The 208,026-nt window shown below is 34.0% G+C and overlaps 2 protein-coding genes across 4 annotated transcripts; both read right to left on the bottom strand.

Annotated features, from left to right (window-relative positions):
* Positions 1-9,700: 9,700 nt before the first annotated feature.
* On the bottom strand, positions 9,701-129,925 carry LOC145277550 (uncharacterized). 3 transcript variants are annotated; one of them, XM_080129021.1, is made up of 5 exons: positions 129,780-129,925; positions 109,684-109,829; positions 39,954-40,003; positions 25,526-26,121; positions 9,701-10,990 (listed from the first exon to the last, which is right to left on the bottom strand). In XM_080129021.1, exons 2-5 carry the CDS (start codon positions 109,822-109,824, stop codon positions 9,807-9,809), a joined length of 1,971 nt encoding a protein of 656 aa, XP_079985147.1. In that variant the 5' UTR covers positions 109,825-109,829; positions 129,780-129,925; the 3' UTR covers positions 9,701-9,806. The 3 variants fall into 3 exon arrangements, with proteins under 3 accessions (XP_079985147.1, XP_079985146.1, XP_079985148.1); XM_080129020.1 differs by lacking the exon at positions 129,780-129,925 and adding an exon at positions 129,335-129,391; XM_080129022.1 differs by lacking the exon at positions 109,684-109,829 and having other exon boundaries at positions 129,780-129,924.
* A 31,047-nt stretch (positions 129,926-160,972) lies between these two features.
* LOC145277548 (uncharacterized) lies at positions 160,973-173,052 on the bottom strand. The gene is made up of 2 exons (XM_080129018.1): positions 172,932-173,052; positions 160,973-164,181 (listed from the first exon to the last, which is right to left on the bottom strand). The coding sequence occupies exon 2, from the start codon at positions 164,076-164,078 to the stop codon at positions 161,268-161,270; it is 2,811 nt and encodes a 936-aa protein (XP_079985144.1). The 5' UTR covers positions 164,079-164,181; positions 172,932-173,052; the 3' UTR covers positions 160,973-161,267.
* Between the last annotated feature and the right edge of the window lie 34,974 nt (positions 173,053-208,026).

The following is a 208,026-nucleotide window of genomic DNA, read 5'->3' as shown; positions in this document are numbered from 1 at the left end:
ATAGCATTGTGTCTAGCATTATGCAAATGCTTAATAAAATTATGTACCCATAAAAATCATCATATATATATCCATATACACATACATAGAAGAGTATCTGACAGTTTGGTATCAAGATTAAAAGTAAATCTTTATGCAAAAAATGCTTTATTCAATTCCATATGACATTTTGGTACTTGTACAGTTTAGTCAAGACATTAAAAAATGAAAACATCGAAAAAAAAAAAAAAAAAAAGGTTATATTGTACGTATCTATTTTAGACTGAAGATCTCCGGAAAAAAAAAAAAAAAAAATTTCATTTAATTTGATCGAGTAGTTTTTATTTTACAGCAGAAAAACACGTTTTTATGAAAGCACATTGAAGTCGGCCATTACGAAATTTGTTGAACACGCCAAAGGGAGATAACTCCAATTAAAGCTCCGACACTCCCTCCCCATCTTTATTACTTGCTTTTCTTCCTAAAAATCGAACCTTTTCCTCAGTATCATAAGAAATTGTTTTTTCGCTGTAAAATAAAAACTACTTGATGAAATTAAGTGAAATTTTTTGCAGAAAACTTCAGACTATAACAAGTACGTGAAATATAACTTTTTTTTTTTCAATATTTTCATTTTTAATGTCTTGACTAAACTGTATAAGCGCCAACATTTTAGTATATTAAATACTTTTTTCAAATACGTAAAAGTCGAGAGAAAAGCAAATTACAATGGAGACTTGCTTAAAATTTTTTTTCTTTTTCTTTGCACTCTGATGTGGAAACCTTTTTTCTATCTTTTTTCTCATCTAAAGATGCTGCATACTAAGACGTCATAGAATGAATGAAGCCTTTTTTTTGTGTCTGTGTATTGAAGTGCTTAAACGTTTTAAATGCGTGTGTGTACATACTATTAAAAACCAACAAATTTTGATTGTTAAATTTTCTTTTTTAAATTCATACAACCAACGTTTCAGGACAATATGTTGAGTAGTCAAAAGAATAAATGAAAAGAACACACGGACACGGTACAAGTACCAAAATGTTATTTTTTTAAAAAGAGAGAGAAAGGTTGTAAATGTAAAAAAAAAAAAAAAAAAAAAAAAAAAAAAAAACAGTTAAGGTTATATTAAAACATTAATTTGCTTCCAAAATATAAGAACATTTTTTTAATTAAACGCTTAAAAAAAAAATTTTAAATAAAAAAATATTTGACTCCTAGCACTCAAGATACTGTCTCCTGAAGGCCTCAATTGACTGAAACACTGGCTAATCTAAGCAAAAAAAAAAAAAAAAAAAAAAAAAAAATTAATAAAACATGCAACATATTATATATAAAAATTACAATAATTTGGTTTCCTTTTAATTTTTATAAATTACCACGTTTCAATTTAATTATGCATAAATTATATGATTGCAAAATAACGAATGTCAGAAATCTGCATTCTACTTATATTAGCTCTGTTAAAGGTTAATTATTGAGCTTAACTTTATCTGCGGTACTTATTCTTTGCAACATTCATTTATTTTTTTATATAAAAAAGAAAAAAGTATTTCATGAGTTCCTTGTGATACAATTAAAGTTATAGTTATTAAACTAAACTTTTCTTTAAACGTACTATATATAAAGTTATGAAAATATATATGGCAAAGTTACACAATTTTTCATGTTTCATCCTCATAAGGATTCGTCAGGCTATTGCATAGAATTAATGTTACTGCATGTTTTCATACATTCACGTGGTGCTTAGTTTGCTAGTTAGCCAATCAGATTTTTTGTTATTTCAGCAACCATTTTCAGCAACAAATGGTTGTGTATTTATCAGGTTCACTTGACCTGTTCTTCTCTTTCTTTGTTCAATTTTCGAGAGAATGAGCTATCTTTCTTTGTATATTAAAAGATGAACTAGTTTTAACCTAGATGTGTTTAGATATATCTGCTTATATCAGTTTATTTATTTATTAATTATATATACTCACACAAATACACTTATTTATGCATTGTTATTCTAAGGTTAAGTTTATTTTGTGTATGCATACATTTCCTATTTCACTTCTGCAGTTTAATAAACATACATTATATATATATATATATATATATACTAATAAAATCTACCCACCCTCTGGGCAGCAATTAATCTATTATAATAAAGTCATATTCCTGTCTGTTCACAATTTGATTAACATGTACAAATGGTACACTTTTTCACAAATTAATTTTCATATTGAAAACAGACATTTACACACTTTCCTTCCAGCATGATTTTATATATTTATATATATATATGCATACATACGCTTTTTATACAAAGCAAATCTACATTAAGTAGCCTCATTTACATATTACATTAAATAAAATCTATTTTATCAATTGTTTGTTGTAATAGAACGGCTTTAATTATTCTGTTTAGAATGATTTAAAGTTGATTTATTCAATTTATATTTAATCTATTTTCGATTATTATTAGTCAACATCAGCTGTTGTTTCAACCTGGCAACACCAGGTATATACAGCTAGTTTTTATAAAATTAAAAATAGAATGTTCTACTCAAAGAACTGTAATTTTAATAACAAATTTTTATGTTTGTAGATTAACACCTTCAGCTAAATTACTTAAAGAAAAATAGAATTCTAAGATGTAGAATCTTAACCTTATTAGGTTTAACTAATATATTTTTCCAACACTAACCATAAGTCCGACTGACGGGGGTCACAAAATTATATGTAATCACCTAAAAAAGAAAAAAAAATTGGTGTGTGTGGGGGGGGGGGAAGGTAACCAATATAAATGCTAGAATAGCTCAGAAATGGAGAATCATTTTACATTAAATTTATGTGAAACCTATTCCCGACTCAAAATTCTAAAATAATATTGTTTCTTTTTCTTTTAATCAGATTTTACAGAGTATTCACACGTAAAAAAGTGGAATCTTGTTTTTTTTCTTTTTGTAGCCGAGCATTTTAATCCATAACACCTAAACTTAAAATTTTTTTTTATTTATGCCTTAAAATAACTTATTTAATTAAGTTAATTTTAAAGAAGTTATTCAATTTCATGGCAAAAATAAATACAACTAAAATCAATTGCTTAAAATTTTTAAAAAAATACGATTTCAATAAATAAAATAGGAGTAAATTTGCAGATTAAGATCCTCTACTAAATCACACACGTGCATGAACGAAAAAAAAAAAAAAAACAGATGCAAGAAAAAAGAAAATTTTTTTAGAATTTAAAGTGAGGGGTCAGTTTGATATACTTAAATGTTTCTCCATCTTTGAGCCATTCTAGCTTTTTATGGCAGTTGACTAAGTGTTTTATTGTAGTAAATATAAGTTCGAGTGGCACAGTGTAAATATTACACATAATTGCCTGAAAAAATAGAACCCCCACCCTCACACACAAAAAAAAAAATTAAAAAACGCTGCAGATTTAACTCTCATAGTGGTAACGACCCTCAAATGACAGAATGGCCTGGAAATGAGGGATCATATTACTTTAAATATATAGAAAACTGATCCCCATTTTGAGTATTGATATTATTGAAGAACAGATGAAATCAACATGGTACTATAGACTTCAAGTTGGGAGAGTAAAGCCAGACTAAAAAAAAATAGTGTTCTTTTGAGTTTTTTTAAATTTTTTCGTCCGAGTCTACTCTCTTTGCTTGAAACCTATGGTACTATGTTGATTTGATCTGTAATATTATTAATAAATAAATATGCTCTTATTAAATAATGCAAGAGAGCTATATGCCCAGTCTGTTAAATCCAAGGTAGCTGATCAGTAGCTTGGTTCCCACCAGTTTTGGCAAATAACAAATAGGATCCTGAACAGAAGTGTGCGTTCTATCCCAACCATTATCAATGGACCAGAGGTCATCTCGTCAGCGTCAGACAAGGCCAAACTATTTGCAAAGAACTTTGCAGCTAATTCTACCCTATGCGACGAAGGCCATCAACTCCCCATATTTCCTCCTATAATACAGAACACGCTAGGTAACATACAAATATCCGTGCATGAGGTCGCCAAGCTAATCAAGAACCTTGATTCCAGTAAAGCAACTGGCCCTGACGGCATCACAATTATAGTGTTAAAAAAGCTTCAACCAGAACTTGCTCCCATACTTACGAAACTATTTAAGCGCTGCCTTAAGGAGAAGTGCTTTCCGACTCCCTGGAAGACCTCATCAGTTTGCCTTGTATTTAAGAATTCAGGTGATAAGTCATCTCCCTCTCAGTACAGACCAATAAGTCTCCTGTGTGTTATGAGTAAGTTGCTGGAATCCATATTAAATAGAGAAATAGTCAACCACCTCAGCAGAAACAACCTTCTTAGTGACACACAATATGGTTTCCGCTCTGCAAGATCTACCGCAGATGTGCTGACGGTTATATCTCACAGGATTAGTGAATCTCTTGACAAAGGTTTCCTTTCTAGGGCAATTGCTCTTGACATATCAAAGGCCTTCAACAAGGTATGGCATAAGGGTCTACTTCACAAGATTTCCAGCTACAGTATAACTGGAAATGTTTTCTCAATCATTAAATCATTTCTCTCCGATAGGCTCATAAGAGTAGTGGTCGATGGACAAAAATCAGAGGCCTGCAGTATTAATGCTGGAGTCCCTCATAGGCCCAACTCTCTTCTTGATCTACATCAATGACCTCCCTAAACACATACTTAAATCATTTGTTGACATCTATGCTGATGACACGACCATCTACGGCAGCACATCAAAGGCTGTTAATGAGAAAGTTCTCTCTCCTCTGATCTCGAGCGCGTGGTTCAGTGGGGGAAGACGTGGCTGGTTACCTTTAATGCATCTAAGACCAAACTCCTATCCTTACATCATACAACGCTCTGATTTCCATCTGGCATCAATTGGGATGGATGGCTCTCGTCTGGGAGAGGCCCCGTGTTTTGACAAGCTTCTGGGTTTGACCTTTACTCCTGATCTGAAATGGAACACGTACATCAAGTCTGTTGTCAGGGTCGCTGGAAAGATGGTGGGATCCTTCTACCGCTCCAGAAGATATCTCACTACTGATGCAATTCTCTATCTATATAAAAGCCAAGTACGTCCAAGGATGGAATACTGCTGCCATATCTGGGCAGGAGCTGCTAAAAACAGCCTATCCTGCCTTGACAGAGTACAAAATAGACTTTGTGGCTTAGTGGGGGATGCCCTTTTCTCTACCCTGCAACCTCTCTCCCACAGAAGAGACGTTGCGAGCCTATCCTTGTTTTATCGTTATTTTCATGGCAGGTGCTCGTCTGAACTCCAATCTCTGCCCCCCCCTCGCCAATCTTTCACGAAAAACACCAGTCTAGCTGAATCCACTGTGAAAAATTTCCCCCACTCTTTATCTGTGCCTAAATCAAAACATGGATTCCATGAACAAAGCTTCTTTCTTAGAACTGCATGCCTGTGGAACTCTGTTCCATCTGCCTGCTTCCCATCTGACTACAACTTGGATGTGTTCAAGTCCAACATTAACAAATTCCTAATGAACCGCCCCCTTAAGTAAACACTTCAAATCTCCACACTAAAGTAATGTACTTGCAATAACCCTTATCCCTGAGTGGCTTCCGGGCCTTGATAAGTGGTGACCACTGTGTAAAAAAAAAATAAATAAATAAATAATGAAGCATTCTGTTGAATTTCTTTTTACCAATATCGGTTGTTTGGTTTGCATCAATAAATCAAAGTTTTGGTCTTTGCAATCTCTTCAGAGCCAATATATCATTCAACAGTTGAATAGCATACTGACATAAAGATCACAAAGACCGAAACCTCGATTTATCACTAAGCTAAATAATGTGCATGTGTGTGTGTGTGTGTGTGTGTGTGTCGGTACCAGTTCTAATAAATACTATCGAGCACTATTGAAACTAAATTTATCATGTAAGCCGAGTTATTCAATGTTTGTTTCCCTTTGGAGGCTTTTCCCTATATATTTAAATTACATTAAAAATATTAATTCATTTTGAGATTAAGTTATTATAGGAAAAAGAAAAAAATATCCATATTAATTATTTTAATTAACCATAATTTGCAATTTACTCATTAATTACGGTATTACTAACTTTCTTCCTCTCTCAGTTACTGTTTTTGGTCCATCTCTTACTTTATGTCTATCACTATTCTATCACTCTCTGTTTATTAGCAGAAGAGTCCATTAACAATACAAGGGAATATTATTTAACTTGTAGTCAAAAAGGTGGGGATATAGCAAACAGAAATAGGATATTTTTAGATTTGAACTATTTCTAAGAGAGCATGCTACCAGCGTGGATTAAATAAAGGGTTCTGGTTGAAATTCTTTGCAAATTCCCCGAGTTCAATAAGATACACCTGAAGAAGGTCGGAGGTTACATCGACTGAAATGTTGTGAAAATAACACTCAGGATGAGGACAGTAGTCCAAAGAATCCAAATAATAGGAATAATCAATCCTCATCTCAAAATTCAGAAACATATGGAAAAGAGACTGAGAAAGACGGGCTGAATTCAAGAGGAATAAAAAAAGTACATCAGCATAATCTAGAGTCTTAAGCTTATCAATACTATATATATATATATATATATATATATATATATACATATATACACATACTTTTTTTTATTTTTACACAGCTGGTATTAATAAAATAAATACTTTTTGATATTAATCTACCAGTAAAACTAAAATCTATAGATCAACCCCACAAGTGTGGTTTTACATTTGAGAAAATACATGCACATTTAACGTGTGTTTTTAACGTAATCAGGAGGAAGAAATAACTTTAGTTAAATATTTAAGGATCCATAAAAAATCGGAATCGGTAATTGTATTGGAATTGGAAAAAATATTGGAATCGTTCCACCACTAATATATAAGATTAATTCAATAAGCTGAAACAGTTCTTGAATTACCTCAGATGAGATTAATCTTTTAAATATGATAGATATTTCATATTCTGGGGATGTTTTAATACCACAGTTAAACAAAAGCTCAATAATTGGTATATCATAGCTTTTATACAGTAAATTCTAAAAATGCAAAACATCATGATTTCAAATATTCAACTTGAGTTTCAGAAATAAATATTCAACATGTCCATTTTTTGTATGAAGGTTTTTGAAATGCACGTACACAAAATAGAAGTGTTAAATATTTATTTCTGAAACACAACTCAAATTTTTTAAATCAACCACACGTATGTAAAATGTTGCTCTTCTCTAATTTAACCATAGAAAACAGGAGATTGGGCAAGGAGAGGAGGTACACCAATTTTCATTTGTTTTTACTAACCCGTTCAAATTAAAAAATAAAAAAATGTATCAAGTCAATACTTTGCAAAAAATTTATAACTTGATTCCTGATTTTTAGTCTGCATTGTTACATCTACCTTTAATTTATAAATGTGCATGCACGTTAACAAAACACATATCAATATGAATATTGTATCATTTGAAATTTTTTTTTAAATGCCTATAGATACGCAAATATTTCAGCACCATTTTCTCATCCAATCAAATTTGATTAAATAAAATATAAAACCTTTTGCCAACTGATCTTTTGATTTCCTTTGCATGTCTGAATAAATTTGCTTTTAGTCAAATGCAAAAATTAAATATATCAATAAACAACATTTGCTGAATCAAACTTATTAATTTTTATTTATACTAGCATTTATGACTACATATGTGCAACTTGATTAAAATAAATGCTGGCTGAAGTTTCGTCAGGAAAAATATTCAACTGAATCCACAGCTTTAGACAAAACAAGTATACGAATATGTAGCCATAAATGTCTGTAGAAATAAAAATCTATACTAAATAACTATAGTAATTTGTGTGCATGAAGGTATAATATATGTATATATTATCTAATATATGAAATTAAGTTAGCTGGGCTTTTTTCTAACTTTAAACCAACATAACTTCTGTCCAAACTAATACTAATATTTCACTACAAATAGTTATTTTTTTTATTTCTTTAGCATTGGTCTATACTGTTAAAAGGTAAAAAAAAAAAAATTATCCGATTTATTTTCTTATACAATTATTCCTGATCAGGGTTTTTATTTTTTGCAAGGAAGTCATGTTTTTCTTCAATTAATTGCAGATGGAAGCCATTTTTGCTATCAGTAGTAAATTTTGTTCTGACAGAATAGTAATACTAAAATTACAAATTCATTAATACTAAAATTACTTAGAAAATTAACTTTGCATTCACATGGAAACTGCTGTGGAAAGAAATAGGCAATTCCTGAAAACTTTTAATGTTTTGAAGTTGAATCAGGTCACATGATACATTCATAAATGATTATTTCTAAGCATAACTTAAATAATGTAGAGAGAACTCATATTTTAACTTGAAGATTATTATAATTGGAGTTATCTACCTTAAAACTATTTTATTTTTTTTTCTGTATAAGTTTTAAAATGTGCAAACTAGTAAAAATGAACTAAAATGACACATCCCGGGCAGGTACAGCTATGGGTATATATATATATCACACACATACACATGATATTGGCTGTACAGTCAAATTTACATGCTTTTAGCTCAATGGACATTCTAGTTTTTCAATCCAAAGATTTTAATTAAAAAAAGTGATCTAAAAAAATTATAAACATTTAAATTTTGATTAAGCTAAAAAATCGTGTCAAGTAAAACTGTTTATTCTATGAACGCTTAATCATCGGAAACTATACAATTAAACAAGGTTTAAGTTTTGCAGTCACAAGAGAATTTTCAGAACAAGAAAAATGGTAAAACAGACTCGCATTTATATAATTTGAGAAAAATAAATCATAATTTGCAGTACACAAATAAAAACAATCTAATTGAACCCTATATACGTATATTTTGACTTGTGTATGGCATATGATGTGTGTTTTTCCGCTTTTATTATTTTTCTATAGATTCTCTTTTGACTGCATAATTCAAACCTCGTTTAATTGTATAGTTTCTGATGTTGAAACAGCCATAGAATAAACAAGTTTACATAATTTTTTGCTAGTTTAGCTGTGTTAAAATTTAAGTCAGTTTACTTAACATATATTTATTATATAATGTAGTAGACATTATAAAAGGGCTCAACATTTCATAACTCATAATATTAAAATCTTAACACTTTAATGCATCTTCTTGGCTTATCAAATCTTTATCGTTGTTTTAATATATTTTCAAGTCAAATACATCTTCAAATGTGTGTACATTAATCCACTTCCTGGCTTATCATCGGAAGTCTTTCTAATGTATTCCTGAGTTGAATACATAGTTGAATTTATATTCAACTTAAAAATATATTAAAACATTGACAAAGATTTGATAAGCCAGGAAGATACAACACATATATATATTTGGGGAGGGGTTCACTCTTAATTTTATTTGTCTGGAAAAAACGAGCTTTAAAACCATACCTATTCTCATTATGTATAAATATTTAAAAACATAAAAAAGTTCTAGAAAAGTAAGGTGCAAGATTTAAGAGAGAAGAGGAGGGGGAGTGGACAGGAATCGTAGACTAAATAAAGACAGCATATATTATGCATTTCAACTTTCATATATATTCATACCAGCATGGTCTTTGTTTTGTTGTCGACTTTAAATGATGCAAAGAATTTTGGTCAAGATCAAGGTGATAGTCAAATGGTAGCGCTTACTATCATAACGGTAACATTGTTTTTTCTTTTTTTTTTTTGTTCAATTTCCGATCGGAATGATACATTTTTATTCATTTTTTTTTTTCTTCCAATATTTTTTTTTTTTAATATCATATTTAACGCCATTGGTTGTTTAGTTAAAAATCTGCCTATTCATTATTTTCTGTTTTTCATGCTTTGAAGCAAATGTCTTCCTGAGTTAAGACAGTTTGTTCTGAAGATGTCTGTTGAACAACCTGCCCTTGTGGATAATGGACTTGCAAGTTGGCATGGGTCAGAATGGCACTGTTGCCATCAAATGTAACCACTTGAGCCACTTGCTGTTGCTGCTGCTGCTGCTCAATGGCCGCGGAGTAAGCTTCCGCAAGATTTTGATCCATCGTTATTGTATGTTGTTGCTCTTGTTCCTCATAACTGGCTACCTGCTCCACAATCTCCACTTTGTGTTCCATAGACGCCACCGCAGAGTACGGGGACATGGACTTGTCCGCGTGCTCCACAACTTCAATGATCGGCTTAACATCTGCGGCCTGGCAATTGAGTATCGTGGTCGTGGTCGTACCCTGCATAAGAGCAGACTGGTTCTGCCTCAAGAAAGTCTTGTTGCACACGTCACAGCTAATAGTAGGAATCTCCGCTCCAGTACCTGTACTATGCGTGCGAATGTGGACAGTTAGGCTATCTGATCGCGTAAACGTCTTGTGGCAATACTCGCAACTGAACGCAGCTACGGCACCACTGTTTGAGGCAGCAGCCGCGGCCACAGCCACAGCTACCTTATTGCTGTCCGTAACAGCCATTAAAGTCGGGGTGGTTGTAGTCACCTCGCCTGTGTGAGTTCGCAGGTGCCAGTTTAGTAAAGTTTCGTTAGCGAAGGAGTCCGTGCAGTATTGACACTCGTATGGCTTTTCTACGTCCGCGTGCTTTTCAGCCTTGTGTGCAATTAACGAATCTGCATCTGTGAATGTCTTTTTGCAAAATTCACACATGCACAAAAGCTGAAGCTGGGTGGTGTCTGTAGTCGTCGTCAGAGTATCACCAGCAGCAATGGCCACTGATGTTGGGGAGATGACATTCGCAACAAGTGATAGCGAAGTGGTGTTAGCGTGTTTCTTACGATGCTTTGCCAAAACGGCTTGGTCGGCAAATGCTTTGTGACACGTTTCACAACTGTACGGCCGTGCTCCACTGTGACTACGCAGGTGTTGTGCCAATTGCGAAGCAAATGTAAATTTTTTCTTGCACAATTGACAGTTCAAAGGTTTATCGCCCGTATGTGATTTGATGTGTGATGTTAAATTGGACGAGTGCGAGAAGCATTTTTCACAGTATTTACATGAGTAGGGCTTTTCTCCTGGAAATAGAAAAACAAAAAAAAAAAAAAATTATTTTGTTATGTCTTTTTGGACAACTTTCTTTTTATCTTTTTAATTAAAACAAAAAAACTATTATTTAAATGCATATATAATATAATATAATATCAATATACAGATCATTTTTAATTATCTTTTCAATTCAAACTAAACAAAAAAATATTTTGTTGTCATCTCTCTTTGAACAACTTTTTTTAGTTATTTTTTCAGTAATCTTATCTTGTTTATCTTGATAATTCAAATTTTCAAGATTTCATATAAAATGGATAACATGGAAGAAATAAAAAAAAAGTCTGACATGCACATATGCAAATTATCTATAATGGGACTGATGTCACAAACGATTTATTTCCAAACAGCGAACTATGTGCTTGGTTCTCCAATATAAAACCCACCCAAAAGTAAAGCCCTTTCTCATTTTCCTATTCTACATCAGAGGTTCTTCAAGAATGATCTTCAGTGTTCGCCACTGGTCCTAGGACTGACTACTCATAAATATCTTGGCTGCTGTAAACCGCCATGCATGGTCTGCATTCATTTGGTTCGATGTGTGTTCTTTGGAAGGAGCTGACATAACTCATCCTGGGTAAATGCCATCAAAACTAAAATATACCACGCTTTGATGCATGGCTAGAAGAATTCTTCTATATTGCTTCAGCTCCATTGCTATGGCTGACTGATGACCTGCTGGATATGTGTTTTACAACTATTGCCCATCTTAAAATGCTCAAGGCCCATTTTTTTTTTATGTTGTCAACTCAGTGTCTACTTTAATATATAAAGTTTATATAACAAAGTACCACATTTGTTTTTTTTTCTTCTGCGATGTTTGTAAAAAGAAATTATTTTCTCACATTAAAATATTAAAAGTTGTTTTGTTACAGAAAAATCAGAAAATTTGACACAAAAAACATTTTTTGTTGAAGAATCAAAAGTAAATTAAAAAATTTTAATATATATTTAATTTATTTATATATTTAATATATTAAAATGAATATCTAATTTTTTTTTACATTTTCTTCATTATTTTAACTTAAAAACAATTCATAAATAAATACAAAAACAGTTGTTTTCATCACAAATACAATTTCTGATAAGAATACAAACTGTAAAATAAATTAAATAGCAATATCATATCAAAAAATTGTAAGGATTGTTTCATAAAATCTTGCAATACTGGAAAGGAAAATCAAAAATTTAACGAGTTTGCCTCCATGCTCTCAAACTATGTGGCTTCAGTAGTTGTCAGCCGAATAAATTTAAAAAAAAAAAAAAAAAAAAAGAAGCTAATGTACTTTCATCTTCCCTTACTCTAAAATGAACGAGAATCTATCATCATTGCCTTTTGTATCCATGAAGGTTTTAAAAAAAACTTTTCACCCCCAAACAAGGCATATCGTCACTTGGATGGAAATACTATTTGGGAATGTATCTAACAAGGAACTGTGGGCAGTTGAGCAGCGAGATGTCTGTTTACATTACATTTAAATTTCAGCAGGTTTGTACAATTAGGAAAACAGGACACAGGAAGAGAATTCTAAACTCTAGTAGTCCAAGGAGAGAAATTATTAGAGTAAAAGGTTTTCTGGCAACGAGGGACCTCAATAGTAAAGGGGTGGGATTTTTCTGCTGTTAGGTTAGTTGAGAGTATGTAACACCGAGGGAACACAAATGCTATGAATTTATCAGAGCACATTTCATTAAAGTATTTGTAAAATAGGCACAAGGATGTGACATTGCGGTGATGGACACAGAGGTTGAAGATTGGCCAATAGTGTGAGACCTATTAGATTCAAGACTGCTTTTTTGAACCCTGGCTAAGAGAGAGAGAGAGAGAGAGAGAGAGAGAGAGAGAGAGAGAGAGAGAGAGAGAGAGAGAGAGAGAGAGAGAGAGACTAGTGGTAGATGCACCAGTCCAGGTATGGCAACAATACTTCATGCATGGGTGAATTGTGGCTTTGTGAAGATATAGGATGCTCTCTGGTGTGAGTGATTTTCTAATTATTCTTACTACTCAAAATTATATTATTTAAGTATTATTGATTATCACATAAAAAATATCATTTAAGTTTAGATAAATAAATTATACATTGGTGGAAAAAAAACAAACAAACAAAAAAACACAAAAAGTGCTACAATTCTACAATGGATATATGAACAAGCTGTCACTGCTTATATTGTAATTTCTTTTGCATAGTGAATTGTTTATGAATAGTATTACTTTCTTGTGACAATATTTTGTGTACTTAGTTCTTTTAATATTTTAATAAACGAAGATTGTCATAGCAGAAAAATGAGACATTCTATATAATATTCTGCCTATTCGTTTTAGTTAGTCTGTACATTATGCATTGAAAAAGGTTAAATACAATTTTTAAAGGCCAAACTGCTTTTAAAAAAAAAGCTAAATTCACAAAATTTGGTTTTAAAACGGTTAATCTGGCAACCCGGGACAAGAATACGAGTGACTTCCCTTTGATATAGTCTTTTTTTCAAATATCATTGTATATGACCATTGCTGTAATGGTGTGAGAAAGGAACTCTTAGTAATTTGACATGTAGTGGTTCTTCAAAGAAAGTCAGCAAAACGTTATATAAAAAAGGGAACATTTGAAAGAAACAGGGAAAAAAAAGAACATTGTCTGTCAAAATGTGCTGGACTGAAGGAGTAAATTGAAGATTGTCTCTTACAATATGATTTTATTATTTGTATTGAACTATGTAGCACAATATTACTTTCAGAGTATTTATTAGTATTTATTAATTTGTCTCATTTAGGTCAGTTCTATATTTAAAATACAATGGACACTATTTTCATAGAAATGTTCAACTCATACTTGCTGCAAGTTATTGGTTTTTCTGTCCAAAAATCTGATTCTTTGTGCTATCCAGAAAAATATCCGCTTATTGAAACATTTGTTGATTAAATATATTTCTCATTCCATGGAATTTCTATGTCTTGCTAGTCATGTAATATTCTTACACGTTATCACTGCCTGTAAATCAAAGTCAACTTGCACGATTCAAGAAAGCTAACCACTTGAACAAGAAAAAGAAATTTAATTAGTTACAAGTCAGTAATTCCTTCCAGCATAATCGAACCTGGTTGATCTGCTGGAAAGATCTGGTTGCCTTAAGAGATGAATGAGTGGGGGTGGGGGAGTAAATAATGAGGAAGACTGACGACCTGAGTGTTCTAAGGTTAAATCCAGTTGGTTGCATAGCATCACTTTTACTTATGGATGTTGACAACCTTCATGTGGCCCTATTTGTAAATGCCCGATTTTAAGATCAAGGAATCCAATGCAAACAACAACAAAGCAAAAATAATTACTTTTATGTGACGTCTGAGAGATTAATTACTAAATAAACTTCAAGATTGATACTGACTATCAAATAATCTGCCACTTGGCCTTACAATTTTTCTTCGGTTTTTTTTTTTTTTTTAATTGACCAAGGTAGACTATGCAGAGTAACTGGAAAATCGATGGTACAACTTTGGGATTATGTTTCAAAAATGAGCCTCTTTGTGTGAGGGTTTTTTGTTTTTTTTTACATAGGCATCCCCACTTATCAAGGCCAAGAAGCCACTCGAGGATAAGAGTGCACAGTAGAAATTGGACAATATAGTAATCATTAGTAACAGAAATTCGGTAAATTTGTTAACAAGTGGAACAGCTCATCAAGAACTTATTACTTATTATCACTTTTGTAATGGTACTGCACTGCATGACTGGTCCAATTTCGTTTGTGGTCCGTTTCTTACACTGCATTATTTTTGGTTTGTGCTGATCATGATTATTTATGTATATTTGGTCTGTTGTATTTTATTACCTGAAATAAGGACCAATATTTGCAAGATGCTGACTGGGTCTCATCAGTTGTCTATTAAAACAATCATGACCCTCAGATCTTTCTTCTGAGCCCCACAACTTTTATATTTGTTTCTCATGATTTTGTTAGTATATGTGGCAGCATCAAACCTAAACTTATTTTACCAGTGATCCTGCCACAAGGCTAGTGTTTATTGCACATTTAGAAATAACAGAGTACTATCACATCGTATGAATGCAAGCATTGGTTACAATAAAGAATGTTGATGAATATTAGTTTCAATATATTCTAACATTCAGAAATAAGCATTTCTGAATGTATTCACATTTAGAACATAATTCTGAAATTATGCAACTGATTTTCCAATACACCCTATATAAACCAATATATAAACCAATAGAGAAGATTTAACAATTTTAATGTTGGTTTTCTTATATTAATAATAAGAGATTTTTTTTTTTATTTCAATTTCCTTGGTGAACCACCTTACCAACTAATCATTCTACTTCAACTATTTTACATCCAAAGAACCCTGACCCATTCCTTGAAGATGGCCATACCATCAAAGTCTCCTGTTCTACACACACCTACATACCATCCAGATTTAAAAGTACAGAGATCATTAAATCTTAGCCTGTCTTTAAGACTCACATAAAAAAATTTTTTTTTTTTATTACCGTTAAAAACAGCTATATACAAAAGGGTGTGCCAAGAGTAATGCTTCCTATTTTTATTCCACCTGAATGGATCAGAGGGGATTGCAAATTGCATTGTTATGACAAAAAATTATTTATTCATGACTTGAAAGTTTCATCTCTCTGTTGTATATATTGACAGTGTGAGACTAAAAAAGCAACCAGCATCATAGATATATGTTAGATTAGTCATTTAATTCCTGTGCATTGAGAACGGTGGTGATGATGTAGAAAAACAAATTCTGGAGCACAAACGGTATTGTTTCAATGATACCACTCTCGTCTTCATAGCTCTTCAACTTTTTGAGTTGGGGGGGGGAAGGCTTTATTTTTAGAACTCCTCTTGTATTTAATTCTTGGCAATATTTTAAGAGACTAAAAAAAACTTAGTACTGACCAATCTTAACATTAACTTTGATAATTCAATGAGTGTTTCAATATACAAAATCAAGTGTCCAGACTTGTAATCACACTAAATTTTCATGGATTACAAATCTTATGTGTTGAGTCGAGGCTACACAATCTTCTAACAAGATTGCAATAAATATGAGATGTGCTTGGAATCCATACAAGTTATATAATCTCTTTTTGAAGACTGAATGTTTTGGAGATGTACTCCAATAATCAGATATATTTTGAAAGCACAAATATATTTCATTTTAAGCAAAAAAACATTACATTATCATGGAGTCTATGCTTCTGCTTAATATTCATGAAAAGGAAACAGGTTTTATTGTGCTCTATTTTATTTAATAAAAAAAATGTTAATATGGGTTTAAAGGCTTGGAACAGTCCTCAAAACAATAATTATTGAGAATGTGCTTCATCCATTAAAGATAAAAATTTATCTTAATGTCATTTTACTTATGTCCCAATCCTCTCCAAAAATCAAATATAATAAAATGTTAAATTAGAAAAAGAAAAAAAAAAAATAACATTGTGTTATGGGCTGGGTTTCAAAGGACATGGAGTCTTCCTGCTAATGTGTATATATTAGCTTTTTTTGTTCTTGCTTTTACATTTATGGGTGTGTGTCTACTAGATAAAATATATACATGCCCTGTTGGGTCATCCACTAAGCTTGGGTAAGATTGTTTGAGTCAGGAAAAATCATCAGGGTTGGTCAGCTTTTGAAAGAGTGTAGTGATGAGGATGGATCGAGCTAGCTCAACCTACACAGAGGGAAGGGGGTGGGGTAATGTTGTTTCAAATACAAGAAGTTTATTAGCAATCACAGGAAAGAAAAAATAAAAAGATTGAAATAGTTCACTATTTAACCTGTATCTATAAAGGAAAAGAGAGCATAAAGAGACTGATTCTGAATTGTCACCATTTCTTTAATATTTAGCTGGCTTTGCACATTCAAATTTTTTTGTTAGTCAAACAATTTAATCTCAACTTAATGGATGGCCCAACGGGTTTTTTCTAGTATACACGCATTTGATTTTTTCACTTCAAAGCATCACTTTTGAATATCCAAAGTGGTACTAACTCTAAGCTGGTTGAACTAGCTTTCTCTGAAGGGAGAAGTTTCATAGGAGTATCAAATTTACAAGCAATCTTCAGTTGCTTGTATATCCCCATGATGACATTAAGATTTTTCAGGGAGGTGTCTACATACAACACTTGGTATTCTTAAAACTGACTAGGTTCAATGTTGTTTAACTTTGATGATCTAACGAGAAACAGTGTGTCAACATGATTTTGCAGATTCTTGAATAAAGACAAAATGTCAATGAAGATATGACGTGTTCGGTGGCAGAACCATGTAAGTGCCAAAAGTTGAAACTTTTGTTGAAAAACACGTAAAATATCAAAAAGAATCTAATCACAAAAAATTTATTGCTGAATTCAAAGTATGTAAAAATAAATGTTTGAATATATATATATATATATATATATATATATATATATATATATATATATATATATATTATGATAATTGTTGAAATGTGGAAAATTAAGATCATCGATTTTCTACCTAATTATGTTTGTTTTGATTTTCACACACTTGCAAATCAATGATTTGTATATTTATGTAATTTAATTTAGCATGGATATATCAATATCTTCAATATTAAATGTTTTTCTGTTCTGTATTACTCACTGCACTGACTTCTATATGATTTATAACTATGTTTGGTTAAATATGTGTTTTATGTTAGAATGATATTGTATGATTGTATTTAAATAGTTAATACATTTCTTCCATTACATAACTATCAAACTCCATTTAAAGGCTCAAAAAAGTATCATTATGCTCCAAACATTTAATATTTTTTTTGTGAAAAGTATCAAGTGGCACTTACAAGTTCTTCCACCGAACATGTCATATAAACAATTTTCAGTTATCTTTTTTCAGACACGCATACTCTTTAATTTATATTTAATATATGACAAGTTTGCTAGTTGAGCCCCCCCCCCCCCAGGATCATACAGCACCAAGCGCCATGTATAGGTATGTAGTGTACCGTATGAATCTAGGGGCCTCATATGTTCATATTAATAAAAAAATATAATTAAAATTTGAAATTAGATTATTCATTAAGATTTTAAAGATGTCCTATGAGTCATAATAAAGTTTGGACATTTTCAAAAGATTCAATAGCATTCATGACCCACCCCTCCTCCTCTCTCAAATTTAGACAACACATATATGAGAACTTCTATCAGTGCATACTTTAACTATATGGGGGGGGGGGAAGAAAAAAAGGAAATGAAGATTTATTTGTTTTAACAATTTAAGAAGGATGAAATAATTTCTAAACTTCATCAGTGGAAGAGTAATCCAGATGGTGGTGGTGGTGGTGGTGATTGCTATCTATTCATGATTCCTGTGGGAGTTGGCATAAATGGAGCAACAGGAAGTGTTGATTTGACCTTAAGACACAGTGCACTGATTTAAAATCCAAGTTAGGAATTGGCCTACTTTCTCGAAGGTCAATCTGATGTCAATTAAGTGAATGAACTATTATAACAGACATATAAATAATACATCCTGGCACAGTTCAAAAAAATAACGAGAGAGAGAGAGGGGGAAGTGGGATGCTTTTCATGTTTGTTAGAAATAATTTTAAGCTTCTGAATTTTTGAGATGAGGATTGATTATTCATATTATTTGGATATTTTGGATTATTATTCTCATCTTGAGTATTATTTTCACAGCATTTTGGTTGCTATAACCTCCAACCTTCCCCAGGTGTATATTGAACTCTGGAATCTTCCTTGTAGACACTTGGCCTAGTGAATAAAGTATTTGTAAAATTCAGTTGCAAAGTTACTCTCTTCTAGAGATTGAATGATCAATTCGCAGTGAAAGCAACACTAAAAATACAATTATGAATTAGTTCTACTCAGGAGACACTGAAAGAATGAGAGCATACTGCGGATTAAATAAATTCCGTAGAGATTCCCAAGTTCGACAAGATTCACCTTAACACAGTTACACCGATCAAAACGTTGAGAAAATAACACTCAAGATGAGAACAATAGTCTGAAGAATCCAAATAATGAGAAACAATTTTAATTGATTGGAATTATTCTGATATTTTTTTTTTAATCACGTATATTTGTTAACTAAATTATTCTTTTCAATAAGATTTTGAGTTAAATTGTTATAAAACTTATAATTTTGTAACGATAATGAATCTATTAAAAAATGATTTGACGTAATTAGATTCAAAAACTTTCAATATGAAAATACATGAAAATTAGATAAGAATTTTAAAATAAGAAATAACTTTATGCGACAATTTAAACATTTTCAAATTTTAAGGAGGCACATTTTCTATATATGACTTAACAAAACAGATTAAAAGGTGCAACATTTTATAAATAAACTGAAATTGTGGTTGATTTTATTGTGTAATTTATTCTTTAAAGCTCATATTAGTACTTATGTTACTATATGTTTGATCTAATAAATAATAAGTTGCATGACACAGATGAGAAGTGATCACAAAATATAGAAATTATCCATTATACAAAATATATTGGAAATTTTTTTATAGGGCTTAGTAGATTAAATCTCTACATATAAATAAAATATGAAGCAAACTTTTTAAGTTATTATTGCTAGCAGAGTTTATCAATATTACATATTAATTTTAAGGTGCCCATCAATGTTTCTAAAATATACAAAACACATTAAAAAAAATTGAAATGACTTAAAATATAATGATGAAATACATAGAAAAGGTTTGATAAACTAAGAATTCAATTTTCAAAATCTAACTAAAAAATCGAGAAGTTATGATTATTTTTGTGTGTCACACAACTAAAAATTACTTCCTCTTTAAGACCACGTACATTTTGTCACAATTTTTACACTAAATTTTCAGTAAAAATGTTATATCTTTGTTAGAACACAAGATAAAGTAATGAAAGTTACCATATAAAAGTATTTTTGTACAGAATTCAGATTATAGCACTGAAAATCTCCAGAAATTAATGGTTTCCAATTAATCTGCAGTAAATACATATAAATCTGCTGCAATATCTTAAAAACTGCATGTATCCATTAAAAACTGCGTGTATCCATTAAAAACTGCGTGTATCCATTAAAAACTGCGTGTATCCATTAAAAACTGCATGTATCCATTAAAAACTGCGTGTATCCATTAAAAACTGAAGTAAGAGAATTCAAAGTTGAAGTGTAATGCATTGAAATCTAATACTAACACTGTCTAAAAATAAACACATTTACAAAATTTTTCAAATTTACCTAAATTATAGATTCTGCACAATTTTATTGCAAGATTTCTAAAGAAATAATTTACTTTTCATAATTATTGACCGATTTTGAAAATATTAAAGCTTAGATTTTGAACATTGAATTACTTTTACATAGGCAAATGAGTGTTGGGATGGAACTTCTTCCAGTCTTTCATGTACATTTTTCTAATTGCTCAATCAGTTCATAAAGTAAAATATAGAAATACAAAATTTAAATCTTATTTACAACTACATAACACTTCACAGCAAAAGTGCTTTTTATTTTTAGATGAATGCATGTTTTTAAGAGGGATTTTGTTGTCAAGCGAAAAATAGTACACATAGAAATTTAGATGACCCATGTAGATTATGTCTAAATAAGAAATTTGAAATTCTAAACTTCAAAGACCATCAAAACACAGAATAAACTATATTTTCAGATAATAATACGTAAGAAAAATAAAATTAATTAAAAACTAAACTAAACCAACACATAAGATAGAAATAAAACTATTCCAAGCAGGCATGTGTTAAAGGAAGATTGTCTATTAATTCAACACGTTAACAAAAGAGTGTATCATTTCTACAAAACAAAATGTCAAGTAAAGTTTGTATGAACTTTTGTTTTTCCATTAGCTAATGAAAACATTATCCTGTGGAATGTAATAACAATGAATCTTATTGGTTAGTTAGCTAGACTAAACACCATGTGAATATGTAAAAAAAACCCAAAAAAAACAGTAACACAAATTTCAAGAGAGTAGAAAGTAGATGTTGGGTTTACTTTTATCAGCCGTGTACCTATCACTTTCCTTCACATCCTATGAGCGATATTTCTGACAGAATGAAGAATTTTTGTTTTTTGGATCAGAATCAAGTTTGACTTTGAAGTAATTTGTTTTCTTCTTACATCAAGTAGATTCATGTCTTGTCTGGAGTGATTTCAATCGAAAAAAAAAAAAATTATACACTTTAGCCTGACAATTCCCTATAGAGAAATGTTGAAACCCTTGTGTAGCTTAATTGCTAGGAATATATTTTCATATACATGTGTGTGAAAAGAAATCAATAAAGTGCTTGATCATAAGAATTTAAAAACTAATTTGAGTTTGCGATTTTTCAAAGGTAAGGTAACCAGTGAAATATAACTAGGTTAATACAAGAGTGCTCAATACGGAAGTAGAGCTAGTTACATTTTCAATTTGTCTTTACATAAGCAGTAATTTGTCGCTACACAGTCATGAGCATGTTTTGGTCTTCTAGTATTTAGTAACTAGAGACCTCTTCAGGCAACAACGCTTATTTTCAAATTAGAAATATACACACACATCGTTCCTCATCTGTGCAGGGAAAATTATTTGCAAGTAATATTAAAGTTAAATAAATTAATAGTTAAGTGATTATAATCGTTACAAACAATGAAAAATAGAATTGTACAATTACATAGTATGCAAAGAACTGACCCATTAAATTATCGCCCTATTAGCCTCCTCCCACTTTTTGCCAAAATATTTGAGACCTTAATTAACCATGCTCTAGTCCAGCACCTTACAGATGCTAAACTTCTGACCGACCATCAATATGGATTTAGACAAGCCCGTTCCACGGCAGACATCCTCACTGTAATCTCTGAACGCATATACCATTCACTGGACAAAGCGGGAGAGGGCAGAGCGGTAGCTCTAGATATATCTAAGGCTTTTGACAGGGTATGGCATGAGGGTCTCCTCAGGAAGATTAGATCATACGGTATCACTGGTAGAATACTTAACATGATTAAATCCTTCTTAGATAAGAGAAAAATCCAGGTTGTCCTCGACGGTTGTACATCTAAACAATATGATATAAATGTGTGAGTGCCCCAGGGATCTATCCTTGGACCTCTGCTGTTCCTGATATTCATAAATGACCTCCCCGACAAAATTGCCTCTGAGATGGGTATATATGCTGATGACACCACACTCTATAGCAGGCACGACAGGAAAACAAATGAACATATATCTAAAGTAATGGCAGAAACACTAGAGGATGACCTCCAATCAGTAGTGGAATGGGGACAAAAATGGATGGTAACGTTCAATGCCACCAAGACAAAACTGGTTTTATTCAATAATTACAAGAAACCTTCTCTACCACCTATAGCAATGGCCAACGACTCTTTATCTGAGAGTACGTCTCTCAAGCTCCTTGGCCTAACATTCACAGGAAACATGAGTTGGAACAATTACATCGAGGGCATTGCTGCAAGGAAGGTGGGCTCTCTCTACCGTGCTAGAAAACTTCTAACACCCGAAAGTATCCTGTACCTCTATAAGGCCACTATTCGCCCATGTATGGAGTATTGCTGTCATATTTGGGCCGGTGCATCGGCTACTAGTTTCTCGCTCCTTGACAGGGTTCAAAAGAGAGTCGCAAATCTGATAGGCCCTAAACTGGCATCTAAACTTCAGTCTCTGTCCCATCGTCGAAACGTAGCATCCCTCTGCCTGTTCTACAAGTATTATAATGGTGAATGCTCTGAAGAACTGCAAGCACTTGTGCCCCCACGACGTGAACACCCTCGACAGACCCGACAAGCTGCAAAGTCCCACCCCCACACTGTAGAGATCCCTAGATGTAAAAGATCTTTCTACTCCAGTAGTTTCTTCGCCAGAACTGCTAGACTTTGGAATTCCATTCCAGGTCACTGCTTCCCCAACTGTACTGACATGCATAAGTTCAAGTGCAACGTGAACCAACATCTCGCTGCCCTAATCCCTACATAGTACCCCAGTAGATGTTTCCCCTGATAGTAGCCCCCTACACCAAAGTGGCAATGTGCCTTGTTTGGGGTGAAAATGTAATAAAAAAAAAAATTAAAAAAAAAAAAAAAATGCACAAATAGTTTCATATTGTATTATTTTGGTAGAAGAAATAATTTCAAGATCCTCATGTAAAACTGCTTAAAATCATCCATATCATTTGTTTACGTAGATGTCTAAACAGCAGCAGGGAACAAAAAACAAAAATGCAAAAATTACTACTATATGTTTGTCCATTTTATAAATATTAAGTTAAAAAAGTTCTCGTGGAATTTTTAATTTTGATTACAAATTATGCATTTTAAAATAAGTTTTTGTTATAATACCTTTACTTCATATATCAAGATGGTTTTTCCTCTATATAATCATTTAAATTACAATAGTTTTAAAACTTGTTTTCTTTTCAGAACGTTGAATACAAGATGGAAAAAAAGCAATTTGCACAATTTGCTTATTTCAATCCAAGCTGGGCCGAAAAACTGCTGAAACAGCTCATGATATCAACGAAGCGTTTAGCCCAGGAACCACTACTGAACCACTACTGAATGGTGGTTTAAGAAATTTTGTAGCGGTAATGAAAGATTGAAGATGTTGAGTGTAGTGGTCGGCCATCGGATGTCGACACCAACCAATTAAGAGCTTTAGTCGAAGTCAATCCATGCACAACTGTTATGTATATGATGATTTCCAACCACTTGAGATAGATCGGAAAGACAAAAAAACTTGATGAATGGGTGCCTCACAAATTGAACAACCACCAAAAGAAATGCTGTTATGAAATGTCATCTTCCCTTCTTTTAAGCTACGAGAATGACTCGTTTCTCAATTGAGTTGTGACTTGCGATGAAAAGTGGATTTTTTACGACAACCGGTAACGCTCAGCTCAGTGTTCGATGCCAACAAAGCTCCATAACACTTCCCGAAGCCAGAGTTGCACCAAAAGAAAGTCATGTTGACAGTTTGGTAATCTGCAACTGCTCTCATCCATTAGTTTTTTTGAATGCAGGCGCAACCATTAGAGCAGAGAAGTACTGTCAACAAATGAATGAAATGCATAAGAAACTTCGACAACAACACCCAGCATTAATCAACAGAAAACTCCCAATTCTCCTCCATGACAATGCCCGACCACATGTTGCTAAACCTACAGAAGTAGAACGAATTGGGCTATGAAATTGCCTCATCCACCATACTCTCCAAATCTCTCACCTACCGACTACCACTTTTTCAAGCATCTCAACTTTTTGCGTGAGAAATGCTTAAAAAACTTAAGCAATATCAAAAACGTCTTCAACAACTTCCTCACCATCAGAACACAAGATTTTTACGTCACTGGCATAAATACACTTGTTTTGCGTTGGCAAAAATTTGATTCTGATGGTGCTTATTTCGATCAATAAATTTTTGTTTGTTCATCTGAATTTAAAAGTTTAAAACCACAAGAACTTTCTTGTTAACTTGATAGTCTCCACAGTTCTCTCTCAACATAACTAGTCTCAAGTGGAATTGGACAAAGCTTCTTTGCAAGAATTTCCTTGAACCCACAGTACACCTTACCACAGGACTGCTTTCCTGCTGATTACAGCTTGCTCAACTATAAACTTAATCTCAACAAATTCTTGTTCTAAACCGCTCCATAAATAATCGATCATGTGATTGATCAATGTTAGTACTTCCATAGTGTTCTTCATCTTCTAGTTGACAATCATTCTGCCTTATTAGCTCTTATCATCGATTGGCTCTTGGCCTTGATAAGTGATGACTATAATAAAAAAAAAAGTTTTGTCAAAATTAATTTCCAAAGTTCCATAATTCATTACAATACTTATTTTAAGGTTTCTTATTTGTTTTTATTATCAGTGATAAACTCATTGCACTTGTGCCCCCTCAACGTACATATCCCCGAAAAGCCCGCTTAGCAACAAAATCACACCCCTTCACTGTTGAGGTCCCCAAATGCCAGAAAGCTTTCTCCTCTAATAGCTTCTTCCCTCGAACAGCTAGACTTTGGAAATACTTTCCTGCTACCCAAACTGTACTGATATGCAGAAGTCCAAATATAATATAAATTAACATCTTGTTAATCCTTCTTAGGCATGGTCAAAAATTAGTAACCCCTTACGTCCAAGTGGCGACATACCTTGTTTAGGGTGAAAGTGAATAATAAAAAATTTTGGCAGAAAGACACTCCCCCTTCACACAGAGTCGGACAGAAAAATTCCCCCTAAATTAGAGATTCTACCCAGTTAAGGCTGACAGAACAAGAGCATGCCACTTCCATGGATTAAATAACGGGTTCTGTTCGAAATTCCATGCCCCACCCCCACTCCATTTCAACAGAAAGATTCCCCCAAAGTTCAGCAAGATACAACTGAACAAGGTTGGAGGTGATATCGACTGAAACATTGTGCAAATAACACTCAAATTCTCAAACAGCAGGTTGAAGAATTCAAATAATATAAAATATAATTACCCGTATGTGTCCGTTTGTGATTGGTGAGATTCCATGATTTGGCGAACGCTTTGTGGCATGTTTCACAATGGTAAGGACGTTCTCCCGTATGAATACGACGATGAGACGTGAGATTCCACGACTTTGCAAACGTTTTCTTGCAAAATTCGCACGAAAATGGACGCTCACCAGTATGCAAACGACGATGCGACGTAAGATTAGAATTCTTCGAGAAAGTCTTTTTACAATATTCGCATTCAAAAGGACGGTGGTGCTGTTGTTGCAGCTGTTGGGTCAGTTGCTGCTGCTGCTGCTGCTGTTGCTGTTGTTGTTGTTCGATAAGACTTTCATCGAGGTTGGTTCCGTCTGTGGCAACCAGAACCCCTTGATTAGCTGCTGCTGTAGCAGCAGCTACAACAGAGGCTGCCGAAACAGAAATCGTAGTCATTGCTGGTACGGAAGTTGAGGTGGTTGTTGTGGCTGTTGTCACTCCATCTTGAAGAATGGCTGGGTATGTAAAAGTTGTGTTGCAAGCTTCCCACGTGAACTGTGGTTGACCCTGTTGATCTGACTGTTGTGGCTTTTCTGCATCTTGGATTTCCATCGTCTTTAAAAGGCTGAAAACACCAGAAAAAGTCTTCATTAAAGTTGGTAAAATTTATTTTTATTGAATGGAGTACACATTAAAAAAAAAAAAAGAAAAAGATCAAGTTACATTTTAAATTGAAAAGACAAAAAACAAAGTTAATTTAAATGCAAAACCACAGAAGTTCTAAATACATAAATGCCAATAAAATGAACAAACATTTAAACAATATAACGCTTTGAGACAAAACAAGTACAAGCAAAACAAAACTGAGCAAATTATTTGTTATTTTGATGCTTATTTAGAATTACATTTCTTGTCATCACAGAATGAAGAGGTCATATTAAAAAAAAAAAAAAAAAAAAAAAAAAAAAAAAAAATCACAAAAATGTTCTGGTGCAATCGAAGAACTGGAAAAAGATTTTCGCCAAGTTACATAATAACAACAGTTAAACACAGCAATGGAGGGATAATGGTATGAGGAACTTTTATTGCAGCAGGTTGGTTGGTTGTTTTTGTTTTACGGCATATCAACCTTTTTCAGGTTATTTAATGCCGAATCTAGTTATTTTGAGGGACGATTTTTAATGTACTATATTTTTTTTTAGGTCAGATTCTATTTAACCCATAGTTGGGACCCTAACAGGTACTACCACTCCGGGTAAGAGTGGACCTGGGAGCAATGGCAATTAAAGGGTGGCTCCACACTCCCCAAGGCCCGCAAGGTGGGGCCTCACCATCGGATATAGTTTTAGGTCATATCCAGGACCTTACTGCAGCAGGAGTTGGGGAACTTATTAGATGTGCAAAGTCAATCAATGGAAAGGAATACATTTGAATATTAGAAACAGGACTGTTACCAAGTATTCAGAAGCTGGGAATATCCCAGAACATTATTTTTCAACATGATAATGCCTCTGCACACACCGCTAAAGTCACAAAAAAATGGTTTTCTGCTCTGTCAATTAATGTGATATTTTGGCCAGGTCAAAGCCCCGATTTAAACCTAATCGAGAATATTCAGTCCATAATATCTCGTGCATTGAATGAAAGAACTTTTTCGAACAATGACAAACTGTGGGAAGCTGTGCAAAGCGAATGGAATAGCATCTCCTCTTCAGTGTTCCACTTTGGTTGAGAGCATGTCTAAAAGGATTGATCTTTTAAAGAAATCAAAAAGGAATGCGATTCCATCCTAAGTATTTATTAAAGTAAATGTCTTGTTCTGTGTTATGAGTCTCGTTTAAGTTTCCTTGTTCAAATGTTCTTTGTTCAATATAGCTTTTAGTGCAATAAAATTTATAAAATTTGTTTGGCCCATTTTTTTTTGCTCATGAGTGTATACTGATAAAGACACCCACGTGACTGAGTAAAATGGCACAATTTTTTTTCCACTCTCTACACGCCCACACAAAAAGAAATAATAAAGCCCCATGTGTGCCGGCATACACAACTTGTGTTGTCTCATGCATAACACATCCTGCCTTGACAGAGTACAAAATAGACTTTGTGGCTTAGTGGGGGATGCCCTTTTCTCTTCCCTGTAACCTCTCTCCAACAGAAGAGACGTTGCGAGCTATCTTTGTTTTATCGTAATTTCCATGGCAGGTGCTTGTCTGAGCTCCAATCTCTGGTACTCCCCTCGTCAATCTTTCACAAAAAACACCCATCTAGCTGAAACCACTGCCATTAATTTTCCCCACTCTTTATCTGTGCCTAAATCAAAACAGATTCCATAAACAAAGCTTCTTTCTTAGAACTGCACGCCTGTGGAACTGTTCCGTCTGCCTGCTTCTCACCTGACTACAACCTGGATGTCTTCAAGTCCAACGTAAATAAATTCCTGATGAACCGCCCCCTTAAGTACACACTTTATTAAATCTCCACACCAATGTACTGTACATGCAACAATCCTTATCCCCGAGTGGCTTCTGGGCTTTGATAAGTGGTGACCACCATGTAAAAAATCATCTCAACAACATGGAGTTTTTGACTTCATATCGATGTTAAAAAAAAAAAAAAAAGTTAAGCTCAGCAACACCTTATGGCATATCAACCCTTTCCAGCAATAACCCACAAGGACAAGTCCTGTCAAGCATTTATAAATTCCTGGAATTCACTGCGACCTCACCAACAAAAGATCCTCCCAGTCAGCATGAGTTAAGCTGCAAAATGCAAAACTCAATCCTGGGCATTCAATGATTCAACTGATCCACTGGTTACACCAATCATTTGAATAATGCACTTGAATGGAACGGATTCATTTTCCCCACCGACACACTTGCAACCGCGCATGTCCAACTTCAATGGTAGCGTATACACTCTGTGAAACCTGTTATGCTTCCTAGACTCGGCAACACAATGCCGTCTACGACCACAAATCACTTGCACTTATAATTCACAACGGTCGGCGTGTGACCTTTCATACAGGTACACAGGTTTCAACAGGACATAAACTCCCTTTGTTTGATACTCTTTCCTGTCGCAATCTCTTTTTTCCAGCTATTTGGTGGAGAGTATTGTTGTACACATGCTTTTCAGACTGATATGTGAATAAGTATAGTGCGCATACACGCACACAAACATTCATCAATGACGCAACACTTGTTTTAGCTTTTGATTTGTCCGACTTCCTGTTTTGCTTTCTTTTTTCCACTTCTGTTCTCTCTCGCTTCGCCTGAACATCTAATGTGATCAAACATACATTCCATTTGCCTCGGCAAGCATATACCTTTGTTTCAAGGTAAAAATGCAAGACAACAATCAACTTCTAATAATTACATGTTTCCCAAAGTAAGGCGACACAAACAATAATACAACAAATTAAATGATTTCCATATCAAAAAAACTGACACATTTTTGCATGTCAACGTACAGAGAATTCGCTGTACAAACATTAATTTACTTGTTTAAAAAAATGTTTATTTTTGTATAATATATCTCAGCTTTAATGGCCTCTCTTTTGATGTCTTCTTTAAATGTACAGTAGAACCCTGGGATACGGTGGTCCTAGGATACATACTTTATCAGGTTACGATGTAGAATACAATGTTTTTCTGTGCCCTGGTTATCGTATTTGCTCCGCCTTATAATGTTATTTATTTTATTTGATTATGTACATGTGTATTATATACTGTACTGTATTTTGTTATTAATTGTTAATGCCATATCCCAGGATTCTTCTGTACTTCCCTTGATGTTGTTGTTCCTTTTTAACCAAAGTCATACAAACACATCTAGCATATACGAGATCGGCGACAAATATCGTTCTCCTCAACATACTTACCAACATTTGACATTACATCCTCTCAACATTTTAAATAAGCACCGTTATTTCTTGCTATGTACCTTCAAATATACCCATTCTGTCAAAAATGACAAGATTTTTTTTTTTTTTTTTTTTTTTACATGGGGGTCACCACTTATCAAGGCCCGAAGGCCACTCAGGGATAAGGGTTATTGCGTGTACAGTAATAAATGAGATAGTATTGTAGTAATCATTAGTATTGGGGGTTTTGATAGAGTGTCTTACTTAAGGGGGCGGTTTGTCAGGAGTTTGTTTATGTTGGACTTGAAGACGTCCAAGTTGTAGTTAGGTGGAAACAGGCAAGCGGCAGAGAGTTCCACTGGCGTGCAGTTCTAAGAAAGAAGCTTTGCTCATGAAATCTACATTTGGATTTAGGCACAGATAAAGAGTGGGGAAAATTATTGACAGTAGTTTCAGCTAGACGGGTGTTTCTCGTGAAAGATTGGCGAGGGGGGACGAAGGATTGGAGCTCAGACGAGCACTTGCCATGGAAATAACGATAAAACAAAGACAGGCTTGCAACGTCTCTTCTGTTGGAGAGAGGTTGCAGGGAAGAGAAAAGGGCATCCCCCACTAAGCCACGAAGTCTATTTTGTACTCTGTCAAGGCAGGATAGGCTGTTTTTAGCAGCTCCTGCTCAGATGTGGCAGCAGTACTCCATCCTTGGACGTACTTGGCTTTTATACAGATAGAGAATTGCGTCATCAGTGAGATATCTTCTGGAGCGGTAGAAGGACCCCACCATTTTCCCAGCGTCCCTGGCAACAGATTTGATGTATGTGTTCCATTTCAGATCAGGAGTAAAGGTCAAGCCCAGAAGCTTGTCAAAACATGGAGCCTCCCCAAGATGAGAGCCATCCATTTCAATTGATGCCAGATGGGGATCAGAGTGTTGATGATGTAAAGATAGAAGCTTGGTTTTGGATGCATTAAAAGTGACCAGCCACCTCTTCCCCCATTGTACCACGCGCTCAAGATCAGAGGAGAGAGAATTAGAGAGAACTTTGTCATTTACGGCCTTTGATGTGTTGCCATAGATGGTCGTGTCATCAGCATAGATATTGGCGAGAGGAGACCAGAGATTGGAGCTCAGACGAGCACTTGCCATGGAAATAACGATAAAACAAGGGCTGGCTCGCAACGTCTCTTCTGTGGGAGAGAGGTTGCAGGGAACTTTTGTTATTGTATCTCAACTTCCATAGCAACTTTTAAGTTCGATTCTAAGATAAAAACAGTTGTCTTGTTTACAAACAATACTTATACTTCAGGTTTACTGCTGATGATGATTGGCATGATCATTGCCAGTACAAATTCCACATATTTAAATAGAGAATTTATTCAACTTACAAAAACGTTCATATAAATACTGTAAAACAAAATTAAACTCATTTTTTAAACAAATGTTGATTTACAACTTATTAGATTCACTTGGACAAAACCTTTGTAGTCATATTTACATTACAAAAAATATTAAAATTTAGTCAACTGCTGTTTACGTTTGTTTGAATACATACCAAATTATCTCCATTAGGGCTATATGCTAAAGCATAGCTATTTATATATATTTAAACAGAGCCAAGCATATCATTGTACTAGCAGACTACCCGGCATTGCCTGATTGTAAAACATGCTTAAATGACATTTTCATTTATACAGATTTCATATTTATTATTATTATAGAACCAATTCTTTATTGATTATTATTTTGAACACAATATATAGTAGTGCCCCGCCTCCCTGGTATGGCCCAGTGATAAAATATGCTTAAATATATTTTAATTAATGCAGATTTCATATTTATTATTGATTATTATATTGTATCCAATATATAGTAGTGATTTCAAAAGTTAAAAAAAAAAAATGACTTTGGTGCCATCGGGCTAGAATTGAAACCAAAACATACAGCTCCAGCCTTATTTGTTACCTCTGAGCCACATCCATACGCATATAAAACGTTAACCTATAACTGTATCTTTGCTTATAGGAGCTTTTTAAGTTGACATGCCTGCCACTGCACTTTTTGTTTGCCTTGGAAGGCGATACCTTCATTTTAAGATAAAACGAAGGTACATCCTTTCTCAAGGTAAGAAAGGATATGCATGTCTACAACTACAATAATGAACTTATGTAAACACTAGATAAATGCATTTACAATGAACTTATTGAAACTTTTCCTGTTCATACCTATACACACAACAAACATTTCAAGTTAAAAATGCATGCTTATGTATGTACACCTGCATATACACTCTTGTTGTTTTTACCTTGTTCGTTAAACAAAATATATTCTTCGTATGTACTGTAACTCAGCTTTAATTTTCTTCTTTTTTTTTTATGTCTTCCTTTAAATGTACTTCCCTTAATGCTGTTGTTCCTTTTTATCCGGAGTCATACGAACACGTACATCTGGCATATCCAAGATCAGTGACGAATATCTCTCCTCAACATGCTAACTGGCCTTCCACAAACCGACTAACAGTCTATACTACACCCCACCCTTCACTTAATCATCGAAAAAAAAAGTCATGTTTTCTGTCTGTGTCTGCTAAAATTGGTACTAGTGCACTTTAACTAACCGGAAGTTTTTTATTTTTATTTTCCGAAAAGGAAAAAGGGGAGGCAATCCAAGTTTTAGTTTTTTTTTAATTGAAAAATTTAAAATAAAAAAAATTTTGAAATATAGAATGTTACATTTTATTTGTAAATTAAAAAAAATATATTTTAAAATATTATTGATCATATAGTAATTTTAAAACAAAAATTAAATTTAATGTTTTGGTAATGTTTTCTATTTTCTGTTATGTTACTTTACTGAACTTGTTCTGAATGACCAGAAAAGTTTGGTTTTAAAAATCAAAAACATTTGGATTGTCTCCCTTTATCCCCACTAGAACTCTTAAAAAAAAAAAAAGTCCAGCATGCAGGGTCCCCCTCCACAAGTGAAAAGTTTATTTTCAGCATGATGTTTGTGCAAAATTTCAACAACAAAAAAATAATACAAGGTATGGTTATTAAGAAAAATGTGCACAGATGAATGGGAGTAAATTACTAGGTCCAATCTTTCCTTTGCTGGAGGACAAAAAAAAAAAAAATACATTGGGTTAGTTAAAGTGTACTAGTGTCAAAAAATTACATATTCCGATTCAGCATCACCATGAGCTGGTGAAAAAATTTATTTCTAAATATTCTAATGGGGATGGGGGGGGGGATCACTTGGGACCAAATAAGTGCATTTGGAGTCAGAAAAAAAAACAAAAAAAAACTTTAATTCTGTCACCTGATTATAATTTCTTTCTATTGTATTGTACATGAATGAGAGAGAGAGAGAGTGTGTAGGAAGGAAGACTCAGAGATAGGAAAAGGTGTGTTCAAAAAGTGAAAGAAAAAAACAAAACCAAGGATCAACCCAACCTATGAGTTCTCTCAGAAATAAATGAGAGCATAAAGCTTTCTCGCAACAAGCTTGAACACTTACACTGCATTTATTTCTTTTTGAATCAGTAAATACGAAGAGCACTGATGACATTCATTTAAACTTTATTTTGCCATTTAAAACATCCTAATTTTATTCAGTCTATTTGCAGAGTAAGTCAGCTTTAAAAAGCATGATATATGACCTGTGCCCATCCAGGCTGCATGCAAAAAATTTTTTTTTAAAAATCAGCAAAAGAGTCTTGTTTGAGAAGAGGTGGTGTAAAACATGGACCATTGAAAGATTCCAGTAACTTATATAGAGTAAGTGGCAGGGGTAAGTGATAGGCAGGAGGGGGGGGGTCGCTGTTGGAAGAATGAAATAGAAAGCTGACTGAAATAACATTGTCCCTTTGAAGCTGTCCTTGCCTTATATAGCTCCGTTTTTGTTTTATGTTTATTTAAAAAAAAACATTTTTTACGCAAAATAGAGGTGATTGGGTTTTGATCATGTTTTTGTGATCATAGTATTCAAATTTGGTTGGGTGGATCAGAGAAAGATAACAGTAAGCCCTTTTTTGAATACAAGTGCTTCATCTCATGTTAAAAATAGAGTCATTGATAACCAAGCTCGCAGGCCGATCAAAACGCCTTCACAGACCAGAACCGACTCACAGATTGTCAACCCTTGGTATATGGAATTATTAAGTACCAATTTTGCCCTAAACAATTATATTTATATAAAAAAAAATGATAGAAATTTGTTTTCATTATTTTTAGTCATTAAGATCAAGCCTCCACTTCTTTGCAAAACTATAAAAAAAAAAAAAAAATGGTAAAAACAGGGAAACAGACAAAATCAATTAAATAAAAAGTTGAACAAATTTCTAAGAACCACGCTAACCAACCTCTTTGTGCAGGCATTCAAAAAGTAGCCATTGTGAATGTAAAAGTAGATATAGTTGATCATACTAAATATTCATTTTATTTTATTCTTTCTAAGTCTTACATTTCAACCTATAAATGTGGGTATGACACTCCTTTCTGACTAGTGGACAAAAAAAAAAAAAAAAAAGTGCTGAAATACTATACTCATTGGAAACAATTCAGAATATGATTGTTATTTTATCAATAGTCCAGGAAAGGGGAGCATTGCAGAATTTATCTTCTCAACAGTATTATCGAAAAAAGTATGATAAATCCATCAGGATTTAAATCCTATAAAATATACCCGGTTTCACAGGCCACAATAGTCTCTATATTTAAATTCTCCAACCATTATCCAAAATAGTAACACTTTTTTATTCTTTTATTCTCTATGACCCAAGTATAGATTTTGTACGATTTGATTTCGTTTTACGGCATATCAACCCTTTTCAAGTTATTTAATGCCGAATTCAAAGATTTTGAAGAAAAATTTTTTAATAGAATATATCTGTTGTTTTTAAGTCAGTTTCTATTTAACCCATAGTTGGGACCCTAACAGGTACTTCCACTCCGGGTCAGAGTGGACCTGGGACCAATGGCAATTAAAGGGTAGCTCCACACTTCCCAAAGCCCGCAAGCTGGGGCCTCACCACTCGATATAGTTTAAGGTCATATCCAGGACCTCTGACGCTAAGAGTTTAATAACTTATTTTAAAATTAAAGTGCACTTCTTTTAGTGCATTTTAAAAATATATTTATACTAGCGGGGGGTATCCCCGGCATTGCCCGGGTGTTTGGAGGTGTGTGTGTGTGGTTTTGAGTAAATCAAAACTCCGGGGGTAGGGGGGTAAAATTAAAAAAAAAAAAAAAAAAGTTTTGGTAGTTAAGTATGATGATCGAACCCAAACCCTTGAGGCAAAGTTGGAAATTAATGTGAAAAAAAAATGTGCGACGTTAACCATTGGACCACCGCGAAATACTAACGGAAACACGTTTGAATTTATTCAATTATTTAGAATTGGCAGGTGCACGTTTTAATGACTTAATGAGGTCAACTTTGACTGCGGTGTAGTATTTTATTTATTGCGGGAACACTTTTTTTATTTTTATTTCCCCAAGATGTTGGGGGGGGGGGGGAGACCAGCTCCCCATATAACAAGGGGATTGTCCAAATTGAATAGCAATTGTCTGATATAAGGAAAAAATTTCCAAATCAATCAAATCTGATTGCTTTTGGACATTTCCGGCGATCGTGACCGGAAAAATTCTGCCAGAATTAGTGTTGCTTTTATTATATGAAAAAGCCTAATCCAGATGCGGCAAACGAAAAATGTTGAATATTTATCTTTTCAAAGTCGAGCAAATTAAATAGGTGACCTCCGTTGTTAACTCATAGATATGATTTATATGTGATATAAAAAGTTTTAAGTTGTGAGCCGACCAACCGACCGTTTCTTGGAAAAAAGCATTTTACAGACATACACAAAAAGCGAACATACATACATACATACATACATTTTCGCTTTTATATTTATAAATTAAAATTGAACACCCTTTTCGTCATGCGAGAAGGGGTTGTAAAAATATGCATATCATTATGAATACTACAAAAAAACTTGCAGGCTCCAAAACCTTTGGGTAAGAAAAAAAAAAAATGACATGAATAACCCTTCAGATATTTTGTAAAGGATAAAAATTAAACTACTACAACAATTATAAATATCTACACCCTCCAAAAGTGTTAACAAAATCGCACAAAATTTAGCACAAAAATCAGCTTGATTTCTGGATGCATCACAGTGGAGTTAAAATATTGCTGTTACTATTAATAATTATTATTATAAACACTTAGCGACTTAATACCTATCGGTAATAATTGCATGAAAGTTGGCATAAAAACCTCTGGGTTGTTGGATGTAAAAAACATTAAGAATACTAGTTAGAACACTTAAAACGCTAACATACCTCTCCAAGAATTAAATCAAAACTGATAAGTGTCTTTTTGACTAGTTTATATAAAACCAACATCATTATCAGAAGTTTGAAATGTATTCATTAATATCACAGGGTGATACAATTTCTGACACTAATCCTTTTAATGATGCACAAGCAAATGACACACAAGTAGGTTCGATTAAAAAAAAAAAAAAAATCTGCGACGGAAGTGACAATTATCTAAGTAACTCTTTTTCCTATTTCCTGCTTCAAAAACGATACAAAGCTTTTGTTATATTTGGGTGCTTACACAGCGGCTAGCAAGCTCATATTACAGATTAAATTGGAGTAGGATGTTTATATCCTGGAAGAGAATAAGTCTCCAATCTTGAGTCAGACAGAACTACGCAGATTTAGAGAAAGATTTTCGATAACAGATTTTGATATTCAAATATCAATAGTTTGGTTATTATCATGTAGATATTTTGAATATTGTACTCTCAAACATTATTTAAGTATCTGCTATAGTCAACACTCCACTCCAGAAAGTTAAACTACATCTTTTATCTAATCTTTTATAAAGGGGTGTAGGAGAGGTTTGGAATTAGCATTCTTTTTTTTTCTTTGTTTAAAATTTTTACTTTAGCCAATTTTCAATCTTCGATAATTTAATTATTCTTAATCTCTGCAGAGGAGTTCCCAAAACTGGCATTTTTATATCCAACTAGCTGTACTATGGAAAAGCTCCAATCCCTGTCCCATTGTCATAATGTTGCAACCCTGTCTGTTTTACAACTATCTTAATGGAATGTGCTCTGGTGAACTGATTGCATTAAAACCTTAACGTAAATACTCCTGACAAACCTGTTTAGCAACAAAATCCCACACCATCACTGTAGAGGTCCCTAGATGCTAGAAAGCCTTCTGCGCTAATAGCTTCCCCTATTTTCTTCTCTCGGGCTGCTAAACTCTGGAATTCCCTGCATGCAGAAGTTTAAATGTAATATAAACCAATATCTCGCTCATCTCCTTACATAGTCCCTTATAAACATGATCCCAAATAGAAACCCCTTATGTCACAAGTGGCAATATGCTTTGTTTGGGGTGAAAATAAGATGAAAAGTAAATTTTTTAAAAAATCGGTTTCACATTTTTTTTTCTACATGCTGACAGGTTTGGAAAATTAAAAAGCTCAATAATCACTCAAATAATGTAAGGGGGACAAGTTATATTAATAAGCTGCTAAGATTAATTTTTCTTACATTATATAATTTATTATTTATTTTTTTTTGTCATAACAATCTTCCTAATTTTTGTTTGTTTTTGATTCGAACAAACTTAAGCTGAAGATATTATCACATTATGTGTATTTCCCATCTCTACGTGACTTACACATTTACTATCGAATGATTGTTGAAATAATGCAATAGTGTAACGTACTAAAAATAGCATTTTGAAAATTCCCATCTTAAAAATTTGACTACAAAATTAAATCCACTAGAATACATTTTGGTTTCTTTATAAACAATTTTTACCTTTTGTTAATAATTGAGGGAAATGCATTACTCTGAAATTTGCAAGGAATTTAGAAGCATTTCAATTAGAGAATATAAAGTTATTTCTGGCTGTAAAATTTGTGGGAACCGAGTTTCACATACAAGCAAACACACATGTAACATTAAGAAAAACCTTATTATCGCCCTTTAATGCTGGCAATATCATTCTTTGCCGCAAGCTGGCGCTAACGTATGACTTTTGTATTCATTTGATATCACTTGCCCTCTTTTTGATTTGGGCATCAAGGTATGCACACGCATCACACCATGCTCCTGTGTAGCACACACACACAAAGGACATTGACACTCCCACTAAAAGACTCTCAGGATTACCACACAAGTAATATTTTCTTATATATGTCTTGTAACAATTGCTGTAAATAAATGTATACAGGTTGTAAATTATAATCTCGGTGCATTCGTGTATTCATTCTTGGCTAAGAGGGCCACGCGATCTTCTCTCCTTATCCTCTACAAACAAATAGAAGGTGACTTCACCTTCTATAAGATTGATGATTCCCGACGGAATTGTTACAAGACATATATAAGAAAACATTACTTGCATGGTAATTCTGAGAGTCTCTTAGTGGGAGTGTGAATTTCTTTGTGTGTGTGCTATACAAGAACATGGTGTAACATGTCTGCTTACCTTTACGTCCAAATCAAAAAGGGCGAGTTGATATCAAGCGAATACAGAAGTGAGATGTTAACACTGCCTTGTGGCAAAGAAAGATATTGCTAACGTTTAAAGGGCGATAATTAGGTTCACTCTAATGTTACAAGTTTGTGTGCTCGCTTGTATGTGGAATTTGGTTTCCATAAATTTAGCAAATCCTAGTGTATTTAAAGAGTGAAAATTTTAGAAACTATTTATATCCGATAAGTTTTATAGAGATTTAAACATTATCATTAAAAAATTAGCTACTTTTAATTGGTTAAATAATTTAATGATCAAACAATGCTGTAATAATTTAATGTAACTTTCAAAATTTCCTATTAAATAATTTGATTAAAAAAAAAAAAAAATGGTTGAAAGTAAAGACTCCCACACAATGTCAGGTAGTTATACAGCTAATACCAAATATAAGGAGAGAACAAAGGAAATGAAAATAAAGTTGTTGTTTTTTATATTGATTTAAACTCAAATTTTTAAAGATAAACCATGTATGAAAGATTAAATGAAAGAATAAATTGATGCCAATAGAAAGAAACAAAAATGAAAGCGTCACCATGTTTTTTTTTGTTTTTTGTTGTTTTTTTTTTTTTTTGAATGATCATAATTATGTTGTTATTTTTGATTTGAACTAAAAAATCAAAAAAACTGCCAAATTCCAGGTGACACACCCATTCCAATTGGCAGAAAGATGGGAGATTCTGAATAAATTCCTGATTTTTTAAGTGTTTTCACAAGTGTTCCAGACTGATTCTTTTATCATCGTCCAAAATTGAAATATTAATTGTTATTTTTTTGTTATTTATAGAAGGATATAAATGAAAGTTATTTCCAGGATTCAGGCTGTGAAACTCATATTGGTCGTTTATATACTGACAAAGTAAATAGACACCTTAAGGTCAAAACACCCGGTTTCAAGTTTACACAATAGATGCACAATCTGTTTTATTATATACTGCTTATGTATAGGTGATATCAGTCGCAATCAATTTAAACTTGAAAATGGACATTTTATTAGCTCAATATTTTGATTTTTATATAAGAAATACTGTTTTGCAATAATGTTTTATTTCCTCGTCAAATGTTTCTTTCTTTAGAGATTTACTTGAATTGTTAACAAGTTATGATCTATTTTTAAATCCTATGTTAAAAACAAAGCTTCTTTCTCTCACACAATCACCCAGGTAAATCGATTTCTTTTTTTTTTTTAAACTTTAATTCATCGCTAACCAGCATATTGCCACTTGGACCTAAGAGGCTACTGGGAATTAGGAGTCATATCTGTACAGGCATCCGGAGTGTGGAGTTATGCCGTGAAATGTTTATTCACCTTACATTTAAATTTCTGTACGTTGAAATAGTCAAGCAAAACCAAAAAGGAATTTTAAGGGCTAACAGTCTGAGGAAATAAACTATTTGAGTAGAAAGTCATCTGACATCTGGGGAAAGTGAAAGGATAGGAATTAGCCGATTGTCAGTTTGGTTGGGAGTATTTATGTTGCGAGAGCACCAGTGCAGCAAGTTCATTAAAGCATATTTCATTGAAGCACTAGTAACACAAATACAGAAATGTAATATTGTACCGATGTGACAAGGACTAGAGCTGGGTAGACAATGCGAGATTAATTAGATTAGTGGTATTTTTACAGGAGAGTGTTGCCGAGTTGTTGGACTGCTTGCAGTCAATCACAGGCTCTATCTGATCTCACAGCACCTATGGAAACTGCCTGAAAACCGTACACTACAGATCAACACATGTCTTGTGAGTAAAAATAAGGTATAAAGAAACTGTTCAGAAACTATCAAATGGCGTGGTGTGGAAAAGAATAGACATTGTTTATCATTACCGTTTTACTGAAAGGTGCGTATTGTATGAACACATCGAAATATAAATTTCTAGTGAGCAATTGTGAAGTGGATTGTATCCAATTTTTAGCATGTATTTTTTTGTTTTATAAAAAGTTTTTCTTGATCTCCTGAATATCTGGGTCATTTTTAACAATTTTCAAAGATATATATCACAAAAGATAAAAAACAAAATTTTTGCAGCTTACATAAATGTTTGTGGGGACGACGACAAATCTGGAGATTCTTTTTCCAGCTTCTGCAAAACAAAAAAAAAAGTCAGATCAAATGCATTTTATTTGTAGAAATGAAGTATTTTATGGTTCATACATTTTGTTGTTTATAAAAACTTAGAGAAAAGAAAAGGAAAAAAAATAAGCTTATTAAACTTGATACTGAAACTGTCAATAATTGAAAGTTTAACATCATGATTATGGCAATGTGACCATATCATAATAAATGAGAAAATTCTTTTTTCATTGTATACGACCCACTTAGAAAAAAAAAAAAAAACGCTCATCATAAGGTAAATTTCATGAATAAATATTTAATTTTTGAATAGCAAAAGATTTTCTTTGATATTTTTATTCAAATCAAGATAAATACATATTTTTTTTTTACATTATTACATAATTTTTTTTACATAATAAATCAATGATAATAAATGTTTTCTTAAATGATGTTGGCAGCTACGATTTTATTGGCTCAGTGTTCCGGCACTTTTCGACGCTTAAATGTAAACTGTCCAGAAAATGAGACACACTACCATGGCATGTCTAAAAGCGGTAGATAATTTTTTGGACGCATCCGTTTTAGGTCTGTTCATATAAATACTCAACACAAAAGTTCTGCTATTCGATGATGTTTCACATTTTTAAAACAATAAGAGAAAAGAAATGTCTTTAATATGAAGTTTGAACAAAATACATGCGATTTTCTAGTAAAAAATTAGAACATCTTGAAGTTGAGACTTTCTAGTACAAAAATAAATCAAGATAGAAACTTTGTTCGAACAGTATGTAATAGCAAATATATTTCTTTTGTTATAAAACTTGAAAAGAATTGGTTAAGAACTTTTTACGTGCACATCAATAGAAATGATAGTGATCGCTGATATTTTATTGCTTTTTGAGTACTGGATGTCACGAGCGACGTGTGATGCCGTCATGTAACAAAACGTCTGTTTACAAAGTGGCTTACAGCAATGAAATATATATTTATTTTTATTTTTAATTATTGAGAAAACATCAGTGTTTGATTATGTAAACAAAAAGAATATTTTTTGGTAATGCTCTATTTTAGCATAGAAAAAACATTTTTTTCAAAAAAATATTCAATTCAAACAAAAAATTGAATGGAAGAAAGTTTGCTTTTGTTACAGTGCTAGTTTTTAAAATAATATTTTCAAGTTCAAGTTTTGATAAATTAAATTGTTAGGTGAAAATACTGAATAATTATAAAACACTCTCCCCTCCCATTTTAAGAATGGATTTCTAAATAACATTATTTCAGCATGGTGACATAAAGTGCATAAGTAAAAAAAAGTTTATATGTATAAAAATAAATGAAAAACATGTTTAAACAGGATAAGAACATTTAAGACAACAAATAAGATGTCCAAAAATGTTTTCATTGTTATACATATTTATATTATATTCTGTTACTGTTAATTAATAAATACTGAAAATTTAGTTAAAATTGGTTGGTTTCCTGAATTTTGATAAATTTTTAAGTGTATGTGGGGGTGTGCGACTCTAAAACAGAGTCCTACAAACTTCTAAAACGTTTTATTTAGAAACCCATTCTCAGCCGAAGGATGTGGGAGGGGGGTGTAGTTATTCTGTACTTTCACCTAAAAATTTAATAAAAAAATTATATTGTACTAACGTTATTTAGAAACCTATTCTTAACATGTGGAGGGGAGGCTGTTTTGAAACTATTTGGTATTTTCACCTAACAATTTAATACAAAAAGATATCGTAAAACTTGAATTTAAGTTGAAAATAATATTACAAAAATAATGCTGTAATTTTGTTTTATTTTGCTGCAGAATTGTTTTTGTTTAATTATGATTCAAACGACTTCACTCGACACCACTTTTTTACAAAAGTAAAAAACGCTTTTAAATGAGTTAAAACACACAAACCACTTATCCAGTTAAGTAAAAAATAACTTATCTTGCCTATGATTACATTTATTGGGTTTGTTTTACAATTCAGAGGTATGAAAAAGTGGTCAAAAAACAAATATATAACAAATAAATGTTACCAAAGGCAATATAAGTTACTCTTCCACCTACCTCGATAAATTTCTGGTTTTATGTTTATTCTGTTTGAAAAACAAGTAGTGTTGAGTATTACATTAGAACAAGCAAAATGACTACAATATCGCTTAAAAACTTTGAAGTCTCGACAATAGCTTAAAAATAAAAAATATACAAAATAGTGGTAGAAACCCACCCGATAATTGTCACGGCAACTTAAAGCCGTTAAAATGAAAATTTATTATGCTAATTAGACTAGCATACTTGATTTCCTTTAATATGCTACAAGCCATATTTTGTTAATTTCTTTGAATCATGTCGTGGTGGCCATGTTGGATTTTTCATGATGTGATAATAACAATGTCCATCAGAATAATACTTCATATGATGATAAAACCTTACTTAACACTTTTCTTAGCTGTTTTAATGATGTTTCTACTTAAAGCCGTTAAAATGAAACTGAAATATGCTAATTAGTATGCTAATTAGTTCGTAAGTAACCAGGTGAGATGGTTGTAAATACAGCCATCTGAACCTTCATGGTGTTATATGTTCAAAATTTCATCATCTAAAATATAAATCTCACCTGTCTGTTTAAATGTGTGTATGTATGTATGTATGTTTGTTTGTATATCTGCCTAAAACTTTCGACAAAGGAAATGGATTTTCACAAGATCGGTATTGTTTTGAATCTCAACCCTTTAGACAACAAATACTGAAAAATTGGCTAAAAACATTAATTCCTTCACCCTCAATTAGGCACTTTTCTACAAGAAGGGGACGCTTTTTTCACCAATATTCGCGAAAGTCATCCCCTCTTTTCGATTGACTAGCCTTAATTTAAACCTTTGCCACTTCCGGTTTGGTGATGGACGCAACGGCAAAGACATCACATTTTTTCCTCTTTCGTGGTACGAGCATGCCTGCCTACTACCACTTTTTTTTTTTTTGCTCCACACACACCCGGGCAATGCCGGGCACCCAGGCTAGTACTATCTTAAAAAGATTTGAAGACACAGATTTTTAAAGATGGGTTAAATCTGTAAATTGTACAAATTTCCTATCATTTTTAGTCACAAGCTTATATGCATTTGAAGAGACAAAATGTCCACTGAACCATGCATTTTTTGATACTTTGAATGGTCAGAACTCCAGTTCTAATGGACCGATTTTAAAAACTAAAAGATGATATTTCTTGTTTTTTTTTTATGCTCTTTTCAATGCTTGATTTGAGTTTTTTTCGATGTAAAGAAAAAAAAATGTGGTATTGCTAATAAGAAATCATCTTTAAAACCAAATTTGATGTTTAAAGATTTATTTTTATTTATTGTTTTTCTAATAAATAAATAAAATTTATGAAAAATATTTTTGGGTGACAAACATTCCCTCGTCAACTATAGACATTTTTTTTTCTCTTCATTATTGAACTATAACAACAAATGCAGTGAGAGACGATCTTTACTGGTGTCAAATGGAAATAGGTATTAACATCTTAATTTTGATTTGTTTTATTTTTTGTGTGTGTAGAGGCCACACTGGTATGTGTGTAAGTGTAACAGACTTAATATTTCTACATTAAGAAGCAGCGCAGAATAGAAAATATAAGAAACCATATTTAAAAACCAAATTTGATAAGAGATATTTTATCGAATAAATGAAAATAATATGCATAAAATATTTAGGTACATTTCAATTTGTCTTCTCAAAGTAAAACAAATCAGAAAACATACACACACACACAAAAAAAAGGGGAAAAAAAAAAAAAAGATGCTTATGTGTTGATGTGTTCATAAGATAAATCTTAAGATTCACCGTATAAAAAAAAAATCTCTTTGAATGAACTAATAAGAGATTCTCAATTTTGATTGCCTTGCATGGCATGCCAGAAGTTCAAGGATGTGGACAAGTAAGGGTCTGGTAGAAAGACCAAGTGTGTATTTAGTGAAAGCGAAATATATTAAAAGAAAAACAAATAGTCTGAGCTCCAATCTCTGGTCCCCCACCTCGCCAATCTTTCACGATAAACACCTGTCTAGCTGAAACCACTGTCAATAAGTTTCCCCACTCTTTATCTGTGCCTAAATCAAAACGTAAATTCCATGAACAAAGCTTCTTTCTTAGAAGTGCACGCCTGTAGAACTCTTTTCCGTTTGCCTGTTTCCCACCTGACTACAACTTGGATGTCTTCAAGTCCAACATAAACAAATTCCTGATGAACCGCTCCCTTAAGTAAGACTTTATCAAATCTCCAATACTAACGATTAGTATGATACTATCCCATTGATTACTGTACATGCAATAACTCTTATCCCTGAGTGGCTTCCGGGCCTTGATAAGTGGTGACCTCCATGTAAAAAAAAAAATACAACAAATAAAGAGCACAGTTATATGTCAGTTTGACTGTCAGGTATGCATCACATGCGCATAACACGGAGAGACACATTCTCTAGTTTTTATATAGTAAACGGAAGAGTTCATTATTGTTCATAAGGTAGGCACCATAACAGAATGTTTCATGGTAAATTTGGTGCAAACAGTTTTTGAGGTAAGAAGTAACCAATAAATAAAAAAAAATGTTCAGCTTTTAATGTTCATCTTGCATCTTTTAAAAAAACAAAATCTTGCATCTATTAAAAAATAAGGTTCTAAAAAGTGTTTCAATATTATTGTGAGCCTATTCTGAGACAAGATACTCCAACTAGTGTTAAAATTAACAATTGTTTAGTAAAATTAAAAAAAAATTTTTTTTAATCCAAACAATGCATTAGGCCGGCTACCTGCCATTGCTGTTGGGCTTCGATAACAAAATATACAAGTTAAAAAATGTGTGGCATCTTTCTTTTAAAATCTCTCCCTCTCCACTACAGTTCAATAAAAAGAAAAATAAAGCTTAGATTTTTTGACCTAGTTTATGTAAAAAAAAAAAAAAAAAAAAATTCAGTAAGAATGAAAAAATGTTTACCCCCCCCCACCCACCCCTCTCCCTTCCTCACACACGCTAATTCGATTTCTGGCGATATTTAAGCAGAATCAGGTTAGAGTCTAATGCCGTAAGGTTTCTAAGTGTACCTTGTGTAGTTTCTGATTTTTAGTCGCGACACACATACGATTTTCTTTTGTATATTAGATGAGGTGTAATCTATTACTCAAAATAAATGGGTGCCTTTGCAAGTATATAAACAAAAAGGCCAATAATCCCATTTTATCAGAGGTGTAAATCAAGATAAACACGTTATGCAAACATACTCTTCTTCTCATGAAGTCGAGCCCCTGCTGATAAGATGGTTTTAGCCTCAATTTAGAAAACAAGAGGAAGATGATTATTTTCATTCCAGTTGGAGACTTCATGCATCTTCAACACAAACGTTGATTCTGCATTTTTAAAAATATTTACAGATGATGCTTTGGAGTACTGTTGACACATCTAGGGATATGCCACACAGAACACTTTTTTTTTTTTTGCTTTGATAAAATACAAAATCGACTTTGAAATCTAGTGAAGAAAGATCTGTTCTCTATAGTTCTTTATTATCAAAAAGACGTTGCTAGTATTTCTATGGATGGTATTAGACTAAGCTCAAATCTCTGGTTCCTCTTTGTAAAACATTTGCAGGAAAAATCCAGCTATCATAATTATACTATAATTGACGAGAATTTCCCTTTCTTCCTCCATGTGTTCACTGCTGGGCAGAATTTCCATGAACTGACTTTCTTTCCAAGAACTTCCATCTGTGGAACACATTATCACAAAATTGCTTCCTTGCATGCTATGACACGGTTTTCTTCAAATCTAATGTCAGCAAATATTTTTCATAAATCGTCCTCATAAGTAATCAGTGTGGAGATTTAATAAAAGTGTCTACTTAAGGGGGTGGTTCATCAGAAATTTGTTTACGTTGGACTTGAAGTCATCCAGGTTGTAGTCAGGTGGGAAGCAGGCAGACGGAACAGAGTTCTACAGGTGTGCAGTTTTAAGAAAGCTTTGTTCATGGAATCTACGTTTTGATTTAGGCACAGATAAAGAGTAGGGAAAATTTCTGACAGTGGTTTCAGCTAGACGGGTGTTTTTCGTAAAAGATTGGCGAGGTGGGGTACCAGAGATTGGAGTTCAGACAAGCACCTGCCATGGAAATAACGATAAAACAAAGATAGGCTCGCAACGTCTCTTCTGTGGGAGAGAGGTTGCAGGGAAGAGAAAAGGGCATCCCCCACTAAGCCACGAAGTCTATTTTGTACTCTGTCAAGGCAGGATAGGCTGTTTTTAGCAGCTCCTGCCCAGATATGGCAGCAGTATTTTATCCTTGGACATACTTGGCTTACAGATTCCGCGCTAAATTCCTGATTCCGATTCTTTATAAATCTCTAAATATTTAACCATAAAAGTGTTATTTTGTTCCGATTAACGTAAAAAACGTAAAAACACTCGTGAGGGTGTGATTTAGAGATTTTAGTCTTACTGGAAGTTTAAATCAATAAATATTTATTATTTTATTACTACAAGCAGTGGAAAAATTTTCTTAAAACAAAAATCAAATAAAAATATAATTTGAGGAATCAGTTTTCGCATCGAAAAATAGGCAAAAAATTTTTTGGATTCCGATACCCCAAAAGCTGATTTTTTTAGATTCCTGATTTCGATTAATCACCCCAACACTACTAAATATCCTGTTAGAAATCATTTTTGCTATTTGATAAAACTTTTTCCATACTCTATATTCCATGTACTCTATCATTCGTAGAGTTTTTTTACGTTTTAGGCATTCATTTGTTTTTTTTCTTTTTTGAATAACCAAAGACATTTACCATCCCAATTACCTTAAACAATAAGTTCATATTTACCGAGTTATATATGTGAATGATTTTGAAAAATAGATACATGAAGATTTATTGTGTTAATAAGACTTGTTTGTTTGTCCGTTTTTGGTCATACGTCACATCACTTCAATACCCCGGTATTCTACATTGCTAACAACCTTCTTACATATTTAACAAAAAAAAAATCTTTTTTTGTTTACATATGCTGGTTACTCCACTTGATTCGTTCTTTTGTTTACATAGAGTTAAAAAAAAAAAAAAAACAAATATTAATTTTTTTAAGAAAAAAGATTTATCTAATTCGACAAGTATCTACTTATAAAAATGAGACTTTCTGTAATTATGCATAGCTGAAATGATGCAAAATATGAAAGAGATTAAATAAGCGATGTTATAAGAAAATGTAAGTTACTAGAAAAATTGCTAAGATAAAACTAGCAACTGTAATAAAAAGGCCTTGTATTATTTGGATTCTTCAAACTACTGGTTCTATTTTAAGTATTATTCTCACAACGTTTTGGTCAATGTAACCTCTGACCGTCTTTAGGTGTATAATGTTGAATTTGAGATTTTTTCCAAATACTGTAATCACTGCACCATGGGTCCTTGCAGTCGTTAAAGTACTTGAAAAAATTTAGTTATAAAAACTAACTTTCTTCTGAAGGTTGAAGATTCAATTGTGAATTACTTAGGATTTTTATCCAGTTATGGCTGACAGAACCAGAATAAAAGGTTCTATTCGAAATTCCGTGCAGCTTTCTGTGTTCGGCAGAAAAATTCCAATGTTCGATAAGAAGAAGGTTGGAGGTTACATTAACCGAAACGTTGTGAAAATAACACTCAAAGTGAGAATAATAGTCCGATTAATCCAAATACGAATAACTAATCCTCATCTCAAAAATCAGAAACTTAAAAAGTCTCATTTTCAGAAACAGATACTTGTAGTTAGATTTTAATCTTTCTTGTAAAAATTTTATTTTTTTGTTTTCTTAACCATGCAAGCAAAAGAATGTGTGCAGTAAGTATGGAAATTTAATCCTCAGTGCAGGCGACGCTCAAAAATACAGTTGTGAATTACTTAGGACTTCTACCCAGTCATGGCTGATGGAACGAGAACATGCTACCTCTGTGGATTAAAAACTGGTTCCTTTTGAAATCCCATGCAAATTCCAGAGTTTGACAAGATACACCTGAAGAAGGACGGAGGTTACATCGACAGAAACATTGTGAAAATCACACTCAAGATGAGAACAGTAGTATAAATAATCCAAATATTACGAAAACATTTTTTTTAATCGTATTTTCATCTTTGTTGATATTTACACATTTCTGTTTCATCTGCACATAAAGTTTACACTACATAGTTTCTTTCTCTATTGACACGCTGGCTGATTTTGTGACCTCTGGCTGCTCTTAGCTTTATATTTATATACATTTAAGAGTTAAATTACTCTAAAGTATTTATGTGATTTAAAAAATAAAAAAAAGTGAGGAAAAAATAAAAAATAAAAAAAAACGAAAGTAAAACTACTCCCAAGCATTGCTAAGTAGGTGCAACTAAGGTATTTTTTTTCTTCTTCTCTTTCCTCCTTATCTAATGTTATGGAAAGAAATGAAGAAAAAGACGTTAAAGACAAAGTTGAAGATCATGCTTTGTAGCAGAAAAAAAAAAAACTGAAAAAAAAAAATAAATAAATAAATAAATAAAATATTTCTTGTATATACAAGAACACAAGAAACAATTTCTCATACCAGTGAAAAAGCTTTTTACTGACAAAAGTTTTAAGGAATCTGGATGTTTTGTTACAAACATGTTGAAAAGGAATAAAAGATCCACAGAAAAAATTCGGTTTCTATGAACTACATTTGTAGACGATTGATCATTATTAAAAGTTAAAATCCAAAGTCCCAAATGGCACTATCCCCTGGGCAGGTTTAACTGGCTTCCTCTGAAAGAGGAAGTTTCATGGCAATATCCAGACATTAGGTTTTTGCAGCACTTCCAGGGAGGTGTCAATGTCTTCCTACATACAGCACCTGGTATTCCCAAATAGTTACCCATCTGGTACTGACCATACTCAATGTTGCTTAACTGACAATTTAATAAGAACCAGTGTGTCAATGTGATTATGCAGAGAAAGTCTTTCAATAAAGGTAAAACGTCAAACACATAAACAATTTGAAGTTATCTTTTTTTCACACACTTCAATTTATATTTAATATATTTGACATCTGTACAACAACAAGTCTACTAATATAAAAAAAATATATGTAATTAAAAAAAAAATTAAAAAAAAAAAAAACCCTTAGATCGAGTGTCAGTTTTATACATACTTTTAGAATATGGAAAAATAAAAAACAAAGCAATCCAAGAGTGCATTAAAAAGGTAAATTCTCATCCGAACAAATTTTATAAACGTTTGAAGAGCCTGAAGATGGTGAAAGTCAGTTCAGGTAAAAAGGATGAAGATAACTTCAATAAATGATAAAATAAATTATTTATAACCTCTTTTTTAGTTTCTACCACAATCCAAAAGATGTTCATAAATTTTGAACCAAAATTAAAAAAAACTACCAAACTATAATTTATTTAACTTGTCAATGCTGGATTTGTCTCCCCATAACAAAATTATAGTATTTCAAAAAAAAAAAAAAAAAAAAAAAAAGGCCCTGAAGGATAAGAGTTCACTGTAAGAATTCCACAAAAGAGTTGATATATCATGAAAGAGACACAAAATAAATGAGCAGATGTACATAACTTGAATAATATATACGCTGCTATTCCTGAAGTGTTATGCTCTACATGTTTCAGATGAGTTTTAATCTAGACTCTGACAAGGTAAGCCACCTATCGAAGTGAACATAAGTAACTGACTATATTGTGTCCATTCCATCTGCAGTTATAACAGGGAACATCAACGAAATGTGAAAGAAAATTGAAAAGATGTAGACCATGAAAAGACATTGTAATCAGCATCATAAACACCAGTAGGAATTGGTTAAAATAATAAAGCAAAACCGAAAGATTAGAAGACTCAAGGAATCAGTACAAATACTATGTAGCACCCTTTTTATGGTTAAAGTTAAGGAACAAATAACTCTGGAGGAAAAAGGCAGATAACACCAGAATAATAACTTTAATAACAAATATGAGCAGAGATATAATAATATGCGCAACGATAAATAATCACATATACAAGTTGAACAAATATAGATATTAAGTCTAAAAATCTCACAAGTTGTTTAAAAAAGATAACTTGAACAAATTCTTGTGAGTTAAATCTTTAAATTTGGTTTCAAAAGCAGAAAAATATAAATAAATAAATTATAACATATCCAAAATGAATTGATGACGGTCGATCTTTATTGAATATTAGATGAAAAATTAAGTTTCAAATTTCCAGAAAGTCATCTGGAAAAGGCCAGCAAATCGAGCAGATAAAACAATGAAGCTAAGAGTCCAAAATACATAAATAGCATCAAGTTACTTAATATCATTTGTTACGAGTGAAATAAAGTTAACCTGAAAAAACTATAAAAAGAGATTTAGAATCTTATGAAAAAACATATAAATACAGACTAGAATAACTCTGCCGGTATCTGAATTTTTTTTTTTTAAAATGAACAATTTTTTTTGTAAGCAAGATCCATGGACACCCATCTAGGAGAAGGAAACCGATATAAAACCTACATCTCAATGATGACTGGTCATCTTGAGCAATAATCATGACAGCTCAGAGAGTGATAATTATATTGTATAAGTGTTGATAACTATAATCCAGTGATATACAGATGTCTCTATAAGCTCATCTGCCACTCAACCATACTAAAAGTCTTATGGCAATGGAGAAGTGCAAAGCATACAGATATAACCTGGTTGAGATAATCCAAATTCTGCACATAGACAGGAAATGAAAGGATGTTTTTCAACTCTGCCAAACAGAGTGGTAGTTGGTCTGAAAAGACACCTACCAAATTATAACCAAAAACGAATGGGGGTGGAGTAATGTAATGAAATGGCAATCTATTATCTATAAATCTCACCTGTATGTTTGTATGTTTGTATATCTGCCTAAAACTTTCGACAGAGACGACGGATTTTCATGAGATCAGTATAGTTTTGAAGCTTGACCATTTGGACAACAGAAAAAAATTGTCCAAAAACATTAATTCCTCCACCCTCAACTGGGCACTTTTCTACAAGAAGGTTTGCTTTCTTCGCCAATATTTTCGAAAGTCATACCCTCTTTTTGATTGACTAGCCTTAATTTAAACCTTCGCCACTTCTGGTTTGGCGATGGATGCAACGGTAAAGACATCAGGTTTTATCCCCCCCCCACGTTCTTTTCCTCCTCGCGGTACAGGTTCTAGCCTGCCTGCCTGCCTACTACCACTTTTTTTTCTCAACATACACCTCTAAACACCTGGGCAACACCGGGCACCCAGACTAGTATAGAAGAAAGTTGTGTGCATGTGTTTGCATGTCTACTAAAAATTTTTGTCAGCCGCATCTGATCAGGTTGAAACTGGTACTATCTGAAAGAGCAATGCAGCCAATAAAAATATGTAAAAAATAGAAAAAAAGAATTAATTCTATGGTGGTCAATTGAACCATTTCTTGTGGGGGGGGCACTTTTTGTGTCACACTTTTCACAAGTCACACATGCATATCAAACTGAAACTATGTTTAAAAACATTATTTTACAGCGTGATGACACCATAAGTCGTTGTGACCATGATAACTAGCGCGTTAGCCAGTAACATTTTTGCCTTTTCTTCTTTCGCATTTCAGGTTTGAACTCGGCTGCCGCAGCTCATTTTTATTTATTTATTTTTTTGGTCGCACGGGCACTCACTGCTATTTTGATTGAAAGAAAGTTGTTTTGATTTATATATGTATTTTTTTTGGGGGGGGGGAGGTGTCTAAAGAATAGCTACTACTCTTCATATCCATATGGGGAGGTTGTTCTTTTTTTGGACGATTCCGTTCTTTTGTGGGAGATATTGATGAAAGTGCTCAATATCCTTAGTATAGCAGCTGTGTCCAAACCAAACTTCATGTCCACCCAGGCAATGCAGAATATTCATGCTAGTCATCTATAAATAACGAACTGGGATCCATTATGTTCAAATTCTTTTTGTAAATATCCATATATTCTATCACCATTTTTTTTTTTTTTTTGCATAATGTTCAATATCTAAGCTAAAAGCAAAACTAGTTTTGAGTTAATAAGAACGAAACAAGATCTAAGTAAAAACAAATGAACAGATCAAAAATCAATCAGTCTCTAAATTACAACTGAATCTTTACTTTTGTTTTTATATATATATATATATATATATATATATAAATAAACTTAACTTTTAATAAACCGTGAATAAAAAAACACAGTAAGGGATGATAATTTACTCAAAGAAGAGTTATTCACCATAACCTTTTCTTTTCAGGTGATTATTTAAGAATGTTTACAGTGCCGACAGACCAGATGAAGTATTAAACAAATAATGATAATACTTGGCTTTTATAAAAAAAAACAGAATTATTACTAACACTCTTCTTGATATGGTATTACTGATACTTGTAATAGCTATAACCCTGATTAGGTCGAGCTCACTTCTCCCAATCAAGCAAGACGTCTGACCATTACAGGCCACTTTTGCAAATTCTGAGCTAAGTCACACACTATCGCTTGCCAATCCTAATTCCATAGTCAAAAATCAACTTCTTGTGGGTCTGACAAAGCTGCCAGGTTGCCTTTGTCACCACTCAAGTCTTTACCTGCCCACTGGAACCTCTACACTAATCTGAATGATCTATCTTCATGTGTTAAGTTCCATACCTGGATCTTTTTAGATTCGAGATTCAGTTATTGATGGAGACCATGAGATCATACTTTATGCATATAATGGCAGCACATAGGGCAGCAAGACCAGACCAACAATTTTCATTGGCTATGTTTTGCAACTAAAGAGATAACTAATCCACACTCTAGCATAATATATATACCATTAACCAATTTTAAATCAAAACACTGGATCCTAAATTTAGAACTAATTAAGAGCATGAGAGATTTCTCTAAACTAGAAACTATGAACAGAATAGCCTGTATGACATTATATAATACAAGTAGTTGATTGGATCAGGCCTTTACGATTCCCTGCCTAGCCAAAATAAGGGCTGAAGTGAAAGAATGGTTCATCCACCAGAATCCCATCTTAAGACATCCCAGGTTGTCACCCACAAGTTACAGGTAGCCCTGTTTTAAGGGGTAGGTGGTTAACCGTTCAGCATGGGATTGCTTCGTCAAATGTGTGGCAACGGCAAGAAGGCCTGTTTTAGAATTGTATTACAAAATGACTTTTTGGTACAAAAAAAAAAAAACTTTGAACATTTTTCATACAAAAACAAGTTTTAATAAAATTTCTAGTTTATATAAAAATCGTGTCAACGCGTAAAGTGTAGAAGTTCAGTTTTGTATATGTTCAAAAATAACTTAAGATTTTTATATCAGGACAAAACGTTTTATGTTCATGCAGATTTATTGTGTATAAAAAAGTTTGTTTTGTTTTTTATAAGATTTTTTTTTTTATCATGACAAATTTGTCATCCATCTTGAATTCTAGTCTGAATTTATTTTTTATTAATATAGTTTTACCTTCAAACTATCAGATTCGTATCTCGAAAATGATATGTACAAAAACATATGTATCCTTCTTTTTAAATACAATTACTAGATCAAAGATGAAATAATTTAAGGCAGAAATGACTATCATTGTGTTTAAATGTAGCAAACATTGCTTTCAAAGTATCCTGTTTATCTGCTTAGCACCAATCATACTGATGCCAGCAAATAAACCCAACTTAGTGGACAGGCTTTTTTTTTTTTACAAAGACTATGGTATACCACTCTAACATGGCATAATCACGTTGCTACATTGGTTCTCATGAGATCACCAAAATTAATCGACAGAGCCTGGTCAGTACAAAATGGGCAACCATTTCAAAATACCAAGTGCTGAATGTGGTAGGATGTTCACACCTCTGTACCAAAATTTAAAAATTTAAATCGCTCTTGTCCGAAATACAGCTTAGGACCATTTGTTAAGAATCTGATGTTCTCTAGAGACTTTCTTTTTCAAAGGAAGCTGGCATAACCCACACAGGATATTACACTAATCAGCTTCTTTGAAAACTGGCTACGAAAAGTATGATTACTGGAGAGAGATCTTGTTACCAATCTTGCAGAAAAAAAAGGCATTAAAGAGAAAGAAAGAAAAGAACTATTAATAAGTTACAATATACTAAATATCCCCAGTGATTTTATCCATAACACACTAAGGAAAAAAAAACAAAAAAAACTAAACAATTATAATTTTATTATTAGTGATGATTAAACTCAAAAATGTCTGCAGTTGTTTTAGTAAATGGCAACTTGCATCAAATGACTTTTGAATTAATGACTGAAACACAAAGTCCAGTAAAAAATAAGGTCAGACTATATTAAAAAAGAAAAAAAAGTCAATGGTTTTATATAACATTTCAATCATATTTTTTGAAACCATGTCTAAAGTGGGAAATTTCATCCATAAATTTCAGTGCTGCCTATATTCCCATGCTTTTCAACTAAGATTGGGAGGGAAAAAAAGAAAAGAAAAAAAAAAGAAAAAATGTTCAGAAAAGATATAGGAAGGAAGCAAAGTAGCTGTGCTAGATTATTGGGAAGTGCAATGCTCTCACTATTATGGAGTTAGCATATTAACCTCAAGCATTAGCCTCTATTTTCAAAGAAATGGTTCATAAATAAAAAATGTGTGAACAGTATTTAATAGCAGGCAGTAATGATAGAGTAAAGGAAAAGGGAAGCTTGAATCTATTATAATATATGTGAAAGTCTGTCTCGAAACAAACTCACTATTTCTCACCAAGTCTTAGCCAAATTTATAATAGAGGCCAACATATCCCATAATTCAACTACAGACTACAGCCTGGAACGGTAGGATTCACCAAGTTTTTTTTTTTAAGTTTACATTTTGGTGTCTAAATGTAATCTCTATTCTTTCATATATATATATATATATATATATATATATATATATATATAATAGAGACAATTATTCCCTTCTATAAAAAGACATTATATGAAAAGAAATATTGGGGGTCACACATTATTTCAAAATGGCCACATTACCTGCCAATATCTGATGCGTGCCAATTATTATCAATCGATTTAATTCCATATACTGGATTCCTACTATAATTTTGAGAAGAAGCATTCTACCAAACAAGTAATACTTACAAATGGTAGCAAGATACTTTCTCACTTATTGTTATGTCCTTCTTGTACCCCAGTTTACAGTGTTACCAAATATTTCATAGAGTTCAATTCTTACACATGTCCTTGATTATTTCATTTTATCATTTTGTTTTATTAGCAGTCATCTGATTCAGCATGTAAATAATTGATGCTCCCTTGAGTTTTAGTTTTCTTTGCTTCAATTTGATTGGTTGCTCAAATTCGTTCCACTGTATAACAGAATGAATTTTCAAACAATTTAAAAATTAATTTCAAGATGGTGTCCATCCTTATTCGCTTCAATAAAAACATTTTCATATCACAACGAACCATACACATTGTTTTTTTTTTATTAGGATGGTGCAAAAATGTTTTTTAACATTCAACTTCAAGTCAAAAAACATTATTTTTGCACCAACCTTGATGACAAAACAATACAGACCTAAGTTGATTTCCACAGATTACCTTTTAATATATCTTTTGTAATATTGTAACAAAAACAAAATAAACATGGCTTCTTATTCTGTGGGGAAAAAAAAGAAAAGCAAACAAAACAAATACAGAAGTAAGTAACTTTATTTTTGACAGTTATCTTATACAACTTTTCCATCATATCGCAACAAAAAATGAACTGTAATTTTATTTTCATAAAACGTCCTTAGTTGCTTCAATAAAAACGTCATATCGCAAAAAAAAAAAAAAAAAAAAATGGCACTGAACGTCTTTTTTCAAACAAAGCAAAGATATAACTTGTCTTCAACTTTCTAATATACTACCATTTCAAATTAATTACAATATACTTAGTTTGCAATTTGTACTATTAGAAACTAAACATTCATCAGAAAGTGAACAAGTATTGAAATATTCGTAAAAATCTGACCATTTGTTAATTTTCACTAGATTTATTAAAAACACTGTCTAGACCTTAAACTGACTACAAGATAGGAATGCTGTTTTAAGCATTTTAATATACAAAAAAAATTAAAATATAAAATTTATCATTACCTCAGTCTATAAAGAATTCTCCAACAAAGAAAAAAATACTGACAACAAAAAACAAATACTTTCAGCATTTTAAAAATATATATTCCAGACAAATTTACAATTACCTCAGTCGTACAGGAATTCTCAAATTAAAAAAAATCATAGATAATGAAAATCAAATATTTGCATTACTTTAAAATACTTATTCCGGATAAATTTATAATTGCCTTAGTTTAGGAGGAATTCTTAAACAAAGAAAGATTACAGATAACAAAAGCTGAATAAATTTAGCATTTTTATAAACTCATTCGGAAACATTTACGATTACCTCAGTCTAGGAGGAATTCTTAAAGAAAATTAGAGATAATAAAAACCGATTACTTTAAACATTTTGATAAACTATTTACTGAATTTAAGCTTTTTTAAAAAACGGATACTTTCAGAATCTTAAAATACTTACTGGACGAATTTATTATTACCTCAGTCTAAAAGGAATTCTCAAACAAGGAAAGATTATAGACAATGGAAGCCGAATACTTTCAACATTTTAAAATACTTTTTTCAAGATTTCACCTTTCTTTTACAGAAACAGGGGTGGGTATTGTTCTTTTAACGGAAAACGTGGGGGGGGGTTTCTTTTTTTACCATCTACGAAAATGAGTAATACTTCATACTCTCATGATATGAGACGAAAATAGGAATTACATTTTGTGGGCAATGCACTAAAAGAACAAATTATATTAAATGTTTCAGTCCACATGTACATGCAAACACAAAACCAAGTTCCAGGTTAATTTCCAATTGGGGGTGGGGTGCACATGTAGGTGCTAACAAAATAATTTTAAGCAATAAAATAAGCAAAGATAAAAAAAAACTTAGAAATTCAATAAGTTAGAATCCTTTTACATTTCCTCGAGCAAGGCCGAGAAACAGGTCCTGCTAGTATTTACTATAATATGCATGTTATAGGAGTTATGTATGTATTCAAGTGAATGTCGGCCGTTGCTTTTCTGGTTGCTGTCTTGCACTAACATTGTGGGGTCTAGATTCTTGCCGAACAAGCATAAGCAGCAAATTTAATAGTTCATGGTTGGATTACTCTACTTCCACAAGGAACATAAATTTGTGAGTTATTTATACAGAAAACAAGTAAATGAAGTTGTAAACACCTGAACATTTTCAGTAAATAAATGTTTTATATAAAGTGGGGTGGGGGTATTTAGATTCGTAATAACGAATAAAACTAAAAACAAAAAAATCTTGTTAAACCATAAAATCTAGCTAATGTACATACTACATTGTATCTGACTTTCAAGTAGGATGTTGTTCGTAACTTTAATGTTTTATTGAGACAGGAAATGCAGAATATGGCTGTTCAAAACAAAATAAGATAATTTACCAGTGAAAAATATTAGTTTAAGTGGTGGGATGATTAATTGGAATGGGAAAAAATCGTGACTTTTGGGGGGTGGGGGGAGGTATAAAAAAAAAAAATTTGTACCTATTTTATGATGCCAAAAACGATTCCTGTATCTTTTTTTTTATTTGATTTATCTAAAAAACAAAATTTTCCACTGTTGGTGGTAGTAATAAAGCAATAAATATTTAGTGATTTTAAATTACTAGTAAAGCTAAAATCAAGAGATCACCCCTCCCCCCGCCACCCCAGGGTGATTTTACGTTTGAGAAAATATATGCACATTTAACATGTTTTTGCAGTAATTGGGGAAAACAACAAGTCTATAGTTAAATATTTAAAGATCTATAAAGAATCGGAATCAGTAATTGTATTGGAATTGTCCCATCACTAATATATAATTATGAAAAATAAGCAAGTAGAATAAAAATGAAAAAATTCGCTATTTGAAGTAAACAAACTGAACCAAAAGACTGCATGGTATCTTCATATTAAAAGATAATCTTCTACGATGCATTTGCTTTATATGAATTCTATTCGGAGTTTGTGGATTTTGAATAGTATATTAATTTTATGTTTTTATTAAAATTCTATATACTTATTTTCTATAATTTTTAGTGTCAAACACGTACCGCGAAGGAGGAAAAAGAATGTGAAAAAAAAAAAGAGTTGATAATTAACTTTTGCCCGGGTGGAGAATATTGCCACAAAGATGAAATAAAAATTTTTTTAAAAAAGATAGAGAGAGAGGTGGGATCGAACTCGAAAACGTACGGTAATTAGTCATCCTTACTAATTGTTATGCCAAAGAGGACAGCGAATTTATTGAGTGGGAAATTAAGTTAAGAATCATAAGAGTTGGCACAGAAACAAAAATGGCTTTTAAATCTGGCCTGGGGCAAGCTAAGCTTTCCACTTTCTATTGTGGTATTTGTTTCCCCACGAGGCCGCTTATGTGGGGAAAACCAGCTCCCCCAAACAACTCTGGCAGTGTCCAAATGAATAGCAATTGTCTGATATGAGGGTTTCCCCCCCATTGATCAAAGCGAATTGCCTTCTAGATGTTCCGGCCACCAAGGCTGAGGAGCGGTTGCCTTTGCTTCGATTTAGTGCCACTTTATTTATATGAAAAAGACGAACAAACAGGCAAAAGGATGGAATAGCGTGAATTTTTTTAAAGTCAATCGAAATAAATGTAGAGGCAACGTCCGTTCGAAAATCATACATATTATAATCTAGGAAGTATATAAAAAGTTCTCCAAAATAATGACCCACCGAAAAAAACCTTTCTTGGACATACAAAAATGCGCGCACCACTTTTGCCTTTTATATATATTGATTATTAAGACTGGGATAAACTGTTCTCATTCTGTTTCTTTTAGAGATGTTGCATCAGTTATTAGAGTTATTTACAAATAAGCAAACAAAATTCTTGGTAGAATTTATTCAAGAATACCTTAAACCGTGCCTTTATTCAATTGGACAAGGAAGGGTGATTTTCTGTGATCTACAAATCTAACATCTAGTTTGATTATTTATGCAAAGGGAGGTGACGGTGGTCTAATGGTTAACGACATAGACACCTGAGTGTTCCAAGTTTGAATCCAATTCATTCCACAAAAATTTTCACTTAAAAAAAAAACTTTCACTTAGAATGTTGGCAACCTTCTCATGGCTCCTCGCATAAGTATTTGATGTCTAGAAAAAATTTTGACAAGAGAAATATTGGGGAAAACAATGCCAATAATAGAATCTTTCAATTCATACAATATGATGATGATTTATCCAAAAGGTCAGAGATTACAACAGCTGGGATCAAAATGTATCATTAGTTTTGCCCTCATTTGGGAAAAGAAATTCTTGACGAAGACAACAATTTTATTTTTGTCCCAATGCTGAATGCTCCTTTTTTGGGGGTAGAGTTGAGTATCCCTGAATAAAAAATGACCTTGTGTCTAACTTCACCTTAACGAGGAGTGGAATAAACAGAAGCATAATAACTAAGTTAAGGAGAGTTAAACAATGTCAATAATATCTCATCTCAAAATGTGGATTCAAACAAAGGAATTACACTTTTTTTTCATTGTAATGCGGGGTATGGGGCAGCGAAAACAGCTGCTAACATTCCCCTGCTTTTTATTGAAACCAACCGAGAGCTCTTTTTGTTGTTCCCTTAAGTGCAATGGTCTGGATCTCTCTTGCACTTGGTTCACCAGGAATATTAGGTAGGACTTCAAGTTCTTCATAAGCCTTGTGACACCTATAATAACTGGTATGATTAGTATCTATCCCTGACTTATTTCATATAACTATGTCAGGTTTCACAGCAGCATTTTTAAGGTAGCTGGCTGTAGGGATTGTAAGGTATGATATATACCCAACAGTTTGTCTGGAAAAAAAAAAAAAAAAAAAACCCTGCAGATGCTACCATCTACATTGGGTAAATAAGCAAGTCACAGAAAGACATCAACAAGAGCGAGGGCAGCAAGTACATGTTGTTTAGAGGCTAATTCTAATAGGGACTAAAAGAAAGAGAAAACTTAATTTTTCTTTGCTCTGAAATGTGTAATCAATGAGAAAATGGGTGATCACGTTTCTTCAAACCACAAAATAACAAAAGTACATTGAACTAGGAAGGGGAGGTCTGTATTTTGCACCCCACCCACCACCCCCTGCTTAACACTAAAAACAACCTGTCAGTAGTTCCTCATTTAAAGACTGGTTTAGCTCAATAATCTCAAACATTCATAAAAATCATATTAGGTTCACATTTAACAATGTTGCTATCTTTAGCAGTACAGAATAGCAAAAAAAAAAAAAAAAAAAAAAAAAACACTCCAAAACAGGAGATAAATTTCACAACAACTTGAGTGGATGGGATTTGAGTATGCCGCCCCACCCACGGGAATTTCCGAATGTCATCAGTCATAATTGTCTAGAAAAAAAAAACAAAAAAAAAAAAAAAAAAACAGGAATGGGTGGAGATAAAGAGTTAATTTTTTTCATATTGAAAATATCAACTGATATGTTTTAAAGGAGACAGGTAAACATTCCTTAACGAAACAAAGGTCTTCTACCTTCCTTACCCATGAATCATTTTGAAATACGACAAAATTAACATTTTCAGCGAGGGGAAGGGCAGAGAACAAAATGTGAGGGGAAAAAATAAATAAATAAAAAACAAGAAAGGAGGAAAGGATAAAGTGAGAGAAAGATGCTAAATTTTAATGGTTGTATCGATTGGTTTCCTAGATGTAAATCCAATGAAATAATAAAGAGACTATATATGTACATATATTAAAATAGAAAAATGCAAGCACGAAAAGTAATATGGTTAAGCTTAAACATGGAAAAGTAAAGGACTAGTTGTTAAAACTGAAAAATAAAAGGACAAGATATTCTAGTAAAAATTATTATAAATTTATAACTTAAAATATTGCAGCATTTAGAATTGATTATATAATGTTAAATTGAATTAAAAAAAGAAAAATCTTAATGCTGCAATATTTTGTTATAAATTTATATTTTTTACTAGAATATTTCTTTTCCAGTTTCATAGCGAAATTGAATATTGAAATGTTCATATCTTTGGTTCTATGGGACGAAACTACATGAAAATTTACAGGCTTTTTGAAGATTATAATACTATATAATACTATACCATGGTTAAGATTTTCTGACAACTGGTAAAAAAGAACCTATATTTTCAAATCAATAAAATATGCCCAAATTTGCCTACATTTGTCTATGTAGTCTCATGGCAGGCCAGCTCCAGTTTTGCTGCTTTGGGATGAATTTTGCTTTGGTTTTTTTTTTGCTTGGTTGCCTCCTGTCTCCTCTGTGACGTTGCCAGACTACTTTATATATATACTATATAGTAATAAATAAAATTGATAAAGATATCTTTTAGCAAATAAACCAATCAAGATAGTTCTCCATGGTTAAATGGAGCATTTAAATTTAAGAAATGAGAGTTGAGAATTTGATGTTAGATAAAAAAAAATATTTAACCTATCAGATCAATAAGGAAGACAGAAATGGTTAAATTTTAAATCTAGAATTTTTATTATATCCAAGACAAAGAATACGTTTCAATAAGTATATCTCCTTAACCTAGAGGTTTTTTTAATGTCTACCCATCTCCTCAGAGAAAATATAAGCAAATATTATGATTTATATCTAATTTGCTAAATACAATAAACATAGAAAATCATATTTTTTTTTTTTTTTTTTTTTTTAATACAATTTTCACCCCAAACAAGGCACAGTGCCACTTTGAAGCAGGGGGCTACTATTAGGGAATTAATTAGCGGGGTCATTATGAAGGGAGAAGAGTAGAAAGATGTTTGTTAACATTACACTTGAACTTCTGCATATCATTGCAGTTGGGAAAGCAGAATCCCGGAAGGGAGTTCCAAAACCCGCAGTTCTGGGGAAGAAACTATTGGAGTAAAAGGCTTTCTTGCACCTAGGGATCTCTACTGTAAAGGGATGAGACTTAGTAGCTTGTCGGGTTTGTCGGGGGTAGTTACGTCGGGGAAGTACAAGTGTTTGCAGTTCGTCAGAGCATTCACCATTAAAGTATTTGTAGAACAGGCAGAGGGATGCAACATCTCATCGATGGGACAGAGGTTGAAGCCTAGATGACAGTTCAGGACCTATCAGGTTGGCGACTCTTTTTTGAACCCTGTCCAGGAGCGAGAGACAAGCAGCAGATGCACCAGCCCAGATGTGACAACAGTACTCTATACATGGGCGAATGGTTGCCTTATAGAGGTATAGGATACTGGCAGGCGTAAGTAGTTTTCTAGCACGGTAGAGGGAGCCAACCTTCCTTGCAGCAGCCTTGGCAATGCTCTCAATGTATCTATTCCAGTTCATATTCCCTGTAAACCTTAGGCCGAGGAGTTTAAAAGAAGTACTTTCAGGCAATGTGCTCTTGGCCATTGCTATTGGTGGTAGAGAAGGTTTCTTGTAGTTATTGAAGGAAACAAGCTTAGTCTTAGCAGCATTGAATGAGACCAACCATTTTTGTCCCCATTCCACTACGGATTGGAGGTCATCCTCTAGTGTTTCTGCCATTTTCTTGGATATGTGTTCATTTGTTTTCCCCTCATATCTGTTATAGAGAGTGGTGTCATCGGCAAATATACCCATCTCCGAAACAATATTATCAGGGAGGTCGTTTATGAATATCAGGAACAATAGAGGTCCAAGGATAGACCCCTGAGGCACTCCCGCATTTATGTCATATTGTTTGGATGTACGTCCGTCGAGGACAACTTTGATTTTTCTATTACTTAAGAAGGATTTAATTACGTTATGAATTCTTCCAGTGATTCCATATGATCTAATTTTCCTTAGAAGACCATCGTGCCATACCCTGTCAAAAGCCTTAGATATATCAAGGGCCACCGCTCTACCCTCCCCTGTTTTATCCAATGAACGGTATATACGTTCAGAAACTACAGTTAAGATATCTGCTGTTGAACGGGCTTGCCTGAATCCATATTGTTTGTCAGTCAGGAGTTTAGCAGCTGTTAGGTGCTGGACTAGGACTTGATTAACTAAGGACTCAAATATTTTGGCGAAAAGCGGGAGGAGGCTAATGGGGCGATAATTTAGTGGGTCAGTTCTTTCACCAGAATTCTTGAAGACTGGTACCACAGAGGCGGTTTTCCAGCAGTCGGGAAAACAAGATTCGTTAAGGCATTTATTGTAAAGTTTGGACAGAACTGGAGCAACCTCGGCAGAGCATTTCTTTAATAGCAATATTCAATGTTTTTAATAATATAATATATAATCCTAAATGTTTTGTTACATTGTTTTAAATTTACTTTTCGTGTTTTATGTATTTTGTCTGTATTTCTCCTGTCTTTTTGTCTTTATTCCGTCTTATCCGTCCCCCCCTCCTGCTACAAAGCAGAACGATGAAAACAAACAATCAAAATGCCGGCAACTAACGAAAAAAAAAAAAAAATGCCGGAAATTATTCTCTAGAGTAGATAAACTTAGGACTTTATAAAAAAAAAAAAAAAAAAGCTAGAATTTTTTTTTTTTTTTTTTTCTAACAAAAAAAAAATGTAAATTAGATATTGTTTACACATAGAAGCGTTACGACTTTTATTCTATAGATAGGCACTCGACCAAGTCATCCGGAAGTAGAAATCTCCTGTCACTAGTAAGCCATATGCTAGCTAACAGTTGATAAAAAAACCGCTGGCGGAATCTCTAGTGCAAAAACGTTAAGTATTTTTATTTTTTATTTTTATTTTATTTATTTATTTTTTTTCTAAACTAATCCTAAATGTTTTGTTACATTGTTTTAAATTTACTTTTCGTGTTTTATGTATTTTGTCTGTATTTCTCCTGTCTTTTTGTCTTTATTCCGTCTTATTTGTCCCCCCCTCCTGCTACAAAGCAGAATGATGAAAACAAACAATCAAAATGCCGGCAACTAACGAAAAAAAAAAAAAAAAAAAAAAAAAAAAAGCCGGAAATTATTCTCTAGAGTAGATATTTTGTCATTCAGTCCTCATTCAATGAGTGATGTTTCTGACAAAGGGTGAAGAAAAAGCTGCTTAAAGGTCGGTACTACTTGGTGACCAGTAGTCTGAGATGTCGGATATTTTTCTGTCTTTGTCTGTCCTTGTTGCCATGTCACTAGTAAGGGTGCTGGAGGTAAACGTTTTGTCTGGGCTGACGTTATCCGCCTGATAGTCAGGGACCCGAACCTTGGATTAACCACTAAGGAGGCTGTCCTATCAGCAGGCGCAAAGTACTGGGACTGCTGTATTGCCATTTGGTGAGTGGATCTGGACCATGCAGTAGTCTCTGGTGGGGCCTCTCGATGCCATACTAGTGGGTAATTGTTACGGCTTTACCTTTTCGTGTGCTACAAATAAAAAAAAATTTTTCCTGTCTTTTTCTCTCTTACTTTCCCTCTCTGTACTGCTCTAACCAAGTATGCCGACCTATTCCACAAATCCCAAAACCTCAACATGAAATATCTCCAGAATAAAAACTCGATTAAACCTAGAACCCCATCTTCCAGCGTAGACCCCTACTACCAGGTCTCCTTCTCCAATATCGACCAAGTCATCCGGAAGTAGAAATCTCCTGTCACTCTAGTAAGCCATATGCTAGCTAACAGTTGATAAAAAAAACGCTGGCGGAATCTCTAGTGCAAAAACGTTAAGTATTTTTCTTTGGGGCCTCTCGATGCCATACTAGTGGGTAATTGTTACGGCTTTACCTTTTCGTGTGCTACAAATAAAAAAAAATTTTTCCTGTCTTTTTCTCTCTTACTTTCCCTCTCTGTACTGCTCTAACCAAGTATGCCGACCTATTCCACAAATCCCAAAACCTCAACATGAAATATCTCCAGAATAAAAACTCGATTAAACCTAGAACCCCATCTTCCAGCGTAGACCCCTACTACCAGGTCTCCTTCTCCAATATCAGGGGTCTACGTTCCAACCTTCCAGAGGTTGAAACCCAATTACAGGAGACAAAACCGGACATATTATTTCTATGTGAAACTGGAATAGGGCCGACCACTTCCCTAGATGAGTTCATAATTAATGGATACTCCAATTTAACAGTTAAATCTGACTCCCAAGATCGCCATGGGCATGGAATATGTGCCTACATTAAGGATGGCTTCCCATGTGGCAGGGATATCTCTAGAGAAGATCCTAATTTACCCTATATGTGCTTCAGGGTTGCACTTGCTAACACCACTGTATTTATATTTGCCCTCTATAGGCCCCACAACAGCGGAGTTACTATCTTTAAGAGCATATCTGAGAAAATAGACCACATACTGTCTTCACATCCCTCGGCTAACATCCACATCTGTGGTGACTTCAACGTCCATAACGTGGAATGGCTAACCCATTCAAATAAGACAGATGATGAGGGGAGGTTTTGTCATGATTTTGCCATTGCTTATGACCTCACTCAGATTGTTCGCGAACCCACCCGTGTGCCCGATACACCCAATCAATATGCAAGCCTCTTAGACCTTTTTCTTTCAACTTCCCCTGAGCTATGTTCATGTACCGTTCATTCTCCTTTAGGATCCTCCGACCACTCCGTCGTATCAGTTAAGATAAAAACAAAATGTAAGAAGCCATCAGACGTACCCCTCCACCGTACTGTATACCGATACTCTATGGCTGACTGGGATAGCTTCCGTACATTCATATCTGATTTACCTCTGCACTCCATGTTTAAAAAGGAAGTGTCCTCTATAGTATCAGATCTGACCGAATGGTTAATTGTAGGCATAGACCAATTCATACCATCTAAAAAATTCCAACAAAAACCTAACAGCCAGCCATGGTTCTCCCCAGAATGTGCTGCTGCTATCGCGCACAGAAATCACTTTTTCCATAACTACCAACGTAATAGATGCACTGAGACTAAAGCTGCTTTCAGGAACGCCAGCAACCACTGTAAAAGAGTAATAAAAAATGCAAGAGAGCTATATGCCCAGTCTGTTAAATCCAAGGTAGCTGATCAGCGGCTTGGTTCCCACCAGTTTTGGCAAATAACAAATAGGATCCTGAACAGAAGTGTGCGTTCTATTCCAACCATTATCAATGGACCAGAGGTTATCTCGTCAGCATCAGACAAGGCCAAACTATTTGCAAAGAACTTTGCAGCTAATTCTACCCTATGCGACGAAGGCCATCAACTCCCCATATTTCCTCCTATAACACAGAACAAGCTAGGTAACATACAAATATCCGTGCATGAGGTCGCCAAGCTAATAAAAAACCTAGATTCCAGTAAAGCAACTGGCCCTGATGGCATCCCAATTATAGTGTTAAAAAAGCTTCAACCAGAACTTGCTCCCATACTTACGAAACTATTTAAGCGCTGCCTTAAGGAGAAGTGCTTTCCGACCCCCTGGAAGACCTCCTCAGTTTGCCCTGTATTTAAGAATTCAGGTAATAAGTCATCTCCCTCTCAATACAGACCAATAAGTCTTCTCTGTGTTATGAGTAAGTTACTGGAATCAATATTAAATAGAGAAATAGTAAACCACCTCAGCAGGAATAACCTTCTTAGTGACACACAATATGGTTTCCGCTCTGCAAGATCTACCGCAGATGTGCTGACGGTTATATCCCACAGGATTAGTGAATCTCTTGACAAAGGCTTTCTTTCTAGGGCAATTGCTCTTGACATATCAAAGGCCTTTGACAAAGTATGGCATAAGGGTCTACTTCACAAGATTTCCAGCTACGGTATAACTGGAAATGTTTTCTCAATCATTAAATCATTTCTCTCTGATAGGCTCATAAGAGTAGTGGTAGATGGACAAAAATCGGAGGCCTGCAATATAAATGCTGGAGTCCCTCAGGGGTCAATCCTGGGCCCAACTCTCTTCCTGATCTACATCAATGACCTCCCTAAACACATACTTAAATCATTCGTTGACATCTATGCTGATGACACGACCATCTACGGCAACACATCAAAGGCTGTAAATGACGAAGTTCTCTCGGATTCTCTCTCCTCTGATCTCGAGCGCGTGGTTCAGTGGGGGAAGATGTGGCTAGTTACCTTTAATGCATCCAAAACCAAACTCCTATCCTTACATCATCAACGCTCTGATCCCCAGCTGGCATTAATTGTGATGGATGGCTCTCGTCTGGGTGAGGCCCCGTGTTTTGACAAGCTTCTGGGTTTGACCTTTACTCCTGATCTGAAATGGAACACGTACATCAAGTCTGTGGCCAAGGTCGCAGGAAAGATGGTGGGATCCTTCTACTGCTCCAGAAGATATCTCACTACTGATGCAATTCTCTATCTATATAAAAGCCAAGTACGGCCAAGGATGGAATACTGTTGCCATATCTGGGCAGGAGCTGCCAAAAACAGCCTATCATGCCTTGACAGAGTACAAAATAGACTTCGTGGTTTAGTGGGGGATGCCCTTTTCTCTACCCTGCAACCCCTCTCCCACAGAAGAGACGTTGCGAGCCTATCCTTGTTTTATCGTTATTTTCATGGCAGGTGCTCGTCTGAACTCCAATCCCTGGTCCCCCCTCGCCAATCTTTCACGAAAAACACCCGTCTAGCTGAATCCACTGTGAAAAATTTCCCCCACTCTATATCTGTGCCTAAATCAAAACGCGGATTTCATGAGCAAAGCTTCTTTCTTAGAACTGCACGCCTGTGGAACTCTGTTCCGTCTGCCTGCTTCCCTCCGGACTACAACTTGGATGTCTTCAAGTCTAATGTTAACAAATTCCTAATGAACCGCCCCCCTAATTAAACACTTCATAAAATCTCCTCACTAACGTGATGTACTTACAATAACCCTTATCCCTGAGTGGCTTCCGGGCCTTGATAAGTGGTGATCACTGTGTAAAAAAAAAAAAAAAAAAATCTATAATATAAAGCTGAACGTGTGTGTGTGTCTGGTCACAAATAGGCTTCTATATGGTTGACTATTTTAAAAAAGGATCAGGAATGGGTATGTTTGATCTGGCAGAATGGTGGTTCATAAAAATTGTGGGGTCTGCGTTCGCGTCTGGCCCCCAAAATAGGAAATAAAAAATGAAAAAAAATAACGTTTACAAGGGTTTTTGATATAGATGTACATAAGAATACTTTGATAAGTATGTTTCAACTTAAATAGGGATGGTATAATAAAATTGTGGGGTCTACGTTCGCGCTTGTACTCCATGAAAATATGGCACAAACTTTAACAAAGACTTTTCATATCTATTTGCGTAAGTATACTTTGATAATTATGCTTCAGTTTGAAGAAATATGGTATAATAAAATTATGGGGTGTTCGTTCGCGCCTGACCTCCACAGAATGTAAATATGTCACAAAGTTTAACAAGTTTTTTTTTAAAAGGGGTGAAGGTCCACAATAACACCTTAACTTTAATCTTAATTCACGTTAGCTTTTATTTATTTTTTTTTTAGTTGAATTATATTGTGTCGAATAAATTCACCTCATAAGTTCACGTTCTTATTAAAGTGAAAGCAAAAAAAAAAAAAACAGAACTTTAGACAATTCTCGACACAAATTTTGCATAACTGTTTTTTTCCTTATCCACTTGCACGTGGCACTCTTTCGAAAATAGATAAATAATAAAAAAATAAGAATGTTACTTGTTATCATGTCAAAAGAAGGAAAAAATCCTGCTCACGTGACTATGTGTCTTTAAAAACATTTATATAATTTTTATTTTTATTTATATATCTGTTTAAGCTTTTTTTTTTGTCAGTGTACTAGAAGGAATTCAGTTGATTACAACCCTTTCTGCGTGTTCTTTACATTACAATAGTACAACCCTGAATCCGATGGTGCAATACTACACCGTTCAATACTGTAAAACTGAAACAAAGCTGTTCTGCTTGAAAAGGGCGCCATTTTCTTATCCATATTTATATTGATTCTTTGCTTTAAAAAACTAAAGTAATTACGTGTTTACTTTTTTAATATCCCATTTTGCTGTTTTGGATTATTTTACTAAAGTAAGTAAAGCTTCTTTATTTTTCAAAACTGTTTTTGTTTCTTTGTTTTTCGATATTTCGTCGATATTATTTAGTAAGAGTGTTTAGCAGAAAAGCCAACAAACGACTACCCGAAAAAATAAATATACAAGAAATAAATGTTACCATAGTCAATAAAAGTTCAGTTCATGTTTTTTTTTGTTTTGAAATAGTTTTTTAATGCTCTTTACTTGAAATAATTTCAGCAAACTGAAATTAAAACGAAATTTGAGGCGATAACTACTTAAATGAATTTTTATATAAACTACACATGCCATAATAGAATATGCCTCAAGCACAAAATAATGGAAACATTAAAATATGTTTATAAATATTCCTTACGTTGACGAAACTCTCTTAAATTGTTAACACAAAATGCTCAGGTGCCCCTCCTTCAAATTAAAAACGGGGCTCTTCATTTCAAAGTCGCTGACATTTTGATTTTTTAAAACCGGTTTGTGAATTTAAAAAAAAAAATTTTTTTTACCAACTACTTAATACAAACCAATGAATTTTCTACCATAAAAGTAACTTTTATTGACTATGGTAACATTTATTTCTTGTATATTTATATTATTTATATATATATATATCATTTCCTCTTTATAAAGAAACATCATTTTGTTGGTCGCTCTTGGCTACGAATGGAAACAAAGTTGATATAAAAAATATATTTTCGTAAAAATTATTTTTACTTTAATCATATTTTGCTTAGGGTAAAATTTTTGAGTATCAAAACCTATCTCTTTACAACCCCCTCCTTTTCATAACCTATCATACTTTCATCAATCACAGTCCATTTTCTGTAGGCTGTTTTTGAACCCAGTCAACGATGGGTACTTCTGCTAGTATATATATATATATATATATATATATATATATATATATATATATATATATATAAGCACTACAATAAGCGTTTGTTTATATTCATGTTTTTGAAGACTTTAAATATCCATATTTTCTTTTATCTGTATTTTCTCTTTTCAAAATTATTTTTCATTCCATACAAAAAAAACTTTGTAACAATTGATTTAAAAAAACTAGCAGTTCAGTGTGGTTTTGCTCGGGCCCTTTGTACTATTCATAACTTTATTTGCATATATGTATATATATATATATTAAAAAATTAGACTTACGTCCAGGTAACCTACATCTAAAATTTCAAGTGTTTAGACCCAAAAGTGGCGGAGGAGTTTGGTAGAGTCTGCAAAGGTCACATTTTTCAACTTTGATCTCCTGGCAGCCAAAATTTCACCCCAAAAGTAATTAAAAAGCTTGCTGCATGTAAACTTTCAAATGTTTAGACCCAAAATTGGCTGAATAGTTTGCTAGAGAATTCAAAGGTTAAATCTTTTGAACTTTGACTCATTGGCAGCTAAACTTTCGGCCAAAAACTGATTAAAAAGCTTGCCTTATGTCTGAATACACTTTATGTAAAATTTCAAATGTTTAGACCAAAAATTGACTGAGTAATTTGGTAGAGACCGCAGAGGTCAAATTTTTTAAAACTTTGACCCCATTTTGCCCCCTTAACACTTGTTTTGAGCTCAAATCAAATTAAAAAGTTTGATTCATGTCCAAGTAACCTACATCTAAAATTTCAAGTGTTCAGACCCGAAATTGGTGGAGGAGTTTGGTAGAGTTTTCAAAGGTCAAATCGTTTGATCCTGTGATAGCCAAATTTCTGACAGAAAACCCATCAAAAAGATTTTCCCAAATCTCAATACCTCTTATGTCAAATCTCGAGACTGAAAATTGACCAAGAAGTTTGGTAGGGAAATTCACACACACACAAGTCAATTACATAATTTTTGGAATGCGACAATAAGCACTCAGCATTACTTGATCAATTTACATGATTTTTGGAATTAGCAGTTTTTTTTCCAAATTTACACATAAATACATTAAAAAAGTAATTGATCATTGTATGCAATTTTTGGAATATGACATCTTTGCTCCGCGTGGTGTTTGTAAAACAACTAATTGATCACAGTCGTCATTTTTGGAATATGACATCTATGGTTAGTGTCATACATCATAAAGAATTTTTATTAATTTTATTTTTATAAAAAGATAATAACAGGGGGGAAACTACACTACATAATATGGTTACTTGGTCTTTTGGCTAAGAACAAGGTGTAGTATCTGCCATATTGTTTCGCTTTTATATGGGTACTATACTGTAGAAGCACTTTATTTAAAAGTCATACTACTGAAATAAATATTTCAAAGTGCAGTTAGTGATTAGGCAACATTTGCTTAATTATAGACTAATCAAGAAACCGGATTGAGTAACATATTTAATTTTAACTAATACTAAACAAAAATGGAGATAATGCATGGGAGGAACCTACTTGGCTTTTTGGCTAAAATAAAAGTGTTGTATCTGTTCTCAGCATTCTAAAATGTTTTGATATTCCGTCATGAACGCAGTACAGATTAAATAAAAAAAGGAGATAATGCTTAGGGAATTGCTTTGTGATAACAATAGACACTACTCGTGTGATTTTTGAAATATAACAAATAAGGACGAAATATATTGTGTCAAATTTTTTTTATGTATTTTTGTTTTTTAAGGAGGAGATGATGCCTGGTAGGAAACTATATTATGGTTACTTGGTCTTTTTGGCTAAGATAAAAGTGTAGTATCTATCCTCAGCATTCCAGCAACCTCATCTCCCACCTACTCCCTCCCATAATCAGAGTACGGATATTATATTTTAACTAATAATAAAGAAAATGGCCAATTAAACTAAAGAGAAATGACAATTTCCGGGAAAATGACTTAGTATTTTTTCAATTTATATACAAATACGACGTTTCTGAATTTTTGAGATAAGGATTGATTACCGTATATACTTGTGTATAAGTAGAATTTCTAGGAGACGATTTTAAGGTTATTTTTTTTAGGTCAATTTATAGGTAACATTTTTGGAAATGTTGTTAAAGAGCGACTCGGCGCTCAATCATAACACAGAAAATGCAATTTTGTTAGTGCATTAATTAATCGCACTTTTCTGACCCCCCCCCACTGCAGTGTGTTTGCCAACATGTAAGCACATGCGCAGTTTTTCAGTGGGAGGCTTAATAATAATTGGAATAGTTCTCGCAATGTTCACTCTCTAGATGTGGCTATAGGCTTAAGTTCGATATGGTGTATTCGGTGATGATATTTTTTTTAGTAGGTTAGCAAATGCAGTGTTTACGATATGTCGTTCTCCCCAAGTTCAACAAGTTTTAACAATTTAACGACAACAATTAAATGAAACCATTTAATGGCACTTAACGCATGCGTTCACATTATTATGGTATATTACGTTATTAAGGTACGTGACATAAATTATGCCTGCGTTCGTTGCATGTAAGTGTGCAGCGGGTTGGTTTTATGAAAATCGAATAGACCATGCTTGTGTAAATGTACGCATTATCACTTGCGGATTTTGAGAAACAATTTATATGTCTTACAAAAAAAAAAAAAAAAAAAAAAAGAAAGCACTAAAAAGGAAATTATCTGTGCAAGAAAGAGTCATGAGAAAAATCATTTAACTTGTCTAGAATCTACAATCAACTTATACACAAGTAATACCTAAAATGACAATTTTTGGTTTTAAAATGCACATCAACTTATACCCACTGGAGAGAATGGGAAAGCCTACTAGATACAAACCTCTTGTATCTTCGGTCTATCTGTAAAGGGGTTTATTAGTGCATCTCAGAATGTCTCTGCAAAGGGACATGGATTGATATACAAATATGCGGACGCTTCTCTCAGAAGTAAACCCCAACCAAATGTTCCCAAAAAACCTATATGAACAAGAAAATTATAAAAAGTAAACACTGGCAGGACGACACCCAGGATAAAAAGGTCCCTTGGTCATGGCTATGCACTGGGCCATAACGTGGAAAATAACAGTGCATCTTTTCCCAATGATACTACTACAGGTAGCAACACTAGCCTGGAGAATTCACCAGACTAGACAAATTCTGATCCTGGACTCTGGCAAAACCAAGCAAAGACCACAAGAAAACACAATTATAAAACGGAATTGGTCGATTGTGAAAAAGAAAAAATTCTTCACTGCTTCAAATACTTGTATATACGGTATTTGTATTATTTGGATTCATCAGACTACTGTTTTCATCTTAAGTGTAATTTTCACGTTTTGGTCGATGTAATCTCCGACCGTCTTCAGATATATCTTGTTGAACTCTGGAATGTTTCTGTCGAACTCAGGAATTTGGACGGAATTTTGAGTATAACCCTTTACTTCACAGGGATAGCATGCTCTTGTTCCATCAGCCATAACTGAATAGAGGTCTTAAGTAATTCACAATTGTATTTTTTGGTCACCCACACTGAGGATTGAACCTTCAACTTTCAGGAGAATATTACTTTTTACAATTGATTTTTCCAAATACTCTAACCAAGGACCTGTGGTGCATTAGTGAGAGTACTCGGAAAAAATCAATTGTAAAAGTGGTATTTTCTTGAAGGTTGAAGGTTCAATCCTCAGTGTGGGCGACCGAAAAATACAATTGTGAATTATTTAGGACCTTTCTCCAGTCATGACTGACAAAACAAGAGCATGCTACCCCCGTATTGTAAATAAAGGATTCTGCTCCAAATTTCTGAGCTCAACAAGATACAACTGAAGAAGGTTATATTGACCGAAACGTTGCAAAAATGGCATTCAAGATGAGGACAGTAATCTGATAAATGCAAATAATACAAATAATACAAATACATTGATTTGTTTCAAAAACATGTCAACTGTTTTCTGTTCTGCTTATTGATACAGTTTTTATTGAATAACTTTTTTCTACCTCATCGTTTTTCGTTATTCTTGGATATTTTACTTTCTGACACACAACCATTACACAGGTACCATTTGTTTTACTTGAAAATCAGTACTTTTTTTTGTTTTATCGTGTAATAAATATCATTAAAGAGAGATGACATCATTTCCGGTAATACGAGTCAGCATTTTTTAAAACTTTAATAGAGGAATACATTGACTTTTGTTAAAATCATGTAATACATTGGAAATCCAGGAAAAAAGGTACTCCCCCTTGCAAAAACCTGCCCAGTTGACAGACATAGAATCAATCTTTTTGGCTAATTTTTACAGATTTTTCATCAGAGACTCTGCTCTTTCTAACGCTACCTGTGACTATTTGATGCGGGTTGTCAAAAGTTTTTAGCAAACATACAAACACACACAACTTTCCTTTATATAATAGAAAAAGCATGAGGATGAGTGATGAGATTAGCAGATGCTTTTTGCGGCTTATGAACTAGGCTAGACAGAATTCAAATCTTATTGGATCAACTGTATATAATTATGCACTAATAACATGGACAAAGGTAAAGACCCATATTAGCATTTCTTTTGCTAAAGTTACAGATTAGTCTCGTAACTCATTTCTCTTATTCCATCCTTTAGTCCTCACATTCCATGAACGATGTTTCTGACAAATTAGGAAAAAATTGCTGCTTTCTGGGTCAGAATCTATCTATATAACACTTATTGTTGGCTAGTTTTTAACCTTGAAGTAGTACATTGTTTTTTAGCTCCTTACATCAAGTGGCTTTGTGCCTTGTCCAGAGCGATTTCTATAAAAAAATAAAAATAGGTACATTTTAAGATTGTTTTTTTTTTTGTTTTTTTTAAACATACAGGGAATTGAAATCGGTAATATTTAAAAATAAATTTCATTAGAGAAAATTATTCCTAGCTGAAGGGGGTGGGCTTTGCCCAATAGTAAAATCCGCTTAAATAGGATATTTTAATTTGTCCAGATTTCGTATATATTATAGAGGGGTGAGGCCCCTAGCACTACTCTGTGACTTTTAGTTTCAAAAGAGATAGAGTTTGAAAATATAGAGACAAACAGAATACTATCTTTTAAAATCGAATTGACTTTAGTCAAACAATACCCTCTCCCCTAATACATGATTGAAAAATAAATTAATATTACACAAGACACTTGAACAAGACATTGTTGGGCCACATCGTTAAAATTGATTATGAGATGTAAAAAAAAATTATAAACCATAATATGGTGCTATGGTTTGAGCACAAAAGCACATAGGGTTTCTCATTCATTCCCCGACAACACCAGGTGTTCCTGCTAGTAATAAATAAGTCTTAATTGTACTTTTTTGCTTATAAATTAAAAAAAACTTTTAAAGCTTTATTATTTCTGCTTTTCTAACAGTGCATAGAAATTCATCAAATAAAAGGAACTTTGATGACTTGTGAAAGAGAGAAGGATATGCATTAGCAGCAGTTCTGATCCTGTCCACAGAACTAACAGCAAGTCCCAATTTTGATACACCCCGTAGCACCAGTAATAACATTACAACAGACTCTCTTAATTCCAGTCGATGGTAAAAATCACCATTATTATCCAATAGAGCAGCCCCCAACTCCTAACAATCCACTAAGTTGCATACTGCTGGTAAAGAAATGTTTTATCCCCCCCCCCCACAAAAAATAATGTTTGTTTTACTCAAGTTTCCATCATTTCATTAACGTCATATTATTTTTTTTACTTGCTAACAAAAGTTATCATACACAAGGCAAAGTGGGCGTTGTCTACTTGACACCACTCTCATCATATTTCTAAATCTTGTTCAACATTATTTCGTTTCCTTACCTCAACATCATAGAATAAAGTTTTTAATTTTCAGTAATCTACAACAAACCTGATTCACATTGAAAATACTCTAAAAATGAATCAATGTCTCCAATACATAAATCTGGATGCGATACAGGATCATCCCCTTTAATCAAATGCTTTTAAAAAGGGAGACTTTGTTGGTTTGACCATGATGCATGCTACAACAAGAGTTCATCCACAAAACAATAGCTCCAGAACCATTCCAAGATCAATGAAGATGTCCGGGAGGCCAACTTAAGACATAATTACACACCATCAAAGCAGACACTGAACCTAGCTCCAGTCTATGGTGTTCACTGCTGGCCCCAGGGACTCACTGCCTATAACTATCTTGGCTGCTACAGTCGTATGTGGTCTGCATTCATTCAGGACACTGTATGTTTTACGGGAGGAGCTAGCTCAACCCATCCTGGGTTAATCCCGCCAAAAGTCAAAGTAAAAAAATTAACCTACTTGGCTTTCATTTATTTTGTACTAGCAGGGAGTACCCGGCGTTGCCCAGGTGTTTGTAGGGGTGTGTGTTTTTGGGTAAATCGTTGGCCGGGTGTTTGTTTAAAAAAAAAAAAAAAAAAAAAAGTCTTGATGCGCAGTTGGAAAATAATAAAGTGTGAAAAAAAAAAAAAAAAAAAAAAATGCGACTTGGCAGACGCCCGTTTTTGACGAGTTAATGACGTCAACTTTAAATGCGGGACAGTGTTTTATTTATCGCGAGTCTGTTCGCTTCTTTTTTCTTTATACAAAAAAGTTTAATGCACATGCAGCGATCGAAAATTGTTGAATATTTATCTTTTGAAAGTCGGGCAAATTAAATAGATAGGCAACCCCGGTTGTTAACTCATAGATATTATCATTTAGGTGCGATATAAAAAGTTTTAAGAAGTTGTGAGGCGACTGATCGGTTCTCGGAAAAAAGCCTTTCTTGGTCATACACGAAAACGCACACACACACACACACACACACAAACATTTTCGCTTTTATATTTATAGATGTTTATTTTTACTATGACCCAGGTATGTTCAAAAATTGTTTTCCTTTGGCTTGAGAGCACAACTAAACCATAACACTTGTTTTTGTGGGATTTTTGTTTGCTTTTAATTCTAATCATAATTTATTTAATCTAAATTAAAAGCAAAAAATGAATTTATAATCAGAGATTATTTTTGAAAACTTATAAATAAAAAGTATATAAAAATTTTAGAGAAGGTCAAAAAACATACCATGATTGTAAAACAGAAACTTTACAGTCAGCTTAATTGCAATGCATTATTACCTTCGCCAAGGAGATCATTGTTTTAATCAAGTTTGTTGGTTTATCATTATGATTATGTGCAGCCTAGCATTCACATTGCTTGACCAATAATAACAGACACTTAAAATATCGGTTGCAATCTAACTTATTTAATCTAGGTAATTGTCAAAGAAAGGTTTAAGTGATTTTTGGCAGTGATTTTGGTTCTTTTCATAATAGAAATTAGCTACTCGATCCATATTGTAGCTAATGATGTCCCGCATATTATATTACTGACTTTGTGGCAAGTTCAGCTAGAGTAAAGTTTGAAAGAATTTCAAATTCCGATTATTTTCTTGTTTGTTAAATTTGATATATAGATCTTATGCTATTTGATATTTAAGAAATTCCAAGAACGGTTCACTTTCCAACAGTCAGAAACAACCTTTATTCAATTTTTGTTCTTTTATTTTTGGGGAGGGGGGGGGTTACTGTAGAGATCTTTGATAGCATGTCTGCATAAAATGCAAAAACAAACTTTGTGAGTGAAATTAAACTAAAAATGTTTGTTGCATTTGAGTTGAATATAAAATTTGTAAAACTACAATTTATAACTAAAAGGAGCACACTTCAATGTTCAACCACTTGAAAACATAATTGATTGGTTGAATTGAATTTAAGTAACGTGTTACTGTCAAGTATTACTTACAAAGCAACAACTATGTTAAGTGTATGTATTGTAAATACAAATTTTAGTGTACATGTTATACTCTGCAATTCTGAATTTTTTAGATGAAATGTGAATGTTTGTATTATTTTGATTAAATCGCACAATTATTCTCATGTTGGGTGTTATTAGCACAACGTCTCCGTCACTGTACCCCGCGACCTTTTTCGCGTGTTGAATACACGTTTCTTTTTTTCTACTTAGGAAAAGCGGGGTTAGCTCCGCATTGCAAGAATTCGAATCATGGGTTTGAGGGTGGGTCTGTAGATCATAAAGAAAGTTCAATCTTCAGGGGTCACAAGGATATTTTTTAAGGCTTTCCTATGATTCAATTTTAGTGGGTAATCAAGCTAGTTGTTATTAGTGAAAAGAATGTTTTACGAAAAAGAGGATCAGTACCCACCCATATTTTCGTTTTTTTTAATAATAACACAATGCAAGGGTGTTCGAATTCTGCCATATGCAGAACTAACCCCTCTTTTCCTTAGTAGAAAAAAAAAACATGTATTTAACACACAAAGAAGGTTGCGGGGGTGCAGCGACCGAAATGCCAATAACACTCAAGATGAGAATAATTGTCCAATTAATCAAAACAATACAAACGTTATACTGTTCTCAACCCGGAAAAAAAAAAAAAAAATGTTTTTAATTCTTCAAAATACTATCTTAAATGCAAACTTTTTCTATTGTAAAAAAAAAAAAATCTTATAAAATTACTTGTTAATTCCACTCCTCCTTAATCTCTACTTTTTTGATCAGTGTTTAGTAAAAAAAAAAAAAAAAAAAAATCCCATTCCAGAATTCAGAATGAGAAAGGGGAGCATAACCTTACACAAAGTGAACGTCCCTGTCAAAATTAGAACTAATCAAGTTGAAAACAAGTTTGGGTTGAACTTCCAGCTTTAAGATGGCCGATACTAAGATGGCTGATAATAAAATCAGCTGACATATCATTATGGGTGATGGTTGTTACAAAAATGAGAATGGAAAAGAGATCAAATGAAAATAGCTAAAAATCTTTTAGTAAGTTATATGAAAATATTTGTGAAAATATTAGTTTCAAAACAATTATTGTATTAAATTTTCTAGTTAGTTATAAAAAATTTTAATTGTTTTAAATAAATTATTTTATAACCCATTAAAAGTTATTTCTCCCGCTTGACCTCATTTCTATTCCCAATTTTATACCTATACAACTACTAATTTAATAATTTAAAAAAGTGTTTTTCTTGTTTCATATGTAATACTAAATTGATTTTAATGTCAATTATGTTCAAGATGTCATAATCTTAAAAATAAATAAAAATATTTTTGTAATTAATGAATATAGTTTTTCCAATAAAATTTACATGGATCAAGAATTGAAACATTTACCCAACATTTAATGAACAATTTGGTCCAATTACTGATTTACCAATTAATACCATATTGTTATATTGTAGTATCGTTTAGTCATTAAATTACTAACTGAACCAGATTGCTATAAAACTATAACTTATTTAGTTAAGATTATGTTTCAATGACAGCCATCTTGAAGCTGAAAAGTTCAATATAAGCATGTCTGAAATCTTAAAAAGTAGCTTATTTAATAGAAGAAAAAAATCCTGTGGCAATGTGCTAACAAAAATGACAAAATCGTAATGATTGGTTGGTTGTTTTTGTTTTACGGCATATCAACCCTTTTCAGATTATTTAATGCCGAATCCAGTGATTTTGAATAATAATTTTTTAATAGAGTATATTTGTTTTTTTTAGTCGGTTTCTATTTAACCCATAGTTGGGACCCTAACAGGTACTACCAGTCCAGGTTAGAGGGGACCTGGGAGCAATGGTAATTAAAGGGTAGCTCCACATTCCCCAAAGCCCGCAAGCTGAGGTCTCACCATCAGATATAGTTTAAGGTTATATCCATGGCCAAAATGGTAATGAAATTAATTTCTATTTTAGTCACCTTAAAGTGTCTAGAGTTAAATGCCTCATTCTCTAACTTATTTTTACTGAAAACTGTAGTAAAACAAACATAAAAAAAAAGTTACAGCAATATGAACATGTGAAACGCTCACTAAGATTAAAAAAAAATATAGACGCAAGAAGATAATTAACATTCATAACTAATCTTTAGTTAGAAAATTATGGACTTTCAATAAAATATAGATTAAATAATTTTTTTTAACTACTATTAATTGAATATTTATTGAAATTCAAAAGTAAGATAACACATTTAAAAATTCTTTGATTAAAAAAACAATGTAAACATTAAATTAAAAAATTTTTTTTTTCTAAGCCCTGCAACCAGGAAAATATCAGGTTGTATTTACCTGGCATTGTCCTGGAGGGCTTAGAGAAAAAAATTAGTTAATAATTAAACTAAGCAATGGTGCATTATAGTTAAAAAAGGAAAAAAAAAAAGGTAAAAATCAAAAACTAATATTCAACAAATAAATGTTATAAAAAGTATTAGAAATTACTTTTCTACCTACAGGCATGATTATTTTATGCTTTAAAGTCTTAAAGAAAGTGTTTTTATTTGATTTTGTTCAAATCTTTCATAAGAGCCAGAATCCAAAATGGTTAACTCCGCTTTCTGGAAATAACTTAAGTGTGATGACTTCTTTTTTGTTATTTTCTCCCTAAAATTAGGTGGAAAAGTAAATTTTATTGAGTTTTAACAGTTGTTTTTATCCCAGAAGAGAACAGCTCATCAATCAAACTTCGGAGATATCCACCAAAGTCTCTGTCTGGCACTTGGGATTTCAACTATAACAGATGACAATTTGAACAAAATCTAAAATAAAAATACTCTCAAAAATTTTAAAACACACACATAAAAAAAAAAAAAATTAAAAAAAATAAAATACGCAGGTTTGTACGGAAGTAATTTTTATTGTCTTTGGTAAGAGTTATTTTACCCCTTTTTCCTTTGCCATAAACTATTTTCATTAAAACTATTTTTCTATACAATAAAACGGCATAAAATTAAAATCATTAATGAGGATTGTAATTTTATGAAGCATGCATTCCATATTTTCATAAAAATTTATGCAAGAGAAATAAACAACTACACAATGATTACAACAAAATAGACCAAAGCTGAATTTACTGATTTCAAAGAAAATTTATGTATGCATATGAAAATTTGGAATTATATTGTTTCTTTATATTAGCTATCTTCATTTTCTAAATTGAATTGCTTAGTCAGAGTTTCATGTATATGATTAAACTTGTTGTAAGTTACTGCTTTTTCTTTTTTTTTTTCTTTCAATTTTTCAATAAGCGTGTGTACATTAAGACATTATGCGGTTTCTACACTTTTCACATTCAGGGCAAAAACAAATTATATGAAATAATATATATATATTTTTTTTTAAATATAATAATCCACTGACATGCGTTTCGTCGTCTATGACTCATCAGTGGCTGGAGTCACATTTTTCTCTCATTGGGATCTTTTAACCCATTCCACATGAATTTATATATATATATATATATATATATATATATATATATATAGAGAGAGAGAGAGAGAGAGAGAGATCTTAGGATGTTCCAAAGAAAACACTGGAAAAAAGAAACGAAAGTGGCAACATGAATGTAAGCCTCCCACTTTTCTCTTTATTTTCTAAGAAATTTATTTCAGTGATCGTGTGGAATCTTGGAACTTGTAGGTATGTAGAGAGATAAAAATGTGTGTGTGTGGGGGGGGGTACCCCTAGAAACAAATAAAAAAAGAAAGAAAAAGAATTGAATGTACAAGTTTGCCCAATTCCTGAATAAGTGCCTTGCCTCTTACAGCATTCTTCTATTTTCACTTTTCCAGCAGTAAAAAAATTAGTACAGATTGTGTGAGGAAAAGAGAGAAAAACCGATTTATCCAAAGATCTGTTCTATTTTCTCTCTGGGTCAGGATCTCAGAATAGATAGGTTTGTGGAGGGGGGGGGGCATTTAAAATCTTGGTGAATTATTAATTACATTGTCAAATTTTATTAAAAACTAGATGCCCATTGAGTTATGCTCTGAAGTGATTGTGAAAATTAACAGATATTTTAAAAGTACATCAATTTATCTGTAGCTTATGGTATGTGAATTAGATTTGAAAAAAATTAAATAAAAAAAAAATCAACTATTTACAATAGCTTTTTTCGTTAACACATTTCAAAATATTAAGTGAATCAATAGAGAAAACACCCATTTTCTTTCACAAAGCAAAATACACTGTGATGTTATAGTAGACCACATTCTATCTATTATTTACATCATTCAATTTTTGTTTTTAATTGTGGAAATTTATTTGACAGTATTAGTCATTATTTTAATTTTTTGTTGTCTTGTCTGACACTAAAATTAAACGTTTAATGAATGACTTCCAATTTCTTCTGCTTGTTGATATTTCACTTGTGCTGCGTCAGGATCAGCTTGTCATCAACAGACCCCCATCCATGGCTTTGAGTCATCGACATCAATGTGGAACAGACTTTTGAATGACTGACGGCAGGCAACATGGATGGACCAGTTGAGCCATGATTGTGCGACAAAATGGCAAACTGTAGAGTGAAACTGCTAATTTTCTCCATCTGACATACTGCAGCCAGAATCATGTTGTTTTGACGTTTAATTGTCGTAGAGCATGTTAAACTGTAAGAGTCTTATTTTTCACTTTGTGGTAATCTTTGCTTATTCAGACGCGTAGATTAAATTACTTTTTTTTTTTTTTTTTTTTTTTTTTTACACAGTGGTCACTACTTATCAAGGCCCGGAAGCCACTCAGGGATAAGGGTTATTGCAAGTACATATGTTAGTGTGGAGATTTGATGAAGTGTTTACTTAAGGGGAATTTGTAAACGTTGGACCTGAACACATCCAAGTTGTAGTCAGGTGGGAAACAGGCAGAGGGAACAGAGTTCCACAGGCGTGCAGTTCTAAGAAAGAAGCTTTGTTTATGGAATCCACGTCTTGATTTAGGCACAGATAAAGAGTGGGGGAAATTTTTTACAGTGGATTCGAGTAGACGGGTGTTTTTCATGAAATATTTGCGAGGGGGGGACTAGAGATTGGAGTTCAGACGAGCACCTGCCATGGAAATAACGATAAAACAAGGATAGGCTCGCAACGTCTCTTCTATGGGAGACAGGTTGCAGGGTAGAGAAAAAGGCATCCCCCACTAAGCCACGAAGTCTATCTTGCACTCCGTCAAGGCAGGATAGGCTGTTTTTAGCAGCTCGTGCCCAGATATAGCAGCAGTATTCCATCCTTGGACGTACTTGGCTTTTATATAGATAGAGAACTGCATCAGTAGTGAGATATCTTCTGGAGCGGTAGAAGGATCCCACCATCTTTCCAGCGACCTTGGCAACAGACTTGATGTATGTGTTCCATTTCAGATCAGGAGTAAAGGTCAAACCCAGAAGCTTGGCAAAACACGGGGCTTCTCCCAGACGAGAGCCATCCATCCCAATTGATGCCAGATGGGGATCAGAGCATTGATGATGTAAGGATAGGAGTTTGGTTTTAGATGCATTGAAGGTAACCAGCCACGTCTTCCCCCACTGAACCACGCGCTCAAGATCAAAGGAGAGAGAATCAGAGAGAACTTTGTCATTTACAGCCTTTGATGTGTTGCCGTAGATGGTCATGTTATCAGCATAGATGTCAACAAATGATTTAAGTATGTGCTTAGGGAGGTCATTGATGTAGATCAGGAAGAGAGTATGGCCCAGGATTGACCCCCGAGGGACTCCAGCATTAATACTGCAGGCCTCCGATTTTTGTCCATCGACCACTACTCTTATGAGCCTCTCGGAGAGAAATGATTTAATGATTGAGAAAACATTTCCAGTTATACCGTAGCTGGAAATCTTGTGAAGTAGGCCCTTATGCCATACCTTGTCGAAGGCTTTTGATATGTCAAGAGCAATTGCCCTAGAAAGGAAGCCTTTGTCAAGATATTCACTAATCCTGTGAGATATAACCATTAGCATATCTGCGGTAGATCTTGCAGAGCGGAAACCATATTGTGTGTCACTAAGAAGGTTGTTTCTGCTGAGGTGGTTGACTATTTCTCTATTTAATATGGATTCCAGCAACTTACTCATAACACACAGGAGACTTATTGGTCTGTACTGAGAGGGAGATGACTTATCACCTGAATTCTTAAATACAGGGCAAACTGATGAGGTTTTCCAGGGAGTCGGAAAGCACTTCTCCTTAAGGCAGCGCTTAAACAGTTTCGTAAGTATGGGAGCAAGTTCTGGTTGAAGTTTTTTTAACACTATAATTGGGATGCCGTCAGGGCCAGTTGCTTTACTGGAATCAAGGTTCTTGATTAGCTTGGCGACCTCATGCACGGATATTTGTATGTTACCTAGCGTGTTCTGTGTTATAGGAGGAAATATGGGGAGTTGATGGCCTTCGTCGCATAGGGTAGAATTAGCTGCAAAGTTCTTTGCAAATAGTTTGGCCTTGTCTGATGCTGACAAGATGACCTCTGGTCCATTGATAATAGTTGGGATAGAACGCACAGGATCCTATTTGTTATTTGCCAAAACTGCTGGAAACCAAGCCACTGATCAGCTACCTTGGATTTAACAGACTGGGCATATAGCTCTCTTGCATTTTTTATTACTCTTTTACAGTGGTTGCTGGCGTTCCTGAAAGCAGCTTTAGTCTCAGTGCATCTATTACGTTGGTAGCTATGGAAAAAGTGATTTCTGTGCGCGATAGCAGCAGCACACTCTGGGGAGAACCATGGCTGGCCGTTAGGTTTTTGTTGGAATTTTTTAGATGGTATGAATTGGTCTATGCCTACAATTAACCATTCGGTCAGATCTGATACTATAGAGTATGTTTAGTAATATTGTCTGAACAAAAACTTAATACATAACATGATTCAATTTCTATCATAATTTCTCTTATTAATCCTTTATTTGCAATATTTGACCTTTCCTCTCATCTAAAAACAAGCAGCACGAAAGGCCAGATCAATCAAGCACTTGTGCAAATCATCTTTCTCTACAGCTGCAAAATATGACTGATGTAAGCCGCAGATCTAAATAGGTTTTGAGTGTTTGACTTATACTGCCTTGACAAAATTCTGCGGTCTACAGGCATCATTTAATCTCCAATATCCAAACCAAAGCGCAATGCAAGATCATCCCACATCAACCAATAATTTTTTTATTTTTTAATTACATTTTCAGCGCAAACAAGGCACAGTGCCACTTTGATATAGGGGGGCTACTGTCTGGGACATGAGTTGCAAGGATACTATGTAGGGAGTTCAGCAGCAAGATGTCTTTATATTACACTTGAACTTCTGCATGTCAGTACAGTTGGGGAAGCAGGAACCCGGAAAGGAATTCATAGCAGTTCTGAGGAAGAAACTATTAGAGTAGAAGGCTTTCTTACATCTAGGGATCTTTACTGTGTAGGGGTGGAATTTTGCTGCTTGTCAGGTTTGTCAGAGGTATTTACGTTGAGAGGGTACAAGGGCTTGTAGTTCGGAGCAGCTACCATTAAAATACTTGTAGAACAGGCAAAGGGATGCAACAGATTGAAGCTTTGATGACAGTTTAGGACCTATTAGGTTGGCAATTCTCTTTTGAACGCTGTCCAGGAGTGAGAGATTAGTAGCAGATGCACCAGCTCAAATGTGACAACAATACTCCTTACATGAGTAAATGTGGTATAAGTAGTAAGTTTTTTCTTGTTTTTTTTTTTAAATAGGTTAAATTATTTTATAGCTCAAAATTAGGTTTCATTTTCATAAAAACAGAAATATACACACTATTCAAACTGAATAAAATTAAAAACACACACACACACACACACACACACACAAATAGATTCTTTTATATGGAAGGAACAAGTGTGAAATTTAATGTTTAAATCCTAATACTTGACTGTTGCCTTTATTAAGTTTGAATATCTGATATTCAACTTTGGGTTTGTTTTACTGTACACATAGATTCGAAAAAGTTGTCACAAAACAAATATAGAACAAATAAATGTTATCAAAGGCAAGATAAGTTATTTTTCTACCTAACTGGATGTTTTTAGTGTTTTATATTTAATGTAACATGTTTATTCAGCTCGAAAAACATACAGTGTTTACTGATGTATTGGAAAATGCAAAATGGTGGCGGACTCTCTCGGAGACGGTAAGTTTGGGAAAAGGAGTTATAAATAAAAAACCAGTCAAAATACTGTTAAAAACACGCCGAATATATCAGCCTATGTCACGGTAACATATATTGAGCGAGTTTCTAACAGTATTTTGTCTAGTTTTTTTTTTTATTTATAACTCATTTTCCCAAACTTACCACCTCAAAGAGAGAGTCGGCTGCCATTTTAAATTTGCCAATACATCGGTAAACACGATGTTTTTCGAGCAGAATAAACATGTTACATTACATATAAACACTAAAAACATATCCAGTTAGGTAGAAAAGTAACTTATCTTGCCTTTGATAACATTTGTTATATATTTGTTTTGTGCCAACTTTTTCGAATCTATGTGTACAGTAGTACAAACCCTCAACTTTTATCATTTTAACCGATTATATACTTAGAATATTTATTTTCTACAAACCATTACCATTGGTGCACAAGGTGGAGCAAGTGCTAATGTGACTGCAAAAGTTTGATGTAGATGAAGTGAATTCAGGTTACTTCTGCTTTTACTAATTAGCAGACTTTAGACTTTTTGTTGAGCAAAAGCATGTGTATGCAGCATGATGATGACGTATGAAAGCCTTTCAGTGCAGTTGGTACCCAATTTCAAAAAAATATTTTTCCCTTTGAAAATTTAGCATATATAAAAAAATACATTATGTTATTATCAAATCTAGTTCCAATAATAAGCCCTCATCCTAAAAGTGCCTCCCTTGAACCAGTTATACAATTAACCTTTAACCTTAAATCTAAGTGACAAGCCCCACCCAAAAAATCTTATTAAAAGCCATTCTATAACCCTACCACTAATCGTTTCTCATAGAAAAATAAATTAACTACCCTAAAACACTAGAATGGCCTGGTAAAATTAGTGGATTATTTTACATTAAATTTCTATATGAAACTAATCTCCCACTCTAAAATAATTGTTTTTGATTTTTTTCTTTCTGCCAAGTTTTCAACATGTTCATACGTAATTGCCCCTAGCCCTAACATTAATCCCAAGTCAGAGTGGCAAGCTTCCTCTTAAAAAGATCTCTTTAAAAAAAAAAAAACTGTATAATCATCTTAAAAAATAAGAAAAAAGAACACGCATACAAGATTTATTTTCATATAAAGAAATTGGTTTACTGCCCTAAAACAACATTGTTTTAGAGTAAATGATTATATTAATATAGATTTATGGATCATTTCTGGCCAGTTTATTTGGTGTGTTTATATGCAATTGCTTAAAACAGGGAATATCACATATTTTGGGTAAACAGGTGGTGGCGATTTAGCATGTGGTAATCTACAATAATACCAAAGAAATCTTGCAATATATTAATTTCTAAACAGTTCTAGTATTAGATTTCAATTTCTTGTACATAAAATGCATTACAATTCAATTTTTTTTAATGCATACATGAAATTTTTATGGTCTAGCAGTAAATTTGTGTATTTACTGTAGATTACTTCAAAACCATTAATTTCTGGTAATTTTCAGTGTCATATTCAGATTCCTTGCACAAAAGTATACTTATATAGCAAATCTCATTAGTTAATCTAGTGTTTTAAAAAAGATAAAAGATTTTTACTGAAATAATAGTGTAAAAAAATGCGACCAAATCTTTAAGAGGGAAAAATATCTAAATGCGTGAGGCACAAAAATAGTCACAACTTCCTTATTTTTAGTCAGAATTTAAAAATTTCAAAAGATTCTTAAATCATTAAGTTCTTTCTATATATGCCATTATTGAGATATTTTAAGCGATTTCAATTATTATTCATGTGTTATACAAAGAAAACGTTGAGCAGGGCAGGTTGATTGTACTTGAAATGGTAAAGGAATAAAAAGAAATGCATAATGATTAAGGTCATTTTATGATTGTACAGACATAATTACCTGCCACTCCTATTTTAAACTAGTGGGGTACCCGGCGTTGCCCAGGTGTGGTGAGATGTGTGTGTGGGGGGGGGGAGTAAATCAAAACAAAATGGAAAACAAAGAATAAGCTAACATAATAACCCTGTTAAAAAATTATAATTTTTTTTTTTTTTTTTTAAATCGGAAAAACAAAAACAGTGAACGTGATGCAAAATAAAGAATAAGCGAACGAAATAGAAATGGCACAAATAACCGTTTAAATTTTAAAGCTTCTTAAAAAAATCAGAAAAACAAAAAGAACAGCAAACGTGATGGACAAAAAAAAAAAAAAAGGCATAAATAACCCTGTTTCAATATTAAAACTTTAAAAATCAAAAAAAAATATATATCTGATATTTCGACTCCAAGTACAATCTTAAGATAATGACGCTGACATTATAACGACTAGTCTATGATCGTACGAGTGAAGTTAGTTTAAATATAAAAAAAAATAACCTAATTCAAGAAAGAACTTTTTTGCATATGTGTTTGGCTAAATTGTCATGAACGAACAATTTTTTGCTACCCCTCCCTGTAGAAAAATGCCTAGTTTAGGGTGAAGGAATTAATGTTTTTAGCCAATTTTTCGATATTTGTTGTCCGAAGGGTCAGCTTCAAAACGATACCAATCTCATGAAAATCTGTCGCCTCTGTCGAAAGTTTTAGGCAGACATGCAAACATACATACATACATACATACATTTAAACAGACAGGTGAGATTCATATTTTAGATCATAGGATCACCCAAAATTTATTTAAAGAACATTTAGCTTACAATTATTTTTCCCGATAAGGAAGAGAGTATTTATTTTAAGATTTAAATTGGAAGAATAAAATAGTTAAAACTATCATTTCATTTATTTAGAAGAAAATTGGAATTTAAAGGCAGTTTCATTAGTAAAAATAATTATCCTGTCTTACACTATGTAATCAATGTTTTCTCGTAAGAATGTGGGTAATAATTTTATATTAAATTTATATACTAAGTAAATCCGCTCACTAAAATCTATTTTTTCTAGATGTTGTACTCTTAAGAACAATTCAAATCATTATCACAGTAAAACACTGTAAATAGAAATACAAAAAAGAATAAGAAATATTTTTCTGCAAGTTTAGACTTGTTTACATAGATATGATACATACGTACAGAAAATGTTAAAATAAATCTCTACAAATCCACGATTCACCCACGTTGCTGCTGTTGTCACATTTGGGTTGATGCACCATTCACTAGCCTCTTTCCTTTAGACAGAGTCCAAAAAAAAAGAGTCTCAGATCATAATCAACCAAACTCCAACCCCTGTTACACTGCCATAATATTGCATCTCCGTGCCCATTTTACAACCGCTTTAATGAAATGTGCTCTGACGAACACATAGAACTGTACATATTCCTTTAATCAATCTCTTTTCCTTGAAAATATATCTGTACAGCACAGCTTAAATGATTTTCAAAAAATACCTTCACAAAATGTTTTATTAAAGAAACAAAAGAGGCTTGCCTTTTTTCTGTTGTTCTTCCCCTTCGGGCCGGGATCAAAGTGTAGTATCTGTTCTGCAGATTTGTACCAGTCAATGGAGGGGAAACCCTCTATACTGGGACAATTATTATTTTTGGTAACCAGAATGCCCCCTTTTTGCCTACTTTTAGGGGAGCTGGTTTTTACCCCACATTAAAAACGGCCTTGTGCCTAATTTGCTTTGGTGGCGAAGCAAATAAATACATTAAAGAAACAAATACAAATCTTAAAACATGTCATGATGTATTTCTTTTTTGCGATCATTTGAATATATTCTATGCTAATAAAATGTAAACTGCATTTTTGTGATTTATTTTTTCATATTCTAATTAAAAATCATATTTTTTAAAAATCTTTCATTAATTAATAGTACAAATCTTATATAAAAAATTTTTTTCGATGTAACAAATAGATTGCAGAATTTGTCTCATTTCAAAAGAAATTTTTATTATCTTTAAAAATAGAAACTATCGCATTAATAAATAATAAATTCTCAACAAATAAAGCAGACGCCATGACTCAAAACGGACACCTTGAGAACTCCAGTCTAACGTTCTACTAACTGAGCTATTTGAACCTTCATATAAATAGAGCTTAAAATAATTATAGCTTTGGTGTGATGTTATAGATTAATGATTTATGTCATGTTTCAAAACATGAATTCATACAAAAGTGACAATAAAAATTGTATGACTTAGTAATACTAAACAATGTTCCATTTAGCACCGGACAAGGCACATTCTGTTACTTAATCTGACAGTCATAGTATTCGTCCAGTTATACTGTATGATTTAATTTTAATTAGCAGTCCTTCATGCCAGACTTTGTCAAAGGCCTTGGATCTATCAAGAGCTACATCCCAGGCTTCGCCCACCTTATCTAGTGCATTGTATATGTGTTCAGAGATAACTGTTAAAATATCTGCAGTAGAACAACATTGTCTAAATCTGCACTCTTTCTCAGAAAGAAGATTAGCTTTTGCAAAGTGGTGGACTAGTGCTTGATTGACTAGAATCTCAAAGATTTTTGCGAAGAGGACAAGGAAACTGATAGGGCGATAATTGAAAGAATTCTTCTACACTGGTACAACAGCTATTAGGGAAGCAAGATTCAGCAAGGCATTTGTCATAGAGTTTGGGAAGTACAGGGGCCAGCTCAGCTGAGAAGCTTTACTTACCATTTTTCTTAGCTGTTTTTATGATGTTTCTACTTAGTTGTTAAAATGAAACTGAAATATGCTAATTAGTCCGTAAGTTACCAAGTGAGATAGTGGTAAATAGAGCTATCTGAACCTTCATGGTGTTGTGATATGTTCAAAATTTCATCATAATATCTTAAAAAGATCTGAAGATACAGCTTTTTAAAAATGCGTTAGTCTATAAATTGTGCAAATTTCCTATCATTTTGAGTCACAAGCTTATATGCATTTAAATAGCACTGACTTAAGACAAAATGTCCAGTGAAACATGCATTTTTTGATACTTTGAATGGTCAGAACTCCAGTTCTAATGGACCAATTTTAAAAAACGAAAGGTAATATTTCTTTGTTTTTTATGCTCTTTTCAATAATGCTTGATTTAAGTTTATTCGATGTAAAGAAAAAATAGTAAATTGTTAAATGAATAGATAAATATTATGAATAGCATTGGAAATTATTTTAATACTCCAAAACAATTTACTTTGCTTTAACTATGTATTTGCATTCAAAATAATATATACTAGAATTTGGACCCATAAAATTTGATTTTGTTAAAACTGTAAAAGCATGTTTGTAGTAGTAATGTCACAATCTTATCTTTAAGAAACACTGGACAAAGCGGGGCAGAGCAGAGCGGTAGCTCTAGATATATCTAAGGCTTTTGACAAGGTATGGCATGATGGCCTCCTCAGGAAAATTAAATCATACGGTATCACTAGTAGAATACTTAACATAATTAAATCCTTCTTAGATAAGAGAAAAATCCAGGTTGTCCTCGATGGTCGTACATCTAAACAATATGATATAAATGCGGGAGTGCCCCAGGGGTCTATCCTTGGACCTCTACTGTTCCTGATATTCATAAATGACCTCCCTGACAAAATTGCCTCTAAGATGGGTATATATGCTGATGACACCACACTCTATAACAGGTACGACAGGAAAACAAATGAACAAATATCTAAAGAAATGGCAGAAACACTAGAGGATGACCTCCAAGCTGTAGTGGAATGGGGACAAAAATGGATGGTCACTAAGACTAAACTAGTTTCATTCAATAATTACAAGAAACCTTCTCTACCACCTATAGCAATGGCCAACGACTCTTTATCTGAGAGTACATCTTTCAAACTCCTTGGCCTAACGTTCACAGGAAACATGAGTTGGAACAATTACATTAGAGGCATTGCCAGGGCCGCTGCAAGGAAGGTGGGCTCTCTCTACTGTGCTAGAAAACTACTAACACCCAAAAGTATCCTGTACCTCTATAAGGCCACCATTCACCCATGTATGGAGTATTGCTGTCATATTTGGGCTGGTGCATCTGCTACTAGTCTCTCGCTCCTTGACAAGGTTCAAAAGAGAGTTGCAAATCTGATAGGCCCTGAACTGGCATCAAAGCTTCAGCCTCTGTCCCATCGATGAAACATTGCATCCCTCTGCCTGTTCTACAAGTATTTTAATGGTGAATGCTCTGACGAACTGCAAGCACTTGTGCCCCTATGACGTGAATACCCTTGACAAACCCGACAGGCTGCTAAATCCCACCCCCACACTGTAGAGATCCCTAGATGTAAAAGATCTTTCTACTCCAGTAGTTTCTTCCCCAGAACCTCTAGACTTTGGAATTCCATTCCAGGTCCCTGTTTCCGAAATTGTAGTGACCTGCAGAAGCTCAAATGCAACATGAACCGACATCTTGCTGCCCAAATCCCTACATAGTACCCCAGTAGTTGTTGCCCCTGATAGTAGCCCCCTACATCAAAGTGGCAATGTGCCTTGTTTGGGGTGAAAATGTAATAAAAAAAAGGTGTACTCTCTACCAGTGCATGGAAATCAGAAGATGAACATAAGCCACAAAGTGGTGAAATTTAACGAACATAAAAGGAACCAAACTTGAGAACTCGAATGCCTACTAGAACCTATCTTCAAGTGTTTAAGCTTTCTCTGTACAGGGGTTTGTCAGAACAAACTGGTAGGAGGATATTTTCCCTAGAAATAAGCCCTGACTAAATATTCCATATCATATAGTATTTGCAGCCCAAATAAGATCCTGGCATGTCTAGTCAACATGGGCTTTTATGAGGAATGGGGTACCTTCTTCAAGTGATGTTAGCTCAAGTAACATCACGAAGCTGGATACTCCATTAGACTAGATGAATTCTTGTCCTGGAATCCAATAAAACCAAGAAACTACAAGAAATGTATACTATAATATATTTAAAATAAAACAAAAAAAAGGGGGTGGGGGTGGGGGGTCAATATTTTGCTTATATCTGGTTGGTGAACATCCATTAATTCATTTGCATGTGTGGAAACTTAACTAATGTGTCATCGGTTGATTCCACTTCAACAAAAATTCTAAACCCTAGCAAACAAGGTATTTCAGTTAACGAATAACCAAACACAAATGGTAGGCAAAGCGTTTGAAATTTGTCCGATTCCCAAATTTCATGGCCCCTCCCCAATCACGGTGTCTGAATGGTTAGAATAGGTTGAGCTGGTGTGCAAAATGTGTGGTGTTGACAACATCAAGTGTGTTCTTCCACTTAGGTTAAAAGGTGGGGTTCTGTCAGTATACCAACAATTAACCTATGACCTGAAGGAGGATTTAAAGTAGATGAAATAAGCCCTCCTCATGACATTTGCGCAAAACCCTTTTGCATTTGATAAGTTTGTTTCTTGTTGTTTGTGCCCCAGGGAACTGTGGACAAATACTTAAGTGACCTACAGGATCTGGTACGTCTAATTGAAGAAAACTATCTAACCAATGGCTCAGTTGTATTTTTGTGTCTTCAAGGATGGAGCACATGACCCTGGAACAGATTCTTGTTAGGGCTTGAGCTCTTATGACAGAAGACAGAGGTGGATAAGCCTGTTGCTGCAGTGGCTGAGTGATGTAGGGTTTTTCCTCGTGTGCTTGTGAACCCACCTTCAACTCTCCCGACCAGTAGGATGCAATCACAGTGTAGTGCCATAAGTATGAAAGTGCCAGCGACTGCTGCCAGCCCAGGGGGCAAAGCAAGAAGAGCATTCCCGGAAGCCAGCACTACTCTCTCACCATGCGCTGTCAATGGAGGTATTCTTCATCAGATCTAGCCAACCAAAACAAGGCAGAGCAATAAACGAGAGTGCCTCAGACATGACTTGATGCAAATAAGAGGAACGCAGAGTCTGTGCAACCTGCTTGCACTGCGTTTGTGAACTCGGTCGGGTTTGACCAGATAAAGATTATTCATGCACAAAGCGATTGAGACAGACACTACTTTGCAAAACAGATCGATCCTAAGGCTTCCAAAGCTGCTGTAAAAACTGTTGCCAGAGAATGTGAAGAGTGTCAGTCAATCAATCATCACCCATACATTTATGAAATGGCACCGTGTAGCAATGGATATTACCCATTGTAACAGAGATCCATTTTTTTGACATTGATTTACTGCGTCCCAACTATTTACTATCTGGCGACGACTTTCTTGGCAAGATGTAACAAGTATAATCAATCAGCAGAAGACTCATCTATGACTGGGGCCCGGCCACAGATTCTTACAGATAATGACACTGCCTTTTGGAGCAGCTTGTTTAAAACCTTCCTAGATGAGTGGAAAGTCAGACTTCGATTTTCTGTCTCCTCTGGTAATGGCATCATTGAGTAATGTCACAAAACTGACTTGATGCAAATAAGAGGAACACAGAGTCTGTGCAACTTGCTTGCACTGCATTCGTGAACTCGGTCGGGTTTGACCAGATCAAGATTATTCACCCACAAAGCGCTAATATTTGAGTCCTTAGTTAATCAAGCCCTAGCCCAACACGTAACAGCTGCTAACTCCTGACCGACAAACAATAGGGATTTAGGAAAGCCCGTTCAACAGCAGATATCTTAACTGTAGTATATATCGTTCACTGGACAAAACAGGGGAAAGTAGAGCGCTAGCTCTTGATATATCTAAGGCTTTTGACAGAGTATGGCACGATGGTCTTCTAATGAAAATTAGATCATAGGGTATCACTGGTAGAATACATAATGTAATTAAATCCTTAAGTAAGAGAAAAATCCAAGTTGTCCTCGACGGTCGTACATCTAAACAATATGATATAAATGCGGAGTGCCTCAGGGGTCTATCCTTGGACCTTTTTATTCCTGATATTCATAAATGACCTCCCTGATAAAATTGTTTTGGAGATGGGTATATTTGCCGATGACACCACTCTATAACAAGCTTGAGGGGAAAACAAATGAACACATATCTAAGGAAATGGCAGAAACACTAGAGGATGACCTCCAATCTATAGTGGAATGGGGGCAAAAAAAAAAAAAAAAAAAAAAAAATGGATGGTCACATTCAATGCTGCCAAGACTAAGCTTGTTTCCTTCAATAATTACAAGAAACCTTTTCTACCATCAATAGCAATGGCCAAGAACACATTACCTGAAAGTACTTCTTTTAAACTCCTCAGCCTAATGTTTACAGGGAACATGAACTGGAATAGATACGTTGAGAGCATTGCCAAGGCTGCTGCAAAGAAGGTGGGCTCTCTCTCTACCGTGCTAGAAAATTACTTACGCCTGAAAACATCCTGTACCTTTATAAGGCCACTATTCGCCCATGTATGAATACTGTTGTCAAATTTTCGGCTGGGGAATCTGCTGTTTCTCTCACTCCTGGACAGAGTTCAAAAGAGAGCCGCCAACCTGATAGGTCCTGAACTGTCATCTAGGTTTCAGCCTCTGTCTCATTGATGAAATGTTGCATCCCTCTGCCTGTTCTACAAATACTTTAATGGTGAATGCTCTGACGAACTACAAGCACTTGTACCTCCTTGACGTGACTACCCCCGACAAACCCGACAAGCAACTAAGTCCCACCCCTTTACAGTAGAGATCCCTAGGTGTAAGAAAGCCTTTTACTCCAATAGTTTCTTCCCCAGAACTGCAAGTCTTTGAAACTCCCTTCCGGGATTCTGCTTTCCCAACCGTACTGATATGCAGAAGTTCAAGTGTAATGTGAACAAACATCTTGCTACTCATCTTCCTTCATAATGCCCCCGCAAATTATGTCCCCGATAGTAGCCCCTACTTCAAAGTGGCACTGTGCCTTGTTTGGGGTGAAAATTGATTAAAAAAAAAAAAAAAAAAAAAAAAAAACTGATAATGATATACTATACCGGAAGCAGTATACGGATATGATATGCTAAAGGATGACATGTCCTCTGCTACAGCACCTGCTAATATGGACTATTGGTACCATATATGGTTGAAAGGAATTGATGAAAAATCAGCGCCAGCACACAATCAACAGCAGACGGTTTTCAAAATGGGCGACAGGGTATGGGTAAAGGCTCCACATGAACGATGTACCACAAGATATGGAATGGGGCGTATGACCGGAATTACTAGTGCACAGAATATATTGGTCGACAGAATACCACATCACGTGAATGATTTGCAACCCATAGCGGGATCAGGCCTGTCAACAGTTTGTTCTGATATGATTTAGCGAATGCAAGTGAAAGACTTGTGACAATTAGTGAAAGATAAGAACAGACACCTAGCATAAATGCAAGTGATACTTCTTTCGATGACACTTCTAATGGAAACCCTGTAACTGTACCGCCGTGAAAAAGCACATGATGCAAAAGATCTCCACCCCCGAATGTTTCGTACATGTTAGTGTAGTAATAATGCCACAAACACTCTTACCTTGAAGAAACAGGTGTGCTCTCTCTGCTACCAATGTGTGGAAACCAAAAGATGACGCAAGAGATGTGGCTTGTTTTATGAAAAACAACATAAGCTCAAATGAAAAAGCGAGATTTAATGAATATAAAACCAAACGAACATATTTTGCTTATATTTGATCGGTGAACATTTCTGTCGGTTCAATTGTGTGTACGGAAACTTGACTAACATCCAATATGTTGATACCACTTTTTTTTTTTTAAACTAAATAGATCACCACTTATCAACGCATGGAGGACACTCTAGGATAAGGGTTAATGTGTTAGGTAGATGGTGAGACAAATACAGTCTTTAAGGTGTTAGGGTAGAGCAAGGTTATCCAAGAGAACGGCTCAACAGGAACCTATTCACATTAGATTTGAAGACTGCCATGTTATAGTCAGATAGAAAGCAGACATACAGTATTGCGTTCCACAGACGGACAGTTCTAGGAAAAAAACTGCTCATGGAATCTGTTTACTTTTAGGCTCTGACAAAAATTCTAAACATTACCCTATTTTCAGTGAATATGCACAGACAATTTCTTTAAATATCATATTTACTGGGAAGTGACGGTGGTCAAGTGGTTAATGATATGGACTGACGACCTGGGTGTTCAAAGTTCAAATCCAGTTTGTTCCACAAAAATCATTTTCACTTAGGATGCTGTGATCCTTGTGATCCTTCCTATAAGTACCCAATGTTTTTCTAGAAAGAATTCTGACTAGAAAAATATTGGGGAAACTAATGCCAACTATACAGTTTTTTGACCAATACGATATGATGAGGATTTTATTTACTCCCTACCATGGGAAGATGTGGCACAAAGTTGGAATATACCAGTGCCCCTAAATGAGAGGTACTCTGGCCTAATAAAAATTACCTATGTAGTCCAGTCAGCATTCAACAGTGGAGGTGGCCCAAGCAGTTAACAATTAACTTCTTTTCAAAGAGAGGAGACAAGGCCTGAGAGAATGAAGCTCCTAAAACTACCCAGTACCAGTACTAATACTCCAGCCAGACTGATAAAAAAAAAAATCACCAAAATGATCCAGTTTCTGTGGGACTGATCATGGAGAACAGATGATCGATTGATATATAACGTGTCTGAAGTCTTTCTTAAACACATCATTAGTGAAGAAAGAGTAAATGATTTTTTTTCTTTTGATAACTCTTACAAATTCACACACAAAGAAACTTTCTTACAAATAAATCCATCGATATATAGAAAAAAAACAAAAAAACTACAATGCATTTTTTTTGTGAAGGTCAACTAAAGATAGCAACCATAAATCTGAGGGATTACACTTAATCTTAATAAGGATAAAATATACCCCCCTCCTCCTCCTCCTCCTCCTCCTCCTCTTCCCCAATAGCAGCTGTGTGCATCCCTCCCGTTAAATGCAACTTTTATATTTTATATTAGTTTTGTTAAATTTTCAAATATTTTTGCAAAATGTCGCACGGATCATTCTATGATCATTTGTTTTGCTAATTTGAAAAAAGTTGATTTACATTCAAATAAACAGATTTTTTATTTGAACTGTTTTATCATTTTACAAGAATTTTAAATATACAAAATGGTTACCCATAAATTATTAATACTGGCAATAGAATGCTGTATTTTGTAAACAAGTGTAACTATAAAAAATAGTATTTCATGGGACTAATGAAATAAATGCACTCTGGAAGCTGATTGGTCAGTGTGTAACCAAATCATTTAATAGGAACAGTTCTTTGAGTCAGAAAATAAGTCATTATTTATGACTAGTACAGCATATTGTTTTTGAGAGAGAGGGGGCAGTAGTCGCTCCAGGCAAGGCATGAAGTCATTTTATATAATGAGTTACAAAGAACAAAATATGATTGATGCAAATGCAAGAGGTTCTTATTAGGCTTTTTTCTTGAAAAGACCAAGATCATAAGGTGAAAACAATTAGCGGAAAGAGTTCCACATATCTGGAGTATTTGGAAAGAAGCTACTAGAATAGGAATCTGTATTATAACAAGCTAACTAAACAGGGAGTTGATGAATTTTAATTGATACAAGCTTATAGTTGTTAGTCTTTAACTTGGGCTAAGTAGGAGCTGTCTTTATTATTTATTTATATATAAATTACCAAAGGCAAGATAAGTTAGTCTTCTACCTACTTGGATAAGATTTTGATGTTTTAATTTATTTTAAAACAGAAAAAACCAGTGATAGAAATAGGCCCAATCTTTTTTATCACTTCACACCTTGGATTTTAAATTTATTATTTAATCTTATTTTGATGCATTAATTTTTTTTTACTGAATTTTATCCTTTGATAAAAAGAATTATCTTTAATAAATCCATCGATTAAGAACATTAATTCTTTATTTTAATTCAGTGTTTGAATATTTTATGGATTAATAAATATTGTAATTTATCTAGTTATTCCAAAATTAGAAGACATGTTTAATTCATACTTATAAGTTTTATTCATTTTTTTATTTTCATGAAGTACATTTTAACACGTGTTTCATTGAATAGCAGAAGATCACTAACCCACTGAGCTAACACGACGTACATGAAATTGTCTCAGTTCTTCAAATATTTAAACTAAATCAGGTTATGACGTCATCTGACGCATGCGTAGAACCGATCTCGTCATGAGAGGATGGTTTTTGATTGCACAAGTAATTTTTTAAATTTACTTTTGAAATCACTACTATATATTAGGTACATAATAATCGAAAGACAATTGGTTCTAGATTAATAAATACGGAGTCTGCATAAAGTAAAATATTGTATTTAAGCATACTTTACGACTGGGCAACACTAGTGGTTTGCTAGTCATTATATATATATATATATATATATATATATACATACACACACACACGCACAAAAAAAAAAACCTCTGTGTGTGGAATGGTCTCTACCCAACTGCTGTCAAGTTTTGGTCTACAGATTTAAAAATTGATTATATATATATATATATATAGGTGATTCAGATCTGTGGAACAAATTCAATTTGGTTTTTAATCTGTAAAAATAGCTGCAAGGGGTCAAAATTGAAAAATTGTAAATTGGTATAAATCAATTTAAATTGCTCCTCTATGCATGTGCAAACAGATTTATACATTGAAGTCAGTTAATTTTTAACATTTTGATATCCACCTGTCTTTAGCCCAAATAAGAGATAAAAAGCTGCAGCACTAAATGTTTTGGTTTTGATTCTAGCTGATGGCACTAAGTCATATTTCTTTTAACTTTTGAAATCATTATTATATATAGGGTACAATAATAATCAATAGAGAATTGGCTTTATAAGAATAAATACAAAATCTGTATCAATTAAAATATATTTAAGCATATTTTACGACAAGGCAATGCATGCCATGCAGCGTGCTAGTAGAATATATATTTCAATAGTATATAGTTTCATATAATCATAAGATTATATATACATGTACACACACAGTTTTGGCATTCACCCTGGGTCAGTTGAGCCGCTTTTTCGAACAATTTCAACATGTCACTAGCTGACCAGATACAGCGATTCAAGGCTGCTTGCATTATGAGTGTAAGTCATTCACGATTCCAGCGACAGAACCTGAAAAGGTGAGGGCTTAGAATCAGTTCAGCATCCTGCTTCACTGACCTAAGGCAGATTTTGAAGTGGGCACAGCCTGGTGGCAGTGTTGGATTGATGACTTCACAAATGAAGTAACCTTGGTGTCATTGAAGAGTGTGATCAAACCAACAAAAGACGTCTGGCAAGGAGAGATTTTTGGAGAGAATAGATCTTACAGCGAGTGCAAATTGTATTATTCGGGATAAACTGTTAAGCAGTGAAAGTTCTCTCATTTTGTAGATCAAACATTTTCTGAAAGTTATGATGCCTTTAGATAATATAGTTTATTTCTCTCACATTTGATTTGAGTGTTACAATAACTGAATGGTTATGAATGCTGGATTGAAGTCAGCTTAGATTCTGAAATAACTTAAGCATTTTTTAAAAATAAATACTAGAAAATATAAGCATAGTACTCTACGTTGCAAGACATATACAATGTTATTACAATAGAGATTATGTGTGTACAACTCAATCTTTGTCCTTAGTTTCCTTTAAGTATTTCAGATGCTTTTTTTTTTAAATAGTTAATCAAAAATTATCTTATATTATTTATATAATTTACACTATTCATCTAGTTTATTTTAATTGTCAATTTATACAAAAAAACAAAATTGTAGTTCAGAATAACAAGATAATATATTGATGGTAATTATTTCTCTCCCACAATGAAAAATGTAACAAGGATTGGAAAGCGGAATTGACAAAAGTCAGCGATCCCAATGAGGAATACTTACTTACTCACAAAAAATGCCTGGGCAGCCCTAACATTTCCTGGTAAGGGCACGCCTCAGGCGATTAGCAATAAACTAACCACTTCTCAAGAGAAGGCAAAGCCTGGGAGGGTGGACCTCCCAGGACTGTACAGGACCAACCAGCTTCCTAGTGCAATCAACAAAAAAAAAAAAAAAAAAAAAAAAAAAAGTCATTACAAGAATAGTCTAGACTGTCGAAAACCATAGTGGCACCAAGGCACAAAGAATAACTTGCTTTAATAAATAATTTGCTAATATTAATGATTTCTAAGTGTTTTTTTTGTTTTTTTTTTTTAAGTAGATAACATAATGGGAAGCAAGAAAACCAGTCATTTAAAGTTATCTATTTTTCTTAGTTAAAAAATTAAATCGAGTAAATCTAAGAATCAGCATTTTTCTATTACTAGCAAAACCCATTAAGCGTTAATATTTTTTTTTTACTTGTGCACGTATGTTCCAGTAATTAAGGTTACCAGCATTTAATTGTCTGTTTATGAGTGGTTAATAAGTTTGTATTTGTGATTTTTTTTTAGCACTACTCTCTCCTGTAGAGAGTGATGCCATATTATAAACTTTTTGAAGTGTTCGTTTATTTAGGAAATATTTTCATTCCGAAATATAATAAGGTCTCAGCCAATCAGAATGGGTGGAATATGGAAAGGGAGCCATTATCATTAATGAATTGGAAAGATTATGTTAAGTTTATGTGTCTATGGGCCAGTTACAATCAGTGTAATCGCAATATCTGCTAAAAGTGTAGATTTCCCCCCTGGTGTTGACTGATGGTGGTAGGACGACTAAATACTTATGGGAAAAAATAGAAACTCCTGCTTTTGAAGATGCTAAGATTGTGATGGTGTTGCTCCTAGGATGCATTTTATTATAACGACCTGATGTGTCTAAAATGGTGTTCGAAAGTTACATAAGATAGTGGCTAATAGCCTCGACATGTTGAATTTTTATGTGGCATGTGTTGTTTCAAACCTACGATACTTTAGTCCAGAGGGGAATTTCTACAATCATTTTATTATATAGGAGATTTAAAAATGCTAAATAATTTAACCGTATACTTTTAACAAAGTTTATCAAGTATTAACATTGCATGACAAACAAAACTAAACAGTTTTAAATATTATAAACACAGTTTTAAATATTATAATTTTTTTAAACTCTTATAAATAAACCGTATATTTATTGAATCAAGTTGTTTAATTTATTAAAAAATTTCTTGCAGATTATTTTTGGTATTTGCATTTAACTTCTTTTTTATGAAAAAAAAAAAAAAAAAAAAAAAAAAAAAAAAATGATACGATATATCCTATTTTTGAGCATGCCATCCCAGCAATAAATCCGTATCTTCATAATAATATTGTACCATTGGAATGTGTTCAACAGTTGGCAACTAGAACAGTGACAGGATTCTTCACGCTTACCTACAAAAATATGTTCTCACTTTAGCATCAGATGATGCAGGAGAGGCAAGGTATGATTCTGACATACAACACCATCAATGATAAATTAAATCAAACTTTCAAAGAGTTTTTCATCCAGCACAAAATCATGGGTTCCACTGGCACCCACAAAAGACATGATTGTCACTTTCATCTTGACAAATTGAAGACAACAGTGTCCTTGCTTCTGCTACATGGAACAGTCTGTTAGAGGAGGATATAATGATACCCAATATATTTAGGTTCAAAGTGGCCTTGAACAAACAGACAATACATAGATAAAAATATACTTCTTGCTTTTTTTTGGGGGGGGGGAAGGGGGTATGACTTCTTATACTTTGCTATTTTTTATGTCAAAAAATTTAAATAAATATGGGAGCAAGTGGTGAAGAGAAAGAAAATATCAAAATATCAGTTCTGATAAATCTGATACCCTTCCTTCAAAATGCAGTTATATATATAAGAGAGAGAGAGAGAGAGAGAGAGAGAGAGATTAGAATACAAGTACTTAAAGGACTAACAATTATATTAGTGATTTTTAAAATGTTTCCGCAGAATACTATTATTAAACATAAAATTTTCAGATATTTCCTTTTGAAAAAATTATTGTTCAATTTTTAGTCAAAAAATTCACTTTAACTTTAATAATTCTTGTGGATGTTTTTGTTTTGTTTTATTTGGGGGGGGGGGGAATTTCAGACTATACCAATTGAAGAAAAAAAAAAAAAAAAAAAAAGGCTTTACACACACGCAAATAAAATTATAAAGATAAATATCTTAAAATTAGAACCTATCAAGATAATGAAAAGCTCAATGTACAAGAGAGAGCAGTTAAAAAACAAAACAATTGAATAAATTAAAATATTTATCCATCAAAACTTACTTAAGATTTCTACTTGGTCATGACTGACGAAATGAGAGTATATACCCCAGTGGTTTAAATAAATAGTTCCATTCAAAATTCCATGCGGATTCCAGAGTTTGACAAGATACACATGATGAAGGACAGCGGTTACATTGGCTGAAACGTTGTGAAAATAATACTCAAGATGAAAACAGTAGTCTGAACAATCCAAATTATCCTCATCTCAAAAACTGAGAAACAGAGAAGATCTATATGAACCCCATTTTTGTGGCACCTACAAACACCAGAGCAACGCACGACAGAATAGAAAAAGAGTCCATGCACAAGACGGGTTTTTAAGCAAATGATCAGTAATTAAAGACCCGTATGTGTTATTAACAATGTCTGTTGCCTGGTAGGTTCCATTCCTAATTTTAATGGGTACATGTTGTTGGATTCTTCCATCTAATCTTAATCTCATTCGACCCAAGTAGTTGGCATCGCAACTACATTCAAAATTGTAAATAACGTTACTATTAATGGTGGGGTGGGGGTAGAACGTCTTTTCGAGAAGATGATAATAAAGTTCTCGTAGGGAACACAACATGCACATTGGCAGCAAAATAACATCCATGAACTGCTGAAATTTGTTTGGCAAATTTGTCACTTACTGTACCCAACCAAGGCAAACGAAGATAAAATGGACATTTCGCCACTATATTCTCTTTAATTCGAGAGAATTCAGCCAATTTCCTTTGAATAACTGATCTAATCACATCTAGTGGGTACCCGTTTTTGGATAAAGTATCCATAACTGTTTCCAATTCCTCATCTAATTTTAACTTGGAACAAATCATAAGGGCACGATGTGTTAGGGTCCAAATTAGATTTATCTTACGTTTTTTAGGACAAAATGAATCCCAACGAGTGTACAATCCTGTAAATGTTGGTTTACGGTATATAGATGTATGGTAACTAGATGGGTTATTATAATTTGTTCCAAGTTAAAATTAGATGAGGAATTGGAAACAATTACGGATACTGTGTTACTAACACATACGGGTCTTCAATTACTGATCATTTACTTACTTTACTTTACCCGTCTTGTGCAGCAAACTTTAGCACAGACTCTTTTTCTATTCTGAGTCATGCTCATTCACTACATCACCTTAAGATCTTGGAGACTATTCACATTCGACTTCTGCAAACTTGCAAGCAAATGGAATGCCTCCTGGTCTAGGGTATTCAACCATAACGATGTTTCATTTTAATTGTTTTTCCACTTTTTATTTTCTCCCCGTAAATTGAATAAAATGCAATTTTAATCGCTTTTTCATTCTTTGTTTTAAAAATTCCTTCGATACAGCTTTGAGAAGTGAGGGTCGAAATAGGTCAGCTGGCTCCCCATTTCTCTTTCTTTCCTCTCCTGTTCCCCCTTTTTTGAAGAGAAGATTAAAGGAATATATATATATATATCTATCTATATTTATATATATACAAATTTACTTTTAATTATGAATCATAAAAGCCTTCCCTTCCTAATTGCAATATATATATATATATATATATATATATATATATATATATCCAGGTATGAGGTGTTCAAAAGTCGGGACTAATGGCTCAATAAAAAGATCAAAATATTTTATTTATTATTTGAGAGTAAACAGTTACATATGGTCGCTACAAATAGCCATCTGTTTCAGTCAAAGAGACTTCCTTAGGTGACCTAGAACCTCTCGATGCCAAAAAAAACTTTTTCTTTTTGGCGTTGAGAGGTTCTAGGTCGCCTGAGGAAGTCTCTTTGACTGAAACAGATGGCTATTTGTAGTGACCATATGTAACTGTTTAACCTCAAATAATATATATATATATATATATATAGTGAGAGAGAGAGAGAGAGAGAATCGCGATTTCAAAAGTAAAAAAAAAAGATTTGGGTGCCATGAGCTACAATCGAAACCCAAAGCAAAACCGTAGCATTCAAAGTTAGTGACGTTACCACTGTGACACACATAGGAACTGATTAAAAATAAACTAAGATGAATGTACAAAATGTATAAAATTTTTTTTTCATTTTTGACCCCTTGAAAACTATTTTAAAGATCCATAAAAGAACGATCCATAAAAAATCCAATCATTTAAGCCTCTAGCGCTGCTCTACAATTTTTAGTTATGGAAGAAATAGATTTTTAAAACATGCAGACAGACAGACATAGCGCCTTTTATATATTAGATTTAGATTCTTCAGACTACTGTTCTTATCTTGAGCGTTATTTTCACATTTTGGTTGACATAACCTCCGACCTTATTTGGGTATATTTTATCAAACTCGGGGATCTTTCTGCAAGAACCTGTAGTATAGTGGATCAAGTATTTGGTAAAATTCAATAGTAGGTTGGCTGGAGTATGAAGGTTCAATCCTCAGTGCAGGCGGCACTCAAAATACAATTGCAAATTACTTAGGACATCTACGCAGAAGTTTCTTTTTTGTTTTGTTTTTTACCATGGTAAATTTTAGTTGAAAAGTCAAAACTTCTTGATCTAATATGTGCGACTGTGTTCCATAATATATTTTGAAGAAAATCCTCTTTATTAATTGGTAGGCATTTCAAATCTCTTGAACACTATGTGGACTGGTAATATTGTTTTGAATATGTATTTATACACCTACACAGAGTATGAATGAAATTTGTTAGCAACTTTCAACTGTTAATATTTTTAGGGAAAATTGTGGCTTACCGTTAAAGCGTCCGCAAGTGTGTGCATCATGTGGAGTCAAGCTATCGGGGCGAGAGACGAAAGAATCAAGATGGCGGCACCCACAACTTTTATAACTTGGTGGTCTCGCAAAGTGACAGAAAATCTTGCTGCTCAGCTGCATAAAAGTAGACCGCGGGGAAAACAAAGATCTCACTTCTTCCTTGATGGCTATATCAACATTCTAAGTGAAGTAGTAAAACTCTGGCTCAATCAAATTGTGGCAGGAAGGCCAGATATGTTGCAGCAAGATTCAGTGTTCTGTCACATTTGCCACTGCCAGACACAGCAGTCAGAAAAATTTCATCACACTTCACTTGACATTTAGCTTTCCAGCGTGTCAAACTGCAAATCCTTTCCAAAGTTTTGTGTGCGGTGCAGTGGAAGGAGACATCAAACGATATGGCTGCAGCTATTTGGGGCTTAAATCAGGAGATTGAAATGAGGGCCTGGGGCCAGTTCTGCAGGTGCTATAAAGCAGTCATTGAAGCCAAAGGCAGGTTGAGTAAAAGTGATAGAACAGGTGATCAAGACGAAAGTTTGATGAATAAAACTAAAAAAAATTTATATTAAAATAAAAAAATTTTTAATATTTTATAAACATTATTAAAATTGAATTTTTTTTTTTACAAATAATTTTACAGTTCAAAAATTAAAATAAAATGAGTTTGAAGTTTTTGTCTTATTTTGCTTATGAAGTTTTTGTTATGGGTTAAGAATTCATATTAAAATCATCCACACAGATTACAACAACTAAGTCTAGAATTGTATGACGTAATGTTCATTAGTGTTGACTAATTATCAATTCAAAGTTACTATCTTCTAATCATTGAACGTTCAATCCTTACTACAAGCAATAACAAAGAATAGCACAAAAGTAACAGTTCTAGAACTAATATCAAATGAAAGTGTGTTCTTTTTATTAACAGGAGATAAATTATAATTTCTTTTTGTCATAAGACCAACTCCAGGAGCATCAGTTTCATACATACACCATCTATAATATAAATCTCACCCGTTTGTTTAAATGTATGTATCTATGCATGTTTGTTCGTTTATTTGTTTACCTAAAATTTTCGACAGAGGCAATGGATTTTCTCAAGATCGGTATTGTTTTGAAGCTTGACCCTTCGGATGACATATATAAAAAGATTGGCTAAAAACATTAATTCCTTCACCCTAAACTGGACACTTTTCTACAGGAAGGGGGTTGTCACTTTTTTTCGCCGATATTTTCGAAAGTCATCCCCCTTTTTTCGATTGACTAGCCTTTATTTAAAATCCGGTTTGGCGATGGACGCAACAGCAAAGACGTTACTGTTTTTTTTTCTCATTCTTTTCCTCCTTCGTGGTATGGGTTCGAGCCAGCCTGCCGACTACCACTTTTTTTTTTGCTCAACACACACCTCCAAACACCCGGGCAACGCCAGGCACCCATGCTCATATGTAAATAAAAGCTATATAATATTATATCTGTAAAGGATAGACAAATTTTTGTAAGAAATTTTGAGTGGGACAACTCAATGCATAGTAAACCATAAATAAAGTTTTAAAGACAAAAACAAACTTAAACCGATTTCATAAATTTATTGCAACCCAAAGAGCCTTATTATTTTAATTATTCCAGTCGGATACTAAACCCTGATTAACTTTTATTTGACAAAGTCTCTTTAGGTTGAAATAAATTTATGAGATTAGGCTAAGTTTGTTGGTTATTTTTTTTCTTTTAAATTTATATATATTTCCATTTGATTACATAATGAATTTTTATCCTGATAAACACCCGTAATCAATGGGGTTTTCAAAATAGATATATTTTTGTTGAAGTTATTGGTGGTTCCAGAACAAAGTACTTATAAATCCAATGACTTTTATGCTAAACATGATTTTAATTTATAATTTCTTTCTTAGATAAAATATACAAAGAAATTTTATATTGTTATCTTGTTCCAAGATTAATTGAAAGAAAACATGCCAAAAAAACATTTTCAAAAGAAATAATACAAAAAATATTTATAAAACAATTATGAAACATTTCTAATGAAACAATATTGTGAGTTCTCTCCCTCTGTAGAGTGAATACTTTCTGAAACGATGTTCATAAATGAAATATAGGGTTTATTTCTCTCACATTGAAAAATGATTGTCACGATGGATGATTTAGAACATTTGATAGAAATTCTTTGGGTCCAAAATTTAAATCGCTCGACCAGCAGTACAATTTTATAAGCCACACTGATGAGTGTTAGTGAAGATGAAACTTATGTTTGTGAATAATAAATATCTATAAAAAAAATAATTATATGTATGTAAAAAAAAAAAAAAAAAAAAGAATAAAGAAAAAATTTGTCTTGATTGACATTTTATCTTTAGCCAGCTTTCTCGATCTAAAGTAACACTAACCCTAGGTGGGTTGATGCGGGTTCCTTTGAAGCAGGAAGTTTCATGGGAATATCAAATTCACAAATGATTCCCAGTCACTTGTAGATCTCAATCAGTGGAAATAACAACATTAGTTCTTGCAGGGAAGTGTTAACGTCCTCCTACATACAGCACCTGGTATTCCCAAATGGTCATCCATCTAGTATTGACCATGCTCAATGTTGCTTAACTTCATCGATCCAGTGTGTCAATATAATTATGCAGAGAAAATCTTTCAATAAAGGCAAAACATCAAACACATAAACAATTTTCAGTTATCCTTTTTTCACACACTTTAATTTATACTTAATATATTTGACATCTGTACGGCAAGTCTGCTTATATATATGTATATATATATATATATATATATATATATATTCTAAATATATTTTATTTCCTCATAATATATACCAATCCTTAAGAAGCGCAATGTAACCACAGAGCAATATAATGAACGAATGACAAAAGTAAAAGTATATATATATATATATATATATATATTTTTTTTTTTTTTTTTTTTTTACACAGTGATCACCACTTATCAAGGCCCGGAAGCTACTCAGGGATAAGGGTTATTGCAAGTACATTATGTTAGTGTGGAGATTTGCTGAAGTGTTTAATTAAGGGGGCGGTTCATTAGGAATTTATTAACATTGGACTTGAGGACATCCAGGTTGTAGTCCGGAGGGAAGCAGGCAGACGGAACAGAGTTCCACAGGCATGCAGTTCTAAGAAAGAAGCTTTGTTCATGGAATCCGCGTTTTGATTTAGGCACAGATATAGAGTGGGGGAAATTTTTCAAAGTGGATTTAGCTAGACGGGTGTTTTTCGTGAAAGATTGGCGAGGGGGGACCAGAGATTGGTGTTCAGACGAGCACCTGCCATGGAAATAACGATAAAACAAGGATAGGCTCGCAACGTCTCTTCTGTGGAAGAGAGGTTGCAGGGTAGAGAAAAGGGCATCCCCCACTAAGCCACAGTCTATTTTGTACTCTGTCAAGGCAGGATAGGCTGTTTTTAGCAGCTCCTGCCCAGATATGGCAACAGTATTCCATCCTTGGACGTACTTGGCTTTTATATAGATAGAGAATTGCATCAGTAGTGAGATATCTTCTGGAGCGGTAGAAGGATCCCACCATATTCCAAAGTTCATGATGTTGACCATCTTATAATTTATTCCTTTAATTCAGTTTACATTTACAATTCTTGACTGATTGATATAATAATTAAATGATTGATTTTGCACTACAAAACAGATACTGTCAAGAATTGTAAATGTCAACCGAGTTAAAAGGAATAAATTGTAAGATAGTTAACATCATGAATTTTGGAATATAAACTTGTCATTCATTCATTATTATATATATATATATATATATATATATATAAGAAAAACAATGTAATTAAAATTTGAAATCAGATTATTCATTAAAATTAAAGATTTTCTATGAGTCATAATCAAGTTTGGGCATTTTCAAAAGATTCAATAGCATTCATGACTCCCCCCCCTCCTCCCCCAAATTTAGACAACACACATATGAGAAGGATTATAAGTTCTAACATCAGTGCATATTTTAACTCTTTGGAAAAAAAATAAAAAAGGGAAGAAAAAAAAAGGAAAAAAAGAAAAGATATGGAATTGCTATCCTACCATATTGCACAAAGTCTCTTGGGATGGGTGTTGTTGCGGCTCTTTTGCTGATCTCATTAATTCTTCAACCATCTGGTTTGTGTTCAAATTCAAGGCTAAGGAGAGGCTATCTGAACTGTGGGTAGATCTTTCACACTCCATGCTCGCTGCAATCAAGCAATTTATGGACTTGTAAAATGCATGGCACCTAGCAGGAATCATTAATACAAAAACCTCCGATGGAGGAGGAAGGAGACAAGGCATGTTTCATTGGGTTTGTGCTCATAATCACATTTCATACAATACTGAAAATAAGATTAGCTTTTATTCCAAGAAAATGTTATATTTTTCATTTGTAATATTAAATTTTAGTCATGGACAGGTTTAATTGTAGCATAGAGACTGTTGAGATAACTCACTTATTTCAATTGGTTTTTCTTTTTGCACACACCTATATAACAATGAAGGTACAGGTGTTGGGCTTGCTTCAATAATCATATATACAATTTTTATGAGCAAAAAAGGCAGGAAAGAATAAGGTATGCAAATTTAATTTTATAAGATGGAAAGGTTAAATTAATATCCCCCATATTTAAGTTTCTTTGAGATATTTTAAATGGTTTTTAAGGGGCATAATTTGGCTAAATCTCCCATTTGAAAGTTGAAACATTTTGGATTTGCACAGAATTTAATGCATACTCATTAGACGTTAATTAAACAAGATTCTCTGAATTTCAATTTCCTGTTAAGACTCTTTAAATTATAGACATTTTTTAGAATGAAAATCATGTAATGAATTTTGATCAAAATTGAAATAAGGATTCTAGACATAAAGAATAGCATCATATCTTGATTTTAATCTTTTTTAAACAGAGCATAATAATGGTGCAAAGCTGTTCTGCTTGAGGAATTTCATCCAGCCTGAAACAGGTATTTTGTCATTGTCATAATTTTAAACTTTTATTCAAAAAAATTTATTTCCAATACTGTCCATTTTTTTATTTTAACACTTGTTACAAAATTACTGACTTATGCTTCGACCTCTCCATTTTTTTTTAAGTCGTTAAACTTAATTAAAACTTATCTTTTACGCATAAAATGTACATTTAAATTTTTGTGTTTATATCATTTCCCAATGTATTTTTGCCATACAAAAAACAAGCATAGCCACTAACGATCAAAATACTGAATCAAAAGATAGATTCTCAATGCTTTAAAAAGTAAATCTTGTTATTTCTGAACCAAAAAGTTATATCTTTAATTATATTTTTTAAGACTGACAATCAATTTTATAAAAAAAAGTTTACTAAATAGACGAGATATTCCAATGGTCCCTACACTACAGTTAAACATATGCCTGTATGCAATTAATGGATTGTTTTTAATTAATTGGAGTAAACAATGTCATTATCTGATTGATAATCTAGTAGGATTTAAAAACAAGTTTTAATCCAATTAGAAAAATATCACAAAAAAATAAATTTAAAAAATAAATTAAAAAGTAATTAAAAAATAAATGACTTATACTTGTTTATAATTATGATGAAAAAGAGAAAAAATTGAATACTAACATTAAATTAATATATAGCAACAGCAAACAATAGGGGATTATTAATAATTTGAACATTCGAGTTAAATTAGAATGATGAATGCGATATAATTATATTATGGAACAAGGACCTGTTTTGACGTCATAGATGTGTCAATGTTACTATTTTTTTGTGTGCTTGTGCAGAATGATGGATTTTGAAACAAACATATTTCAAATGAAAGCATTACGTACTTATGCGTCATATTGAAATTAGTATAAATTCCAAAAATTATGAACAATGATCCAGCAGAAAAATAATTACAACTAAAACTAAACTTTATCGAACAATTAAATTTTATTGCAGGTTTTAAAGTAAGATAGTTCTTAAAATCTCATTTATGAGAAACTAACTTATCTCCCTTGCTTTCCTTGAAATCCGCGATTAAAAAAGTAAAGAAAAATCTCCAACCACTAGTTGCCACGATTTTTTCTGAAAAATAGATCTTGCACATCTTCTATTGAATCACTTTTCGTAATTTATACCACATTACTATGTAATGGTGTTTTTTTTGCTTTTTTTTACTTCAAATGCGATGGTTTCAAAATTCACTATTCTGTTCACATACTTTTTTTTTTTTTTTTAAACGAAGATCAGAATTAGGGTCCATTTTTGGAGGGGAGGGTACAGATCATCTTTTATGGCTGCCAATATTGGTTCGATAAAATCTTATAAATTACATCAACAGACGAAAGGCACAAAATAAAAGGGGATATCCAGAAATGGAAAAAAACTTACTGATTTATTTACATTTCATTTTAATTTTTTTTTTACTGATATATTTATATTGTTTCATTGTATTTTTTTAAAAAAGTTTTTGATATTTTGTTTTTGTAAATTATTTTTTCAATCACATGGCAGTTTGCTTTTGTAAAAAATAAAAACAAAATGCAACAATATAAATATATTAGAAATCAGTGTTTTTTTTGTTTCCTATTTCAAGAACCCATATTTCATTTTGTACAGTTACGTTTCGTAACTCATTACAATAATTTATCGAACTAATCTTGGGGGTTGATCAGTGTAAGCACCTCCAAATTTATTACTTATTCAACAAAGTTCAGTTGTGGCCAAAGAACATTTGTTTCTTTCCATAACATCAACATATGTTCCATTTAGATTGCCGTTCCTTTCAGATTTTAATCGAACCTAACTTGCAACACAGTTTCTCCTCTACACATATTTTGAATTAAGAAACACCAAAGCAAGCTTTACAAAGAAAACAGCTTCTTTTCTACTTCTGTTTAGCAAAAGTTTTGACAATATATAGAAAAAAAGTTTCTTCTGAGCAATACTTAATTCTAAAACTTTACATAAAAACTAGTCTTCACTTTGAAATACTTCTTTTTAATTAAATGCTATAATCCAAATATATTTTTAGTCTTTATTGTTTTTTCAGAATGGTTTTATATAAAAAAAAGTATATTTTAAAAGTTTACATAACATGTTCACTTAAAAATTTTTTAATATGCAATAAAAACGTTTTTTAGTTTTTAGATAGCAATGCTTTTTTAAGTGTGCATGAAAAATATTTTTTAAAATTAGAAAATTATTTTTATTACAAAATATTTAAAAAAAAACATTTAAAAGTAAAGACTATTTTATGCAAATTTTTAAAATATATTTTCAACGTTAAAACTTGTTTTGGCACGATTTATGCCACACAAAAAGCGGAAGTAAAAACAAAAAAGAAACAGTTTTATTTAACATAACCAGTTTTGTCTGATCATATTGAAGAAAATCAAAAGTGAATGAACATGATTCTTGAATTACGTTGTTTGAATTTGAACTAAAAAAAAAAAAAAAAGCAATTAGACTACTAAAACTTATGTAACATTTAAACAGGGCCTCAGAGACCTTGAATCATCAGAAACATTTCTACAAATCTGAACTTATAACAAGATCATAACGGTTTCTTATTACTGTCAAAGAATCACTAAAAATGGAAGATAGGAGATGGAAGGTTTTAAATTTACAAATTTATTTTTGTTTTTTGTCTCATGATTTTTAAGAGATGTAATTTTTATACATTTTTCACATCGAATCTATTTATATCAAATTGTTTATTATTATTATTAGTGCCCCCCCAGTTTAGAGCTACAAATGAACAACAATACTTTACGTTTGTCGATAAAACCTGATTAGATCCAGAAATTAATCCTTAATTGACAAAATCAGTTTCCAATATTGTTTTTTTTTCTGCCTTTACGTCAGTCCTAATAATACTGGCAATTTAAAAAAAAAAAAAAAAAAAAAGTTAAATTTCAAAGTGGAGGTTTACTTGTTCAGAATTCAACCTAATTAAGAAAAACAAAAAATACAGAAAGTTTTGGCAGTTGTGCATTACTGTCATGAAACAATTTTTCTTAATTTCTTAAGAAAAAAAAAAAAAAAAAAAAAATGGCTGAAAGTGCATTTCAGATATGTAAATTAGACTCGCATAAAACCATAAATGAAGGAGTAAAACATTAGACTCAAATGCACTTTTACCAAAAAAATTTTCTAAAATAAAGTCACACACATTCCATTAATGACTGTTCATAACTATAAATTTTAAGTTATACACTTTCATTCATTTAAGAATTTTTGTGTAAAAAAAAATTCTATTTGATGTTATTAGAATTTTCTTTGTTTTGATTCAGTAAATGTTCAGATAATTTACATTTTCTTTTGTGTTATTATAGCTTTTATTTTTTACAAGGAAATCACCACTTACTAAGGTCCAAAGGTCACTCAAGGATAAGGGTTAATGAACATAAAGTGGTAATGTAGTGATCATTAATGGTGTAGATTGGGTAGAATTTGATTATTTAGGAGATGGCTCAACAAAAGGCTACATATTGTAGTCAGCTGGGAAGCAGGCCAGTAGAACAGTGTTCCACAGGTGGGCAGTTCTAGGAAAGAAGCTTTCTTCATGGAAGTTGTGTTTAGATTTAGGCACAGACAGAGAGTGGGGGAAATTGTTGATAGTGGTTGTAGCTAGTTGAGCATTTTTTTTTGAAAGTTTGGCAAGAAGGGATCATAGATTGGAGCTCAGATGAGCATTTGCCATGATAATAATGACAGAGCAGAGACAACTCTCTTTTGTGGGAAAGAGGCTGCAAGAAAGAGAAAAGGGCATCATCTACGAGGTTTCGAAGCCGGTTTTAAACTATCAAGGCAGGACAGGGCACACCAAGCAGCTCCTGTCCAGATGTAGCAACTGTATTTCATTGTAGAATGCACTTGGCTCTTATACAGATAGTGGATTGCATCAGCAGTGAGATACCTAATGGAGCAGTAGAGTGATCCAACCATTTTTCTAGCAAGCTTGACAACAGATTTGATGTACATATTCCATTTCAGATCAGGGGTGATGGTCAGTCCCAGAAGCTTGTCAAAACATGGTGCTCCCTCAAGACGAAAGCCATTCATTTCAATTGGGGTCAGATGGGGTTCAGAGTGATTGTGTTAGAAGAGAGAAGCTTTGTTTTAGATGCATTAAAATTAACCAGCCACCTTTTTCTCCATTGCACCACATGCTCAAGATCAGAAGAGAGAGAATTAGAAAGGTCTTTGCCATTGCTGACTTTTGAAGTGTTGCCATAGATTGTGACGTCATCTGCATAAATGTCTACGAATGATCTAAGAATGTGATTTGGGAGATCATTGACAAAGATAGGGAAAAGAGTTGGATCCAAGATGAGACCCGGATGGAACTCTAAGAGACACCAACGTTAATACTATGAGCTTCTGATTTCTGCTCATCAACAACTATTCTTATAAGCCTATCAGAAAGAAAGAATTTAATAACTGAGAGGACATTTCCAGCTATTCTGTAGCTGGCAATCTTATGAAGAAGACCTTTATGCTATACCCTATCAAAAAATTTGGAAATGACAAGGGCTATTTATTGCTCTAGAAATTAAGCCCCCCCCCCCATCGAGAGATTCACTAATCCTGTGTGATATTATTCCATAGATCTAGCAAAACAGAAACCATATTGCATGTCATTGAGTAGGTTATTTCTGCTGAGGTGAATAACCACTTTTCTATCACAGATTCCAGCAATTTACTCATGATATATAGGAGACCGAGTGGTCTGTACTGAGAGGCAGATGACAGATCTCCGGAATTTTTAAATACTGGGTAGACTGGTGAAGTTTTCCAGTGTTGGGAAGCATTTCTCTTTAAACAGCTTTGTAAGTATAGGAGCAAGTTCTGGTTAAAGCTTTTTGAGCACTATAATTGGAATGCTGTCAGGGCTAGTTGCTTTACTGAAATCAAAGTCTTTGCAACATCATACACACAGAGATATTTGTATGTCCATAATGGGTTTTCAGTTACAGGGGGAAATACAGGGGTAGGCAGCCATGGTCACAAAGGGTAAAATTTGATGCAAAGTCCGTGGCAAAGAGTTTGGCCTTGTCAAATGCAGACAAAATTACCTCAGGTCCATTGATGATAGTTTGGATGGAGGACACAGCCCTGATCAAGACCTTATTTGTTATTCAAAACTGGTGAGAACCAAGCTTCTGTTCTACTATTTTAAATTTGACATAGTAATATTGACATTTTCGATTCTCTGTTCTTAAATTGCATTATTTCCCCCTTTTCTGCAATCTCCAAAACAGAACTAAAAATGTTGTCTTATGACAGTAATGCACAAGATCCAAAAATGGTTTATGATTTGCATACCTGTCATGGAACAAAAATGTCATACTCCAAAAATCACAAATTGATGAAGTAGTTTTTTTTTTGGGGGGGGGGGGGGGTGCTAAAAAAAAAAAATAAATAAATAAAAAATAAAATTTAATGAGAGGGAAGATAGTGTGCCTCACTTCGCCATTTTTAATAAAGGGAAATAACTCAATCCAAACTACTAAGATCAAAATCAGCCTTGTAATGACTACAATTTACTTATTTAATCCCTACAAACAATGATTTTTCTCTATAAAAAATACTTATTCATTTTTGGTAAGTTTTGGAATATCACATTTTCGTTCCATGACAGGTACTTACACTAAGGATTTTTCTGTATTTTTTTTTATGGTTTAATTCTGGACAGTAACTAGCCGTCATTTTAGAAAGGGGTCAGTCCAGCCAATCTCAGTAAGGGCTTGGAATTGATGTTCTCCAAATCTCCTGAAACTTTCAGATTCTTTTAGTACCATTGAAAGGAGTAAATCCTGAAAATTTCAGCTCAATTCCTTTTTCCGTTCAAATTTTATGGCTTTTTGAAAATTCTCATATCGCTGAAATTTTTTCGACACTGAGGATTTTCTCAATTTTGGAAGCCAATTTTCAGAAATTGTTATATTTAAAAAGGTCTGGATGAACTGCTTTCAATTATGTCCATAGAATACTATAAGAATCAGTTTAATTTATGGTTTCTAACCAAATTGAAAAACATTTACAGAGCTAACAAAAATGACAAAATTTGAAAAAATTACCCCAAAAAGTCAAATTTTGAATTTTTTTTTAATTTTTAAAGAGTAAGTTCTTGCTAACAATCAACCCAAAATGCTTTTAATGCTTTAAACCTCATAGTATGCTTTGAATACTTCCTCAAAAAATAAAATTTAGGTGTTGAAAAAAAATAAATTTGAAATTATGGGGTGCCAAATATGTCAAAAAGTATGCAAAACTTATATTTTACGGACTTTTTTCCATTTTAGAATGGTAATAACTCAGTAACGGATGCTCAGAATCATATAAAACTATATATTTTCTTGAACAACACCTTGAGCTCTATTAAAAAATGTAAAATAAACCAGTTTATAAACATCCTACTAAAATCTATGGGACATCAAAAATCACAAAATTTAAAACATTTTTACTTTCGAAGTTCAAAGGCCTGGAACTTGTGGCCAAGAAAAAAAATGGATTCGATTTTTTTATTTTTTCAAAGAATAGACTTTCAGGTTTTAGAAAACTATCATGAGGATGGCAAACAGGGCTTTTACTCTTTAAAATGGTGCTTTCTATCATGGCAATTTTTAATATCCAAATCTAGCCTACCAATGCCAATATAGTTAGAGCTAGTCTACTAAAAAGGCACATTTGAATAACATTTTTTAAGATGATCTATTTCTATTACTAAAGTGTTGAAAATATACCCAATGTAATAATTGAATGAATGGAGTGAGTGAATGAATGCTGATGCATGGAGCTTTTTCTTCTATTTTTCCTTCTTTTTGCAAATGAATTGTGTATAGTTGTCAAATGTGAATGGTTTATATTTGTAGGAAAATGGATATTTGTTCAATTGGTTCAATCCTCGATTTGAAATGTGGATCTGCAAAAGATAAAGTCTTCAGTAAAATTGACATTGATGACTTGCCAATTGGTCAAGCTGAGTTGCTACGGATAAGATCAAGAATCGAGTCTTTTTCTGATGTTGTTGATGTATGCAAAAAGCACAAATTGCAATTTATTGACAATTTTTCAAATGCAAATATGTATAGATGTGTTGATCCTTTCAAAATGCATACAAAGTTGGTGAAAACTAATTTACATGAAGTAACACTACCTGAATTCCACAGTAATATGTTTTCCAGTCGTGATGTTCTCCCTGGGCACCGTGTGTTTGTAGAAAATGTTGTCAGAAAACAAAAGATACCATAACTCCTGATACTGATGGTCCTACTACTGATGTTCCTGCTGATATTGAAATGATGACAGACGAGAACGAAATTTCAGTTGAAACAACTCATGAAATTGCCAATAAATCTTTAGAGTTTCTTGATTGTTTGCCTTAAAAGAATGTGAAAACAGATCGTGCACTTCAAGCAGGAAAAAGGAAAATAAGCAAGGTGACTGGTGCATTCAGCAAAGTGGTAACCATTGCTTTGGATGAGCCTGCTCTGGTGGAGTCTTCTCAAAGTAAAGATTGTTCAAATTGCTCTAGATTAGTTGAGCTAATCAAGGAAAAACTTACCATAACTGAAGATAGGAACAAAATCATACAGCTCTTAACTATTGTTCCTTGTGACTTTTCAATATCTAAGGCTGCAGAGGTTTTCAATGTCTCAACTTACACAGCAACTCAAGCCTGTAATTTAAGACTCAAAAAAAGAATCCTTTCCATTCCTGAACGTAAAAAAAAGAATTGGTATTCCTCAAGAAACTAAAGAGACTGTTATTGCATTTTATGAAAGTGAGGAAATCAGTCGTTTGCTCCCAGGAAAGAAAGATGTTGTCACCATTCGCCTTCCTGATAAGACAAAGATGAAGAAACAAAAGCGACTTCTTTTATCAAACATTTCTGAGATATATGTCCAGTTTAAAAAGGAAAACCCCAACAAAAAAATTGATTTTTCAACTTTTGCACTGTTGCGTCCAAAATGGTGCATCCCTGTTGGGGCAGTAGGTACCCACAATGTTTGTACCTATCATCAAAATGTAAAACTCATGTTGGTAGCAATGAATTCATCACATAATTACAAGCAGATAATAGAAATGTGTGTCTGCGATGTCGAGAGATATGACTGTATGATGGGACATTGTGATAATTGCTCAGATCCATCTGTCTTAAAGTCTTTCCTTAGGTGTGAACTTTTGAAAACATTTGATCCAGATGAAACTATTGGTTATAGTCAATGGGTCAGTACCGACAGAAGTCAGATTGTTGAAGAGGAAATTGATTTCGACGATTTCATTGATAACTTGATGAGTAAGTTTGAGAAGCTAACAGAACACCACTGTGTTTCAAAAAAACAGGCTGAATATTTCAAAGTATTAAAAGACGGATTACAATTTGGGGAATGTGTTATTGTTTTAGACTTTGCAGAGAACTATTCCTTCTTGGTCCAGGATGCTGCACAAGGATTTCACTGGAATAATTCACAGGCAACAATACACCACCCTTTTGTGATTTATTATGTTGATAGAAGTGGTAAACTTTCTCATAAATTGTATGCCTGCATTAGTGATCATAAAACTTATGACATTAATACTGTCTTCAGCTTCTTGAAACATTTTCACCAGAATTACATCACCAAGGAATTCCCATTTTTGCACAAGGTTTACTATTTTAGCGATGGTTCAGCAGCACAATACAAGAACTTTAAGAACTTAACAAACTTGCTGTATCATTTTACCGATTTCGGTCTCCAAGCAGAATGGAACTTCTTTGCCACATCACGCGGAAAGAATGCTTGTGATGGCATAGGTGGCACAATCAAGAGATTAGCAGCACATGCTAGCCTTCAACGTCCCTACTCTAATCAAATTCTGACACCAAAGCAGTTATTTGAGTTTGCTGAAGCAGATATTGATGGTATAACCTCTTTTTTTGTGAGCACTGAGGAGGTTGCTAGTAACACTCAATTTCTTGAATCTCGATTTGCAAAATCAAGTACATTCAAAGGTACACATAGTCATCACCAGTTTATTCCTGACAACACAACCATGAGTCTAACTATGAAGAAGACATCCTTTGCAGATCATTCGAAGCAGATAAGTGTAATTGATCAGGAAGAATTGAATTGTAAATTGAGAATTGAAGACATCAAACCTGGTAGATTTTATGTATGCCAGTACGATAAAGATTGGTAATTCTGTGCTGCGAATGATGTATCAAATGAACATGGTGATGTTAATGTAAAATTCCTCCATCCTAAAGGACCTTCTGAAAAGTTTTATTGGCCACAGCGTGATGACGTTTGTTGGGTTCCAATTGAAGATGTGTACTGTGAAGTTGATACACCATCTACTGGAAGCACAGGAAGGTTTTACTGTTTCGATAAAATAACTATGGGAAAGGCTGAAAGTTATTTTGATTAGGACTCTTATTTTTATCAAAGTTTATTATATTAATATCTCTGTCCAATGAAAGATATTCTATCTACACTATATATAGCATTTCTTTAAAATGTGTTGAAAATTTTGATTAAAACTTGTTTTTTTATTGCGAAACTATAAGCAGATGGTAGAAAAGGCCAGATTTGGATATTAAAAGGTGCCATGATAGAAAGCACCATTTTAAAGAGTAAAAGCCGTTTGCCATCCTCATGATAGTTTTCTAAAACCTGAAAGTCTATTCTTTGAAAAAAAAATCAAAAAATCGAATCCATTTTTTTTCTTGGCCACTAGTTCCAGGCCTCTAAACTTCGTCGAAAGTTAAAATTTTTTAAATTTTGTGATTTTTGATGTCTCATAGATTTTAGTAGGATGTTTATAAACTGGTTTATTTTACATTTTTGAATAGAGCTCAAGGTGTTCTTCAAGAAAAGATATAGTTTTATATGATTCTGAGCAACCGTTACTGAGTTATTACCATTCTAAAATGGAAAAAAGTCCGTAAAATTTAAGTTTTGCGGACTTTTTGCACTATTTGGTACCCCATAATTTCAAATTTATTTGTTTTCAACACCTAAATTTTATCTTTTGAGGAAGTATTCATAGCATACTATGAGGTTTAAAGCATTAAAAGCATTTTGGGTTGATTGTTAGCAAGAACTTACTCTTTAAAAATTAAAAGAAAAATTCAAAATTTGACTTTTTGGGGTGATTTTTTCAAATTTTGTCATTTTTGTTAGCTCCGTAAATTTTTTTCCAATTTGGTTAGAAACCATGAATTAAACTGATTCTTATAGTATTCTATAGACATAATTGAAAGCAGTTCATCCAGACCTTTTTAAATATAACAATTTCTGAAAATTGGCTTCCAAAATTGAGAAAATCCTCAGTGTCGAAAAAATTTCAGTGATATGAGAATTTTCAAAAGGCCATAAAATTTGAACGGAAAAAGGAATTGAGCTGAAATTTTCAGGATTTACTCCTTTCAATGGTACTAAAAGAATCTGAAAGTTTCAGGAGATTTGGAGAACATCAATTCCAAGCCCTCACTGAAATTGGCTGGACTGACCCAAAGATAAAAAAAGTTGTTATTTGTTGTCTTATGTTATGTGAAGAACTTAACAATAAATAATACTTTACAGTTTGAACATGGGTGATAATTTCGTCATAATTTATATACATATATAGTTATTTTTATTATTAACATTTACGATTTATTTAATGAAAAATAAAAATAATTTTAGCCAATTTTTATTTTAGCTGCTTCTTTTTTTCAATGACTACTGTTCGAATGCTAATATTTTCTATTTAATATAAAAATATTTATAACATTATTAATCATTAAACTGTAAATCTCAAAACCTAACAAAATTATAAGAAAGATTTATTAATTGCAGTTTGAAAAAGAAAAAACAAGGTTTTAAAAAAAAAAAAAAAAAAAAAAAGATCATTAAGTCGCTTCTGTTGTTCCATACTTATTAAAAACTTCGTTTCGTCAACACAAATGCTGGCGTCATCGACTTTGTGCTCAGTTCTTCTCAATCGGTTGGAGGTTCCTACTGACCAGTTTACAGTTGTAGTTTAATGATCGCATGCATTTATTATTATTATTATTATTCACTAACAGTTCTCACATAGGTTCATTGCTCAATCACAACAACTGGCGGGGTTCCCTGGAGTCTGGGTTACAACAAATCTCCCCAGATTTACAGTACTCGCCACCACTGTCGGTAACCTTTGCAAATTATTCACAGAATCAGAAGCTAAAAAATAAATAAAAGCCACCCTGTTTGCAACAATTGTGGTTGTAATTTTTAAAACAAGAGGGTGGGGAGTGATTTGAAATAAATGTCGACGTCTATTTCGCGTACATAACATACACTACTGGCCTAGATAAGATCGCCATGTGTTTCCTATATTCGACAATTCTGTTACTATAATTAAGTGGGCCATACTATCTATTGCAGCTAAGAGAGACGGGAAGAATCTTTAACAACGTCATTTAATGTGGTTAATTTTTATTTCAGTCACGTCAATTATTTCAAGTAAAATGAGTTTTGACGTTACTAAAAACTTACTTTTACTTAAACCAGGTTTTAGTTCAGAATTCAACCTAGTTAAACAAAACAGAAAAAATCTTTATGGTGTACGTACCCGTCACGGAAATAAGGCGTCATATTCCAAAAATTACGTAAATTGATCAAATAGTTTTATTTATAACTTAAGAAAATCAAATCTTATGAGTAAGCAAAAAGGAGCTATCTTGTGTCGCGATCTTGGACAAAATAATCAGTTAAGTCCATATTTCAAAGTTTTGGAGTATGAGATTTTCGTTCGTGACGGGCACGTACATTAGAAAGATTTTTTTTAAGGATGAATTCTAAATAAGAAAAAAAAAAAAGGCCGTAGAATTTGGTCGTCAACGTGAAAGGTCGAAAGGAAAACAAGACCGGAAATAACGAGATTTGGGGCAGATAATTCAAGTTCATATAAATTCCATGTTAAAAACAAATCTTTTTCTTTTTTTATCATTATGGAAAAATATTTTTTTCTTTTGTATTCAGTATTTTTCTTTTCTTTTTAAAAATAAAAAGTTTCCTGAACTTTAGTTTTGAGTCATTTTCGACTTGTTTTAACGGCGACTATGTTTTTCTCGAACTAGTTTTGATTTCGGCGTTTCGTTTGCATGATGAAACTCGCCAGAACTTTGTTTTTAATATTTTATTATTTTAATAAAAATATGATTTAAGTAAAAATAAATTGTTTAGCAGTAATATCCAAATCCATTTTAATCGAAATAATTTACGTGATTGAATTAAGGTTAAAATATATTTAAGTTTAGCAATTTAGTCAGAAAGAATGTTCTTTTTAAATTAAAAAGCAGAAACTAATAATTGAATTAGAGTTGGACATGGACTATAGGTGTTAAACAATTAATCTAGCTGATGATTTGAGGTTTGGAGTATATATTTTCATTTTTGAAGAATTACACTCGGAACAAGGGAGACAATGCAAAAACTTGTTAAAGTCTTGTATTAAAATAAAAAGTTTCGCGTTAAAGTAAAAACAAAACAAACACTAAATCAACACAATAACACACACACACATAAACCGTTAATGGTCTGAATATTTTTTTTTAATTAAAATCTTGTTTTAGTTATAAAATTTTTATAAAATAATTACAATTTCGAAATAAATTAGACATTTCTGGGGACAAATCCAAAAATTTAGTACACTAAGTTAATACGCCGCAAGTGGACTCGATTTATCTAAATATAGAACGGAAGTCACTTCGCATGAAACGAAATACGAAACCATATGGAAACACTAGTTTTATCATGAAACAAAAAAATAAACTTATTTGTTATATTTCTCTCTATATATTTTTAAATATTTAAAATATATTCATACGGAAATAATTTTAAAAAATCATTTTTTTACATTTCTGTGAATAAAGTTTTCTTTAATATATATTTTTAATTCTTAGAATGATTTTCAAAATTTTTATCACATAATTACGTCATAAATGATGCATCATAAAACAAAGTAGCTATTTTCAACTGAATTACCAAAATTAAAGTTTAATTTTATTTTTATTGTTTAAGGATAGCACAAGTGTTAAAACTAAAATAATTTTTGGAAATAAATTATTTCCATATGGTTTCGTATTTCGTTTGGTGTTTAGTGACTTCCGTTCCGTTCCATATTTTAGCAAAACCGAGCCCACTTTCGGCGTCTTAACTTTGTGTACTGAATTTTTTGACTTAACCATTTTTTGTATTTATGTGACTTTTTTTAAACGGACTTTTTAATCAAAAATCTCTATGAAAATTCTGAAATAAATGAAAGTGGTCATTATGTGAAAATGTATATAAAAATACAAAAAAGAAAAAAATTTAATTTTCCTAATAAATTAAAATCATTAAAAGTTATAATTTTGAACAGTCATTTGTCTCCCCTTGTTCCAAGGAGAGTTCCTCAAAATGAAAACAAAAAGATTGGGTGCTTACTGCTTGTGTATTGCTCATTTATACCAACGCAGCATTTCAGGTGAAAACATTACTACTTACGTGATATGTAGAAATTAGTATAAATTCAAAAAATTCATAAAAATGATACAATAAAAATAGAGTTTGTATTACTGTACACATAGATTCGAAAAAGTTGTCAAAAAACAAATATATAACAAATAAATGTTATCAAAGGCAAGATCAAGTTACTTTTCTACCAAACTGGATATAATTTTCGTGTTTTTATTCAATGTAACATGTTTATTCAATTCGAAAAGCATATAGTGTTTATCGATGTATTGGAAAATTCAAAATGGCGCCCAACTCTCTCTTTAACACGGTAAGTTCAGGAAAACGTGTTATAAATAATAAACTAGACAACATACTGTTAGAAATTCGCTCCATATATGTTACCGTGACATAAGTTGACATATATTCGGTGGTCTTTTAATAGTATTTTGTCTAGTTTATTATTTATAATACCTTTTCCCAAACTTACCGTGTTAAAGAGAGTCGGGCGGGCGCCATTTTGAATTTTCCAATACATCGATAAACACTGCATGTTTTTCGAGCTGAATAAACATGTTACATTGAATAAAAACACAAAAATTATATCCAATTTGGTAGAAAAATAACTTATCTTGCCTTTGATAACATTTATTTGTTATATATTAGTTTTTTGACAACTTTTTTGAATCTATGTGTACAGTAATACAAACTCAAAAAATAATTACAAATGACATTAGAATGTATCAAATTATCGAGATTTATATTTTATTTATATGGAAGAGTTATGCGACCAATTCAGTATGACAAATAAGGGAGATAACGGCGCTTTTACACTATCAGAACAAACTTTCAGAAATCGTAATACTAAATTTCACATAAAAATAATAGTATCTCTGTATTCCTCGTATTTTTAAGATGATTATATACAAAAATTACGAAAATATAAAGTAGAAAATTATTTATTAAAAGAAATCGAAAATAGAATTAAAAAAAAACGATCGTATTTGCTTAAGGGACAGGAGAGTTCAAAAGGGAGGTAATTTTCCGTTTCGATTTAAACAAGATAGCCGCATTTTTTCGTCTGCTAATAAGATTAAAGTTGTTTTTTAATAATTCAATAATATTCAGGTAATTTCGACTTCATAGTTTGTAAGCTAACATTGTAATTTATTAGAATTGACAAAAAAAATCATTAGAAATCATTTATTTATCAGAAAATTCCATCTGACTACAAAATTTCGTTCTGATAGTGTAGAAAAGCGCTGAGATAACTTTTTAAAAATCTCAAAACGTAATTGTGAATGATAAATCTAGCACATCAACTGGATCATTTTTGTAATATTAGAAAATTGTACTAATTTTAACATGGCACGCAAGTACGTAATAATTTCTTTTTAAATTTAAAATACGTTGGTTTTACACAAGCACCAAAAATTGTCTCCCAAACCTAAAATGCATAAGTATCAGAAATTGTCCTAAGTCTCATTCAAATTCTCGTTTCATTAAATAAATAAATAAAAGCTATATTTAAGCTAGATGTCAATTAAGTTTTTCAGATTATTTTGGTGCTTGTTCGAAATAAGAACACAAATCGAAAAATTGAATTTCAATTAAGAGCAATGGTATCTTCTCAATTGTTTTCGAAATTAATAAAAATTCAAAAATTACGAAAAATGATAAAGTATAAAATTATTAATGAAAATGGGTTTCGAAATAAATTGCAAATTGTATTTAATTAATAAACAGAATTTTAAAACTGAGTTACTTCCCTCGTTTAAGTTACCAATAATGGCAGATCAATGGATGTTGAAATCATGAAAGTACATATTTTATGTAATAATGTAATTGTGACATAAAAAATTAAGTTGCTAAGATTGTTTTTTTAATGGAAATTCAATTTTTGTTCTTTCGAACATGCACGGATATTTTTAAGAACGTCAAGTTACAATGATTTAAGACCACATGTTTTTGGGAATTAATGTTATTGTTCTAAATCAATAGAGAACAAAATCGATAATACACGTGATTTTAGATTTGAATTCAAAACATCGATTGGTTGATTTACTTAACAGCCTATTAAATATAAAATATCTCAAACAAAAACAATCAACGCATATCTTATATTTGTTATTCTAGTCAACAAATGTGTTTTAAATTTAAAAAAAAAAAACATGAATATTGTAAATATTTGTAGCTTTTCAACCTAATTATTAAAACGCTGTTTTGGAAAATCGATTTCAAGTCATTTGTACTATATAGCTTTGTCTAAAATATATTTTTTTACAAATTTTATTTTACACTAATTAAAAATAAATAAAAGATATTAAGCAAAAATAAAAACTCTTACAAAATCTAACATATTTAAAAGCAAAGACGAAGATTGAAAAACATAAGTCAATATTTTTGTAATAATAATAAAATGGACATAGGAAAAAAACATGGTCGCTGGCGATTAAACTTCAAAGTTACATTTTCAAGACTAAAAAAAATGGAATTTTATTTTGGAAATTAAAATATAATTCAAGGGATTTTTTTTAAATCTAAAATGTGCGAAAAAGTAAAAGCAAACGAAAATAAGTAAGATTTTTCAATGATCTCTTATTCAGTACTTGTGCAGCTTATGAATCGTACTTTTTTTTTAATAGGATTTTCAAGTTAAATTTAATTTTTACGTTATCAGTAATTGTCCAGATTAACCAATAAAAACAGAATGAAAAATATACAACAAATACTTGTTTCTATTTACTTGCCTCCCTACGAAGGCAGAGTTAGACACAAGGTCGATTTTTAATGTAGGGAAAATCCAAATCCCCAAAATAGGGCACTCTGGATAGAAACAAAAATTAAAATTGCCTCAGTCATGAAGGATTTCTCCTTCACTTACCGAGAACATAAAAGGTGAAGTGACATTAGTGATTTTCCACATTAGCCAGTAAAGCAAAAAAAGGGGGGGGATAAGTACACAACAAATAAATGTTACCAAAGGCAAGATAAGTTACTCTTCTAATAATATAATAATAATGAGATTTTTTTTTATGTTTTGACTTATTTTAAAGTGTTTTTTTTTTTAAATAAAGGTAGTGTCTAGTTAAAAACAGGTAGATAGAATAATAACTTATCTTGCTTTTGATAATTATTTGCTTGCTTGGCCTTCGGGACAAGATCACGGTGTACTGTGTAAGTATCTGTTCCGAGGCTACACTTATTTTAAACAACATTTAAATAACCACTTAAGATCTTGTTACACTGTTTATATGGTTTTCAAAAATGTATATTTAATATTTTTTTTTTTTAAACGGTCATTTATTTCACAACAGCAATGTTTTAAATGATCAATGGATTGTTCAAGTTTACTGGTTGTAATAATTGTTTTGTTTTAGATTTTAAAAAATATTATAGATTCGTTTTATTTTAGTGATTCTACATAATTTGAACGGAACATTTTTTTTTTAAATCCTAAACTAAGTTTTAGGTTTAGTTATATTCAAATTCTGTAGAAGCACCTTCATTATTTTTGTTTTTCGAATTGTAATTCTTTCGTTTCTCTACCAAAGGAATTCGTTTTGGTTCCAAAGTGTTTTAATAGCACCTTTAAAAAATAACTTGGAATGAAAGAAAAAAAAAAAAAAAAAAAGATATACCCAATCATATAATGTATTATTTATTGAAAAACTCGGGAAAAATATTTTTAATAATTAAATTAAAACTGGTTTTAATTTAATTATTTAAAGAAATTAGGTCATCCGCAATAATTTGAACTAATGATTAAAAGTGAGTTACAAAATTTATAAATGCACACAAATAAAACAAAAAGTATTTTTTTTATCATAATTTTTTTTATTTTCATTGAATATGGATGGAATAATTTCTTGAGGACAGCTGATAAAAAATACAAAATGCGCAAAAAATAATTACATAAGTTTAGTTTCGTATTTATGAATTTTAAGTTAATAAATTATTTAATTACATTAAAAACAAATTAAAAATTTAAAAATTAACTTTGAATACTATTAAATTAAATCAACTATTGCAACTAAATTTATTTTAATCAGTGTTTTCAAAAAAGGTAATCAATTTATAAATCCTGTTAATTTAAATCAAACACTTTGAGGAACCAGAATGTTTTGATTTTATGTAAAAATAAATAAAAACACTGAACAGTAATTTTTTAATTTCCCAATTAATTTTTGTTTACAAACAAAATCTAAGTAGAGTTTCTATTTAAAGATGTATTTACACACATATGAACATTTTATTTATTTTACCTATATGTAGTTAAACTAACAGTATGTCCAAATGCCGGGAAAATGGGGTTGGAGTTTTATTTTGATAATAAATTTTACACATAATTATTATTTAATGAAACTAAACCAGGAAGAAAGTTAGAAGGAAGAATTTGAAATAAACAGAAAAGAGGAAAAAATATTTTTAGTTTACGTTAAATTTGTACGAGAAATTAATCCCCAATTCTTGTCTAAAATAGTTTGTTTTTATTACTTTTTTTGCGTCTATTTTCCCCGGCTGTTTATATGAAATTACCCGAAATTAAATGAAATCTTAGTTTTAAGAACTCTGGCCCAAACGACAATTCTATGGTTTTTCCTTCAATCAGGGCGTTGTAATTAACAGTACTTTAGACAATGGGATTTTTACTTATTTATTTTTAGTTTTTTGGCTTAAAACCATTTTAGAATTGGATTTTATACTCCTTTTTTATGTATAGATATTGTTATTTTACATATTCTATAAAAACAAAAAGTAGAAGTGGCCATGCTAAAGTATATATTTTATTGAATTTATATATATATATATATATATATATATATATATATATATATATATATATATATATATACACAAACCCACCAACACCAATATATATAAATTTTAGATCTAAACTCAATTTACAATTGTACACTTCTAAAGTTGTAAAAAGGCGAAAGTAATTAAAAGATTTAGGGGAAAATTAAACGTTAAGGCTCTCTAGGGGGCGAAAACGAATCGTAAATAAATAAGGGTATAAATAAATAAAAAAATTTAAAAATAAATAAAAAATAAAACATTGCGCCGGCCACAGGGGAAGAATCTATTTTCTTTTCCACCCCGGAAGGTATATTATTAAAGGGGAGGGGGGGCTGTAAAACGGGCAAACAAAGAAATAAAAAGGGGTTAAAAAAAAAATTAAGTCAGGATGGAAAAAAAAAATTAACAATAACAAGAGAAGAAAAAAGAAAGATACAAAAAAAAAAAAAAAAAAATCATGAGTGAGTGTTTGTCTCTCACCTGACATAGGCTGGGAGAAATGGCGAACGCATGCGCTCTCTCTCTCTCTCTCTTTCTCTCAGTGATTACCCAGAAATGTCCTCTCTTGAAATCAAGTCCGGATATTAAAAAAAAAAAAAAAAATACTTGACTTCTTTTTTTATTTTGTTCTTTTCAACCCTAACATCAATATATACTTTTTCGATGCACTCGTTATATATATATATATATATATATATATATATATATATATATATATATATATATATATATATATATATAAAACACACACACACATATATATATATATGAGACCGCAGTCAGATATCCATTTCGCCCAGACCGCTTAAACATTTTAAAATACTAAACTCTACCATGAAAAAGATAACTTCTTTTCTTATTAATCAGTTGTTTTCAATCCTAATATCAGTTTATACTTTTTCGATTTAACAATTTAAATACTCACCATTTATATTTGTTTATATATATATATAATAATAACATATATATATATATATATATATAAGATCGCGGAGTCAGATATCCATTTCGTCCTGGCCGCTTAAAATACTGAATTCTACCATGCAAAAGATAATTGTAATCTATTTCTGTAAAGGCCGATTTTTTTTTTAAATAGTATTAGGTGTATGTTCTTTTGCTCTTAATTATTCAGATAATCCTTAAGTTGGGTATATTTTATACACCGCTTCAACGATATGTAGGTATTATGGTATTTTAGATACTTTCGTGTCTTGCGTACAGCTTTCTATTAAGTACAGCGGAAAAGGGGAGGTGACTGATTCTCTTAAAAGAAGAGAATCATAATAAACAAGGGACATAACTCTTGTTATTCGGAATAACGATATTAACAGAAACTCAAAATTAAACCTTTCAGGGTTAACCAGGTCAAAACGATTACTTCTTCGTAATTTTATCATATCGATTGATGTTTCCTTTTATATGTATCTAATTAAAAAGAACCCGTATAAATTTGATTGTTGTGTTTGCAATATCGATCTTGTTTTATTTTTAAATGATGAAGAATTACAATTGGACACTTAAAAGTCCTGTTTTTTTTTTAACTGCAATTCAGCCCAAATAAAGTGATTAAGTTATTACTATAATTTTTTTTTAATATATAGTATATTAATTTAATTATATCAAATTAAAAAAAAAAAAACACGAATAAACCTAGAACCCCACCCTCCAACGTAGACCCCTACTACCAGGTCTCCTTCTCCAACATCAGGGGTCTATGTTCCAACCTTCTAGAGGTTGAAACACAATTACAGGAGACGAAACCGGACATATTCTTTCTAAGTGAAACTGACATACGGCCAACCACTTCCCTAGACGAATTCATAAATAAAGGATACTCTAACTTAACATCTAAATCTGACCCCCAAGATCGCCATGGGCATGGAATATGTGCCGACATCAAAGATGGCTTTCCATGTGGGAGGGATATCTCCAGAGAAAACCCTAATTTGCCTTATATGTGCTTCCAGGTTGCACTAGCTTACACCACTGCATTTATATTTTCCCTCTATCGCCCCCACAACAGGGGGGTTACTATCTTTAAGAGCATATCTGAGAAAATTGACCACATCCTGTCTGCTCATCCTTCGGCTAACATTCACATTTGCGGTGACTTCAATGTCCATAATGTGGAATGGCTGACCCACTGAAATAAAACCGATAAAGAGAGGAGGTTCTATCATGATTTTGCCACTGCCTATGACCTCACTCAGATTGTTCACGAACCCACCCGTATGCCCGATACTACCGGTCAATATGCAAGCCTTCTAGACCTTTTCCTCATAACTTCCCCTATGAGCTATGTTCATGTTCCGTTTTATCTCCTCTGGGATCCTCCGACCACTCTGTTGTAGCAGTTAAGATAAAAATGAAATGTAATAAGTCTTCAGACGTACCTCTCCACCGTACTGTATATCGATACTCTATGGCTGACTGGGATAGCTTCCGTACATTCATATCTGACCTACCTCTGCATTCCATGTTTAAAAAGGATGTGTCCTCTATAGTATCAGACCTGACCGAATGCTTAATTGTAGGCACAGACCGATTCATACCATCCAAAACAATTCCAACAAAAACCTAACAGCCAGCCATGGTTCTCCCCTGAATGTGCTGCTGCCATTGTGCACAGAAATCACTTTTTCCATAGCTACCAATGTAATAGATGCACTGAGACTAAAGCTGCTTTCAGGACTGCCAGCAACCACCGTAATAGAGTAATAAAAAATGCAAGAGAGCTATATGCTCAGCCGTTAAATCCAAAGTAACTGAGCAGCGGCTTGGTTCCCACCAGTTCTGGCAAATAGTAAACAGGATCTTGAACAGAAGCGCCCATTCTATCCCAATGGACCTGAGGTCATCTCGTCAGCATCAGACAAGGCCAGACTATTTGCCAAGAACTTTGCAGCTAATTCTACCCTATGCGACAAAGGCCATCAACTCCCCGTATTTCCTCCTATAACAGACAACATGCTATGCAACATACAAATATCTGTGTATGAGGTCGCCAAGCTAATCAAGAACCTTGATTCCAGTAAAGAAACTGGCCCTGACAGCATTCCAGTTATAGTGCTGAAAAAGCTCCAACCAGAACTTGCCCCCATACTTACAAAACTGTTTAAGCGTTGCCTTAAGGAGAAGTGCTTTCCAACACCCTGGAAAACCTCATCAGTATGCCCTGTATTTAAGAATTCAGGTGAAAAGTCATCTCTCTCTAAGTACAGACCAATAAGTCTCCTGTGTGTCATGAGTAAGTTGTTGGAATCCATATTAAATAGAGAAGTAGTCAACCACCTCAACAGAAACAACCTTCTTAGTGACATGCAATATGGTTTCCGCTCTGCAAGATCTACAGCAGATATGCTAACGGTTATATCTCATAGGATTAGTGAATATCTTAACAAAGGTTTCCCTTCCAGGGAAATTGCTCTTGAAATATCGAAGGCCTTCTATAAGATATGGCATAAGGGCCTACTTCACAAGATTTCCAGCTACGTTATCACTGGAAATGTTTTCTCAATCATTAAATAATTTATCTCTGATAGGTTCATAAGAGTAGTGGTTGATGGGCAGAAATAAGAAGCCCATAGTATTATTGCTGGAGTCTCTCAGGGGTCAATCCTAGGCCCAACTCTCTTCTTGATCTATATCAATGATCTCCCAAAACACATATTTAAATCATTCGTTGACATCTACGCTGATGACACGACCATCTATGGCAACACATCAAAGGCCGTAAATGACAAAGTTCTCTCTAATTCTCTCTCCTCTGATCTTGAGCACGTGGTACAGTGGGGGAAAAGGTGGCTGGTCACTTTTAATGCAACCAAAACCAAGCTTCTTTCTTTACATCATCAATGCTTTGATCCCCATCTGGCATCAATTGAAATGGATGACTCTCATCTTGGGGAGGCTCCATGTTTTGATAAGCTTCTGGGTTTGACCTTTACTCCTGATCTGAAATGGAACATGTAAATCAGGTCTGTTGCCAAGGACGCTGGGAAAATGGTGGGATCCTTCTACCGCTCCAGAAGATATCTCACTACTGATGCAATTCTCTATCTGTATAAAAGCCAAGTATGTCCAAGGATGGAGTACTGCTGGCACATCTGGGCAGGAGCTGCTAAAAACAGCCTATCCTGCCTTGACAGAGTACAAAATAGACTTCGTGGTTTAGTGGAGGATGCCTTTTTCTCTTCCCTGCAGCCTCTCTCCTACAGAAGAGACATTGCGAGCCTGTCTTTGTTTTATCGTTATTTCCATGGCAAGTGCTCGTTTGAGATCCAATCTCTAGTCCCCCCTCACCGATCTTTCACAAGAAACACCCGTCTGGCTGAAACTACTGTCAATAATTTTCCCCACTCTTTATCTGTGCCTAAATCCAAACGTAGATCCGATGAGCAGAACTTCTTTCTCAGAAGTGCACGACTGTGGAACTCTCTTCCGTTTGCCTGTTTCCCACCTGATTACAACTTGGATGTCTTCAAGTCCAACATAAACAAATTCCTGACAAAGTAAGTAAGACACTCTATCAAATCTCCAAGACTAACGATTACTACAATACTATCTCATTGATTACTGTACATGCAATAACTCTTATCCCTGAGTGGCCTCTGGGCCTTGATAAGTAGTGACCCCCATGTAAAAAAAAAAAAGAAAAAGAAATCGAAGAATATAATCCTAATTTTAAACAACATGTGAGTTGATCAACGTTTCTTTCTTCAAAGAATTTTCCAATATATTTCAATCACATAAGTACCATTACTGAACTGTAGAAGATACGCGGCTTTTAATGTAAAAAATTTGGCGTCACAGATGACCTTTCAAAGTTTATTGTTTTGCTGGTGTTCAGACATGCATCACAATTTCGAGACACAAATAAGCGTGTATGCACCAGTTTAGTAAAAAGGGAGGGGGCTTTTTCATAACCACCTCTTTTCATTGTATATATTCACATTTTAAATTGTATATATTTTCATATTTTACGTATACAAAGTTTCAATATCAAAAGCCCTCCTGCTGCATGCGTACCAAATATTGAGGTTTCAGTAGGTGGGCATGGATAGATCCATACACAGAAGGATGAACATACCCATCATGATGCATTACAAACACACTCATCATGATGCAATACACACACTCATCATGATGCAATACACACACACTCATCATGATGAAATACACACACACTCATCATGATGCAATACAAACACACATCATGATGCATTACAAACACACTCATCATAATGCAATACACACACTCATCATGATACAATACACACACACTCATCATGATGAAATACACACACACTCATCATGATGCAATACAAACACACATCATGATGCATTACAAAAACACTCATCATAATGCAATACACACACTCATCATGATGCAATACACACACACTCATCATGATGAAATACACACACACTCATCATGATGCAATACAAACACACATCATGATGCATTACAAACACACTCATAATGATGCATAACAAACACACTCATCATGATGCTATACAAGCACACACATCATGATGCAATACAAACACACACATCATAATCCAATACAAACACACATCATGATGCAATACACACACACATCATAATGCAATACAAACACACATCATGATGCATTACAAACACACTCATAATGATGCATAACAAACACACTCATCATGATGCTATACACACACACTCATCATGATGCAATACAAAAACACTCATTATGATGCGATACAAACACACTTATCATGATGCAATACACACACTCATCATGATGCAATACACACACACTCATCATGATGCAATACACACACTCATCATGATGCAATACACACACACTCATCATGATGAAATACACACACTCATCATGATGCAATACAAACACACATCATGATGCATTACAAACACACTCATCATAATGCAATACACACACTCATCATGATACAATACACACACACTCATCATGATGAAATACACACACACACATCATGATGCATTACAAAAACACTCATCATAATGCAATACACACACTCATCATGATGCAATACACACACACTCATCATGATGAAATACACACACACTCATCATGATGCAATACAAACACACATCATGATGCAATACACACACTCATCATGATTCAATACACACACACTCATCATGATGAAATACACACACACTCATCATGATGCAATACAAACACACATCATGATGCATTACAAACACACTCATCATAATGCAATACACACACTCATCATGATGCAATACAAACACACACATCATGATGCAATACAAACACACTCATCATGATGCAATACAAAAACACTAATAATGATGCAATACACACACACATCATAATGCAATACAAACACACTAATAATGACGCAATACACACACACATCATGATGCATTACAAACACACTCATAATGATGCATTGCAAACACACTCATCATGATGCTATACACACACACTCATCATGATGCATTACAAACACACTCATCATGATGCAATACACACACTCATCATGATGCAATACACACACACTCATCATGATGAAATACACACACACGCATCATGATTCAATACAAACACACATCATGATTCATTACAAACACACTCATCATGATGCAATACACACACACTAATCATGATGAAATACACACACACTCATCATGATGCAATACACACACACTCATCATGATGCAATACACACACTCATCATGATGCAATACACACACACTCATCATGATGAAATAAACACACACTCATCATGATGCAATACACACACACATCATGATGCATCACAAACACACTCATCATAATGCAATACACACACTCATCATGATTCAATACACACACACTCATCATGATGAAATACACACACACTCATCATGATGCAATACAAACACACATCATGATGCATTACAAACACACTCATAATGATTCAATAAACACACTCATCATGATGCAATACACACACACTCATAATGATGCTATACACACACACTCATCATGATGCAATACACACACTCATCATGATGCAATACAAAAACACTCATCATGATGCAATACACACACACTCATAATGATGCAATACAAACACACTCATCATGATGGAACACAAACAAACTATTCATGAGGCAATACAAAAACACTCATCATGATGCAATACAAACACACTCATCATGATGCAATACACACACACTCATCATGATGCAATACAAACACACTCATCATGATGCAATACAAACACACTTATCATGATGAAATACAAACACATTCATCATGATGCTATAAAAACACACTCATAATGATGCAATACACACACACTCATAATGATTCAATACACACACACTCATAATGATACAATACAAACACACTCATAATGATGCAATGCACACACACTCATCATGATACAATACAAACACACTCATCATGATGTTATACAAACACATTCATCATGATGCAATACAAACACACTCATCATGATGTAATACAAACACACTCATCATGATGCAATACAAACACACTCATCATGATGTAATACAAACACATTCATCATTATGCTATAAAAACACACGCATATTGATGCAATACACACACACTCATAATGATGCAATAAACACACACTCATAATGATGCAATACATACACACTCATCATGATGCAATACAAACACACTCATCATGATGCTATATACGCACACTCATCGTGACGGAATACACACACTCATCATGATGCAATACACACACACTCATCATTATGCTATACACACACTCATCATGATGCAATAAACACACACTCATCATGATGCAATACACACACTCATCCTGATGCAATACACACACACTCATCCTGATGCAATACACACACACTCATCATGATGCAATACAAACACACTCATCATGATGCTATATACGCACACCCATCATGACGGAATACACACACTCATCATGAGGCAATACACACACACTCATCATTATGCTATACACACACACACTCATCATGATGCTATACACACACTAATCATGATGTTATATACACACACTCATCATGATGCAATACACACACTCATCATGATGATATACACACAAACTCATCACAATGCAATACACACATCCTCATCACGATGCTATACAAACATACTCATCATGATGCTATATACACACACTCATCATGATGCAATACACACACACTCATCATGATGCTATATACACACGCTCATAATGAAGCAATATACACCTTCATCATGATGCTATATACACACACTTATCATGATGCAATACACACCATTTCATCATGATGCTATACCCACACTCATTATGATGCTATACACACACTCATGATGATGCCATACACACACACTCATTATGATGCTATGCAACTTATCATGATGAAATACAAACAAACTTATCATGATGCTATATACACACACTCATCATGATGCAATACACACACACTTATCATGATGCAATACACACACACTCATCATGTTGCTATATACACACACTCATCATGATGCAATACACGCACACTCATCATGATGAAATACAAACACACTCATCATGATGCAATACACACACACTCATCATGATGAAATACACACACACTCATCATGATGCTATATACACACACTTATTATGATGCAATACACATACACTCATTATGATGCAATACACACACACTCATCATGATGCAATACACACACACTCATCATGATGAAATACACACACACTCATCATGAGGAAATACACACCCACTCATCATGATGCAATACACACACACTCATCATGATGCAATACACACACACTCATCCTGATGAAATACAAACACACTCATCATGATGCTATACACACACACTTATCATGATGCAATACACACAAACTCATCATAATGCAATACACACACACTCATCATGATGAAATACACACAAACTCATCATGATGAAATACAAACACACTCATCATGATGCAATACACACACACTCATCATGATGAAATACACACACACTCATCATGATGCTATATGCACAGACTTATCATAATGCAATACAAACACACTCATCATAATGAAATACACACACACTCATCATGATTAAATACACACAATCATAATGAAATACACACACATTCATCATGATGCAATACACACACACTCATCATGATGAAATACACACACTAATCATCATGCAATACACACACTCATCATCATGCAATACACACACTCATCATGATGCAATACACACACACTCATCATGATGCAATACACACACACTCATCATGATGAAATACACTAACACTGATCATGATGCAATACAAACACACATCATGATGCATTACAAACACACTCATCATAATGCAATACACACACTCATAATGATGCAATACACACACACTCATCATGATGAAATACACACACACTCATCATGATGCAATACAAACACACATCATGATGCATTACAAACACACTAATAATTATTCAATACACACACTCATCGTGATGCAATACACACACACTCATCATGATGAAATACACACACACTCATCATGATGCAATACAAACACACTCATAATTATGCATAACAAACACACTCATCATGATGCAATACACACACACTCATCATGATGCAATACACACACTCATCATGATGCAATACACACACTCATCATGATGAAATACAAACACACTCATCATGATGCAATACACACACACTCATCATGATGCAATACAAACGCACTCATCATGATTCAATACAAAAACACTCATCATGATGCAATACACACACACTCATAATGATGCAATACAAAAACACTCATCATGATGCAATACACACACACTCATCATGATGAAATACACACACTCATCATGATGCAATACAAACACAGTCATTATGAGGAAATAGACACACACTAATTTTGATGCAATACGCACACACTCATCATGATGCAATACACACACACTCATCATTATGAAATACAAACACATTCATCATGATGCTATAAAAACACACTCATAATGATGCAATACACACACACTCATAATGATGCAATACACACACTCATCATGATGCTGTAAACACTCTCATTATGATGCTATACACACACTCATGATGATGCAATACACACACACTCATTATGATGCTATGCAAACACACTTATCATGATGAAATACAAACACACTCATCATGATGCTATATACACACTCATCATGATGCAATACACGCACACTCATCATGATGAAATACACACACACTAATCATGATGCTATATACACACACACATCATGATGCAATACACGCACACTCATCATGATGAAATGCAAACACACTCATCATGATGCAATACACACACACTCATCATGATGAAATACACACACACTCATCATGATGCTATATACACACACTTATTATGATGCAATACACATACACTCATTATGATGCAATACACACACACTCATCATAATGCAATACACACACACTCATCATGATGAAATACACACACACTCATCATGAGGAAATACACACACACTCATCATGATGTAATACAAACACACTCATCATGATGCAATACACACACACTCATCCTGATGAAATACAAACACACTCATCATGATGCTATATACACACACTTATTATGATGCAATACACACACACTCATCATTATGCAATACACACACACTCATCATGATGAAATACACACAAACTAATCATGATGAAATACACACACACTCATCATGATGCAATACACACACACTCATCATGATGAAATACACACACTCATCATCATGATATACACAGACTCATCATGATTTAATACACACACACTCATCATGATGCAATACACACACACTAATCATGATGAAATACACACACACACTCATCATGAGGAAATAGACACACACTAATAATGATGCAATACACACACACTCATCATGATGCAATACACACACAAACTCATCATGATGAAATACAAACACACTCATCATGATGTTATATACACACACTTATCATGATGCAATACACACACACTCATCATGATGCAATACAAACACACTCATCATGATTCAATACAAACACACTCATCATGATTTAATACAAACACACTCATAATGATGCAATACACACACACTCATCATGATGCAATACACACACACTCATCATGATGCAATACACACACACTCATCATGATTCAATACAAACACACTCATAATGATGCAATAAACACACACTCATCATGATGCAATACACACACACACTCATCATGGTCAATACAAACACACTCATCATGATTCAATACAAACACACTCATTATGATGCAATACACACACACTCATCATGATAAAATACACACACACTCATCATGATGAAATACACACACTCATCATCATGCAATACACGCACACTCATCATGATGCAATACAAATGCACTCATCATGATTCAATACAAACACACTCATCATCATGCAATACAAACACACTCATAATGATGCTATACACACACTTATTATGATGAAATACGCACACACTTATCATGATGCAACACACACCCACTCATCATGATGCAATACACACACCTCATATTGATGCTATATACACACACTCATCATGATGCAATACACTAACTCATCATGATGCTTTACACACACACACATCATGATGCTATACACACACATCATGATGCTATACACACACACTCATCATAATGCTATATACACACACTCATCATGATGCTATTTACACACACACATCATGATGCTATACACACACATCATGATGCTATACACACATCATGATGCTATACACACACACTCATCATACTGCTATATACACACACTCATCATGATGCTATATACACACACTCATCATGATGCTATACACACACATCATGATGCTATACACACTCATCATGATGCTATACACACACATCATGATGCTATACACACACATCATGATGGTATACACACACATCATGATGCTATTCACACACACATGATGCTATGCACACACACATCATGATGCTCTATACACACACTCATCCTGATACAATACACACACACATCATGATGCTATACACACACACATCATGATGCCTTACACACACACATCATGACGCTATACACACACTCATCATGATGCTATACACACACACATCATGATGCTATACACACACACATGATGCTATACACACATCATGATGCTATACACACACACTCATCATGATGCTTTACACACACACATCATGATGCTATACACACACACACTCATCATAATTCTATACACACACACTCATCATGATGCTATACACACACTCATCATGATGCTATACACACACATCATGAGGCTATACACACACACATCATGATGCTATACACACATCATGATGCTATACACACACACATCATGATACTATACACACACACATCACGATGCTATACACACACACTCATGATGCTTTACACACACACACATCATGATGCTATACACATACTCATCATGATACTATACAAGCACATTTATCATGATGCTATACAAACACACTCATCATGATGCTATACAAATACACATATCCTGATTCTATAAAAACACACTTATCATGATGCTATACAAAAACTCTTACCATGATGCTATACAACAGACTTAAGCAATGGTCAGAATGCTTGATGGTTGCACTGAATTCTTTGACATTTGCACCAGTGTACTTTAAGGAAACATTCTTGCCGTTTTTTTTTTTTATATCGTCTGTCTTGACTGTGTATTTAGCACCACTATATATACAGAGTATGCTGAGTTTCAACTTAAATAAATCCAGAAGCAGACATCATTCATCGCATCGCATAATTTATGCAGATTACACAGACGATTTTGCTCTGTTTGTGAATAACCCTATTGATGCACAAACGCTATTATGTGATGTAGAAAAAATTGCAATGACATTGGTCTTTATGCTGATGCAGATAAAACAAAGTTTATGACTTTCAATGTAAAGGGGAAGATCAAACTCTCGGTGGAACAACACTAAAAGAAGTCACTGTGTTTAAATGCTTGGGCAGCACCATAGGTCCATGGAGAGAGATATCGAAATTTGCATCTCAAAAGCATATGTTGCATTGGATAAGCTGCATTCAGTATGGACTTCAAGGCTAATTGACAAACTGTAAAGGCAGTTCTTCAGAGCAGTGGTTGAGTCTGTCCTTGCTGAAGGTGCTACAATCTGGACACTTGCTAAAAGATTGGAAAGAAAGCTAGGTGGCACGTACACCCATACGCTACAAACAGTGTTAAATATATTTTGGTAAGATCATCCCACAAAGCAGCAACTTTATGTCAATCTACCTGCCATAGCTACTACCATATCAAGGAGCGACATCTACAATTTGCCAGTCACTGCCAGAGGAGCAAGCAAGAGTTGGTGAGAAATGTATTGCCGTGGACTCCACTCAATAGCAAGGACGCATGAGCATAGGACAACGTAGATCTACATACATCCAGAAATTGCACATGACACTTACTGTGATCCAGAAGATCTGAAGCATCTGATGTAAGACAGGGAAATCTGGAAAGAGAGAATCACATTGGTTCAGGCAAAGAGCCAGATAGATATAAATAATAGATAGAGTGATAATAAATCTAGCTAGGTTAGATTAATTAGAAATAATTTGTGAAGACCAGCCTTTCTCTTTTCCCATTTTTGACCTTGTGCTCAATTTTGTTAATGTATTTTACATTAAGAACAAAGTAATGATTAGTAGTTATATTGTTGGAAAGCTGCCAGAAAGAAGAAAGTTCCCTTCTTTCTTTTTTTTTTTTTTTTATAACATTTTCACCCCAAACAAGGCACATCACCACTTTGATGTAGGGGGCTACTATCAGGGACATAAGTTACAGGGGTACTATGTAGGGAGTTGTTCAGTTTAAGGAAAAGAAGTTGGATGCTATTTAGTTTTTTTTGTGGTATTTGTAAACATTGGGTACAAAAAGTGCAGTGGAATTACTGGTAGACTGAAAAAGGATAACTAATTTGTGTGTAAGAAGTGTAAGTCAATGGGCCTTAACTTTTGCTTATTTTTAATGGTTTAAAACCTTAAGTAGTATAGTAATAGCAAATTAGAAGCATAATAGTTCCATAAGTATTGGTTGGTACTGTTTCAAATTTTGCATAAAGAGCCTTTAGTTCACCGGATGCAATTAGCATTAGATCTGAATGCATTAGAGGAAGATTAAATCTCAACAAATTTGAATTTAATGAATAATTATTATTTTCTTATTTAAAACTTGAAAGAAATTGTGTTTTTAATTTTGGAAAAAAACAAACAAAAAAAACCTCTATTTGTACTGGTTTCATGTTCTTATTGACTGGTTCCAATATGGGGGATCGATTTACTAGAACATTGAATTAGAAACTGAGCCCCTCCTAAAAATCTTTAAATATTTAACTTTTCATTTTTTTTTTCTTTTGCTAATCTTGTCGATTAATAATAATCTGCTGAAAAGAATTGAAAACAAAATATGAAAAGAAAAACTATAAGGGTATGTGCATTGTACAAGTCGGCCTAAAGAAGAATTGCTGAGTTTTCAAAAATTTTATTTAGAGGATCACAGTTAGCATCATGTGCAATTCGCTGGATGTACGATCATATGATGACCTAGATCCACGTACATCCAACAAATTGCATATGACACCAACTGTGATTCTGAAGATCTGAGGCAACTGATGGGAGACAAGGAAATCTGGAAAAAGAGAGTCACATTGGTCCGGGCAAGGAGCCCGACCAAATAGATAGGGATAGAATTTAGAGAACTTGTCCTTGCATGGAAAGAGGCCATGTAACTAATTACTAGGGCTGTGACAACAGAATATTCTTTTTATTCTTTTGACGTATATATCCGACACAGTAAGATCAATCAACCGAGAACCATATCAGTCTACATAAAAACATATAAGATATTAATGGATATATACTCAAGAGTCAAAACAAAAGAATATGCTGTTGTCACAGCCCTACTAATTACTTACGTACTTCATTTTCTTAACTTAGTCTTGATGATGATGTATGGACAGAGTCTCAAGGTAACATTCACTTAGTTTCTATATTGTCGAATGCATCACATCTGTACCATGCCTAATGAGGAACTGCGAGAAACTGTTCTGTCACTCAAATAGATGACATATGACTGTGTCATATGATTCGAAACCTGCATTTCTAGCATGTTTTGTCTAGGGAGCTAACCTTTGATCCCCACTTCAATCACGCCTCCTGCAACTCGGTATATTTCCATTTGCTACCAGATTATCCCGATATGTACTAATGTAACCCTTGCCAAAATTCATACTCCACCTACCAGTGTAGAGCTCCAATATATAAGACTTGAAAAGATTTTCAGTCAGTTTTTTTGCCAGTGTATATGAGCGCATGGAAAATATCATCAGCAGCAAAGGATGGCTGGCTAGTGAAGAGATTAGCAGCAGTAGTAGTCAAAAAAAAGCACATATGCAAACTAGGAAGTGTGCACGAGAATAAAAAAGGAAAAAAAGAGAAAAGGAACACATCATGCTTGGGCAGAAACAAAGTGAACGTTGATGAGAATGGACGTGTGAAGTTGAAAACAAGAATGAGCCAGCTGTAGTCAGTATGCGGTCGAAGGAAAGAGAAACGAAGACCAGGTTATATGGACATGTGGCAGTAAGATACTTTTTGAATTAGAGATATATTTTATATTTCAAAATTGACGACAGGAAATCGTCTGGACCAACAAACTCAGTGTCGGGGGTTCTGACTGACAGCTGTTGACCCATGGTATCATGAGAATTAGATGTTGACTTTGAATCTCTAGCAACATGGCTGGATTACACACCTGCAATCTGGGTTTTTCCGTAAGTGCGTGGCGTGATTTGATTGGCTGAGGAAACTTTCCATCCCGAACACTCACACTCCTATTTAATGCTAGTGCCACACGAAATTAGCGAGTTCTGAGAGAGTCTCCAGTTTCCAGCCAGAGTTTGTGTGTGGAACTCGAAGTAATATCACCGCTCCCTGAGACATGACCCCCTCCTCTGATCCATCTGCGTGCTGCCTCCGAAGAGAAGAGAGATTTTAGACTTTTTAAAACTTACTAAGAACTGAACCATATATTTGCAAAAAAAAGTCTGTATATTTTGTGAAGTAGAATAGAATTCAAGTGTCTGTTGTCCTTTTTGTCTGCATGAATTTTGTTATTCGTTTTCAGCATACCAGATTCAATGTGATGCCTCTTGAAGTACCAGACGATATGAGCCGAGTTTTACGAAGTTTTTGAAGATATGGGGTCCTTACGCAACTTCATAAGAGAGGGTGTTACAAGCTATCAACCCAGACACACAGCCTACCATCCAAATAAAAGGCTACGATTTAGTTATAAGAAAAAGCACCTCAAATCCACCTTGGAAACTATCAAAGAAACACAATTCTCACCAGGAGATTTGATCCCTCACTTTGAGTATAGGTTACTTGAGAAATCATAAGAACATGAAATATATATTTATGAAGAGTTAATCCTTGTCCCAACAGACAAATATGAATGTAGATATTTGAACTTTGAACTCTGACGACAATCATAATTGAATTTTTCATCCTTTAAAGTGAAGAAATATTAATTTCTAAATCAACAGGGACGTATATTCTTCCCAAAATAAGTACCCTTTTCAGTTGTTTTTAATTTCCAAAGAATTCTCCTCCAATACATCGAGATTTTATGAACTTACTTTCCTTCCAAAACCTGTATGTACCTCAAAACTAGAAAATTATCTTTTTCAAGTTCATGTTTTTTTGATATTTTGAATTTATGCTGTTTCGAGAAAACATATTTATACCAGATCAACATTATCCTGCTTCCCTGGCATTATCTTGTTTTATTGTGCTTAGTTTGTTAGTATTCTCATTTAATAAGCCATACATGTTATTATATTGAAAAAATGCGAGCATGAAAAATAATATGGTTAAGATTAAACATAGAAAAGTAAAAGGACTAGTTGTTAAAACTGGAAAAGAAAAAGACAAGATGTTCTAGTAAAAAATATAATAAATTTATAACTTAAAATATTGCAGCATTAAGAATTTTTTTAAAAATTCAATTTAACATTATGTAATCAATTCTTAATGCTACAATATTTTAAGTTATAAATTTATTATATTTTTTACTAGAATATCTTGTTCCTTTCTTTTCCAGTTTTAACAACTAGTCCTTTTACTTTTCCATGTTTAATCTTAACCATATTACTTTTCATGCTTGCATTTTTCTATGTAAACCATGATTTTTCCAGGCTTTACCTTGAAATAATATTCTCTCTCTGTTTCACTTGTTACCTGCGAATTATTAGCGATAGTACAGCTGAGCGACAGATCAGGACAGCAGTGAATTATTAACAACAGTTTTTTTTATATCTTGTTACATCATCATCTCCACTGTTCCTAGCCGATTTGAAGTAGCATAACAGATTTGGTTGCTATGGTAACCAATAGCAAATCAAAATTAAAAAAAAAACGTCACTACGTTCCTTACATATTCTGAGAATTTTTTAACACAGTAATTTTATTATAACTTTTGTTTTATTAAACGAAAATTGAACTTTTTTTTTTCAAAATATAGCTGAGAAGGTGACTTATGAACTGTATAAATTGTTTGAAATTTGGTCACAAAATTGAGCTGTGAAGCTTTAAAGCCGTTCTAAATCAGTAAAACTAACACTTGTTGTTATTGTTGTTGTTTATTGATATCTTTTTTGTTACTCAAAGTGGAGTTTGGGAACGGATAGCTAGATTTTTAAATTTTTTTCTTCTTTTCATCTAGATCCAGGAAATTATTTTTTCACACCTGGTGACAAAGCGTTTCCTGGAATAATACGTCATAGTTGGTCTGTAACAACAGCTGCAAATTAATCATAATGATACATGTTATGTTTCAATATATCTATCTATATTTATGTTATATACCATTTAAAAAGTCACAGTCTTTTTCTTTTCCATTGTATACAAATTGTAAGCTTTGGCACTTTTAGAATTCGGATATTATTTTGTTAACATGAGGTAAAAGTTGACTTGAAAATCTGTCGTTTGGAATAAGGTATGTATAAATCGAATGATTTGGAAAAATGATGATAGCAATCTTCTGTCTTGTGAGACAATGGTGTTCTATATCTGATGCACTGCAGCATCTGCTATGGCTATAAATTCGGAGCTGGAGTTGCGTCATTGGATGCAAATCTAGGCACATGATAAGGAGACCTAGGTTTTCCCAGTAATCAGGGCCCTGCTTTCAGTGTTGTAGACAAAGTCTGACAGAAAAGCAAGCCAATATGATTGGGGCCCGCACAGCTGCAGGAGTTGCCCGAAAGGTGTTGCAGTACTTCACCATTCGACTATCAGGATTCCAAACCAGATTTTTGTCGGGGTTTACTTCCTTAACCTTTGCCTTTCTCAAAGCGTCTACAAGGCAGTAGAGCTATTTGTCCATAGCTGGTGAAGATTTGAAAAAATATTTCCAATTTTGATGGAAATAATGGTGATCCTCATCATAGTTATGGTTGTATCAAAGCAAAAATGAAATCCTTCAGTGATTCTTCTTAAAAAGAGTCGGACGAAAGACACTCGAGTTCCGTAAGGCTGAAAATTTGAAAATATTGGGAAAACACGATCATGTAATTTAAATAAAAATTGGCAGCACCCCTTTTCATTGATTCCATAATTCACACTTTAATTTCGAGGTATTTTATCTTCTGCCAAACATGCGACTCACTATCTGTCCTCCACAATTCACCCTACTTAATGCATCCTCTCATATGCAAATTAATGTCCTTATATTTTTAAACCCCATGGTATTTAAAGACTATTTCACATCATACAGACCCTTGCTCGGATCAGCACTTACATCTCTAGATACATACACGGCCATATAACTAGCCCTTCATATTGTTGTTGATTTTCAACCACAAAAAAAAAAAATTAAATTTACAAGTTTGATTCTCGAATTGTAATTAGCACTTCTTCATAACATGACTTCAGTTCTCAAAATTTCCGACTTTTATTTTCTAGCCAAAATATTTGTAATTTAAATAAAAATTGGCAACGCTCCTTTTCATTGACACCATAATTTTCACCACCTCTTAATCTCGAGGTGTTCTTTCCACTGCCAAATACTCAATATATTGTCCTCCACAGTTAGTTCTTCTTAATGCAACCACTCATATACAAATTAATATCTTTATATTTTTCAACCATATGAACTGAAAAATGGTGAGAGAGACTGACACCAAGCTTTGAGGATGTCCTGTGTGTTTGTTCTCACTGGTGGAGCCAATAAGCACTCATAGTAAGTCAGAATACAAGCAAAATGTTGACATTATACTAAGAATAAAAGTAAATGATGAAAAATCCTTTTTTTTTTATTTTTTGACTCTTCAGTTTTGAAAAAAACCTATGGAGGAAGACGCCTGAGGAAATACTGAGAGAATTCACCAATCGAAGAAAGACAAGTTAGTGTTTCTAAACTAATTCCTGTTATGTTTGAATCATATCGAAGGGTCACCAGTTCAGGTTTTGTTGCAATATATTAAAAACGTATGACCACAAAGATTTTTATAACCATATGTGATAAGAACGAACCAATCAGATACCAGAATCGATTTATTGACTGAATCTCTGAATTCTTCATAACTTTCTGTCTTGACACGAGAAGACCACTACACTATGCTGATCTTAACTTTAAAGCTTTTCTGATTGGATTTACACAGCCATTTTTTTTTTATTTTGGTTGGGACAAAAACATTTTTGTATTTCAAGAATGGTTCTACACCTAAGACGTTTCAAGGGTGTCATGAAAAAAGGGAAAATAGCGATTCCGTATGCTTTTATAGGATATATCAACTAAAACGTAATTGAGATATTTTTTACTTCAATTATTATCAGAAATTATTTGAAATTCTATCCTTGATATTTCATGTGTGAGTTTGTCTTAAGTTGTGCTGCATCCGTTGTTGCTGTTGCTGCTGTTGTTGTTGATCATGATTCATTAATTTTAAATGAATCAGATAATTATCACATTGCTGAATCTTTGAGGTGAAGAATTATTTGGATTATTTGGATTCTTCAGACTACTGTTTTTATCTTGAGTGTTGTTTTCACTTGCGATCTTCTTCAGGTGTATCTTGTCGAACTCTGGAATCTTTACACAAGAACTCATGATAAAATTCAATTGTAAGTTACACAAGGTAGGCTCAGTGCGGGTGACACTCAAAGTACAATTGCGAATTGCTTGGGATTTCTATCCAGACATGGCTGCCAGAACAAGAGCATGCTACCCCAGTTACATCTTGTCGAATTTGTGGATCTTTTGTCAAACTCTGGAATCTGCATGGAATTTCAAACAGAACCCTTTATTTAATCCACGGGGGTAGTTTGCTCTCGTTCCATAGAAGTCCAAAGTAATTCACAGTTCTATTTTAAGTGTTGTCTGCACTGAGGATTAACTTTACAATTGAATTTACCAAGTACTTTATCCACTATGCTACGGGCCCTTGAAAATGCCACTCAGTATGAGAACAGTAGTCCGAAGAATCCAAATAAAACAGATGATAATCGTTGGCATTTGTTTCTTTCTATTCAGAATCATTTCTAGAAATATATTGAGTTTTTTTTGTTTTTTTTACATAGGCATCACCACATTATCAAGGCCAAGAGGCCACCCAAGGATAAGGGTTAAAGAGTGTACAGTAGAAATTGGACAATATAGTAATCATTAGTAATGAAAATTTGGTAAATTTGATAACTTATATGGAACGGTTCATCAAGAACTTATTTACGTTAGACTTGAAGACAACCATATTGTAGTCAGCCAGAAAGCAGGAAAATGGAAGACAATTCCACAGGCGTGCAGTTCTAAGAAAGAAGCTTTGTTCATGGAATCTACATTTAGGTTTAGGCACAGATAAAGAGTGGGGGGAATTATTGATAGTGTTTACAGCTAGATGAGTGTTTCTTGTGAAAGTTTGGTGAGGGGGGACCATAGATTGAAGCTCAGTCGAACACTTTCCATGAAAATAACAATACATCAGAGACAAACTCGCAACATCTCTTCTGTGTGATAGAGGTTGCAAGGAAGAGAAAAGGACATCTCCTACGAGGCTACGAAGTCTATTTTGAACTCTATCAAGACAGGACAAGTCCTTTCTAGCAGCTCCTGCCCAGATGTGGCAACAGTATTCCATCCTTGGACGTACCTGGCTCTTATATAGATAGAGAATTGCAACAGCAGTGAGATATCTACCGGATCGATAGAAAGATCCCACCATTTTTCCAGCGGCCTTGGCAACAGATTTGATGTACGTGTTCCATTTAAGATCAGGAGTAATGGTCAAGCCCAGAAGCTTGTCAAAACTTGAGGCCTCCTGAAGACGAGAGCCATTCATTTCAATTGATGCCAGATGTGGATCAGAATGTTGATGATGTAAAGAGAGAAGCTTGGTTTTAGATGCATTAAAAGTAACCAGCCACTCCTTACCCTATTGTACTACGTGCTCAAGATCAGAGGAGAGAGAATTGGAGAGAACTTGGTCGTTTACTGTCTTAGATGTGCTACCATAAATGGTAGTGTCATCAGCATAAATGTCTACAAATGATGTAAGGATGTGATTTGGAAGATCATTAATGTAGATCAGGAAAAGAGTTGGGCCCAGGATGGACCCCTGAGGGACACCGGCATTAATACTGTGAGCTTCTGATTTTTGCCCCTCAACTACTACTCTTATGAACCTATCAGAAAGAAATGATTTAATAATTGAGAAGACATTTCCAGCTATACCATTTAAGAATTTTTTCTTTTAATTCAATTTATAACATTATATATAATGAATTCTTAATGCTGCAATATTTTAAGTTATAAATTTATTATATTTTTCACTAGAACATCTTGTCCTTTTCTTTTCCAGTTTTAATAATTAGTCCTTTACTTTTCCATGTTTAAGCTTAACCATATTACTTTTCATGCTCGCATTTTTCTATTGTAATATATATATATATACTAGACTACCTGTGAGCCGTTGGGTCAGTATATGTTATAGCTAGTTAGGGAATAGTGACTATAGAAAATATATAAACGTGCGAAAATTGAATGCATGCGCATGTGCAAAAACAAACATGGTGACCAGTGAAAACAATATGGAATATATTGGATAATAAAGGACTGAACATCATTGCCCTTAGATTAAATAAAAAATCCTTTATATAAAAGGGGTGTAATCCTTTAAAAAAATTGAAAAAAAAAAAAAAAATGAAAAAAAAAAAAAAGGGAGTGCACATTGTACAGGTTCACTCTAGTTTTTTGTGTGTGTTAACAGCCTTAAAAATATCAGGAAATAATAATTAACTGATTAAGTAATATTTAATGGTGAGACCTTTTCAAAGCAAATCTTTTAAAAAAAAAAAAAGTGAAATGCCCCCCCCCCTCCCACACACACACGTTTTGAAGTGTTCCTACGTATTTTTAAAATGTTTGGAACTTATGACGCCCACCACCAAACTTGAAAAATATGTTAACGCTTACATGTCTCATTACTGCTATGTGGCCAAAGTAATCGGTTTTAAAATTTGGGATGCTAACATACTTGATTTTATTATTTTCGGTTTTAAAAAAGTGAGATGTTTTTATGTGTTGATAGTTAAGTAGTTTCTTTTTATTAACACCGTTTCAACGACTGGGAAAACTGATCTGAGTAATTTTAACGTCTTTAAACTCTCAATTACAGAATACAAAAAAAATTTTAAATTGTAAACATATTTGCTTTGTTTTTGTTGGAAAACGGTTCCAACTTGCAATGAAAAATACAAATAAAATCTGTAAAATGCTAATGTAAAAAAAAGTAAAAGCCAGTTTTTATTTTCATATTTTAAATGTGAAAAACAAATTAACACACAATCTGACCTTTGCCCTCGGGGGTGGGGGTGGGGGTGGGTGCAAGTAAATATGATTTTTTTTATCTATTCTTTTTTTTGTGTAATAGATAAATATAAAATTTACTTAGTATTTTAGTTTCAACATTCACCAGCAAATTATGAAAACATTATTAGTGTATTTTATTATTTTAAAAGAAAAAAAAAGCAAGTGAAACACTTCAGCAGAACTATTTTTTTTTTATTAATAAAAAAATTATCTTCGGTTTTAAGAGTGTAAAAAAATAAAATGTATAAATCTATACGAAAAAAAAGAAAATAATAAAGACAATTGTCAATAAAAAAAAAGGGGGGGGGGGCTTTTATGGCTTTGCGTTTATTGAAACCGGAAGGAAGTTGTAAACCAGAACTTGCAAAGCGAAACAGGATAGACGATTTCAATGCCCAAGCAAGACGAGTTCAGTTATATCTATACATATATATATATATATATATATATATATACTAGCAAAAGTACTCGTCGTTGACTGGGTTCAAAAACAGCCTACAGAAAATGGACTCTGATTTATGAAAATATGATAGGTTATGAAAAGGAAGGGTTGTAAATTTGGGTTGAATTTGGGGGTATCAAAACCAAAGCAAAATATGATGAAAGTAAAAATAAAATAGATAAACCCCATAATTTATTATACCATACCTGTTCACATGGAAACACTTATCACAATATTCTGTGGATCTATATTAAAAAACCTTGTTAAACTTTGTGACATATTTACATTCTATAGAGGTCAGGTGCAAACGAACACCCCATAATTTTATTATACCATATTTCTTCAAACTGAAACATAATTATCAAAGTATACTTACACAGATAGATATGAAAAGTCTTTATTAAAGTTTGTGCCTATTTCCATTCTATGGAGGCCAGGTGCGAACACAGACCCCACAATTTTATTATACCATCCCTATTTAAGTTAAAACATACTTATCAAAGTATTATTATGTACATCTATATGAAAAACACTTGTAGACGTCTTTTTTTAATTTTTAAATTTATTTATTTCCATACTTTGTGGACCAGGCGCGTACGCAGACCCCACAATTTTAATGAATCATCATTATGCCAGATCAAACATACCCATTCCTGTGTCTCAATACATCTTCTATCATTATATGTGATCAGTTTTCTATAATAGTCAACCATATAGGAGCCTATTTGTGATCAGACACACACGGACGTTTAGCTTTATATTATAGATATATAACCATAACATAGAAAATGCCATTTTGTTTGTGCACCTGGTATAAACTGGTAATCCTAGTAATTAATCACACTCCTTCCAAACCCTACTGCAGTGTGTTTGCCAGCATGTAAGCACATGCATTTTTTCAGTGGGAGGCTTAATAATAATTGGAATAGCTTTTGCAATGCTCACTCTTTAAATGTAGCTTTCGGCCTAAGTTTGATATGATGTATTCCATGACGTTTTTTTTATAGTAGGTTAGCAAATGCAGTGTTTACAATATGTCATTCTCCCCTAAGTTCAACAAATTTTAATAATTTAATGACGACTATTTAATGAAACCATTTGATGGCACTTAACGCATCTGTTCATATTATTACGGTATATTACGGCTCATGCAATGTATGCGTTTGTTATTATGATAGTACGTGACATAAATTATGCCTAAAAACAATAACTGCGCCTGGAATCTACAGCATGTCGTTGATCAGAATGTTTGATTAGCAACATTTGCGTTCGTTGCATGTAAGTGTGCAGCCGGTTGGTTTTATGAAAATCGCATTATCACTTGCAGATTTTGAGAAACAATTTATATGTCTTACAAAAAAAAAAAAGCACCAAAAAGGAAATTATCTGTGCAAGAAAGAGTCATGAGAAAGAGCATTTAACTTGTCTAGAGAATCTACAGTCGACTCATGCATAGGTAATACTCAAAATGACAATTTTTGGTCTTAAAATGCATGTTAACTTATACACAAGATCGACATACACAAATATATACAGGGTATATATATATATATATATATATACTAGTGATGGAACGACTCTACTATTTATATATGTGTGTGTGTGTGTGTGTGTGTGTGTGTGTGTGTATATGCTAGCAGCATTTATGTGATGTGGGTTGAACTGGCTCCTTCCAAAAGAAGAGGTTACATGGGAATATCAAATTCACAAGCAATCCCCAGTCGCATGTATATCCTGCTTAGGGAAGATGACATTATGTTTATAGCACTTGGTATTCTCAAATGGTCACCCATCTGGTACTGACTAGGCTCAGCATTGCTTAACTTTGGTGATCTAATAAGAACCAGTGTGTCCATGTGATTATGCCATATATATATATGTATATATAATTACTTCATTTACTCATATAAAATTAATATACTAAAGTATAAATTTATGCGTAAACTTTAAGTATTTACTTCAAAAGTGCTCAATACGTAGGTAGAGCTAGTTAGTAAGTTATAAAATATATATGACGATTAAGCTACACTGAATATTCCGCGTTTCATCCACTCTATGCGCATAAGCCTGAAGTGTCCTAGAGTGGATGAAACGCGGAATATTCAGTGTAGCTTAATAGTCATATATATTTTATAACTTACTATATATATATATATATATATAAGAGAAAGAAAATTAAAACTGTAAGTTGAACTTTACAATCAAAATTTATTGTTCGACTGAATACTCCAAAAAACAATTTACAAAGTCTTTATTCTGCGGAGTTTCAAAGAATGCTATTCTTATTATTCTTCTCATCAGAGGACATAAAGAAATCAGCAAATTATATTTGTAGCAATGCTAGAATTTGCTAGTTAAGGCATTAAGTGAAACCGTAATTTATTGTAGTTATAAATTGCCAAATAAAAAAAATGAAAAAATATTGGATATGTAAAAAACTAATAAAAACGAACCGCGCATAATATTTCAGCTTGAATGAAACTCCTCTAGAGTTGATCCAAAATGCAAAATAGTTCTTTAGATAGAATGTATTCCAAGATAAATCCAGCATGATGATGCATATAATCCGATTGGAAAGTTTTCAAAAATCCGATTGGAAAGCTTACAAAACAGCTGAAATAATGCAAATTGTTTTTTTTCCGGGCAGTGCAGTAGTCCAAAGAGAAGTCTGTCCCTAGTCAAATTCTACTGTGGGTAGCATGTTTTTTTTTTTTTGCATGACATGGTCTGTAAATTCAAACTCGACACGTAAATTTCTTAATGTTTTTTTTTTTTAACTGGAAAGGAGTTTATATAAAATAATTTTATAAAAGAAACAGTAGGTTCTCTATAGTGCAATGTAGAATAACATATATTTTTAACTAAGTTACTGCATGGAGGCATTGTGAAGCTTCCTTCCGGCCAATTTCACGGATTTTGATGACAATAAAAATATAGGAGTGTGAAATATTCGTTGATTATCATTCAATCCCAGGTAACGTCGGGTCTCCCTGCCAGTGTGTGTGTGTATATATATATATATATATATATATACAGGGTGTTTCAAAAGTCTTGGGAACATTACAAATGCGTATATCTCATGAACTATTCCAGGTAGAAAAATGAAACTAGTGTCATTTTAAAGCTTGCTTAATCAAGTTTTTGGTCATACTAAGGATTTTCGTCTTATCTTTCCATGTGCAGTAATGGCGTTCTCTAAACAAGACAAGGCGTTTTGCGTCCTCCAATTTGCAAAGACTGAATCGTGGACATGTGTTCAGCGTGCATTTCGCAGGAAATTTAAAAAAGAAGTCCCTGAAAGGAAACCCATTGTCAGATAGCATGCTAAATTTGTGAAAGATGGGTGTTTGTGCCCAAGTAAGCGAACAGGTCGCCCTTCAACTTCAGAAGATGCAGTTGAGCAAGTCCGGAAGCCTTTCAGCAGAGCCCCCGTAAATCAGTGAGAAGAGCCAGCAGGGAACTTCAGCTTGCTCCAGCAACTGTCTGGCGTGTCTTAAGGAAACGACTGCAAATGGTACCTTACAAGCTCAAGTTGGTCCAAAAGTTGAAGGACACTGATAAGCCACTTCGCCGTGACTTTTGCATTGCAATGCAAGAGAAGTTGGAAGATAACGGCTTTGATGACCGGCTTGTTTTTAGCGATGAGGCGACCTTCTATCTGAATGGCAAAGTTAACAAGCATAGCACTCGCATATGGGGTACTGAGTGTGACTTTTTCCTTTGGGGCTTTGTCAAGCAACAAGTCTATGTGCCGCCCCTTCCAAGAGATATTGACGAACTAAAGGCTCGAATAACGGCAGTTGTGGGAACCATTGACGTCAAGATGCTGGAACGCGTTTGGCAGGAAATGGACTATCGACTAGATGTCTGCCGTGTGACGAATGGTGCTCATATTGAGCAAGTTTGAAGATTCCCCACAAAACTTGAAACTTTAACCTTTCCAACGGTACCAATTTCATTTTTTAACTCCTAATAGTTTTTGAGTTATTAAAAATCTTTATGTTCCCAAGACTTTTGAAACACCCTGTATATATATATATATATATATATATATATATATATATATATATATATATATATATATATGTCTGAAGCATCGGTTTTCTTTGCTTACTGGAACCTGCATGCACTTTTGTTCCTAAGCCCGTATAGATTATCTAAAGGGAAATAACTCTGCTTTTCAGAAAAAAAAACCTTTAATAAAGTTATAGCAGATGATTGAAAAGTAACTCTATTTTAAACTACTTATACTTTCAACCTTTTTTTGCGACTTTATGTACTATTGGTGGGTGTCACAGATAAAAACTAGGGACAACTGGAAAGCATTGTAATATCGGCAATGAATGACTTGCATCATGATGATTCACATATATTTAAAAATTTGGAAATTGTAGCTGGAATTCAATGTTCTTTTAATACCTTGAAGATCGTGAAATGTGAGCTAGAGAATTGTTATTAAATATGGAAGCAGTGGCTGGCAGGAAGCCTAATAGATGGCGTTTTGACTATATACACACAACATTTGTTGCTAAAAGTAATAAAAGAATACAAAAAAAAAAAAGAAAGAAACACCCTAACACTATCCTGTATCTCTGCAACGCCACCATTCGCTCATGCATGGAGTAATATTGGCATATCAAAGCTGGTGCATTTACAACTAGTCTCTCCCACTTAGACAAGATCAAAAAAGAGTTTCCAACCTAATATGCCCTACACTATCAACCAAACTCCAACCTCTGTCCCATCACTGCAATATTACATTCCTGTGCCTGTTTTTCAAGTATATGGAATCTGTTCTGATAAACTTGTAGTGCTTGAATCCCATTGACATAAATACTCCTGACTAATACAGCAAGTAGCAAAATCCCATCCCTTCACTGCTGAGGTCCCTGGATGCTAGAAAACTTTTTGCTCTAATAATTTTTTTCCTTTGAACTGCTAAACTTTGGAATTTTTTCCTAGTCTCCTACTGCTTTGATCGTACTGACATGCAGAAATTTAAATGTAATGAGGACAGACATCTCGTTGCTCAACTCCTCACATAGTGTCCCTCTAGATATAATCTCCAAATAGTAGCACCCTATGTCCAAGTGGTAATGTGCCTTGTTTAGTGTGAATAAGAGTTAAAATGAAAAGTAAGATCCATAGCAATGTGAACCGTTGTGAGAAAGAGCTTTAGAGCGTCAATAATAATAAGGATCTGTCATCATGAGTTGCATCTTTTGCTTTGTGTGGATTGCGAACCCACATGACTTCTGATCCAGAGCAAGTTAGTTGATGGATGCCCAACTGTTGAGAGATGTCCAATCAAAAGCATTTTCTCTCCACCTTCTCTTTCGCTTTCCTCTGCCTCTTTTGCCTTCTAACATACCCTCATAGCATAACTTTGGAAGGCTAAGGATTTTTACGTTGTGTTATTTGGATTATTCGGACTACTGTTTCATCTTGAGCATTACTGTTTCAGTTGATGTAACCTTTGACTTTCTTATCAAACTTGGGAAGGTCAGAGGTTACATTGGCTGATACGTTGTGAGAATAACACTTCCTTCTACTCTAACAGTTTTTTTTTCTCTGACTGCTTGACTTTGGAATTCCTTCCCTGTTTCCTGACTGTATTAACTTGCTAAAGTTTAAGTGTCATATGAATAGACATCTTGCTGCTCAACTTCCACAGTTAGATACAATCCCAAATAGTAGCTGCTTACATTTCTAATGACAATATGCCTTGTTTGGTGTGAAAAAAAAAAAAGTTGAGCAATCTATCATTACTCCTCATATCAGCTATTCATGTGATGACAATGACAACGGCATTGCCATGGCAATAAACATCGAATTATGAATTTCTCCCTCATTCTACCCAACATTCAATTAAAGATCTAACCTCCTAACTTCAAGTGTTATAGCCCTTTATATATGCCGGTATGAGATACAAAAGTTGTGAGAATAACACTCTAGTAGAGAACAGTAGTCCAAATAATTTAAATTATCAATCCTCATCTAAAAAATTCTGAAATATAAGGATCTTTACTGGTGTGGTCTTAAACATAAGAGCAAATAAAATGTTGTAGTCAAAGAAATTACTCATAAGTGGCAGCACATCTGTTTGGATCATCAGTTGACTGGATCGAAAAAGGATAAAAAAGAAAAGAAAAACTTGAGATTATAGACAGATTGGCTTTAAATTTCATATGAAGGGAATAGAGGCTATGAGAAGAATCAATTGTGTTGTATAGTCGGTTCTCTTTGTAACGATTTATCTGTTTATCGCTGTCACATATATATAATCATGTTTGTTGCACATCTACAAAGATGCATATATGTACACCTGGCTTGTTCCAGCTGTTTTGACAATTAAACACAGAGACGGTTTATAACAAAACTGTATTTATTTATTATTTTGCCTGTCAGTGGTCGTAGAATGTGTCGAGCAAGGATGGTGAACAGTGGACGTTGGGGTGATGGTCTAAGAGTGTGACGATCGTGCAACTCACTCCATCTGTTTTTGTGTTCACCAGACCTGCTTTTATTGACAAATTCTTTCTATGTTCCATCAGAGGTTAATATGTGTGTACAAAGTCAGAGCTGGTTTTTCTTTCTTCCATCAGAGGTCAATATGTGTATACAAAGTTCAACCTGGTTTTTCTTTGTTTTCTGCCAACCTGTAATTGGTGTGTATGTGTACGATTGCCAAATTCCTTTATCCAATAATCAGAGAGGACATTGAGTTTTTGACAGCTAAGAGGACCATAGATGTTAAGGGTTGGTGTTGTAAATAAAGTTAAAAAGTTGGTATGAGTTGGAATTAGTGAGCAGGAGTTCTGCATTACAATTATGTTTCAAACAAGAGTCGCAAGGTCATACTACTCACAGTCAGGTCTGAAAAGAACCATCTTCTGAAAGCTAAGAAACTTCTCAACAAGATCAAACAGTTAATTGAGCTTATGATGCTATGTTTCTTCTCAAACAAAATGCACATATATACACTTGTTATATATCCACCCAATAATCCAACAGTAGTAGTAGTATATTTTGTTTCCACTAATCACAGATTTGTGTCTTTCTTCCGGACCTTTACACGACCACAACACTTTTCCAAAAAAAAAAAAAGTCAAAGTTGTCTCGACCATTATGTAAATACACAAAAACAATGTACATATTTCATCTTGGAACATATGCATTTGAGCTACTTTTTAATAAATATATTACAATCAAAATAATTTGCCTTTAACAGAAAAATACTGTTGAGATTTGAACTTTTAAGCCAATTCTCTTATATCTAATAACTAGAGAAATTATCATGTTGATGACATTATAAAGTGAAACCTGGCTAGCAACGGTTGCATGAAGAAAAATGATGTGAGAATGATATGATGGATGTGTAATGCAAGTCTCAAAGATTAAATAAACACATTCCTATGATGTTCATGTGACTAGCCTTCATTCTCATTTGGACAAACACTCAAGGAGATGTGATGCTTTATCAGCACTGTCTTTGGAAAGACTTTAGCTCTTCCCTCAGCCCTACCAAATGCTTTTTTGAACCTAATCAAATTATATCTAACAAAACAGTCAGTGCAAGTTCAGGGTTCAACCTAAGTAAATTATATCAGGGTTCAACCTAATTAAAAATCAAAAATACAGAAAAACTTTTGATGTACGTATCCTTCGCAGAATAGAAATTGTCATATTCTAAAAATCATGTAAATTGATAGTTTTCTATTTGAACTAAGAAAATCAAATTTTATGATGAAACACATGTCTTGGTTGCCATCTTTAAAATTCATCATTGGGTACTTGCCCCCTTAACAACCTCATCAGAAATAAGAGATCAAAATCAACCTTATAATGACGACAATAATACTGTTAATCGCTAAAAATCATACAATTTGGTTTTTCTATATAAAAGACAACTACTTGATCAATTTATGTGACTTTTGGAATATGACATTTTCGTTCTGTGATATGTATGTACACCATAAAAATTTTTCTGTACATTTGTTTTTTAATGAGGTTGAATCCTGAACCAAAGATTCTCTCAAAAACGATACACCAAATAATTATTGGTAGAGTTAATCATTCTTCTTGTTTTTGCTAATAAAACATTTCTCTGTATTTTAATTATTCAGTCTATTATTCTTATGTTTCTGAAATCAAACTTTGATAACTCAGGAGAAGAGTGGTTAGTGATTGCGCAACCCTTGCTTCATAATTTGGTGTATATCATCCATTATCCCTCCAGGATGATCAAATGGTCTTCATTGTTCCAATGGACGAACATCCACTTTCGTATTATTTGGATTATTCAGACTACTGTTCTCATCTTGAGTGTTATTTGTACAATGTTTCAATTGATGTAACCTTCGACCTTCTTTAGGAGGTTGAAGTTTCAATCCTCAGCGCGGGTGACACCCTAAATACAATTGTGAATTACTAAAAACTTCTACCCAGTCCATGATTATTGAAATAAGAGCCTGCTAACCCCATGAATTAAATATAGGGTCGAGATTACATTCGAAAGATTTACAAATTCAACAATATACACCTGAAGAAGGTTGAAACTTACATTGACCGAAACATTGTGAAAGTAAGACTCAAGATGAGAACACTATTCTGAAGAATCCAAATAATATGAATACTATTCTTATCTCTGTAAATACAACAAAAACATCGATGGCGATACTCATATGATTAATAGGTAAAACAAGAAATTACTTTTTTCTTTTAGATATTTACTTTATTTTGCATCAGCATATTTAGTTGCTTACCCACGAAAGCCAAATGTGACACAAGGCTGTTTTTACCCAACTCCCCCCAAAAGGGGTACTCTGAAAGTAGGCAAAAATAAAAATTGCCTTAGTATAGAAGGGTTTCTAGCCCCTCTATTGACTAAGGATAAATTAACTCGAGTGCAGCATCAGAACAGATACTACACTCTGATTCCAGCCCATGCCAGATAAGTATCAGCATAAATATCATCACAAAATAATTGCAAATGGATGTTGTTATCTCACGAATATCCGTTATTTATTTGATGAGCTGGACGCACAGCAGGTGAAGGCAAATGAGAAAGATGTCGTTTTGCAATGTGTTTTCTCTGGTGAACTTTAAGATTAAAAAGACGCGAAAAAGATTTTCCGCAGATGACACATGCAAATGGTTTTTCCCCAGTGTGTTTACGCAGATGCTGCGTTAATAAACTTTGATGTTTGAACGTCTTACTGCAATGCTCGCATGTGTACAACCTGTTGTGTTTTGCTCCCCTCATCGTATTTTGAAAACGTTCAAAATCCTTCTTCACTTCAACGTTATCACTGATGTTAGATTTATCAAAGCTATTCGTAAGGACATTCATGGTTGATATACATTTATGGCGGTAAAGATCCTGCAAGTTGTAAAACTGCTGACTACAATCTGTGCAGTTTAACTGAGCTTGTGGTGGCCTACAGTGCACTTCGTTGTGCGTCTGCTGATGCAGCGTTAAAGAGTTCCGAGTTAAGAAAGATTTGGAACATTTGTTGCAGCGGAAGAATTGAATCTGCTTCCGGTGATCTTTTATATGCTCCATGAGGAGATCAGAATGACGGAAAGATTTTTGGCAGTAACCACAGACAAAAGGTTCCTTCACTGTATGTAATTTCAAATGATCATTTAACAACTCAGGACTCGGGCAAATTATTTCGCAATAAGAACATGTGAGGTTTAGATTGGTTTTCGTATCGTTAATCTCGTCTGTAAGATCAATTAATTCAGAATCTGCAAATGTCGCATCAGTGGCTGTCGTCCCTTCCAATAAATAGTTTGTCTTATCGACTTCTTTAATTAAATTTACTTCTTGAGTCTGTGAATTTAAATATTGTAGAATTCGTGAATTATTAGCAGCAACAGCATCCGTTGAAATCTGCTCTACGATCATATCATCATCATTACTGACATATGGCTGAACGATAGATGGGTTTTCTCCCCTTGAATCAATCTCAGAAGAAAGGTCTGTTTCCAGATTGATAATATATGACTCATTGCTTTTATCGACATAGGCATCGTTGTTATGAGATGTCAGGTTATGAATAATCGAAAGTTCCTCCAGTTGGGGTTTATGTTGATCAACTGGATGATCTGAGAGTTTGTTGCGTTCGAGAGGTAAATTTTCAAATATCATATCGAGCTGTTCATCATGCTTAACAGTTTTCCCATTAGAAACGTCTACAGAAATTACAGCAGCTTCTTTTGTGATGGCTGGAGGAAATCTCTGTTGATTTTCAATATCAGGTAAAAACATGCTATTATCATTATTATTATATTGAATGGGCAGAGTTTTTAAAACAGTCTTATTGTCAGTATCTTTTTCGGAAATGTTTGCATTTATGTACACATCTTCCAAAGATGTAAACTGAGAAATTGGGACTATTTCTTCCTGGAATTGCTGAACAGAATGGTTAATAGGCTCCAGGAAATAATCATAAGATAAATTTTCGAATGTGTCAGATGTATTTTTAACAATTTCTTTTTTTATATTTTGGCAAGCTTCAGAAGCAGTCAGAATACAATTAACATTGTCAGTTTTCTGGGAATTATTTCCAAAACTGGAATGGTTTTCCATATTTACAGACTCATCCCAATCTATTTCTTTTTGCGTTTCATAGTTTGTTTCTTGCTCGGGTATCCTATTCTCGGTTTCATGTCGTTTGAAATGTTGCTGCAAGTTAAATAGTCGGGCAAAACCCTTTTGACAATGTGGACAGCAAAATGGTTTTTCACCAGTGTGTTTCCGAAGATGCTGCTTAAGGATGCTGCGAAACCGGAATTCTTTGCGGCAATACTCACATACGAAAAGTGATTTTCCATTATGACTTGATTTCTGATGCTCCAAGAGCAATTTTGCACTCATAAACTTTTGGTTAGGGCACAGCTTGCAAAAATATTTCTTATCAACACTCACAGAATGATTCTTAAGCTGATGGTTTACATTTACCGTTTTCTTCGATTTGTTATGCGATTGTAAACGAACATTTTGTAAAATCATGCTTGGATATTTTTTGGATGAAAGATGATCATCAGTAGCAGCTGTCTGTAAATTTTGGTGAACTTTGCCTACATTAGTAAAAGTTCGCTTATAAAATTTGCGAGAGAGTGCATTTTCTGTGGACACTGCCCTGGTCACCTTATGAGACATTAAATGTTTACTCAGTGCCTTCAAATCTGAGAAGTCTTTGGGGCAGAGTGTACACTTGTGCATCGTCTGGCTAGGATGGGAGAGTCGGATATGTCTGGACAAACTGCTTGGATGAAAGAATTTCTGAGAGCACCGAGAACAATCAAATGTGTCATGTGACTGGTGTCGGCGTTTATGGACAAGTAAGTTGTACAGACGGCTGTAGTGCTTATTACATCTGCCGCATTTAAATGGCTTCAAACCCAAATGAGATTGTCGGTGCTGCTCAAGGAAACTCCGATAAGAAAACCTTTTGTAACAGAATTCACAGATCCATTTCATTTTGGACTGATGATCAGTCATACATGAAACAAATGAATTGGCATCGGAGAATGTTTCGTCACATTGAGTCGGTTGGAATGCGTGAATCTTTAAATGGGAAAGGAGTTCTTGTTGATTGGAGAATGTCGCAGGACAGTACTTACATTTTTGTTCTTGGTTGTTACTCTTCCCGTTGTTGTTAGTGTCATTCAGATAAAGGAGTGAAGAATTTTCTAAATTCTGAGAGTTTAAACTTTTTGAAGTATTTATTCTGTCAGCATGGTTGTACTCTTCCTTGCAATCAATGACATAAAGTTCGGACTTGAAATTATGAACATCACTTTCCATATTCAGATGAATCCATCCAGAAGACGCAAAAACACGATTAAGCAAAAGTTTCACAAGTAAAAATTACTCCCTCAAAATCCATCACAATAAGGTAAAGAAAAACCTGCAAAAAGAAAACAAAAAAAAATTTCTATCAAATTTGAAAGTATCTAAAAAAAAAAGTTTAGCTTGCATTATTTAATGTTGAAACACAAAAACCAATTGCAATTATTTCCATAAACACAAGACTAAGAATTCATACTTTTCCAAACAGTTTTTCCATATCCAATGTTTAAAAAAAAATTCTGGGTCTATCATGAAAGGATCATGACCCCACCCATTCACTAAAACCTCAAATGTGACTAACACCAACACACTGTTCATTCGTGGAATTAAGACTAGCTGTCACTTGTCTCAACATCAATAATTAACCTCTGTGCTTTTTTTTGATTTTTGGTGGCATTCACTCAGGATAGTGATAAGCAGCCAATTCCAGGACCAGTGACGAACACTATGAACCTGTGAACCAGAGGTAGGTTCAACGTTGGCTTTGATAATGTGTAACCATGTTTTGATCACATGTTATCTGTTTATCAATGATCACCATGCTTAAAGGTCTGGTATTGCTTGTGGTTGAGCGCCCATTTGCCCTATAAAGTGGCTCATATAGGCTGTGCAAACTTATCAACTCTGCCGATCAAGACACCTCGTTTCACAAAATTAATTGGGTATGAAAAGCGTTGGTTCCGATGCTATAATCAAGCTTTGCTTGGATCACACTATCCTTAAAGTGTATATACTTATAGTTAAGGACCGCTTGTGAATCAAATATTTCTATGTGACTCCTATGAAATGCTGTGCATGGTTGGTTTTCATTCGGGATGCAGCGAATTCATGGAAAGGAGCCAGTTCAAGCAAGCCAGAAACATTTGTATGATGCACCTGTGACAAAATGAAAATATCATAGTTCAAAAATTCACGTAAATTGATCAAGTAGTTTCAAATAAGAAAATCAAATTTTATATCTCTTCTGCCATTTTGAAGACAATTAAAAAAGAAACAAAAATAAAAGGAGATAACTAAATCCAACCTTGCGAGAGTTATGTCGTAATGTCTACAAATTTCCATTAATCGCTTGAAAATGATGTTTTTATAAAAATAAAAGTGCTTGATCAATTTCAATAATTATTGGAATTTGATCTTTTTTGTGTCGTTATGGGTATCTAACATGATATAGATTTTTCTTTATTTTTGTGTTTTAATAACGGGAGAATTCTGGAACAGAACCAAAGAAAGAAAACATCATGGGAGAGAGGTCAGCCAACAGTGGCAGTCTCACTTATTGCTCATGTTGTAGTCAGCTGGAAAGCAGGAAAACGGAAGACAATTCCACAGGCGTGCAGTTCTAAGAAAGAAACTTTGTTCATGGAATCTGCGTTTAGATTGTTTCATTTTCAGCTTCCCTCAATCCAATAACACAGTGTATGAATACGCTAAAATGGAAAAAGTATGTTTGCATCTTTTCTGATACTGGACATCATACAACCATCATATTTTCTACAAGATCAACTTAAGGTACATCATTTTTTATTATATTGAAGTTTTGGCTTAAAGGTGGTTATCATCGAAACAACATTTTTTTTTAACCAAATTAATTCTATTTTTATAACAATTTGGTTCAATTAATAAATTAATGACCAAACAATATCATAATATAATCTAAATATTATTGTATTGTTTAGTTATTAAATTGTTAATTTAATCAGATTGTTATAAAACGAATTTGTTTAAGATTATGTTTCAATGGCCATCATCTTAAAGCTAAAAGCTTCAATGTAACCAGCATTTTTTTTTTGTTGTTAATAGTTTTTGCTATGTCTAGCAAAATACAATTTTATTTCAGGACCAAAAAAATTAAATTTTAAATCAACATTCATTTTCATCCAAAAAACATTGGATACATATAAACGATAAAAAAAAAAAGTAAAACTGACATTATAAAAAAAAAAAAAATGACACAAGTGAATGAATAAGAAAAAATATCACAAAGCAAAAACAATTTAGTAACAGAAAATTATCTTTCAGGAGGGGCGGAGCTAGGCTCCTAAGGGCTAAGTATTTTTTAAAATAAATATTTATAAAATTTATTCTGTTTTTAAGCAAATAAAGTTGAATTTTTCAAGTACTTTTTGTGTGTGTGTGTGAAAGGTGAACTAGGTTCCCGCCTCATAGTTTTAAAATAGGAGCTAATTGTTAACAGTTGTGAAATTGCAAACAAACAAAAAGAAAAATACCTCAACAAATAACTTATACCAATTGCAATGTAATTTATCTATCTAGCCGTATACTTTTAACGTGCTAAAAATGGTTTTCAGTTCTATTTCAAAATTTTATTTGTTACAAAGCAGTCATGACATACACAAGAAAAAAACAAATGGCTGGTTGTTGGGAGAGTAAAGAACTTAATTGCTGAATAGTTATAAAAAAAAAAAAACTATTTTACTACTAACCCTAAGTCTGAGTGTCAAGTCTTATCAACTTGGGGTTAGTGGTGGAGTAAATAATTCTCTTTTTAAATTTTCAGGAATGAAAACCCCTAACAGTTAATCAACACAATATGGCATAATCACATTGACATACTGGTTCTCATTGGATCGCCAAAGTTAAGCAATGTTGAGCCTGGTCAGTACCAGATGGGTAATCATTTCAGAATAGCAGGCATAGGACATCAACACCTTCCTGCAAGAGTTTCAAAAACATATCAATCATCATCTCCCCTTATGAGGTTATGCATACCTAAGGACTCCTTGTGAATTTCATACTCCCATGAAATTTCCCCCTTCAGAGGAAGCTGGTTCAACTAACCTAGAATGAGTGTTACTTCAACACAATACAGTTAAGCAACAAGTAACCATTTTTCCCTGCATATTGTAGAGACAATTTTAAAAAATTTGAAATAGAAAACTTAAAAGCAGTTTCAGCATATTAAAACAGACAGCTCGGTAGATAATTAAATTCTTTTCAAATGTGTTTGGTATAATAATTTTTTTTACAATGTCTTGACTGTTAACTATTCTGTACTTTTATTATTTACTCTGCTGTATTCAAGCAAATAAACTGATTTTTCTAAGTAGGCTCTTTCCCCATAGTTTTAAATAAGGGATTAGCCCCCACCTCACCCCGGATACGGAACATTAAAGCTGTTTTTTGTTACATTATTTATTTCTACTTTTTAAATTTCTGGTATCGTATCACTTATCTTTCTGTGATTGATGAATTAATGCTTGTTGTTTTGTTCTTTTTTTTCAATTAAATTCAATTCAATAAATTCGGCAAAAAATAAAACATGCTTCAATTATTATGTAAGAAAAGAGTGATAGATATTTACACAAAAGAGGATACTATAGTTCAACACTTGTCCAATTTCGCCTTGAATTATTTCCGATGTTTACGCATTTACTATGTCTTCTAGAATCTATTTCAAGATTCAGGTGTAACACAGCGTAGAGGCGCGTATGCAAATGCATGCAAAATGACGTCACTGGTAAAAGAAAAAAGACTATAAAAAAGAGAAAGAGAATGATCACGTTAGAGATGTGGAGCATGTTTAAGATCACGTTATAGGGATGGGTGATCACGCGAGTGACGTCACGGTCGTAACAATGAGGAAATCAATGTCGGTACAAAGAAAAAATGAGTTGAAGTTCTTTTCTATTGTCATGTTGGTTCTCGGAAAAAATTACACAGGGAGTTTAATTGAGAAAGCATCCCATCCTCTGGTTCAATACAAATCAACAATGTCTGGTGATGCACTTGTTGGCCTCTTTGTGGTGCATGAATAAATAGTAAATCCTGAGGGATATAATAATGTCCATTGAGGAGGTTCTAGGCCAAAATGAGAGCATTGGGTAGTTGTCAATGCACAAGCGAGAAACAGTTAATCTTCTTGAGTTGACTTTCGTATGGTAGATCCAAAGGTACCTGCACCATTTGACATCATCTGCTAATAGGAGCACCAATTTCCAACAATCACTTTCAGCATGTCGTTGATATAGAGTAGAAACCGAATAGGATCCAGCATGGAACCTTGGGCAACACCACTGCAAGCACCTATGTAAGATACCAGACTCATCTATCTGAACCCTGCATGTGACGTGTTCAATGTTTTACGTCTGAACATCTTGTTTCTTTTGTAAAAATGCTACTTTTCTTTTGATTTTACTTTTTGTTCTTTTTCGACGGTGCTGGATAGCATGGGGTCTGAGAGAGGTTTGAACTGTAACAAACAAGGTTTGAGCATAACGGCCACATTACATTAGGGTTAATGATAAAAATGTTAACTGTCTAAAAAAAGTTAGAATAGACCGGAAAAAGATAATTTTACATTAAATCTGTAGGTGAAACTAATCCCCACACTAGGTGTGTCAGAAATTTTGTGAAAAATATTGAATAATTCCACCCCATCTTTCTAAGCTTATAACTCTTTGAAAAATGTAATTCAAGCCCTAATTTTTTTTTTTTCAATTAAAAGAGCAAGGACCAAGGTTTCATTACAAAAAAAAAAAAAAAAAAAATGTGTTTTTTTTTAAAAAAGGTTTTAAACTTCGGACTTTAAAGGTAAATTTCTAAAAAACACTACTTTTTTTGTTTTAAATTTGAATATATTATTTATTGATCTTTTATCTTCAATTTGTGATATATAAAACTTTGGTGAGTAAATTAATTATTTACTTTTTAATAGACATTTAAAAATGGGAGGGGGCGTGAATTAATTCGACACCCTGTCTTTCCAAGCTTATAACTACTCGAAAAATGCAATTCAAGCTCTAATTTTTTTTCAATTAAAGAAAGGAGCAAGGACCAAGGTTTCATTAAAAAAAAACAAAAGAAAAAATAAACAACGTGGTTTAAAAAAAAAAAAGGTTTTAAACTTCGTACTTTATAGTGCACTACTTTTTTTTTGTTTTAAATTTGAATATATTATTTATTGCCCTTTTCTCTTCAATTTGTAATATATAAAACTTGGGTGAGTAAATTAATTATTTACTTTTTAATAGACACTTGAAAATGGGAGGGGGGGGGCGTGAATTTTAAAAAAATACTTTTGTCTAAAATATTATATTCAGTTTATTGGAAAGAGCATAAACTTTCACATTGACCTTGAAAATATCATAAAAATAGAATCAATAGAAAAATTTTGATAGAATTTTAAAGTTTAAAAATTGAAAAATATTGAGTTCGTAAAATTCATTACTGTTTTAAAAAAAATAAAAACAAATATTTCTATTACTTTTAAAACAACTTTAATAGCTTATTTTGGAAGTATAATCCATAAAGAAAATAAACAACCCACTTTTAAAAGAGAAATTACGAGTTTTTTTATATTTTATTCGTAGTTTCGTGTTAGGGGTGTCAAAAATTCCTACAAAAATTCTGATACACCTATCCCCACACTAAAGTCTAAAATTATTTTTCCTAAGCTTTCAGGATGTTTGCATGTAAAAATAGAAAAAAAAAGTAGAATCTCATGGGGTGAAAAGGTGTAGCTGAGGGTTCTCATCTACTTTTTAAAAGTAGATATAATTTCTTTTCAGTGTGTTGCATACATGATTTTGATGAACTCATTGTGAGATTTTCATCTATTCTTTCCTCTTGTGCCATTTTTCATATTTATTCACCCGTGCCATTTTTTCATATTTATTCACTGTGCCATTTCTACCTAAATTCATATGTGGATATGTCTGCATAGTCAGAAATACACATAACCCCCATGACTTTTAAAACCTTTTTTTTTTTCACAACTAGTATTACTGAAGCATGACAAACCGCCTGCACCAATTGTTGGCTGTGGAGGCATTGCGTCCTTTAAAACACTCATGCTTTTGGAAATTCGCACACACACCTGATGTTTCTCACCCTTCTCAATCATGTAAATATTGTAAATAATGATTTCATTATGTATATCTACATAGGTTCCAAAACAGCTAAGCCTATCTTATGCAAATTTCACACAAAGGTAATTTATATGTCTGATAGTGTTCTTAGATACATTTTGCACAGAAATTCATCCGATAGGTATCGAAAATCAAAAAAATCCGATCTTAAAAAGTATTTCTTTCTTATAGATGAAAAAGAATTTTTAAATGGGGAATATTTTATATTACACTGGCAAAAGGAGATGATAAAATCTCAGCAAATCATTTCTTCTTACAAAAATAAAACAAAAAAGAACATATATTGACATATGAAGATATAGCTCAGTGGTAGAACATTCAACTACAGATTCAATAATCCTGCGTTCAAGCCCGAGTATAATCACCATTTTATTTTAATTTTTTCTTATCAATTTCAATTTACGATAAAAGAAGAGGTACAATTTAAAATCACCGCAAATCATTTCTTTGTTTGAATATTTTAAAACTAAACATTAATTAAAAGTGACTTTTCCAGGACATTCATCGTCCAACCCAAATATCAGCTGACGTGATATTGTAAACAAACACAGATGGAATTTGATAAATGCCATTATAACTATTATTATTTATTTTATTTTTTTTTGCGAATTAGTCCACCAGACAAATTATTTCACAAAATATATAATATTAAATAGAGGATTCATTCTATAATAATACATACGAAATCTGCATAAATTAAAATATAATGCTTAAACGTATTGTATGACCAGGCAACGCCGGACGTCGAACTAGTCATTATATAATTGGTCAAGATTTTTTTTAATTAAATAATTTCATAGAGTTGTAGTAAAATTATACAATTTGTTTGATTTGTTGACATGTTAAAAATAGGTTAGGTTAAAAAAAAAGTGAAAAATAGAGAATAAAATAGGGTGCAAGTCCAGAATTTAACCTAATTTAAAAAAAAAAAAACTACAGAAAAATTTTTATGTATGTACCCATCATGAAACGAAATTGTCATATTCCAAGAAATCAAATAAATTGATCAAATAGTTTTTTTTTAACTAAGAAAATCAAATTTTATGACGAAGCGAGATGTGTTTTGATCCACGTTGTTTAATAAATAAAGGGAGACAACTCAATTCGAACTACCGAGATCAAAATCAGCCTTATAATGATTACAATTTACTCTTAAAATTGCAACAAATTGTAAAACAATGATTTCTCATTAAAAAAAAATTATTGCATCAATTTATGTGATTTTTGGAATATAACAATTTTCATTTTCGTTTCGTGGTGGGTATGTATATTATATAAAGTGTTTTTATTATTTGTTGCTAAACTGTGGACATGTACCAAAAATAATCTTAGGGTTTGTATTACTATACACATAGGTGTGTGAGAAACTTTGTGAAAAATATTGAATAATTCGACCCCCTGTATTTCCAAGCTTATAACTACTCGAAAAATGTAATTTAAGCTCTAATTTGTTTTGCAATTAAAGGAGCAAGGACCAAGGTTTCATTTAAAAAAAAACAACAAAAAAAAAACAACGTGGTTTAAAAAAAAAAAAGGTTTTAAACTTCGGACTTTACGGGTAAATTTCTAAAAAAACACTACTTTCTTTATTTTAAATTTGAATATATTATTTATTGATCTTTTATCTTCAATTTGTGATATATAAAATTTTGGTGCGTAAATTAATTATTTACTTTTTAATAGACATTTCAAAATGGTGGGGGGGGGGCGTTAATTAAAAAGAAAACATTTGTCTAAAATATTATATTCGGTTTATTGGAAAGAGCATAAAATTTCACATTGACCCTGAAAATATCGTAAAAATAGAATCAATAGAAAAATTTTCATAGATTTTTAAAGTTTAAAAATTGAAAAATACTGAACTCGTAAAATTGAATTAATTTCATTAGTTTTTTAAAAAATAAAAAATAAAAATATTTCTATTACTTTTTATACAACTTTAATAGTTTATTTTGAAAGTATAATCCATAAAGAAAATAAACAACCCACTTTTAAAAGAGAAATTACGAGTTTTTTATATTTTATTCGCAGTTTCGTGTTAGGGGTGTCAAAAATTCTGATACACCTAACACATTCGAAAAAGGTGTCAAAAAACAAATATATAACAAATAAATGTTACCAAAGGCAAGATATGTTACTTTTCTACCTAACTGGATAAGATTTTAGTGTTTTTATTGAATGTAACATGCTTATTCAGCTCGAAAAACAGTGTTTATCGATGTATTGGAAAATTTAAAATGGCGCCCGACTCTCTCTTGAACACGGTAAGTTGGGGAAACAGAATTAAAAATAAGACATACTATACAAAATACTGTTAGAAACTCGCTCAATATATTACCGTGACATAGGTTGGCATATATTCGGTGGGTTTCTAACAGTATTTTGTATAGTTTCTTATTTTAACCCAGTTTCCCAAACTTACTGTGTTTAAGAGAGAGTCAGGCGCCATTTTAAATTTTCCAATACATAGGTAAACACTGTATGTTTTTCGAGCTGAATAAACATGTTACATTAAATAAAAACACTAAAATATTTACTTTTTTTTAGGAAAAAAATTACAACAAAAAAATCTTTAAAAAAGGCATTTTATTTTAACTTAAATATTACAGTATTTAAAAATAAATTTTTATAATTTTAAATTAATGCTTAATATTTTGGTGCGTTTTTGAGGTCTATTTCAAAGAATGGACTGCTAATATATATTTTAGTCGTTTTTAATGTTCATTTTACGAAAGAAAAATGAAAATTTAGTTTAAGATATTTTAATAAAAATAAGCAAAAATTTTTTTAAATGCAAGCTAGACCTCATTTTAAAATAAATTTTGTCATTTTTATAAAATTTTTCCACTCAACAAATATAGATTTTTATTAATTACAGCATCCTGGCTGATATGGGAAACAAAAATCTATGAATACTTACAAAATTTACGATACGCCAATAAATGCGACGATAAAAACATAATTCGTAAAAATAAGCTAAAATTGAAATTGACAAACAAACATTATTTCTAACAGTATTAGTTTCGTATTTACCGGTGAACATGGAAAAGTGTCCCATGTAAAAGAACTTTCAAGATGTAAAAATTACAAATAATTAAATATTAACATATTGGAATATTACGTATGACTAAATGAGAATAAAACTTTGTCATAAATATTATTATTATTAGCTAAAATTATTTGATACATTATATTTTTGTTAATTTAATTCAGTTTCAGTAGAAAATGTAAAACATCAACATGTTAATGAAGCCGTCCATAATACGAATTGTGTTTAGGTAGTTTTTATGCGCACATAGTTTTTATGGGCACAAAACCCCTAATAAAAATTAATTTTCAACACAGGAGGGCAGAATAATTAATCAACACCTCTTTTTAAAACAAAACAACGAAAAGGTTTAATCTGAAAGAATAAGGATTGTGTTCAAGGTGAAAGAAAGAAAAGGAATAGAAAGTTCTAGGATGTTCTCATGCCGGGAAGCAGAAACTTGCAGTGTCCCCAGGTTGTCCAGCGGAGGCCTCCAGTGAAGTAGTGGCAGCCTGGAGGATTCAGTGGACAGAGAGTGAGAGGAGAAAGGTCTGTCTTCTTTGGTGGTCTGAGCTCTTCTGTTGACTGGTGGCTAGTTCCTGACAATTAGGTAATTAGTTCCTTAAGGGACATATAGGATTAATATGCCTTAGTAGCTGACTGGTCAGTGCATGGCTGCATCAGTCAGAAAGAGGACATTACTCCACAAAGAAAATAGTTTGCTATGGTGACTGCTACATGTGTTTTGGAATTGATTAGAAGAATATTTGTCATGTGTTAGCCGTGACAATTTTCATAAAGAAATTATACATTAAGACCAAGATGGCTGATAGCCAGCCTTGTTTTATTCACATCAGTGCAAGAAGTTACATTTCAGGAGAGGTAACTTCTTTTTGTACAGAATGTCTGTAAACATAACATCTCCCCTCTTTATTTTAATAGTTTTTATTGTCCTTGTAGTGGAACAAGATGAGAGTATGAATGAGATTTAGAAGCAACGATCACTACATTTTGATTGCAAGTACTATTATTTTATTGTGTATTTAATGAAAATAGCACAAATATGACAACCATATATTTTTACTTATGAATAAAGTGTACAGTTTATAAATGTTTGAATGTCAAACCCGATTTAATTGTTAATTCCATCAGCTCATACAATCATAACTTGCTTGACCTTGGAGAAGGCATTTAGCGATAATAGTGGCGAGATGCCCAATGCATTGATCAGTATAGCCTGAGCTTAAAAAACCCATATTTGCAAAGAGATTGAGTCTGATGCCTTACTCCCCAATTGTGTCGGGCAGGAGCAAGTTAATGGCATCACATAAGTGTTAGTAGCAGTTATAAGAACTATGCAGCTAACTAAGGGTGACAACTCACCATGTGGTTATTATTAACTGGAAGTTGCTCTTGGGTTGTGTCTGTGTGAGCAAGCTTCTACTGACACTAGAATTTTGCAGATCTGTTTCCTACATCCTTAGTGTCCATGATATATGATCTCCTCTTTTTATTTGTTTTAACAGATCAAAGGGTAAAGTGCACCATAGTCTCATTGGAAGCTCAATTGTCATGCAATGTTTTCTATGGCCCTTTTGATTTAGTCAGATAGTCCTGACCACTATATGGATTGGCGAGCTCTTTGTTTACACCTGGTAATTCCCTGATGACCAGAATGGATTTTGGCAATCATGGTCGGTTTCAGCACTAAAAGAATTATGATCTGCGTGCTATACATCAGTAGTTCGTTCTCACACATGATGCTGCCACAGTATGCCTAATATGCTGAAAATGGTCCTTTGATGGAGAACCATTTCTTATATATTGTCTGTCATATGTAATTGCTGGTTTCATCAGTTTGGTGGCTTTCTGTGACAAGCATGGATTCCATTATGGTGTGTGGGGGTCGTCAGGCCTTTTTAGGAACTAACTTCCTCCACAAATAAATAAAAATAAAAAGAAGAAGACTTACATGCAAAACAAATGGAGGTTTATTCACAATGAGTTCAGAAGTCCTTTTTAAGTGTTCGTATAAAAAAAAGAAGAATGTCTTTTTTTTGTTGAACTGTTCATATGTTAAAACATGTTAAGAGAGGCAATAGGTAATGTTCGCCTGTGAAATTGTATGAAGCGCGCGGAGCGGTGAAAATGGAAGAGTGATAGTAACACGCATGGAACGTCCGAATGAAAATGCAGTTGAGAGAGAGATTTGATGTTTGTGCATGCTTAAATACTATTTGGACCGGCTCCCAGCGAGCTTTTTTTTTTTTTTTTTTTTTTTTTTACAAAGGCATCACCACATTATCAAGGCCCAGAGGCCACTCAAGGATAAGGGTTAAAGAGTGTACAGTAGAAATTGGTCAATATAGTAATCATTAGTAATGAAAATTTGGTAAATTTAATAACTTATATGGAACGGCTCATCAAGAACTTATTTACTTTAGACTTGAACACAACCATATTGTAGTCAGCCGGAAAGCAGGAAAACGGAAGACAATTCCACAGGTGTGCAGTTCTAAGAAAGAAGCTTTGTTCATGGAATCTACGTTTAGGTTTAGGCACAGATAAAGAGTGGGGGAAATTATTGATAGTGTTTACAGCTAGATGAGTGTTTCTTGTGAAAGTTTGGCGAGGGGGGACCATAGATTGAAGCTCAGTTGAACACTTTCCATGAAAATAACGATACATCAGAGACAAACTCGCAACATCTCTTCTGTGAGATAGAGGTTGCAAGGAGGAGAAAAGGACATCTCCTACGAGGCTACGAAGTCTATTTTGAACTCTATCAAGGCAGGACAAGTCCTTTCTAGCAGCTCCTGCCCAGATGTGGCAACAGTATTCCATCCTTGGACGTACCTGGCTCTTATATAGATAGAGAATAGCATCAGCAGTGAGATATCTACTGGATCGATAGAAAGATCCCACCATTTTTCCAGCAGCCTTGGCAACAGATTTGATATACGTGTTCCATTTAAGATCAGGAGTAATGGTCAAGCCCAGAAGCTTGTCAAAACTTGAGGCCTCCTGAAGACGAGAGCCATTCATTTCAATTGATGACAAATGTGAATTAGAATGTTGATGATGTAAAGAGAGAAGCTTGGTTTTAGATGCATTAAAAGTAACCAGCCACTCCTTTCCCCATTGTACTACGTGCTCAAGATCAGAGGAGAGAGAATTGGAGAGAACTTGGTCGTTTACTGTCTTAGATGTGGTACCATAAATGGTAGTGTCGTCAGCATAAATGTCTACAAATGATGTAAGGATATGATTTGGAAGATCATTAATGTAGATCAGGAAAAGAGTTGGGCCCAGGATGGATCCCTGAGGGACACCGGCATTAATACTGTGAGCTTCTGATTTTTGCCCCTCAACTACTACTCTTATGAACCTATCAGAAAGAAAAGATTTAATAATTGAGAAGACTTTTCCAGCTATACCATAGCTAGCGATCTTATGAAGTAAACCTTTATGCCATACCCTATCAAAGGCTTTAGATATGTCAAGAGCAATTGCCCTAGAAAGATTGCCACCGTCAAGAGATTTGCTAATCCTATGCGATATAACTGTGAGGACATCTGCTGTAGATCTAGCAGAACGGAAACCATATTGAGTGTCACTAAGAAGGTTATTTTTGTTGAGATGTTTGATTACTTCTGTATTTAACACAGATTCTAGCAACTTACTCATGACGCACAGGAGACTTATTGGCCTGTACTGAGAGGGGGATGAGCGATCACCTGAATTCTTAAATACAGGGCATACTGATGAGATTTTCCAGGGAGATGGCAAACTATTCTCCTTAAGACAACGTTTAAACAGTTTTGTAAGTATGGGCGCTAATTCAGGTTGAAGTTTTTTGAGTACTATAATTGGAATACCATCAGGGCCAGTTGCTTTACTCGAATCAAGGTTTTTGATTAGCTTCGCAACATCACGTACAGATATACGTATATCACATAGCGTGTTTTCTGATACAGGAGGAAATATTGGGGGTTGGCGGTCTTGGTCGCAAAGGGTAGAATTAGCTGCAAAGTTCTTGACAAAGAGTTTGGCTTTGTCTGATGCTGACGAGATTACCTCAGGTCCATTGATAATAGTTGGGATGGAGCACACGCTTCTGTTCAGGATTCTGTTTGCTATTTGCCAAAACTGGTGGGAACCAAGCCGCTGCTCAGCTACTTTGGACTTAACAGATTGAGCATACAACTCTCTTGCGTTCCTTATTACTTTCTTACAATGGTTGCTGGCAGTCCTGAAAACGGCTTTAGTTTCCATACATCTATTACGTTTGAAGCAGTGGAAAAAGTGATTTCTGTGCGCAATGGCAGCAGCACATTCTGGAGAGAACCATGGCTGGCTGTTAGGTTTTTGCTGAAACTTTTTAGAGGGTATGAAATGGTCAATACCTACAATTAACCATTCAGTTAGGTCTAATACTATAGAGGACACATCCTTAAGAAGAAAAGTTTAGAAAAATGTCCTTGGAGAAATCCCATTGGACGGAAACATCACGTGGGGTGCTCTGTACTACGTCCGCTCGTTTTGAGTCGATTTAATATATAAGGCCACGCCGGAATTTGCGTGGGAGTTATTTTTTTATTTTTCACGCGCCAACATAATCATAATCATACTGCATGCCTTAATTGTATTTATTTTTATAACAATTTTTAATCCGAATCTTAACCGTGTCAACTAGCACAGGTGTAAACGAATGCTGCCATTTTCTCCTCTAGGTCCTTGTCTTGGTTGGTGGAATCATTTCTGAGTATTGTTAAGTTTTTTTCTTAATTGAGTCTCTTCCTGTGACTGAGGTAATTAAATGTTCTTTATATTATGAAATAGCAAAAGTCCTGCGACTGAGGTATTAAATGTTCATTGTGTAATGAAGTAGAAAAAGTCCTGCGACTGAGGTAATTAAAATGAAATGAAGTAGGAAAAAATTAAAGTTCTTGGTTAGAAATAACCAGTTCTTTTTTAGGAATAATTAACCAACATAAAGGTCCATCACTTACTTTATCAGAGAGATAGAAAAGAGTAAGAAGTCCATTCCCGTGGAAAATTAATTATCGGTTGCGTGCGCGTTTAACGTTCAGTGAACAAAGTCGATGATGATGTCTACAGCATGCTAGTTGGGGGTCGACTGACTGGTTTGGCGCAAAGTGCCCTTTTTATATATTTCCAACTGTCTCCACAAACGTTGTCTGAAAAAATATTTTTGAAATTTGTTTTCTTTGTAATCCGATTGAATGAAAAAAACAACATCTTTGTAGCATAAGATGCTTTCAAAGACGTCTGCATGAAAAGACAGAGTTTAGTTTATATGGCTACAGAATTTGCGTGGGTGCACATGCAGCTAAAATGAACTTTAAACAGTGATGCCTATGCAACTGGGTTTTACAGTTGGGGCTGCGCACCATTATTCTATTTGAGTAGATCTCGCTGTGACTACAGTAAGGCTATAATATGGCCCCCTTCTTAGAAAATTGATTAGATAATCTATTCAGTAATAAATACACGTTTTTATAGTGTCCAGAAAATGAATCAAAATATGTTGAAGCTTCCTGTCGGCGAGGAAGGGTGTATTTAATTTTTGACATGGTTGCTTGAGAATGATCAGGTTTGCATGATTGTTCGTTGGTAGATTGAAAGCGAGTGCAAGTGAATCTGCACAATCTTAGTCTGCAATTGCGTCTGCAGAGTCTAAGCGAATATGCTTGAAGTCAGTTACACAAAGGCTTGCAAGCAAGTTTGCAGTGCCAGTACAGATGAGTTTGTAGCCAGGTCGGTGTGCATCATTCGTGTTGATCGGGTTTCTCAGCGTCGGTTGAATCAACGAATGACCAGTTGAGTTTTTCAATGTGCGCGTCGCAGCTAACTCATTTTAAATTGGTGTGAGTTCTATGACAGTTGTTATTGAAGTCTGTGGATTTTATGCACTTGCCGAAAATCCGTGAGGGTCCAGGTTTGATGAATTAAGTCGTCGGAGAAAGTTTGCAAGTCCTGGAGAGTGTTGTTTGCAGAGCTTGACTTTTTACGACTTGTACGAAGTCAAGAATTTGGTGCTGGTTCATGTTGAGAGATGTGTTTGAATGTGTCGGCCACTTCATCGACCATGGCAGGAGGTAATGCCTGGGCCACATTCACTGAATGTCAGTAAGTGCGTCGGGCACAGCGATGTTGATGTAGGGATCGTAGTTGGTGTTGTCGCTAGCTATCCTGATTGATTGAACGACTCATGTTGGGTCAACCCCTTGTTGTGGGACTAACATCGACACATTCTTGCACAGTCTTGCAACAAATGGAAATGGAAATAATGATAAATGGGTGTGAAAATGAATGAATAAATTTAATACAAAATTTTTTTTTTTAAATCGTAAATAAGTGAACAGAGAAGACAAGAAAGTTTTTTCTTGAGTCTCTTCCTGTGACTGAGGTAATTAAATGTTCTTCATATGAAATAGCAAAAGTCCTGCAACTGAGGTATTAAATGTTCATTGTGTAATAGAGTAGAAAAAGTCCTGCGACTGAGGTAATTAAAATGAAATGAAGTAGGAAAAAATTAAAGTTCTTGGTTAGAAATAACCAGTTCTTTTTTAGGAATAATTAACCAACATAAAGGTCCATCGCTTACTTTATCAGAGAGATAGAAAAGGGTAAAAAGTCCATGTCAGCGGAAAATTAATTATGGGTTATGCACGTGTTTAACGTCCCGTGGACGGAGTCGATGATGATGTCTACAGCATGCTGGTTGGGGATCGACTGACTGGTTTAGCACAAAGTGCCCTTTTTATATATTTCCAACCAGCTCCACGTATGCTGTCTGAAAAAATATTTTTGAAATTTGTTTTCTTCGTAATCCTATTGGATGAAAAAAACAACATCTTTGTGACATAAGGTGCTTTCAAAGACATCCGCATGGAAAGACAGAGTTTAGTTTATATGCCCACAGAATTTGCGTGGGGTGTAGAAAGGCGACATGTGCACAACTAAAACAAACTGTAAAACCCAGCCACGCACGCAGCTGGGTTTTACAGTTGGGGCTGCACGCCATTATTCTATTTGAGTAGATCTTGCTGTGACTATAGTGAGGCTACAATACATAACCTCATTGCCAGGACCTCCTTTTCTTTTTGCGTGTAACGAGTTTTTGTCTCTGAGATGATTTACAGAAGTGAGGGGGTGGATTTTTCTTTGTAATAGCACTGTTCCCAGTGTTGGACGTATTGCTGTCGCATAGTTAAATTCATTGACCTAAAACAGAAAATGCTTCACAAGCATACATTATGTATAATAACTAACGAGACAGAACCCAAGTACAAATATAAACATTTATTAACACATTAACAAATGCAATGCGGACAAGTAACACACCATAACAGAGCAATACCAATGTTCATAACTAACCCACTGATAAGATGAATATCTTCCAACATGGAGGATAAGTGTCTTCTCTCACATGGGTTTTGACCCTCCGTACCGGAGAAGGTGCTTTCTCAAATCCCTATCGTCAGCTATCTGCTTACCAAGCCAAGGGAAACCATTCACCGGTATATCTACAACCAGTGTTGTTTTTCTAATTCCTCTACACCAGCTTGCAATAATATCGATAGAAACTACAGCTAGGACCCAACTGAGATAATTTGTCTATTGAGGCCTCATTGTTGTTCGGTTGAAATCAGCTCATCTCATAGCTTACCAAGCTTTCACTCTTTGGGTCTATTTTGATCTGCTTAAAGTCGAACTCTGACTATTAAATATATTTTGTTTTGACCAGATATCCTAAGTGTTTTGACTTTGTCTCAGTCACTTTCAGCTGATGAGTGGAAATGATTTCTATGTCTATTTTCTCAGTGACTCTCGGCTATCCACTCAGAAACCATCAGAAGACCTGTCAAACATCATCCATCTCGCAAGGTTCATTGTCGCCTATCCACCTATCTGACTTCTGATCACAGAGTCACTTTTCAGGTTGGCTGTGTGTGTGAGGAGGGTCTTGGTCACATTCCAACATGACTCCATTTTTCTTCGACTTCCAATGCTAGTGAACTGGCGTCAACCTATGTAATCATTTTTTCTCCATTGACATACTCCTCCATTGATATACTCCTCCATTGACATACTCCTCCATTGCAATACTCCTCCATTGACATACTCCTCAGATCAAGTTCTCGTGTGTTGCTATATCAACACTTTCTGCAATGATTCGGGTAAGAAGAATATCACTTCTTTGATTCTTTGATTGTCCTATCCTTTGGTTTCTATATTCATTCTGCTTTTTATTCTACCAACTGCGACACGAAGCAAAGCATACACTGACAGGTGCCCCACTGGTTTTTCACACAACGAAAAAAAATGATTGTTTTCATGAGAACCTAAGGAATGTTGAAAATAACCTTTTCTAATCTTTTTTACAAGATTTCATCCTACCCATGCATTTGCTGTCTCCAAGCCACTCTGGGTCCTTTAAATTCAGGCCAAACTCTGCAAATTTCACTTGAATATCTTATCGGCTTGTTTTCAAGTCTGACCCAAGAGCTATTACCAAGATTCCCTAAGTGCAGTTTGAAGACTTGTAACAAGATGTTTGTGAAAGAAGCACAGGAAATACATTGAATGTATTAATAACCTTTAGAGCAAATAACTATGTTCTGCTGCCAGACATCTGGAACGCATTCTGGATAATTCATCTCCAATTGAGAGTTGACAATAACAGATTTTATTTCTTGCTAAGGAATGGGGATCGCCTTCACTGTTTCCAATATTTCACCTTGATTTTCAGGGTCATTCATCAAGCAAGATGATGAAAGACAGATTGTACATGCATAATTTTCCTACACAAAATCCAGCTGATTTGATTACAAGATTTTTAGGAAATGTTTTTTTTTTTTTTCACAAAGGAGTTACGACTTAACAAGGCCCGGAGGCCACTCGAGGATAAAGGTTAATGAGTGTATGGTAATCAATGGAACAATATCGTAGTAATCGTTAGTAGTAGAAATTTGGTTAATTGGATTACTTAAGGGGACGGCTCATCAAAATCTTGTTCACGTTGGACTTGGAGGTGACCATATTGTAGTCAGCTGGAAAGCAGGCAAACAGAAGAGAATTTCACAGGCGTACAGTTCTAAGAAAGAAACTTTGTTCATGGAATGTACATTTAGGTTTAGGCACAGATTAAGAGTGGGGGAAATTATTGATAGTGTTTTCAGCTAGACGAGTGTTTTTCATGAAAGTTTGGCAAGTGGAGACCATAGATTGGAGCTCAGACGAGCATTTGCCATGAAAATAGTGATAAAGCAGAGACAGGCTCGCAACGTCTCCTCTGTGGGAAAGAGGTTGCAGAGAAGAGAAAAGGACATCCCCTACTAGTCTACGAAATCTATTTTGAACTCTGTCAAGGTAGGATAAGGTGCTTCTAGCAGCTCCTTCCCTGATGTGGCAACAGTACTCCATCCTAGGACGTACTTGGTTCTTATACAGGTAAAAGTAGCTCCAATCCAATCTTGGAATCTGGGCTAATGGTTTTTCTGTAGCAGCAGCAGTATTAGAAAAGGAAACAACAACAGCAGCAGCAAAAGCCACCATTAACAATGTTTTAAATATCTGCTTGCCTTCTAAGCTGAGTGCTGATTAGAACAAGCATTTAATGTTGATTCTGTTTACCCAATCAGAAACAATCTCTTATGCAAGCAGAGCAATGATCCCAGAAGTTATTTAAGGAAACGTTCACCACTGTTCTTTCTTTTTAGTCCAAAGCACACCCATACAATGTAATGAACCCATGTAACTGAGTTGATCTGCCATGCATGGAATTATTTCAACACTATTTCAACACTCAGCCTGTTTTTAAATCATAGCTATGTACGAACCAACTTAGCAACATTCTCTTAATATGAACCCTTCTCAATTCCTTGGAAATGGGATGCTAATTCTACAAATTATGGACTTTTAAACCTTTGTCCTCATCCAGACTTCTGGACTGTGTAAAAGAATCCTTCAGTGAACAACAGAGAAGTTACCCTGATGGACAGGTTAATCTGATCAAAGGAGAGAATTGATCTATCTTCACATGTTATACAGCGTGGAACGATAAAATTATCACCCTAAAGAAAACAATACAACAGCTTTATTTTAAAACTTTTATTGAAAAAATCAATTCAGGTAACTTGATTACATAGTAGAGATGACATATATTCAATGCCTCAATACTCAATCACTGCCTCAATACAGAATGGGAGCAGGCCTTTTTCACAAGCACAAGTGGCAGCTCAGTGAATACTCCGCAGATGGCAGCGATCAGGCTGGCTTTGGTGTTGTGGGAGGTCATGTTGATGATGTTCTTGAAATACGACCAAACAAAGCAGTCGACTGGATTTAGGTTGGGGGAGGAGTGGGGTCAGTTAGAGAAGGATACAAAGTCGTAGCATTCCTTCTGAAGCCAAGCTTGGGTCTCTTTGGACTTGTGAGTCGGCGCCGAGTTCTGCTGCCACACCCTGAGTCTGCCAACAGCCACCTGATTGCACCAGGGGATCATCACACTCTTCAGCACATCCAGATACACTTTGGCGTTGACTTTGAAGCTGATTTCAAAGATGTGAGGTGACATTATGTGGCCCTCATTTGAAACCACACCAAAAACCATAATCAGTGGCCGGAAACTTTGTTTTCATCACTCAGGTTATGTCCCTTTTATCTGGATTTGCATTTTGACGGTGCTGGCAATGGTCCTGCTGTCATAACTTGGATTGGTAGAAAGCATGAGTTGTACAACGGTGCCTCCCCAATCTCACTCGTTGAACATTGTGTCACTTTCAGACATGATAGATGGCTCCTATCGCTCTTGAGATTTGTACACAACTGGTCAACTAGTAGATAAAAAAAAAAAAAAACGGTTTTCATTAAACGGAAATGAAATCATGTAGTCTTTTTTTAGGGCAACAATTTTATTGATATGTATTGTCAGGTTCTGTATAACTTGGAGGGGTGTATTTTATGTATGTAACAGGCATGTTGTGTACGTGTATATATATTCTGTATGTAAATAATGGTTGTACCAAATTATGTAGATGTTATGTTGTCGATGGCAGGCCAAATCTTAAAGACATATAACTTGAGTTGTGATGCTGACACAAAACGGTGACGTGGACATATTGACAATATCATTATAGATGAGTAGAGACAATTACTTGTACAAACGAATGTTTGTGCATGATGACGAGAGGGAGACGAGTTTTTGATGAATGATGAAGAAAGTGCATATCATATTTATATAATAGACCGACTGTACATTTAAGATGTCGGATGATGATGGTATGTTTAACAGTTGTAGGCAGTACATGTAAAACAATTAATTTTAGACGACAAATAAACGCCTGGTTGTTCAAAGATGACATAACACAATAGTTATATTTATAGATAAAAACATTTATTCTCTGGTTCTGGACGGACATTTTTAGAGATTACAACGTTTATTTCACATTTTGGCTATCTTGGAATATGCCATTTCCTAGCGTCATGAGAGAGACTTCTCCTGACTACTAAGTTCCATCTGGACTATCTGACATCTCTTCTTCAACTCCCTTCTTCCAATTAACTAACTTGCCTGTATATATTAAAACTAATCCATAAAAGCCTAACAGGTGACTTCCCAGTCACATTTTCTCAAGCCAAATCTATTTTGTTTATGTATTTGACATTTGTTTATTGTTCCTAAGATCTCCACTCCATTTCAAAATTTATAAAAATTATTTGCTTTTGTAACGCAATCTAATTTTCATACCGATAATCATAATAATGTTCTTTCATGATAATAACTTTTTTGAATAAACATCTAACTTTTAATAATAACAGTCGATCTTATAATCGACTGTTAGGAAGGTATATTCCACACATCTTGTCTCTAAAATAAAGAATCACCATTTAATAGGGAAACACCTGGTCATCAAGCTTATAACCTTAGATTGTCGCATAAGATGTTTCTATCTGGGAACTGGATAAATCTTGGTCAAGTTGAGGTGGAGCAAATATTGAGTCCATCAGGGAAGACAGACAGTCAATAAGATTCTGATATCTTTTGCTAGATGCATGAAATAAAACCTCAAACCTGTAGTACAAAATTCTGTGGCCAACCTACCAACTCCTCATAGATTTCAAAATGGCTTACCAATACATAAGAATTGACTTCATTGGCCATTTTTGGGTAAGAGATGGATGTCTGGACAGAAAAATGTACTTTTTTTCATGCAACTACACTATAATAGGTCTATATTACACTATAATAGCGAAATTCGAAATTTTTAATATTGAATTCCAATAGTTTCTATTTAATCGTCATGTTACAGCAATGAATATATTTAAAAATTACGAAAAAAATAAGGTAGAAAAAAAGGAGTAATGAAAACATTTTTTGATGAAAATTAGCAAAAATTAAATGCTTTGTTAAAAAACACTGGAGAGTTTCAAAGGGAGGTAAATAGTGTGTAATTATTGCCAATTTTTTTAAATAAATATGACAAGCGTTTTTTATGCTTTTTTTTTTTTTTTTAAATAATATGGCAATGTTTAAGTACTTCTGACAGGAGATATTGCTTTTAGTTTGTGGTTAGAAGCAAGAAAGAGAAGTCTTACCGTGGGTGCTCAGCGAGTGAGTTCAGGCGAAGAAAAGGAAGAACAAACATGGCGGCCAGCATTTTTATTTCATCCATTCTCGCATAATCTCGTGTGTGCGTGAAGATGGAACCTATAAAACGATGTTCATTTCTGGTGCTGGGAGATGATTCCCGATCAGCCAGGAGAGAAGGCAACGAGAGAGAAGAGACAGAGGACTGTAGCGATAATCTTACTTGAACATTCCGGTTGTGTATTTGAGGTGACCCCCCCCCCCATTTTACATCAAGCTATTTCGGCGATGGCCAAAGCAGGCTTAAGCAACATGATTAAGCCTTTTAATGGCGATGGTGATGTGGTGGCGTGGCTTAAAAAAGTGGACCTTGTAGCAAGGATTCAGAAGCTGGATGATGTGGCTACAGTAATACTACCGTTTCTGGAAGGGGACGCACTGGCCCTCGATTTGGAGCTCAGCGAGCGGGAACAGGGTGACGCAGACGCCATCAAGGGTCGACTGATCGAAGCTTTCGCAGAGGGGCCTTTCGAGGCCTTTAATAAGTTGAAAGAGAAGAGGTGGACTGGTGAATCTGTGGATGTCTATGCGAATGAGATAAGGAGATTGGTTGAGTTGTCGGGCATTAGGGGACATGCCACGAATCACGTAGTCAAGATGACTTTTGTTACCGGGTTCCCGGAAGAAATATCGAAAAGGTTGCAGCAAGTACCGGGAGTGGAGACACTGGATGTGAGTGAGCTGCTTAGAACTGCAAAAATCTTGGTGAGCACCCAGCCCATGGAGCCTGGAGGAACGACAGCAACGGTACAGTAGGATGTGGGCAGGAATCTGCCAAACCCGAGGATCGCATGCTTCGAATGCGGGGGATCACACATGAGAAGAGATTGCAGGAAGTTCTTGCAACGGACAGTGTGTTACAAATGTAATCGAAGAGGCCATTTAGTGGTAAAATGCACAAGTTCGGGAAACTGGCGAGGGGAGGCCGACGCGCCAGCGGCCGCCCCGATTCGAGAATAGAGGCACACCCGCAGCAGATGCCCAAACAGAAGATTGCGGTGGAAGGACAGGAAGTTATGGCCCTGATTGACACTGGCTGCACCACTACCATGGTGCACACTACCCTGGTCAGAAGATGGAAAGGGAAGGGTGAAGTAGTGGCATTCGATGGGTCGCGAGTGAAGTGTTGAGGGAGGAAAACCGTTACTATTGATATTGCTGAACGTCGGATGAGGGTCCATGCAATTGTCACTGATCGCCTGGTGCCTGGCGTCCAAGCCATCATTGGAATGGATGTTATATGCCGCCTTGGAGGTGTTACCATCACATGTGACAACGTGAGGTTCGGACTAGCTGAGTGCGCGGTGACAGAGAATGCCCCCAGAGGGATCAACAAGGCCGGGGAGGAAAGAAAATTGTCGATCAAAGATCAGTACTTCCGAGCCGAATTCGACGGAGAGCGGTGGACGGTGGAGTGGGCATGGAAACATCAAGCGCCATCACTGACAAACAGGGTGGCGTGCTACACAAATTCGCTTAAAGGAGGGGCGAGAAAGGAGTTTGAGCAGGAAGTCGACCGATGGATTGAGGAGGGGATACTGATGCCTTGGACGGATGATGTGGAGTTGGGCATTTTGCCGTTGATGGCCGTTCTGCAAACAACTAAAGGGAAAGTAAGACCGGTCCTGGATTTCCGAGAGCTGAATGGCCATGTTAAGTGCCATACGGGAGGCGACACCGTAGATGTGTGCAGTGAGACCATTAGGGAATGGAGGCAGATGAATGGTGCATCTACGTTGGTAGATCTAAAATCTGCCTATTTGCAACTCCATGTTACCAGAGAGAGTCTAATAAAACTATAAAAAACTTTCAATGAGTAATGTTTTTGATAAGGAATGTTTGCCGATGAGTAAAGTTTTCAAAGAATAATGTTTTCGATGAGTAATGTTCTTAAAGAGTAATGTTCATAGAGTAGTTTTCCTAGGAGATTTTCTAAGAGTAACACCCCTACTCCCTCTCTGTAAAATTTCTTTCTGATTAATGTTTTGTGGAGCTAATGTTTTCTAAGATTAATGTTCCTTCTACGAAAATTGTATTACGAGAGCCATGTATTCTGGAATAATTGTTTATAGAGTAAAATTGCCTTCTAAATCAGTGTATGCTAGGATCAATATGTTCTAAGAGCAATGTGTTCAAAGATTGATGTATTCTAAGAACAATTTATTATTGGAATAATGCATTCAAAGAACAATGTATTCTAACAATATAAATAAATATCCTACTTATAGTATTATATTTGGCAACTTTATTCAACATATTTATCGATGGTGGATATATACCATAAACCAAACCAAACATTTCACAACCAACACTAAGATCATGGTTTTTCCTCGCCTGAAAGGAATGATTTTCTCCTCAAAGAAATCTCTTGTTTTTACATTTCCTAATAATTTCACGCGAGGTCTAAAATGAAGGGCTTTCATTTAATCTGCTGTTAAGATTGGATCATTCTGTCACTCCAGAAGTTACCTGACACCTAATACAGTTCTCTACCCTTATAAGAATTAGTTAAGCCATAAGACAGAGTATTTCTGCCACATCTGAGAAAGAGGCGCTCATAGTATGCTTTCTTAGCTTGACAGAGTGCAAAGTTGATTTAAGAATCCAATGGATCGTGAAGGTGCATGTTTTATATAATAATGCATTAATATGTGGCATCACAAGTAAATAACGTTGCTTTTTAGTTGAAACTGACATAAAAATTAATAGATAACAAATATATATTTGTGCAGTCCAGATTTTTTTACATCATGAAATGGAGTCCACATGTGTAATAATTTCAAGCAGTGACTATTCAGCCTGCAAAAAGCTGTCTGGAAGTCTTTTCTGAGACTTAGTATGGTTTTAATATCCTTGGATGGAGTCTGACACAAGTGACAATTACAGGTGGCAACGATGATGACTTGCGGAAACACTGTCTAGATCGGTTTGATTTTAGCGTGCTGGTGGTTTTATATGGGCGTTCTAGAACGTTCCAACTTGCTTACTATTTACATCCATTTTTTTAATGGAAATTCAATTTTGTGACTTTCGATTTTTGTTTGTCGAGAGAAGGGGCATCGATCAGCCTCTAAATTCATGACGGTGATGGGAGCATAGGTCAAAACTCCTTTCCCTAACAAGAAAAAAAAAAAAATTAAAAAGATTGGGATCAGTCCATTACTAATGCAGAGAGATGTGTATTTCAATAAGGCAAAAGTTCAGGTGGAAATTCAAGTGGAAAAAGAATATTTGCATAATTATAAAGGTATTGCTGGAAGATTTTAGTGACTGAAGAAATCCTCTGTGATTGAGGAAATTATTAATGTCAGCAAATTTTATGAAGAAAACCCTGCGAATTAAAAATACCAGGAGGAAAAACGTTTGTTGTTTGGACATGACACTCTTACTAGTGCAGATTTTTTTTTCATCATGAAACGGAGTCACATGCGTAATAATTTCAACCTGCAAAAAGCTGTCTTGAAATCTTTGCTGAGACTTAGTATGGTTTTAACGTCCTTGGATGGAGTCTGACACAAGTGACAATTACAGGCGGCGACGATGGTGACTTGCAGAAACAATGTCTAGACTGGTTTGATTTTAGCATGCTGGTGGTTTTATATGGGCTTTCTAGACCATTCCAACTTGTTTATTATTTACATACATAAGTAGACAAAAATATAGTTCCATGGATTTGCGTATAAAAGTGACACATTACAGTTGCGAAATAACAGGACAGCGTGACTGAATGGTGACAAAATCAAATTGTTCCTGAAGTGAATAAATTCCAGCCGTATAGAATCTTCTAATTGCGTGATGAGCAACTTGATTTAACTGGTCACTATGACTTCTTATTTTTTATTTATTTATTTTTTTTTTGCTGGGACATGGTTTTAGTGAAGAAAACAAAAATAAATAATGGAGGTTAAATATCACTAAAACAAACTATAAATAATATTGAGTGCTAACACATTTGGAACAAATAAAATCAGTTCCAAATTCTGCGAAATCGCTCAATCTATGGCAAATCCATCATGCACGTTTGAAAGTGAAACACACAATTGACGAAGGGATGACTTCCCGAAATATTAGGTTGGTGCAAAAATAATGTCGTTTTTTGACATTCCACTTCATGTAAAAAGCATTATTTTTGCACCAGCCTAATATATAGCACCACTGATATGCCACTGGACAACCTGATGCAAATAAGAACATGTAGAATATTATATAAAATATATATGTTTTTTTTCATTTTTAATTTTTTATTTGGGAGTCACCATTTATGAAGGCCCGAAGGCCACTTGGGGGATAAGGATTAATGAATGTAAGGTGGTAATATAGTAATCTTTAATAGTGTAAATTGGGTAGAATTTTATTATTTATGGGAACGGCTCAACAAGAAATTGTTTACATTGGATTTGAAGGCTACTATGTTGTATTTAACCGGGAAGCAGGTCAGCAGAATAGTGTTCCACAGGCAGGCAGTTCTGAGAAAGACGCTTTGTTAATGAAATCTGTGCTTAGATTTAAGAACAGATAGAGAGTTGAGAAAATCATATATAGGGGTTGTAGCTAGTCGAGTGTTTTTGTGAAAGTTTGGCAAGGGGGGCATAAATTGGAGCTTAGTTGAGCACTTGCCATGAAAATAACACTATGTATGTACCTATGTATATATGTATGTATATATATATATATATGATTGCACACACGCGCGCGCGCACACACACACACACACACACACACATGTACTGATTCCATAAAATGAAACTTCATGGCCCATTCCACCATTATACTTTTTCTTCAGTCCGAGTCTATCCGTTAATACATCTTTGCATTATAAACTTAAATTTCGTTTATATACACATTAAATTACTTCAACCCTCCTAAGCAATGTTTTTTTAAAAAACGTAGTTTAGGAGGACCTCCCTCCCCTCCCAAAAAAAAGGAAAGAAAGAAAGAAAAAGAAGAAATAAAATGCCGAAATCCATTTCACTTTAGGTGACTGAAAGATAAATATAAGTTTTCTAGGACTAATAAAGTTGATTTAAAAAACATTTGTCACTTTTGGCTCAAAATAACATATTTTTATCCACAAAAATAGTTTTCATTCAAAAAGTTTTCAACACAAAACATTAAACGCGCTGTCACCATGTTTCCCCATCTAACACCAAATGAACGAAATATTTTCTTTTCCTTTCTTTTCTTTTTTTTTTTAAATATTTTTCTTTCCTTCTTTCTCTCAAATGCAAATGTTTTGTATTTTAGAACCTATGCTCTTTGGACACGTATAAGTAAGAAATAAGTTAAGAATAAAGAAACATGAATACATCTCGTTAAATCAATTATCCCTTATCTCAAGACATTTGCTGATGCAATTCATTCTGCCAACAACAAAAAAGGAGAATAATAATAAAATGTTCGTCTGCTTCTTAGGCACGACAGAGAGCCACGTAACGATAGCACATGGCGACTGGGTGGCAACGTGTAGGTGAAAATAACTACGGTGTACCAAACGTGCTACAATCAACTTTCTAAAAATAACTACTAAAAATAACACCTGCTACTTTTTCATCTTTTTCTTCGCTGCCATTTTTCTTCCTCCTACTCACAATCATCATCATTATTTGACGTTATTTTCACACCACGTTAAAAACACAGCAAGTACTCCTTATTTCTGCCTTTCACCTAGTCGCCTGGATATGGAGGGAGAGGGTAGTGCTAATGTCCTCAGAAATGTCCTCAGTAGCGCATATATGTGTGTGTGTGTGTGTGTTATATATATATATATATATATATATATACATACATATATATATATATATATATATCACTCATCTGTATGTATATATATCATATACATATGATATATACCATATATATATATCATGTATATATCATATATATATATCATATATATATATATATATATATATATATATCATATAAATCAAATATATATCATATATATATATATCATATCTATATATGTCATATATATATCATATATATATATATTAGATAATGCATGTGGATGTGTTATCGACAGCTCCAGTAACTCTCACTTCTCCTTTTTTGTCCTTCAGTCCTCATTTCCAATGAGTGATTTTTCTGACAAAGATTGAAGAAAAAGCTGCTTTAAAGGTCGGTAGTACTTTGTAAACAGTAGCCTGAGATGTCGGAAACTTTCTGTTTCTATGTCTATGCTTGTGGTCATGTCACTGGTAAGGCTGCTGGAAGTAAATGTTTCATCTGGGCTGACGTTACCCGCCTGATAGTCAGGGACCCGAACCTTGGATTAACCAGTAAGGAGGCTGTCCTATCAGCAGGTGCAAAGTATTGGGGCTGCTGTATTGCCATTTGGTGAATAGATTCTGGACCATACATTAGTTTCTGGTAGGGCCTCTCGATACTATACTAATGGGTAATTATTATGGCTTTACCTTATCATGTGCTACAAAAAAAAAATTTCTTGTCTTTTTCTCTCTGTCCTGTTCCAACCACGTCTACCAACGTGCTCCACAAATCCTAAAACCTCATCATGACAAATCTAAATAAAAACACACGAATAAACCTAGAGCCCCATCCTCCAAGATAGACCCCTACTACCAGGTCTCCTTCTCCAACATCAGGGGTCTACGTTCCAACCTTCTAGAGGTTGAAATACAATTACAGGAGACGAAACTGGACATATTCTTTCTGAGTGAAACTGGCATACGGCCAACCACTTCCCTAGACGAATTCATAATTAAAGGATACTCTAACTTAACATCTGAATCTGACCCCCAAGATCGCCATGGGCATGGAATATGTGCCTACATTAAAGATGGCTTTCCATGTGGTAGGGATATCTCCAGAGAAGACCCTAATTTACCTTATATGTGTTTCCAGGTTGCACTAGCTTACACCGCTGCATTTATATTTGATCTCTATCGCTCCAACAACAGTAGGGTTACTATCTTTAAGAGCATATCTGAGAAAATTGACCACATCCTATCTGCTCATTCTTCGGCTAACATTCACATTTGCGGTGACTTCAATGTCCATAATGTGGAATGGCTGACCCACTCAAATAAAACCGATGACAAGGGGAGGTTCTGTCATGATTTTGCCACTGCCTATGACCTCACTCAGATTGCTCACGAACCTACCTGTGTGCCCGATACTACCGGTCAGTATGCAAGCCTTCTAGACCTTTTCCTCACAACTTCCCCTGCGCTATGTTCATGTTCCATTCTATCTCCTCTGGGATCCTCCGACCACTCTGTTGTAGCAGTTAAGATAAAAATGAAATGTAATAAGTCTTCAGACGTACCTCTCCACCGTACTGTATATCGATACTCTATGGCTGACTGGGATAGCTTCCGTACATTCATATCTGACCTACCTCTGCATTCCATGTTTAAAAAGGATGTGTCCTCTATAGTATTAGACCTGACCGAATGGTTAATTGTAGGCATAGACCAATTCATACCATCTAAAAAATTCCAACAAAAACCTAACAGCCAGCCATGGTTCTCCCCTGAATGTGCTGCTGCCATCGTGCACAGAAATCGCTTTTTCCATAGATACCAACGTAATAGATGTACTGAGACTAAAGCTGCTTTCAGGACTGACAGCAACCACTGTAAAAAAGTAATAAAAAATGCAGAAGAGCTATATGCTCAGTCCGTTAAATCCAAAATAACTGAGCAGCGGCTTGGTTCCCACCAGTTCTGGCAAATAGCAAACAGGATCTGGAACAGAAGTGTGCGTTCTATCCCAACTATCATCAATGGACCTGAGGTCATCTTGTCAGCATCAGATAAGGCCAGACTATTTGCCAAGAACTTTGCAACTAATTCTACCCTATGCGACAATGGCCATCAACTCCCCGTATTTTCTCCTATAACAGACAACACGCTATGCAACATACAAATATCTGTGCGTGAGGTAGCCAAGCTAATCAAGAACCTTAATTTCAGTAAAGCAACTGGCCCTGGCGGTATTCCAGTTATAGTGCTAAAAAAGCTTCAACCAGAACTTGCCCCCATACTTACAAAACTGTTTAAGCGTTGCCTTAAGGAGAAGTGCTTTCCAACACCCTGGAAGACCTCATCAGTATGCCCTGTATTTAAGAATCCTGGTGAAAAGTCATCTCCCTCTCAGTACAGACCAATAAGTCTCCTGTGTATCATGAGTAAGTTGTTGGAATCCATATTAAATAAAGAAGTAGTCAACCACCTCAGCAGAAACAACCTTCTTAGTGACATGCGATATGGTTTTCACTCTGCAAGATCTACAGCAGATGTGCTAACGGTTATATCTCATAGGATTAGTGAATCTCTTGACAAAGGCTTCTTTTCTAGGGCAATTGCTCTTGACATATCAAAGGCCTTTGATAAGGTATGGCATAAGGGCCTATTTCACAAGATTTCCAGCTACGGTATCACTGGAAATGTTTACTCAATCATTAAATCATTTCTCTCCGATAGGCTCATATGAGTAGTGGTTCATAAGTGTAGTGGTTGATGGGCAGAAATCAGAGGCCCACGGATCTGAAATGGAACAAGTACATCAGGTCTGTTGCCAAGGACGCTGGGAAAATACTGGGATCCTTCTACCGCTCCAGAAGATATCGTTTTTCTTTTTTTTTTTTTTTTTACACAGTGATCACCACTTATCAAGGCCCGGAAGTCACTCAGGGATAAGGGTTATTGCAAGTACATTACGTTAGTGTGGAGATTTGATGAAGTGTTTACTAAGAGGGCGGTTCATTAGGAATTTGTTAACATTGGACTTGAACACATCCAAGTTGTAGTCAGGTGGGAAGCAGGTAGACGGAACAGAGTTCCACAGGCGTGCAGTTATAAGAAAGAAGTTTTGTTCATGGAATCCACGTTTTGATTTAGGCACAGATAAAGAGTGGGGGAAATATTTTACAGTGGATTCGGCTAGACGGGTGTTTTTCGTGAAAGATTGGTGAGGGGGGACCAGAGATTGGAGTTCAGACGAGCACTTGCCATGGAAATAACGATAAAACAAGGAAAGGCTTGCAACGTCTCTTCTATGGGAGAGAGGTTGCAAGGTAGAGAAAAGGGCATCCCCCACTAATCCACAAAGTCTATTTTGTACTCTGTCAAGGCATGATAGGCTTTTTTAGTAGCTCCTTCCCAGATATGGCAGCAGTATTCCATCCTTGGACGTACTTGGCTTTTATATAGATAGAGAATTGCATCAGTAGTGAGATATCTTCTGGAGCGGTAGAAGGATCTTTCCAGCGACCTTGGCAACAGACTTGATGTACGTGTTCCATTTCAGATCAGGAATAAAGGTCAAACCCAGAAGCTTGTCAAAACACGGGGCCTCTCCCAGACGAGAGCCATCCATCCCAATTGATGCCAGATGGAGATCAGAGCGTTGATGATGTAAGGATAGGAGTTTGGTTTTGGATGCATTAAAGGTAACCAGCCACGTCTTCCCCCACTGAACTATGCGCTCAAGATCAGAGGAGAGAGAATTAGAGAGAACTTTGTCATTTACAGCCTTTGATGTGTTGCTGTAGATGGTCGTGTCATCAGCATAGATGTCAACGAATGATTTAAGTATGTGTTTAGGGAGGTCATTGATGTAGATCAGAAAGAGAGTTGGGCCCAGGATTGACCCCTGAGGGACTCCAGCATTAATACTGCAGGCCTCCGATTTTTGTCCATCGACCACTACTCTTATGAGCCTATTGGAGAGAAATGATTTAATGATTGAGTAAACATTTCCAGTGATACCGTAGCTAGAAATCTTGTGAAGTAGACCCTTATGCCATACCTTGTCGAAGGCTTTTGATATGTCAAGAGCAATTGTCCTAGAAAGGAAGCCTTTGTCAAGAGATTCACTAATCCTATGAGATATAACCATCAGCACATCTGCGGTAGATCTTGCAGAGCGGAAACCATATTGTGTGTCACTAAGAAGGTTGTTTCTGCTGAGGTGGTTGCCTATTTCTCTATTTAATATGGATTCCAGCAACTTATTCATAACACACAGGAGACTTATTGGTCTGTATTGAGAGGGAGATAACCTGAATTCTTAAATACAGGGCAAACTGATGAGGTCTTCCAGGGAGTCAGAAAGCACTTATCCTTATGGCAGTACTTAAACAGTTTTGTAAGTATGGGGGCAAGTTCTGGTTGAAGCTTTTTTAACACTATAATTGTGATGCCGTCAGGGCCAGTTGCTTTACTGGAATCAAGGTTCTTGATTAGCTTGGCGACCTCACTATTGATGCAATTCTCTATCTGTATAAAAGCCAAGTACATCCAAGGATGGAGTACTGCTGTCACATCTGGGCAGGAGCTGCTAAAAACAACCTATCCTGCCTTGACAGAGTACAAAATAGACTTCGTGGTTTAGTGGGGATGCACTTTTCTCTTCTCTGCAGCCTCTCTCCTACAGGAGAGACATTGCGAGTCTGTCTTTGTTTTATTGTTATTTCCATGGCAAGTGCTCGTCTGAGCTCCAATTCTTCATCTCCCCTCGCCAACTTTTTCATGAGAAACACCCGTCTGGCTGAAACTAGTCACTACAGAAATAAAATAATTTTTGTAAAATATCTAATTTTACGTTTCCTAATTTTTGAGATGAAGGTTTGATTATTCGTATTATTTGGATTCCTCTGACTACTGTTTTCATCTTGAGTGTTATTTGCACAATAATTCAGTCGATGTAATTTCCGACCTTCTTCAGGTATTTGTTGTCGGCAATCTTTTGGTCAAACTCGGTAATCTTTCTGTCAAACTTGGTAATATTTCTGTCAAACTTGGTAATCTTTCTGTCAAACTTGGTAATCTTTCTGTCAGACTCATGAATCTTTCTGTCAAATTCGGGAATCTTTCTCTTAAACTGAGGAACCTTTTTTCTTTTTTTTTTTATAACATTTTACTCCAAACAAGGCATATCGCCACTTTGATGTAGAGGGCTACTATCAGGGAAATAAGCTACAGGGCTACTATGTAGGAAGTTGGGCAGCAAGATGTCAGTTTACGTTACACTTGAACTTCCGCATGTCAGTACAGTTGGGGAAGCAGGGTCCCAGGAGGGAGTTCCAAAGTCTAGTGGTTCTGAGGAAGAAACTACTGGAGTAAAAGGCTCTCTTACATCTAGGGATCTCTACTGTGATTGGGTTGGATTTAGCTGCTTGTCGGGTCTGTTGGGGGTATTTACGTCGAGGAGGTACAAGTGCTTGCAGTTCGTCAGAGCATTCACCGTTAAAGTACTTGTAGAACAGGCAGAGGGATGCAACATTTCATCGATGGTACAGAGGCTGAAGCTTAGATGACAGTTCAGGATCTATTAGGTTGGCGACTGTCTTTTGGACCTTGTCCAGGAGCGAGAGACTAGTAGCAGATGCACCAGCCCAAATATGACAACAATACTCCATACGTGAACAAATAGTGGCCTTGTAGATGTACAGGATACTTTCGGGCATTAGTAGCTTTCTAGCACGGTAGATAGAACCTACCTTCTTCGCAGCAGTCCTGGCAATACTCTCAATGTAATTGTTCTAACTCATGTTTCCTGTGAACGTTAGGCCGAGGAGTTTAAAAGATGTACTTTCAGATAAAGAGTCTTTGGCCATTGCTATTGGTGGTAGAGAAGATTTTGTTGTAATTATTGACGGAAACAAGTTTAGTGTTGGCAGCATTGAATGTGACCATCCATTTTTTCCCCATTCCACTACAGATCGAAGGTCATCCTCTAGTGGTTCTGCCATTTCTTTAGATATTTGTTCATTTGTTTTTCTGTTGTGTCTGTTATAGAGCGTTGTGTCATCAGCATATATACCCATCTTACAAACAATTTTGTCAGGGAGGTCATTTATGAATATTAGAAATGATAGAGGTCCAAGGATAGACTCTCCCGCATTTATATCATATTGTTTAGATGTATGACCATCGAGGACAACCTGGATTTTTCTTTTATCTAAGAAAGATTTAATTATGTTAACTATTTTTCTTTCTATCAAACTCAGCAATCTTTCTGTTAAACTCGAGAATCTTTCTGCCAAACGCAAGAATCTTTCTGTCAAACTCAGGAATCTTTCTGTCAAACGCGGGAATCTTTCTGTCAAACGCGGGAATCTTTCTGTCAAACTCCGAAAATGTTTCTGTCAAACTCAGAAATCTTTCTGCTAAAGTCAGGAATCTTTCTGTAAAAATTGAAATCTTTCTGTTAGACTCAAGAATCTTTCTGTAAAACGCAGGAATATTTGTTAAACTGTCAAACAGTCATCTTTCTGTCAAAATCGGGAATTTTTCTGTTGAATGCAGGAATTTTTCTGCCAAATATATGGCATCTTGCCATCAAACTCAGGAATCTTTCTGTTAATGTAAGGAATCTTTCTGTTTTAAACTCGGGAATCTTTCTGTTAAACTCAGGAATCTGTCTGTCAAACTCAGGAATCTTTCTGCCAAACTCAGGAATGTTTCTGTTTAACTTGGGAATCTTTCTGTCAAATCAGGAACTTCTGTCAAACACGGTAATCTTTCTGTCAAACTCGGTAATCTTTCTCTCAAACTTGGGAATCTTCCTGTAAAACTCGTCCTGTCAAACTACAGAATCTTTCTGTCAAACTTGGCAAACTTTCTGTCAAACACAAGAATTTCTGTCAAACTCATGAATCTTTCTGTCAAACTCAGGAAGCATTTTGTCAAATCAGAATCTTTCTGTCAAATACGGGAATCTTTCTATCACACTCAGCAATCTTTCTATCACACTGTCAAACTCAGGAATCTTTCTGTCACACTCAGCAATTATTTTTTCGGAAATTTTTCTGTTAAACTCGAGAATCTTTTTGTTAATATCAGGAATCTTTCTGTTAAACTCGGGAATCTTTCTGTAAAACTCAAGAATCTTTCTGACAAACTCAGAAATCTATCTGTCAAACCCAAGAATCGTTTTGTAAAATTCAGGAACCTTTCTGTTAAACTTGGGAATCTTTCTGTCAAACTCATAAATCTTTCCGTCAAACTCCGAAAATATTTCTGTCAAACTACCAAATCTTTCTGTAAAAAGCAGAAATCTTTCTGTCAAACTCAGAATCTTTTTGTAAAAATTGGAATCTTTCTGTCAGATTCAAGAATATTTCTATTAATCTTCGGAATCTTTCTGTAAAACTGAAGAATATTTCTGTCAAACTTGGGAATCTTTCTGTCAAACCCAGGAATCTTTGTTAAACTCAGGAATCTTTCCGTCAAAAAGGAATTTTTCTGTCAAATTCGGGAATTTTTCTGTTGAATTCAGGAATTTTTCTGCCAAATATTTGGAATCTTTCCCTCCAGCCAGGTAATCTTTCTATTAAACTTGGAAATTTTCTTTCAAACTCAGGAATTTCTGTCAAACTCGGTAATCTTTCTGTAAAAGTTAAGAACCTTTCTGTCAAATTCAGGAATTTCTGTAAAACTCAGGAACCTTTCTATTAAACAAGAGAATCCTCCTGTTTAACTATTGAATCTTTCTGTCAAACTTGGTAATCTTTTTGTCAAACTCAGGAATCTTTCAGTCAAACTTGGGAATCTTTCTGTCAAACTCCGGAACCTTTCTGTCAAACGCAGGAATCTTTTGTCAAACTCGGTTATTTTTCTGTCAAATCAGGACTTTGACAGAAGTCAAATTCGGGAATCTTTCTGTTAAACTCAGCAATCTTTCTGTCAAACTCAGCAATCTTCTTTTAAACTAGGGAATCTTTCTGCCAAACACAGAAACCTTTCTGTCAAATGCAGGAATATTTTTGTCAAACTTGGGAATCTTTCTGTCAAACTCTGAAATCTTTCTGTCAACCTCTGAAAATCTTTCTGTCAAACTCGGAATCTCTCTGTAAAAAATTGGAATATTTCTGTCAGACTCAGGAACCTTTTTGTCAAACTCAGGAATTTCTGTCAAACTCAGGAATCTTTCTGTTATACACGGGAATCATTATGTTAAACTCAGGAATCTTTCTGTCAAACTCAGTAATCATTCGATCAAACTCAGTAAACTTGGAAATCATTCGGTCAAACTTAGTAATCTTTCTGCAAAACTACGGATTCTTTCTGTCAAAATTGAAAATCTTTCTGTCAAACTTGAGAATATTTTGGTCAAACTCGGTAATCTTTCTGTGTAATCGCTCTGTCAAACTAAGGAATCTTTCTGTCAAATTCGGGAATCTTTCTGCCAAACGCAGGAAAATCCTATCAAACTCAGGAATCTTTCTGTCAAACTTGGGAATCTTTTTGTCTCCCCAGGAATCTTTCTGCCAAACTCCGAAATCTTTCTGTCAAATTTGGAATCTTTATGTCAGACTCAAGAATCTTTCTTCCAAATTCAGGAATTCTCTATACAAACTTGGGAATATTTCTGTCTCTCAGAAAGATTTCTGTCAAACTCAGGAATCTTTCTGTTAAACTCAGGAATCTTTTTATTAAACTCAGGAATCTTTCCGTCAAACTCAGAAATCTTTCTGGCAAATTCAAGAATCTGTCTGTTAAAATCGGGAATCTTTGTCAAACTTTAAAATCAAACTCAGTAATCTTTCTGTCAGACTCAGGAATCTTTCTGTAAAACTCGCCAATTTTTCTCTCAAACTTGAGAATCTTTCGGTCAAACTCGGTAATCTTTCTGTCAAACTTGGTAATCCTGTAAAAATCAGGAATCTTTCTGTAAAACTCAGAATCATTCTGTAAAAATTGGAATCTTTCTGTCAGACTCAAGAATCTTTCTGCCAAACTGAGGAACCCTTCTGTCAAACTCCAGAATTTCTGTCAATCTCAAGAATATTTCTGTTAAACTCGGGAATCTTCCTGTTAAACTCAGGAATCTTTCTGTCAAACTCAGAAATCTTTCTGCCAAATTCAGAAACTTTCTGGAAAAACTCGGGAATCTTTCAGTCAAACTCGGTAATCTTTCTGTCAAACTTGGAAATCTTTCGGTCAAACTCAATAATATTACTGTTAAACTACGAAATCCTTCTGTCGAACTTGGGAATCTTTCTGTCACCCAGGAATCTTTCTGTAAAACTTGGCAACCTTTCTGTCAAACTGGAGAATCTTTTGGTCAAACTCGGTAAACTTTCTGTCAAACTTGGTAATCGCTCTGTCAAACTCAGGACTCTTTCTGTCAAATTCGGGAATCTTTCTATTAAACTCGGGAATATTTCTGTTAAACTCAGGAATCTTTCTGTTACACTCAGCAATATTTGTGTAAAACTCAGCAATCTTTCTGTTAGATTCGGGAATCTTTTTTTCCAAAAGCAGGAATCTTTCTATCAAACTCAGTAATCTTTCTGTCAATCACCAGAAATCTTTCTCTCAAACTTGGGAATCTTTTTGTCCCCTCAGGAATTTTTCTGCAAACTCCGAAATCTTTCTGTTAAACTCCGAAAATCTTTTTGTTAAACTCGGAATCTTTCTGTAAAAATTGGAATCTTTCTGTCAGACTCAAGAATCTTTCTTCCAAACTCAGGAATTCTCTATCAAACTTGGGAATATTTCCGTCCAACTCAGGAACCTTTCTGTCAAACTCAGGAATCTTTCTGTTAAACTCGGGAATCTTTTTATTAAACTCAGGAATCTTTCCGTCAAACTCAGAAACCTTTCTGGCCAATTCTGGAATCTTTCTAGCAAATTCAGGAATCTTTCTGTAAAACTCGGGATTCTTTGTCAAACTTTAGAATCTTCCGGTCAAACTCAGTAATCTTTCTGTCAAACTCAGGAATCTTTCTGTCAAACTTGATAATCCTTCTGTCAAACTCAGGAATCTTTCTGTTAAACTCAGGAATCTTCCTGTTAAACTATGGAATCTTTCTGTCAAACTTGGTAATCTTTCTATCAAACTTGGTAATTCTTTTGTAAAAATCAGGAATCTTTCTGTCAAACTCGGAATCACTCTGTACAAATTGAAATCTTTCCATCAGACTCAAGAATCTTTCTGTCAAACTGAGGATCCCTTCTGTCAAACTCCAGAATTTCTGTAAACCTCAAGAATATTTCTGTTAAACTTGAGAATCTTCCTTTTCAACCCAGGAACCTTCCTGTCGAACTCAGAAATCTTTCTGCCAAATTCAGGAACATTCTGGAAAAACTCGGGAATCTTTCAGTCAAACTCGGTAATCTTTCTGTCAAACTTGGAAATCTTTTGGTCAAACTCAGTAATTCTTCTGTCAAACTACGAAATCTTTCTGTCAAACTTGGGAATCTTTCTGTTACTCAGGAATATTTCTGTAAAACTTAAGAATATTTATGTCAAACTTGAGAATCTTTTGGTAAAACTCGGTAATCTTGCTGTCAAACTTGGTAATCACTCTGTCAAACTCAGGAATCTTTCTGTCAAATTCGGGAATCTTTCTATTAAACTCGGGAATATTTCTGTTAAACTCTGAAACCTTTCTGTTACAATCAGCAATCTTTGTGTAAAACTCAGCAATCTTTCTGTTAAATTCGGGAATCTTTCTACCAAACGCAGGAATCTTTCTATCAAACTCAGAAATCTTTCTGTCAAACATCAGGAATCTTTCTCTCAAACTTGGGAATCTTTCTGCCAAACTCCGAAATCTTTCTTTCAAACTCCGAAAATCTTTCTGTCAAACTCGGAAATCCTTCTGTAAAAATCAGGAATCTTTCTGTAAAACTCGGAATCTTTCTGTAAAAATTGGAATCTTTCTGTAAGACTCAAGAATCTTTCTTTGTCAAACTTCGGAATATTTCTGTTAAGCTCAGGAATCTTTCTGTCAAACTCATGAATCTTTCTATTAAATTCGGCAATATTTCTGTTAAACTCATGAATCTTTCTGTCAAACTCAGGAATCTTTCTGGCAAATTCAGAAATCTGTCGATAAAACCCAGAAACTTTCTGTCAAACTATGGAATCTTTCTATCAAACTTGGGAATCTTTCTGTAAAACTCGGGAATATTTGTCAAACTTAAGAATCTTTCGGTCAAACTCGGTAATATTTCTGTCAAACTTGGTAATCTTTCTGCCAAACATCAGGTATCTTTCTGTCAAACCTGGAAAATCTTCCTGTCTAACTCGGAAATCCTTCTGTAAAAATCAGGAATCTTTCTGTCAAACTCGGAATAATTCTGTAAAAATTGGAATCTTTCTGTCAGACTCAAGAATCTTTCGCTCAAACTAAGGAATTCTCTGTCAAACTTGGGTATCTTTCTGTCTAACTCAGGAATTCCTGTCAAACACAGAAACGTTTTTGTCAAACTCAGGAATTTCTGTTAAACTCAGAAATCTTTCTCTGTTAAATTCGGGAATCTTCCTGTCTAACTTCCTATTTTATCGTTATTTCTATGGCAGGTGCTCGTCTGAACTCCAATCTCTGGTCCCCATCGCCAATCTTTCACGAAAAACACCCGCCTAGCTGAATCCACGGTAAAAAATTTCCCCCACTCTATATCTGTGCCTAAATCAAAACGCAGATTCCATGAACAAAGCTTCTTTCTTAGAACTGCACGCCTGTGGAACTCTGTTCCGTCTGCCTGCTTCCCACCGGACTACAACTTGGATGTGTTCAAGTCCAATGTTAACAAATTCCTAATCAACCGCCCCCTTAAGTAAACACTTCATCAAATCTCCACACTAGCGTAATGTACTTGCAATAACCCTTATCCCTGAGTGGCTTCCTGGCCTTGATAAGTGGTGATCACTGTGTAAAAAAAAACAAAAAAAAACTCAGGAATATTTCTGCCAATCTCATGAATCTTTCTCTCAAATTCAGGAATATTTCTGTCAAACTCAGAAATCTTTTTGTCAAACTTGGGAATTATTCGGTCAAACTCGGTAATCTTTATGTCAAACTTGGTAAACTTTCTCTCAAACTCAGGAATCTTTCTGTCAACTTCGGAAATATTTTTGTTAAACATCGGGAATTTTTCTGTTAAACTCGAGAATCTTTATGTTAATGTCAGGAATCTTTCTGTCAAACTCAGGAACCTTTCTGTCAAATTCAGGAATTTCTGTCAAACTCAGGAACCTTTCTCTCAAACTCAGGAACCTTTCTCTCAAATTCAGGAATTTCTGTCAAACTCAGGAATCTTTCTGTTAAACTCTGGAATCTTCCTGTTAAACTATGGAATCTTTCCGTCAAACTTGGTAATTTTTCTGTCAAACTCATGAATCTTTCTGTTAAACTTGGAATTTTTTCTGTCAGACATAGAACCTTTCTGCCAAACTCAGGAATTTCTGTCAAACTCAGGAATCTTTCTCTGTTAAACTCGGGAATCCTTCTGTTTAACTCAGGAATATTTCTTTCAAATTCAGGAATCTTTCTGTCAAACTCAAGAATCTTTTTGTCAAACTTGTGAATTATTCGGTCAAGCTCGGTAATCTTTCCGTCAAACTTGGTAATCTTTATGTCAAACTCAAGAATCTTTCTGTCAACACTAGGAATCTTTCTGTAAAACAGAGTGTCGAGTTGTGGAGTTGAAAGTTTTGACAACAGAGTGTTGAGTTTTTGCGTGGGAAGTTTTGATAATAGTGTCGAGTTGTGGAGTTGAAAGTTTTGACAGAATATCGAGTTGTGAAGTTGGCAAATTCAAATGTAACCTTGGCCAGTAGGCAAAAGACACTCAGCAGACGACACAAGGAACATCCACAAACTCATTCACACATAACTTCATTCACTAAACAAAGAACAAGCATCCATATACAAAATGCATCTACTAAAACTTATAGTGTCACAATCTCACACAGCATGCCATGTCTACTCAACTTTTTACAGCAACTTTTTTTTTTTACCTAGAATGTTCTTGGACACTTTCTCGTTATCAACTGACATTTTTGTTGTTTTAACAAATTGTCAATAAAATTGATATATTTTTATAATGGATAAACTTTGTCATTCTGTGATATTGTCTTATCTTCTATGCATATCTTTGTCACAAAGAACCATTGCTTGTCACATCGATGCAATTGCAATGAATATTCAAGAACAGCTGTTAACAGCAAATGGTATTTTTCAATGAGTTAAGGTAAGAGTTAGGGTAATATTCAGAATATTGCTCAAAGTTTTATTTGCAGGAATTGATTTTACTGATGTGTTGGGCCACAAAAATACCTCCAGTCCAACATGGGGAAAGGACAATCATGCAATATAATTAACAATTGGGAAATCGAAAAGAAACAAAAATGCACAACAAATAATTTTTACCAAGCATAAGAAAATTTAATTTCCAGCATAACTTTTTTTAGTTCTGAAGCTTTTTGTAAGTGTATTTTATATCAGAATTTGTTTCCTTATAAATGGATCCCTAGTTATCAAGGTTAGAAGTTAATGAGAAGGGATGATTGTTAGTTAAGAAATGAAGAACTTTATGAGAGAATTGGAGAAGGTTGATCAGATGGACCATTAATAGTGGAAGGTGGCTCATAACAGAAATCTTTTGACATTGGGCTTGAAGACAACCATGTTGTAATCTGCAGAGAAGCAGTCCTGTGGTAATGTGTCCCACAGATGAAAAGCCTTTACGAAGAGGCTGTTTGTGGAACTTCACCTGACACTAGGCAGATGGAGGAAGGAGTCAAAGTATTTTTGGTGAATGTCATACAATAAGGTAAGGTCTCAAAGGAAATGGAAAGTAATGAATGGGTTTGCGATCTTGCATTTGTTGTAGGCATTACAAAAAAAAAATGATTGAGTTAAAAATAAAACTACTACTGCTAAGTACACTTAGGTGCTGACATAAATAGCCAGTACTGAAGAGGTACTCAGCACCCTGTGTGACTGTATCATTCTGGACTTCTGATTGGTTGAGATCTTCATCGCTTTTGCCTAATTGGTAGGCAGCAGTAGTCGGCCAAAGGGAAGAGGAGAGAGGAGAGAGAAGAGAGAAGGCGGTGTTGATTGGGTATCCCATTGAACCCCTTCTAGCGACAATTTTGTATCAGTTCCAGAAGATTTTTCTTAGAGAAAGGACACGTTTTTTGGCTCCATTGATCAAGTCTGCTTAATTAATCAATATACCAATATACGGCACAATCACATTGACATACCAGATCACCAAAGTTAAGCAACGTCGAGCCTGGCCAGTACCAGATGGGTGACTATTTGGAAAGGCGAGATTGGGAAACTGCCATGGTCTATCCTTCTCTCAAGGGTAGTTGGGCCTCTCTTAAGCCATGGTAGGCAATCCATCTAATGATGACATCATAAAAAATACCCTGGATAGCCCTGACAAAGCATCAAGTATTCAGCTACGGACAAGATTTAGATTACACTATAAACTCGTATAGTGAGTTCAATCTCGGCTGCGGCTGTATGTTACGTTTTATTTATCAGCATATTTTATTTTATCTTTCCTTTCAATTTAAAGGACAAGAGAGATCTTGTAGGGGAGAAGGATTAGAGCAAGAAACCCTAATAGATTTTGAGTTAACCCGAGAAGAGCAGGTTAACTAGAAGATTCTACAGACCAGCCTTAAGAAAAGTCACCAGCGGTTAATTGGAAACTTTTCTATTATAAAAAAAATTAAAATAAAATAAAATGATTTCCCTTTTCAAAAGAAAAGAAAAATTTATCAAGCTTCAAATGATTTAAAAAGGAAAGAAAATTCTCTTTTCGAGTTTGTCAGACACGAAGCTGCTCCAAAGAAAAAAGAACGTTAACTTGGAAGGTTAAATAAAGAACATTTAGTCCGAAGTGACTTAAAATATGAGCAAAAGAATTGAAAAGAAAGAATTTTTGAAGAGACGTTTATGAAAGACTTTTTTTTTTTTTTAAATAAATTGAATTTTTATTGTATGTTTTTCTTTTCAGCCTTATTTCCAAGAAATATTGTTTATTTTATTGTCTTTTTTTTTTTAGATAGAAAAACAATACAAATCTCTTTTTTTTGTTTCTTTGTTTATTGGTTTGTTTGTTTTTTTTTGCATCGCTTGCAATAATTGTCCCATTTTTATGTATGTTATATGTTGTTTTTTGTTTGAAGTAGTTACTTAGGTTAACGTTGCAAACAAAAGCAACAGCCTTTATTTCTTGTAATGAACTTGCACTTGATTTACTGGCACTTTTGCATTACACGGACGGCACCATTGTTTTGTTGCGTGTAACTAAACTGTTGCCATATAGCACTTCTCAGTCAAAGAACAGGGGATGATAACTCGTACTTTTAGAGAAATTCATTGGAAACTTTATCTTAAAATAGATGTAAATTCCCTAAATATGCACGATATTGCATTGTTGACGTTGGATCCCTGGAAAGCAATTGGCTTTTTGCAGGTTAATAGATTATTGTTAGCCACAGAGCAATGTGAATGTGGACAAAGCATAGTATTCCAAACCAACAAAAGTAGCAGTGACGGATTCTGCTGGAAATGGTGGACTTCTTGGAAGAAAGTTTTGGTGCGGAAAGGTAGTTCTTTTGTTTTTTTTAGATCTGAACTTCTCCTAATGGAGTTCATTATATCTATTTATATGTGGTCATATGAGATCTCCACGTACAAGGACGTTCGCAGAGAATCCCGATTTTTGTTTACCATATCATTGCCAATGTTTTGGTTTTCAAATATTTTTGTATTTGGGAAAAAAACAAAAACATTTTGTTTATTTATTTGCCGTGTTATTTGACAAAGAAGAAATTGGAGTTATCACTCTCTAACAATGGCGCCGTCCGTGTAATGCAAAAGTGCCAATTTACTTTCTAGATTTTTATTTGATTCCCTTTAATCCTCCTCTGCTGCCCTCTCTCTCTCTCTTATTGTTATGTGAAAATGGATTTTGGTGACTAAAACAAAATCTCGTCATTGTTGTTGTGAAGCGAGTCAGACTTCTGAATACAGCTTACAAATATCCGCCAAAGAACTGAAAAGAAAGAGTTTTTGAAGAGATATTTATGAAAGACCTTTTTTTTTAAATTTTTATTGTATGGTTTTTCAGTCTTATTTCAAATAAGACGATATTATTTTTGTTGTTGTTTTTTTTGTCTCATTGAGATAGAAAAACGAGACGAATTCTCGTTTGTTCGCAATGATTGTTAGCATTGCTCAAGGCGATAACTGTTTTTAAAGAATTGTCTTTTATGGAGAGACTCTTCTTTTATGTATATTTTATGTATGTTATAGGTAGATATTTTACTTGCAACCCACCTCAGCAAGATGTGACACAAAATCAGAAAGTGGAATGTTCAAGTCAGCACTCCTAAGGAGAAACTCTCTAACCTAGTAAAAATTGCTTGGACAGCCCTGTTATCATTCCTTGGTGCCTCAGGCAGTAAGCAATAAACTTTTTCCATCAGAAAGCTTGGTGGAAAAGCCTGAAAGGGTGGATCTCTTAGCTACTACCTAAGCAACGTACCTCAGTTTGACAGATGCTGGGCCAATTA

Source organism: Euprymna scolopes, chromosome 6 (genome assembly GCF_053919585.1).
Source record: "Euprymna scolopes isolate OS-2025 chromosome 6, ASM5391958v1, whole genome shotgun sequence".
Taxonomy (NCBI): domain Eukaryota; kingdom Metazoa; phylum Mollusca; class Cephalopoda; order Sepiida; family Sepiolidae; genus Euprymna; species Euprymna scolopes.
Note: the sequence above shows the minus strand (reverse complement) of the source record. Positions and strands in the feature narration are given on the sequence as shown.

Excerpts from the sequence above, each read along its gene's own strand:
- LOC145277550 (XM_080129020.1), bottom strand. Across the intron at positions 26,122-39,953 it reads TCGTCCCCACAAACATTTAT|CCTTTTAAAGACGATGGAAA; the intron begins GTAAGCTGCAAA and ends TGGTGTTTTCAG. Across the intron at positions 10,991-25,525 it reads TCACAAACGGACACATACGG|GAGAAAAGCCCTACTCATGT; the intron begins GTAATTATATTT and ends TTCTATTTCCAG.
- LOC145277548 (XM_080129018.1), bottom strand. The coding sequence starts at position 164,078 with ATGGAAAGTGATGTTCATAATTTCAAGTCCGAACTTTATGTCATTGAT.